Genomic DNA, 231,988 nt, shown 5'->3' with positions numbered 1-231,988 from the left:
GTCCCTGTCTCCCCTCAGCTCCTGTTCTCCAGCTGAACCCCCCAGGTCCCTCAGCCGCTCCCATCACACTTGTGCTCCAGCCCCTTCCCCAGCTCCATTCCCTTCTCTCCACTCACTCCAGCACCTCAAGGCCTTTCTTGGGAGGTGATCCCACCACCCTTCTGACCACCATCTGGAGCCCTGAGGTGATTCTGGTGCCGCCATTTGGAGCCCTGAGGTGATTCTGGTGCCATTTGGAGCCCTGAGGTGATTCTGGTGCCACCATTTGGAACCCTGAGGTGATTCTGGTGCCATTTGGAGCCCTGAGGTGATTCTGGTGCCATTTGGAGCCCTGAGGTGATTCTGGTGCCACAATTTTGCGCTCCCAAAACCGCCCCCAGGATTGGCGGTTTGGCCTCCCCAGGTCCCAGCACAGGGACGGTCGCTGCCCTGGGCCTGCTGGCCACACCAGTGCTGGTACCAGCCAGGATGCTGGTGGCCTTTTGGGCCACCTGGTCCTCCAAGTGTGACACATCACACTGACACCCCTTATTAATAGAACATCACCTCGCTGTGAGGTGCTGGTGACATCTAGTGGGAGCAGAGCCTGGCACAGACGGCTACAAGAGTGACGAAGATTTGAGTTAATAAGCACATAAAAGGAAGATCTGAGCTTCATGCTGGTGGTCGCTGTGTGAAGCCCACAGCTCAGGACAAGCCCTGGTAAGAACCTCCTGTGGTCCGTGTCCTAACGGCAGACGCGACCCAGAGCGGCTCACCCTGTAGATAAATAGGAAATAAAACATTATCTATGGATCCGTGATGGCGTCAAGTTCATTGCCCGCAAAGAAGTCACGGGAAAAAGACGTCGCTGAAGTTTGGAAGCTGATAAGAGCTTTGCATGCTGGCAGATAGTCAGGACTTGGCTGATAAGAAGTTAGCTCCTGGAAGAGCTAATTTTCGTCTAAAAGTATCACAGATGTCTTGAGATGTTAATATTAGATGAAGAGACAGATTCTTCTTAATCCACACGCCAAAGGGAACTCTGGTTGCTGCGCTTTTCTCCAGGGTTTCCTCACTGGGGGCATATGTGTGCGATATATACGGTGTGTCTTGGATTCTCCTTCCCGAAACCTCTCTCTCAGGATCTGTTTTACACTCAGGTGTCCACAATTGCACACAAGTCAGAGTTTTAGATGTGGGCTGAGGTTTTAAGCTGCTTTAAACAAGCCCAACCAGTCACAAAAAAAGCTGGAGCCGCCTCTCCTTTCTCTCCTCGGCACAAAGATCCAGCTCGTGTGGTTAAACCATAATGAAGGGGCGACGTGGCTCCTCGGGTTCATCCGCCTCGGCCCAGCTGCACGAACACGAACGGCGGCGCGAGGGAAGTTCTGGGGTGAGAAGAGGGAAGAACGGCACCTCATGATGATTTAAAGCAATTTGGGAAACCAGAGATGTGGGAAAGTCCATCCAGGACAGTTGGGCCTTTCTGCTCTTTGCAGAAGCGTAAGTTGATTGTTATCAATCGATGAACAATTCACCCTTTTCTTTGTACAAAGGAACTTCTTCCAGAAGGAAAATTAACTGCGTTAAGGGAACCACAGGCATCCCCACCCCTCAGAATAAGACAAAACTTTCCTTACAGCTTTGAGACATCACCAGTTCCGAATTCCCCAAGGTTTCCTCTGGTCACGCTCCCTTCTAACCCTTCCAGATAATCTTCAAAACACTTAGGGAAATCATTTTGATGTCTTTTAGGTACTTTCGAGATGGAGCCGGTCAGCGTTCAAATATTAGGAGCTGAAAAGAAAACAGTGAATCTTCTGAGGGAATAAAGGAGGCGGCTGATGGGCTGGGGCGACGTTTGGTGGGATCAACGCGGCTCCTGCTCGCTCGTTGTGGTTTAAATGGAGAAGTGCAAAGATCAGAGACCTTTCCCGACCGCGGCGCAGACAGAAAAATGCTCCTTTTTACCCCCGACGCGCCGAGCAGATCGGAACGGGAGAGCAAATCGGTTTCTCTCCGCGCCCACGGGCAAGTAGAGGAATTAATCCCTTCATTTCCTTCTCTCAACCTTCAAAGGAAACCACAAAGGGAACGCAGATGATAAGATCCAACGTGGGTTTCATCACTTTGTCCCACTCAGTCACCATCTGGATGTCACCAAAATTCCCCTCCCAGGACATCAGAGGCGATGGAGCTGGAATCGCTGTGGTCGCAACTTCCTAATTCAACTTCACGCAGCAACAATTTCCCCACCGTAAAAGTGAGAGAATATTTGTTGCTGGGCAACACATTTGTTCACAGGGGCAAGAATTGTGTAACTCTGCTGCTATTCAAAGAGGAACGGAAAGTTTGAAGTTTTTCGCACTTTTTGCTAATTTTGGGAGCTCCATAAAAGATTATTTCAATATTTTCTGCTAAAAAGTTGGCTGTAAACTTCCCTTCCTGTTATTTTCATGAGGTTTCACAAAAGGTCCGAATGATTCTAAGAAATAAGATCGTACACTGTGAATAGAGTTACTGCGTCATCCCCATGTGCCGATCATGGGACGGTGATTTGCTGTCCCCGTTGCACCATGGGTCACCAAACATGCGGCAAATTGGGCAGGAAAGAAGGAATAAAGGGTTAGAATCAAGGGGAGGGTGAGGAAAGGGGAGGTTACGCAGTGTTATTTTACAAACTGATGGTTCTCAAATGATGGGTTTTATCTTAAATAAGTATAACAATGTTTTCGGTCATCTCAGAGCTGTTCACGATGAGTTTTTTGGGAGGGATGTGAGGTGGGGATGAAGTTCACCAAGGCCAAGTGGCGGGTCCTGCGCTTTGGCCACAAGAACCCCCTGCAGCGCTCCAGGCTGGCACAGAGTGGCTGGAGAGCAGCCAGGCAGAAAGGGACCTGGGGGGACTCATGGACAGGAAGCTCAACAGGAGCCACCAGTGTGCCCAGGTGGCCAAGAAGGCCAATGGTGTCCTGTCCTGTATCCAAGAGCGTGGTCAGCAGGACAAGGGCAGTGATCCTTCCCCTGTGCTCTGCACTGGGGAGGCCACACCTGGAGTATTGTGGTCAGTTCTGGGCCCCTCAGCTCAGGAAAGAGATTGAAGTGCTGGAGCGGGTCCAGAGAAGAGCAACAAGACTGGGGAAGGGACTTGAGCACAAGCCCTATGGGGAGAGGCTGAGGGAGCTGGGCTTGTTCAGTCTGGAGCAGAGGAGGCTTAGAGGTGAGCTCAGCACTCTCTAGAACGACCTGAAGGGCAGTTCTAGCCAGGGGGGGATTGGGCTCTTCTCCCAGGCACTCAGCAATAGGACAAGGGGGCTTAAACTTAAATTTAGGCTGGAGATTAGAAAGCAATTCTTCACAGAGAGAGTGGTCAGGCATTGGAATGGCTGCCCAGGGAGGTGCTGGACTCACCGGCCCTGGAGGTTTTTAAGCTGAGATTGGCCATCTGGTCAATGGACTGGAGTTGGCCCAAGGCTTGGACTGGATGATCTCCGAGCTCTTTTCCAACCCAGTCCATTCTGGGATTCTGTGCAGGTTGAAGAACAGAAAAAGAGCTTGGAAATGAGAAGCCAATTAACATCAGTTCCTGAAAAACATCAAAAAAGCTGTGGAATAATTGGGAAATCAGCCGCAAGAAGAAAACAGGGGGGTGAATACCAGGCGACGTGGATTTGTCGAGGACAAGCGGTTTCATTTTAATCTCATTTCCTTCCGTGCCGGGCGCCAGGCCTGGTGGGGAAAGCAGCAAAAAATAACACGTGATAAAGGTTTTAACGCCGCCCCACGAATGCAGGGACGTTCGCTCGTGGGTCTGCGTCACCAAACTCTCCCGGGTTTTAATTCAGTAAGAAAGCAGAGGATTAAAAAGAGAGAATTGAAACGTGGAGGATTTGGGGGGAAAGGCTGAAAAGCACGAGGGAGCGACGGGGAGAAGCGGATGGGGATGAGATAGCTCGGAAGTGGCACAAATAGATGTGGGGTGAGCTGGAAGTGAATCAGCAATGTCCCGTTTAAACCCAGTTTTAAGCACTTCGAGAAAAATGGGGCTTAATAGGAGAAAATCAGATCTGGAAAAGACCCAAGCTTAACCACGCAATAAATAAATGGGTGGGAAAGCTGGTGCTTGCCCAACACGTTTTGGAAACCAATTTAAAGCCGACAAACCCACCCAATTCATCAAGGTCACGAGGCAGAAAACGGCTCTGGAATTGTTGCAAAATTAACTCTACACTTTCAGTGATTTTAAAAGCACGAGCGGGTGGAAATAAAGCGATTTTTGCAGCTCTCCGCAGTCCCCAAATTCAAATCATTCTCCTGAAGGAAGGTGCCAAATTAATGTGGATTAAGTTATAAAAGACATACCCATCATTAAGTGATATGAGATAAACGCTTTCTGAAGAAGATAAATGCAAAATGAGGGGATATTTTTCACGTTTTAAATCCTTCGGTGTGGCGAGGAGACAGATTAAGTGACACTAAGTCGCTTAGTGCTTAGTTTATATTTAACTAATAATTAATAGCTGTATTGTGAGAAAATAAACAACTATAACATCATCAATTATTTCTTAGTATAGATGTATGTGACAATTTTCAAAAATCATAATGCATATATAATAATTATGTGAATATAAGTAATGCAAGAGCGTCCAGTCTTTGGAGCGCTTATGGAGAATAATACCCAGCGCTGATAAAATAAATAATGCCGTTTAACAGTCTAATTGATTCTGCTGTTAAATTCATTTCTCCATTTCTTATTTCTTATATTTTGGTGGCCGGGATGTATTTTGAGGTGTCCAAACCTTGTCGATGTGGAAAAATGGGCACCACGCCGTGTCAAAGCAGGGAAGTTGAGGAGTGATGGGAGACACTCAGAGGGAAAAAGATCAAAAATTAAGCAAACAAAGCAAAAATAAAAACCATCGTGAAGTGAATAATTTGCTGACGGGGGAAGTTGCTCCATGGCCACCGCCCCGTGGGCGGGAAGGGCCGGGGCGGGCGGGAAGAGCCGGGGCGGGCGGGCCCGGGGGCGGCTCCACACGGACCTCACGGCGAATTCCTGCTCGTTTTGTCGCAGAATCGCTGCTTTTCTGTCACGATATGGACTGTGGCGTGATCACCTCCAAGACCGTGTTGCTGCTGCTCAGCCTCTCGTTCTGGGTATCGAGATTGAGGGGGGTTTTTTGGGGGGGGGGTCGCGGGTGGGTTGTGGGGCGGCCGCGGGTGTTGGGTGCGAGGGGATGGTTCTGAGGGACCATGTTCCCAAGCAACATCGCCAGAGTTAATCGATTAATTTAATCCACTAGCGCGTAGTTAATCGATTTATTTAATCTACAAGTGCTTAGGGAACTTATTTCTGTAGGGAAAACCTACAGACGCATTTTTAAAGACCAAAAAGTTGCGAGGTTTGAAAAGTTTCTGAGGGGCCGCCCACCCGCTTTGGGGTGAGGCGTATTTGGAAAATGGCCGAGAATTTTGTTTCGACTCTATTTAGCGACAAATACGCCTTTCCAAATCGCTTCCTGAGTAATTATTTACGACTATTTAAACAAGAAAAAAAAAAAGAGGGTGGGGTGTGTACTTTTTAGCCTTTGGTTTGAGGGGTTTGGGATGGGAGGTTTGTGACATGATGGTGACAGCTTGGAAAAAGATGCGATTATTCCAGTATTCCCTAATTTTGGGGGTTTTTCTCCTGCATGGGGAAATTTGCTTGATCCCCCCATGATGACTCGTGTGCTGCTCTTGTAGAAGGGACCGAATCGGTCGCGTAGTTTTAAACGTGACGGTCACAACCTGAGGATGAAGGTTGAGAACCCTCGGCCCCCATCGCTCGGCTTCGCCGTGGGGAAGGGAGAGAACCTTGCAAAGCGAGGAGGAATTAGAGAGGAAAAACAGGTTTCCCACAAAGCAGCTACACAGAAAGAGAATAAAAAACAACTCTAATAGTGCTTCAATTAAACCCCGAGCTCTCGTGGGGTGTTGCGCCTTGTTTTATAAATAAGGGACGTGCTGCTGGTTGGAGTGAGGAGCTCACCCTGTTCCAACCCAGTGTTTCTTTACAGCACATTTTATTGCTGAATTTATTTCTGAGTGTATCCGAGTTAATTTGTATCGCTGTGTTTGCTGCTGCATGTCGAGTAATGTGATCTCCCCTTTTATATTTGTTATGCGATAGCTTTTATTCTTAAATACTCGCAGGGAGACATTGGGACATCCCACTATTTGCGTGTGGAAATCCCCTGAGCTCATTGTGCTTCAAATCAGCGTCATTTCTTGGCTTTTAAAAACCTTAACAGCTTTATATCCTCTTGGAATTGTTTCTGGGACCTTCTGCTGTGGGGGAACACGCTAATCATGATTGAAGCCATTCGGTCCTGTGCACCTATGGACTATCAGTAATTATCCTTCCACACATCTATAACCTCTAAAATTGGGGTGACCCAGAGCAACCCTTTGTATTTTTACCCCAGGAAGGGCAGTTGAGCCCCAAAGCCCGTGGCGTTTAGACGCTGCCACCACCATTATGGGCAGTAATCGCATTCCTGCTGTAGAACCGCAGAACCTGGAAATCAGGTTTGGGGAGGGTGGGGAAGGAAGAACTGAATTGATTGTCTTTCAGATCATTTCTAAAACAAAATCAGAGAATGTCAGGGGTTGGAAGGGACCTGGAAAGCTCATCCAGTGCAATCCCCCCATGGAGCAGGAACACCCAGCTGAGGTTCCACAGGAAGGTGTCCAGGCGGGTTTGAATGTCTGCAGAGAAGGAGACTCCACAGCCTCCCTGGGCAGCCTGGGCCAGGCTCTGACACCCTCACTGAGGAGAAGTTTCTTCTCATATTTAAGTGGAACCTTTTGTGTTCCAGTTTGCACCCATTGACCCTTGTCCTATCATTGGTTGTCACCCAGAAGAGCCTGGCTCCATCTTCCTGACACTCCCCCTTTCCATATTGATCCCCATGAATGAGTCCCCCCTCAGTGTCCTCTTGTCCAGCTCCAGAGCCCCAGCTCCCTCAGCCTTTCCTCACCCGGGAGATGCTCCACTCCCTTCAGCATCTTGGTGGCTGCGCTGGACTCTCTGCAGCAGTTCCCTGTCCTTCTGGAACTGAGGGGCCACAACTGGACACAAGATTCCAGGTGTGGTCTCCCCAGGGCAGAGCAGAGGGGCAGGAGAACATCTCTGACCTACTGACCACCCCCTTCTAACCCACCCCAGGTACCATTGGCCTTCCTGGCCACAAGGGCCCAGTGCTGGCTCATGCTCACCCTGCTGGCCCCAGGACCCCCAGCTCCCTTTTCACTGCTCTCCAACAGCTCATTCCCCAACTTACACTGGAACCTGGGGTTGTTCCTGCCCACATTCAAGACTCTACACTTGCCCTTGTTCTATTTCATTCCATTTTCCCCTCCCAACTCTCCAGCCTGTCCAGGTCTCTGATGGCAGCACAGCCTCTGGCGTGTCAGCCACTCCTCCCAGCTTGGTGTCACCAGCAAACTTGCTGACAGTCACTCTATTCCCTCATCCAAATCATTGATGAATATATTGAATAATAGCGGCCCCAGCACTGCCCCCTGAGGCACTGCCCTGGATCCAGGCCTCAACTGGACTCTGCCCCATTGCCCACGACTCTCTGGCTTCTTCCCTTCAGCCAGTTCACACTCCACCTCACTACCCGCTCATCCAGACCGCACTCCCTCAGTTCAGCTGTGAGGATGCTGTGGGACACTGTGCCAAATCCCTCACTCAAGTCAAGGTAGACCACGTCCACCGCTCTGCCATCATCCATCCATCTTGTTATGTCCTCATAAAAGTCAATGAGGTTGGTCAAGCACCACTTCCCCTTGGTGAAGCCGTGTTGACTGCCCCTAATGACCCTCCTATCCCTGATATGCCTTGAGATGGCACCAAGGATGAGTCGCTCCATCAGTTTCCCAGGGATGGAGGTGAGGCTGAACGGGGCTTTGTGAGTACAAGGCTCCAAATCATGATCAAAACATCAGATTTACCAAAAAAAAGGGGGTGAAATTGGAGACCTATGATTATCCAAAACCCCTATAAACAAACTGATTGAAGCTGTTTTAACTACACAGGTACCCAGGGTGGTGCTTCCAGCTGTTGGGAGATCTGCCCACCTCCAATTTTGCTTTGTAGCACCTACTAATTAGGTTGAAATATGTGGTTATTTTGGTAAATGGGTGTTGACCTGCTCTGGATGATGATGGAATGGTGGTTTAATTCAATTAACCTAAAAAAAAGAGTGGAAGGGTTGGAGGAGACACCAATATTCTTGGTAATGTGACTTGTTATTAAACACGTCGTCACATCCTGGACTACTTGTGTGATCGGTGCTTAATCTGTCTCCTGTGCCCTTGGTGCATCCAAGACTTGTTTTCAACCTTCATAGTGGTTTCCTGTGTGTAGTGGAAGCTCCTTCTGATTTTAAGCTATTCTGCCCAACATCAGGAAGCAGAACTCAAGCGACTTGCAGGAAGACGCGCTTTGCTGCGCGCATAACGGTCACACGGATAAAAATAAAGCCAAGATGTAAAAAGGGAAGCGCTCAGATGATGATGCAGATACGGGGTGAGAAACTTGACCCTTTCTGGCCCATTTCTGGGGAACAACCTTACTCTGGGTGTCCCCAATGCTGGGAAAAGACCTGTTGGGTGGTCAAATTATGGATTTCGGTCTCTCGTCTCGCACCTGCGCTTTTCCTTATGGCAGGAAGCACAAACCCACCCCGTCCCTTCCCTTTCAGCTGCGTGACGAGCGGTATTTTGGGGCAGATTATAGGAAGTTTCCAGCTCCGAGACGTTTTCCCAGGTTTTAGCATTCGCTAAGTGAACTTTTCGCTCTTTGGTTTGTAGGTCGTGAGGTGGAAGTCGCAGGTTCCGGTGGCCGAGCCAGGAATGGCTTAGCGAGGAACCGGGGTGGTTCTGAAGGCAAATATTGAACTAGAGGGCGTTTTGTGTCTGAACCGGCTGTTCAGATCAAAACCAGCTTGGCGGCGGGCGATAAATCAACCGGCGCTCGGTTGGCGTTTGCCGCGAGCTCTTACAGTCTGTGCCTTTTATTTGGGGACGTGCTCAGACAACTAAATAAAGCATTTCTTTAACAAGACTTGAAAACAAGCTGCAACATGCCCTGTATTTTGATATAATCTACTTTGAAGAGTCTCCCACGGCTCTGGAGGCTCAGTAGAGTTGTGTCCCACCTCTGGATTTCCCATGTGGTTTCAATATAGTAGGAAAAGACTGCACGAGTCTCCCTGCACCCACGAGTTATTGGGGTTTGGTTCCCGTTCCATGTCGCTGGGGGTTTCCTGAAAGAAGTTCAGGGCCTGGTGACAGCTCAGGCCTTTCCCTACTCTGGAGCCTGAACCAAACTGCTCTGGTTTGGCTGGGGGCTCAAGAGCACCCACCACAGATGTAGATAAATACCTGAGGTGGGGGCGGCAGGAGGATGGAACCAGGTTCTTCTCAATGGTGCCAAGACCGAAGTCAACGGGCATGAACTTGAGCGATGGTGGATGCTCCATCCTGGAGACATCCCAGGGTTCTGAGCAACCTGAGCTGGTGAAGACGTGAAGAGATTGGACGAGGTGACCTTTAGAGCTCCCTTCCAACCCAAATTATTCTATGATTGAAACGTTGGAGGTTCCTTCTGAACGTCGACATTCAAAAGCCATCTGGATGTGCTCTCGGTGGTTCGAACAGATGATCTCCAGGTTCCTTCCCACCTCAACCCTTCTGTTCTTTGGTGACCTCATGCTGCCCCGGTAAGGAGGGTCACACAAAGCCGCCATCACGCTAATTGATTAATCATTTGGAGAAATGGACACTGTTAATAGGGTAGGAAACGAAGCCGACGCCAAGAGGTCCCTCCCAACCGGGAAAGTTTTAAGCCCAGGGCAGGAAAAGGAATGTGGGACATGGATGGGAAGCGCTAAGCAAGGCTTGTCCTGATTTTGGGGGAAAAACCCGGGGAGATGCTCATGGTCGAGTCCGGGATCTCCATGGTCCTCATGGGCTAAATGGGATTTTAAACAGCAGTTGGAAGTCATTAAAATGTTGGGTTTTGTACACAGAGAATTAAATACGTGGAGTATTTTCTGCAGGCGAAACAGCATCAGGTTTTATATTGGGTCCTCCGACTTAAATCACTGCTGTGCAAAGATGCTGGTGAAACAAACCTTAAAATGAACTCAAAACCCTCCGTGAGCTGCTTGTCTCATGAAAAACTAGAAGGGAATGGTTCAGAAGGTGTTTGTGTGGATATTTATAATTCTTCCAGTGTGGTTTTATTTCAATTTCCATGCTACTGTGGCTCTTTTACCATCTTATATTTATATGTGGTGGGAGGAGGGAAAGTTATCCGTTCTGCCTGTTTAAGGGGCCCCTTCTATGTCTCTGATAAATGTCGTGACGTATTTGCGTGGCTGTAAATTGTGGTCGTTACAGCTTCGCTTTCTTTCCGCTCAACCCCAATAAGAGTTCGTTGTTCGCGCTCATCGTTCCAGATTTCTGCTTTCGTCAGGGCCATGGGATAGAGAAGAGCAAATGATTCTGGTGTCAGGTCCTGGAACGACGTGGGTTACAGTGGTTGCGGCAGCTTTGTCGCTCAGCTGTGAAAAGGGGTTTTCTTGCAAAATTTCACAGAATCCCAGAGTGCCAGGGATTGAAAGGGACCTGGAAAGCTCATCCAGTGCAATCCCCCCATGGAGCAGGAACACCCAGCTGAGGTTCCACAGGAAGGTGTCCAGGCGGGTTTGAATGTCTGCAGAGAAGGAGACTCCACAACCTCCCTGGGCAGCCTGGGCCAGGCTCTGACACCCTCACCAGGAAGAAGTTTCTTCTCACATTTAAGTGGAACCTTTTGTGTTCCACTTTGTACCCACTACCCCTTGTCCTATCACTGGTTGTCACCCAGAAGAGCCTGGCTCCATCTTCCTGACACTCCCCCTTTCCATATTGATCCCCATGAATGAGTCACCCCTCAGTGTCCTCTTGTCCAGCTCCAGAGCCCCAGCTCCCTCAGCCTTTCCTCACCCGGGAGATGCTCCACTCCCTTCAGCATCTTGGTGGCTGCGCTGGACTCTCTCCAGCAGTTCCCTGTCCTTCTGGAGCTGAGGGGCCACAACTGGACACAATATTCCAGGTGTGGTCTCCCCAGGGCAGAGCAGAGGGGCAGGAGAACCTCTCTGACCTACTGACCACCCCCTTCTAACCCACCCCAGGTACCATTGGCCTTCCTGGCCACAAGGGCCCAGTGCTGGCTCATGCTCACCCTGCTGTCCCCAGGACCCCAGCTCTCTTTTCACTGCTCTCCAACAGCTCATTCCCCAACTTACACTGGAACCTGGGGTTGTTCCTGCCCAGATTCAAGACTCTGCACTTGCCCTTGTTCTATTTCATTCCATTTTCCCCACCCAACTCTCCAGCCTGTCCAGGTTTCTGGATGGCAGCACAGTGTTTCAGCTCAGCTAAATCAGTGTTTCGTTAGTAGAAAAGTGATTAACGGGATTTGAATTTTGTGTTACAGTTTGGATGAGCAGCTAGTTTAGATGCGCCTTGTTTTCCTTCTTGATCTTCGCATGCTATAGTCATTACTCCTAAAGTTAAAATATGAATTGCACCGATCCAAACAGCTCCGTATTTACTTTCCCGGGCGGACGCTTAATAAATAACCGCTAATAAGTCTCTCGTTTGCATTTCAGGCAGCAGCAGCCGGTCTCAGCTACGTTGGGGGCTACGTCATTAACACCTACAAGAGCTACAACAACTTTCTGCAGGACAAGTATGCCGTGTTGCCGGCCGTCATCATCCTTTGCGTCGCCGTCGTCATGTTCGTCATCGGGTTGATCGGCTGTTGCGCCACGTTCCGGGAGTCGCGCGTCGGCCTGGGGCTGGTGAGCGTCGCGCCTCCTTCTTCTGTTTAGTTCTCTGAAGCCCAAATCTCGACTTCTAGAATGATTTTGAATAGGGTTCGATAGCTTCAGGCCTCCAAGTCACATCGTTGAGCTCAATAAGCGGTGCTGAACGTACCTAATTCGGCTGCTGGTTTATTCGTTTTATCCCACAGTCGTCTCCAGACGCAACAACAGATAATGATAACTTACCGCTATAAGTTGATGTAATAGATAATGTGTGATTTAATTCATTCTTTACAGTCTTTTTCTTTTCATTTCAGTTCTTGGCCATTATCCTGGTTATCTTTATTGCAGAAATATCCGCTTTTGTCCTTGGATTTGTTTATAGGGAAAAGGTAAGCAAAGAATTAGCAGCTCTGTACAAACCTGAAAGTAAAGAATAGATCTTGCATTATTAGAGCATTCGTATATATCTGGGTTTTTGGGGGTTTTGTCCCCTATCCTGCAATCACATTAAAACAATATATATATTTTTTCCCTCTCCAAATAGGTAAAAAGTGATGTGCAAGGCACCATGCGCTCAGTCTTCGACAAGTATGATGGGAAAAATGCAGAGTCTACTGTTGTGGATTACTTGCAAGAACAGGTAAGAAAATACTTACATGGTTCTCAGAATTATTTAGAAAGGAATAATTGTGTCCTAAACGCAGAATTCAGCTCTGCAGCAGCATTTAGCATCTGATTCTCCATAGCAATCGAAGGCGCTCTTGCCCAGCTTGCCAAAGAGAGGTTTAACATTAATTAGCATTCGTGTTCATCTATATCCATACATCCCCGTAACTCTCCCATGTTTGGCAGCTTCATTGTTGTGGTGTAAAGAACTACAGTGACTGGACAACCACAGCCTGGTTTAACGTCACCCGTAACAACAGCGTCCCTCTGAGCTGCTGCAGGCAAGACGTGAAGAACTGCACGGGGAGTCTGGATCAGCCCCAGGACCTCGATACGCGGGTGAGGATAAAGGACATGGCTCCACAGTTGAGCCGTGATCGCTTAAGGATAATTCATCCAACTCTTGCCAGCGATTTGTCCCCAAATTCTTTTCTCCCCATAGTTTTCCCCTAACTAACGTCCTTCCTTGAGGTCTGGATGAGCAGGTGGTGAGGTGGAGTGTGAACTGGCTGAATGGAAGAAGCCAGAGAGTCGTGGTCAATGGGGCAGAGTCCAGTTGAGGCCTGGATCCAGTGCAGGGCCTCAGGGGGCAGTGCTGGGGTCGCTGTTATTCAATATATTCATCAATTATTTGGATGCTGGACTGTGCTGCCATCCAGAGACCTGGACAGGCTGGAGAGTTGGGTGGGGAAAAATGGAATGAAATAGAACAAGGGCAAGTGTAGAGTCTTGAATGTGGGCAGGAACAACCCCAGGTTCCAGTGTAAGTTGGGGAATGAGCTGTTGGAGAGCAGTGAAAAGGGAGCTGGGGGTCCTGGGGCCAGCAGGGTGAGCATGAGCCAGCACTGGGCCCTTGTGGCCAGGAAGGCCAATGGTACCTGGGGTGGGTTAGAAGGGGGTGGTCAGTAGGTCAGAGAGGTTCTCCTGCCCCTCTGCTCTGCCCTGGGGAGACCACACCTGGAATCTTGTGTCCAGTTGTGGCCCCTCAGTTCCAGAAGGACAGGGAACTGCTGGAGAGAGTCCAGCGCAGGCACCAAGATGCTGAAGGGAGTGGAGCATCTCCCGTGTGAGGAAAGGCTGAGGGAGCTGGGGCTCTGGAGCTGGACAAGAGGACACTGAGAGGTGACCTCATTTATGTTTACAGATATCTAAAGGGTGAGTGTCAGGAGGATGGAGCCAGGTTCTTCTGGGTGACAACCAATGATAGGACAAGGGGTAATGGGTACAAACTGGAACAGAAAAGGTTCCACTTAAATGTGAGAAGAAACTTCTTCATGGTGAGGGTGCCCAGGGAGGTTGTGGAGTCTCCTTCTCTGCAGACATTCAAACCCGCCTGGACCCCTTCCTGTGGAACCTCGGCTGGGTGTTCCTGCTCCATGGGGGGATTGCACTGGATGAGCTTTCCAGGTTCCTTCTGATCCCTCATATTATTCTATAAAAGCTTCAAGATGATGAAAGGGGGACCAGCCTGGATGTTGGGTCTTGTCTTTACTGATAACTCCTTCATGTTTCGTGTTAGACATGAGCAAGGAATTGTTGCTCCTGAGGGTGGTGAGAGCCTGGCTCAGGTTGGGCAGAGAGGTGGTGGCTGAACCATCCCTGGAGACATCCCAGGCCAGGCTGGACGGGGCTCTGAGCAACCTGAGCTGGTGAAGATGTCCCTGCTCATGGCTGGGGTAGCACTGGGCGACCTTTAAAGGTCCCTTCCAACCCAAAATATTGTGTTGCTACAAAATCAACAAGGCCAAAGCATGAGCTATGGCAAGAATGAAAGCCCTCAAATCAGTGGTTGGTTAGACAGGTCTTACAAGGGAGGTAAAACCCCGAAATATCCAGCTGAATTAGATCTTTTGATGAGTTCTCACCCATTTCTTCCCCGGCAGGGCTGTGCAGCGGAGGTGGAGTTGGGGCTGCAGAGCGTTATCAGCTACGCTATGCTTGTAATCCTGGGCTTCGCCATTGTCAAGGTAAAACTTCTCTCTTCCCTCATTGAAATATGACAAAGAACAAAACCTATTTATGACTTATAAGATTTAATGAAATTAAATGTGAAACCGGATCATCTTGTGGGTGAAAACTAGAGTTGAAAAGCCCTGATGGAAAACTCACAATCGGTGCATCGAACAAACACCGATGCAGCTTCGCAAAGGTTTTGACCCATGAGTTTTAACCTGTTCGCTCTACCTGCTCCCCAAGATTCGTAACCTGTTCTTAGTTGACGATTTCAACCCTTTAATAACAGCAAAGTGGGTTTTATTTGATGATAAAAGGGTGGCTGTAAGATGAACCGTTGCTATTTAACATCCCATTCCTCAACTCAGTGCAGAAGCCAAAATCCGCCCAGATATCTCATATAACGTTACATCTAATGACTAAAACATAAAATCCAGCAGAACTAAATCTCTTACGCGCTCTCTCTTTCAGTTCTTTGCCATGCTGAGCGTCTGCGTGCTGACCTGCAAGAGAGAAGACACTGGGTATCAACCGCTTTACTCGGGCGTATTCGCCTAATAAAACACAAACATCACATTTTTCGCTTCCCGGTGATAAAATAGAGGACAATTTATGACCTTCTCGCTAAGTTTTTGATGTACATGAAGCTGAAAGAATGGGTGTTGACTTGGGAAAGTTCCTTGTGTTTGGCCCTCGAAACATGCAGAAGGAAAACCTTTTGAATTCAATCTATATTCAATATGTTCATATATTGTTTGTAAGCGTGGGGAGTTAGAATATGTTTTCTCTATATCTGATGGTATTTCTGTTTGATTTTTCTTTCTCCTTCTGGTCTTATGTTGTAATTCAGTTTACCACAGAGGTGGTCAGCGCAAAACAACCTTATTTAAAGTCTAGAACCGTATATTTGAGTTGGTTTTTAAAAGCACTTAGCAAATGTGAAGCAACGCCAGGCTAGGAGGGGACGCGTGTTATTATTTGACGTTAAAAATTGCTCATGAAGCAGCGCTTTTGATTTCTTTTCCTTTTATTGATGCTTTAATAGTTTGGTCAACAGGCTGTGTCTCTTCATTTAACGTACAAGTTGCAAAGGTTATTGGGAAGATGAGAATCACAGGACACGTTGGTTCATGTGGTTGTGTAGATGGGATGGCTGGAGGGCTCAATTCTGCCATCCCTACTCCTTTCACCTCTTTTCACCCCTAAAAATATAAAGACGACGCATTTTTGTACCGAGGAATTGCAATAATTTGCTGGCTGGCGGAGTCACGCGATTCCTTGTTTGTTCTTTTAATTTCTCCTCGAAATTCTGATGAAAGTCACTTCTTGGATGGCCTTCTTGGTTCTTCTTTTAACACATTTGTGTGTTAATCTGTTTCTCAGTTCTTTTAGGGGTTTTGGGGTTGGTTTTAGGGTTGGGGAAGGAGGGAATTACGAGCTATTCCCTGTTAGGGAATTGTGGAAAAACAGCAGAGTTTTGCTTATATTTTTATTTGGAGAGATAAGCAGTCAATCCTTAACAATAAAAATTTATATTTTTAGTTAATTAGGGGAAAAAAAAAGGAGTTTAGGGTAAGTTAGGCTGTTTATTTATACTTCCCCCCCAGAGTAAAAAGCAATGGGTTATGACGATGTTCTATAAATGTACCATTATGAGTATGTATATGTTGAAAAGCGACTTAATTTTTATAGAGGGCTTTTGTCTTTTACTGAATGTGGAAATAAACTGAATTTCTATGGATAATTAATAAAAGCTATGAGGTGTTTTGTGTGGGGAGGAGCCGTGCAGGGCGATCCCCCCCAGAGTAAAAAGCAATGGGTGATGATGATGTTCTATAGATGCACCATTATAAGTATGTACATGTTGAAAAACGACTTAATTTTTAGGTAGGGCTTTGTCTTTTATTGAATGCTGTAATAAAGTGAATTTCTATGGGTAATTAATACAAGCTGTGAGGTGTTTTGTGTGGGGAGGAGCCGTGCGGGGCGGTCCCAGGGCGGGTCCCTCAGCGCTTCCCGCCTTCCCAACGGCCGCTCCGGGTTTGAAACGGCGCCGGGCGGCGGGAGCGATCGCGACTCTTTTTGGGGAGCTTTTCTCACCCTTTCCGGCTTCTTCACCTTCTTCAAGGCTTCTTTACCCTTTTCAAGGCTTCTTCCACCCCTCACAGACCCGACCGAGCCGGCTCCGGTGAGAGCGAAGCGGGAAACACTCGGCTCGGGACCTGAGGTAAAACGGGGCCGCGGTTCCGCTGCCGAGGGTTGGAGCGGTTTCTCCTGTTTTGTATCCTCACAATGTGTGGAAATCGGTAAATCTCTAATTTAGCGAGCGTGCTGGTTCGCCATATTTTAAAAACGAAAGGGAAAAGCTTCGTTTTTAAGTGTTTGGTAACCGCCAGAGGGAGCCGAGCGAGCGCTGGAAACACAAGGGGAGCCAGGAAATGGGGTTAAATGCTGGTTTGTTACACTGAGACTGGGGAAGATGCGTTTCAGCAACGGGTTTGTTATCAATTATTGGGTATTATAGAGTTAATAAGCCTACTCACACAAGAGTAACCACTTTTTGCGCCTCTATTCTGCTGGCAAGCAACTGCACATTTTCTTTTCTTTAATTATTGGTCTTAAAACTGCAAACCTACCTCTTGCAATATTGATTACCTGATGCGGTCTCCCTGAAAGCGCCTCATAGCACCACTTTATATAGACCAGATGTATCTTTATTGCCGTAAATTGCCATCTTTAGTAACTAAGAGCTTGATATAACGCTTATCCAGTTTTTAGGAGGAATTGTTACATTTTGCTGGTCTCCAGAGTTCAGGGAAATTGCTTTATTTTGTCTAATGTCAGTCGCTTCGTGCTTCCTCCTGTTTCCAATTCAGGAGGATAAAAGGTAGTTATGACATTTATTGCTTTATTTAAATTCTCTTTGCTGCTTTGCCACATCAGTTTCAAACTTCTGTTTGTGTGCTTTGTGTTCGCGACTTGGGTCGTTCTTATATATCCTTTATTTTGCTTTAGTATAATAGAGGAACATGGCATCCTCAGAGCTGGAAGATTTGTGCTTTCACATCAACACGAAGATTTCAACGATTAAAAAGACCCTTCAGCTAAGGAACATAGGTAAAAGCTATTAAAAGCGGATTATTTCCTTCTAGAACTGCGCTAATGAGACGAGGAGTGTGATGTGAAGCGGGCATCAAGTCATAAAGTGAGCGCGGATGGCCAAATAGCAGCGTTTTAGTGGAACCAGGTGCCAAGCGGAGAACATGGGCTTAGAAAAGTATATTCCTTTGAGAGACTTGGAAATTGGTGGTTAATTCACCCTATATTTTATATACTCAGTGGGGGAAGCCCCAGATAAGAGAAGAAAGAATGTTGGCGAGTATATGAAACCTAATGATAAAAACGCGCAAAGGCACAAGTGGAGGTTTTACGCAGATGTTGTCTCGGAGTAACTGGTTGTGATGTAGCCACCCAACAAGGGGTAAATGTATTGAAACTGAGCTGCTGAAATGTTTCAGGTTTTTGGCTGGATTTTCTCCCTTTGATAGGTCAAGAAGCATCCCTCAAAACTACGCTCTGTAAAATAGGAAATGAGATGGCTCTTGTGCACGATCTCCTGAATCGAATGGAGGCGGAAGTTCAGCAGCAAGAAAAACTGAATGATTTGCTAAAAGTAACATTTTTCTTTCTGTTCCTAAAACGCTGAGAAATTCCAAGCGTTGATAAGCGCGTGGTTCTTTTTGAAGTCGTACGTTTTGATGCATGTGTTTATATGTAAAACATGCTCGCGACAGGAGTAGATCCTGCGATCTAAAGAGCAGCTCTCATTTTCCATCTTTGCAACAGCTATGAAACCGACTTAATGAGAACATTTATCTATTTTAGTGCGTGGTTGCGGTGCCTTCATGTGTTAAGTCTCTATGGGAAGGTGTTTTTTTGGGGAATATAGATGAGTTGCCTGTAGTTTTTGTTCATCACCACCACCCAGATCTTCCAGGGTATTTGTTAAATATCCACTTATTACCCACTTAAATGTCTCTGATGGACAACGTTGTTTTCTTGCTCTGAGCTCTGCTCCTTGCTCTTGGGGAAATTTGGGGTAAAGAGATGGAGAGAGCAAAGAACACCTCTCAATTTAAAATGTGTTAGCATCCCCCTAATAGCAAACTGATTTTCCTTGCTTGGCATTAAATTTCTGATGATGTCTAATGCTCATTTCAGGAGCTGCAGAAATCTGCTGAGAGACATCAAAAGGAAGCCCAGCACCTACGGGAAAACATCCCTCCCCATCTGCCCAAACCAACACAAAGCTGGTATGTGGAACATTAAACGATCGGGCTGCTCGTGGCAGCATCCCTTGTACCCCTTTTATCCTATATTTTGGGAACTAATGTCGTTAGATGTGTTAATTCTGCAGTTTGCTCTTGACTTGCACCCTAACAAATTGTTCAGATGGAAGCTTCTAGTAGCAGGTGTGACGTTGCGGTAGAAAACCAGTTCGTTGATAAACCGGAGCGTTCCTTGCCGTAGGATTGCGAACGCGCTGATTTAATAGCTGCGGTGCCTAAGGATTGAAGGGTGGGTCGCTAGAACTGATGTTCAACACCACCCTTCCAAATATCATATTAAAAATATATATATATATATAATTCAATCATCTTTCTGTAGAGATTTAAATGATGGTTGTGATAGTTTTATTCTCTTTTAATTGCAGCAGCTTGGCATTTATTCTATCTAGCAATGACATCCAGCTGCCTTTAGAGGGCGGTATGAAGAAGCCGTTCCCGTTCGGAATGAGACGCAAATCTGTGCCACAACCTCTATTATCATTCAAAAGCCTTCTAAGATGTTAGACTGAATTTATCAGAGCGATCAGCTCTTTCATCTATGCCAGATGGGGGTCTTGTCTTGATCCTGACATCTGAACATCCCTTGTTTCCACCCTATAGCTCGTCAGGAGGCAATTTATCAGTATTTGAATTTAACGCTTGCAACGTGTACCCTGAATCTCTCAGCTTTCCCTTCTCTTGCTCCTAATGCCAGACAAACCTCAGGGTGAAAACATTCCAGGCGTATTCCAGCAAAGTAAAAGGTTAAGGATGTGGACACAAGGTTGCAGGGGAGAAAAGTGAGCCGTAATTTTGGATATTATCACCGGGGTTCTGCTTTCTTTGTGTAACTTACTTGACCTTAAACTTAGATTAACTCCTGGGAATTGTTTAGGTGCAAATGAGGCTTGTTCAGCAATTGTATCACTTTGATTTCAAGAAGATTCTTTGGGGTGTTGGTTTTCCTTCCAATCTCATCCTGCTTTTGGTCAAGATAATTGTAATATAAGTTTAGCTGGTCCTTCCTTTTCTAAATAGACCCGCATATGTAAAACTAAGCAAGTTTTTTTAAGACTATTCTATTATCTGTCTGCCAGACCAAAATTGGGCAGAACCCCCAAACCTTCATCTGTTTGAGGCTCTAAATTGAGGGTTTATTATAAAAATTAATGCTCTAGTAATCACTCAAAACAGGAAATTCCTTGGCCGTTGAGATCTTGCCTAAACATATATATATATATAAAACATACAATTCAACACCATCCAGCAGGCTGGAATATGCTTCAAAAGCTCAATAGATGAGTCAGGCTTCCCGAGAGTTGAACTTGGTTCAAAGAGCTGTGAAGCGTTTCAAAATCCGCCCGTTAGGCTGCAGCTCCGTGCTCTGCTTCATCTGATTTAAAAAAAACCTAAAGAAAACCAGGCCTCCTGTTCTGTGAAATGTAAGGGTACGTTGGATTCTTAACCGCTCGCTGCTGCGTTTGGATTCCTTCCAATTCACCTGCTCGCAGCCTCTCCGGCGGAACAGCTCTAATTTAAAGTCGGTGCAAACACGCAACCTGAAATGGAGTAGGCTTGCTGCGTTTTATTTCTTTTTCTTGCGAAGATGGTGAGTTGTGTTCACCCAGACGGGCTGAGAGTAAGCAGATGTACTAATGTACTATGTTATTCAATATATTCATCAATGATTTGGATGAGGGAATAGAGTGACTGTCAGCAAGTTTGCTGGTGACACCGAGCTGGGAGGAGTGGCTGACACTGGAAGCTGTGCTACCATCAGAGACCTGGACAGGCTGGAGAGTTGGGCGGGGAAAATAGAATGAAATAAAACAAGGGCAAGTGTAGAGTCTGGAATCTGGGCAGGAACAACCCCAGGTTCCAGTGTAAGTTGGGGAATGAGCTGTTGGAGAGCAGTGAAAAGGGAGCTGGGGGTCCTGGGGCCAGCAGGGTGAGCATGAGCCAGCACTGGGCCCTTGTGGCCAGGAAGCCAATGGTACCTGGGGTGGGTTAGAAGGGGGTGGTCAGTAGGTCAGAGAGGTTCTCCTGCCCCTCTGCTCTGCCCTGGGGAGACCACACCTGGAATCTTGTGTCCAGTTGTGGCCCCTCAGTTCCAGAAGGACAGGGAACTGCTGGAGAGAGTCCAGCGCAGCCACCAAGATGCTGAAGGGAGTAGTGGAGCATCTCCCGGGTGAGGAAAGGGTGAGGGAGCTGGGGCTCTGGAGCTGGACAAGAGGACACTGAGGGGTGACCTCATTCATGTTTACAGATATATAAAGGGTGAGTGTCAGGAGGATGGAGCCAGGCTCTTCTGGGTGACAACCAGTGATAGGACAAGGGGTAATGAGTGCAAACTGGAACACAAAAGGTTCCACTTAGATATGAGAAGAAACTTCTTCGTGGTGAGGGTGGCAGAGCCTGGCCCAGGCTGCCCAGGGAGGTTGTGGAGTCTCCTTCTCTGCAGACATTCAAACCCGCCTGGACACCTTCCTGTGGAACCTCAGCTGGGTGTTCCTGCTCCATGGGGGGATTGCACTGGATGAGCTTTCCAGGTCCCTTCCAATCCCTAACATTCTGTAATGTTATTTTTACTACTTCTCCACTATTTATACACCAAATATTCATTCGTTTTACAGCGTCACTGGGCTGACTGTGAAACGTGAAGAGCCGACGAAACTTATAGAACCTGAACGTGCGAAGAAACCTACAAAAGAGTCGAGACCCATTAAAGAGGTGCCCTTAATAACTGCAGAAGAATTTGAAAGTGTTCCTGCGTACGTAAGCCTGGCTTTGCTTAAACCTCATCCTGGCAATTTGGGTTTCAAATGTGGGTTTGTGGAAGTGAGCTCTTGTAGAACTAAGCCTAACAGAGATGTTGTAAGATTTTATGTGATCTGTAGGATGAAATATTAACTCCAAAGAGTTTAAATGCAACACTGGCAAACCTGAAATTTAAATGAATGGAGCTAATTAGGTGATTTTTTTGTGTATATTTTGGGAAGATCAGAACTAATTGGTTAAACCCCAAACCTCTTACCTCAAATAATCCATGATAACCTCTCGAAATGTTTGATTTTCCTCAGAAATGGAAGGTTTTTCACTGCTGTTGGTGTATGGGGAGAGCAGGGACAGACACCAGCCATTTATCGCTGGTTTATAGGAAGGTTGTGTCTTAATTTGAGCTATAGAAGCTATAGGAAGATTCTTATTGAGATGGGAAAGGCATGTTTGTTCTTTGGAGGGAGATTTACACGTATTTCAATAGATCTCTTAATCTACCTTTATTTTTAATTCTGTTACCTGGCAATGTTGGAATCCAAGATTGGGAGAGTCCGTTCAACTTATAATTTCACAGATTATTTAACCAAATCTAAGCAGCGAATGTTTGCGAGCTAAATTTTCTTATACCTAATATATCCTCTTGGTAAAATGAGGATTAGGTTCATATCCCAGTTCTCCAGGTCAACGCTGGTTCTGCTTTAGGATGGCAATAGAAACACAAGTTAATACAGTGTATTTATGCAGCTGCTGTGCTAACATAAGACTGTGCCTATGTTAAGCCTGACTGAGGACTTAATAAAGCCCAGCTTATGTGTCTAAATCCTGTAGCAACTGTGTACGGTGGGTTTTGCATCTACCAAAAGCCTCATTCCTTTTTCTCTAGGAAAAATCCAGGTGGTTTTCACCCCCTTTGCGCTGAACGGGAAGGAAAATCTATCCCTAATGTAATTAAAAGGGATATAGAGTGGCTTTGTATTTTCAGAACCCTGCAGCGGGTATTTCACAAAGGTTGATGCTGAGTTAGGGCGCAGATTTGGATCAAACGAAATAGAAACTTGGAAATACTCTTGGCCTTCAAATCTATTGCAGAAAAGGCGACTTTTTGGAGGAACAGAAAAGAAATGGCACAGTAGATGTTTTGTTGAACGTTGAATTCAAGGCAAAGAAAATGCTTTATTCTATGCCTAAAATCCTACTGCTAAAGATCTTTTTAGAATCTATACATTCATTAACACCCTCTGAAGTCTCAGAAGATGGTAACTTGATGGACTATGCGTTTCTTTTATCCGAAGCGTTTTTAAAAGAGAGCAGAGCCTGGCCACTAGGAGCTTTCTCTATTTTATTTTTATTCCCAGTGGTATATATGCGATATATTGATGTTATTCTCTTCTTTGAAGAACACAGTGCTTTGGTTTTTAAACCCACAGAAATAAAATCATGTGTTTCGAAAGGGGCTTTTATGGCTTACAAAAAGAAACCAGGTCGCTTGGTGAAGCACGTTTTAGGGTTATTTTCAATATGAATTAAATGGATCGGTCTGGATGAGCGGGTGGTGAGGTGGAGGGTGAACTGGCTGAAGGGAAGAAGCCAGAGAGTCGTGGGCAATGGGGCAGAGTCCACTTGAGGCCTGGATCCAGTGCAGGGCCTCAGGGGGCAGTGCTGGGGCCGGGATTACTCAATATATTCATCAGTGACTTGGATGAGGGAATAGAGTGACTATTAGAGAGCAGTGCAGGGGAAAGGGAGCTGGGGGTCTTGGGGACAGCAGGGTGAGCATGAGCCAGCACTGGGCCCTTGTGGCCAGGAAGGCCAATGGTACCTGGGGTGGGTTAGAAGGGGGTGGTCAGTAGGTCAGAGAGGTTCTCCTGCCCCTCTGCTCTGCCCTGGGGAGACCACACCTGGAATCTTGTGTCCAGTTGTGGCCCCTCAGTTCCAGAAGGACAGGGAACTGCTGGAGAGAGTCCAGCGCAGCCACCAAGATGCTGAAGGGAGTGGAGCATCTCCCGTGTGAGGAAAGGCTGAGGGAGCTGGGGCTCTGGAGCTGGAGAAGAGGAGACTGAGGGGGGACTCATTCATGGGGATCAATATGGAAAGGGGGAGTGTCAGGAGGATGGAGCCAGGTTCTTCTGGGTGACAACCAGTGACAGGACAAGGGGTAATGGGTGCAAACTGGAACACAAGAGGTTCCACTTAAATGTGAGAAGAAACTTCTTCATGGTGAGGGTGCCCAGGGAGGTTGTGGAGTCTCCTTCTCTGCAGACATTCAAACCCGCCTGGACACCTTCCTGTGGAACCTCAGCTGGGTGTTCCTGCTCCATGGGGGGATTGCACTGGATGAGCTTTCCAGGTCCCTTCCAACCCCTGACATTCTGGGATTCTTTGATTAATTTGGAACTTCTCAACCTGGCATCTTGGACCCCCAGGGGCCTCTCAAATACTCTGTTTCAGGGGTGGTAACGCTGCTTTTATTTAAAAAAAGGTTATGTGTGCTAAGTAGAGCAATTTTTATTAATAGAAAAACAGCTGCACCTCCAACTTTGAATCTTCATTGTTCAAAAATATCAATAAAGTTGAAAAGTGCATCTAAATAATGGCAATTCAGCCTAAAATTAGAGCAATTGATTCGGATTTGGCAGTTTTTACACACCCTGTGCAGACCTGGCTATTCTTAAAATTTACAGCGAACACTTAATTTTAGGTGATGATTGTTGAATGCCTGCCTACCTTCTGCTTTGGAATATTGAATTGGTTATGGATGAGCTACTTGTGCTTTAAATTCTTTGTATGTTGGCCAAAAACTGAGGTTTTTCCCATTCAGATGAAAATGAGAGTATTTCCTGTTCATTGATCTTTTCACTCTTATTGTCCTCCAGCTTTTAGCTGCCTGATGTGCTGACTTAAAAAGCCCTTATTATCTTATTAATCTTATTATTTTAGTCCTGGCTTTACGAAATGCTCGGGAAGCGGTCGTTTCTGTGCTTTTTGGTACTTGGCTTTTTGCTTTGTGGTTACTGAACTTTAACTTTGATTTGTAGGTATATGAAAGGCCGCTTGACGTATGAGCAGATTAACGCGGTCGTTCAAGACCTGAACAAGGCCGTGGTGGGCAAGTACAAGATTGTGCATCAGCCTTTGAAGTCAATGAATGTAGCAGCCAGAAATCTCTACCACAGGTTCCTGGAAGATGAAACGAAGGATACAAAAGGTATTTTTCTTTTGCCTTTGTTAGTACCGATCTTGGAACACTTGGATATTACAGCGCAAGTCTAAAACATTGTAATGACAGCACATGCCTTTTGTGTTAGAATGTAATTAGAGCATCTTATTCTCTTCTGGATAAAGTGTAGCACAGAATGTCAGGGGTTGGAAGGGACTTGGAAAGCTCATCCAGTGCAATCCCCCCATGGAGCAGGAACACCCAGCTGAGGTTCCACAGGAAGGTGTCCAGGCGGGTTTGAATGTCTGCAGAGAAGGAGACTCCACAACCTCCCTGGGCAGCCTGGGCAAGGCTCTGACACCCTCACCATCAAGAAGTTTCTTCTCATATTTAAGTGGAACCTTTTGTGTTCCAGTTTGTACCCATTACCCCTTGTCCTACCGTTGGTTGTCACCCAGAAGAGCCTGGCTCCATCCTCCTGACACTCACCCTTTCCATATTGATCCCCATGAATGAGGTCACCCCTCAGTGTTCTCTTCTCCAGCTCCAGAGCCCCAGCTCCCTCAGCCTTTCCTCACCCGGGAGATGCTCCACTCCCTTCAGCATCTTTGTTGCCCTACACTGGACTCTCTCCAGCAGTTCCCTGTCCTTCTGGAACTGAGGGGCCACAACTGGACACAAGATTCCAGGTGTGGTCTCCCCAGGGCAGAGCAGAGGGGCAGGAGAACCTCTCTGACCTACTGACCACCCCCTTCTAACCCACCCCAGGTACCGTTGGCTTCCTGGCCACAAGGACCCAGTGCTGGCTCATGCTCACCCTGCTATCCCCAGGACTCCCAGCTCCCTTTCCCCTACGCTGCTCTCTAGTAGGTCATTCCCCAACTTACACTGGAACCTGGGGTTGTTCCTGCCTAGATTCCAGACTCTACGCTTGCCCTTGTTCTGTTTAATTCCATTTTCCCCTCCCAACTCTCCAGCCTGTCCAGGTCTCTGATGGCAGCACAGCTTCCAGTGTCAGCCACTCCTCCCAGTTTGGTGTCACCAGCAAACTTGCTGACAGTCACTCTGTTCCCTCATCCAAGTCACTGATGAATATATTGAATAATCCCGGCCCCAGCACTGCCCCCTGAGGCCCTGCACTGGATCCAGGCCTCAACTGGACTCTGCCCCATTGACCACGACTCTCTGGCTTCTTCCCTTCAGCCAGTTCACACTCCACCTCACTACCTGCTCATCCAGACCGCACTCCCTCAGTTCAGCTGTGAGGATGCTGTGGGACACTGTGCCAAATCCCTCACTCAAGTCAAGGCAGACCACATCCACCGCTCTGCCATCATCCATCCATCTTGTTATGTCCTCGTAAAAGTCAATGTGGTTGGTCAAGCACCACTTCCCCTTAGTGAAGCCGTGTTGACTGCCCCTAGCAATTATTGTTTTGACTGAAGAGTTTTTCCCATGATGGATTTTGTTACTTTATATATTTTCACTGAAAATGTGTCACTTCACCTTGCGTGTTAGCAATAAAACTTCGCACAAAGCTTTAGTTTGGCATCACTACAAGTTCTGGAAGCTCCCGCTGTGATAACCAAAGTGTGTAAACCGTGTTTTCACTTTTAAACTATTAAAAATGTGTTCTGAAGTCGGGAAATCGGGGTCATCGCTCATGCCGCAGTGGCTTTGTGGAAGAGACAGGGCTGTCTGATAATCTTAAGAAGTTTTCCCTTTTTAAACGCGCAGAGAGAGCAAAAACGCACGAAAATATCTTCCTAGTTGTCCCAAAACTACACGGCACAGTAAATCTCTAGTATTAAATTCCCCTTTTTGACATTCCTTTCCTTTGGAGAACAAGGATGTAATTATTCCCGGAGGGATGTGCTGCGCACGTCAAGCTTGGTGATGTCCTTACAATGCCCTCAGGTTTCCAAGTTCAGCCGTAAAACATGGAGCGAAGGCTCTTCTGTCTCACAGAGAGTTCTTTACCCGAAAAACAAGGCTCTCAATATTTATAGCACGGTGATAACATCACAAACTTTTAGATTCTCGATGCAGATTTTGTGTAGGGAAGGAATTCCGAGCTGTTTTTGAGACCTGTAGGATAAACATGTATGGAAGTCAGCGTTGTAAAGGACTTCAATAAACCAGGACGTTCAGCATCTGCGTATATGCGGTAGATCTTATTTTGGTTCTGTTTGTCGTGCCTAATCATCTAGAAAATCTAGAGAAAAGGCCTGTCAGACACTTCTTAGCTCATTCAACGTCTTTATCTATCGCGTTTTTTGGGATGAGGTTGTGCATTCATTGATTCGCTCGCTGAGATTTCTCGGCTTCGCATTGCCCAGGTTTCTCAGCCTGGGCTGTTTGCCAGTTGAACTCCGGCTCTGATTTCAAGATGAGAGAGGATGCTGCCTGGTTTATTAGGATAAGGTTGATCAAGAGGGTGATTCAACTGATTTAGGGATAGTTAGTTAGATCGCTCAGAAGATGGAATTGACAAACGAAACGGCTACAGATTTGCATTCGCTTAATAAATAAATCAAAGCTCTCCTGGCAACTTCAGCTTTCCAGCTGGCACCAGCTTCTTTCTCCGTGATGAAACTGAAAGGACTGTTCAATAACCTCATAGAAATACAAGATGCTCCATTTTATTTGAGATGCTGCTGTATTTACCGTATTTAAGGGTAAAAAAAAGAGGGAGAGCGCTCTCCTTCTCTCTTCTCCAAGCTAAAACATCCCTAGTTTAGGGATTTCTCTCTCATCAATGCGATATTATCAAAGAACATCATTTCCTTCTACTTATTCTCCTTGAAGATAATTAGGCGTTTCGTTCTTATACCTTAATTAGCACGTTCCTCGTTTCAGAATTCTTTTTTGCGCTTTTGTGAAGGCGCGCGGTTAAAACCTTATGGGAAATATTAAATAGATGGTTGTTTTACTAGATCTATAATTATCTCCTGAGTGGTGTATAAAGGCTGAATATGAAACGGTGGGGAGTGAATATCGGTATGGAGGGCTTAGAACTCCCTCCCTCCTTGTGGCTGCTTCTTTGTGGGGATTTTGGGGGTTCTGTTGCAAGTATTTTAATGACTTTAACTTCACTCAAGGCCTATAAGCGCTTGATAATGAGCATTTCCTATTAGAAGCAGTTAATCAATGACAGGAAGGGATGGGCTGGCAGCTCTGATGCAATTCTCTTAAACACAAGGAGGATGCTGTTCCACGTGGTTAATTGTCTATTTTAATTAACAACGATTCTGTTCCAAATCTGACGGAAATCAAGGCAATGGTGGCCTGCGTAACTCTGACGTATCTTCAGGTAGTTTGAGATCATCCTACTGCTGATTTTATCTTTCAATCAGCTTGGGGAATTAAGAATTGCCATTTCCGAACCGTTGAGCGTCGTTATTTGTTTTCCAGGCGAATTCTTCATCGTGGAGGCCGATATCAAAGAATTCACTCAACTCAAAGTGGATAAACGCTTCCATAGCATCCTCAACATCCTGCGCCACTGCCAGCGAGTGCGCGAAGTCCGTGGCTCCAGGCTCGTCCGCTACGTCATCTGCTAACGAGCTTTCCACGCTCCGCTTCACCCAAGATACAGGAGGCCGAAGTATTTTGAGACACGCAGGTTTTGTTGTCTGAACAGAGATTCTATGCGAACATTCCTCCCCAGGTCTCTTATTTTCCAAAAGCGAGGACCACGAAATATTCTTCAGGCATCTCTCCTAAATTAACATCAAATAACCTCGAAGTATTTTGAGTTTTGAGAGAAATTGGTAAATTAGACACACAAACCAAACAGCCAATTGCTGCACCTGTGCTCACACGCGGTTTCAATCCCGTTTTCAAGTCAACACTTGGAAGTTTAAATCCTCTGCATGTTAATAATGATCCTTTTGTGTTTAGGAGTTAAAGACTCTGCAGCTCCTCAAAGGAAGCGTTTAATTATTATTATTTCTTTAATCCCTCAAAGCAATTTCCAGATTTCCTTAATCTTTTGCTTCTTCTCCTAATTGGATGTGTTGGAGTTTCCTGTGTGGCTTGAACAGGAAGATCTGAGGTGGTTTAAACGTTTCCAGATCGGTGGTTTTGTTCCCCATGTGGTTTTCATTCTTCATCGTGCAGCCAAGCAAAGTGACTCTTTCTTCCTTAAATCTGTGTGTGTTATCCTAACTCATCCAAAACAGCTTCTCTTGTACCCTGTCGGTGTTAAAATGACAACATAACGAGCAAAACACCATCAATTAACATCAAACATTCTTAATAAAGAGATTTTAGGTTTACACAGCACTCAAGATTCCCTTTTGTTTTGTGGTTTATGGGTTTAAGTAGGCGGGACACTTAGGACAGGCTTAACTTATTGATGGGCAAACTAACGCTTCAATTCTTTTTCTCCCTCCTATAATTCCTTTTAACGTTTCATCGTGGGGATTGCAATTTGGGATTAATTAGATGGCGCTTAACAGCTTTTAGTCTGTTACTGGAGAGTTTTTAATTGTCTGGATTATTTCCCCTTGGGTGGATTTTCACCCATTAATCCCTTATCTTAATATTGTGTTTTCTTCCATGAAATTTAGCCATGGATTGTAGTCACTTTCTACCTTTTCCTCCAAAAATTCATGGTGATTTGCAAGCTGGAAAATTGAAGTGTCCTGAGAGCTTTAAGGAACAAGAGAAGCGATTAATTCTGGTTTTGGTGAGCAAAGTTCCCTCCTTGGACTGGCCTAGACAAAATATGGAATTTAATGCTCTTTATTCCCATCGTTTATTGGTTAAAAAACGCACTTTTTGTTCTCTTTAACCTCTATTTTAAAGAGGCGGCGATGGAAATAATCGGATATCCATGCTCAGAGCGCTCGTACCCCTGAGGATTGAATTCGGGTGTTATTTTGGGAGGCGGCGATTTCCATCTCTAAGGAGCAACGGAAACGCGCGTTTCACGTCGTTCACGCTGGATCTTCGCTTGCAGGGAGTTAATCCTGAGCAAAACTGGTCTGGAAGCAGTAAAATAAAGAAGAGATTAATAATTGGTACCAAGCATTATCACAGAGGCACCCTGAGGTTAGTTTAAGGGACAGCAGGGTCCAAAACAAACGATGTGAGATTAATAAGTGATGATAAATCCAGGCCTTTACATCGCTTTGTGAACTGGAGCTGTTTGGACTCTCCCGGCAACATTTGACGGTTGTTTCATGCTCAGTAGAAGCCTTGGGAGGTTGATCCATTCTGAAATTTACTTGTTTTTCCCCAAATTTCAGGGGGAATTTATTCATAGGAGCAGCTCGACCTCTCTTCCCACGTCTTATTGCGCTGACCAGCCTCGTCTCGCCCATCCCTGCTGACGCAGCGTTTCAATTATGAACTCATGTTTGCTCTTTATGCAGCGGCTGAGAAACCTAAGTAATTAAATCTCCCCATGGCATGAGCAGGCCGAGCTTCTTCATAGACACAACTTAAAAGCTTCACCGGCGTCGTTGCTCACCTGTCCGCTCGTTCCTTAATAGAAAGAGCGGCGCTAAGCGTTAATAATTCAGCTCGGCAAAATCGGCTAAATAATAAACCAAAATGTATATAGTTAGATTTATCAAATGGGAAGGTGTTAGGTTGACTGACTGCTTTCCATTTGAACCAATTACAGGTGAGGACTCGGCTTGACCGCTTTCTCTGGTTGCGTTTTAGGCCAGATTGAAGAGAACGGATGTGAGAACGGCTTAAAAGGTTTGATGCGAAGGAAAAGGAGAAGAATTTGGGTTGCTTCATGTGCAAAGAGGCTTTTGGCTGCGGTCTGGATCACGCCAAGACCTCGAAGAAATCGTCATCCGTCCTCTTAATCCCGTAATTTCTAAATCTGCTCGTTCAGGGTGTGTTTTCCATCAATAATGGGCTCGTTCCTCCCTTGCAGCTCCGGCTCTGCCCTTCGCTCAGGAATAACCGCAAAGGGAGGAAAAAGACCCGTTAACCTTTTACCTTCTGTCTCTTCCCTGTGTAATCCAATTGGTGTTTGTCTTGCCGCTGCTAATTACTCAGAAGTATGTAATTGCAAGACAAACGTTTAACGAAGAGCAGTTCAGTGCTAGTCTTTTGTCTGCTCCCATCTGGCAAGAGCGTGGTTGCGGCGGTCGTTTCGGCAGCTTGGATTGAAGGTCTGACGGCCCGATTCTGCTCCTTGGCAAAAATAACGATGCAAATAAATGAAAATACTAATTGGGACCCTTCATTCTCTGCTGCTGCCCTGTGAGCTTTTGATAATTTGCCCCAAATATTCCTCTTCTCGTTACTTTTGGGTGCGGTGGGCGTCCAGGGCAGAACCGCCTCCCTACCTTATAATAACCACAGCAAACCCGAGTTGTTTAAACGTGTTTTTCCCTCTGGGAAATCACCCTGATCTTAATAAGCTTTTGAAATGAAATAATGTGCTGAGTCTTCCAAGCTGGAAATAAGTTGACTTTTTTGGTGTTTTTTTCTTTGCGGCAGCATTTTCTTCTGGTTATTGCTCAGTTGTTTAAGGAGAGAGAGGCTCAGGATTGCTCCCCGCTGAGAAAGAGCCCTGGGATTCTCCATATGGGCTGCACCCTGTAGGATGCGATATATGGGAATGTATCTATATATATAAGTATATGCAGATGAGTTGTTATGGGATCTTAGCACAGGGTCCATCCCAAACCTGGCGAACCAGCCCTCATCGCACTCTTCCCTTTCCGCCCCGCAAGCAACAGGGATATTTGGAAATCGCTGGAGCTTTCATCGTTTCTTTCCCCGCTTGCTAATTAAGCGGGTAATTAAGCAGAACAACAGCAGTTTTACCAATTCTTTAAAACCCCGCGAATGTAAAAACGGCCTCTTTTTTCCCCACGCTGCCGCATCCCAGCTACGAATCCCTCGCTCGTAAATAATCCGGCAGCCGAACGCCGTCGCTTTGGGGCTGGGAGATGCCATGGCAACATCTCAGCTCCTTCCATTTGGGTAGGAATGTATATGCAAGGCGGCAATTAAAATTTAAACAGTCTCTGATGCGGCGAGACCCGCGGTTTATTAATAAAGCATGAGAGCGCTGAAGGTGATGGGATTTAGAGGGTTTGAGGTGCTTCGGCCGCAGCGACGTGCTCATGGGGGTTCTTCCTGCTTTGGGATGGGCTCAGCACCCGTACGAGCTCCTCGGTGCTTTCCCGTCCCCAAATCATCACAAGCGACTTAATATGCAAACCAGGAGATACATATAGGTCTCATGATTTTGCCATAGCGTTAATGTTCGGAGTGATTCCTAAGCATGGAATAGCGTTGTTAGCGCTGTTGTACAAATGGAAACTAAATCAACAAGGTGTTAAAATACTTCCCAAGGCTGGAGGTGGTGGCACTGAGCACTTGGCTTTGTCCCCAGCCACCACTTCCCCACGCTCTCACCTTGGAAATCCTTTTGGTTTTGGGCTCGTTGACTTGCTAAGCTCCATGTTAAACCCGCTTGGGTAGTCCGGATCTTTCTGTTTCTCTCCCAATATCCGGCTTAAATCATGGCTGAGAAAAACCTCTTGTACTTGGCCTTGAGGGTTTCTTGGTGCCTTCTTTAAGCTGGTCCTGCGCTTCCCCATCCCAGCATCTTGCTCTGTTCTGCCTCAAAAACACATCCTGGGCCTCCCCGCCATCGACCCCTCTGAATTTTCCAGGCAATTCTTAATTCTTCTAAAGCCTTGATTATTTTGCTCTGGCTGTTCTTGCTGAGCTTAATATCACTTGAACTTGATTAATGACAGAGCCCAGACAACAAAGCTCCCCAACCTCTTCGAGTCATTTTGTCTCAGCTAAGAGGTGGGAACACACAACCCACGAATCCATAGACAAGATGGGGAGTTGGAGTTCATCAACTGATGAGAGAAAATTCCCCTGGGTTGAAAACATCAGATTACAGATTAATCCTTGAGGTCTCCTCTGAAGTCCTGCGGTGCCTTCTTCTCATCTTCCGCCGCTGCCCTCGCCATCAAAGGATTCGCTTGCGTAGAAGCCGTCTGGCAAGCTGGAGTCTTCTCCAGTCCGAAAACACCAGCGGCCCAGCTGGTTATTCTGGTTTCCTTCATCGGCTGGGAACGTCTTCCTCACCTCGCAAGCTTGGGAGGACCAGGGAGGTCAAACCAGCGCTGGAAAAGCCTTCAGGGCTCTGCGTGGCCGCGTGAGTTTCTTTCGACTCGCAAAAAAGCAACCGTGGCTGATCCAGACCCTTCCATGCATCTTCTTGGGATGGCAGAGAGCAGCTCAGCATCGCTGCCTCTAGAAAAGGCACAGTAATGTTAATTAAAAGCTCGTTTTCCCAAGCTACCTTAGGCATTATCTCAAATATCCTCCCCGTGTGACATCCACGGCCACGCATCGGACCAGAAGACTTTTCTGTAGGGAGGTTGTCAGCGTCTACTCCTTGATTCCTTCATCTTCCCGCATTTGGATGGTTTGGCGTCGTTATAAATTTGAGTTGATCGCTAATTTGGACTGTCTGCTTAAAAATCACTATTTACAAGTAGAACAGCACTGTGGGGACATGGCCAGTTGTGGCAGGGAGGGGAAAACTTGCTGTGCGCTTGGCATCGGTTGTTTCTCATGTTGAAACATCCCCCAGACGCTGGATCTAAAAGACAAAGGGCTGGACCATGCCTCAGCTGGGTTGTTCTCATAGGAGATAACATCTCCCGGCACAGACAGCGCAGCTTTCCCAAACCAGACCGCGCAAGGTCATTTAAGAACTTGGTTTGCACGTGTTCCAACAACTCCTTCATTATCATCCGTCAATCCTTCCGTCCTCACTCCGTCCCTCGGATACCCGCTGTGGCTGGTGCAAAGCCATCCTGCTTAATTGGGACCTCGGGGAAGCTGTTCCCATTCTCCAGCCAGCTTTAATTAATGGATATAACAATTTATGAATAGGAAGAGCTTGGCTAACTCCTTGTTTTATTTCCTTTCTGCTCCCCCAGGTAATTTGGAGCGACGCTTTGGGAAGGTCCCTTTGAAAAAGAATCATCCGGCTGCTTGTTTTCTGCAGGGTCAGTTCTGCAAATGTTGGGAGCTGGTAAAACACTTAAATACTCACATCAGCAGGTAAGTTGTTCCTACAGTAGCTCCTTTACTTAAAACCGAGCCTAAGTGCTGCGAGGGATTCGCCCTGATGGGTTGGGAGACGTCGATTTTGAACTGACGCTGTTTAATCTGGGCCTTGTCTGGACAGCTACGGCAAAAGAAGCAAACCACACATTTTAAACGTATTCTGTTGCTTTTCTTTCTTGCGGCTGGATTTGTGCTATGGGTGCAAAACACTGTGAGGAATCGGGAACGCAGCTGAGCTACCGCTTCCCAAAATTGCCTCGAAGCGCCGTAGACCCCACGTGGTCCATTCCCGCTGCGCCCAGTAGCCCCAGCTAAACCGGCGATGAGAAACGGCCAAGCGCTGTGGCAAAATTTGGGATGGTGTCGTTTTCCTCGGGGATCTCCTTTTCCCCTCGCACCGGCAAGTGCGAGGTTCACGGTCTCGAAAAGCTGATTATAGCGTAGGTGAAATTAAGAGGAGGTGGAAAATTGGGTGTGCGGAGAACGGCATCGCCCCGTACCGGGGAGTTGTGACAAGCTCGTTTACAAAGGTGGTTGATTTCTTTGCTTTGGCACTTCTAGGTTGGTTTAATAAGACGGAGTAAAAACAGGAAAGTGATGCCAAATTAGTGACAGTTTGGGTAATCAAAACTTTGCTTTTGAGTATCACAGAATCCCAGAATGTCAGGGGTTGAAGGGACCTGGAAAGCTCATCCAGTGCAATCCCCCCATGGAGCAGGAACACCCAGCTGAGGTTCCACAGGAAGGGGTCCAGGCGGGTTTGAATGTCTGCAGAGAAGGAGACTCCACAGCCTCTCTGGGCAGCCTGGGCCAGGCTCTGACACCCTCACCAGGAACAAGTTTCTTCTCATATTTAAGTGGAACCTTTTGTGTTCCAGTTTGAACCCATTACCCCTTGTCCTGTCGTTGGTTGTCACCCAGAAGAGCCTGGCTCCATCCTCCTGACACTGCCCCTTTCCATATTGATCCCCATGAATGAGTCCCCCCTCAGTGTCCTCTTCTCCAGCTCCAGAGCCCCAGCTCCCTCAGCCTTTCCTCACCCGGGAGATGCTCCACTCCCTTCAGCATCTTGGTGGCTGCGCTGGACTCTCTCCAGCAGTTCCCTGTCCTTCTGGAACTGAGGGGCCACAACTGGACACAAGATTCCAGGTGTGGTCTCCCCAGGGCAGAGCAGAGGGGCAGGAGAACCTCTCTGACCTACTGACCACCCCCTTCTAACCCACCCCAGGTACCATTGGCCTTCCTGGCCACCAGGGCCCAGTGCTGGCTCATGCTCACCCTGCTGGCCCCAGGACCCCCAGCTCCCTTTTCACTGCTCTCCAACAGCTCATTCCCCAACTTACACTGGAACCTGGGGTTGTTCCTGCCCACATTCAAGACTCTACACTTGCCCTTGTTCTATTTCATTCCATTTTTCCCTTGTTGCCGATGAGATGGAAGGAACGGGCTGGGATCCCTCTTGACCGGTCAAGTCCAGCAACGGTCTGTGCCCAGAGCTTTTAATTCCCGCTTGATTTTTGTATATTAATACTATACCAGTGCAACTGATCCCGCATTAATGTCACACCTTCTCCTGCGGATTTAAAACAATATGTACATTATTAAATGGCTTTGCTTTTCTCAAGCCCAACAAGTATGTGCAGCACCGAATCAAGAATTATAATACAAAGTCAAACTTTGAGTAGGAAACGTGAACGTGGGATTTATCAGCTTCTTTTATTGGATATTTTTCTATGTCCTCCCAGAAAGCTGCGATTTGTTTACTACGCAGCCAATTATTTGATTTTCCCTTTCAAATACAAAAAGCACGTGGCTTAGAGCAACGTAATTTGCAGCCTGCTGCTTAATGATACAGCTGATGGAAGAAAATTGGGCTGCGAGCTTAAACTGCTGAGAAAAGCTAAAATTTGGTATGTGTGGGGTAGGCAGCCTGGAGAGAAGAGGAGGTTGCTGAGGCAAGAAATGATCTTTTAATTCTTTTCCTGCCTTAGGCACAAAACCTGATTCTGTTAGGTCCCCTTTGCCGTACAAGCTTCTCTTTGGTGATGTTCAAAACCCATCTGGAAAACTCGGTGAGGAGCCGCGCTCGGAGCAGCGGGGGGACTGGATTAGGTGACTCCAGAGGTCTCTTCCCACATAAATTAGTTCCCTGCAAGCAGCTGTAAGATGGGAAATTCTTCTAAATCAGAGCAATTCCTAAAAGTATTGCCATATATGGAGTGAGAAGGCAACCTACAATGTGTTGATGAAGAAAAGCATCACAGAATCCCAGAATGTCAGGGATTGGAAGGGACCTGGAAAGCTCATCCAGTGCAATCCCCCCATGGAGCAGGAACACCCAGCTGAGGTTCCACAGGAAGGTGTCCAGGCGGGTTTGAATGGCTGCAGAGAAGGAGACTCCACAACCTCCCTGGGCAGCCTGGGCCAGGCTCTGACACCCTCACCATCAAGAAGCTTCTTCTCATATCTAAGTGGAAGCTCCTATGTTCCAGTTTGAACCCATTACCCCTTGTCCTATCACTGGTTGTCACCCAGAAGAGCCTGGCTCCATCCTCCTGACACTCCCCCTTTCCATATTGGTCCCCATGAATGAGGTCACCCCTCAGTGTCCTCTTGTCCAGCTCCAGAGCCCCAGCTCCCTCAGCCTTTCCTCACCCGGGAGATGCTCCACTCCCTCCAGCATCTTGGTGGCTGCGCTGGACTCTCTCCAGCAGTTCCCTGTCCTTCTGGAGCTGAGGGGCCACAACTGGACACAAGATTCCAGGTGTGGTCTCCCCAGGGCAGAGCAGAGGGGCAGGAGAACCTCTCTGACCTACTGACCACCCCCTTCTAACCCACCCCAGGTCCCATTGGCCTTCCTGGCCACAAGGGCCCAGTGCTGGCTCATGCTCACCCTGCTGGCCCCAGGACCCCCAGCTCCCTTTTCACTGCTCTCCAACAGCTCATTCCCCAACTTACACTGGAACCTGGGGTTGTTCCTGCCCACATTCAAGACTCTACACTTGCCCTTGTTCTATTTCATTACATCTTTCCCTTGTTGCCGATGAGATGGAAGGAACGGGCTGGGATCCCTCTTGACCGGTGAAGTCCAGCAACGGTCTGTGCCCAGAGCTTTTAATTCCCACTTGATTTTTGTATATTAATACTATACCAGTGCAACTGATCCCATATTAATGTCACACCTTCTCCTGCGGATTTAAAAGAATATATACATTATTAAATGTCTTTGCTTTTCTCAAGCCCAACAAGTATGTGCAGCACCGAATCAAGAATTATAATACAAAGTCAAACTTTGAGTAGGAAACGTGAACGTGGGATTTATCAGCTTCTTTTATTCGATATTTTTCTATGTCCTCCCAGAAAGCTGCGATTTGTTTACTACGCAGCCAATTATTTGATTTTCCCTTTCAAATACAAAAAGCACGTGGCTTAGAGCAACGTAATTTGCAGCCTGCTGCTTAATGATACAGCTGATGGAAGAAAATTGGGCTGCGAGCTTAAACTGCTGAGAAAAGCTAAAATTTGGTATGTGTGGGGTAGGCAGCCTGGAGAGAAGAGGAGGTTGCTGAGGCAAGAAATGATCTTTTAATTCTTTTCCTGCCTTAGGCACAAAACCTGATTCTGTTAGGTCCCCTTTGCCGTACAAGCTTCTCTTTGGTGATGTTCAAAACCCATCTGGAAAACTCGGTGAGGAGCCGCGCTCGGAGCAGCGGGGGGACTGGATTAGGTGACTCCAGAGGTCTCTTCCCACATAAATTAGTTCCCTGCAAGCAGCTGTAAGATGGGAAATTCTTCTAAATCAGAGCAATTCCTAAAAGTATTGCCATATATGGAGTGAGAAGGCAACCTACAATGTGTTGATGAAGAAAAGCATCACAGAATCCCAGAATGTCAGGGATTGGAAGGGAGCTGGAAAGCTCATCCAGTGCAATCCCCCATGGAGCAGGAACACCCAGCTGAGGTTCCACAGGAAGGTGTCCAGGCGGGTTTGAATGTCTGCAGAGAAGGAGACTCCACAACCTCCCTGGGCAGCCTGGGCCAGGCTCTGACACCCTCACCATCAAGAAGCTGCTTCTCATATCTAAGTGGAAGCTCCTATGTTCCAGTTTGAACCCATTACCCCTTGTCCTATCACTGGTTGTCACCCAGAAGAGCCTGGCTCCATCCTCCTGACACTCACCCTTTATCTGTAACCATGAATGAGGTCCCCCCTCAGTGTCCTCTTGTCCAGCTCCAGAGCCCCAGCTCCCTCAGCCTTTCCTCACCCGGGAGATGCTCCACTCCCTTCAGCATCTTTGTTGCCCTGCGCTGGACTCTCTCCAGCAGTTCCCTGTCCTTCTGGAGCTGAGGGGCCACAACTGGACACAAGATTCCAGGTGTGGTCTCCCCAGGGCAGAGCAGAGGGGCAGGAGAACCTCTCTGACCTACTGACCACCCCCTTCTAACCCACCCCAGGTACCATTGGCCTTCCTGGCCACAAGGGCCCAGTGCTGGCTCATGCTCACCCTGTTGTCCCCAGGACCCCCAGCTCCCTTTTCACTGCTCTCCAACAGCTCATTCCCCAACTTACCCTGGAACCTGGGGTTGTTCCTATCCAGATGTAACACTCTACATTATTATATTTGATTTTTCACAGCTCCTGAGATGCTTCCAAAGCCCTGCAGCCAGGATTAGCACCTCTGGAATCGCAGCCGCTTTTACACCGACGCTTCGTTTTACCAACAAGGGCAAGTCCCGACGTTTCGCATCTTCTTCGGGCTGATAAAACACCGGGGATGAGTCTGGAAAAGGCCACGTTCTGTGTGTCAAAAGGATGCGCCGAACGTAGCGTATCCAGTGGGAAACGACAGCGCTGGGCTGACTCGTATCACGTCACCGAGTTCAGATCTGACAGGGGATTTCTGCAACTCAAGTCATGCTAACACTCAGGTCCCCGTTTATTTCGACAGCGAATGATTTAACTTCCTAAATACATCCTAAATACATCGGGCATGTAACTGTAACCAAAGACAGAATAACATTGACTTGTTAAAATGGCTCCGTTGACAGCAGCGCCACAAACTGAAGGATTCAAGGCAAGTCCTCGAAGCCCCAGATCGCTCCCGGCCGGCGCGAACGCAGAACGCGCTCCCACATTTCAGGAGCTTCACCCTCACCCCGCAGTCGTTTATTTTCCGCTCCCATGTGGCTCTCGAACTGAGCAGAGCGGGCAGAGTTGAATTTATTGGAGCATTTCTTATTTTTCCTCGGTTTTCTCTGCAGAAGGCGAGGGAGGCTCAGTTCTTGCAGCTCTAACAAAGCAACACGCTTGTCTGGAGGAGATCAATAACCATCGAACTATTGTGCTTCCTCCACTTAAAGCTGTTGGAACAGGTTCCTTTAATTGTCCTTTCACGCTGTAAATACGGCGTATGGTGAAATATTCTCCATGAAAGCCGCTCAGCGGGTTGTGCCACCCAGGGAAGGAAAGACCTCGGCTACTTCAGCTGTAACAGCCCCGGGGGCTCTACCCGAATTCCGTCACACGTTTCATCGGGGAAGGACAAGAAGCCCACTCGGGGTTTTCAATGTGAGTGTTTTAATTGGGGGGGGGCTCACATCAGCCCCACCAGCACCCCGTGGTGTTTGGGGGGGCAGGTGGGATCTCCCCTTGGCACCTCCTTACTATGGTGGGGGGAATGGATCCCCTCAGGTGGTTCATGGGGATGGTGAGGAGGACCAGATCCCCTCAGGGACCATGGTGGGGAGGACCAGATCCACTTGGGTTGCTCCTCATGGGGATGGTGAGGGGAACTGGATCCCCTCAGGTGGCTCATGGAGACAGCAAGGGGGACTTGATCCCATCAGGCACCTCCTCACAGTGCCTATGGTGGTGGGGGAAACCAGATCCCTTTGGGTTACTCCTCATGAGGATGGTGAGGGGGACCAGATCCCCTCAGGCGGCTTTTCACAGGGACTGTGGTGGTGGGGGGGAAGCAGATCCCTTTGGGTGGCTCCTCATGGGGATGGTGAGGGGGACCAGATGCCCTCAGGTGCCTCCTCACAGGGCCTATGGTTGTGGGGGAAACCACATCCCTTTGGGTTGCTCCTCATGGGGATGGTGAGGGGGACCAGATCCCCTCAGGTAGCTCCTCATGGACCATGGTGGCGAGGACCGGATCCCCTTGGGTGGCTCCTCATGGGGATGGTGAGGGAGAAGTGGGTCCCCTCAGTGCAGGGAGGGGGACACTGGGTCCCCTCAAGCCGTTCATGGGGACAATAAGGGGGACACCGGATCCCCTCAGGCGGCTCCTCATAGGGACCGACCGGGGCAGGTGAATCCCCTTGAGTGGCTCCTTATGGGGATGGTGGGGGGAACCACATCCCCTCAGGCACTTCATGGGGACAGTGAAAGGGAACCGTGTCCCCTCAGTTGACTCCTGGGGACAATGAAGGGGAACCATGTCCCCTCACTTAGCTCATGGGGACAGTGAGCAGTGCCCGGGTCCCCTCAGGCAGCTCCTCATGGGGACGGTGCGAGGGAGCGGGTCCCCTCATCTGCCTTAAGGGGACAGTGAGGGGGAACCGCGTCCCCTCAATCGACTCCTGGGGACAGTGAAGGGGAACCGTGTCCCCTCAATCGACTCCTGGGGGCAGTGAAGGGGAACCGCGTCCCCTCAGTCGACTCCTGGGGACAGTGAGGGGGAACCGTGTCCCCTCAATCGACTCCTGGGGACAGTGAGGGGGAACCGTGTCCCCTCAATCGACTCCTGGGGACAGTGAGGGGGAACCGTGTCCCCTCAGTAGATTCCTGGGGACAGTGAGGGGGAACCGCGTCCCCTCAATCGACTCCTGGGGACAGTGAAGGGGAACCGTGTCCCCTCAATCGACTCCTGGGGACAGTGAAGGGGAACCGTGTCCCCTCAATCGACTCCTGGGGACAGTGAAGGGGAACCGTGTCCCCTCAATCGACTCCTGGGGACAGTGAAGGGGAACCGTGTTCCCTCAATCGATTCCTGGGGACAGTGAAGGGGAACCGTGTCCCCTCAATCGACTCCTGGGGACAGTGAAGGGGAACCGTGTCCCCTCAGTCGATTAATGGGGACAATGAGCGGTGCTTGGGTCCCCACACGGGGCTCCACATAGGGACGGTGAGGGGGAAGCGGGTCCCCTCAGTCTCCTCATAGGGACAGCGAGGGGGAACCGCATCCCCTCAGGCGGCTCCTCACAGGAACCATGGCGGGAAGCGGGGGAACCAGCTCCCCTCAGGCGGTTCATAGGGACGGTGAGGGGGCAGCGGGTCCCCTCATTCGTCTTAAGGGGACAATGAGGGGGAACCGCGTCCCCTCAGTCGACTCCTGGGGGCAGTGAAGGGGAACCGCGTCCCCTCAATCGACTCCTGGGGGCAGTGAAGGGGAACCGTGTCCCCTCCCTTGGCTGCCCGGGTCCCCTCAGGCGGCTCCTCCCCCGGCAGGTGGCCCCCGCGCGGCGGCGGCCGCTGGGTGACGTCATGGCGGGGGCGGGCGCGCGGTGCCGGTGCGCTGAGGAGATGGAGCCGGCCGGGCCATGGCGGAGCCGGTGAGTGCGGGGATCCCCGCTCCTTCCTCAGCCGGGTTCCCCCCAGCCGCTGCTGAGGGGATTTGAGGGGCGATGAAGGGCGGCGGGGAGCGGGTTCGCCCGCTTCTGCCCCGGGTGGGAAGCTCCCGGTGGCGCCTCGTCCTTCCCCGGGGCTCAGCCGGTTTAACATCGCGGGTTGCTGCCCGGGGGAGGGTGGGTGACCCATGTGCATGTGCTTCTCAATGGTTCTATACCTGCTTTATGTCTATATCTGCCTTATGTCTCTATATCTGCCTTATGTCTATATCTGCCTTATGTCTCTATATCTGCCTTATGTCTCTATACCTGCTTTATGCCTCTATATTTCCCTTATGTCTCTATACCTGCTTTATGCCTCTATATCTGCCTTATGTCTACACCTGCTTTATGCCTCTATACCTGCTTTATGTCTGCACCTGCTTTATATCTCTATACCTGCTTTAAGCCTATATCTGCCTTATGTGTCTATATCTGCTTTATGGCTATACCTGCTTTACATCTCTGTATCTGTTTTATGTCTATACTTGCTTTATGGCTATATTTGCTTTATGTCTATACCTGCCTTATGTCTCTATATCTGCCTTATGTCTCTATATCTGCTTTATGTCTCTATACCTGCTTTATGGCTATACCTGCTTTGCATCTCTATATCTGCTTTATGTCTATACTTGCTTTATGCCTCTATACCTGCTTTATGCCTCTATACCTGCTTTATGCCTCTATACCTGCTTTATGTCTATACTTGCTTTATGTCTCTATACCTGCCTTATGTCTCTATACCTGCTCTATGTCTCTATACCTGCTTTATGTGCAGTACTTGGGCTTGCACAGCTAAATCCATGCACAACTAAGCTGGTGTCAGGGTCCCCGAACCTTTCCCGCTGTCTGGAGGGGAAAATCTGCTTCTCTCCCTCTTCCCCCATCAAATACAGGTCGCGTTTGCTCTCAGTCTTATTTAGTCTTAGCCTAAAAGAGACGCTTGTGTCTGAGAGCCGGTGATGGCAGGTGGCGTTGGGCCAGGCTTTAGCGGCATCAAACGTGCTCGGTGTGCGGTGAAATGCGCGTTTGGGAGCCACGGCACCTCGGGAAGGGTCATCACAGGCTGGTTCATCCCCAGAAAAAGAGGGTTAAACCCAACCCTGATGTCTGACAGGTTGTCCCCACATGGCGCATCCCCTCCTGGAATGGGTTGGGGTCCCACAGGTCCCGCGTGCACCCCCTTTTTGGGATGTCAGAGGTGTCTGGGTACCCGTGCTACCCACCACGTGTCTGTATGCTTGGGGCTGGAGAAGTTGATGTGGAGCATCAAGGTTTTCTCTCGATTAAACAACTGGTTTGGTTTTGGTGACAATGCTCAGCTGCTGCTGAGAGGAGTTTTAGTCCCTGCGTTCGTCCTCGCTGTTAATTAGGCGTGTTTAATCCTGCCTGGTGCTGGGAACGCGGAGTGCTTTTCTTTCTCCAGCCTCCTGTACAACGAGACCAGGGGGCAGTGACATCTTTCCCATCACCTTGGACACGATTGAAGATGTGACTGAGGCGCAGTTTCGCAGTTCACTGTCCTCCTTTTGGATGGACAGATGTCCCATCAGCTTGAAGGTGACAAAAAGCCCCGTGGGGGTGTATGTGTGAAGGATTGCAGGGAAAGGGACACCAGGACCAGGACCAAGGGCTGGAGTTGCACGTAATATTTTGAGGATAAATCTCATACCCAGCAGGTGAGCATCAGCATTTCCCCTCCCTATAAAACAGCTGATAACCCACATACCATCGATTCTCTTGTGCTTGGGAGACCACCACTGAGCTTCTTGCTTGGTTCAGAGCTAAAGCAGAGAGAAAAGTCAGGCTTAACCGCAGTCCTTGCCCTTCTCAAGCTCAGCCCAGCCTGTTAAGTGCGGACTGATAAATCCCAATCAAATAACCCTTGTTCAGAAAGGACGCTGAACCGCGAGCATCTCGGACAACCTCAAGCTCTCCAGGTTGAGTGTTTTAATGCAGATGGTGTCTGTTTATCTTGATTTTTATACTTAGAACAAAGACGTGAAGATCTAATTCCAGATTCTGGAGCAGCTTCTCATTCTGCTTCGGCCTCCTGAGTGCTGAGCAACTCGGCAAAGCAAAATCGCCAGAATTAGCGTTATGAGCTGAAATTACCTCTCGATTTTCCAGGTGGTGTGAGGCAGCTCGCTTACAGTTGCAACTGCTTTGTTGGACGCAATTAATTTGCCCTCATTTGGGCATCTAAAAGCGTCTTTTCGGAGCAGAAATAATCCTCCCGAAACTTCTCGCGTCCCCAGGTGGGAGGTGTTGCAGAAATGCAAGTGCAGGGGAGCGTTTGCAGCTCATCCTCTTGCAGACACCGAGGGCTGAGTTAAAAACCAGCCTGTTAATTTTATTGTCATGGCTCTAAGCACTTGTGAGCACCCCCCTCACCTTCCTCCCCATACCCTGTGCCAGCATTTAATTGCTCTGGGGAGATAATATCTCATTTCAAGGTTGAACTTATCTCATTTTGACTTGCAGAGGGGGGGACGTGGTGGTGCCCTTGTCACAAAGGTGACTTGTCACTCCCTGCAGCCATCGGGTCGCTTCTTCAGGAGGCTGAAGGATCCAAGGTGCTGTAGCCTCAACTCCAAGGCTCTTTCTCCATCGTGAGTGATTTTTGTGGCCACCCTTGGGACTCAGAATATTGTCAGGAAACTCAGCTGGGTGATTAGAATTGGATCTTTTTAGTCTCCATGTATTTACCTGAAATTTCTGCCCCGCCGTTATAACTGGAGCTGACCCAGCCTTGCGTCCTTTTTTAAAATAACAACTACGCAAAGTTTCCTTGTGTTTCCCCCGTTGATTTTAAACCTTCTTGATTTTAGCAGCTGTCTGGCAACTCTGAAATCTCTCTCGTTAAGGGGTTTTAAGGCAGATTGCAGGAGGTTGTTTGGAAAGACACGGGGTGCACGTGGTTAATCTGTAATCGAGCTTCTCTCGGCCTCTTTGGTAACAGCACAAATACTCACTTGTAGTTTTACTGATGGTACCTAACAGTGAATCCGGCAGCTAATTCTCTATTCCTAGCATGCTTAGAAGTGCCTTACTTTACAATTAATTCTGTTAGCTCTTCAGATTTAATGGATTCCATTAGACGTCCTCATCAGTCACCGACCCTGGACATTTCTTCTTCAGTGCCTTTTAGAAAATCACATTTCCAAGCATTTTCCACGTTTTTTTTCTTTGCCAGAATGATTTTTACATCATTTAACTCTTGCTGCTTTGCTGGGGTTGTAACTTTTGGGGCCTTTGGTCGATGCTTTAAGTGAGTCCTGCTAACGATTGCTTTCGCCTTTGTAAAATTGGCCTTTTTAAAGACGTCACTGCCATTATTTTGGGCTTGTAGTTTCGATGAGTACTGAAAAATCAGAGTTAAGCTCTGATGAAAGGAGCATTAGACATTGCAGTTCGTTTTGGCTTCCTCCTTGTCACGTCACCTTGGGCTGAGATGGGAGCGACACCAGCGGCTTTGCACCCGAACGACTTATGGGTGCATTCCTTGGTTTTGCTATTGATTATTCATTAGCTGTTTGCATTGTGGTATTTTTATTTACCTCTCTGTGTGCATGTATGTGATGAATAGCGGGAAAACGTGGTCTACCTTGACTTGAGCGAGGCATTTGACACAGTGTCCCGCAGCATCCTCACAGCTGAACTGAGGGAGTGCGGTCTGGATGAGCGGGTAGTGAGGTGGAGTGTGAACTGGCTGAAGGGAAGAAGCCAGAGAGTCGTGGGCAATGGGGCAGAGTCCAGTTGAGGCCTGGATCCAGTGCAGTGCCTCAGGGGGCAGTGCTGGGGTCGCTGTTATTCAATATATTCATCAGTGATTTGGACATTAAGTGTAGAGTCTTGAATGTGGGCAGGAACAACCCCAGGTTCCAGTGTAAGTTGGGGAATGAGCTGTTGGAGAGCAGTGAAAAGGGAGCTGGGGGTCCTGGGGCCAGCAGGGTGAGCATGAGCCAGCACTGGGCCCTTGTGGCCAGGAAGGCCAATGGTACCTGGGGTGGGTTAGAAGGGGGTGGTCAGTAGGTCAGAGAGGTTCTCCTGCCCCTCTGCTCTGCCCTGGGGAGACCACACCTGGAATCTTGTGTCCAGTTGTGGCCCCTCAGTTCCAGAAGGACAGGGAACTGCTGGAGAGAGTCCAGCGCAGCCACCAAGATGCTGAAGGGAGTGGAGCATCTCCCGGGTGAGGAAAGGCTGAGGGAGCTGGGGCTCTGGAGCTGGACAAGAGAACACTGAGGGGTGACCTCATTCATGGGGATCAATATGGAAAGGGTGAGTGTCAGGAGGATGGAGCCAGGCTCTTCTGGGTGACAACCAATGATAGGACAAGGGGTAATGGGTTCAAACCGAAACACAAAAGGTTCCACTTAAATATGAGAAGAAACTTGTTCCTGGTGAGGGTGTCAGAGCCTGGCCCAGGCTGCCCAGGGAGGTTGTGGAGTCTCCTCTGCAGACATTCAAACCCGCCTGGACACCTTCCTGTGGAACCTCAGCTGGGTGTTCCTGCTCCATGGGGGGATTGCACTGGATGAGCTTTCCAGGTCCCTTCCTAAGATTCTGTGATTTTGTGAAACCCTTCTCCTTGTAGCTCAATGCATAGAAGAGAGCGAAATTCAGCATTTATGGCCTGCAAACGCTCCGTGAAAGGGGAAAACCACGTGCTTCATGCGTTTTTTTGCACATTTAAGCTCTGTATCTCTTTCCTAACCACCCGCTGCACCTTGCAAACCCCTTCATCCGTACATCCCGTGATCTGTGCTACGCTGAGGTTAAATCTCCTCGGAGGGATTTCCGGGTGGAATTACAGGATTTCAGCCAGGATGACCTTGCAGGTGCTGCGCTGGGGCCGGGTCAGGAGTGCTCCAAGCTCCCAAATCTCCCTCCTGAAAACGTGGAGGAATTATTACCGCTCATTCCTGCAGCGCTTTCCACTCCTGTCTTTAAAAAGCAGCCGGCGTGGTTGTGCTCGCAACAAGCGCCTCGGTTTCTATATTATCCACAAACCCGTCATCTCCGTAGGAAGCTGGGCAGCCCACACCGCTCGGGTTGTTTGCGCATATCTAGACCTGATTTTACAACTATATTAATAGACATGGTAACTGATAACACCTGCGACAATTAGCTATGTAAACTCTGATAAAGAGCCTAATCGAATGTCACGTTGCAGAGTACGGGCTGTTTGCTTCTAGAGCCAAAATCCCTTCCTAAAGGCGACTCTGCAGGTCATCTCCAGACCCTTCCTACGCTTGAATACACAAGAAATTCAGTTTATCCGCTGCGGATAAGTTGTTCCCCATTCCCTATGGCTCATTTTTGTGGCTGTGATGCTGCAGGTCCCTCTGGAAGGATTTGGGGGTGTCACAAATCACGAGCCGCGTCTCAGCGTTTGTCGAGATGGAGGAAAATGCACCTTTATTGAGGTGGGTTATACCCGACCCCTCGTTGGGTTTTATGCTCCATTAACTCCCCCTCATCCCGTGAAATACGGAAAGTTTTGAACTATTAACAAATGCCTTTGGGTAAATGAAACCCTGGAAATGCGAATGTGGAAGTAGGTCCTGGCTTTAAATGACTTCAAGGACACCGGGTAGGTGCTGGGCTTCTTGGGATCTGGTTCAGCTGGGACCAGTTCCAGTTAAAATGAGATCAAGGAGAACAAGGGGGTGAAATAAGAGGGGGTTTTGTTGCATTTCTATCAATATTGCAGGACTGGTTTGCATCTCTGAAAATCGGAAAGTATTTCAGATGATTTCTTTTAGAATTATTTTGCTCTCTGGGAATTCTGCTTTCTCACTGGTTTAATCCAAATCTCCCCATGATTTAGATGTATGTATTTATATAATCTCATCTCCCACGCTGGCCTCTTTTATCTGAATAAATCTCATGTGCCTGCTACTACTCAGCCAGAAAAGAATCATCGTTATTGCCGTGATGTTTGTCAGCTTTTCTTTATCACAGCAATATGGGAAAATGCTTCGCCGGGGTGGGACCTGCTTTGCCGTGCTGCTCTGGTGCTTAATCCTTAATTGGGTTTTATACGTGAGCCCATAACGAGGGAAAAGGTGCTGAGGTGCAGCATGGGGAGCAAAATATCCAGGTTTCAGTCCCCAATGATCCAGCTTGGGAAAAGAAGAGTGAAGGACTTTGGACCTGCTTAGAAAGGCTGTTGAGTTCACTGACGCTCCCTTAAAATACAGCTAATCCACGTAATCTTATTATAGTAGTAGGTGATTAAACCAAGAACAAGCTTTAGCAAAGCTTTTTATTCCCTATCTATTATCTGCGTAGCTAAAAGTCCCGGGGAGCGTGTTTTGATTTTGCTAAGGGTATTTTAGGAGCGGGATTTACAACGTTCTGGCTTGAAATCTCTAGAGAAATCTCCCCCCATTCTTTTTGGCGAGATAGGCACGTTTATTCCGTGGCTTTGTGCTATTCGGCCGCCTCGATCCGAGCGACGGGGGTTCCGGCAGCGATGCACAGAATCCCAGAATGTCAGGGGTTGGAAGGGACCTGGAAAGCTCATCCAGTGCAATCCCCCATGGAGCAGGAACACCCAGCTGAGGTTCCACAGGAAGGGGTCCAGGCGGGTTTGAATGGCTGCAGAGAAGGAGACTCCACAACCTCCCTGGGCAGCCTGGGCCAGGCTCTGCCACCCTCACCAGGAACAAGTTGCTTCTCATATTTAAGTGGAACCTTTGGTGTTCCGGTTTGTACCCATTACCCCTTGTCCTGTCACTGGTTGTCACTGAGAAGAGCCTGGCTCCATCCTCCTGACACTCCCTCTTTCCATATTGATCCCCATTAATAGTCCCCCCTCAGTGTCCTCTTGTCCAGCTCCAGAGCCCCAGCTCCCTCAGCCTTTCCTCACCCGGGAGATGCTCCACTCCCTTCAGCATCTTGGTGGCTGCGCTGGACTCTCTCCAGCAGTTCCCTGTCCTTCTGGAACTGAGGGGCCACAACTGGACACAAGATTCCAGGTGTGGTCTCCCCAGGGCAGAGCAGAGGGGCAGGAGAACCTCTCTGACCTACTGACCACCCCCTTCTAACCCACCCCAGGTACCATTGGCCTTCCTGGCCACAAGGGCCCAGTGCTGGCTCATGCTCACCCTGCTGGCCCCAGGACCCCCAGCTCCCTTTTCACTGCTCTCCAACAGCTCATTCCCCAACTTACACTGGAACCTGGGGTTGTTCCTATCCAGATGTGAGACACCTCCTGGAATATGTTCCTCTCCAAGTATCACCGAGCTTAGGTGCAAATCCCATGGCTGGAATCTCCTGGATATACGATTCTTTCTCCTTGAGGTTTGAACCTGTTTATGATGCTTTTTGGGTCACGTTCTCCACGTGCTTGGGCCCCTTGGGCGAGCATCATTTCAGCCAGGGCTTCCATCACCTTTGTAGATTATTATCTTTAATTATACATTCCTCTCGAGGACGATGGAAGCAAGAACACGTAGCTGGGGGTTCCGTGTCCCCCGAGTCCCTGGTGATGCCGCCTTGAAGGAGAGAGCGACATCAGGGGATTATTTCTGGTTGGGACACCGAGCGATTCTCCGCACCCCATTATTTTGACCCCTTTTTATCTCTCAGTCACTTGGGAAGCTTCTGCCTTGCTGCATTGGGGCTGCAGCAGCGTGGGGGTGGAAACTTTTACCAAGCGGTTTCTGCAGACAAACGTGGGTTTTTTTCCCCCCTCCATCAAACCCGTCTTCGTTGTTTTCTCAAGCTGAGCCCGTGGATCTGCGACCGGCCCGCCAAATAAACCGGCTGAGATTTGGCAGCGAGGCAGAGGGATTAAAGGGGAGGTTAATCCCCGAGAGAGACACAAATATAAGCACTTTTGTGAGATCCCAGCGCGGCGATTCGGGACTCTCCGCTCCCAGAGGTACCTCTTGGGTCGGGGCTGCCGTCTGTCCGTCTGTGGAACGTGCCGCACATACCTCCTTTGGGGCAAATTCCTGCTGCAGGCTCCTCAATCGCCGCAAAATCAAACCTCTCTAGGGCCGCTTCTATATTTTTCTTTAAGTTTTCTTTTTAAATAACCATCATTTTACTTATCTTGGTCCAGCCCCACCAGTGATAACACAAGCAAAGTCCTGACCAGTGGTGTCCTGGGGAGCTAAAGCCACAAAGCACCAGCGCAGAGCCGATCTTATCTCTTTTTCTTAAGGAGAAAAGACTGTGCCAAACCAAAAGGGCGAAGCGATTTGCCCCGATGAGGTATCACATTTCCACTCTGATTTATGGCTGGGCCTTCCGAGCCGTCCGTTCTCCGTATTGTTTTATTGAGGTAATGGAAATATTTCTACTGGTTTCAAATCCATGTGTTCTCAGCCCGTGCGGTGCGAAAGGAGGAGGAGGGTGGAGCCAAAAGCACCGGCCACAATGTCTGTTTGTCCATCCCAGACAGCTTGACACCGCCAGATGCTTTCGCAGAGATGGAGCCGAGCTTTTCCAGCTTAATAGAAGTCAAAATAACATATTTAGGCTGAGGGGAGAGGGTGAGTTGGCTGCGGGACGCACATACTGAACCGTGTTTGTCTATGGCACCGTCTGGCCCTGCAAATCCCAGCCCAGGGCGGCCGAACGTGCCGTGAACGTCCCGTGGCCGATCGACCCAAACCGTCTGTCTTTCCCGCCCCGCTGAAAATCCCTGCGAGCGTCAGCAAGTTCTCCATTGTTTTCTGTTCTTTCTGTGAACTCATGAGCATTGTCTGAGTTGTCTTTTTATTCTTTTCCAGTGTCGTTTGGCCTGGCCACGAATGCCTCAGCCGTTAAGGAGGAAAATTCCTATTGCCCTGCGAGAGGTGAATTTGCGGCGCTGAGCGACGCTGCTCCCCTTGCCTATGGTACAGTGAGAACGTTGTGTGTTTTATCCAAGACTCCGGGGTCGTTTTTGTGCTGCTTCCCTTTGGTTTTGCTTTCTCCCTTTGTTTCTTTGCCTCAGATTTCACCTTCCTCCTACTTGGTGCCTTCTGGCCTTTTGCTGATGGCACCTCTGCTCGTCTCACTGCGTTTCTGCTTGGGTTTTGATATTAAAGGCATCTGATAAATACGATTTGATCGCCTGAGGTACCTGGTGTCCTGTGCAGCTTTGCTGAAGGGAAACTGGGAGGATAAAAACCTTTTTCAGGATAAAAAACCCTGTTCAAAAACCCAGAACAGGCTTGTGATGCTTTTCAGGGTACCTGGAGACAAGAGCATCACTTGTTCTTCAGCATCCTTTGGCAGACGAGACATTCTTTTCGCTACCGTGTTCATCACAAGGTTTGGGGACGATTTTCTCCTCCGAGATCAGGTTGGTTTGGTTGGGATGCCCCCGGTTTTCCTATTTCCCCGTGATCCCATCTGGTTTTATAATCAAGGTGATAGAAACCTTGTACTTCTGGAAGATACAGGAGGCTGCAAAGCAGGAAAACGGGTCCTGCGATTTACGGCTTGAGCCGCAGGAGGGCCGGGAAGAGGCTTTTTGCCGTTACCTGCATTCTGTGACCCTCCCGGGATGTTTATTGATGGAAAAGACTAATTAAGCTCCATCTTCCAATCGGTCGCTGAGAGTTAAGAGCGACGGGAGGTTTGTCCGTGTTTCCTTCTGCTTCAGTAACTCCGTTACTGTAACTAAAGCTTGGAGAGATTCCCTAAAGAGATTCAAGGCCATCGTGGGACCGAACGCGGGGTCTCAGCTTTTGGGATGCTCCCCCCATGGATGCTGCGAGGTAAAGGACGTTCGATCAGGTTTTGCTGGAGGGGGAAAGATACCGAGGCGAAGAGAGGGAACGACAAATTAATCTCATCGTGCTGCTGCCAGATCTACGCGATACAGGAATCAATAAGTTAAGCCCATACGGTGAATACAACCCCTCCTGCTTCGCCTTTAATCTCAGGCCTGGTCAAAAAGGCTGTTGAGATGTAACAGTTTGCAGCATCCGGCCCTTTACAAGGTGTTCAAGTGAGAGATCGTTGCTGTCCTCCTTTAATTAGCACCCGTGGTGCTCTGTTAATAACAGAACCTTGTTACGACGCTTGAGCTTTAATGAATTCATCCTTTGTTTTACGGCACAAGGGGTCCCGATGATAAAAATCTCCGCTACTGCAGCTGCCCCCCTGTGAAAAAAGTGGATTAAAACCATAAAATACCTTCAATATTCATAAAGGAGGAACACACCGCTATATTTCCTGTATATTATTCTTAGATGTACAACGTTTCTTAGGAGTTTGATCGTGTGATTCTCTGTGTGAGCAGCCGCATCCCTTCCACGGACATCACAGGAGCTCCTCGCCTAGAAATGTTGGCCCAAATGATCCCTGAGGCCTTGTCCCGTCCCAACAGATGGGATGAGGGATGAGTTAACTCTGGACGCAACACGCGCCCTGACGCAACAGATGGGACCAGGTGTGAGTTAACTCTGGGTTCATTCTGCGCCGTTATGTGAGTAATCTATATATACGGAAAGAGAGACAAAGGAATGGGAGAAGAGAGAAGGAAAGAGCAGAAAGGAAGAAAAGAGTGAGGGATCCAGGCTCTTACAGCCCCGCGGTGTGGATGACAGGAGTTGTATGATGGCTCAACTACTTTCACCACAATGTTTCCCACCATGATCCTTATCAATACCCAACAGGCCCCTTCCAACCTGCTCTTTTACCATTTTATGATTTCTTTTCGCCGCGCGTCGTCTTCATGTAACCACAATTTCATTTCTCTCCGCTCCCCACCCTCTGTTGCGCTCCAGGACCCGTTGGCTCAATTCTGCTGCTGTTCGCCCCGAAGCTCCCATTGAATTTGGCTTTTTCAAGTGGATGGCGGATCCTGCCCTCGTCAGCTTGAAAAAGCCCCAGGGACTCCATCGCTTTATGAAAATAAACCACGTTTTCCATCATCCGCAGCCAAACAGCATCGCTGCTGCTTTTGTGATCGCTCTTGGCCTGGGCAGCTGTTTTCATTAGGCCACTGAAATAACAATTTTACATTCAATAGACTTGGAGAAGCGAGAAAAGAATCAAAACCAGGATTTCTCAGGGTGAATCGGGCATCCCAAAGCATCTCCAGCAGCTTTTCCTGGGATGGGTCCGTAACGAGGACCCAACCACAAGGCCAGAAGCGCAACTTGGCGTCTTTTTCAGGACGGTTCTGCCTCTCTAATTGTGCAAAACGCTGCTGAGACGTAGCCAGGAGCACCCATCGCTTTTCTCAGGACATAAAATAAGGTTCTGTCTTCCCTTTTAGTCTTACTCAGCACATTTTCCCTTCCAGTGCTTCTAGAACCGTACTAATTATTAATAATTAAGCCAACGAGGCAAAACTTGGTTTCATTCCATTGCATCTAAAGTGAGCCAAGCGCCGCGTCCCGTCCAGCCCGGCCTGGGCTCAAAAAACCATGGTTTATAGCGCCAAAAAGTTGAGAAACATGGTGGGTCAAACCCAACATGAAGCCTTGTTGACCCAAGTCCTATTTTACAGAGTTCCCTTTGGGAATTTTTGCTCATTTTTGGGTGGTTTTGACCTCCTCAGCCATCCAGGTGACCCACGCGGAGACTGAGGTTTTAAGCTCTGGCTGGGGACAGCAGGGTGAGCATGAGCCAGCACTGGGCCCTTGTGGCCAGGAAGGCCAATGGTACCTGGGGTGGGTTAGAAGGGGGTGGTCAGTAGGTCAGAGAGGTTCTCCTGCCCCTCTGCTCTGCCCTGGGGAGACCACACCTGGAATCTTGTGTCCAGTTGTGGCCCCTCAGCTCCAGAAGGACAGGGAACTGCTGCAGAGAGTCCAGCGCAGCCACCAAGATGCTGAAGGGAGTGGAGCATCTCCCGGGTGAGGAAAGGCTGAGGGAGCTGGGGCTCTGGAGCTGGACAAGAGGACACTGAGGGGGGACTATTAATGGGGATCAATATGGAAAGGGGCAGTGTCAGGAGGATGGAGCCAGGCTCTTCTGGGTGACAACCAGTGACAGGACAAGGGGTAACGGGTACAAACCGGAACACCAAAGGTTCCACTTAAATATGAGAAGAAACTTGTTCCTGGTGAGGGTGGCAGAGCCTGGCCCAGGCTGCCCAGGGAGGTTGTTGAGCCTCCTTCTGTGCAGCCATTCAAACCCGCCTGGACACCTTCCTGTGGAACCTCAGCTGGGTGTTCCTGCTCCATGGGGGGATTGCACTGGATGAGCTTTCCAGCTCCCTTCAATCCCTGACACTCTGGGATTCTATGAAACGCTGTTCTCAAATAAATCCATCTCCTCCTTTCTTCCAGCAGTGGCGCTGAGGGATAACCGGTAAAGATCGGATGGCGCTTGGCTTCGCCAGCAAAAAACCAACAAGGGGAAAGCGCCGGAGCTGCAATTGTGGAAATTTGCGCTGAACGTGAGTTTTGGGCTGGAAAATATTTGCTGCTATCAAGATTTCGACCTGCGGATGGGGAACATGGGGTCTCCCGCTACCGAAAAGGGGGCGGCGAGGCCGCCCGGCCGCCCCGGCACTGAGACGCTGGAGGAGAAACCCAAGAAAGCGGCTGCAAAACAGAGCGACGTTGATCTTTTAGTCCCAAGAATAACAACCTTTTTGCTTTGTTAGAGATCTCCGGGCTGCGTTTATCTGCGCTGCTTGGAAAGTCTCTACCCTTGGATTTCTCACCCGGTTTAAAACATTTCCCTTGCGTGTGTGCGCTCTCATCTCTTCTCGCTGCGTCTGCGTCTCCTCTTGAAGCGATGGAGTAATAATGAGGCGCTTGGTTTCAACCTGCGTTCGTGTTCTTCGGCTCTCGCAGCTTTTCAAGTGACGGAGAGGAAAAAGGAGCCGAAAGAGGACGGAGCCCGCGATGGCAGAGAAGTGCGACTGCATCGCCAGCATGTACGGGTACGACCTGGGCTGTCGTTTCGTTAATTTTCGCCCCTTAGGTTTCGGGGCCAACGGGTTGGTGCTGTCGGCCCTCGACAGCAAGAGCTGCCGCAAAGTGGCCGTGAAGAAAATCACCATCGGCGACGCGCGCAGCATGAAACACGCTTTCCGGGAGATCAAAATCATCCGCCGTCTGGACCACGATAACATCGTGAAGGTCTACGAGGTGTTGGGGCCCAAAGGGACGAACCTCCGCGGGGATTTTTTTAAGTTTAACATGGTTTACATCGTCCAGGAATACATGGAGACGGACTTGGCGCGGTTGCTGGAGCAGGGGAAGCTCGCCGAGGAACACGCCAAGCTCTTCATGTACCAACTGCTGCGGGGGCTCAAATACATCCATTCGGCCAACGTCCTCCACCGCGACCTCAAACCCGCCAACATTTTCATCAGCACCGAGGATTTGGTGCTGAAAATCGGCGACTTCGGGCTGGCCAGGATCGTGGATCAGCATTACTCGCACAAGGTAGGCGACGCCGAACCGCGTCCCGATGGCTTCGCCCTCGTCCTTGAGGCCGTTTGGGTGCTGTGGGGTGGGCGCTGGGCCAAGCTGGGACTTGTTTTATCCAGGCAAAGCCCACAGTTGAGCTTTGCTAAGCTCGCCCCGCTGCTGCAAAGCCGCAAGCATGGCCTAGGAAAAGCTCAAGTGCCTTCAGGGATCTTTTATTGCTTTATATCATATATATCAAATATACTCATTTAACTTAAATAATTAAACTTCGTGTTTCTTGCTTTGGTACCTTTACAAAACACAAACTGCCGTTCATCCCCGCAACGCAACCTCATCCGCAACCGCTCTGCTTATTTTTCTCCTCACCTCCTATTTGAAAACCCAATTCCACCCAAATTACACTTATTTAATCATTGAGCGAGCGAGCGGGGACTTTGATATCCAGCCGTATTCTTTCAACTGAGCTCAGTTATCCTTCCCCACATGGTCCTGCGCTTCTTCAAGGGTTTATCATCTCCATCCATCCCTGCTTTTATGTCCTATAAATACTTTTGGCTCCAAACGATAGTCCAGATGTGATCTAGGGATGCAGAGGCTGCTGAATCCTTTACTCAGGTGACAAGATGGCAAAGTGGGACCCTCCTTAGGCTGCTTGTATCTTATGAAATAGTTGAATTATCTCTTCTAAGGGCTCTGTCTGGTGCCCCAAAGCGCTTGGGACATCCACACGGGGCTGCCAGGGGACCATTTACCTCTTGGCAACATTAAGTACAACATTAATTGGCAGCAAATCCATGCTAAGCAGGGCGTGACAGCCCTTTTAGGGGCCGATCTCATCCTAAATCGTTTCCAGAACGTCTTCAAACCTTTGAAGTCCTTCCCTTTGGTTTGGACTCGGTGCAAACGTCATCGCTTCCAGTTCATCCAGGAAAATAAAGACATTCCCGGGTGGATCATCAGGAGGTTTTCAAAGGAGATGAGGATGAAACGTTGCTCCGAATTCACCCCGAACGGGACCACCCTCTGCGTTGAGACTCCGCAACACCCGCTCCAAATCATTTCTCTTGGTGCTACTTCCTCCAGGTGGCAAGACAGGAATTTATCGTATGTATTTGATAAAAATAAAAGAATTAACACGTTTTTAGGTTCGTTGCTACGTATGGATGTTTTCAGTATATTGCCCATACATTTTGCATCGTTCTCGCGCCCCTGAGAACTCAAATCCATTCCGACTTAGCTTAAGGAGACCAAAATTACAACGTTCTTTTAAAAGCAAAGCCTTGATGATTAAAAACTTAACGACGTTTGGAAATGGGAAGAAAACCTGCATTAGGAGCATTATAAACCTCATGTTTAGGCTGAGAGGTGTATCCTGTAACACCCCAGGAGGTGTTTTCACTGCGAATTATGCGATATATCGTGACCGAAAATAGTTTATGAAACTACATCGGTTTGCATGGAGTTTTTAACAGCGTTTTAGCGTGAACCGTATTAATTTTAATACTCTCCGAATACAATTCAACTTGATTGTTTCGTTTTATTTTCTCTTTTCGGCTGTGTTCCAATCCACCTCATTCTGTTAATGCGTTATATTTAATATAGCAAATCCTACTTAGGGATATCCCAGCGTTATCGTGGTGAAATAACCACTCATTTCCAAGCCGGTTCATTGCGGGGCGGTCGCTTCCGCCACCGTTCTTTTCGGCATTCACCGCGTCTCCTTGATTTCAACGGGAGCCGCTGAGCGCTTGGCACTCGCGTCCAATCTCCCGGGTGAGCTCCAAAGAGACGACGGAGTTTTGTCTTCGTCCCACGGGTGCTACCGAGGACGTCCCTGTAAAACCAGGTCAGGCATCGGCAAAGCGGGACGGAGCGCGAGGGCCTTCCCTTTTCTCCCTAAATCCGCTTTTACCACCCCGTCGCTTCATCCTCCTCTTTATGACAAAACCCCATCCCTCTGATGCTCCGCGTGAGCTCGACCGCAGTTCGCTCTATGTGTCCCAAATCAAATCGGGGTCCCCCGGGCACCATCGCGGCGAGTTCCATGTGTCCTTTCAAACTTGATTTTCGGCCTCAGCGCCATGGGAATTCAGTCGGATCCGTGGGAATTCAGTCGGATCCATGAGCGCTCCAGGTAGCTATGGAGGGATTAAAGATGAAGGATTAACTGGAGGTGGAATCAGCAAAAATGGCACGTTTGGAAATCTAAGCTTGGCATACTGAGCTGCGAAAAGCTTCCTTCGCACACAGCAAAACGCTTCAATAATGTGCTTAACTCCCCAAATGGGATTGATTGTGATTTACATAATACATCCAAGTCTTTAACAATCACCTAAAATAACTTTTGCGGCTCCGAGCTGCAAATCCACGCTATTAAAACCATCTGTCCTTTGGAGGAGATGCTTCGATACCACGGCGCCAAACCGCAAATCATTTTTAGGGGAGCGACAAGAGCTTTTCCTCCTGGGGCACCAAACCAACTCATTTTCCAGTGTCACCTATTTGCTCCTGCAAGATTTCCAAGCGTTGCGGGCAGTTTCTCCAGCGTGGAAATAAGAGGAATTATGACCTTTCTTCCTCTCTTTCTTTGCTCTTTCAGGGTTACCTTTCCGAAGGTTTAGTAACGAAATGGTATCGCTCCCCTCGCCTCCTCCTCTCGCCGAACAACTACACCAAAGCCATCGATATGTGGGCGGCCGGTTGCATCCTGGCCGAGATGCTGACGGGAAGGATGCTCTTCGCTGGTAGGTTTCTGGCTCCTATTGATTAATTGATAAATAAATTGATTTTTCCTCCTTCTATTCTTACTCACAACCCAATTTGAAGGGTTTTTAGGATTGTGGAATTCCCCTCTGCTTGGCAGCTGAAAATAAGGCGGCGGCTAAAAAACACCATAGGATGCAGTAGGGCAGAGATAACATGTCCCTGTCCCAAGAGGTTTGAATTGTGGTTGGTGTCTTCAAGGTATTTTTCATTTGAGGAAAGGCATTTCTCCCACAGCATCCTCACAGCTGAACTGAGGGAGTGCGGTCTGGATGAGCGGGGAGTGAGGTGGAGTGTGAACTGGCTGAAGGGAAGAAGCCAGAGAGTCGTGGGCAATGGGGCAGAGTCCAGTTGAGGCCTGGATCCAGGGCAGTGCCTCAGGGGGCAGTGCTGGGGCCGGGATTATTCAATATATTCATCAGTGATTTGGCCGAGGGAATAGAGTGACTGTCAGCAAGTTTGCTGGTGACACCAAGCTGGGAGGAGTGGTGACACTGGAAGCTGTGCTGCCATCAGAGACCTGGACAGGCTGGAGAGTTGGGAGGGGAAAATGTAATGAAATAGAACAAGGGGAAGTGTAGAGTCTGGAATCTGGGCAGGAACAACCCCAGGTTCCAGTGTAAGTTGGGGAATGAGCTGTTGGAGAGCAGTGAAAAGGGAGCTGGGGGTCCTGGGGCCAGCAGGGTGACCATGAGCCAGCACTGGGCCCTTGTGGCCAGGAAGGCCAATGGTACCTGGGGTGGGTTAGAAGGGGGTGGTCAGTAGGTCAGAGAGGTTCTCCTGCCCCTCTGCTCTGCCCTGGGGAGACCACACCTGGAATCTTGTGTCCAGTTGTGGCCCCTCAGCTCCAGAAGGACAGGGAACTGCTGCAGAGAGTCCAGCGCAGCCACCAAGATGCTGAAGGGAGTGGAGCATCTCCCGGGTGAGGAAAGGCTGAGGGAGCTGGGGCTCTGGAGCTGGACAAGAGGAGACTGAGGGGGGACTCATTCATGGGGATCAATATGGAAAGGGGGAGTGTCAGGAGGATGGAGCCAGGCTCTTCTGGGTGACAACCAGTGACAGGACAAGGGGTAATGGGTGCAAACTGGAACACAGGAGGTTCCACTTAAATATGAGAAGAAACTTCTTGATGGTGAGGGTGTCAGAGCCTGGCCCAGGCTGCCCAGGGAGGTTGTGGAGTCTCCTTCTCTGCAGACATTCAAACCCGCCTGGACACCTTCCTGTGGAACCTCAGCTGGGTGTTCCTGCTCCATGGGGGGATTGCACTGGATGAGCTTTCCAGGTCCCTTCCAATCCCTCACATTCTGGGATTCTGTGAATGTCGCTACTCTATTTCAGGCTTTTCCTATAGGCAGGTGTTGGAGTTGTAAAGGTGCGTTACAAGAAGCCAAAGCAAGCGCGTGATTATCAGCGCAGCATTTGAGGCTCAGCTCTGATGGTCTCGAGAAGCGAATCTTGATTGAATGTGATTCCAAGAGCAAACTTTGCTTGGATGCAGATCTATTCATTCAGGAATGAAGCAGCCGCTCTCTTGCCTGTCCAAACTCCCTCCCTGCCCAAAATGTGCAGCGCTGGTCGTCTCTCCGTGGCCCGTTAGCGTTTCGATTGACGAGGTTTAACCCATTTTGTCAGCAGCTGTTTGCAGAGTTGCGTAAATAAATAATGTAGCCCCATTAATAATGGAGAACGATGGTTTCTTCGCGAGTGTTTCCGTCGACTGTCGCTCCCTCTCGCAGCTTATTTGTGAAAGCTGAAAATTAAGCGGTGGGATCATTAACATCGTTAAAATCGCCTCTTTTCCTTCCTCCCTAATCTCCTCGGTCTCCCCTTTGGAAAATGTTCACGTCCAAGGGGTTCAGCTCTGTAAATTGTTATTAAGAATAGATGTGACTCCCTGCTTTAATTTTCATACGTAACTGAACAAAGAGGGGTCGTCCCCACAGCCCCTGGTCTGAGGGGCAGAAGAAATTGGGCGCAGCATGTTGCCAACTCTCAAATCTGGGATTTGGAGCTTTGGAGAGATCCCCAGCGCGATCCGTGCGGAAAACAGGGGAGAGCGTCCGTAACTGAGTGGTTACAGCTCCCTCCAGTGACGACTCCACACTCTGCTGGGGAAGGAAAGGGAAGGAAAGGAGAAAGGAAAGGAGAAAGGGAAAGGGAGGGAAGGAAAGGAGAAGGGGAAAGGGAAAGGAAAGGGAAGGAAAGGAGAAAGGAAAGGAGAAGGAGAAAGGGAGGGAAGGAAAGGAGAAGGGGAAAGGGAAGGGAAGGGAAGGGAAGGGAAGGGAAGGGAAGGGAAGGGAAGGGAAGGGAAGGGAAGGGAAGGGAAGGGAAGGGGAAGAGGGAAGAGAAGGAGAAGAGGGAAGGGAAGGAGAAAAGGAAAGGAAAGGAAAGGAAAGGAAAGGAAAGGAAAGGAAAGGAAAGGAAAGGAAAGGAAAGGAAAGGAAAGGAAAGGAAAGGAAAGGAAAGGAAAGGAAAGGAAAGGAAAGGAAAGGAAAGGAAAGGAAAGGAAAGGAGGAAGGGAAAGGGAAGGAGAAGAGGAAGGGAAAGGGAAGGAGAAGAGGAAGGGAAAGGGAAGGGGAAGAGGAGAGGAAAGGAAAGGAAAGGAAAGGAAAGGAAAGGAAAGGAAAGGAAAGGAAAGGGGAAGAGGAAGGGGAAGAGGAAGGGAAAGGGAAGGAGAAGAGAAAGGGAAGGAGAAGAGGAAGGGAAGGAGAAGAGGAAGGGAAGGAGAAGAGGAAGGGAAAGGGAAGGAGAAGAGGAAGGGAAAGGGAAGGAGAAGAGGAAGGGAAAGGAGAAGAGGAAAGGAAAGGAAAGGAAAGGAAAGGAAAGGAAAGGAAAGGAAAGGAAAGGAAAGGAAAGGAAAGGAAAGGAAAGGAAAGGAAAGGAAAGGAAAGGAAAGGAAAGGAAAGGGAAGGAGAAGAGGAAGGGAAAGGGAAGGAGAAGAGGAAGGGAAAGGGAAGGAGAAGAGGAAAGGAAAGGAGAGGAGAGGAGAGGAGAGGAGAGGAGAGGAGAGGAGAGGAGAGGAGAGGAGAGGAAAGGAAAGGAAAGGAAAGGAAAGGAAAGGAAAGGAAAGGAAAGGAAAGGAAAGGAAAGGAAAGGAAAGGGGAAGAATTTCCTTTTCCAAAACATGATGAAAGGAAACAGAAAATCTCCCCTTTTCCAAAACATGGTGCAAAACTCCTCGTTCTCCCGCACGTTGCATTTATTCTGTCTGTAGTTTGTATTTTTGCTTCTTAGGGATTAATATCTTCCGAAAAGAAGGACCTAAATAGAGGATAACGGTGGAGAATTGGCTTCCTGAGAGCCGTAATTTAAGGTTTTTCCGTGTTGTTCGTGTCACTAAACCTTTTGGCTGCTTTCATTGAGCCACAAAACCTTCGTCCCTTTGAATACCCCGTAATTTCAATCACAATTTGACAATTAGTCAAAGGATTTCAAAAGATACGATTGCTCGTTTAACTCCTGGATCTCAACTCGCTCCCTGTTTTCTACCCATTTAGGGGGTCACGAGTTGGAACAGATGCAGCTTATTCTGGAGACCATCCCCGTGATCCACGAGGAAGACAAAGAGGAGCTGCTCAAAGTGATGCCCATGTTCATCAACAGCACGTGGGAAGTGAGGAAACCGCTGCGCAAGCTGCTCCCCGAGGTGGACAGTGAAGGTACCGTGGTGCTTCGGTGACGTCCTTCTCATGGGACGTCCCCCAACCGCCCCATTTTCAGCCTGACGTCCCCAGGGAACCTCAGGAATTGTCCTCAAAAGCCAAGTGCATGAAGGGGATTCAGGTATTTGGGGATCTGTGGTGCGTGGTCCCGCCTGGAGCTCGTGCGTCCCCACAGGACCTGCTCGCTGGCCCATCAGGATGCGGGGGAGCGCTCATGAGCGCACGGAGCTCACACGGAAATAGGAAATGATCTTTCAAGACCATAGCAAGGCGCATTTCCTTCGTGCCAGCCTTGCGTCCCTCCCTCCCCATTCCTCTTAGGATCGTTTTGGTTGGAAAAGACCCTCAAGATCATCGAGTCCAACCATTAACCCACCCCTGGAACTGCCCCATGTCCTTAAGAATATCATCGATGTGTATTTCCAACCCCTCCAGGGATGGTGACTCCAGCACTGCCCTGAGCAGCCTGTTCCAATGCCCCTTTGGGAAGAAATTGCTCCTCAGATCCAACTTCAACCTCCCCTGGCGCAACTTGAGGCCGTTTCTTTGTGTCCCTGTCTCCCCTCAGCTCCTGTTCTCCAGCTGAACCCCCCAGGTCCCTCAGCCGCTCCCATCACACTTGTGCTCCAGCTCCTTCCCCAGCTCCGTTCCCTTCTCTCCACTCGCTCCAGCACCTCAAGGCCTTTCTTGCTGTGAGAAGCCCAAAACTGCCCCCAGGATCCGCGGTTTGGCCTCCTCAGTGCCCAGCACAGCGATGGTCACTGCCCTGGGCCTACTGGCCACACCAGTGCTGGTCCAAGCCACTTCAGCTACTCAACTAGAGCTTAAAAATCCAAAATCAGCAGCGCGTTGTTGCGAGAGGGCTGCAAACCACCAGCTTTTGGATCTCAACTTCTTCTTGGAGCGGCTTTGTAGGTGGACTCATCCACCTGCTTTTGGGAGGACGTCAAGACTAAGCCTGGCTTATGTTTGCCGGCGTAACTTGTTGGCAACGCAATACCCATCAGCCTGGGTTGCCCAGGCACCGTATCAGCCACCGGCGAGCGGGAATGAATTTATTCCCTGTCGTTCCTGCGCAAATAAAGGTCACCTGTACCCTTTACATCATCCACTGACATTTTCCTGCCTCCCTGACCCATAATATATAACTCATAATATATCATTCCACCGCGCCGCTTGCCCGCAGTCGGTGACCTTATGAAGTTATTGATTGCTTCCTACTTAATTAGTCCGAGCGGTGAAATAATCCCGTGGGAGGCAATCGGATATTGGTTGATGTTTAAGCACCGAGGACCGGCCCTTCCTTTCCGCTGGGTGATTTTGCCGCTAACGAAATGGTCCCGCTTACCCGATTCCATCTTTAATGGGGATATTTCGGAAGGTAAAATGTTGTAAATTAAGAAAATCACATTCCTATTTATTATCTGAATTCTAAGGAACTTTTCCACGCGGGATCATAGAATCGTTGTAGCTGGAAAAGACCTTTAAGGTCATTGAATCCAACCTAAGCAACATTTTTAATGACAGGATTCGATCTTTTCACGTCGTCTCAGTAAAAGGAATCGTCAAAGGATTCACAACAAACCCTATATGTTTAGAATGAATTTTAGTCACTTTAATTGCACTTAATTTCCTCCTTAATTAGTGTAGAAAGAGTTGATGTTCCGCAATCTTTCTAAAATAATTTAGACACTCCGAATTTGTAAAATATTAACGGGCAAAATTATTTCATAGTGTTGCTCTGAAGACTTCTAAAAATTACACTTTAAATACCCACGGGATGTGACCTTTAGTTCCTTCCTTCCTTCCTTGGAGGGGATTTGTTTTGGGGGATTCATGACAAGGGAGCCGCTGTTGCTTTTGAGGAATTAACGAACTCGTTTCTCTGCGCTTCGCAGCTATCGATTTTCTGGAGAAAATACTGACATTTAACCCCATGGATCGATTAACGGCGGAGATGGGGCTGCAACATCCTTACATGAGCCCGTATTCCTGCCCCGAGGACGAACCGGTGTCTCAGCATCCCTTCCGGATCGAGGACGAGATCGATGATATTTTACTGATGGAAGCCAACCAGAGCCAGATGTCCAACTGGGACAGGTACGGGCTGTAAAATCCCATTATTCTTGGACCTTTCGGGACCTTACGAATCTCTTCGCTTGGGTGAAGAAGTAGGACCTGGACTGTTGTCTCTGGGCTGAGAGGCAGTTTGATTATTAAAAATCTATAGGTTAAGTGGTGTAGTAGGAAGGAGAAGGTAAAAACATACAGCGGTTTGAGGTGTCGGTTGTCTAATGGTGTTTTTCGCAGGTATCACGTGAGCTTCTCCTCCGATTTGGACTGGAGACACGATAAATACCACGAGATGGATGAAGTTCAGCGAGACCCCCGGGCGGGATCCGAATCCATCGCTGAAGAAGCTCAAGTCGATCCCAGGAAATATTCCCAAAGCAGCTCGGAGAGATTCTTGGAGTTATCCCACTCGTCCATGGACCGAGTATTCGATGCTGATTGTGGGAAATCGTGCGATTACAAAGTGGGGTCACCTTCCTACTTGGACAAATTGCTGTGGAGAGACAATAAACCCCATCATTACTCAGAACCCAAGCTGATTTTAGATTTATCCCACTGGAAAAGAGCGACCATAGCGCCCGCGGCCGAGCTATCGCTGGAAGAAGAACCATCCAACCTCTTCCTGGAGATCGCTCAGTGGGTGAAGAGCACGCAGGTGGGTCTCGAGTGTTCCAATCCTCTTCCGGAGCTTCAGGAACGGAACGCTCCATCTCCTCCTCACCGGCTCCGCAAAGAACCCGCGGAAGCCACCAGCGAAACGGACCCCGAATTCGACTTGGACGTCTTCATCTCCAGGGCGCTGAAACTTTGCACGAAACCCGAAGATCTTCCAGACAACAAGCTCAACGATATCAACGGGGCTTGCATATCGGAGCACCCCGGGGAGATCGTACAAACAGAGGTGTACCAGAAAGAGCGATGGTGAGGAACGCGTGCCGTGGTTCCCCGTTCCTCGCCGACGCTGTGGCCGTTCGGGGCTGAGTGGCTTCCGTCTGTCGTTTTTTACGCTCTACCAAACGCCTTTCTCTGCAAAGGCCAAGCACAAACCACGTGCCCCTTTTGATGCCTTAGAAATGCCTTTAAGGGAATCAAGAGGTGTGATTGAAATATTGAGTTTCTTCTACTGCCTTAACACGCTTGCCTTGCAATCTCTGGGACCTGTTTGAAACGTAAATGTACGAGGGAACGGCGACGGCACATGAGAAGTTTACAAACAGGAGTCAAATCAAGGAGGTACCGGTGTGAGCACGAGCGCTACGGAGAGAACCAACGCCGGGCAGCGTCCGTCAGGCACCGGAGAACGCAACTACGGGGAGAATTTGCCCATCAGACAAAAAAGAACTCAGAGAACATTCACAGGGAAGAAATTCGACCTACAAATTATGGGCCGCTTGGGATTTTATTCCTATTGTTCCAATTGTTTCTTTTGGTTGTTCTAAGCGCGTTCTCCTCGTTCGGTTTCTCACCCGTAGCTTCTCTCTCCCATCGCACGAGGTGGATCTGAGCTCTCCGGCTACTTAGGAGGCCCCGTATGACGCGTTTTGGTGGAACAACCTGAGTTGTTTTACCTTCTGACAAAGATGCTGTGAAGAAAACAAGTTCCTGTGGCGCTTGATTCGTCGCTTCCCATGGGGACATCATAAAAATGTCACTTTGCGTCCATCTCCTCTGGAAGATCCTGGTGTCGAGAGGCGGTTTGTAAATAGACACAAACGCAACTGATCTACTGTAGCTTCTGTTTTCATCCACACTTCGGAGCACCTTAAAGAGTTTGGATGTGGGAGAAATGTTGTATATTTAATCCAACTCGGCGGGTTTTTATTCAACGGAAAAACCTGTAAATAGCGTTAGAAAAGCCAATCTCCGCTTATTTCGCTCTGCTCTCCAGCACGCCGGCGCTACTTCCATTTGTAACAGAGAAACTACTGTACTTAGTAACTCCAAGGTCAGTATTTAACTATTATTATTCCGAGGTTAATTATTTCTACCCTTTCAACGAGTAATAAATATTCTGCGACGCAAAGAAAACTCCTGTGGGACTCGGATGGTGACCAACAGCAACATTTGCCGTCTTAACCCTGGTTTCTATTCGTGGTGGGATCAGGTGGAGGTTTAGAGCTTGCGCCAAGCGTTGAGAAACCCAAAAGCTTGTAGGTCTGGCCTTAAAGGGGTGGAAGCACCGTTAATCCCGACGATGAGGTGCGAAGGCTGCGTGGGTGGGATGGGGTGGAAATCCTGGGGCAGAGGGGGGAGAAGATGTTAGGGAGGTGAAGACATCTGGAAGGCAAAGCCGTTGGAGGAAACATCTGGAAGGCAAAGCCGTTGAGTTCTGGTCTTTGCTTTGAGTGTTTGGATGTTTAGGAAGGGGAAACGAGGGAGAAACCGAGGGTTTGGTTTCCAGCGCGTTGCGGATGATGAATATACCTCAATTAAAGCTCAGCACTTTTCCTGATGGCGCGAGAGATTCAGACGCCGAAGAAGCGGCGGAAAGGATGCGAATCCGGCCCCGCGGTCCCGCTCGGCTTCGCCGTGTGCGCGGCCAAGGTTGGGAATGGAGTTGGCGCTCGAGCGTGTTCCTGGAGAATAGGAGGAGCAGGTAACACCAAACGTGAGACACACAAATGGAGGCATCAACTCGAAATCCGATGTCTGGCAGCCGACCGAGTTTTTAGAACCTGAAGGATGCGATCGGCGACGCGAGAGGTGACTTAAAACCACGGAGACGCGCCGACTCGTGACGTCGGCAGCGATCGAACCGCATCAGTCGCCGCGTCCTCCGAAACCAGAAGCCATTTTCTTCGGGTTGGCGCGTTCAGCCTGAACATCTTCACCAGAGACGCGCGGGACTATTTGTTATATCACGGCCATGAAAAGAACAGTTTTGCTTTCGAATCTTGTCTTCTAGGGGGGAGTGGGAGCTTGGGGCCTCGAACTTAAAGTCTAATATTGACTTTTCGAGCTTCTTGCCGTTGCTCTGATTTTCCACGCCGATTCACGAGCTGTTATTTAACGTTGTTTCCAGAATGTCGGTGTCCCGTGCTGGGAAAGGCGGGGAGCGAAAGGGGTGGTTTCCGATCACAAACCAGATTTATTCCTCATCGACAACAATAAAATCTAAGGCCTGAGCCTTCTTTACATGGTAGCACGTAATTATTTTGCTTATTATGAATCTCAAAGTGTTTATTCTTCGGAGATTTAGTGTTAGAATAATGACCAAAACCAACTTCAGCTCACTTTTCAATAGGGATGGAAATCCCACCTGGATCCCAGAGTAAAACCACAACGGAGCGTCCATGAATAATTCAATCAAACAAAACTTTGCAGGATGGTGCAGGTAAGAAGAACCAATTAGGGGTTTGTGCTGGTCAGGGATAGCTGAGAGAAGAGCTGTGATTTATCGCTTTCCGAAGAGTAACAGAATCACAGAATGAACCTTGTTTTATAGCGGAGGTTTCGTCGCTGGCTCCTAATTATCCAGATATCTCCTAAATGAGGTGTCGGACACTGTTCCAGATGTCAGCGCGTTCCGGGAAGCGATACCATCGATTTATGGCTTTTATTGTTTCTTTGAGCTATAAAACCTCAGCGTGGAGCTTTGATCACGTTTTAATATCAACCTTCTGCAGGAAGATGTAGATTTTACGATCCAGTTTAACAGAAGCCAGTTGGACTTGAGGACTTTTAAACTCACTATGAGTTTAGCATTAAGCTTTTGGTTCTTTTATACCTGGGTTTTGGTCAAATAATCCCAACTTGGCGTATACCGAGCAGTCAGGAGAGGGCAGTCCTTCCCCTCTAGGCTGATTTGCTCTATTTTTGCTTGAATGAACAGCCCCGCAGCCACAAGTTGGTGCTGAAGGTGCCGATACGATCACACTGGTTATTCCTCAGCCGCCTCCTGGATAAGCAAAAAGAAGGGAGAGAAAGCAATAAACCATTCAAGCCTTGCGATGGAGATTAATTAGTTACTCCTGAAGTATAACGAAGCACGTTAAAGACACAAGGTTCCTCTCTCAAGCCTAAATTTCCAACCTCATTTCAGGCTCCGTGTCCTTCTGTCCTTCCATCAAGACAATTAAGGAGCCGCTTGAGGAGAAACATAAGAAACGTGATATTATAGAAGCAACTGATGCGGTCAAACGCAGCCTAAAAAGAGGCTCCAGATCAAAAGCGGAGACATGAAAGAGCACAAGCGCCAAACCCGTTGTGCCGGTTTGACTACGACGCCTGCTCACGGTTCTATGAGTCACATCTGCGCTGTTAGCGTAAAGGTAATTAGTGGTAGCTCTAAAGATGTCAAGGAGTGAAGGTTTTGGGGGAGAGGTAATGACTTTTAGTGGAATTAATGTAATAAAACACACTATTTTTCTGCCTTGAGACAACAATCATCTTTACTGCCTGGTGTCTGCTATAGCATCTTAATGTAAATGTGAAGAGTCAACAGGGTCACCTCTGTATAGAAGGATTAATCAAACCATATACTTAACCCATATTTGAGAAGCTGGGAATGTTACATAAGGAGAGGCAAAATTATCCCGAGGATGATCCACGATAGAGAGCGGAGCCGGGACAGTGGAGGAACATCGAGGGCTCCCAGTTCTTCTTTTGGCAACCACAAAGCGACAACATCATGTGCGTCAAAAGAAACTTCTGTGCTGAGGACGAGCCAGGTTGGATTATCTGGTCCAGGTTGGGTTACCAGGTCCAGGTTGGGTTACCAGGTCCAGGTTGAGTTATCAGGTCCAGTTTGGGTCATCAGGTCTGGGTTGGGTCATCAGGTCCGGGTTGGGATATCAGGTCCGGGTTGGGATATCAGGTCCAGGTTGGGTTATGACGTCCAGGTTGGTTTATCAGGTCCATTTGGGTTATCAGGTCCGGATTGGGTCACCAGGTCCAGTTTGGTTTATCAGGTCCAGGTTGGGTTTACCAGGTCCAGTTTGGGTTACCAAGTCCAGAGTGGGTCACCAGGTCCAGTTTGGGTCACCAGGTCCAGTTTGGGTCATCAGGTCCAGTTTGGGCTATCGGGTCCAGTTTGGGTTTACCAAGTCCAGTTTGGGTCACCAGGTCCAGTTTGGGTCACCAGGTCCAGTTTGGGTCATCAGGTCCAGTTTGGGCTATCGGGTCCAGTTTGGGTTACCGGGTTCAGGTTGGGTTACCAGGTCCAGGTTGGGTTTACCAGGTCCAGGTTGGGTTACCAGGTCCAGGTTGGGTTATCAGGTCCAGGTTGGTTTATCAGGTCCAGTTGGGTTATCAGGTCCGGATTGGGTCACCAGGTCCAGTTTGGTTTATCAGGTCCAGGTTGGGTTTACCAGGTCCAGTTTGGGTTACCGGGTCCAGGTTGGGTTACCAAGTCCAGATTGGGTCACCAGGTCCAGTTTGGGTCACCAGGTCCAGTTTGGGTCATCAGGTCCAGTTTGGGCTATCGGGTCCAGTTTGGGTTACCGGGTTCAGGTTGGGTTACCAGGTCCAGGTTGGGTTTACCAGGTCCAGGTTGGGTTACCAGGTCCAGGTTGGGTTATCAGGTCCAGGTTGGTTTATCAGGTCCAGTTGGGTTATCAGGTCCGGATTGGGTCACCAGGTCCAGTTTGGTTTATCAGGTCCAGGTTGGGTTTACCAGGTCCAGTTTGGGTTACCGGGTCCAGGTTGGGTTACCAAGTCCAGATTGGGTCACCAGGTCCAGTTTGGGTCACCAGGTCCAGTTTGGGTCATCAGGTCCAGTTTGGGCTATCGGGTCCAGTTTGGGTTACCAGGTCCAGGTTGGGTCATCAGGTCCAGTTTGGGCTATCAGGTCCAGGTTGGGTTATCAGGTCCAGGCTGGGTTTACCAGGTCCAGGTTGGGGTATCAGGTCCAGTTTGGGTCACCAGGTCCGGGCTGGGTCATCAGGTCCAAGTTGGGTTATCAGGTCCGGGTTGGTTTATCATGTCCATGCTGGGGTATCAGGTCCAGGTTGGGTTACCAGGTCCAGTTTGGGTTATCAGGTCCAGGGTCCAGGTTGGGTTACCAGGTCCAGGTTGGGTCACCAGGTCCAGGTTGGGTCATCAGGTCCAGTTTGGTTTATCAGGTGCAGGTTGGGTTTACCAGGTCAGTTTGGGTTACTGGGTCCAGATTGGGTTACCGAGTCCAGGTTGGGTCACCAGGTCCAGTTTGGGCTATCAGGTCCAGTTTGGGTTTACCAGGTCCAGGTTGGGTTGTCAGGTCCAGGTTGGGTTTACCAGGTCCAGGTTGGGTTTACCAGGTCAAGTTTGGGTCACCAGGTCCAGGCTGAGTTATCAGGTCCAGGCTGGGTTATCAGGTCCAAGTTGGGTTATCAGGTCTGGGTTGGGTTATCAGGCCCAGGTTGGTTTATCAGGTCCAGTTTGGGTTACCAAGTCCAGGTTTGGTTCACCAGGTCCAGGTTGGGTCACCAGGTCCAGGTTGGGTCATCAGGTCCAGGTTGGGTTACCAGGTCCAGGTTGGGTCCCCAGGTCCAGTTTGGTTTATCAGGTCCAGGTTGGGTTTACCAGGTCAGTTTGGGTTACTGGGTCCAGATTGGGTTACCAAGTCCAGGTTGGGTCACCAGGTCCAGTTTGGATCATCAGGTCCAGTTTGGGCTATCAGGTCCAGTTTGGGTTACCAGGTCCAGGTTGGGTTACCAGGTCCAGGTTGGATTATCAGGTCCAGGTTGGGTTATCAGGTCCAGGTTGGATTATCAGGTCCAGGTTGGGTTTACCAGGTCCAGTTTGGGTTATGAGGTCCAGTTTGGGCTATCAGGTCCAGTTTGGGTTATCAGGTCCAGGTTTGGTTTATCAGGTCCATGTTGGGGTATCAGGTCGAGTTTGGGCTATCAGGTCCATGTTGGGGTATCAGGTCCAGTTTGGGCTATCAGGTCCAGTTTGGGTCATCAGGTCCAGTTTGGGCTATCAGGTCCAGTTTGGGTTATGAGGTCCAGGTTGGGGTATCAGGTCTGGGTTGGGTTATCAGGTCTGGGTTGGGTTATCAGGTCCAGTTTGGGTTACCAGGTCCAGGTTGGTTTATCAGGTCCAGTTGGGTTTTCAGGTCCATGCTGGGTTATCAGGTCCAGGTTGGTTTATCAGGTCCAGGCTGGGTCACCAGGTCCAGCTTGGGTTATGAGGTCCAGGTTGGGGTATCAGGTCCAGGTTGGGTTTACCAGGTCCAGGTTGGTTTATCAGGTCCATGCTGGGGTATCAGGTCCAGGTTGGTTTATCAGGTCCAGGCTGGGTCACCAGGTCCAGCTTGGGTTATGAGGTCCAGGTTGGGGTATCAGGACCAGGTTGGGTTTACCAGGTCCAGGTTGGGGTATCAGGTCCAGGTTGGGTTATCAGGTCCAGTTTGGGTCATCAGGTCCAGGTTGGTTTATCAGGTCCATGTTGGGGTATCAGGTCCAGTTTGGGTTATGAGGTGCAGGTTGGGGTATGAGGTCCAGGTTGGATTATGAGGTCCAGGTTGGGTTATCAGGTCCAGGTTGGGTTATCAGGTCCAGGTTGAGTTATCAGGTGCAGGTTGAGGTATCAGGTCCGGGTTGGGTTATCGGGTCCAAGTTGGGGTATCAGGTCCAGGTTGAGTTATCAGGTGCGGGTTGGGTTATCAGGTCCAGGTTGGGGTATCAGGTCTGGGTTGGGTTATCAGGTCCGGGTTTGGTTATCAGGTCCGGGTTGGGTTATCAGGTGCGGGTTGGGGTATCAGCTCCAGTTTGGGGTATCAGGTCCGGGCTGGGTTATCAGGTCCAGGTTGGGGTATCAGGTGCGGGTTGGGGTATCAGCTCCAGTTTGGGGTATCAGGTCTGGGTTGGGGTATCAGGTAGAAGGCTGACCCGTATCACAACCTCACTCCATGATGCTGCCACCCACCTGCAGAAGATTAAGATTCGTTAAGACGCAAACCACGATCCAGAGCTCCTCCCCACACCAACCTACCACTTGAAATATTCCGATCGGGACCAAAGTCCAGATTTAGGAGAGAATTTAACCACTACCAACGGGCTGTTGGGAGAAAAACGCCGATGCACAAGATGCTGACGAGAAATGAAATCTCTCCCTCGTTATAAAAATTGCTTCAGATCCTGCAGCAAATCCCATTCCCTGGGGGGAAGGTTATTCGTATTACGACACAGGTTTCGAGACAATTATTCTCTCCCGGGGAAGTTTATATTGCGGCAAGGCGTTGTTTATTCGTTAAGTTGGGCAAGATCTTCAGCCAGACTTAAATGTCAGGGGTTTACAGCAAGGCTGAGTTGAAAATGCAGAATATCAAGTGCAGAACGTGCACTTCGCCATACGCCTCCAAATCAGTTCCTATAGCAACTCCGGAGCGACGCTTCTCTATATATCTAATGATTTATATCTCGTTAGGTGCCGGAAGAGAATTAACAGCTTTATCATTTTGGATAAGCGGATATAATAGTTTGGGCTGAAGAGAAGGACAAAGTCTCAGGTGAGATGAGCGGTTGCATTTCAAACCATCGAACCTTTCGTTTCCAAACGCTGTATGTATAATTTCAATTAAGTATTATTTCAATTAAGTATAATTTCAGTTAAGGTGAGACGGGTGTTAGGACAAATAGCCCTAAGTTATTATGAAAAATAAGGGTTTATTTCAGATTATGATTCCCTCTTTTTCTGAGGTGACCAATCCAACAAGGTTGGATGTAAAGTTCTTAAGCGGAGCAAGTTCACAACTTGAGGCTTGAAACATTCAGCAAATAAAGGTTGAGTTCAAAGGAGAATCACTTTAGAATAGCTCTGTAAAAAGAGCAATGTTCTGTGAATAATTTAGAATTTTAGCGTAGTTTTCCCAGGACAAATAGCGGATTCAATTGATTGGTGTCACAGCCTTGCTTTGGAAAAGCTCTTAAGCATCAGAAAGTCCATTATCTTGTACTTTGGAAACAGGATTTTTGACAAGATGTGTTCATATTATTGATTTTACTGTTTGTTTTATTGGGAGGGCCCCCAGTATTAAAGGTAAATGCGCTATATGGAGGACAACGGCCTTTCCTCGCTGTCCCTGTCCCCACAGGGTCCCCGTCCCCGAACAACCGCCATTCCCTCACACAACCCCCAAGCCCCGCCCGCTCCTCGCTGATTGGCCATCTGTCCCCTCTGTCAGGACGGGGAGCCGCGGGAAGGAAATCTCATTGGCTGAGCGCCGCTTTGGACCGGTGGGAATCCTCCTCCTCATTGGCTGCGCTGTCTTGTCAGTCACGGGGAACTCCCCGCCCTCCGGGGTGTCCCTCCCTGGTGCCTCCTTGTTTGCTCCATTCAGTGTTGGGTTCTGAGGCGGACGGAGCTCCGGCGGATGGAAGCCGCTGTTGCACAATAGAAACAGCTCCTCGGCCAGCATCACTCAGAGGGCAACAGCTGCAGGAGGAGGTAGATCCCGCTCTGGTAACCATTTTAAAATTGCAGTGGCGTAGGGAAGGTTTCTCTTCCCACACGCGTATCCCGGGGGCGTTTTCTCCAGAGCCTTTGAAACGTCTCCCCCCTCCCCGGGCCCTGCGTGAGGAGACCCCGTTCTCTCGGTTTTCCCGGTCTCTCGGCGCCCCCGTTTTTTCGGTGCCCCCGTTCTCTCGGTGCCCCGGCCCTTGCGGGGGGCAGGACCGGGCGGGCCCGGCCGTGGGGCGGCCCGGTCCCGCCGGGAGGGGCCGCGGGGAGCGAGGAGCCGGAGGATGGAGGGAGCTCCGTGTCCCCTGCCGCCCATTGAGGTCACACCAAAGCAGCAACTCGCCCTTTCCCACCCCCCCAAACCCCGTTTTTTGGGGTTCGGCCTGTTGCGGGGAACCCCCCCAGGGGGACACCGGGACCCGCTGCCCTGGGCCCGGCAGGTGGGAAGCACCAAGGGCTGTTGTTTCGCTTTGGGAGAAACAGGCCGTGAGTCGCTTTACCCGCTCTGTGTTTACCAACTGTCAAAATGGGTGACAAATTCCACCACCACCCTCAGAGGACAAACCCGAGTCCCCACATCCCCAGCTCCTCAACGCCGAACTCTCATGGCCTTAAAACCTATAAAATCAAAAGTTGCCAAGCGCCAGAGCTGCCGGTGCAGCGGCCGAAGGGGAAACGCCGCCTGGTATTTGTAGTTGATATTTATTTGAGACCCGTGGTCCTCGGGTTTTGCGGCTTGTTCGAAGAAGCTGCTGTTGGAAATGCTGTTGTCGAGGGTCCGGTAAATGGGCCCTGGTGTGTTATGTTGTGGCCCAAATCTTTAAATACTTGGAGAACAAAACATACGGCAGTTTGGATAAAGGGGTTGATAAAACAGGATGCTCTTGCGGCCGAGCTGGTTGTTAATTATCTTTGTGTTCTTCATTCCAACAAGTTAGTGAACAGCGAAGAGAAATTATATATATATATATATACACCAAGAGATTTGAAACTGCAAGTAATCTGGGTGTGAATGCTGTTTGCTCTATAGAAATTTACTCAGCGTTTATTTGAAGAGCAAACGTGCGTTCCCTTCCCAGGATGAAACTTCTGTGTTAGCAGCGTGAATGCAGACAAGATTTAAAGGTGGTTTGATCCGTAAACTAAGAAAGAAGCCGCCAAAACGCGTGGTCGTGCGGCGTATTTCAGTCTGTGCTCATTCAACGTTCGTCCTTACTCCTGGTGGCAGCACCTTTATCGCAACGGGAGGAGCTGGTAACTTGTTATGTCTACGTAGTTTTTCAGATTCTTCTGGGATTTAAGCAGGAAGTTTTTAGGAGTCCAACCTTTAGTGAGGTTTATAGGGGGTTGACAGGTTTATATGTCGCTAAAGGTGATTAATTCTGAATAAGCCAGCAGCTCGTGCTTATGGCTGAGGATTCTCCCTTTTGTAAGCGTGTTGGAACATCCTCATTTCTCTCTTATATCCGAAACAATCTGGATTTTGTAATAACTCTAATACAGGTGGTTACAATTCTCTCGAATAAAGCGGCTTTCTGTTTATTTCCTCATCTTTCCGAGGATTCTGCAGGAAAGGCTTTTGTCCTGTGTATGTAGATGCATTCACCTTTACAACTGGGAGTGGAATATTTCAACCCTCAAGTTGTGAACTTATTCACTTAAGAACTTTCCAAGCGACTTTTCTCCTTGTTGAATCAGTTCCCTCAGAATAAAAGGGAAGAAAAGCAGTTTCAATATGACCCGCTTACCATTACCAAGCATTTTGTTCCTTATAACAGATCTCAAGGTACGTTAGAAACATCATTTAAAATGAGTTTGCACAGGGATGCTCCTGATATAAAACGGAATTATCCCCTTGATCGGCAAAGCACGGAGCGCAGGGAAACGTCGCTTTCTCGAAGCCAAAGTCTCGTGGGGAGAGACGTTTCGAGCTAATGTAATAATTCTAACCTGCTTTATCATTCCTGAAGTGATGAAGCCAGCTCGCGTGTGCCTGCTTTGTGTCATACTTGGCTAGGCAAGGCTTGTCTCGTTATTAAAAGTTAATTAGAGAATAGAGCGCAGTGGTGCATCTACACCACAATTGGGATAGTATTACTGGATAGATTGATGTGGCTACAGTAGAGAAAATAATGTCTTTAAGCACCACTACAAAAGCTGTTTATTTACATAGGATTTCAGTGACATATATTTCAAGGCTGCAGAGTCATCAAGCGCAAGTTGCTGATGACAGATGCTGCTTAGAATTAAGGTATAATCCACAAACAGACCTCGCTTTAATCAGCGTCCCAACTCTGAGCGATATCCTGGGTGAAATTTCCCTTCCGAGCGGCTTTTTCCGTTTTCCCGGATCCAGAATTGCGGCAGCGAAACGTTTGCTCCTAGATAAGGGCGTTTGTGCACATTGGTGATGAGTTTGACCTGGCCAGATGCCTCCTGATAAGGCACAGACGCCACCCGTTGTCTCCTGGGCTGGAGAACTTAATTCACTTAAATCGCAACACAGCGTGGACGTGGTAATTAGCCAAAAATTAGCAGTTTGGTGGCTTGTTTAGTCCTTAATGTTGTCAAGCACTATGAGAAGAACATAATTCCTTATTCTGGTTGTGCTGACGTTTTGTAGCAGGAATTTTATTCCTCTTTCAATTCCTCTGCTTTCTTCCTAATTCCTTTTTCTTCTGCTTAAAGCACCACCGGCTCCATTCTGACCTCTACAAACCCCACCGTAAACCACTTAAAAACGCCAAGCGGCGTCACCCAACCCTTTAATCTCCTTAAAAACCTCCTTCTCGAGGCCTTAAATCCAAAGGGTTTGGGTGGGTGGCTCGTTCTTGTCACCACGCAGCTCTTGGCGCTTCAGTCTTTTTCTCTCGTTGATTAGAGAGTTAATCGATTAAACGAGGAGAAATCTGGGCTGCAGATGAAATGCTCATTAGTTGCGAGGAAGTAATTTGAATTTCATTAGAAGTAGAGAAGGTGTGGTGGTGCTCGGCCTACTTTTGGATACCTCGTTTAAGGTATTTTTGCTCACGACAAAACCCACCTTAACTAATGGGATACGGGCTGATTTTTCCTCCTCCGCTAATTACGCATCATTTTTAACCTCACATGTATGTATAGAGATGGATTCACGATCGCCTAACGATATCAAACCCAGAATTAAAACCACTTGCTTTTCCCATCCTGATTTTCAGCTGCCCTTAGTTCTGGTTGGGTTTAGGCCACTGTTGGCTGGTTTAAGCTGGAATTATCGTGTTAGAAGCAACATTTGTTTGGAGCGCTGGCAAGGTTTCCATCCCTCATGTCTCCACGCAGTAAATTAATGTTCTTAACCACAAAACAAAGAAACACAGCTTCTGGGTTTTCATTCTACATCCTGTTCTACTGTAGTTTGAATGTTATAATAACCGGAGTTTCTTTGCTTTCTCTTGCCCAGGCCACAAGGTTTCATTGCCCAGAGGCTACTGGAGCATCTTGGCTGCAATTTTCATGCCCAGGTCATCATGTCCTCCCCGGTATTTGCGCTGGTGCCAGTCGCACAGGTCACCACATTAATATTTGCTGGTGGAATTCACTGTGGAATTACTCCCCATTGTCAAAACCTTCTCTTTTATTCCCTACAAGGCAATTTTGGGTTGTTATCACCATCACGAGCGTCTTAGCCACCATCTTGAAAACCAAAGAGCAACGTGACTCTGAATTCTTCTCTCTTCCTTTTCCCAGGGGCGATAGGAAAGGAAGCAGCGATGTTTTCTCGCCTGCGAGCAGCCGCCGGTCCCTGCGCGATGGCGCGGCGCGGCACACACACCAAAGAGAAAGGCAAACCGCTGATGCTCAACCCGCGGACGAACAAGGTTCGTAGCGCCCTTACTTAATGGGGGCATGGCCTTCAACTCTGCCAGGGGAAATTTAGGCTGGAGATTAGGAAATTAGGCTGTATATTTGTCACAGAGAGAGCGGTCAGGCATTGGAATGGCTGCCCAGGGAGGTGCTGGACTCACCATCCCTGGAGGTTTATAAACTGAGATTGGCCATGGCACTTAGTGCCATGATCTGGTCAATGGACTTGAGTTGGACCAAGGCTTGGACTTGATCTCTGAGCTCTTTTCCAACCCAATCAATTCTGTGTGATTCTGTGTAATTCACAGCGATTTCCACCACCCGACCGCTTCTTTCTATCAAATGAAGAATTCTTGCTGCTCACCGGCATCGTTTTGGGGCTGGCGGAATCCAAGTCAAGCTTTAGAGGATGAAAAGCCTTAATTTCATAGCTTGCAATGGTTAATTGTGAATTCAGGCTTGCTTAGTGATAAAAGTTCGCCGCTCAGTCTGTGGCTGTGAATTGGGCCTGAGCCATATCAATAAAAAAACATCCCCATGCAGAGAGTCGGGCAGAGAGCATCTAAAAATAAGCCTTGAATGAAGCTTAGCTGGTAAATAAACATTATATTCATTCCATGCGTTGGAACTTCTCTTAGGAAAGTACATTTTGTATTCTTTCCCATCACAAAAGTGCTGTTTCCCCAATTTTTATCCCTTTAGAAATATCGAAACAATTAACGCGTAAACTAAACCTCATAAGAAACAAGACGAGGCCTTTTGATATTTGAGCTGAGCTGGCTAAAGTGACCAAGAGAGGTGACAAATTGAGCTGCCTCTAACAATATTTCCTGAGCTATGAGAGCTGGACTTGCATAACTTGATCCTTTTTTTTCTTAAATGTTTGACTCCAATGTGGTTTTTTTGGCAAAAAATGATTCCCGAGTGTCCTGAAAAGACGAGGAAAATATAGATCTATAGTCACATTTCTTGCACGATGCCTCAATGCGCAAGTTGTGAATATAAAGAGCGAGCTGGGAATGTTAGAGCCCGCCTGCGAAAATCAAATGGGGATTCTCATGGAGGAAAGAAATAGATTGGTGTGATTTATCAGAGCATCTCGAGACTTTTTGGGGCTCTGAACAACTTGGCCATGCCAATTAAAATTATTTCAAACCCTGGAAGCTTTTTCCAGGTGCCGGTTGCGCAACAAACCCAATAAATGGTGCAAAGTGCTTTACCCTTTGTGTTCTCCTTGCTCACAGTGCGATATATATATATAAAATATATATATTTTAATCCTTACCTGTCTTCTTCAGGTCTGTACTACACCTACATGGGTTGGTTGAGGTTTTTACGCTTGAAACTCAGTTTATTGTCAGGGCGGCTCGGAAAAAGGTCACGGGCTATATCGGTAACGCCCTTGATGTCGCAGCCAAACAATCGCAGGACACACTGTAACTGCATGGCTGGCACCCGCGCGTGTTTACTGTCTTCCACCATGTTTGATTCCTACAGGGATTCGAGTTACATTTCATTGGCTCCAGGACCTTTTATTCTGCTGACAGCATTTGGAGCTCGTTGGGCGTTTCGGATGCTCTTTGGACGATCTGATTTGCTTAGCGCCGGCAATTAAAATGTTATTTATGTAGCGATAATGCTGCAGCTTCTCACCCAAGGACAGGATTTCTTCTCCTAGATGATCCCTGACCCTTCGACCGTGAATAGTCTTGATCTTCACCCTGGGACATAATTCATAGGTTTAGTTTCTTTGTGCTTGCAGAAAATGAGTTGCTCTGAATAATTTGTGGCGCTGTCTGTATTTTAGCTGACGACTTTTCTACATCTTATTTTCTACAATTAGTTCCGTTACCCCCTTTTCTATTACTCAATCCCTCAATACTCTTTGATTAGTTCATTCTTTACTATCATTCCCCTTTACCCCCCAAATTTTTAGCTTCTTTAGGATTAAACACACATATACAGAAATATTTCTATATATGCATATACTTGGGCACTTGTGTGCAGGAATTCACGATCCATTTAATTCATTGGCGGGGTCACAAGCGGCGGTTTAATCCCAGAGAACCATCCCAGCTTATATAGACCATAAATCACAGTTTTATCCATATCATTCTGAGCTTCTTCAGCCCAATTTATTGTCATCTACACCTTCCTGAATACTTAGAAACGCTGCGAGATTAAATCGTTTAATTGTTCTATTAATGAAGATGGACGCGACTTCTCTGACTACTTCTGATTCAGATTAAAAACGCAACGAAAATAAAACCAACCCAAAGCTCAAGCGAGTTGGACAAAATCAATAGGATAGAGCTTGAAATCCCATCAATTGCTCATCAAGAAAGATCCTGGAAAGTGCTAGAAATCGAAGATTTACATTGAATTTCGAAAGATCTGCGCGCTTTGAAAGGGAATTAGATTTGGAAAGACGGGACTGTTTAATCTGTAACCGGCTTTTATCGCCTCGCTGAAAAGGTGCCATAAGTGCCAAAGGTAGCGGGTAATATTGCGCCTCGTTGAACTGGATTAGTTAAGTCCGGTTTTGGGTTTTTGTACTGATTTATAGGTGGTTCCACACATCCGGAGGTGGTAAAAGAACCGGTGGTGGTTTTGCTTGTAGAGATCTTGAAAGGTTGAATAACAGATTGAATCATCCAAACCCTCCGGTATATATATGATTCTGTTTTGGGAATAATAAAGATATGAAATTGAATTTAAAAAATGAAGGAGGGGAGAAATCAGAGATTTCCAAATTCTATACTGAGAAACGTCTCTGGTTGAGAGAACAAATACAGCTTTGATTTATATGAGTGAGCTTTATTAATCTGCGGCGGAGACGTGTTGTGCAATAGTGAACTTTGGGGTTTAACAGGAAGAAGCGGAGTCGAGAGACGAAGCAGCTCAAAATCCACCATCAAATTGACTTTATGCTTAGGATCAAAGCCTGCGATTTGCTGCTGAATATAACAACGATTAGAAGTTCTATGAGAACAATTTGCTTGACCAACGGCATTGACTTTTATGAGGGCATAACGAGATGGATGGATGATGGCAGAGCGGTGGACGTGGTCTACCTTGACTTGAGTGAGGCATTTGGCACAGTGTCCCACAGCATCCTCACAGCTGAACTGAGGGAGTGCGGTCTGGATGAGCGGGGAGTGAGGTGGAGTGGGAACTGGCTGAAGGGAAGAAGCCAGAGAGTCGTGGTCAATGGGGCAGAGTCCAGTTGAGGCCTGGATCCAGTGCAGTGCCTCAGGGGGCAGTGCTGGGGCCGCTATTGTTCAATATATTCATCAACGATTTGGACATTAAGTGTAGAGTCTTGAATGTGGGCAGGAACAACCCCAGGTTCCAGTGTAAGTTGGGGAATGAGCTGTTGGAGAGCAGTGAAAAGGGAGCTGGGGGTCCTGGGGCCAGCAGGGTGAGCATGAGCCAGCACTGGGCCCTTGTGGCCAGGAAGGCCAATGGTACCTGGGGTGGGTTAGAAGGGGGTGGTCAGTAGGTCAGAGAGGTTCTCCTGCCCCTCTGCTCTGCCCTGGGGAGACCACACCTGGAATCTTGTGTCCAGTTGTGGCCCCTCAGTTCCAGAAGGACAGGGAACTGCTGCAGAGAGTCCAGCGCAGCCACCAAGATGCTGAAGGGAGTGGAGCATCTCCCGGGTGAGGAAAGGCTGAGGGAGCTGGGGCTCTGGAGCTGGACAAGAGAACACTGAGGGGTGACTCATTCATGGGGATCAATATGGAAAGGGGGAGTGTCAGGAGGATGGAGCCAGGCTCTTCTGGGTGACAACCAATGACAGGACAAGGGGTAATGGGTTCAAACTGGAACACAAGAGGTTCCACTTAAATATGAGAAGAAACTTCTTCCTGGTGAGGGTGTCAGAGCCTGGCCCAGGCTGCCCAGGGGGGTTGTGGAGTCTCCTTCTCTGCAGACATTCAAACCCGCCTGGACCCCTTCCTGTGGAACCTCAGCTGGGTGTTCCTGCTCCATGGGGGGATTGCACTGGATGAGCTTTCCAGCTCCCTTCAACCCCTGACATCCTGGGATTCTGTGATTATATCTTCCCTAAACCACTTGCTTTGCGTAGCAGAGTTCGGTTCGGACCAAACCGAGCTCTCAGCGCCAGTAAAAACTGTGGATTAAAAGCCTCCGATGCGATGATTCCGTTTGAGCTCGTCTTAACTAAACCTGTCAACGCTTTGTTTTACTCACCTTATTTTTTAATTTCTGGTTGCAATTAATGTCTCCGTGTGTCTGAACGAATTCATTTGCGGCCTTTGAAGCGCGCTGGGTTTTCTCTTCCGTCCGCCTTTGAGAGTACACCTGGTTTTTCTGAGCTGTAAAGAGGATTAAGGAAATTAATTGCAGTGAAAGTCGGTGGGTAACGCTAAGAGAAAGGACACCTTGTACTGCGGGTCAAAGGACACCAAAAAGTGACTTAAATTGAAATTATTACAGTATTACAACTTAATACCACTTGAAAATCCACTGTGGTTCATGTTCTTGTAGCTCTGAAAACCCAGGTTGTCTGTAGACTGGAAAAATGGGAATCAACTAAATAAAGATGGGGAGTTAATATGGAAGAGCAGCTGGATGGCTGCGTAATGGAAACAATATTAAAAATGATTTAAATAAGCAAAGAGAAACATTCTATACGAATCATTAATCTCTTTAATGATATTTTTTCCAAAGGAGTAATTTTATTAGTTCAAAACCAGTCAAATACGCTGATTTATATGAAGCAGAGCCTCCAAACTTGAGATTTATTATGATGAGCGTGATACAAATACATGGGAAAGTCTCTTCAAACAGAAGTGAAAATATATAATAATGTCTGTTTTAATTCTATATTTAATGATAAAGGTTGATATAAAGGTCAACCTTTTGTATCTTATATATAAATATATGTATTATTTTTTATGATGGGGCACCTGCCATGAGAAGAGGACGCAGCGGCTGGTCAGAAATAGCAAATACAAATAGATTCTAATTAGAAACGCTAATTATTTCTCTCTCGTTGGCAGGGCATGGCCTTCACGTTACACGAACGGCAGATGCTTGGCTTACAAGGGCTCCTACCTCCTAAAATAGAGACGCAAGACATCCAGGCCTTACGCTTCCATAAGAATTTGGCCAAAATGACGGACCCCTTGGAAAAGTAAATGGAAATTGTGTTAAATTATAACACGAGGATGATCAACCGAGGTTTTTATGCCCTCGTTGGCGTTTGTAGTTGGAGGTTTCATCAATCGTGCATATTGATCCCATTAGGAGGGAATTACAGGGTTAGAATTTGGAGTCTTGCGAGGTGTAATTTTTTAATATCAATTAATTTTGTTGTTTCTTGATTTCGTGAAAGGATTTTGAGTATTTTATCAGGTCAGCAAAGCTGAGCATGAATTGATGATATATTCATAGGTAAATTAGAAAAATGCGGCTTTAACTTACACACCGAAGTCCTTCAAAAGGAGTTAATTTGTATTATTACTGGGTGAATTTTAAGGTTATCGGGACCTGACTTCTTTTGGATGACAAATTTTTCCGCTGATCATTGTTTTTAACAGTAACGAGACTCCCAAGCACATCCCGCAATAAATCCATGCGTTATCTTTATTATATCGCATTATCGCAATGCCTGTTGATGCATTAAGCATGCGTGGTGTGTCATAACCAGTGCTTTTTGTTTTAAATAAGCATAAACGTGAACTAAATTGGGGGTTTTTTGTTGGTTTTTCTTGATTTCAGGTATATCTACATCATGGGAATCCAAGAAAGGAATGAAAAATTGTTCTATAGGGTATTACAAGACGATATTGAGCGGTTAATGCCGATTGTATACACACCAACCGTAGGCCTGGCCTGCTCCCAGTATGGACACATCTTCAGGAGACCAAAGTAAGCATAACATATATATCTTGCTTATCGCTTCTTTTTTTTTGCTTGTAAATGTTTTATTTTCATGTGGATTCGGTTACACAATAGTTGTGCCAATTTGGGGAAGGAACACGAGCACGCACAAACCCCTATGGCGGATTTGCTGGAGGAAGCTCAGCTTAAACGCGGTCCCAGCACAATCAAAGCCACGACCGACGTGTTCCTGCTGATGACAAAGGGTCCCAGGGCTGGAGAGATTCTTGGGATGCTCTGCAGTCAATCAGAGAATCGTTAAGGGTGGAAAAGACCATTAAGATCATCAAATCCAACCATTAACCCAACACAACTATGGCCCTAAGCACCACATAGAATCGTTTTGGTTGGAAAAGACCTTTAAGATCATTGAATCCAACCATTAACCCAACACAACCATGACCCTAAGCACCACATAGAATCGTTTAGGTTGGAAAAGACCTTTAAGATCATCGAATCCAACCATTAACCCAACACAACCATGGGCCTAAGCACCACATAGAATCGTTTAGGTTGGAAAAGACCCTCAAGCTCATCAAATCCAACCATTAACCCAACACAACCATGACCCTAAGCACCACATAGAATCGTTTAGGTTGGAAAAGACCTTTAAGATCATCGAATCCAACCATTAACCCAACACAACCATGGGCCTAAGCACCACATAGAATCGTTTAGGGTGGAAAAGACCTTTAAGATCATCAAATCCAACCATTAACCCAACACAACCATGGCCCTAAGCACCACATAGAATCGTTTAGGTTAGAAAAGACCCTCAAGATCATCAAATCCAACCATTAACCCAACACAACCATGGGCCTAAGCACCACATAGAATCGTTTAGGGTGGAAAAGACCTTTAAGATCATCAAATCCAACCATTAACCCAACACAACCATGGCCCTAAGCACCACATAGAATCGTTTAGGTTGGAAAAGATCTTTAAGATCATCGAATCCGACCATTAACCCAACACAACCATGACCCTAAGCACCACATAGAATCGTTTAGGTTGGAAAAGACCTTTAAGATCATCAAATCCAACCATTAACCCAACACAACCATGGCCCTAAGCACCACATAGAATCGTTTAGGGTGGAAAAGACCCTCAAGATCATCGAATCCAACCATTAACCCAACACAACCATGACCCTAAGTACCACATAGAATCGTTTAGGTTAGAAAAGACCCTCAAGATCATCAAATCCAACCATTAACCCAACACAACCATGGCCCTAAGCACCACATAGAATCGTTTTGGTTGGAAAAGACCTTTAAGATCATCGAATCCAACCATTAACCCAACACAACCATGGGCCTAAGCACCACATAGAATCGTTTAGGGTGGAAAAGACCTTTAAGATCATCAAATCCAACCATTAACCCAACACAACCGTCTCCCTAAGCACCACATAGAATCGTTTAGGTTAGAAAAGACCCTCAAGATCATCAAATCCAACCATTAACCCAACACAACCATGACCCTAAGCACCACATAGAATCGTTTAGGTTAGAAAAGACCCTCAAGATCATCAAATCCAACCATTAACCCAACACAACCATGGCCCTAAGCACCATGTAGAATTGTTTTGGTTGGAAAAGACCCAACACCACTAAACCATGGAACCACAGAATCGTTCTGGTTGGAAAAGACTCTCAAGATGGAGTCCAACCATAACCCAACGCTAAACCACATCGCTGAGAACCTCGTGTGTGTTTATTTTCAACCTCTCCAGGGATGGTGACTCCAGCACTGCCCTGGGCAGCCTGTTCCAATGCCCAACAGCCCTTTGGGGAAGGAATTATCCCAAATTTCCAACCTCAACCTCTCCTGGAGCAACTTGAGGCCATTTCTTCTCATCCTGGTCTTTGTTCCTTGGGAGCCAAGCACACTAAGCCAGGCTTAGGATTGTGTTCCTTTCTCATACCCTTCCAGGGGGGCGTTTGCTCTTTGATGTTCAGTTTAATGAAGAAAACTGAAGTTTCTAATCGTCACCTATAAAATATTTCTTGGTTTCTTTCTTTCAGAGGATTATTTATTTCGATCTCAGACAGAGGCCATATAAGGTCAATTGTGAACAACTGGCCGGAGAACGACGTCAAGGTACCACTGTTTAATATCTTTTTAATCGTCGTATTTAATCTCAGTTGAGCTTCTTAAGCTTCGTTAGTATTTGACGCAAGTGTAAATACTAAATAATGCATTGATTATGGCATCTAATGAAGTTAATAATGAACACGTGCCATTAAAATTTGTATGACCCAGTTGGGTCGAGAAGCACAAAGGGAGATGAGGTGAGTGATGCTGATTTGAAACTTTTAATGACATTTTAAATTTAGAAATAGAAATCCTAAACCCAACTTAATAGACTTTAACATTCAGCATTATTGCTTCGAGTAAAATATTCCTTGTAATCTATTATTTGGCTGTATAAACTGTTAATTATTATTTGACTGTATAAACGTACCTGATTTTTTACCTGGAAAGAACCCACAATTGATATCGCTCTGAAGTTTATAAATGTATAACCCTACCTTTTGTTTTCAGGCCGTCGTCGTCACCGATGGAGAAAGAATATTGGGTCTTGGAGACCTCGGCGTGTATGGGATGGGAATTCCGGTGGGAAAACTGTGTTTGTATACGGCCTGTGCGGGAATTCATCCAGATAAATGCCTGCCCGTCTGCATCGACGTCGGAACGGATAACACCGTGAGTTCGGGATCGAAAACCGGTTAATTTGTCAGCGGAATGCTGTGTTTGGGAGTCATTTAAACGCTGGAACGCTGTGAAATAGGCCGACTTGGCTTTAAGAAACTGTTGCAAAGGTGTTACGGTGAACTCCTCTTAGCGTATCGAGCGATCTTCGTTTTCTTCTCTTTCAGACGCTCCTAAAAGATCCGTTTTACATGGGCCTGTACCAAAAAAGGGATCGCTCGCAGGTCTACGATGACCTGATTGATGAATTTATGGAAGCCATTACAGACAGGTACAACACTGAATATTCTACATGGAATTATGGCAAAAACTGCTGGGAGGTAAAGAATAAATAACACATCGGCCTTGAAATAATCATTTAAGAAATAAGGGTAAGACTAGAAGTCAAAAGACGTGGCTCTGTAGTGATTTTCCATGACCTGGAACGTGCTTATAGTTAAATATTCACAGAATGGAGCTGTTTGAAGCAGGGAAAGGCCTGAGGGCGTCCTCTTTCCAAACGTGCAGGGTTTATTTTAAAAGGGTTGTGTTTCTTTACGTCTTTGGTGATGGGAATATTTGCCCCGTTGCGTAGGTACGGCCAGAACACGCTCATCCAATTTGAAGACTTCGGAAACCACAACGCTTTCCGGTTTTTAAGAAAATACAGGGAGAAATATTGTACCTTCAACGACGATATTCAAGGTATGTCCTTTATATCTGACACGGCAGAGGCTGTGCTGCCATCCAGAGACCTGGGCAGGCTGGAGAGTTGGGTGGGAAAAATGGAATGGAATAGAACAAGGGCAAGTGTAGAGTCTTGAATGTGGGCAGGAACAACCCCAGGTTCCAGTGTAAGTTGGGGAATGAGCTGTTGGAGAGCAGTGAAAAGGGAGCTGGGGGTCCTGGGGCCAGCAGGGTGAGCATGAGCCAGCACTGGGCCCTTGTGGCCAGGAAGGCCAATGGTACCTGGGGTGGGTTAGAAGGGGGTGGTCAGTAGGTCAGAGAGGTTCTCCTGCCCCTCTGCTCTGCCCTGGGGAGACCACACCTGGAATCTTGTGTCCAGTTGTGGCCCCTCAGTTCCAGGAGGACAGGGAACTGCTGGAGAGAGTCCAGCGCAGCCACCAAGATGCTGAAGGGAGTGGAGCATCTCCCGGGTGAGGAAAGGCTGAGGGAGCTGGGGCTCTGGAGCTGGACAAGAGGAGACTGAGGGGTGACCTCATTCATGGGGATCAATATGGAAAGGGGGAGTGTCAGGAGGATGGAGCCAGGCTCTTCTGGGTGACAACCAGTGACAGGACAAGGGGTAATGGGTACAAACTGGAACACAAAAGGTTCCACTTAAATATGAGAAGGAACTTGTTGGGGGTGAGGGTGTCAGAGCCTGGCCCAGGCTGCCCAGGGAGGTTGTGGAGTCTCCTTCTCTGCAGACATTCAAACCCGCCTGGACCCCTTCCTGTGGAACCTCAGCTGGGTGTTCCTGCTCCATGGGGGGATTGCACTGGATGAGCTTTCCAGGTCCCTTCCAACCCCTGGCATTCTGGGATTCTGTGATCCTTCATATATATGCGAAAAACGTGTGTAAAACCATAACGTGCCAAGGTCCCCCAGGTCCCTTTCTGCCTGACTGCTCTCCAGCCACTCTGTGCCAGCCTGGAGCGCTGCAGAGGGTTCTTGGGCCAAAGTGCAGGACCCACCACTTGGCCTTGGTGAACTTCATCCCATTGGAATCCAGATCCCTCTGCAGAGCCCTCCTGCCTTCAGCAGCTCCACGCTCCCTCCCAACTTGGTGTTGTCAGCAAATTTGCTGATCCGTTCTGTTTTTCCAGGGACGGCGTCAGTGGCCTTGGCGGGACTGTTGGCAGCACAGAAAGCCACGGGAAAACCACTTGCGGAGCAGAAAGTGCTGTTCCTTGGAGCAGGAGAGGTGGGTTTGCTTAAAACCCTAGAACAGCAAGACATTAAACTGGAAATATTCTGATTCTATAGGATTTCTGGACATTCACAGCCTGAATTCCGTGGCAGAACGTTGCCGAAATACATTAACACAAGGCATTAAATGCATCGGGGAGAGAAACACAAAGTGGTTAAATGATTTTTGTGGGGTTCATAACCAGCTAACAAACCTCTTTTGTGACTCGTTCGAAACCAAAAGTCCTTTTATCCCCAAGGCCGCCCTGGGAATCGCGAACCTCATCGTTATGGCGATGGTGGAAAGCGGAGTTTCCGCTGAGGAAGCCTACAGGAGAATCTGGATGTTCGACAAATACGGTTTACTGGTTCAGGTAGGGCCGCATTGTGCCTTGAAATGACCACATTACGCTGCTTTCTGTGTCCCCATCACATAAATAATCGCCTTTTTATCCACAGGGCCGAGAACAAAAGGTCGATTCCAATCAAGAACCATTTACGCATCCGGCTCCAGAGCAGATACCAAAGACATTTGTGGAGGCGGTGAATGTACTTCGGCCTTCGGCTATCATCGGTAAGTAAGGTTATTTTTGTTTCTGCGTTGCCATCGTTTGCTTGATTAAATTTGCAGTTGGCTTTTCCTGGCAGAATCTGGAAGGAGATATATCATACCTATTAAACCACTGCCATATTGATTTATAACAGAGGTCAGGTAGGATTACAGGTATTTCTTGGTACAACTCTGATTTATTTGGAAAATAAAAGGGTTTGGGGTGAGTAACTACCGTGAATTTGTGACCTTTTATCTGCGTTTGTACCTATGTGGGGTCAGAAATACCCATAACACCCAACTAAAGATGGGGAGAGCCTGGAGTTCCCGTTTGCTTACCCAGAGCAGCGATAAGCGTTCTTTACACCGATTAATCCCCAAAAATCATATAAAATAATGCTTCATTCCAAGTCTTTAAGGGTGGCATGAAGTGAATCTACTGTCACCTATCCCGAGGGGGTGATATATTGATTCTATTTTACTTTTGCTTCAGGAGTGGCGGGAGCTGGGCGGCTCTTCTCGCAGGACGTAATTAAAGCGATGGCCTCTATTAATGAGCGCCCCATAATCTTTGCGCTGAGTAACCCCACGGTGAAAGCGGAATGCACAGCAGAGGAAGCGTATACGTTCACAGAGGTATGTCGCGTTTAGAAACGTCCTCCTCTTGCGATAGAACTCTTTGCCGAGCGGCAGAACGCAAGAACTCGAATGATTTTATTATTACGCGGGCTTGCTGACAGAATAATGCAGAGGTTTCTTGGCTTCTGGCAAAAAGAAATGGAGGTGGTTTGAAAAGAAGTGTTGATTTTCAAAGAGTGATGTTTCGCTGAGTCCCTTCTCCCAAGGAACAAGTGGCAGGATGAGAGGGAACAGCTCAAAATGGCGGCACCAGAATCACCTCAGGGCTCAAAATGGCGGAACCAGAACCACCTCAGGGCTCAAAATGGTGGCCCTGGGGGCACCAGAATCACCTCAGGGCTCAAAATGGTGGCACCAGAATCACTTCAAGGCTCAAAATGGCGGCACCAGGGGCACCAGAATCACCTCAGGGCTCAAAATGGTGGCACCAGAATCACTTCAAGGCTCAAAATGGCGGCACCAGGGGCACCAGAATCACCTCAGGGCTCAAAATGGTGGCGCCAGAATCACCTCAGGGCTCAAAATGGCGGCACCAGAATCACCTCGGGGCTCAAAATGGCGGCACCAGAATCACCTCAGGGCTCAAAATGGCAGCACCAGGGGCACCAGAATCACCTCAGGGCTCAAAATGGCAGCCCTGGGGGTACCAGAATCATCTCAGGGCTCAAAATGGTGGCACCAGAACCACCTCAGGGCTCAAAATGGTGGCACCAGAATCACCTCAGGGCTCAAAATGGTGGCACCAGAACCACCTCAGGGCTCAAAATGGTGGCACCAGAATCACCTCAGGGCTCAAAATGGCGGCACCAGAATCACCTCAGGGCTCAAAATGGCAGCACCAGAATCACTTCAGGGCTCAAAATGGTGGCACCAGGGGCACCAGAATCACCTCAGGGCTCAAAATGGCAGCCCTGGGGGTACCAAAATCACCTCAGGGCTCAAAATGGCGGCACCAGAATCACCTCAGGGCTCAAAATGGCAGGACCAGAATCACCTCAGGGCTAAAAATGGCGGCACCAGGGGCACCAGAATCACCTCAGGGCTCAAAATGGCAGCCCTGGGGGTACCAGAATCATCTCAGGGCTCAAAATGGTGGCACCAGAACCACTTCAGGGCTCAAAATGGTGGCACCAGAATCACCTCAGGGCTCAAAATGGCAGGACCAGAATCACCTCAGGGCTCAAAATGGTGGCACTGAAGGAGACCAGCAGCGCTATCAGACCAGCCTCATTATTTCTCGCTGTTTTTACAGTAAATGAACAGGTGTAATTTTATTCCAGGCCTTATTAATAAATTCTGTACCGTCGCTGGCTCTTCAGGCTTTTCTCCATATCTACTGTGTATTTTCATAATGCAACATAGCTTACCCATAGTTCACCCTTTAAAATTAATGATGTTCTTCCCTTAATTACTTAGCAAACCCTCAGTGACTTGACTTTGTTATTTAACTAATAAAGTTTATCAGCCCCATGTGTCTCCAGGCCTTAGGAACAGCCTAATCCTGACCGATAGAAAACCTTAGGCTAAAAGAATCTTAGGAAGTCAGTAAGGAAACTAAAATATTATCACTTATCTTTTATTCCTTATTATTTTTCCACTAGATGGCACCTGTAAAACCCCGACGATGCTTTAGCGCCGTTGGGTATCGCGTGGCCTTTGGTTGTGTTGTCTTTTGGTCCTTGAGCTTTGGTTGAGGGTTTATTTGACGCTCCAAATTCTCCGTTTATTTGAATATTTCATACTGATTAAACCCCTTTTTCACAAGAAGGGTAAATAGACCCTTCATACAGTCCCTATGGTGGTGGGGCTTGTGGTCGATTGATGCTTTTAATCATGGTTTAACACACAAATACTTGATTTCTTTGGATCCTTAGGGCCGTTGCTTGTTTGCCAGTGGCAGCCCCTTCGAGCTGGTGACTCTGCCGGACGGACGGACCTTCAAACCAGGCCAAGGAAACAATGCTTATATATTTCCAGGTAATAAATAGAATGATCTTTAAATCTTGAATCTCAGGCTATTCGCACCTTTTGGGTTCCGTCGCTATATTAGGAACGGTTAGCGGAGCAGCGTGAAGAGGCCTTCCCAACATTTAAAGCCGAGAACTCAAATCAGAATAAATGAAGGAATATAAGGATGGATGTGACATGCACACAGCGAGCTCACTAAAACAACAGTGTTTCATATTAAAGGTTTTGAAAGTGCTGCATTTTGGGTTCTCCTACATATTTTAGGGGAAGAGGGAGAAAATAGACGTCAGAATCACAGATTTAAGGGACCACGAGGTCCGACCTTTGGTAGCCAAAGCCTGACCTAGACAAAAATAACACTTTAGGTGACTCGCAGCATCTCGGCTGCGTATTTGGCCCTAATTGGTGCTAATTGTATTGCAGGTGTGGCTCTGGCCGTGATCCTCAGCAGCGTGCGACACATTAGCGATAAGGTTTTCCTAGAGGCCGCTAAGGTAAGCGTGGCAGCAGAACACGCTGCGGCACGATGGGCCGAAGCGTTGGGGTTTCCCGTTGGTTTTATCGCCCCTCGGTGAAAACCAAATAGATTTTGGGTGCAAAATAGCAGCTTCCATTGCAAATTTCATTTAGAAACTGAATAGGAAATGTTGCGATACGTCCGTCGCCACCTCCTCCCGCCCATTGCTGGGTTTGGGGATGATGGTGTGGTCGTGGTCGCATCCTCTCCTGCTTTTCTGTTCCGGAGCGGGAGGACCCACCACATGGAAATACAACCAAATCAACTGGGCAAACACACATTAATCTTATATTCATCTCATTTTCATGGTTACGGGTAGTTCATCCTCCAAAAAACTAGTGTTTTATCTTCATCAATTTGCCGATATCACACATCTTCGAGAATGCTGAGCTGCGTTATTCGAGTGCTTTCAGAGCGCTATGATACTACCAACATGTTTTTTAGCGTCTTATCGATCTCGTTTGGAATTCAACCGCTAGAACCTGGTTGTTTTTCAACCTCAGGCCTTGGCAGAGCAGTTGACGGATGAAGAACTCGCCCAAGGCAGACTTTACCCTCCGCTGTCGAATATCAGGGAAGTTTCTATTTATATTGCCGTTAAGGTGAGTGCGAACCATAAAAGCGAACTCTCCTAAAGCGTTTGACGCGTCCATTAACTCGCTGAATTGCACGGTAAAAACCTTGGGTGCGAAACACCCTGTTCTTTATGCCTTTGATAAGTGACGCCGATAAAAACCACGTGTTTATTGGCTGCTTCTGGTTGGCGACGGACCCAAATTACCGTGTTTTGATGAACGGGATTAAGTTGTCCGCTCCCTCATAAGACATTCAGGAATGGTAAAAACACTTTACCATTTGTCTTTATCCACCCTAAACATCGAAAGGCACAAACTTGCCCACTGGTTTTAACTTTTCAGGTGATGGAGTTTTTATACGCAAACAACATGGCTTTCCATTACCCCGAGCCTGCAGACAAGAACCGTTACATTCGCTCCAAGGTTTGGACCTACGAATACGAATCCTTCATGCCGGACGTGTACGACTGGCCCGAATCGAAGGTTCACTGATGGCAAGATCGCGCTCCTCAGGCTGTATCTTCTAACTCTGCAGGGATCCCTTTTTCAGACCAATTCAAATCATGAGCTTTGAGTCCTGTAATTTATTCTGCCTCATTTTGTTGGCTTATTTCCCCTCGTTTTTCACCCGCCGTAATCTCTCCCTATCATAACATCGGTCACAGGAATGAGAGCGCTCTCCAAAATTAACTTAAATTACAACACGGCGTTTCTAGCTTAGACCCCACACTAAAGAATTCCACGAATATTTTAGCGTTTGATGATGAACCATAGATTTCTTCCTGCTTTTAATAATCCGTCTTCTCACGATCCGGCTGTTGTCAGGCTGCGTTTTCCGTGACGTCGCCGTTATCCGAAAAACGAGCGAAAAAAGAGACGCTTAAGATAAATTGAATAAGCTGATGAGCTTTTCGTTTTGTCCGATGTTTAAAATGCCCGTGTCCACATCTCCCTCTTTCTTTGGCTGAGTTTTGAGGAGCAGCGCCATGTTCACATGGAGAATCGGCAGCGTTTTCATCGTCCCGTAATCAGGATAAATGATCCTTGGAAAGCTTGCAAATTATATCAATCCCTTAATAGCTCTGAACAACAAAGCTCCGTCGTGTAATTATACCACGTAAAGGCAGGATCCGGAGTAATCTATGCAGATCCTTGAGGGGTTTTCTGTGATGGACTCCAAGGTGATTTACCAACCTTTTTGGTGGTTTATTCATTACTTTTTTCAAGGTTCTGTTTCTAAATTGGTTTCTCGCGCAATGTTTTAATACCAAAAGCTCCTCAGTGCACTCCCTGCGTCGAATAAACACCCCCCCCGTTTTAAAATGATGTTTGCGTGCTAGATAAAAACCATTTGGGAAGGCTGATTGTCTAAAGAGGTAGAGAAATAGCCATGTGGGGAAAAAGGCCGCGTATCGAAACTGTGGTAAAGCGCTGTCCGACGGGGCTCCAAATCCATCGGGCAACCTACGCCATTTGCAACTTGTATATGTAAGTATATGTACAACAAAAAAAAGACCAACACACATATGTTTTTACAAAGAATGCTTCTTTTTTTCATCTATTTTTGCTACGTCTGCTTTGTATCGTATTGAAATCTGTGGTCTTCCGGAGCAACTATTTATTTCGTGTATAACTTCTTGTTACCTCCTGAAAGTTCAGCTCTAGCTGAAGCCCGTTGCGTTTTGTCCGTGGAGTTCGCATCGTTGGCTTCAAATCTATTACAACGCACATTTCTTCGTTTCTGCCGACGCACTAATTAGGCAGATGAGTAACGAAAATACCCCATGCACTGATGTGGTGGCCCGGCTGAGAACGATCGCAGAGGCCGGGCGATCGGTCCGTGAATATAACACTGTCTTACGAAATAAAAATCTGCATCCATTTATTCAGTTTGATGATTTTTCCTAATAAAATCCATCGATTCATCTTCATTTGTGTGGCTTCTTCAGCTCTAATTAAGCTCTGGATTAATTGCTAGCGCTGCCGCTTAGCGACGAACCGCCGTATCCTTTTTCTGCTTGCTTAACCTGATTTCTATTTGCTGGTTTATTCCAAAGCGTTTTCCCATCTTTATTGATACAGAAAATTCTCTTAGCGATGCATTTTGTAACGTTACGCAATATAAGTTCAACTTCTATCGTTCTGCATAAAATAAACCACCTAAAGGATGAGTAGATTTTAACTCTTCACCCAACCGTGGTGACTTTTGTCCTCCGAACGGTGTAGAAATCTATATTCCACGTCTCTTCAATGAGGAAACTTCTGGATGCTCTTGAGAGGATCAGAAACCCCCACGGAGGTCAATACCTCGGCCTTTTCCAGGATTAAGCCAAGCTTTGCTTCCTTAAAATCCCAAACAGCGACGTTTCGCGATGTCGCGTTGGTTTTCCAAGCCTAAACCGAAGCGACGCTTCACGCGCAGATCGGCGTCCAACGGGTTTCCTGTGGTAGGTGAGCGTCTTTGTGCTGTTTGTTTTGCAGGAGGGGGGGATATAAACCTTTGGCACGCTCAACTGGGAAGTTAAACGATGTTTAGCTTTTAATTAGCAGCTCTATTTAGTGATTACTCCTTGAGGAGAGCGGGGATCACGATTACCCAGTTGACTCCGGGCCAAGGTGGCTTCTTCCATTTACTCCGGCTCTTGTTGACTTCAAAGGTGGATTTAAGCCCCTCTATCATTCACATAAACGAATCTACACCACTTTTAAATCAACCTGGAAAAATCTATAAGTGCTGGCTGCCGAATTTAAGAAAACCACTTTGATTTTTGGACTTTTTAAGACTGCTATCGCATCTCATAAGAAGCAGAGACTGGTGTTCCATTGAACACCGGAGCGAGGAGAAAATGTAGAGCAAAGATCTAATTGCACCCATCCGACATCTGAATTTGGGTGATATAATTCAGTTCCTATCTAATTTTGTGTGGATTTACCTTGATTTACCTACTCCCAAAATAATCCCGTGCTATCAAAGCCTGCAGATGTGCTCTTGGGTACCTTTGACTTGGACTTCTTCATCCTTTAAGTAGCTCCTTTCTAATAAAATGGAGATAAAGATGCTTAAAAATGTCCAGTTTGTGAAGAAACGTCAAAATAATACGTTTATTTCTATCTTAAAGGTATCTAAAGCATATAAAGAAACATAAATGTGCTTGTGGGAAATCTGTCTGGGGTTGAATTATCTGGGATGGTCATTTAGCTGTAACTAAAATTGTATTTAAACGTTGACTGCGTGTTCTTTGAATTTTTTCTCCTTTATACTGTCGTAACTCTACAGAAATGCTTGTCCTGGTGCTCTATTTTCGTAGTAAAATGCATTCCCTTTGCCTAAGTTACATTTAATTTTGTTTATTCTGTAAAAAATAACGATCTATACAGATCACTGCTGATATTCGCCTTTTTTTCCCCCTTTTTGTCCCTTGCCAAACGCTCAGCAAACAAAACATAGGTTGTAGTTAAAGCTATTCAAATTTTAGCGCTTCAACTGGTTTTCTAGGACATCTGCCTCTTTTACAGCACTTTTAAAAAGCTCCTTTATTAAAAGACTTGAGGATCTACACACGTATTTTAATAGATGAGGGAAAAAAACGGAGTGTGACCGCTTGTGGTATCACCCGGCAGAGCTGGGCCCCGCCCGCCTTTGCGGCCTCCGAGGGGCCGGGCCGGGAGAAGCGGGCGCTCCGAGCGGCGCAGCGCGGGCTCCACCTGCCGCCGCCAGGGGGGAGGTAGGCGGGGCGGGCGGCTACTCGAGGCCGGGGCTTCGGGCCTAGGGGTCGGGTCTATTCCTGCCGCGTTTTCTGCCTGAACCAACCGTTCCCTGGGCTGTGTCCTCTCCTCCCACCCCCCGTTCCACCTCGGGGTGGGGGGTCAGAGTGTTCTGGCTGGTTCCTCACAGACACAAATTCCCGGCGTAAATCCCGAGGGTGGTTGAGCTGCGAAGTTGTTAATCTGCTCTTAAATGAGGAAAAGGAAGCAAAATGTGTATTTCTGCCTTTGCGGGATGTGATAAACACACGTCCTCCCCCCTCGTTATCTCCCAAGTCAGGTAATTACACCTCACACCTCATTTTAATTCAGAGAACTGTTCTCTTTTGTAAAGCTGTGGTGGCTCCTCTAAAATCAACTCAATGTCATAAACAGTAATTCTTTTTCTTCAAAGGTATCTGAAGCTGTTGAGGCACCCGGGGTTTGAAAGGAGGCAGAAATACATCTGAAAACAAGGTAGGAATTAAACCTTAGAAGGCTGAAGCGCATCACATAAGGTGAGAAACATCAAAGTTGTGCTTGGAGAAATTCTCCTAACACAGATTTTCTGCTCCTATAGACCAACCAGGACAATATAGCAGGTACATAAATAACTGGGGGATGGCAGCTCATTGTATAAATCCTTCTTCAACCTTTGGGCTGTGCGAAGGTTTGGTAGCGCTTCGTTTTTAATTTCAACACTAATGAGAAATAAAACATCCATCGCTTTCGAGGACAATAAATTGGGTCCTCCCGCGGTCGCTGATGTTGTTTTGGGGAGCGAATCTTTCCCCTCGGTTCCCAGTAACAGCGGTTAAATGTCGGCAGTTTGGCGCCGCTCGTTCCGAAACGGCTTTTAGAGGAAGATTCGAAGCTTAAATAACGCGAAGAAGGGAGAAATAATGGTGGGTTTAAAGCTCAGAGCATTTCCAGCTGGATAGGGCTGATTCTTTAGGTAATGAGCTATGGTCACGTTTTACTTTGGGCTGCGTGTTTGCAACCTTCCCTTGTTGTAAAACAGCTGCTTGTAAATATCGTGTTGTCTGAAAATCACATCCCACTCCGCTTTAGTTTCTATTTTATAAGGGAATTTGATTCTTACATTAAATTCTGTTCCCGGAAAGCAAAGAAGTTTGTTTCTTTCCCAGCATAAATACGTTCAGGGGCTCGAAATCTCCCTTTCAGGTGGCGCGCCGACGTGTTTAAGATGTCGATGGATATAACGTTCCTCGGCACAGGCTCCGCGTATCCGTCTCCGACAAGAGGAGCGTCGGCCCTGGTGCTTCGCCGGGAAGGGGAGTGTTGGCTCTTCGACTGCGGGGAGGGAACGCAAACCCAATTCATGAGGAGCCACCTCAGAGCAGGTTTGTGCCGGCGGAAGGGTTTGCGACCAGGGGAACGGGGAAGGGATTTTATGGGATTGAAATGAAACGCGTCGCGCTGGGGTTATTTGAATACAGGCTAAACACGCCTGAGCATCTGAAGGTGAGGTTGCCGAACCTGCCGCGCGGAAATCCTCGGTTGCCCTTTGGTGTAGTGTTTGAGTATGAGTTGGGGAATGAGCTGTTAGAGAGCAGCGTAGGGGAAAGGGAGCTGGGGTCTTGGGGAGAGCAGGGTGAGCATGAGCCAGCACTGGGCCCTGGTGGCCAGGAAGGCCAATGGTACCTGGGGTGGGTTAGAAGGGGGTGGTCAGTAGGTCAGAGAGGTTCTCCTGCCCCTCTGCTCTGCCCTGGGGAGACCACACCTGGAATCTTGTGTCCAGTTGTGGCCCCTCAGCTCCAGAAGGACAGGGAACTGCTGGAGAGAGTCCAGCGCAGCCACCAAGATGCTGAAGGGAGTGGAGCATCTCCCGGGTGAGGAAAGGCTGAGGGAGCTGGGGCTCTGGAGCTGGACAAGAGGAGGCTGAGGGGGGACTCATTCATGGGGATCAATATGGAAAGGGGGAGTGTCAGGAGGATGGAGCCAGGCTCTTCTGGGTGACAACCAGTAACAGGACAAGGGGTAATGGGTACAAACTGGAACACAAAAGGTTCCACTTAAATATGAGAAGCAACTTGTTGGGGGTGAGGGTGGCAGAGCCTGGCCCAGGCTGCCCAGGGAGGTTGTGGAGTCTCCTTCTCTGCAGACATTCAAAGCCGCCTGGACCCCTTCCTGTGGAACCTCAGCTGGGTGTTCCTGCTCCATGGGGGGATTGCACTGGATGAGCTTTCCAGGTCCCTTCAACCCCTGACATTCTGTGTGTGTGAGAACCAAACTCTCCTCAATTCATTTCTCCAGCTTTGTGATTTCAAACGTTGGGCCGCACACCAGCTTTAAACCGGCACGGTTTGTATTTATCTGAAGGCAGCTCTAGACGATACCTGTTGCGAGTCTTCAATAGATATTGTGATATTGTTTTTAAGCAGTGTGTATTCGTGGTAACTTCCATTTCGGCAATAAAATAGCAACCAGATTTGCCTTCGATCGCTGTGCTTTTGCAGCGGCCAGAGCAGCCTTTGGACTCTTGAGTTATAAAGATGGAATCATCAACGAGAAACTTCTTAAAGGACTTTGAAATCAAACCTGAATGTCTATTTTCTTTTATTTAGGATCCTTTCATGTGCGAAATTCAAAACTAGATACGAATTCCACCTCATGTTTCTCATTAGAAACGATTTATTTGCTTAAAAGCGACTACAACTTTTGTCTCTGACCTCTTTCCTTGCCCTGTTTCGCCGACATAAACCTTGCGTGTTGATTTCTTCAACACTCATTTTCATTTCCCTCCTTTAGTTCCCGCTTCTTGCCACAAAGCGATAATATCCTAATTATTCTGGCGGTCGTTTATTTTCCTCTCGTTTTCCTTTCTAATCACCAGGCAGAATCACCAAGATTTTCATAACCCACCTTCACGGCGACCACATTTTTGGCCTTCCCGGCCTGCTGTGCACTCTTAGTCTCCAAGTTAACCCCGACCCAAGCAAACCTCCGCTCGATATTTACGGCCCCTTAGGGCTGCGCTGTTTCATCCGGAAGAGTCTGGAGCTCTCCCATTCCCAGCTTCTCTTTCCCTATGTTGTTCATGAGCTGGTACCAACACCAGATCAATGCCCTGCAGAGGAATTTAGAGACTTTTCTTGCTTGGATGAAGTGTCTCAAGGTGCACAAGGGAGGATTCTCCACCTGGATCCAGTAGAAAACTCTTACTTGCTGCTTGAGGATGAGCAACTGGTTGTGAAAGCGTTTCGCCTGTTCCATCGCATCCCTTCCTTTGGCTTTGTGGTGGAAGAGAAGCCCCGGCCTGGTAAACTCAACGTCCAGAAGCTGAAAGACCTCGGTAACTACTTTATTTTACCTCTTTTGAATGTTTTAAAGGCCTAAAAGCGCCAGCGGTGATTGTGCAAATGCAGCTCATTAGCCCTGCTGTATCCATAATGCATTTACATTCAATATTCCCTTTTCTATTAAAGATGTTTTCATATTTCATAGCAACGCAGCGACCTGAATCACAAATACCAATTAATATCATACAGGGAAGAGCAACCACGTGCAGACGTTAAAGTTTAAAAAGCGCAAAGTGGCTTTGAGGAAAATACGCGTCCCGAGTATTGACTTTAATATGAGGAACGTAGCTTTTCTTTAAACACGCTTCCTGCTGATGTTACAAGCTCTTTATTTATGTGAAATATCCATTTATATCGAGGTTGTATTTAGCCCGTCTCTTTTTAAGCGATGATTTTAAACCCGAATCGTAATACTTACGGACTCTATTTCCCAGGAGTTCAACCAGGTCCTCTATATGGGAAGCTGAAGAACGGAACCTCCATCGTTCTGGAGAACGGAGTCACCATTTCTCCTTCGGACGTCTTAGAAAACGCGATTCCCGGAAGGAAAATCTGCATTTTGGGCGATTGTTCGGGGACGGTCGGAGATGCGGCCGCCAAGCTTTGCTATGGAGCCAATGTGCTGGTGCACGAAGCCACGTTGGATGATACCCAAGAGGAAAAGGCTCGAGAACACGGTCACAGCACCCCCAGAATGGCAGCGGCTTGGGCCAAGCGCTGCAAAGCCGAGAAGCTGGTGTTGACTCATTTCAGTCAACGCTACAAACCCGGAGGGGATGGAGACGCGGACGTCGCCGAAATGAAGAGACAGGCAGAGTCGGGGTTGGATGGGCAAGAAGTGACGTTGGCTGAGGACTTGATGACCATAGAAATTCCCATGAAAAAGGGAAAATAGCCGCTTTTGTAAAGCCGGCCAAAAGGACCCACAAACATGTGGAATTTGGAATGAATTCGTGATGGGTTCGGACGCTGAGCAGGCCCCGAATTGGAGCGTTAGGGCGACACAAACCTTCAAAACCCATTATTAAGAATTCAAGATATCCTGCCTGTTCATAACCTTTGAATAACATCTATATCAAATTTACACGCCTAATTTTGCGACTGTGACCTGACTGTTAAACTGGAATTAATAAAGTATTTATTCCCCTGCCAAATCTTTGGCTGTAATTAATGAATAAAGGAGTGTGATTCTTATATATATATGTATAGGGAATGATTGCAAACATCCTAAATACGTTTTATAATCCAGTTGTAGTTGTCTCTTTGTTCTTACAAAGGTCCACTCGTCGAGTCTGGATACTAAAGCGCTTCATCAAACTGGTGAGACTTGAATTAAATTAATGGGAAGACCCGAAAAATTTGGAATATACGCCCGTTTTCTCAATGAGTTTCTCTCTCCATTAAGCGTTTTTTAATTACCAGAGGATAAAATTCCTTTTCATTAACGTGGATCTGCCTGAGAGTCCAATCCCCCCATGGAGCAGGAACACCCAGCTGAGGTTCCACAGGAAGGTGTCCAGGCGGGTTTGAATGGCTGCAGAGAAGGAGACTCCACAGCCTCCCTGGGCAGCCTGGGCCAGGCTCTGACACCCTCACCAGGAACAAGTTTCTTCTCATATTTAAGTGGAACCTTTTGTGTTCCGGTTTGTACCCATTACCCCTTGTCCTACCGTTGGTTGTCACCCAGAAGAGCCTGGCTCCATCCTCCTGACACTCCCCCTTTCCATATTGATCCCCATGAATGAGTCCCCCCTCAGTGTTCTCTTCTCCAGCTCCAGAGCCCCAGCTCCCTCAGCCTTTCCTCACCCGGGAGATGCTCCACTCCCTTCAGCATCTTGGTGCCTGCGCTGGACTCTCTCCAGCAGTTCCCTGTCCTTCTGGAGCTGAGGGGCCACAACTGGACACAAGATTCCAGGTGTGGTCTCCCCAGGGCAGAGCAGAGGGGCAGGAGAACCTCTCTGACCTACTGACCACCCCCTTCTAACCCACCCCAGGTACCATTGGCCTTCCTGGCCACAAGGGCCCAGTGCTGGCTCATGCTCACCCTGCTGGCCCCAGGACCCCCAGCTCCCTTTTCACTGCTCTCCAACAGCTCATTCCCCAACTTACACTGGAACCTGGGGTTGTTCCTGCCCACATTCAAGACTCAATGTCCAAATCATTGATGAATATATTGAATAACAGCAGCCCCAGCACTGCCCCCTGAGGCACTGCACTGGATCCAGGCCTCAACTGGACTCTGCCCCATTGCCCACGACTCTCTGGCTTCTTCCCTTCAGCCAGTTCGCCCTCCACCTCACTACTTTTAAAAATAATTTGCTCATAATTACGCTCATTCCTAAGGAAAAAGGCCATGAATTATTTAGCTGGGCTGGTTTCGTTCTATAAAGCCCATTTCTGGTCCAGGTCTCGCTGCAAGCGGCGGTTTGGCACAAAATCACCACGGCGACTTAATGCATTTTTTATTAAGGATAAAAACGTATCGATCGGGATCTTGAGGTAGAACCAGCCGAGATTTGCTTGAAATACCATTTTGGGGGGGGGGGGAACGCACGCTAAACCGCAACATTTTAAATGGATCCAGCGTTTCGTGTTTGAAATCATCGGCGTTTGTGTTGGGTGAAGCGTCTTCCTTTGAGCTCCGGCTTCAAACACACGGACGTATAATCACGATATAATCACAACGATCCCTAATTTGGATCCTTTCCCATTTAATAAGCCTCGTCGAAGCGAATGAATCGTGTGTTCAAACTCAAAAAAGTCGGATAATTTGCAGCGCGCTCAGCAAATCCCAATGTGAAGAAGCTTCTGTTACATCCACCCAGGAAAAGATGCCCAATTTAGCACTGTTTTACATCGCTTTATTTAAAAGGTGTGGAAGTGGCTATAAATGACTTTATAGCGTGAGCAGGAAGCTTTTGCTATGGTGATATAACGATTTTTTTGTCATTTCCATCATTCTTCGTTGTTCTTATCATCATAGCTGCGTTAGCACCCTGCCAAACACCCCCCGTATTTAGCAAAAATATGTTGCATTTTGCCACGAATGCCGCATTTTGTGCCCCTTTTCCCTTCTCTTTTGTCTTCTAACAGTGGCCAAAATGTAACATTGTAGTTTAACAAATTAATATTCTCATTTTCAGCTGAATTCCTTTGGGGAATTTGCTTTTGCCGGACGAGGAAAAGCGGTTGGATTTGCAGCCCAGTGTTTGCATTAGGGTTGCATTTGTGTCCCTGTGCGTTTGTTGGGGTTGCATTTGCAGGACTTTTGGCTCCTGGGGGTAGCATTTGTGGCATTTTGCCCTTCCAGAGGTTGCATTGGTGACTCCGTGCGCTTTTGGAGGTTTCGTGTCCCTGTGCGTTTGTTGGGGTTGCATTTGCAGGACTTTCCACATCTGGGGTTTGCATTTGCGAGCTTTTCCACTTTCTGGAGGTTGCATTTCTGAGCCTTTGCATTTCTGGGAGTTGCGTTTGTGGGATTTTGCACTTGTAGGGATTGTGTTTGCATTTGGTAGAGCCGCATTTTTGGAGCGCTGCCTTTTCGCGGGCTGTTCCTGCGCCGCCGCCGGACGCCAACCACAAAAATAAACCCTCCTAACGCGCCCGCCCGCTCCACTCTTCCCCAGCCGGCTGCGCAGCAACCGCGGCGTGGCGGGCGCGCATGCGCACTTAAATCGCGGGGGGGGGGGGGTGCGCGGAGCCGCTCCGCCGTGGCGGGCGGGGGGGGTGATACCCGGATGTCGCGCATGCGCGGGGGCGCTCGGACGTGTCGGCCGCGGAGCGCGAGCGGCCGGAGCCACCACAACAACAACAAGCCCGGGAAGGCGGCGGCGGCGGCCGGTGCAGGGCGGCCGGTTCCCCCCTTTCCCAGCGCCTCCCAACGCCGCCCCCGCCGCAGCCCCGGGGAGGGGAGGGCAGGGCAGGGCGGGGGGGCGGAGGCCTGGCCCGCTCCGCCGCACCGGGGCCGGCTGAGGCGAGGGAATCCTCCCCCCCCCCCCCCCCGCCTCGGCACCGCTTCTCACCACAGGCCGCACCCGGAGAGCGGCCGCTCAGGTAACACCCGCTCTCGGTTCCCCAAAAAAACACCCCCCCCCTCAAAAAAACCAACAAACCAACAAACTTTGACTATTATTTATTTAAAATCGGCCTGGCCCCGCTTCAGTTTTCTCCCCTCTCTCCCGCACGCTGGGAAATGGGTTTTGATTTGCCTCAGCCAAACCTGCCATTTTATTCACGCTTAACAGGCGCTGCTTTTCCCAGCACAATTAAAGATTAGTCCATCATTACTATTTTTCCTTCCCTTCCCCGTTTCTCGTTGTTTGGTTTTTATTTTGAGGGGGGTTGTGACTCGTTCCATGCTTGAAACTTCCAGTTTTATACCACGGGAAGCTGGTTAATTTATGGGCTAATCTGCTTGTGGGTTGGACGCGTTATTATTTCGAACCCAAATTGCACGACTGCAAACCCAAGTGTTGTCAAACACACACGGCCGGAGTAGGATGGTGGTGTTTTTTACCACCGCTTCTCAAATTATCTCGGTTAAGGCTGGTGTGCCACTGTCAACAGGCGAGAGCCGTTCCCCGCTGTCATCTTTGAAACTCTAAGACTCTCGTCCTGTTATTACTTTGCTCGGTGATGTTGTCGCAACTTATCAAACTCAACTTGGTTTTGCGCCCTGTAATAGGCAACTTGTCCTTCTGGCCCTCCTGTTATCTTGGCCGGAGTTTCTTCTCTCTTTGCGTTCGCGAACCTCTTGTTGCATAAAGATGTGTGTTTAATATTGCTGGAAAAGCTTTATTTCAAAGAGATGCGGCCTAAAGAGTGTCTCAAACTGATTAGAATGCCTTCTTTTTGACGTCGACGGCTCTTTACATAACGCGTTCGAGCGCAGCCGGCACAATGGGGTTGTGAGTTTTGAGAGGTAGCGACAGATTTAGCGGAGAACAAAGGTGCGGAGAGCGGGTCCTGGTGAGGAGCAGCCGTCGCCGTGCTGGTGTTAAAACCCTCCTGGAATCTTCGGACTCTGTTTTCCTCTGTTGTTCACCTTGTGAAAAACTCCGCTTTTGCTTGCGGTTGGAATTTTCCACGCTCGCTTTGCCCAGGGGTGATTTTTGTGTGTTTTGCAGAGAACGTTATCCCCGTGCAGATTACGATAAAGAACAGATGTTATCTAATACACCTATTGCCGGGGTATCGAAACGTGACGTGCGAGGGGAAAAAAATCGCACCGCTTCTGCCCACGAAAGGTTTGACTCTTCCTTTTATTGCTTGGCCGAGCCGCAATTGTTTCCTCTTTGGGAGGTTTTGACACATTGGCCTTCTTGGAAGAACCTTTCTGCGAGAAGATGGGGCTCGCAGGATCCTCTGAGGAAGAGTTCAGGTTTGCTTGGTGTTTGATGGCAAAGCTTCCACCGCCTTCAGCTTTTTCTCCGACCGTTGGTGGGTTTTAACGCGGTGTGAGGATGAGGAGAGGGGGTGGAACGCCCTTTTGGAGGTGCGTTGTGCAAATAAATCCAGTTTTCGAGGAGTTTAGCGCCGTTTCCATGTAGTGATCGTCCCTCTCTGACCATACGAGAAGCCTGTGTTGAAAAGAGGAGCTTTTTGAGCCGTAAACTTTCCCCGAAATAAAAAGTAGAAGTGCTTTTTGAAAGCTGTTGAAGCCCACAGGTGGAAACCGTGAGGAGTGAAGATGCAGATGAGCAGCGACATCGCTTTCTTCCCCAAAGAAATGGCTGCTCATGCTTTTTTCACCGCGGATTGATGTGAAGGCGAAAGAGTTGCCGCTCGGAGTCGTCTTAAAACTCATCTCTGGTTCTTTTTACACGTGTCTTACATTTTTCTAGCGCCTGCCAGCGAGATGAGCGGAATTGAGAGTGATGATTCAGATACGCGCACAAAAATAGCGTTGTGGGGAATGTTAGATCTTAGTGTACGGATCTGTGATACCTTTGCCGCTCTCCTACTCTTTAATGCTGCTTATTCTTATGTCTACAAACATTTTGGTTCCCGTTCACCCTTTGGGCAAGCAGAGAATCGTGTAATGTGCTGGAAAGTTGTGCACTTTAATTCCTTCTTCATCTCTTCATCAAATCTCCAGCTGCCTTTTGTTTTATTGGTTTATGGGTTCTTTATCATGTTTATCATCAAACTTCTACCGCTGCATTATTAAACAGCAAAACTCCGGAGTAATGTTTTAGTGGTTAAAAGCTATCAAATATATATGTGCTGCTTTAACGGCAGCTTCGTGTTTGTCTCATTTTGGAGGCAGCGACTTACGCAAGAGCCTTTCTCATCCTTTATTCGTGAGAAATGTTCTAGCAAAACGTCGATTTGTCCGCTCTTCTCATTAACCTGTTCGTTAACATCGCGTTACCGCCTGGGCTCACAGTGTTGCAGATCTATGGCTGGGGTGACTGTTACTCCCTGAGCATCGGGAGCAACCTCCAGCAACCCATTCTGATGTTTTCTTAGATATATTTTTCCCCAAATTACCTTTATATTTGACTTGAAAGCTCAAACCACATGAGCTTCTCTTTTCCTTTCCCCCCAAGACCGTCGTAATACTTAATATTTAAGTCATGGCTCATCAAGGGATGTTCTGCCTGCAATTTGCTGACTCGCTTAGACCCTTCTGCATTATTTTACAATGGATAACGGCCAAGTTATCTTAAGATTCATAGCGTAGATAAAAACGTATCGTACCTGCCGAATGCCGTTAGACACGCTTATTTTCCTTACGTTATCGTCTTTAGCATCTCCGTGCGTTTGTAACACCGTACGAGGCCTAAAAGTTCTCAGTTTTATATATTTATGTTCATCATAGAGCATTTTTGCTGCTAAAAATCTGTGATTGTATTATTTAGAACGGAACGGTTCAGTCGGAAGGGATCGACTCATCCATTGGTGATCGTTTGAAATACCTTAAGGTGACACAGGACTGTTTTCTGATCATTTTGTACAAAAATAAAAGGCAAATCTTTCTTCTACGTTGCTGTTTAAAGGCTTCCCGAGCCCCAAATGTGTCACTGTCACTCCGCACGTGTAACATCTTTGTATTTCCTTTGATTTTAACTTCATAAACCGCTTGGATTCCCCTCACAACTGTTTATTTCAAACCTCTTGTGCACGGAGCGGCAAATCCATCTTGGTTATTCCTTCGCTTCGGATGCGTCCGTGTCTCCCGTCTACCCCATGTCAACGTCCCACCAGCATCTCTGGACCTTCAACACCGCATCTGGAACCTCTTTTCTGAGCTGGAACCTCTTTTCTGAGCTCATCTCCATCATCAAAACCACTATTAATACTCACACGTAATTTGTGTGACGTCTCAAGTCGCGTCTCGTTTAAAAAACCATCGAGTTGGCCGTAGTGATTTAACGAATCAAATCCACGCTCAGAAAACTACGTGGAGGGGCTTTTGGCCCATTGCCTGTTTCTTAAAGCAATTATCGGGTGGCATTTGGACCGTCACATTTTTAGACCGAGTTTCTCGGTGAATTCGAGCCCTGCGCAGCTGCGATTGGCTTCACCCCCACTGGAAATGAACAGCGTAGGGTATCATAGCAGCGTCACGCTGGATTAACCGTCTTGCCCGAGCTGTCGGATTCCTCCGATCATATTCCTTTGGGTTAGTCGCTCATTTCCAGCTCCATCCATGGTTTATCCATGGAAGCGTTGATCGTTCCCCACAAAGTTCCCAAATTCGCTTCGCTAAATGACTGCGACGTCTTTTTTGCAGCATCCACCCTCATGTATTGGTCGAGTCAACTCCGTGTGTTTTTTCTAATCTAAAATACATCTTTCCTCTTCCTAAACCTCTTGTTTGTACCTCCAGACCGCGCGTGTGTCTCTACCAACGTCTCTATGTCTCCGCATCCTTTTTACTGAAGGATTTCAAACTCAAACACACCTCAGCAACTCCCAGGCCTCATAAGAGACCTTCCAGACCTTCCACAATCTATTTCTATTGTTCAGGTAATTTCTGGCAGCCGTGAAAACGAAGCATGTGGCACCAGCATCGCGTTTTTGATTTCAGACAGCTGCTCCGTGGTTGGAATTTCATCCGTCACCCTTCGACGAGGGAAGTGGGTCGTACGTGGTGTTTATTCAAGTCTCCATCGATCTCTGAAGGAGAATTTCAGCTCCCGCTTGCTTATCAGTTCTTGGAGATAGTGGTGTGTTCGCTACACGTCGTTAAAGGTGTTTTTAATTACATGGCGATCTTGTCTTTCAGATTTCTCTCCTTTTCAGAGAATCTTATTCTTGTTGTAGCACTTAAACTATCACGGAACACTCGTTGGCTTGTTTTGTAACACCTCTTAATGTTTCTTCATTGCAATCAAGAGGGAATTCTCTACAGCTTTGTTAGAATATTAGTTTAGCTTCTCCTCTTTGTTCTGCTTGCACCACATTATAGCAAAAAGGAGAGAAATACCTTATTCCTTGGTAGGCGAAGCCAAGAGCTTCGCTCTCATCTCTTGCTGCTTGTCTCGCGTTCTTGGTCTCTTTTCTGCCTCTTTCCCCCCCAAAACGCTCTCGTACCCATTGCTGTTTCCATGAAATTCCTACCGAGAGGGATATTTTTGCTCAATATACTTGACTCTACCTATCCCACTGTACATCCAAGCTAAGGAACGAATGTATGGTTTCATACATCAAATAAACATTAAATCACGCAAGCAGGCGGTTGCTTTGCGGAACATCGAGCGCTCCACACCGGGAACCCGTAAAAATACATCACGTTAAGGTTGTGTTTTGCTTTTATTCACATACGTAAAAGCGACATAGTAAGAAGGCGTGAAGGCACCTCTTGAATGTGTGATCAGCGGAGCGATTTTGTGAGCAAATCAATTTGGAGGAGCTTGAAAACTCATCTGCAAACCATCCAGAGAAGAAACGCATCACGACGTCTATTGATACTCACCGGGGTGGTAACTACTGACCCCCTCGCTTTTTTGGGGGATTAAAATTGCGCGATTAAATAGTGGATTTCTCTAGAGGGGACTTGGAAAGCTCCCGAACACGGCCACGCGCTTCGATATTCAAAACCCTAAAAACAAGCGGCCCGGCTTTGGAAAGTGCTGAGCGGTCAGAAGCTCCTATGGAGCGGCGGGTGAGTCGACATTTCGGAAGATCGTCCCGTTTAAATAAGGATTTGTTGGCTCCATCTTCCTCCGCTTAAAATCAGCGAGGAAATCTATCATTCATCTCTTTATTTCAAGCTCTTTTGGCTAATAGCATTATTATTATTATTAATGATGACTTGTGCCCGTCTATCTGGGATGCTGGTTTATATATAAGGGAGATGATGCTTATTCTGGTTTAGCTGGTGGATTTACACAGGTTGCCATAGAGAATGAGTGGTAGGTTAAGCTTGGCTTTTCAGAGAGGTTTAATGAGTTGAAGCGCAAACGGAGAGACTTTAATAACGAAGTAAAATGATCTTACTTGAACTTTTAGGTTAGCGTCTTCCTTTACATTGCTGAGAATGCCATGGTGGTTTCGGAAAAGCTTCTATTTTAAACCGATTCAGAAAATGTAAAGCGTAGTAATTAAGTAGCTCATTCAGAATCAATCAGGCTCTTTGAATTTGTGAATTAACTTCCAAAGGATATTCAAGAAGAAGAAATTGATGACCAGAAACCGCTGCAGGTTCTTCCCAAGTGGAGCTTAAAGGCCAAATACCTTAGGGCAGACTTATTTCTTATCTTAAATTTAGTGTAATTAAGGTAGTTCTGTTTGAGACACTTTTTTACTGACTTCATGTGCGCTTAGCTTGAAAAATAAACCAAAAGCCACAGAGAAACGTGATTTGTTACCAAAGAAATTCTAATGTAGCTATTTTTTCCTCCTAGATTTTCCCATCCAACGCCTCACTTGGATCATCTCTTGTTGATCGCCTTGAAAATCACAACAGCCCCCAAACCCGACGGTTGATCTGAAAGGAGAATTAACCAAAAAAAGCTGTGACAAATGGACAATATGTCTATTACTAACACGCCAACAAGTAATGACGCTTGTCTGAGCATTGTTCACAGCTTGATGTGCCATCGCCAAGGTGGGGAGAGCGAAACCTTCGCCAAACGCGCCATCGAGAGTTTAGTGAAGAAGCTGAAGGAGAAAAAAGATGAGTTGGATTCTTTGATTACGGCCATAACCACCAACGGAGCTCATCCCAGCAAGTGCGTGACGATCCAGAGGACGCTGGACGGGAGGCTTCAGGTTAGTACAAGTGAAAAATCTGATGTTTTCCTCCGTTCTGGAGTGTTGAGGAAGAGCAGCTGTCCACCAGCTTTATTTATATTTTTTTCCTATTTTGATGATGGAGAGAATCCCAGAATGTCAGGGATTGAAGGGACCTGGAAAGCTCATCCAGTGCAATCCCCCCATGGAGCAGGAACACCCAGCTGAGGTTCCACAGGAAGGGGTCCAGGCGGGTTTGAATGGCTGCAGAGAAGGAGACTCCACAACCTCCCTGGGCAGCCTGGGCCAGGCTCTGACACCCTCACCAGGAAGAAGTTGCTTCTCATATTTAAGTGGAACCTTTTGTGTTCCACTTTGTACCCATTACCCCTTGTCCTGTCATTGGTTGTCACCCAGAAGAACCTGGCTCCATCCTCCTGACACTCAGCCTTTATATATCTGCAAACATGAATGAGGTCAGCCCTCAGTGTTCTCTTGTCCAGCTCCAGAGCCCCAGCTCCCTCAGCCTTTCCTCACCCGGGAGATGCTCCACTCCCTCCAGCATCTTGGTGGCTGCGCTGGACTCTCTCCAGCAGTTCCCTGTCCTTCTGGAACTGAGGGGCCACAACTGGACACAAGATTCCAGGTGTGGTCTCCCCAGGGCAGAGCAGAGGGGCAGGAGAACCTCTCTGACCTACTGACCACCCCCTTCTAACCCACCCCAGGTACCATTGGCCTTCCTGGCCACAAGGGCCCAGTGCTGGCTCATGCTCACCCTGCTGGCCCCAGGACCCCCAGCTCCCTTTTCACTGCTCTCCAACAGCTCATTCCCCAACTTACACTGGACCCTGGGGTTGTTCCTGCCCACATTCAAGACTCTACACTTAATGTCCAAATCACTGATGAATATATTGAATAATCCCGGCCCCAGCACTGCCCCCTGAGGCCCTGCACTGGATCCAGGCCTCAACTGGACTCTGCCCCATTGCCCACGACTCTCTGGCTTCTTCCCTTCAGCCAGCTCACACTCCACCTCACTCCCTGCTCATCCAGACCGCACTCCCTCAGTTCAGCTGTGAGGATGCTGTGGGACACTGTGCCAAATCCCTCACTCACGTCAAGGTAGACCACGTCCACCGCTCTGCCATCATCCATCCGTTTTGTTATGTCCTCATGAGAGATGATGTTTTTCCTCTCCCAAATAAAGGGAAATATTGCCCAATTGACTTTTGTGTCTTGACTTTTTAGGTGGCCGGTCGCAAGGGATTCCCCCATGTGATTTACGCTCGGCTTTGGAGGTGGCCCGATCTTCATAAAAATGAACTCAAGCATGTTAAATATTGTCAGTACGCTTTTGACTTAAAATGTGACAGTGTCTGTGTAAACCCTTACCATTACGAGCGTGTAGTATCGCCTGGCATCGGTAAGTAACCTCTCCATTTCAAGTGGCGATAAACTATACAATGTTTGCCTTTTGGGGTGTAGAAAATACAGGCCTTAATTAGAAACGTTCACTTTTAATGGTCTAATTAGAAATGTGCTCTTGTTTCTTTGGATGGAATGATATTTTTACCTTTATTCCAGATTGGAAAGAACAGTTTGTGGCTTTTGTTGAAGCCTTTTTGTTGGCTTTGCGCGCAGTTCTTACCATAACGTGTATCCTAGGAGTAACTTAGCCTTGAGACTTGTGATGGAGCGGGGTATAATATGTAGAGTCTAATTTATAAAAGCTTATCAACTTAATGTTCAAATTTGTTAAAGATCACCGTGTATATAACCATCCACACCCTGTTTTTCTTCTCTTTCAAGATCTCTCAGGGCTGACGCTACAGAGTTCTGGTGAGTAATTCTATTCACTATGGCATTTTTATGGGCACAAACCATGTTAAACTCTCAGGACACACGGATTTTATTCCTGGATATTGGGAAAGCGAATAGAGAGCAAATGGAATTGAATTTGTCTTTTGGAAAACCAACTCCGCAGCGTATGAGAAGCAAATATCAATAAATAATTAAAATTGAAGCTTCAGCTCCGCTTGTGTGTCTTGTTCTCATTGCAGTTGACATTCATAGAGAAGGAAATTTGGTGTTTCGATTAGAAATATTCAAGCAAAAATGCCTTAAACCCCCAGACAACTCAAAGCTTTAACTTGCCTGCTCATCTTTGCTAATTTTGCTACCCGCGTCGTCTGAAAAATGATCCTTTTGTATAGAATTAAAGCTTATGAGCCAGCAGTTAAACACATAATGAGTATTTCCCTGTCGTGCTGCTATTTTCACAGCAGGAAACCAAAAATTGTGGGCAGATTTTAATATATTTAAGGCTGTTTTCAAAACAAGCGCGAGCTCTAATGTAGCGTAAGAGTTTGACTTGAATGTGCTTAATAGAACATATATATATATGTATATATAATGAATATACTAGCGCTGGTGGTTATTTCCCTACGCTGTACACAGAATATTCTGAATTAGTGGCTACGTTGTTAAATATAGAATAATGTTATATTGTCTTTGAATGTGAACTTGATGCTTCCAGTCAATTGCAACGGGAGCTGCTCAAAATTCCCTAAAGTTTATATTCACAAATCATATTTATCATAGGAGCTTTATGGTTATTCCTATATAGTGGGAATTGGTTTGTTAGCTGCTGTATTAACATATATTTAGCTGCTTGATAAAAGCCTGGTTTTCCCATTTATTAACCATTTCCACTAGAAAACAAAACGCTGTTGGAATCCACCACTGTGGGCCTAAAGGGCAAAATAACCAGTTGTTTTTTCCACCGCGTTGCCTCGACGTTTATTTGGAATTTAGCCACGTTTCTATGGAAAATAAGGTATAGATTTGCTTTGTGCGTTGACCCGTTTGCTGCTTCGCAGCTCCATCGAGCATGTTGGTGAAAGACGAATATGTTCACGACTACGAGGGGCAGCCGTCGTTGTCCTCGGCCGAAGGCCATTCGGTCCAAACCATCCAACACCCGCCCAGCAACCGAGCATCCACGGAGCCGTACAGCACCCCGGCCATGCTGGCGCCCACCGAGGCCAGCACCACCAGCACCACCAACTTCCCCAACATTCCCGTGGCTTCGACAAGTAAGATTTACGCGTATTTTACCAAATAATAAGCCGAAAACCTCAAAATCTCCAAGAGAACGGGTGGTTTTACCCAAGCGTCGCTTGCGTTGGCGCCGCGGCGTTGCCGCCTTGATACGACGCAATCTCATAATCATTAACATCGTGGCTGTTACTTCAATAATTGCTTTAAGAGTGAAGAATTGTATTCTTTTATTACAATTATAACTATTGAGAGACTGGATGGCCCACTGTCCTACCAAAATGACAGCCTTAATTAATATTTTAATGAGTCCATAGGGGTGCTGTGTTATAAATGGCGTTTTCTAGGGGTATTTGCTACAAGTGGAAGAGTTTGCGGCGTCAGACCTTCCGCTTCACTCCAAACATTTACACAGGGAAACCATGAAGTGTGGAGAGGTTTCATATAATCCCTTTAATATTAAAAATGTGCGAATATAATGGATTTGATATCGAATTTGAATTATAGTGGCGGCGTCTTTAATTTTGGCTAAAACTGAGATACAACGTCTGTATTCGTCTCCAACGGGGAAACAAAAGGACAATACAGTTTAATCACATTGTCTTTGCACAACACTTAATGACTTTATCTCATCCTTGTTATAATTTTGGAGCCAAGACATGAAGCGAACAACTTAATCTTAGCTTTTAGGTCGAGTTTTCCATTTAAAGTTCTAAATTCAGACCAGATGGAGTGAAACTGCTGAGATTTAATGGCTGAGCTGAAGCCTTTACCAATCAAATTCTTACAACCTGTCTTGAAATATTTGTAGTTCAACAAAATAAGCAAATTGTTGGCCTGTTTGGATTCATATTTAATAAAACTTGTGATGTTTTTCCAACTGAGAAACGAGATGTGAAGTGGTTGATCGACAGAGTTCCCTGCATCCTTCTCCTAAAAGATTCAGGGTGCATCGCAACACCCTTAGTCGGGTTTATTTTCCTACCCGGTAGCGCCGAGCTCTTCTTAATCGCCCGTTTTGGAACGTTCATGAATAGGTAGTTTGTTTCTTTACCAGGTATATTGACAGGTAGCCATAGTGATGGACTCTTACAGCCAGGAGCTCAGCAGAATGGCTTTACGGCTCAGCCAGCCACTTACCACCACAGTGAGTATATATATATATATATATATCTCCATACATGCGATCTTCTTAGCTCTCTAAAACCAGCTCCCGAACGTACAGGAGAAATAGAGGATTAGAAACGAGATGGGGAGTAACTCCTTAAAAACAAACCGAACGCTCTTTTTGATTTTCAGACAGTACTACGACTTGGACTGGAAGTCGGACGGCGGCGTATACGCCGACCATACCTCACCACCAGAACGGCCACCTGCAGCATCACCCGCCCATGCACCCTGGACATTACTGTGAGTAACACCCATTCGCACGTTTATTCAACGCTCCGGGGGGCGTTTTGGGTCGTTCTGTACACTCCAATTCTTTTATTTCAATACAGACCCAGCGTTTTGATGTGAAGTGGGTTCTGAGAGTTGAGTAGAAGTGGTTGGTGGACTCTTCTCCATTAGAGCAGCAGAGGTTAGAAATTAGGGGGCAGAAATTAGAGATCGGAGGTTGGAAATTAGGGATCAGAAATTAGGGATCGAGGAATGAGGGCTCGGAAATCAGGGATCAAGGAATGAGGGGTCGGAAATCAGGGATCAAGAAATGAGAGGTCGGAAATTAGGGGTCAGAAATCGGGTCAAATTAGGGATTGGAAATCGGAGATCGGAAGTTAGAGGTCGGAAATTAGGGGTCAGGGATCAGAAATCGAGGATAAAGAGATGAGGGGTCGGAAATCGGGGTCAAATTAGGGATTGGAAATTAGGGGTCAGAAATTAGGGATTGGAAATTAGAGGTCAGGGATCAGAAATCAGGGATAAAGAGATGAGGGGTCAGAGATCAGGGATCAAGAAATTAGGGGTAGGAAATTAGGGATCAAGAGATCAGGGGTCGGAAATCAGGGATCAAGAAGAGAGGTCAGACATTAGAGATCAGAAATTAGGGGTCGGAAATCAGGAATTGGAAATTAGGGGTCAAATTAGGGATTGGAAATCAGGGATCAGAAGTTAGAGGTCGGAAATTAGGGGTCAGGGATTGGAAATCGAGGATAAAGAGATGAGGGGTCGGAAATTGGAGTCAAATTAGGGATTGGAAATTAGGGGTCAGAAATTAGGGATTGGAAATTAGAGGTCAGGGATCAGAAATCAGGGATAAAGAGATGAGGGGCCAGAAATTAGGGGTAGGAAATTAGGGATCAAGAAATTAGGGGTCGGAAATTAGGGATCAAGAGATCAGGTGTCGGAAATCAGGGATCAAGAAATGAGAGGTCAGACATTAGAGATCAGAAGTTAGGGGTCGCAAATTAGGAATCGGAAATCAGGAGTCAAATTAGGGATTGGAAATCAGGGATCAGAAGTTAGAGGTCGGAAATTAGGGGTCAGGGATCAGAAGTCGAGGATAAAGGGACGAGGGGTTGGATATCAGGGGTCAAATTAGGGATCGGAAATTAGGGGTCAGGGATCAGAAATCAGGGATAAAGAAATGAGAAGTCGGAAATCAGGGGTCAAGAAATCAGGGGTCACGGATCAGAAATTGGGGATAAAGAGATGAGGGGTCGGAAATGAGGGGTCGGAAATCAGGTCAAATTAGGGATCAGAAGTTAGAGATCAGAAATTAGGGATCAGGGATAAAGAGATTAGGGGTTGGAAATTAGGAACTGGAAATTGGGGTCAAATTAGGCATCGGAAATTAGTGACCAGAAATTAGAGGTCGGAGGTCAGGGATTAAGAAATGTGAGGTCAGAAATTAGGGATCGGAAATCAGGGGTCAGAAATCATGGATCAGGAAATGAGGGGTCAGAAATCAGAGTTCAGGAATTAGGGGTCAAATTAGGGATCAGAAATTAGGGGTCAAATTAGGGATTGGAAATGAGGGGTCGGAAATTAGAGGTCAGAAATTAGAGTTCTGAAATTAGGGGTCAGGGATCAGAAGTCAGGGATAAAGAGATTAGGGGTCGGAAATTAGGGGTCGGAAATTAGGGGTCGGAAATTAGGGGTCGGAAATTAGGGGTCGGAAATTAGGGGTCGGAAATTAGGGGTCGGAAATTAGGGGTCAGAAATTAGAGGTTGGAAATTAGGAGTCAGGGATCAGAAATTGGGGATAAAGAGATGAGAGGTCGGAAGTTAAGGGTCGGAAGTTAAGGGTCGGAAGTTAAGGGTCGGAAATTAGATGTCGGAAATTAGATGTCGGAAATTAGATGTCGGAAATTAGGGATTCAAAATCGGGAATTGGAGATTGGGGTTGGAAATTACGGGTGAAATTAGGGGTGAAATTAGGGGTTGGAAATTAGGGGTGAAATTAGGGGTTGGAAATTAGGGCTTGGAAATTAGGGGTCAAATTAGGGGTTGGAAATTAGAGGTCGGAAATTAGGGGTCAGGGATCAGAAATTGGGGATAAAGAGATGAGAGGTCGGAAATTAGGGGTCGGAAATTAGGGATCGGAAATCGGTCAGGGATCAGAAATCAGGGATAAAGAGATGAGAGGTCAGAAATCAGGGATTGGAAATCAGGGATCAAGAGATGAGTGATCAGGGATCAGAAATGAGAGGTTGGAAATGAAGGGTCGGAAATCAGGGATCAGGAATGAGAAATTCAGATGGCTATAGCACTACCACGTATATTTCATATATGTGTTACTATATGTAACAAATCCGGCGTTTCCTTTCTAAAGCTTTGCTTTTAAAGCTTTGCAATCCCATAGTAACTACTCCATTTGCAGAAAACCAAGCTGATTCGGAATATAAAAACCTTCTTTACCTAAAAGAAACGATGTGTTTTCTTTTTCAAGGGCCGGTTCACAATGAACTTGCATTCCAGCCTCCTATATCAAATCATCCTGGTGAGTACAGCCGGAATATTGTGGGAATTCAAAACTGTCTGGTTTGAGTCTGATTCTTTTGGGACGGAGTCCTCTGAAATTTGTGAGTATATATTTAAAAGGAGAGGAACCATTGAGCGAGAAATCGTTGTCATTCAAAACTCCGGTTTGAAATAGCGATGCTCTCCGTGAACCGAATTTAATGGGGTGCATCTATTTGGTGACCACTCATGGTGTCCCCCAGGGGTCAGCGTTGGCTCCAGTCCTGTTGAACATCGTCATTGATGATTGAGATGAGGGGATTGAGACCATCATCAGCAAATTTGCTGACAACACCAAGTTGGGAGGGAGTGTGGAGCTGCTGGAAGGCAGGAGGGCTCTGTACAGGGATCTGGATTCCAATGGGCTGAAGTTCACCAAGGCCAAGTGGTGGGTCCTGCACTTTGGCCACAAGAACCCCCTGCAGCGCTCCAGGCTGGCACAGAGTGGCTGGAGAGCAGCCAGGCAGAAAGGGACCTGGGGGGACTCATGGACAGGAAGCTCAACAGGAGCCACCAGTGTGCCCAGGTGGCCAAGAAGGCCAGTGGTGTCCTGTCCTGTATCCAAGAGCATGGTCAGCAGGACAAGGGCAGTGATCCTTCCCCTGTGCTCTGCACTGGGGAGGCCACACCTGGAGTATTGTGTTCAGTTCTGGGCCCCTCAGCTCAGGAAAGAGATTGAAGTGCTGGAGCGGGTCCAGAGAAGAGCAACAAGACTGGGGAAGGGACTTGAGCACAAGCCCTATGGGGAGAGGCTGAGGGAGCTGGGCTTGTTTAGTCTGGAGCAGAGGAGGCTTAGAGGTGAGCTCAGCACTCTCTAGAACCACCTGAAGGGCAGTTCTAGCCAGGGGGGATTGGGCTCTTCTCCCACAATAGGACAAGTGGGCTTAAACTTAAATTTAGGCTGGAGATTAGAAAGCAATTCTTCACAGAGAGCGTGGTCAGGCATTGGAATGGCTGCCCAGGGAGGTGCTGGACTCACCGGCCCTGGAGGTTTTAACCTGAGATTGACCATGGCACTTAGTGCCATGATCTGGTCAATGGACTGGAGTTGGCCCAAGGGTTGGACTGGATGATCTCTGAGGGCTTTTCCAACCCAGTCCATTCTGTGTAAATCGGGCTCAAACACTAAGTAGTAAAACCATCGCCACAAAGGTCATTTATTTAGCGGGGAGAGCTCGAAGTGGCTCATCCAGGCTGTCGTTACTTGTATCTATTCTTCAGCTCCAGAATACTGGTGTTCAATCGCCTATTTCGAAATGGACGTACAAGTCGGGGAGACGTTTAAAGTCCCTTCGAGCTGTCCCATCGTCACCGTGGATGGATACGTGGATCCGTCCGGAGGGGACCGTTTTTGCCTGGGCCAGCTCTCCAACGTGCATCGAACAGAAGCCATCGAGCGAGCAAGGTATCGCGCACCTCCCCAAACCCGCCATGTTCGATAATACTTCGTGTTTTCTCCCTTTTGAAACAAGCCTCGTGTATTTATTGAAGTGAATTACCCACAGTACCGTTTATCTGTGAATTATGTGACAAAAACCTTTGCGATAGCGCGTTGCTTTTATTGCTTCCAGGATCAAATTAGCAGCTCGTGCCGTTACGTACATCGCGCCGCACGCGGAGTGATGTGAGAATAACCACAATATATAGATTTGTCAAAGGTTGATGGAAAGCTCGTTGGATTTCCATTCGTGTGCAAAGCTTTGATGGGGAAGCGCAGAAAACTGAAGGTTTTCCCTTCCCTTCCCTTCCCTTCCCTTCCCTTCCCTTCCCTTCCCTTCCCTTCCCTTCCCTTCCCTTCCCTTCCCTTCCCTTCCCTTCCCTTCCCTTCCCTTCCCTTCCCTTCCCTTCCCTTCCCTTCCCTTCCCTTCCCTTCCCTTCCCTTCCCTTCCCTTCCCTTCCCTTCCCTTCCCTTCCCTTCCCTTCCCTTCCCTTCCCTCTTTCTTCCCTCTTTCTTCCCTCTTTCTTCCCTCTTTCTTCCCTTCCCTTCCCTCTTTCTTCCTCCTCCTCTCCTTCCTTCCTCCTCCTCCTCCTCTCCTTCCTTCCTCCTCCTCCTCCTCTCCTTCCTTCCTCCTCCTCCTCCTCTCCTTCCTTCCTTCCTCCTCCTCCTCTCCTTCCTTCCTCCTCCTCCTCCTCTCCTTCCTTCCTCCTCCTCCTCTCCTTCCTTCCTCCTCCTCCTCTCCTTCCTTCCTTCCTCCTCCTCTCCTTCCTTCCTCCTCCTCTCCTTCCTTCCTCCTCCTCTCCTTCCTTCCTCCTCCTCTCCTTCCTTCCTCCTCCTCTCCTTCCTTCCTCCTCCTCTCCTTCCTTCCTCCTCCTCTCCTTCCTTCCTTCCTCCTCCTCTCCTTCCTTCCTTCCTCCTCCTCTCCTTCCTTCCTTCCTCCTCCTCTCCTTCCTTCCTTCCTCCTCCTCTCCTTCCTTCCTTCCTCCTCCTCTCCTTCCTTCCTTCCTCCTCCTCTCCTTCCTTCCTTCCTCCTCCTCTCCTTCCTTCCTTCCTCCTCCTCTCCTTCCTTCCTTCCTCCTCCTCTCCTTCCTTCCTTCCTCCTCCTCTCCTTCCTTCCTTCCTCCTCCTCTCCTTCCTTCCTTCCTCCTCCTCTCCTTCCTTCCTTCCTCCTCCTCTCCTTCCTTCCTTCCTCCTCCTCTCCTTCCTTCCTTCCTCCTCCTCTCCTTCCTTCCTCCTCCTCTCCTCCCCTTCCTTCCTCCTCCTCTCCTCTCCTTCCTTCCTCCTCCTCTCCTCTCCTTCCTTCCTCCTCCTCTCCTCTCCTTCCTTCCTCCTCCTCTCCTCTCCTTCCTTCCTCCTCCTCTCCTTCCTTCCTCCTCCTCTCCTTCCTTCCTCCTCCTCTCCTTCCTTCCTCCTCCTCTCCTTCCTTCCTCCTCCTCTCCTTCCTTCCTCCTCCTCTCCTTCCTTCCTCCTCCTCTCCTTCCTTCCTCCTCCTCTCCTTCCTTCCTCCTCCTCTCCTTCCTTCCTCCTCCTCTCCTTCCTTCCTCCTCCTCTCCTTCCTTCCTCCTCCTCTCCTTCCTTCCTCCTCCTCTCCTTCCTTCCTCCTCCTCTCCTTCCTTCCTCCTCCTCTCCTTCCTTCCTCCTCCTCTCCTTCCTTCCTCCTCCTCTCCTTCCTTCCTCCTCCTCTCCTTCCTTCCTCCTCCTCTCCTTCCTTCCTCCTCCTCTCCTTCCTTCCTCCTCCTCTCCTTCCTTCCTCCTCCTCTCCTTCCTTCCTCCTCCTCTCCTTCCTTCCTCCTCCTCTCCTTCCTTCCTCCTCCTCTCCTTCCTTCCTCCTCCTCTCCTTCCTTCCTCCTCCTCTCCTTCCTTCCCCCTCCTTCCTTCCCCCTCCTTCCTTCCCCCTCCTTCCTTCCTCCTTCCTTCCCCCTCCTTCCTTCCTCCTTCCTTCCCCCTCCTTCCTTCCTCCTTCCTTCCCCCTCCTTCCTTCCTCCTCCCCCTCCTCCTTCCTTCCTCCCCCTCCTCCTTCCTTCCTCCCCCTCCTCCTTCCTTCCTCCCCCTCCTCCTTCCTTCCTCCTCCTCCTCCTCCTTCCTTCCTCCTCCTCCTCCTCCTTCCTTCCTCCTCCTCCTCCTCCTTCCTTCCTCTTCCTCCTCCTCCTTCCTTCCTCCCCCTCCTCCTTCCTTCCTCCCCCTCCTCCTTCCTTCCTCCCCCTCCTCCTTCCTTCCTCCCCCTCCTCCTTCCTTCCTCCCCCTCCTCCTCCTTCCTTCCTCCCCCTCCTCCTCCTTCCTTCCTCCTCCTCCTCCTCCTTCCTTCCTCCTCCTCCTCCTCCTTCCTTCCTCCTCCTCCTCCTCCTTCCTTCCTCCTCCTCCTCCTTCCTTCCTCCTCCTTCCTTCCTCCTCCTTCCTTCCTCCTCCTCCTCCTTCCTTCCTCCTCCTCCTCCTCCTCCTCCTTCCTTCCTCCTCCTCCTCCTCCTTTCATCCTCCTCCTCCTTCCTTCCTCCTCCTCCTCCTCCTTCCTTCCTCCTCCTCCTCCTCCTTCCTTCCTCCTCCTCCTCCTTCCTTCCTCCTCCTCCTCCTTCCTTCCTCCTCCTCCTCCTTCCTCCTCCTCCTCCTTCCTTCCTCCTCCTCCTTCCTTCCTTCCTCCTCCTCCTTCCTTCCTTCCTCCTCCTCCTTCCTTCCTTCCTCCTCCTCCTTCCTTCCTCCTCCTCCTCCTCCTCCTTCCTTCCTCCTCCTCCTTCCTTCATCCTCCTCCTCCTTTCATCCTCCTCCTCCTTCCTTCCTCCTCCTCCTTCCTTCCTCCTCCTCCTCCCTTCCTCCTCCTCCTCCCTTCCTCCTCCTCCTTCCTTCCTCCTCCTCCTTCTTTCATCCTCCTCCTCCTTCCTTCCTCCTCCTCCTTCCTTCCTCCTCCTCCTCCCTTCCTCCTCCTCCTTCCTTCCTCCTCCTCCTTCCTTCCTCCTCCTCCTTCCTTCATCCTCCTCCTCCTTTCATCCTCCTCCTCCTTCCTTCCTCCTCCTCCTTCCTTCCTCCTCCTCCTCCCTTCCTCCTCCTCCTTCCTTCCTCCTCCTCCTCCTTCCTTCCTCCTCCTCCTCCTCCTTTCTTCCTCCTCTTCCTCCTCCTTCCTTCCTCCTCCTCCTCCTCCTTCCTTCCTCCTCCTCCTCCTCTCCTTCCTTCCTCCTCCTCCTCCTCCTTTCTTCCTCCTCCTCCTCCTCCTTCCTTCCTCCTCCTCCTCCTCCTTCCTTCCTCCTCCTCCTCCTCTCCTTCCTTCCTCCTCCTCCTCCTCTCTTTCCTTCCTCCTCCTCCTCCTCTCTTTCCTTCCTCCTCCTCCTCCTCTCTTTCCTTCCTCCTCCTCCTCCTCTCATTCCTTCCTCCTCCTCCTTCCTTCCTCCTCCTCCTCCCTTCCTCCTCCTCCTTCCTTCCTCCTCCTCCTTCCTTCCTCCTCCTCCTTCCTTCATCCTCCTCCTCCTTTCATCCTCCTCCTCCTTCCTTCCTCCTCCTCCTTCCTTCCTCCTCCTCCTCCCTTCCTCCTCCTCCTTCCTTCCTCCTCCTCCTCCTTCCTTCCTCCTCCTCCTCCTTCCTTCCTCCTCCTCCTCCTCCTTTCTTCCTCCTCTTCCTCCTCCTTCCTTCCTCCTCCTCCTCCTCCTTCCTTCCTCCTCCTCCTCCTCCTTCCTTCCTCCTCCTCCTCCTCCTTCCTTCCTCCTCCTCCTCCTCCTTCCTTCCTCCTCCTCCTCCTCCTTCCTTCCTCCTCCTCCTCCTCCTTCCTTCCTCCTCCTCCTCCTTCCTTCCTCCTCCTTCCTTCCTCCTCCTTCCTTCCTCCTCCTCCTCCTTCCTTCCTCCTCCTCCTCCTCCTCCTCCTTCCTTCCTCCTCCTCCTCCTCCTTTCATCCTCCTCCTCCTTCCTTCCTCCTCCTCCTCCTCCTTCCTTCCTCCTCCTCCTCCTCCTTCCTTCCTCCTCCTCCTCCTTCCTTCCTCCTCCTCCTCCTTCCTTCCTCCTCCTCCTCCTTCCTCCTCCTCCTCCTTCCTTCCTCCTCCTCCTTCCTTCCTTCCTCCTCCTCCTTCCTTCCTTCCTCCTCCTCCTTCCTTCCTTCCTCCTCCTCCTTCCTTCCTCCTCCTCCTCCTCCTCCTTCCTTCCTCCTCCTCCTTCCTTCATCCTCCTCCTCCTTTCATCCTCCTCCTCCTTCCTTCCTCCTCCTCCTTCCTTCCTCCTCCTCCTTCTTTCATCCTCCTCCTCCTTCCTTCCTCCTCCTCCTTCCTTCCTCCTCCTCCTTCCTTCCTCCTCCTCCTCCCTTCCTCCTCCTCCTTCCTTCCTCCTCCTCCTTCCTTCCTCCTCCTCCTTCCTTCATCCTCCTCCTCCTTTCATCCTCCTCCTCCTTCCTTCCTCCTCCTCCTTCCTTCCTCCTCCTCCTCCCTTCCTCCTCCTCCTTCCTTCCTCCTCCTCCTCCTTCCTTCCTCCTCCTCCTCCTTCCTTCCTCCTCCTCCTCCTCCTTTCTTCCTCCTCTTCCTCCTCCTTCCTTCCTCCTCCTCCTCCTCCTTCCTTCCTCCTCCTCCTCCTCTCCTTCCTTCCTCCTCCTCCTCCTCCTTTCTTCCTCCTCCTCCTCCTCCTTCCTTCCTCCTCCTCCTCCTCCTTCCTTCCTCCTCCTCCTCCTCTCCTTCCTTCCTCCTCCTCCTCCTCTCTTTCCTTCCTCCTCCTCCTCCTCTCTTTCCTTCCTCCTCCTCCTCCTCTCTTTCCTTCCTCCTCCTCCTCCTCTCATTCCTTCCTCCTCCTCCTTCCTTCCTCCTCCTCCTCCCTTCCTCCTCCTCCTTCCTTCCTCCTCCTCCTTCCTTCCTCCTCCTCCTTCCTTCATCCTCCTCCTCCTTTCATCCTCCTCCTCCTTCCTTCCTCCTCCTCCTTCCTTCCTCCTCCTCCTCCCTTCCTCCTCCTCCTTCCTTCCTCCTCCTCCTCCTCCTTCCTTCCTCCTCCTCCTCCTCCTTCCTTCCTCCTCCTCCTCCTCTCCTTCCTTCCTCCTCCTCCTCCTCTCTTTCCTTCCTCCTCCTCCTCCTCTCTTTCCTTCCTCCTCCTCCTCCTCTCTTTCCTTCCTCCTCCTCCTCCTCTCATTCCTTCCTCCTCCTCCTCCTCTCCTTCCTTCCTCCTCCTTCCTTCCTTCCTTCCTTCCTTCCTTCCTTCCTTCCTTCCTTCCTTCCTTCCTTCCTTCCTCCTTCCTTCCTTCCTTCCTCCTCCTTCCTTCCTCCTCCTCCTTCCTTCCTCCTCCTCCTTCCTTCCTCCTCCTCCTTCCTTCCTCCTCCTCCTTCCTTCCTCCTCCTCCTTCCTTCCTTCCTCCTCCTTCCTTCCTTCCTCCTCCTTCCTTCCTTCCTCCTCCTTCCTTCCTTCCTTCCTTCCTTCCTTCCTTCCTTCCTTCCTTCCTTCCTTCCTTCCTTCCTTCCTTCCTTCCTCCTTCTTCCTTCCTTCCTCCTCCTCCTTCCTTCCTTCCTCCTCCTCCTTCCTTCTTTCCTCCTCCTCCTTCCTTCTTTCCTCCTCCTCCTTCCTTCCTTCCTCCTCCTCCTTCCTTCCTTCCTCCTCCTCCTTCCTTCCTTCCTCCTCCTCCTTCCTTCCTTCCTCCTCCTCCTTCCTTCCTTCCTCCTCCTCCCTCCCTCCCTCTCTCTCCTCCTTCCTCCTCTCTTCCTCCCCCTTCCTTCCTTCCTTCCTTCTTCTTCTCCCCCTTCCTTCCTTCCTCCTTCCTCCTTCGAAAGGAGAAGGCATAAAGTGATGCCACATCTCAGAACCATCGCGTCATGCCGGTCAGAATGCTGAATTACCATAACGGCATCCAAAAAACCACACGTTTTGGCATCATGTGATTTGATATATAGAGTATTTTACACTTCTGAAGAAAACAATGAATTTGAGATGGTTTTGTCAGCGAGCGCCGTCGTTGCTACTCAAATATCGTCGCATTCTGTGTTTCCTATAGACCTTTACATCCTATTACAGATGTTTATTTTAAATTAAAGCTTTTATATAACTAAATACCTCAGATAATAACTCCGATTTCAAGTCTTTGCATGAGCAGAGCGCAAATTAAACCATCGCAGACGACCGAGAGACGGAGAATGGCATATATATATATATATATATATAAAAATATATATATGCACACACACAAATGCATTAAATTGGGGCTTCTTTACAGGTTGCACATAGGGAAAGGGGTGCAGCTGGAGTGCAAAGGAGAAGGCGACGTGTGGGTGAGATGCCTCAGCGACCACGCGGTGTTCGTGCAGAGTTATTACCTGGACAGAGAAGCCGGACGCGCGCCCGGGGACGCCGTTCACAAGATTTACCCGAGCGCCTATATCAAGGTGGGTTTGGATGGTCCTAGCTGAAAATTTGGGGGGGGAAAGCATCTATTTGGTTCAAAAAGCTCATAAAAACATCACTCAATGTTATGCTATGAGACATTGAAATCACTTTGGTTATCCTTTCAAACAATCAAAACCTTTCAATTGGACACATCAGGTGACTTTAAACATAACTTTAAATTGAAAGTATCATATAGATACCGAATTCTTTATTCACCTCAGCATTTGTGTAGGAGATTTTTAGTATGAGAACAGAGTTCCCAACTATATTAGAGCATGAAAATAGAAAATACCACCAACTCGAAGACTTCAGGCCTATCACTATTTATTTGAAATAGCTTAACGCATTTCAGGACAGAACAACAAAGCCTGACTAAGTTAAGCAGGACTTATTGGCTTCCATTTTGATTTAGATGCCTGTTTTAAGTAAAAAACCGGGATTTTATCAACCTGCGGCACCTTTCAGACCTTGATTGTGTGGTTTTTCCACACCGGGCGCTCAGCTCAACCAGATTCTGGTATCAGTAACATGCAAAAAGCTTTTAAGAACCAGCTTTAATAGATTATTTTTGTTAGAAATTAAACGAGGCAGGGAAAAATTGGTTTTTCCCCGCGTGTACATCGAAGCAGATCCAGCTTCTCGGCGATGGGATTGCGGTCAATCTATATAGTTTGCTCTTTGTTTCTTACAAAGGTGTTTGATTTACGCCAATGCCACCGTCAGATGCAGCAGCAGGCGGCCACCGCTCAAGCCGCCGCCGCCGCTCAAGCCGCCGCCGTCGCCGGAAACATCCCCGGCCCCGGATCAGTAGGTGGAATAGCCCCGGCCATTAGTGAGTACAACTTCAGCTCCTTTTTCCTTACCTGAAAGCAAAATTAAACAGCTTGTCCTCATAACAACACCCACACATCCACATTTATCTATGACACCAAACTGTTTAGAGCCAAGATTGAAATATTACGGTCTAAGCTCATCAAAACATGACTTGAAACAACTGAGCGCCAAAGTCCATGATGTAATTTAGGGAACATTAATATTCACATTCTTGAAGAAGAGAGCATGAGGATGTTTTATATTTTTTAATCTATTTAATTATGTCTTAGTTGCTAAATTCAAGGTCCTTTAAATTATCACACAGAATCCCAGAATGTCAGGGGTTGAAGGGACCTGGAAAGCTCATCCAGTGCAATCCCCCCATGGAGCAGGAACACCCAGCTGAGGTTCCACAGGAAGGTGTCCAGGCGGGTTTGAATGTCTGCAGAGAAGGAGACTCCACAACCTCCCTGGGCAGCCTGGGCCAGGCTCTGCCACCCTCACCATGAAGAAGTTGCTTCTCATATTTAAGTGGAACCTTTTGTGTTCCACTTTGTACCCATTACCCCTTGTCCTATCATTGTTTGTCACCCAGAAGAGCCTGGCTCCATCCTCCCAACACTCAGCCTTTATATATCTGCAAACATGAATGAGGTCACCCCTCAGTGTCCTCTTGTCCAGCTCCAGAGCCCCAGCTCCCTCAGCCTTTCCTCACCTGGGAGATGCTCCACTCCCTTCAGCATCTTGGTGGCTGCGCTGGACTCTCTGCAGCAGTTCCCTGTCCTTCTGGAGCTGAGGGGCCACAACTGGACACAAGATTCCAGGGGTGGTCTCCCCAGGGCAGAGCAGAGGGGTAGGAGAACCTCTCTGACCTACTGACCACCCCCTTCTAACCCACCCCAGGTACCATTGGCCTTCCTGGCCACAAGGGCCCAGTGCTGGCTCATGCTCACCCTGCTGGCCCCAGGACCCCCAGGTCCCTTTTCACTGCTCTCCAACAGCTCATTCCCCAACTTACACTGGAACCTGGGGTTGTTCCTGCCCACATTCAAGACTCTACACTTGCCCTTGTTCTATTTCATTACATTTTCCCCACCCAACTCTCCAGCCTGTCCAGGTCTCTGGATGGCAGCACAGCTTCCAGTGTCACCACTCCTCCCAGCTCGGTGTCACCAGCAAACTTGCTGATAGTACACTCAAAATAACCACTATATATATATATACATAAGATACAAAAGGTTGGCCTTTATATGAACCTTTATTTTATAACTATATGATTAAATATAGCATTCAAAAAGCCATCATTATTATATATTTTCACTTCTATTTGAAGAAACTTTCCCATGTATTTGTATCACGCTCAGCATAAAAAAATCGCTTCATATAATTCAGCGTAGTTGAATGGTTTTTAACCATTACTCTCTCATAAAAAGTAACATTGAAGCGATTAATAACTTGTATAGAATGTTTCTCTTTGCTTTTTAAAATCACTTTTAATATTGTTTTGACTACGCAACCATCCACTCTTCTATTCTACGCTATGTTCTAAAGTAAGAAATCTTTGCAGAGTTAAAAAGCAACGTTTTATTTGGGGAATAAGAGACTGAAGATTGTGTTTTGCAATTAAAAAAAGCATTGAAAATGGAAAATTTAACCCAACCGAACAACAAAAACCAGGTTGATAGTATGAAATGAGGCCTAGAAACACGCATCGGCCTTGGCTGCGCGGAGAGGGATTTGTACGCCGAGCGAATGGGAACGGTGCTAAAAGGAGCTGACTCGCAACCTCTCCCCCCTTTTAGGTTTGTCGGCCGCCGCCGGGATCGGCGTGGACGACCTTCGCCGCTTGTGCATCCTCAGGATGAGCTTCGTCAAAGGTTGGGGCCCCGATTACCCGAGGCAGAGCATCAAAGAGACGCCGTGCTGGATCGAAATCCACTTGCACCGCGCGCTGCAGCTCCTGGACGAGGTTCTGCACACCATGCCCATCGCCGACCCGCAGCCTTTAGACTGAGCTCCCTCCCTCCGCGGGACCTCCTGAGGATGGCGGATTGTAAAATACCATTCTGTTTATAACCCGAAGATATATTTTACTTCTGTTCTGCTTAACCTTCTTTAAAAAAAAAAACCAAACCACCCAACCAAATCGAAAACAGGTTTTAAAAATGTGTTTGCCGCCTTGCTCTTAGCAGAAAGCAACTGAACATGCAGAATTTGGATGGTTTTTTTGTTTGCCGGTTGTTTGGGGAATTGAGTTGTCGTAAAACGTGGCTCAGGGCTTGAAGCGAAAGGTAAAACGCCTTAGAGGGACTTTACGGTATTGGGGTTGTTCCCTTGGCATCTCGGCGATAAAGCCTCACAGGAGCCTTTTGTACGCAGAATATATATTATATATATATTTATATCCGAAAAATTCCTTCTCATAGTTCAGAACGTTTAGCAACTTGAAAATTCCAACTGATTCGGGACGTTCTTTTTAGGGAACAAGACTTAACGGAAGACTTGGTGATTTGCTCGACTACCTTGCTATGATTTGGTTGCCGGATTCAAAGGTAGAAGCTGCCAAAAAAGTGAGGGATGAAATAGACGTTGCTTCAAAATCTCGAGGAAAATGTGGCTTTTCCTTCACTAGTTTTTAAAACAAAAAAAGAGAAAAAGATAGTGTAGATTTTTATTTATATAGACATAAGCGTTTTAAAACACTAAAGGAAACGGATGCTTTTCAGTGCTGGCGCTCGATTTAAAGAGAACGGGAACCCCCCCAATCTCCAAAATCACCACCGAAATTAAAATATCGCGTGCCCAACGGCTTGAACGTATTTTCCTAACTCCTGCTGACTTCGCCGATTTTATTCGAGTGAAAACGCGGCAGGTATTTTAAAGCAAAAAAACCCTGACTTTTTACTCGCGTAAACCATAATCATGGAGAACCGCATCGAGATTTAAGATCCGGTTTTTGTATCTGTTCACCATTTCCACTCAGGGCAAGATGGCAAACTTGTTTTTATACCTCGTGGTTAATTTTCCGCCCTGTGCCATCGACGACCGTATCAATTGGCAATGACTTTGTATAGAGAATTGACCGTAGGAAAGCAAAACCAACCCGCCCCGCAAATGTATTGACTGTATGACAGATACAATATGTATGCTTCTCTCTAGTTAATAGTCGAAATAAACTCATGAAAACCCTGATTTATTATAAATTCAATTCGCTTCTCTCCTGTCATTCCGCACCTTGAAGCCGGTGGATTCGTTTCCTTGGCAAGACGAGCGGCAGCGGCCAACAGCGCATGGAATCGGCGGCTTAAACTCCAATCGTTCCGATTCACCCAGTAAAACCACGGCCGGAGGGTCTCGCTTTTAACCATTAAGGCTACAAAAAGAAAACAGGAGCTCAAGCTTAGTTAAACGGAGACGCCGGCTTAAGCTTTGCAGAGCTGGACTGAGCCCATGGAAAGAAAAAGCTGGGAACCGCAGCTTTCGGCCAAGTTCCCTGCGTAGTTTCAGGAATCTGGAGAATTACGTTCGGCTTCCCAACGTGCGCCGAAATTCATCGGGAAACTCGGCGGTCGTTCCTTAAGCACAGAATGGGCAGAAATCGATGCGTTTTCCGCAGCTTTGCATTAAGTTTTGCTTGTTCGAACGGGATCTCGTCGTTTTACGTGGCGACTTCTTGACGTTCGCAAGAAGAACGTTGACTTAGCTCAAGGCCTCGACTTCAAAACCCTTTTCCTTTCTCTCCCAACAATATTTTGTCCAAAACTTCTTGAGAAGAGGAGGATTCTGATCCTCGGAGAAGCTCCGTGAGGTTCCATCCCCAACAGCAAACGGCGTTTGGTGGAAGAAACTCAAAGCCTGGGCGCACGTTCTTCTCCATTTTGAACCATCTCCCGTACTTTTCCTGCTGGGTACGAGGCGTCTTGGCTTTTAGGAAGCGTCTTAACCCTCCGAGTGATGGATTTATCGCACCAAACTTCATTTGAGGAGTTGTCCGTGAGCTTTACCCCGTATTTCACATTGCGAGGGGCTCATCTTGCCCAGAACAGGAGGCGGAAATAACGGCAACGGGGTCTTTCAGAACCAAGAAGCCAGAACTGATTGGAAATCCTCAACATCTCAAAATTGGATGAATCCGACTGTTTCCACGTCTTAATTATTGCGATGAAATAATTACACAATCACAAATCTCCACGCTCGAGGACTTTGCCGGGATTAGCGCCGGAAGGTTTAGGCGGCTTTAACCTTGAAACTTGAACGTTTCAAGTTGACGCTCTCGAGACGGAGGAGAAAATTCAGTTGACTCCTTAATTTAATCAGGAAAACTGCCTCAGTTTTTGTGTTTTTGCCATGAAAATAATCCCTACGGGAACTGGGTTTTTCCTCAGAACCCTTCAAATGGTTTTTGTCTCGATGGTCGCGACCGAGACGTCTTAAGCGCTTTAGAGTTTAGATCTTCTAACTGCGTTGTGCAGTTGCTTCGTTAATGAGTTAAAGACGACGAGATGAGTCTTGGACTTTAAGACATCCTTTCATTCCCTACTTGAACATCTCTATAATGACAAGATGCGTATCAGGTATCGTTACGGACGCTGTTTTTTGAGAGATGAAGAGATTTACGCGTTAAACCCACGATCTCCACCCACTCCTGTTGATCTCAGTCGGAGTTTCCACCTTGAAAAAATCAATTAGCGACACCAATCGGGAAGCGAAACGACGGCGGACAAAACCTCCGGAGGTTTCTTGGCGCTGCCGTTGTGCCTTGTGAGTAAAGAATCCCCCCTAAATTCACACCATTTAAGCCTTTCACCCCAATCCCCTCCCGCTTTCGCGCTCCGCTACCGTTTCCCATGGCTTTTTCGGCTGAAATTCGGTCCCCGTAACCCAAAAACCCGCCGCGAGAGGGGTTATTTTTGCGTGAAGCTCTTCTTTCAGCCATTGCCTTTTGATAAGCGGTCAACAGAATTCCCAGTAGTTCCTTTGTAGCTTTTTCCTTCCCCCCCCCCGTCTGTTTTTTCATTAGCCCTAGTTTGTGGATAATATACTGTAGTTAACTTTCCTGAAATTCTGTACCAGAGTATGTTTTTGATTAAAAAAGGTCAAGATTCAGCTCTTCGGCTGCTTGATTTGATTCTTGGGGGGGTGGTTTTAATCCATTTAATCGCGGTGGGGACGCGGTCACATTCTCCAGAGCCACAATTGAGGGGCATTGTTGGGTATTTGAGGTGTTGGGTGAAGCCAAGGGATGTGACCAAGGACACCCAATGTAGCAGTGGCAGAGACCCCATCATTAACCCATTGTTAACCCAAAACCCCTTTGTTTTCTTCACCCCCAGCTCCTTTATTCCCTTTAAATTTTACTTCCAACCCCAAAATCTTGATGCTTCGGTGGTCTCATCATCCTCCTTTTCCACCTCTATAGACACAAGAACCTTCCCTAAACGTCAAGAAGGGATTTTTGGTCCTAAAGAAGGTGATTTATCCATTTTGTTGGTTAAATTTAAACCATTTCTTTGCTTGGGAAAAGCCCCTGATGGAGTTAAAATAAAATTCAAGCTTAAAATTTCATCTGGAATTTAACCAAGTTGCTTTTCCATGAGGAAAAGTTACAATTCCAGGTGGGTTTATTCACCCATCACATGGAAGAATAAATTCAATGAGGTTTTTAAGCCCTTATCTGTTTTACACGACTCCAAAATGATCAAGGTTGGACAACTGATGATGAAGGTGAAGGTGAAAGACCCCAAAACGCACCAAAAAGAGCAGCTATTATTATCTATATATTATATATATATATTGATTTTCCCCCTTTAGTACTTAATAGGGAGTAGTGGGGCCCTTCTAGAAGAACCAACGACAGCCTGGAAAACAAGGAATTCATGGAAAAATGAGGTTATGAGGAATTGCGACAACCACGAGAGCGAAACATTCCAGGTAATGGAAACGAGTCTTTATTAAGTAACTTTTAATATCAGAAAAATAAAACTCTTATAATTCTCTTTACAGCAAATATATAATATCAGTGCTTTGGCCGTCATAAGTTAAAGGCCCTTTTATCATAAAATATATGGGTTTTTTTCGGCTTTACTCGAATTTATAATCCCTACGACCGCCCTACATATACATAACAAAAAGTGTAGTAAAATTAGCAAATCCTAAACTAGATTGGATAGTTTGATCGTTAACGGTTGTGGTTTATACAAAGGGTACACGCACCTAACGGCTGGCGATTCCTTGGCGTATTTGTTGCCGTGTACAAGGCGCTAAAATACAAAACACATGCGGGGACGAGGGGTCGGCGGGACCTACAGGGTTAAGTTTCAATACTGACGCGGAGCTATTAACGAACCTACAAGCAATTAGCAGGAAAGGTGCCCTCAAGGCAACTCTTCGGCTGAAAGTCGCAAAATAAAAACCGTTCTTTGTAAACTTGGTTTTTGGATACGAAATGTAACTCTTCAAGTGGAAATAAAAAATAACGTTTTCTGTATATTTACTAGTTCAATACACCTTTTTTTTTGTCTTTTTCTTTTAATATAATGACAAAAAAAAGCTTTTTCTTGGGAAAATAATGCTTCAAAAAGTAGAAAAGAATCCACCCCGAACTCCACTTTGTGTCTTTTTGTTGTTGGTTTAATATTTGCCAGCACAGATTTGGGAACGGACTGAGGATGAAAACGCTGGAAACATCCACAGGTTGAAATGGAAGAAGCTCCAAAATACTTATTTTGGCTTATTTTTATTCCTTATGATTGGAAAGACGTCACCTGATTGTAGGGCCGATGTCAATAATACGGGACACGTCAACTCCTTCTTGTGTTTCCTTTTCCTTCCGAAAAACAAACTCTACCTTGAGCTACGTGCAAGAAAAAGCCGGAGCCAACGTAAAGATGCTTCACAATTGGAATCCTACGCTACAAAGTAATTAAGAACAGCTCGATCGGCCTAACGAACGGAATGTCAGCGGGAATCGCGTCACCAAGTTGGAGCGGGACGAAGCCAACCGGGCTTTGCAACGTGATACGGGGAGGAATTAATGAATCAACGGAGATATCCCTGATCCTACCGCAAAAATGGGGGCAGCTTCGCGCCGTGATTCATCAGCTGAACGTCGTCCACGTCGAGAAATCGAACGGCGCTTTTGACGGATACAAATAAAGGGATTCGCAACGAGGAGAATTAGGCCTAAGTTGTCGCGCAAAGCGAAAAGAAGAGTTATTCCCAAACCTGTTTGTTTCAAAACTGGCAGTGTAAAGAAGGCAGCGTTGGAAGTGTTGCTTGATATATCCATAATGCCACAAACCCTCCGCGGCAAGACGGGTTACGGAGCTTCCCGGATCCTTCGGAAAAGCCGGAGAAACGGTGCGTTATTTCGTGTAAACCGCCGCAAAGCCGTCGCCGCCATCTCCGAGCGCCGAGGTTTAGTGTTAGCGTAGCAGCCTTTTGAGAACGTCGCTATCTCGCGGAACAACTTCAGCCTAAATCCCAAGAAAAGCCCAACAGTCAGAATTCATTAGGAAGTTTACTAGAGGGTACCGTCACACCCGTGCCTCGTAAAGAGTTTTCCAAGTCCATATATAATAATATCTCTATATATATATCTTTAAGAGTGAATTTGGATTGCCTGAGTAACAGCCGTCTGGCAAACGGGACACGCCGGCGTTTCCTTTTCACAGATCTTGTTGGCACACTCCATGCAGAAGAGGTTGTGGCCGCAGGGGACCAGGGCGGCGATGACTTCGCTCTCGAAGCAGATGACGCAGTCGTGTTTCCGGCGCGATTCCGGAGGGGAGCTGGAGGTGGAACCGCCGTTGGAAGAGGAATAACTGTTGGTACCGTTGGAAAAGGCGGGGATGTAGATGGGGAGGCCGCTAGGGTGGGCGGCGTTGGGTGGGTCGTTCCTCGCTCTCCTCGCAAGAGGGTGATCCAGGTTTTCCGGAAAAGTGGGCGACAAACGAGGAGTAGACGGTTGGCTCCCTTGGCGTTGGGGCTTGGCGTCGCTACCGAAGCCGGAGAGAGGGTTGACGGGTTCGAAAGGAGTCCAAATGGTTTGGGAAGGCGGCGGTAAGGAGTCGTAGACGGGAGAATCGACGGCGAGATCTTCCGCGCCCACCGAAGGCAACGTTTCTCCAAACCAGAAGTTGCCGGTGCTGAAGGGACTCGTCGGGCTGAAATCGGCCAATCTATTGCTTCCGAAATAGGAATCGGTGGAGCCGCTTCCCAAGGAGCTGGAGCTGTCGTTGCGATAATTGGAGATCATCCTGGCGCGGCCGGGCGGGACGGGGTTGGCCGCGAGCCAGGCGGACCCCAGCGCGCCCCCCTCGAAGCTGACGTCCGTCCCGTTGAAATGGAAATCGTTCTCCTCGTTCAGCTCCACGTAGTTGCCGGTGCGCATGGCGATGTGCATCTCGATCTCCTCGCGCGCCCGGTCCACGTTCTCCGGCATTCCCGTCACCTCGAAGACGGGTTCCTTGTCCCGGCTGGGAGTGACGATGTAAGTGTGGGTTTGCTGCTGAATCCTTTTGATCGTGGCTCCTTTGGGTCCCACCACCAGCCCCACGACGCGGTAAGGCACCCGGACTTGGACCGTCGTCTGGCCCGGCAGGTTGGGGGTACACGATAAACCCCCCAAAGTGGGACCGTTCTTGTTGCGTGACGCTCTGATCATGGAGAAGTGTTCGGCGGCCGAGAGGATTTCCCTTTTGGCCATGGCGACGTCTTCTTTCCGGCCGGTGACGACGAAGACGGGTTCTTCTCCACGAACGGGGGTCTTGATGTACGTGTTGGTCTTGGCCCTCAGCGCTTTGATTTTGCAACCTGTGGAAAGGAAACACAGGTGAGTTTAGCGCGATGTCGAAGCGTAGAAAACCACAAGAAAAGCACCTATTTTGAGCAGGTTGGGGAGATGGAAGAAACCATGGGGTGAAACCAGAAGCGCTGTTTCTATCTCCGCAAACCACACCACAGAAAGCGGCAACAACTTCTGCCTCTCGCGCTTCCAGCCACAAACTATTTTAGCAACGTTTTGGGGGCTTTTAAACCTGTCGTCTCCTTAATTACTATAAGATAATGAATAAATTTGAATGGCTTTTTCCCTCCGACACCCGCTTACAACCCAAAAGTTACAACAACAAGTTAGCGAACCCACCCGTGGAATATTTCCATATAACTCACGCTATATATTGTCACCTACACCAAATTCCCCGCTCAAAAGTGCCGCTCGAGCTGTGTTTTCACACCCAAAATTCTACAGCATATTATTTTATATATATATTATTGACAAATGAACCAGAGGGTGAAAAGCAAGAGATGTTGTGTCTTTGCTCAAAGGAACAACAGAGAATTTGGTGCAGAATTATTGGTATCGGTGATGGAAACCGAGAACCTGCACAATATCAAGGCCTTGTGAACTTAAAGAAACACCTGAAATAAAGAGGGGAAATAACTGAAATAATAGGAAACGAATGCTTCACTTAGAGCTTTTGGGCCTTTCCTTTTGATTGTTTTGTTGTTTAGAACAAAGTTTCTCCTCTAGAACACAATGTACTAAAGAGAGAGTAACTAAGTGATATATATAGGCAATTCAGACTCGTTAGTGTTTTGTGCTCGCTGCTTCGTACAGGTCAGCAATTAATAACCAAATATTGGCAGTATTATTACAATCACAACGCATCGGGACGTAAAACCAGACGTATATTTCTCTTTGAAAGGATGATAATTATCCTACCGTAGGACATCAACGTGCAGCCCCCAGCATTGGTTTAGTTTAATGATAACTATTATTTAGCGCTAATTATCAGCTTTTTCCGGTCTCTAGTTTACAGAAGCAAAAGCAAAAAGGCTCATGAAACACGCATCCCAACGTTATTTCGGTCGCAAAGCGGATCGATTGAATCGGCGCAATGGGGCGAGATCATTGCTGCTCTTACTCAGCTGGGGTTCGGAGGCTGCAAGGCCCATTTCGAGTTCCCCCACCTATTCCTGAAGGAAAAGACGCAACATTCAGACTCCAGCGGTGTCTTGGGGAGGTAAAAACCACTTTATCAACAATATAAACCCTTGGAAAATGATGCTACGTGGATAATCAACGCGTTAGCGAGTGTATCGCTGAATATTCCACGGCGACTCGGCGAAGGTTGGATCCAGCGAGTCCGAATTCACCCCGTCCCATGCCGCGAATGGAATCCGGTTTTCCTGGCTCCCCGGCACATGTCTCAGCAAGAAGAAAAGGCTCCCAATAGCTTTCCCTTTGTTGTTCACCTTGGAGATGCCTCCGCTTCAAAGCCTGTATTGTGTTTTATTTATTACTGTTATATTACGCTATCCCAAGCAGTGGCTGCCAGCTGAGGGGCGGAAGAAAAGGTTGAGAGTTGAAAAAGCATTCAAAACCTCCCAAAATTCAGAAATACTACAGATTTTTCTTTATAAGGAGGGCCGCTTACTATTCATTAAAAGCAAGCATTACTTCAGCCTTTTGCGGTGATGTAAATGCCTCCAGATCAAACTCAGCGCTCCTGGTATTTCAGGCCTGCAAACGTTTCCTTTTATACCTCGCGAAGAACATAAAGTAAATCTTAGCGAAAATCCATCAGGAGTAACATTCCAATTGCATCAGCCTTACATAATTAGATATTAAAGTATTACAGCACGGAGCTGGCAGAAAACCCGAGCCGAACGGGTCGGGGATAACGCAATCGCCTGGGTGGGATGTGTGTTAAATAGATTGGGGTTCTCATTTTTTGGGGAGCAGAAGGAGCAGCTTTGCTTGAGGAAACCCAGCCGCACTTTGCAAAGCGGGCGGATGAGAGAACAAGAGCCTCCCGGCCTAAAAACAAGACTCAAAGACTCCTATTTCTAAGAAATCTGACAAATATTTAGTGGAATTAATACAACTTATATCCCCAAACCGGAATTTTCAGGCCCTCTTTACACTTCCATGCAAATCTCTTTTGTAGCCTGGATTCTTTTTAGGATACAATCCCTCCTCACCGAGGCTTTATAGTTTATCACAAGCCAAACTGATAAGAAATAAGCAGCAAATGGATCCTTCAGGAGCAACGATCCTATTTTTACTCCACGATCTTACGTGAGTCCAAGTCTATACCCTATAGAGAACAATCCTGATGTAATGGAGAACAAATGGGTCCTCCAAGCCCAATAGTTTGGATTTCACTTTCGAAATAACCCCTTTCAGTTCGGTTTTCCACCCCCGGTGACACAGGAGGAAAGTTTAAAGACATTAAACCACTGTTTCTTTGCTTCTGGATAGAATGGATGTGTCTGCATCGCATACCTGCCAAGTTTTATAACGTGGGGTTTGCTTCTTTAACACACGCAGCAAAACACCACACAAATCCTTGACCCAAACTGCTAAAACCTGCCCTTAAACGTAGAAAACGCCAATATAAACCCTCCCTAAGCGTTGGCGCTCGCTACCGCTTTGTTTTCGACCCATTTCACTATTTCTTCCCCACCCCGAAAAAGAAACAAAAGCCACATTGATGGAGGCAGCAGCACAAGCGCTGCTTATCTGAGCCCATCAGCGAACGCCACCCAGCACCCCCAGAGCGAGAAACAACGCAGAAAAGGGAAGGGGAAGAGCGCGGCGACTTCATCGTCTGCTTCTCCACACCTACGCTCGCCGCTGCTATATATAAAACGCTTGGTATATATATAAAATCAGGCAGAAAGCCGGCGAAACGTCATCTTTCTAACTCCTCCATCGCCGCTCCCGCTGGACCACATGAAAGGGCCAACGCCGAACGTGACACGAGGGATGTGACCTTATCCTCACAGACCCACGGGGCGCAGGAGACGGCGACAGGAAGACACAGCCCAGCAGAATTGGGTTGGTTTTTGCCGAAAGACAAGGGTTTTCATGCAGAAAAGGGCTCCGAGAGGTCCCGCTCTGGCTCGGGAAGCTGTAGGACAATGCAAAGTTAAAGCCCTTCACCCAAAAGTCTTCGCCAAACATGGTCCAAAGTTCCTCCGGCGAAAGGCGGCACCAGAACCCGAGCGGAGCGTCACCGGCCACCAAACCCTGCGCCGACACCTACCTGGATGTGGCCACGTTATACACAGCTTAAATTACCAAACCAAAGCTTTTGGATTCGCAGGAAGGAGCAGCCAAACTTTGGGCCAGCAGCTCCCACCGAAGCAACGGGAACCCCCGGCCCGCACCCACCCCGCGTTTTAGGGCCACCCCCCCGCGTCCCCCACTCACCCTGTCGCCCCACGATCTCGGCCACATGCTCGGAGCTGGGCACGGGCACGCACTCGGTGGTGTTGACGCTCTTTCTGCGGAGCAGGGCCGGCTGCTCCCCGGCCCCCCCGCACGCCTGGCCCAGCAGCGCCGCCATCGCTCCCCGCGGCCCGCCCGCCGCCTCCCCCGCATCGAAGGGCGGCGAGAGCAGCACGGAACCCAGCGGCAGCAACGCCTGGGGGGGCGAGGAGGACGAGGGGAGAAGCAGCAGCGCGGCCGCCTCTTCCTCCTCCTCCTCCTCCTCCTCGTCCTCCGCCAGCAGCGCCTCCTCCTCGCCCAGCTCAGCGTCCCCCTCGGCCGCCTCCTCCGCCCCGCCAGGCCCCGGCTCCCCGGGGGGGTCCAGCGGTGCGGCCGCGCTCGCCCCCCCCCTCCTCCGGGCGCGCAGGTCGCGGAGGCCGAGGCCGGCGAGGCGCTGCTGGAGCAGCAGCAGCGGGGGAGGCTCGGCGGGCTCCACGGAGGCGGCGGCGGCGCTGCCGCTCGGCATGGCGGCGGGATCCGGGGAGGGGGGGATCCTAGCGGCTCCGCGCCGCCATGGGCACGGAGCGGGGCGGGCGCGGCCTGGGCGCTGGGGCCGCGCGGCTCAGCGCGTCTTTTGTCCCATGGCGCTCCCGGCGGCGGCGGCGGCCGCGGGGAGGGAGGGAGGGAGAAGGGGAGGGAGGGGGGGCGGCCGCGCCATTGGGCGGCGGAGCCGGTTCCTGGGCGGGACCGGGAGGGCGGGCGGTTGGGCGCATTCAGGGGGGTGCGCGGGGGGGGTTTGTGATGGAAAACCAGCGCCGCGTTTGGGGGTTGGTTCGGTGAAAGCCTGGGAAAAATTGAGAATGAAGACAAAAATGAGAAGGATTTAATGGATGCAGAGTTCCCCCCGCGGGGAATGGCAGGGAAGAATTTCCTCATGGCGGGTGTTGGAACGGGCTGCCCGGGGCCGTGGTGGAGGCGCCATCCCTGGAGGGTTGAAAATACACAGAGACGAGGTTCTCAGGGACATGAGGTAGTGCCGGGGGTGGGTTTTGCTTGGGCTTGAGGACCTTGAAGGTCTTTTCCAACTGAAGTGATGCCTCATGAGTGTTTATAACTATGTGAAGGGTGCGTGTCAGGGAGATGGAGCCAGGCTCTTAGTGGAGAACAAAAGGCAACGGGTACAAACTGGAACGCTTAAATATGAGAAGAATAAGTTGGGGAATGAGCAACATAGGGAAAAGGGAGCTGGGGGTCCTGGGACCAGCAGGGTGAGCATGAGCCAGCACTGGGCCCTTGTGGCCAGCAAGGCCAATGGTACCTGGGGTGGGTTAGAAGGGGGTGGTCAGTAGGTCAGAGAGGTTCTCCTGCCCCTCTGCTCTGCCCTGGGGAGACCACACCTGGAATCTTGTGTCCAGTTGTGGCCCCTCAGTTCCAGAAGGACAGGGAACTGCTGCAGAGAGTCCAGCGCAGGCACCAAGATGCTGAAGGGAGTGGAGCATCTCCCGGGTGAGCAAAGGCTGAGGGAGCTGGGGCTCTGGAGCTGGAGAAGGGAACACTGAGGGGTGACTATTAATGGGGATCAATATGGAAAGGGGGAGTGTGAGGAGGATGGAGCCAGGCTCTTCTGGGTGACAACCAGTGACAGGACAAGGGGTAATGGGTACAAACTGGAACACAAAAGGTTCCGCTTAAATATGAGAAGAAACTTCTTGATGGTGAGGGTGTCAGAGCCCGGCCCAGGCTGCCCAGGGAGGCTGTGGAGTCTCCTTCTCTGCAGACATTCAAACCCGCCTGGACACCTTCCTGTGGAACCTCAGCTGGGTGTTCCTGCTCCATGGGGGGATTGCACTGGATGAGCTTTCCAGGTCCCTCCCAACCTCTCACATTTGGGGATTCTGTGACTCTGTGCGTCCCCGCTGAGTCGAAGGCTTTTGGACGCAGTGCAACGTTTCATACCAACCCGGAGCGTGTGTAGGTTCAAAGTCAGAGGTGGAAATTTGAGGCAAAGCGCCAAGAAACTTGCCTGAAAATGTGGTGACGCTGTCGTGAAGAGTCAGAAATTAGAAAGGACTTTTGATGCCGAAGTAAAATGACGACCAGGGCGAGGGTGAAGTGAAGCCTGTGAACCTGCTCCATGTGCCAACCCGGGGAGGAGAGGAGCGTGGTTTGCCGTGCCATAGGGGCTGATGGCTCCAGTGAAAGGAAGATACGTCCGCAAAGACCATACAGTGCCAGCTTGGAAGACATTTGTAAAGAAACGAGGTCGGAAGCAGTGGAAAATCTCTCCAGAAGCAGCAGTTGGACTCAGCACATGTTGTTCTCAGCAGCCACATGTCCACGTCATTGTGATCACCAGGAGGGTGGATGCTGCTCGCAGAGAGACCCAAGTCACAGAATCCCAGAATGTCAGAGGTTGAAGGGACCTGGAAAGCTCATCCAATGCAATCCCCCCATGGAGCAGGAACACCCAGCTGAGGTTCCACAGGAAGGTGTCCAGGCGGGTTTGAATGTCTGCAGAGAAGGAGACTCCACAACCTCCCTGGGCAGCCTGGGCCAGGCTCTGACACCCTCACCAGGAACAAGTTTCTTCTCAAATGTAAGTGGAACCTCTTGTGTTCCAGTTTGAACCCATTGCCCTTTGTCCTATCACTGGTTGTCACCCAGAAGAGCCTGGCTCCATCCTCCTGACACTCACCCTTTCCATATTGATCCCCATGAATGAGTCCCCCCTCAGTCTCCTCTTGTCCAGCTCCAGAGCCCCAGCTCCCTCAGCCTTTCCTCACACGGGAGATGCTCCACTCCCTTCAGCATCTTGGTGGCTGCGCTGGACTCTCTGCAGCAGTTCCCTGTCCTTCTGGAACTGAGGGGCCACAACTGGACACAAGATTCCAGGGGTGGTCTCCCCAGGGCAGAGCAGAGGGGCAGGAGAACCTCTCTGACCTACTGACCACCCCCTTCTAACCCACCCCAGGTCCCATTGGCTTCCTGGCCACAAGGGCCCAGTGCTGGCTCATGCTCACCCTGCTGGCCCCAGGACCCCCAGCTCCCTTTTCACTGCTCTCCAACAGCTCATTCCCCAACTTACACTGGAACCTGGGGTTGTTCCTGCCCAGATTCAAGACTCTACACTTGCCCTTGTTCTGTTCCATTCAATTTTCCCCGCCCAACTCTCCAGCCTGTCCAGGTCTCTGGATGGCAACACAACCCCTCATCCAAGTCATTGATGAACATATTAAATTGTACTGGTCCCAGTACTGCCCCCTGAGGCACTGCACTGGATCCAGGCCTCATTAGTGAGCGAACAATCCAACGCTTGGTGAATTCTCCTTCACAAAGACAGGAAGAGCCGACATCAGAGAGCGACGTCGCTATGAACGCGTGGCCGCCACAAGCCAGTTATCCCTGTGGTAACATTTCTGCCATTTCTCTTTCCGAATTGCCGTGTGAGCGCTGCGTTGGCAGGAGGCGACGTTTGTCCGCAGAGGTCATCGCACCAGGTTGGAACTTCATGGAGATGCTCTGCACTCGCTCCGGGCTCCAGATGAACGGGGGCTTTGGTTTCCCTTCTTCAAGTGGTAAGTAGATAAATGAACGCAATAACCCCTATATCTACTCATGAAAAATACTCATCAAAATTAAGGGTTAGATAATTGCCTGCTGGAGCCTGTGGTTGAGACAATAAGTATTCTCAGAAAGAGATTTTGAGTGATGTGGGCTGAAAACATTATTCCTACCTCAGGTCCAGCCAAAAACGCTGCTCGCATTTGCTCCATCACCCTACGCAAATACTCAGTAAAGGCTTTCCCAACGTCACTGTTAGAATTTGGGTTGTATTTCAAAAGCGTCGCTAATAACCACAGCTCTTGATTATTCTGAAAAGCTCCACTTCACCTTTTTCCCTTTGTATGTCTCAGTTTTCAAGTGGAAATTATTGGAATTGTGAAACCACCTATAATGGATTGATGTAGTTGGCTTCGAACGATCCATACATTAAAGTGGTTAATTATGATAAGAAGGGGTTCTTGCGCTATTAGGGAGGTGATGCTGAGGGAAAGAGAGCAGCAGATGAACCCTCCCCATGCTCTCAATAAGGCTCCAACAGGCTTTTTATTCTTCTCTTTCCCCTTTCTTGATTAAATCAGACGTAGAGAACGGCTCAGTCGGACCTTTGTGCTACACGGAACATGTTGTGAAATGCCACCACTTCTGCTTTTCTTAATAAATCCCCCTCCAATTCAATTCTAGTGCATTATAGGTTAAATTTGGTGTGGTGTAGCATTCATTTTTCAACCTAAAATCAGGCTCCTTGGGAACTCTCCCACTTGGATTTAGGCACAAGTATTGACAGGCGGATTTTGGGGGTGACCTTGAACCTTTCTGCACCGCGTCAAATCATTTCCTGGTGTTAATGTGAAAGGATGGGGATGGTAAATAAAGAATTGATGCATTTGTAGGTCTTGCTTCGAAATCAATTCACAACGCGGCCCGAGATGAGGAGCTGGAGGGTTTTTCTGGTGCCCTGGTTTGGTGGTGGCCACAGGAACATGTCCAGGCGCTCCTCCCGCTCCCTTCTCTCCGCATCCTCTTGATCCATGTGTCCCCTCCACAGGAAAGTCTTGTTTTGTGTCGGAAGAAGTGAAACTAGATCATAAATATACATTATACATAGTATTTCTTCATTACTTTAATGACTGAAGTGGAGTAAATGGCAGTCGCGTTACCTTTGTGGGCAAGCTCTGCTATTTGGTCTTGGCTTTTGAAACCCTCCGAAGCTCATAAATACGTGAAATTTGTTGTGGCAGCGTTTGCAAAACCATTGTGAAGAGGATTAAAAATGAGACTAAAGGGGAGCGGGAGGATCTTCAGCTTTTGATGACCTGAAATGAAGAATAATGCATCTCTAGGAGATATTTATACACAAATTACAGCTGTGGTCATTGGGTGAAGTTCTGCGATTAGATTTGATGACCCGAAAGCTCCTTTTTTCCTGATGAGCTCTGTCAAGGTTTCCATGATTTCATCCAGTTCTGCCCGTCCCGTTGGGTGGGAAACGTGAGGAACACACAAAGAATACGTGAAGACTTGTTGGGCAACATTGTGGATGTTCTCCAGATCTTCTCCTTGCTCTCCTTCACTCCTCTCTGCTCTACCCATCGGGTATTTTGGCCAAATCTTTGTACTCATGCTTTTTGGACTGGTTGAAGACTTTGAGGTGGGAAAATAGGCTGGAAAGGGCTTTTTCCAGGGATCGTTCATCCCCCACCTTTGGGGCAACCTGGGTTTCACCACCCTCAGCGTAAAGAATTTCTTCCCCAATTTAGTTTAGTCCCCTCCTTTAGTTTAAAACCAACACCCCATGTCCTACCGCATCAGGCCCTGCTCAAAAGTCTGTTCACAACTTTCTTAAGTAGAGAAAAGTGCAATAAGGTCTCCCCGGAGCCTTCTCTAAGCTGAATCATATATATAATATAAGTATGTATATATGTCTTGCTAATTAACCTTTATATTGCTCACCCAGGGAGGGGAGCAAGATGAGGCCCTTGGTGCTGGTTTGGGGCATCCCCTGAAGTATTTTGGAGGCAACATGAAGGAGCACATCTGCAAATTTGGGGGGGGAATGATGCTACCCGGTACCTCCAGGCAAAGCAGAGGTGGGATGCGACTTCCAGATGTTTCCAGCATCTTTTTGGCAGTGAAGGTTGCGCGAACTTAAAGGAACCGTGGAGCCTGTAGGGTGAGAAAAGTATTCACGCTCCCTTCGTTCAGCAAAAAGAGGCAGGAATTCAGGGAGAAGCATAATTCTGGTTGACTATGGATGGTGAGTAACCAAACTGGTTTAGTACCACGCACAGACCGGGAGGCTGATGGTTTCTCGCAGCAAAGACCTGAAATCGCTTCCTATTCTTCAGCCACCCAGGATGAAAACACCGATTTTGGAGGCTTCTTGAGGCTCTGAGACAACATCGGTGCCAACTGAGCAAGAGAAAATGTGGTTTATATCATTTTTCAGGTGGCCGATCATCCCAACGTGGCTTCCTGCAGCGCCCTTTGACCATTTGCTTCGTCATCCAAAGCCCCCGGGGCAGCGATGTTGTCGTGACATCACCTGGTGTGGAAACAGCTGTTATCTAATCTATTTTCATAGATTTCTGAGGTCGGGAGAGAGCGTTACAATCATCTGGCTTGACAGTTACTACGATCGATTGGGATATTTTGGGCTCCAGCCAGCGGCCGATGAGGGTCAGGAAGGACTTTTCCCCACCCCAGTGCACAATCAGTCAGTGTTTGTTGGGTTTGGTTTATGGGTTTGTTTTCCTGTTTTGTTTTTTTTGTTGGATTTTTCTAGAGGAATCCGAGGCCGGTTGCATGCGGTTGTGTCCAGAAGCTGGCGCTGATGTCTCCTCCTGGAGATGCTGATACGCTGGAGAAGCTTCGGGGTATCATTTCTGACCCCCTCCCTGCTCTATTGACCTAGGACCTGGGTCAATCCCATATGAGATACGGGATCAGAATGAAGTTTTTTCCCCAAATTTCATCAGAAGGGACTTTTTGCTGCTTTTCGCAACGTGTGGCGCAGGGGGCCGGATCCGGACCTCAGACACCGCTCGTGCGGCAACGTACGATGCTCAACCACCTCTGACTCTTCAATCCGTCGTCTTTTTTGCCCGTAACACCCAAAAGTTCAATTTCTGGAGAAAAAAAGCAACTCATCCTGGCAAGAATCAATCCCTGCTACATAACAGTGAGAAACTGGGTGGATTACAGTGAACGCGAGATGAAGTTGATTGCTCTAATCAGCTTTATTAACCTGAATGCTGAGGAGTGGCTGATACTGGCTGTATTATTTGACCTTCTGATTTATTCTTGGCCATTATCAGAACATAATTCTCGTTATTAGAGTAAAACGGAGAGCGGAGGAGTTGGGTGGCCTGCCAGCAGCAACCCAGGAACGTGGGAGTTCGCTGTGTGTACTGAGAATAGAAATACCCAGATCAACCCCGAATCAACAGCTACGGACTTTACATATGGAATTCTTATTATAATCGCTTTCTCTTCCACCGCTCTTATTGCATAAGGAGGGAGTTTTAATGGGGTTAGAGAAGGGAAATGTTCCAATCCATTGCCGGTGGAAAGCTTTGTGGATGGTGGACCACCCCGCTCCCTTCCTAAAGCCAAGGGTTTATTTATATATATATATATAGATATAAATTTAAATTACAGTGAGCTCCTTCATTCCAGGTGAGCGACAAAGCATCGCTGGAGAGCAACGGGAGCCCGGCCTCGTGTCTGTTTTGTGGCAGCGAAATAATGCCTTGTGCTTCACACTCCGGTTGCTGTTTTACACCTCGCTGGCTTTAATCTTAGGAATAAACAGTGCGCTAATTGTCGCAGCTTTCAGGGCAGCGGGGTTGGCGAGGCGGCCCAGTCATGCCAGGAATTTAAGTTTATGTAATTCGGTTTGCTTTGTGCTTATTGCAGGCACGGCAAATGGGTGTGAAACGCCGGACGTCAGAACCCGCTCGGTCCTTACGCTGCGGAGCATCCGCCGTGGGCTGCGGATCACGATGCTCCGCTAGGAAGCCAAAGCAGTTCCTCTAGAAGCCACCGTGATGCTCCGTGGACCTGGCGTGGCCGAAGCAGCGGAGGTTAAGTATACAACTAAAATTGTTTGAATATGTATTGATACAATCAGCGTCTGGTGTTCGCCCTTGTTTCGCTGTGGTTTTATTCTCCGCCTCCCCTGCGCCGCCGTCTCCTTCCCGCGGAACGAACCCAACCGCGCCGTCTCCTTCGCTTCGCCGTTCAGCTCCCCCTCCCATCTGCTCTTCTCCTCCCCAACATCCCTCCGTGCCATATGGTCCTTCTCTCCAGCGCTGTCTGCTCCTCCTCCCCTCCGGGCATCCTCATCCTCGCCAACCCCCAGGATTTTTCTTGCAAAGCTCACGAAACGTCGTCTTTTTCACGATGTCCCGGCTCCTGGGGTGATGGCCTGATTGCAGCTGTTTCATCTTCAAAACCCAAGTTTCCAGACTTGCGTTTATAATATTTAGTGCCTTGAGAGTTTTTAAGCTGATCAGGTGGGATTTCTCCTTGATCTTCGAAACCTGCTAAGCTCTCTGGCTGCCTTTTCCTCTCCGTTTCAGGGATATTCTCCGTTTCCCTCATTCCTTTCAAGTTTCTGCTGACTTGCTGGCTCTGCGCTCCACTTTGGGCTGGATTTTAATATTTCATCGCCTCTTTTTATTTCACAACCACCCTGAAGAATCTAATCTTTCTCCGCCAGCTACGTAGGCGTCCAACTTCTGCAATGAAGTTGCTGGATTAAGCAGGAGGAGATAACCCAACCATCCCTCCCGACCTTTCTTTTGGCAAACGCGCTTTATTGATTTATTTTGGGATATTTCCTGTTGATTTAGGATGAAAAAGCCGGGCTGTGCCCGTGGAAGCTGCGACGGCGACAGAAGGAGGTGGGCAACGTGGTTACGGGTTGTCCTGTCTGCTGGGGACCGCGGTCGCGGCCAGATAGACAGGAAGCCATCCAGACAAGCCCTTCACACCAAACAAGTCAGGATTTTTGGCTAATATAAGAGTATATACGCACAAGTGGAGGGAGTTACGCTTTTCAAAGGCATTTGCTCTGCTCTTGGACGGCTGGTTGGAAGAGAAGCCACCGCACGCCGCTGCGTCCCCGCAGGAGAGCTGCCATCCCAAACCCACCATCTACCACTTTGTTTGTGGACCTTGCAGCTCGTTTTCCACGGCTCGAGAAATTAAATCAACTTGACACGGAATTTTTCCTTCCTTCCTTTTCTTCAACACTCAAAAGCGTAGATTTGGAGGTTGTTTTTTCACCCCAAATCTGGCCTGGACTTGCGCTGGTGAGAAGACACAATCCCTCGCCTGGTCAAGCAACCAGCAGGAAGCATCGGTGATCCAGGTCTCATCTCACCCTCACCGTGGTCCATATCGAGCTCAACGGGAGGCCGAATGGCTTCCGAACTCTGCTACTGTAGCGCTTTCCCGCAGGTGAAGCCGAGCTGCATATATAGCGCTATAAATCTCACTTATTTTACTTATTAGGCTTTTACTTATTTGGAGGTCTTTGACAGCAGCCAATAAAGATGGTGCCAAACAGAGACAGCTGGTATAAAAGTGTGCTCGACAAGCAGAAATAAATACAATTAATTGAAATAGAAAGACCTTCTGCTTCGTGGTGACAACCAAAGAGCTTCACTAAATATGGATCAACTGCCAAGAAGCTGAAAAGAATTAAGAGGTGCCGTAAGAAGCCGGGGAGGTCATTTTCTCTTTGTTTTAATGGACAACGGTGTTCCTGTACCTTATCTCCAAGTCACTCTTGTGTTGGCACGAGGAAATAACTGTGCCTTCTACCACTTTATCTGAGATATATAAAGAATCTGAGCAACAAACCAAGTTTTCTCTCCTCGGACAATCGCCTCGTTCTGCCTATAGGAAAAAGAAGATACACCCTAACAGCCGAAGATAACGGGGTGAATAAAGGACGGATTTAAAATAAACCATAAATACCCTAAAAAAAGAACAAACCGTACGTATTCTATTCCTGACCTCTCTACTGAATGTAACCTCAACCTGATTTTATTTGCTTTGGTCAGGGGTAAGTTAAAGCCTCCTTATTTGAGCGCAGTATTTTTAGATCCAAAATACAGAATGCTCCTTGTGGCTAGCGGCCTTGCCCTCAATTTGTTTTATTTTCTGTCTCCGTTGTTCCGCCGCTCTATAATCATCTTGCGCCTTGTGTTCACGGTGGCCTTATATTTACCGTGCAACGTGCTAATTAGTAGCTCGGAAAATACCCGACGTGTTTCCACCGCCCGGCGCAGGAAGCGCTTGGTTGGCTCTGGAAAAACAGCGAGGCGATTAAAAACCAACCCTGCTTATTTCGTAATTAAACGGAAGCGCCGCCCGTATGAATTTCGCACCACTTCATGGAGTGGGTGAGGAGAATCAAGGGCGTTCTGTGTGAAAAGCAGGAGTAAATTTGCCCTCTCCTATTCAGTTTGGGACTTGACATCTTCAAAGGCAGCGCGGTGGTGGCCATGGAGAGCTGAGAAGGTGGTTGTCCCATCCTGGGACCATGTCCAAGGGTTTCCACCCACCCTTGAGCTTCTGGCCGCTCCGTGAGCAAATCCTCATCCTCCCTCGCTGCCGGGACGTCTCCATCGCCGCAGTGATGCGCTAAGTAATGAAGTGGTTTGAGTTCCAACAAGAGCACGATAATCCCGTCCTGGAGCGATGTTTCGTGTCACGACACATCCTTGCATGCTCCCCGGTAGCTGCTTTTCTCCTCGGACGTCTGGCTCATCAACAAAACTTCAAACCAACAGCGCTGTAGGCTCCGGTCCTCAGGAAACAACAACCTGAGGGTGCGGGGAGGGATCGCAGCACCAAAGCGGAGCTTAAGGAGGCAGAGACTGGGTTTAGCAACAGCTTAAGTAACGTCAGGTCCACCCTGGCTGCTCTGCGCTGGGTCGGTGCTCGTCCGCCCGTGCCGTGAGCTCCTCTCCTGCCTCCTACATCCCTGACATCCAAACAAGGTGGTTTTGAGACTCCTCATGGATGGACCCTTGGGCAGGGTCCAGCTACGTCTTTTTTCCTGGGTGAAATCCCAGGAGATAAGTCCTGGAATCACTCGGGAAGGCACAACTGGGACCTTCTCTGGAGGAGGGTGTTGGGCTGAGCCCGCGTTCCTCCGGTGACACCGAGAGAAGGTCACACCACGGCTTACCGGAGGTTTTACTTCTACCTATGCGTTCCTTGGTGAGATGGCAATGGGTTCCACAATCCTGATGCATTATAAGCTTTTATTAGTAAATTAACTCATTTAGAAGGTAATAACCCACAGGATGCTCTTGAGGAGTATCAGTTTTGACGTTTGACAGGAGACAATTTCTCTTCTCTCCTTTATTCTTGTTACAGGGATCACAAGCCCGATCGCTGCGGGATGAACTTGAGCCGAGTCTTAGAGATCATTCAACCTAAAAGTGGGATTTTCTGTTGGCCGAAAACAGAGTCTATCTCATCATCCTATCCAAGTTACGGTTGCAAAAAAGAGGTATAACGTAGAAGATTGTAGATTTGAGGGTCTTAATCTTCTTTGCAACTGCTTTTAGCTCTTCCTGCAGTCAGTTGTGTGTAGGAATAGTTCAGTCGATGAAGCTCAGTGTGAACTTTGGATCAAGAAATCTCCCTGAAATTTCTAGGCCAAACCAAACCCAAAACTATGACTTAATTATCTGGGTTTGAACACCAGCCTTGTGGGTTCTTGGCTTTGCCTTTTTAGTGCCGGGATAGCGCTTTAAACCCAGTCTTGGATCATTTCTGTTGCCATCAGGAGAAGGTCTCCAACATCCCACAAGCTGCGAGTCCCTCATAGAGAGGGGACAAGCTCTCTACCGAGCCACACGATGCAATTTGCTTTCGAAAACTGCTTTTCAACGGCTTTTCTTGGGCATTTGCTTAGCTAGATGTGTCTATAAATAAGCTGCAAGTGTGAGACTGCAAAGGCATGTGTCATCTTCTCCCTTCCCCCTGATTTTCACAGTATTTTTGCTCTCTTTCCCAATTTTACCTGCTAACCGTGGACTTCTGGGACAACCTCTCACCCCAGACAACATTCCCATCAGCCGATGGTTTATTTATTGCTGACTTTAACCTCACCCATCTGGCATTTCCCTGTTTTCTCCACCTTTCCAAGATCTCAAAGTACCAGGTTTCTCTTGGGGTGGCCGTGCTGGAGCTGAATTAATAAACCCGAACAGTTTTTCAAAGCCAGGTTTCATTGATCTGTTGCATCATCTCTGGAGCTCCATTTGCTGTTGGACACCGTTTTGAGGTCGATGATGGGGGAACACTGGAGGTGTCATCCCAATTTCTTTACAAATATTAAAACAGGTTGGGAGGATGCTCAAGGATCTCCAGGAGAAGGGATGGTTGATGATGTTTTGGGGCTGGATTCAGCATCACTGATCCTCCAAAACATTAACTGGGAAGAGTCTCCATGGATAAACTTCCTGCTCATTATTTGAGGCGACTCAAGGCAGAACTCTGTGCTATTTTGTGATTCCTCACTAGACGAAGCCTTTGGGTGGGATTTGATTGTTTCAAGCCATAACTGCAGCGTCAGCGAGAGGGGTTTTCAATGGTGTTACTGATTGCGGCTTTCCCTTCCAGGCCGAACCGGCTCCGTGCGGCTGTTCCTTTGTCACACGTGGGTGATGGCTTAGAAATGGCTTCTTTTCCTTCTTCGCTGCTCATTTCACAACTGGTTTCATCAGTTTTTTGCCAAGAGATTTGCCAAGAAAATATCTTTCTGGCCTTGGAAATCCAGCAGGAAATATTGGGGGGTCGGTGTTTTTTGGGGCACGCTGTCATATGGCAGCACCCACGTTGCAAAGCGCTCACGTGAGGCATCAGAACCTGTTGAAGCTCTTGCTTTACCCTTACCTACTGCTTCAAAAGATGTAGATTTGAAATCCAGATATCACGTTGACTTTGGGTGCCCTTGAATAGGGGGAGACGTGACCGGGTCCCACGGGACCTGCCCTGTTCTTATCCCACAAACCCAATTTCCACCCCCAAAGTGATGACCCTGCAATATTAACTCTTCCTCACTTCCTAATAATAGGGATATTTTGCGTATGAAATGCCTCTTTCCAGTTTTAAGAGTTTGTTTCCGATGCGAATATGAACATTCTCATGGAGTGCTGAAATGATGGAGAGGCGAGCTGCTCTCTGCTGATTTTCTTGCTGTCCCCTCACCACCTTCAGCAATTTTTTCTATATGTTCACCATATTAATCCTACTAAATCCTTTTTTTTTCCCTGCACAATAATTCAAGCACGCGCTAAGTGCCGGTAACAAATGTTAAACCTCACATCTGGGACAGAAAATGTTAATTTTTCTAGTTGTAGGTAAAAGAAACGGAGCGAAGAAAAACAGAGACGGCGCCTGAGAAGCGTGTGGGATGGTCACAGGGCATACAGGTACACATTATATATATTTTATATTATTACTGTATATTTTTCATTTCATTATAGAAGTAGCGAGCGCATTCATCTTCATATTAAACAACTATCACCATTACACCTTCTAAGGTGATTTCCTCCTTATCTCCAAGTCCGTTAAACGGGACGTCTTGACAATAGGGGCTGAAAGTGAGAAGCTGAGATTTCTAGGTGTGGTTTATCTCATCCCATGAAAGACTGAAAATAGATTTGATGAATCACTCCTGAAAAGCACCTGTTTCTCTTCGCTGACTAAAGGAATTAGGGGCTGATTAGCTCTGATGGAGACATCGACGCTGGAGGTACCTTGAGTCGCGGGAGCTGAATGATGAAGTCTTTATTTCCCCCACCATTGACCTTTTGACTCAGCGACTTGTCTGAGCATCAAGTCAGCAAACCATGGGAAAGCAAGAGTTCATTTGCAATAACTGATTTATTTCCAAGGTCTTTACTCCACCGGCGAGCGTTAACGCGATGTTGGAGGCTGCGTGCATCTGGCTTTTGTCTCCTGGAACGGTAATAAGGTGTTTAATGATGTGTCAAACAGCAGTTTCATCCGGTAAATAGGGCAGCATTGTCCAGAAAAAGATGTCTTTTTGGATAGAGAGTAGGAAATTGCCACCGGAGAGTTGTCATCTGTTGAAATGGAAACAGCGTTGAGCGTGTTTGGGGGTGTCATGGGATGGCTACTCAGCCAAGATTAGGAAAAGCCCAAAAGGGCTTCAGCCAAGATTAGGAAAAGCCCAAAAGAGCTTTGCGGGACAGGGCTACAAATTGAAAGGACCTCGGTAAATCACAGAAACGATCTCACAAGCGATGCGGTGCTGTTCTGCAGGGTAAACGCAACGCACGCGAATCAGTGATCCGGTGTGAGATGGGACATAAAGGGAGATGTGAAGGCTTGGGGGTGTCGTAGTGCCCAAATGAAGCTTTGTGCTAGAGGTGACCGTCAACCTGGGTTGCCCGTTGAAGCATCTTTTTGGCTTCTCTGGGCATCCACAAAAGAAATATAAAGCACCCATGGGAAGAGCAGAGCTCGTTTATCCCACCCAGGATCCACCGCTGGCGCAGAGACGCGTGTGTTTCGTTAACAATCTGCATTTTCTAGGTCTGCCAACTGATCCCATCGCACCCCTGCGAGGGATGGAGGTGGGTAAGAACATTTATCCCCATTTTCATGGGGTTAACTGGTTTCCAAAGGCACCGTAGTGGCCGAGAGACGATTTCAGCTCCGGGATGTATTCTGCTTCATAACAAGGTTTTTATTCCCTAGCATTAGCGCAGCATCGTTGACCCGACGCTCGACGACACGCAGGCCTCGCCAAGCTTTTGACAGCTGTGTTTTGAATGGCTCGGCAATTTATCCGCCAACCATGACAGAGCCGTTTTTTGGGGGGGATGGATGACTTTGAAATGTGCTGCTCTGGCGAACCGACGCAACGGCTGCTCCATGAAGTCGTTATCCCGCCGCGCTGGGAGATTTCAATTGCCGAAACCGATAATTACTGCCGAGGATGAGCCAGTTGTAATGAAGGAATTTCTCTCTCCCTTCTTGTCCCTTGGAGTTTTGCTTCTCCCTCCAGTTTTGCTTCCTCGTTCCTTTGAAAAGCACGACCCAGGTTATTAACTTCTTGGTTTCTCTTCCTTCTTTGGCCACCAAAGTGAGTGGTTTTGACATCCTCAAACGTGCTGTGTTGTAGTTGGGTTGCTCCGTGGGCGGATTTGCTAAGATGCTAATGGGAGGAAGCAGGTGGAGTGTCTCCCGCTGCTTTTTAATGTATATATTTTGCATTTGCCGTAATTGTGGATCTTTTGACTCAGCAACTGAGTCAAAACTAGATTTTAAAATTCTGTTTTGTTTAATCGAAACAAAATACTTGGTCGTATTACACTTTGTATGCGCCCGAAGTGTTTCTTCTTTGCACGGCTGAGCCTTTTAGAAACCTTATTTGAGATAAAGCTCATCCGTTTCAGAATTCAAGTATCATCTTCAGATAAAAAACAAACATGAAATTATTTTTTAAATATATATATATATATTTTTCCCTTGGCTGCAGCTCTCAGTTCAACTTGATTTAGGCTTAGGCCTGGTTTTAGCCATCCACCAGCTTTGCTGTTGTCCTCTGTGTTCTTGCAGCCAAAATAACCTGCAGCCCCATTAACTTCCTTTCTCTTTATTATTAAATCTCAGTGCTTTTAATTAAGAAGTGTGCAGTGCCTGGAAAACCAGCCTCTCAGCTGCCCTCCCCAAAGTGATGTCCTGGTCTTGCCGTCCTTTCCAGAAGATGCTCAGAACACCAGGAGAAACCCAAGGGGTGGTGAGTCCTGCATGTGCAAGAGAAGTTGCTTTGGGAAACAGATGAAAATTTCTCATTTTGACGAGGTTTGCAGGATGAGAAGCTTCCACAAAACCATTTCCAAGCGAAGAACCTTTTTAGCTGCTTGAGCTTTGGGAATCGAGGCTTGGGCACCGTGGCGTTGCTGAAGTGCTCAGATACCCTCAAAGCAAAGGTGACTGTTGAATAGCTCCAGTGCTCTGGAGTATTTTGAGATGAATCACGTCACGCAACTGAAGAAGAGGTCAGAGGAAATCCACATTTCCAGCTGGGCATTGCCCACAGGTGGCCAACCCCAACGCAACCCAACCCAACCCGATGCAACCCAACCCAACCCGATGCAACCCAACCCAACGCAACCCAACCCAACGCAACCCAACGCAACCCAATGCGACCCAACGCAACCCAATGGGACCCTATGCAGCCCAACGCGACCCTACGCAGCCCAACAGGACCCTACGCAGCCCAACGCGACCCAAGCCAACGCGACCCAACCCAAGCCAACGCGACCCAAGCCAACGCGACCCAAGCCAACGCGACCCAACCCAACGCGACTCAACTCAACGTGACCCAATGCGACCCAGCGCAGCCCAATGCGACCCAACACAACCCTACGCAGCCCAACGTGACCCTACGCAGCCCAGCGCGACCCAACGCAGCCCAACGCGACCCAGCCCAACGCGACCCAACCCAACGCGACCCAACCCAACGCGACCCAACCCAACGCGACTCAACCCAACTCAACCCAGCGCAACCCAGCGCAACCCAGCGCAACCCAGCGCAACCCAGCGCAACCCAACGCAACCCAACGCAACCCAACACAGCCCAATGCAACCCAACCCATCCCAACCCAGTGCACGAGCGCGCTATCAACTGGATGATCTGGGAGTTATCGCTAACGTATGGACTTGGAAGTATTGACAATAACTCAGTGAAAGCTTGACCAGGCTACTACACATGAAGAACACTATTTTTGGAAGAAGATTGAGCACTGATGTCACAGGTAAGGCCCTACCCAGCTCTGCGACGTGCTTTCTCTACGGAAGGATCTCAAAGGCAAGCTATAATTGCGTAGAAAAACTTTATTCCTCTGTATAAATTTAATCCTGTTTCCTACACCTACACACTAAAGTGCTTCTCGTCAGCATGCCAAAGATATATATGTAATAATTAAGTAGACTTCCCATATAATTTTATTTTCCAGATCTACTTTCAAGAAGTTGATCTTTATGATGCTGCCGAAGTTTCCACGCAAAGAAAGCAAGTGGATGTCTTCTGAAAAATACGGCCTTGGGGACAAAATTCCTGCTGCAGTTCAAGAGGGACGATGTTTCCAGCGCGAGGCCAAATTGCTGAGCGGATGATAAGGTATGAGAGGAGGATAAAGGCATTTTTGAGCTGTAGAGCACCTGGAGTTTGGTTTTCTTAGGGGAGATGGAGTCAACTCAGCTCTCAGAGTTGCACACAAGGGATCTTTGTATTATTTTGATTTCTCCCTGATAATATTGGAAAAAAGCAGCAAACACCCAAGTGGGTATTTTATGGGCATCACTCATCTAATAAAACTACTCGGTGAGGAATGTAAAACTCGTGGACGTCTGCCACCTGCAGATTAAACCCTCCTGAGTGCATAGGGTGATAAGGAGAAGATAAAATGTTGGGTGAGACTTGCATTTTCACTTGGCGTTGCTTGCACAGCTTTCTGTGGCCATGAACCCAGCCAGTGGGTGCAAATGCGTCCAAGCCACGTAATTCAGAGGATTTGTTCCCCTGAGTCTAAGGGAGGAGGGGATTTTTTAGAGCTTAGTCTCAGCTTTGAGATTAATGTGGGAGAGCCAGCTCAGCCCCACCACGAACCATCCTGTGCTCCACCAAACAGCAATCGGTCTTGTAGGTCTGATCTCCCATCAATCTCTACCATATACCATGGGACAGACTCCCTCAAGACTCCAGGAAAGAAATCTGTGTACCAGGAACTCCTCATGAACCAATAATTGTTCCACATCTGCCTCCATTTCTTATTTTAAGGCTATTTAAGCTTTATTTTTACCGTGGTCTTTCTGGTGGGATGCCCATCAGTGTCACAGATTACCGTCCGCAGGTAAGAAATGAAAGCAAAATTGAAGATGTGACACTGCATTCAGTCTCTTATGTTTCCAAACTACCTCTTGATGTTTCATCCTCTGTGAGTTACCTTCACTGTATAGCTATTTTATAGCTATTTTATGTCATGGGCGCTTAAGACGTGTTAATTAAGCTTAGCGGACACCCATGTCGCACAATATCACGTCTCGTTTCTGAATGGGGTTTGGAGTCAGCTCTCCACAGCAAATAGTCATGGATCCTACTCTGAAAATGTAATTCTCAGTGACTTCTCTCCACCTAAAATTACCCGTTGTCATAAATATGATCAACGACAAATCCGCTGCCTAAAAATGCTCCTGGAAAGCAAAAAGGGATGGGAAAGGTTCAGGGCAGGCCAGGAAAATCCTGATGGGCTGGAAAAGTCCTGATGGGCCACCTTGAACTCGTGGCCGTGATGTCCTGGGTGCTGTGCCCATGTTCTTTGGGTCGCCAAGGGATGGGGACAAGACTTTGGTGATGGCTCCTGAAATTTGGGGTCCCATTGAGCTCCTGCTCTTACACCAGACTTGTCCCCATGGTCACGTCGTCCCTTCTCCCGTCCATTAATTTGGAACACACATATTATTTGAATTCTTCAAGAGAACGTGGGAAGCCTGAACCTTTTTGGCTCAACAGAAATGCAGCTCAGGTTTTAACGGTGTTCTTTAATAAAGTAAATTCCTTCGGCCGTGCTGGGGGTAAGAGTGGAGCACTAGGGGAAGGGAAAGGGTTAAAATCACTTGGTTGGTGTGAGCTGAGCTGGGAGGAACAGGTCCCAACAAGCCCTCACCTAAGCAGTTCTTTCTTCAGGCTTCATTTTCCATCTCGGTTTACAATTAAGCACTTAATCCTTCGTGCTTTAATATTTCTGCCGCACTCTGCGGCTTCTCTTTGTTCCAAAGCAGCAAAAAACCAAGGGTAAGGCTGAGCTTAGATGTGGACCTTGTGGGTCCCTCTTTTCTTCTGGGACAAGGTCCACTTGTGGTGTCACGAAGGACTTGGGATGGGATTAATGAAGTCCAGGTCCAGGACTTACCTCCTTGACTGAATAAATGAATCCAAAAAGTATTCCTTCCATATCGCCCACACCTTCAGATTCATGTCACTGTTTTATGGACAGAAACGCAGAGAATGACACCGCTATTTTAATCGCCTGCAAAGTCATTATACAAACCTATCGCCTAAAACGCGAGCGCCGTGGCAAGAACTTGATGCTCCTAAAGCAGCCCTTCGAAAAGCTTTATTGCGTTTTAATGTATAGCGCGGGCTATAAATTGCGCGAGCTGCCGCGCTCGTACCGCGTCCCTGGCGTGACACGCGTTGGGATGCCCTTGAACCCACGGCAGTGACAACGATTCTCTTGTTAATCAAGTAACTGAGAGGTCTCCTTCCAACATTATATTTTCAATACGCTCAATCCATCTAGATGCATTTTAGGTGTCTAAATATTTCAAATATATTTTAAAATAAAGTATTCTCACTGCCTGTCTGTGATAACCTTGAAGCGCTCCCCCCATGCTTAGCAGAACAAAGATGTTGTTATGCCTTAAACATCTGGTTTTTGTTACTTTGGGAGGAAAAGATAGATGACACCTCATCTTTTCCTTCCTGAAGTTTTATGGCCATGGAGGTGACACCTTGGAAGATAAGGACAATTAACAGTGTTGCTGTCGAAGGTCTCATGGCCTAATTGGGATGATAGAGATGAACCATCTGTTGGACAACCAACTACCGGAAGAAACCACAAACCACCAGCTACCCCTGATGGGCAAGACAACTCAATTCTGGTCAATACAACTCAATTCTGGTCGATACCATGAACTTTCCCCTAGTTTGAAGACCCCAGAGTCATTTCGAGAAGAGTCTTCCTAATTAGCATGAAGAGCGAGCAGAGGGAGGAGACGAACCGCCTTCTCCTACCTCGAATGTGAATGAACTGGGTTATAAAACAACCTCATGTACGATATAGGTTGATGGTGCGTAAATCTTCAATGCGTCCCCACCTCCAGAGGTCGTCGCGGGACCGATGTGGAGTGGTGGTATCTTACTCTCCCTCTCTGTCTCTTTCTGATATCTTAGTTTTCCTCTTCTCTCTCTCTCTTCCTTTTTCTTAAACATATAAAGTAATATCATTGTAAGTTCTGCTGCTAAAGCCTTGTTAGGTTTTGCGTTACAGTTACTAATTGTTACCAACCCACTATTTTTAGAAGGGTTTTTACTGCCAATTATATTGATAAGTTTTGTGCTACTACCACATACTTTTGCCAAGTCACTGATTGCTGTAATTTGCATCCCACCACGTGCTTTTAGTAAATTCATAATCGGACACCGAATTTCCACATCGCAGAACGATCGTTTCCCGGAACGCCTCGGCCTGTGCCGTGAACCGCTCGTGCGCGCCGCCAGCGATCTGGTGAGTGAACGGCAAATTCATGCGTACGGTCCGTTTCTCCTATCGTTACTGGCGCTCCAATACTTTTGTGTGCCCACCGTAACGACGTTTAGGGACACAACAACAAGTTTGCGGTAGAGGCTGTGCAATAAACCCCATTTTCCCCAAGCGCTTTTATTTTTCTACTTAAACTGTGCTCAGGGCAAAAAGCTTTAGAATTGAAAGCATAAATGTACCTAAGCCTGTTGAAAAATAATACAGCAATAACTCCTGACTCCGGTTATTCTGTAGTCAAAGCCTTAAAGACCCGTCTCTCTTTACACTGTGGTGGAAGAAGGTGAAGCGACACTTCTTTGGGATTTATTTCCTGGGTCTGGAAGTCATCGCGGTCTAATTCCAGCCACTAGAAATAAAATAAAGCTTAAGAGGGAAAACGCCGTTCCCAGGGATGTTGTTCGATGTATCTGGTGCATCCCCCGGCAAAAATGGTGATGAAACAAGCAGCATCGGGGCCGTGTTGAAATTTAGATCTTTCTCAGGCTTTTCCTTAATAAGACCCATATTTATGGTTATGAAAATTGGGTTTTTTTGGTTCTTTTAACCCCTCAAACTCAAGCTTAAAACGCCGCGAGATATCAACTTGCAACAATTGCAGTTTGCCCCGTGATTGTTGGGCTGTAATTAGAAATAAGTGCCATTCAAAGCATGAAATTGGAAAGAGCACCTGTTTTCATGAGAAGATATTAGCTGTAGAGATAAGTTTTAATCAGAGGGAAAAAATCCCCAGGAGGATGGCAAAAAACAATCAGGAGTTGCTATCGAGTGTCCCAGAGCCATCAAAGGTGACCAGGGGATTATGAACGCGGTGATGAACATCAGGACCTTCCATTAATGGCCTTTATTCTGCATTTTGAAAGAACTGGGGTGATTCTTGCATCACGTGAGGAAATATCCAACTCATTAGCAAACGTGGAGGAGATTAAATACGATTGAGTGGAGATGAACGGGTCTAAATGTGCAAAGCCAGGCAGGAGAGCTCGTTTGGTGACCACCTCAATGACGCTTGGAACATCCAGGAGGAGATGGAGAGCGTTGAGAAGGTTGAGGTGAAGGTAGGGTGGGCCGGAGCCTCCAAGCGAGCATTGCTTGGGCTACCTGACAATTTTGGGGTGGAAAAATGGAAAAGATGCCATCAGATGTGCTAGAGAAAGAACGGTGGGAGAGATGATTTGGTGACCACCTCGGTGACCTTTGGAACATCCCAGGAGGAGATGGAGAACATTGAGAAGGTTGAGATGAAGGTAGGGTGGGCAGGAGGCTCTAAGTGATCATTTCTTGGGCTACCTGACAATTTTGGGGTGGAAAAATGGAAGCGATGCCATCAGATGTGCTAGAGAAAGAACGGTGGGAGAGGTGATTTGGTGGCCACCTCGGTGACCTTTGGAACATCCCAGGAGGAGATGGAGAACATTGAGAAGGTTGAGGTGAAGGTAGGGTGGGCAGGAGGCTCCAAGTGATCATTTCTTGGGCTACCTGACAATTTTGGGGTGGAAAAATGGAAAAGATGCCATCAAATGTGTGCAGCAAATGGCGCTATTTCCAGTAGGATTCCTCCACCAGAATCCATCCACCAGTTTCTGTAGTTCTATATTCTTCACATAATATAATTATAACAACAAGTGACTGAAAGGAGGGAGCACAACGTGATTTATTGGCTTCTTTGACACCTGGAAGACCACCGGTGAGGGGATTTTATTCAAGTTTGTACACTTAAGGTGCAAAAAAATGAGAGCAGAGCTCAGAAGGGATATTTAATTGGTGCTTTTATTTATAAGCACCTACAGGGTCAGGATCTGAATTTCTACCCTCTCCATGTTTATTGGACTAATGTCAAGACACCAGCCACTTTTTAATTTAAAAGAGCTTGTGCATTTTTTCGCTTTAGCGTTGTTAATTTGTTAAATGAGTTTGCTGTGATTAACACGCAGGCTTTCTTGACTCTCACATCCAATAAATTCTGTGCAAAAATACATTGACGGCCTCCACCGCCAAATTTACCCGGTGATTACAGCGACAAGGGGTGTAAACGTTCACGTTGAGCGTCGTCTCTTTGCTCACTCAGCACAACTGGCCACAATATATTGCTCCAGGTCCTTCCTCCATTAATATACTGATTTTATTATTTATGTGTGAAGTTAGAAGTGTTTTCCCCCTCGAATCTCCACAAAGGTATCGAAGCAAACAGCTAAAAAATGGTTTGCTTTGGGAGAATCACAGAATGTTATGGATTGGAAGGGAGCTGGAAAGCTCATCTAGTGCAATCCCCCCATGGAGCAGGAACACCCAGCTGAGGTTCCACAGGAAGGGGTCCAGGCGGGTTTGAATGTCTGCAGAGAAGGAGACTCCACAGCCTCCCTGGGCAGCCTGGGCCAGGCTCTGACACCCTCACCAGGAACAAGTTTCTTCTCAAATGTAAGTGGAACCTCCTGTGTTCCAGTTTGAACCCAGTGCCCCTTGTCCTATCATTGGTTGTCACCCAGAAGAGCCTGGCTCCATCCTCCTGACACTCCCCCTTTCCATATTGATCCCCATGAATGAGGTCACCCCTCAGTCTCCTCTTGTCCAGCTCCAGAGCCCCAGCTCCCTCAGCCTTTCCTCACCCGGGAGATGCTCCACTCCCTTCAGCATCTTGGTGGCTGCGCTGGACTCTCTCCAGCAGTTCCCTGTCCTTCTGGAGCTGAGGGGCCACAACTGGACACAAGATTCCAGGTGTGGTCTCCCCAGGGCAGAGCAGAGGGGCAGGAGAACCTCTCTGACCTACTGACCACCCCCTTCTAACCCACCCCAGGTCCCATTGGCCTTCCTGGCCACAAGGGCCCAGTGCTGGCTCATGCTCACCCTGCTGGCCCCAGGACCCCCAGCTCCCTTTTCACTGCTCTCCAACAGCTCATTCCCCAACTTACACTGGAACCTGGGGTTGTTCCTGCCCACATTCAAGACTCTACACTTGCCCTTGTTCTATTTCATTCCATTTTTCCCTGCCCAACTCTCCAGCAAATGCTAAACATCTTTTCGCTTATTGCTGTTTTCAATTCACAACTGGATGTGGTAATAATAAGCAAATAATTGAGGGAAAAAGGCAAATCTTTCCTACCTAGTGAGGAACTGAAGGCACCGAACGCCCCGTTCCTGTGTCAGGACCAAGACTTGGGATGCTGCAACTGGGAAGGTCTGGGGCCACCAGTCAAATTTCTCCCATATAAACAGAAAAGGCTGTAAAAGAGGTGGTGAGAATTGAAGGAGATGTTAAGGGTCATTTGTTAATCCAACGAAGCAGTGAAATAAATTCTAGAGCTCTGCAAAGCGCTCCAGCAATTGCTTTGCTTTGTGCCGTAGGATTTTCCACTCGCCAATGGATTCAGAGGGGGAAAAATAATTAAAAACATGTTAAAAAGCAGCAGCCTTTAGCTTATTTTTTACAGCTGTAAGCACAGCAGTGCAAAGGATCAAAAGAAATAATTTATCACCTCCTTGCATGCTTACAAAAATAAATGTACTTTCAAGTCGCGGAGACTTTTCCCAGGTTTCCCTGCATCGCAACCTATTTATAAAGGCTCAGCGCTGCTTACTTGCTGTGGAGCTTTGAATTCTTGAACTCCTATCCACAAATCTCCCAAATCTTATGTAAATAGCGACGGGTGATGGTTCCCGCTGCTGCTGCTGCGGAGTATCAGCTCCCTTTTAGATAGCATGAGACACGTATAGAAATGCGATGTATATTACTGCAAGTCATGTCTGGTGCTACTATAAATAGCTTTATGGGATGCTGTCTGCTGGCTGGGATGAGATGGGGACCTAAAAATACCTGCCCTAGGCTGATTTAACATCCTGGAGAGCTGCTGGTGGGAACTGGGTCTTGGGCAATTGGCCATGGAGGTTCTCCCGCCTGGTGGATCTCACACGTTTGGTCACGGATTGCTTTAAAAAGCCATTCTGGTGTATTTCTCTTAATTGCAAAGAGGTCAGACAAGGCAAAACTCGTGATATATACCACTTATAAATAGCGACGTAGAGAACGAATCTACCTCTCTTGCGATATTGGGTGGGTTGAGCTGCGGCTTTCAGTGCTTAAAAGGGGCCTGTGAGAAAGATGGGGACGGAGTTTTTAGCAGAGCTTGTTGTGGTAGGACAAGGGGTGATGGTTTTAAACTAAAGAGGGGAGATTTAGGTTGGATATAAGGAAGGAATTGTTGGCCCTGAGGGTGGTGAGGGCCTGGCCTGGGTTGGCCAAAGAGGTGGTGGATGAAGCATCTCTGGAGACATCCCAGGCCAGGCTGGACGGGGCTCTGAGCAACCTGAGCTGGTGAATATGTCCCTGTCATGGCAGGGGGGGCACTGGGTGAGCTTTGAAGGTCCCTTCAACCCAAACTCTTCTCAGGAAGAGAATAGAATTCTGAAGACCTTGGCACTGGGGAGGCCAAACCTCAAATCCCTGTCACCATCCCTGGAGGGGTTGGAAATACACACAGATGAGGTTCTCAGGGACGTGGGGTAGTGCCAGGGGTGGGTTAATGGTTGGACTCAATCTTGAGGGGCTTTTCCAACCCAAACGATTCTTCCCAAGGCAGCCCATGGTCTCAAGCCCCTCGGACAGGCAGCAGCAGGTCCCTGCAGGTCCCACGATGCTGCTGCAGCCCCAGCTCCTCTCCTGGGCACCACCGTGCGAGCTGCGACTCATCACCCAGCGCCGTGTAATCAGACTCATTGACAAGTGCTATCAAACGCTAATTATTGCCATTTGCGTAAATAGAGGTGAGCTCATCAGCGCCAGCTGCTCCCCCGGAGCCTGCGGTGTGGGTACCTCTGCGCCGAACAGCAATTTGGGGGAAGAACGGGGGAAAATGGGGATGGAGGAGGAAGCCATGGGGTTGTGTGGAGCAAGTTTCATTCCTCAGAGTCCTTCCATGGCCGAGCAGCCACGTCCCGTCGGCCACATGTTTTTCCATGTGGAAGCATATTGTACATAGCACCTACGTATCTGTGGAAGAAATGAGTTGTTATTGGAGTATTGGGTGGAGACGGCACTCAAAAGGGGGTTTTTTTGCATTCAATAGATTTATCCCAATCGCGAAGCCAAATGTGAGGTTGTTACGCCCGTCGTGCCGAGGGATTAAATCTGATGGACGGTTGGATTCGCCGGATCGGGAATTACATCTTGGCAATCATTGTGACAGTCCGGCCGCTCTCGGATGAGCTCGACCTCATTGCCCTCCATTCTGGACATGTGGCTGAAACCCCAAAGCTGGCGCTAAGCTCAGCTAATTCTTTTCTAAGCCAAGCTCAAGTTTGCCACCAACCTGGATCTGGTTTGCAAGCAAAACCTTTGGTTTGTTCCACCCATGGGTGAGAAATTAATGACTCTGAGAAGCTTTTGGCACAAGGTGGAGGCTCTCGGGGTTTTGCTTTGAGCTGCTCATTTCTCTCCAAACAGAGCTCAGGCTGTGGGAAAAGCACAACTAAGGCACCCTGGAGGATTCGTGCTGCTGGCCCTGATAAGCAAACCCATGGAATATTGCTCAGCTCAGCTTGCTGGGGTAGTCTGAGCTTAAAAATCAAAGGAATCAGAAATACCGCCCCCAAAACACCGCGACTTCCACAGCAATATAATATCCATTAATAGCTGTGTGCTCATTTAACCACCAGCATCTCTCGCTTGCCTGGTCCTCGGGGTCATGGAAGGCACCAAGGTGTTGAAGTTCAATCCATGCTTGTTTAAAATAATAAATATAGGCGTTCGGAGTAAATAGCACCACTAAATTTAGCACCATAGGTTCGTTGCTCACCTGAGCCCACCCAAATCTCTGCTTATTTTTACAAAAAAGGGTTATTTGCTCCCATATTTCCCCTTAGAACCCCTTAAAAAGTACAACTCAGGGCTACCATAAATGTAAATACGTGCGTTCGCGAGCTGTAATGGATTAAAAATGCTTATGGAGCTTTTATCGAAGGAAAAATCACTGTAATCATCATAAAAATCTCTGCCTTACAGATGTACTTAATGGAAATGTATTATAGGCATAGGGAATGTTTACTGTGTTGCTTAAAACTGCGTGTGTGATGCAGAAATATTTAATAGAAATATATGTTGTACACTGAATTCTTCTACTGTTTCACTTAACTCCTTCCATAGAGCAGCGGTTGTTAATAGAAACATGCTGGAAAGTCGTTTATTATAAAAAGTAACGTTTTCATGGCTTTTTTTCCCCAAATACTCTGCGACACCCAATGTTTAATAGACCTTTTTCTACCACGATCTTCATAGGGTTGGCAGGAGACCCATCCTCAAACTATTTGATTGGTGACCATGTGGAAGGACAAATGGTCACCCTGGAGTTGCGGTTGGCGATGCTGAACCTCAGGGGCTTCAAAAATGGGCAAAAGAGTCAATTTTTCTGCAGGTGAAGCATAATTTTGGGACAGAAAACAGCGGCTGATTTGGGGTTGTCGTGTTCTACGGAGATGACCTGACCTCCTGCTTTGGAATTGGGTTCCTGCTTGGACACCAGGTTGACTTTGTTGCTTCTAACGAGCTGAGCCTGCTCCACCCTGAGGGAAGGGCCAAACTCAGCACACATGGGCTTAATTAATCAGTTTATTTAATAAGAATAGGGAGGTGGGTGGGTTTTTTCTTGCTTGTGGTAGTTTGGTTTCTTCCATGGGTTGGTGAGGAGCTGCTTCTTGCTTGCAAGGTGAGATTTGCAGAGGGTGTAGTTGCTCTGTGTGGTTTCTTCCTTTTATTTTATGTTGTGTTTTCATAGTTATGTGGCTGCACATGTGATTATAACAGATGTTTAGTGGGTTTTTTATGTGATAGTTTTATCTCCTGGAGTTTTTTCTGAGCTTTATGGGTTTGTTCTTGGGTTGGATGGGCATCCAAGGGGGAATCGTGGTCCTGGTTATTGAGACATTACGAATAATCCATTTGTTCACCCTTCTCGTAAAGATGATTGATAATGAAATTAATGTTAGAAATATCTAATGTTATTTTATTAGATGAAGAGCTGTTGAGTAATTGTTTGGTGGGACATAATTTCAAGAAGCGCTGTCAATGTAGAGGCTACAAGTTGGTTTTATGGACTGGCTGTGAAGTAAGGATGTTTTTGGATCTGTTTTTATGCTAAAGGCTGTTCCCAAGTTGTCAAAGGGATTTTAAACTGAAAACAATGGATTTTGGTAACCCCAGGGATGGGGTAACTGATATAAATATATGGATTGGCTGTGGGGCAGCCTGACTGGGTGAATTCTCTTTATCTAAAAGAAATGTATTTAAACTGGGTTTTCTCATGCTGCTTAAACCCGGGAGCGCTTGCTTGGACCTCTCAGGTCCTCGCTGACAAAGCTTCCTTAGAAATCTTGAAATACGATGCTTTGCTAATGCAGAAACTGTGCCGACCTCCAGCTAATTGAATATTGACCTCATTTCAATAGACAAAGAGGTGATGAGTGGTTGGGAATCCATCAGCTCGAATGGTCAGGTTGTATCAACGCTTCCTTTGTGCTGGGAAGAAAATGGCAGTGGCGGCTGATGCGTAATTTTGGGACTGTTAAAGGTTGAGTTACCCAAAGCTTTAAATCACGGTGGGTGGAGGTGAATGGGAATTAAATGAGAAGTGCCGGAGGGGAAAAATGAATGGAGTAAGAACATCCTATTGAGCTTAATGGTAAAGATATAAAAATATTGTTATAGAAGCGCACAGAAGAGGGGAAAGTGGGATAAATGGTGGTGAATGTGGAGTTTGGTTCAGATCTCTGACACATAAAACAAGGTAAAGAGCGATGATCAAATGTGTGGGAAATCGATTTTACTTGATTTCTGTGATACAATGAACTGAACTATATGGGGTCTAAGCTTACGGCTCCATGCGGAGAATATAGATTGACTGGGAATTGAGAAGTGGTGGGTAATAGATGGAATCTGGAGCTTAAAATAAAAGCCTAGAGGGCACAAATTAATCACTGGTTGCATTCTGGTTGGGGAGAACATCACTCCATGCAGGTGTTTGATATTGGCTGCTTTTGTGTGCTTAAAGAGAGGAAACAGTCACTGGAGAGACTTGGGCCTTTTCTCCTGTTTATCTCATTATCTCAGCAGCCAAATTCCTTCAGCTTGCTTGAAAAAGCAACACAAAATCCAAACCCAATTGCTCAGCTGGTTGGAGTCGCATCTGAAACGCAGAGACCGCAATAAAACTCACGGAATGTCGAAGAAAGGAGAAGGATCGTTGATCTTTAACCGTGTTTTTTGTATGAGAGACTTGACAGCTTTGCATCCACCTTCCATCATCTCCTTTTGGGGTGTTTCTGGGCTTTCTACGTGTGGTGGAGACAACTCGGGGTTCTGGGTGAGTCGGATACACTGACGGATATCCTGAAAATAAAGTGATCTTGTGGCAGGGTCACAAGTCTTTTGTGTCAACATCTGTTATCCAAGCATCTTGGGCAGCCTTAAAGCTTCTTGCTCCTGCCCTGATCCCAAGAATGGTTGGGATTTCTAAGCTAATTAATCTTGGCCTGAGTTCATTTGGCCGATGTTAATGTTTTTGGAGCTTGTTCTCAGGTGATCTTCAAGTGGTTCTTAGGACTGGGCAGCTCAAATAAGTTAATTGTAGTGGTGGCTTTTCTCCTTAAAGAAAGGAGTGAAATAGGACAATGTGCCAGACCTCAAGGTCATCTTTTAATTCTTCTCTTGTCCCCAAGATACTTACATGGGAAGGGAAAGGTGCCTAAGGAAGTGAAGCTTTGGGGGATTAACCTTTTGGAGAAAGATGCAGGGAGAAAAAGAGCTTGAGACCCCAGGGTAGGTCGAGGATCACTACATGGGGCAAGAGATCTACTGATGAAAAATGATTTCTGGGTCATGTCTGCAAAGCTTCTCGTATTTAAGCTCTTCAGTTGCTGTTCCGGGAGCTGTTGGTGCTTATGTGCCATATGCTCTTTGTGGTGAACCGGTGGAAATCTGTGTGCGAGCACAAGGTTTGTCTCCTATTTCTGGTAACCTAGTGCCTCCAGCAGAGCAGATGCGATCTGCTCAACTATAAAAATGGTCTCTCTTGAAAAATCATGTAGACGGGCTTGAAATAGCTGTGCTGTTTGTGCTGTGGAAGAAGAAATGGGTTCTGGAGCTGAAATGGAATGTCCTGAAATAGTTGTGAGCGGAGATGGATCGAGGCAGCGGTTCTGATTTGGGAAGGGAGGCTTGGGGCTTGGTCCTGAGAGAGGACCCCAAATGGAGAAGAGGTGTGAGAGGTGCACATCCTGTGTCTGTTGCTGCTTGTCACAGCAAGTTATCCATGCTGAGTCCTGTACCAGGGTCTACATGGGCTTGGGTGTCCCTTCCTCAACCAAGACCATTTGTGCTGGAGTGTGTCCCCTTCTGCCTTCCAGCGATGGGTGATCTCTGATATATCAGAGGGTCATTTTGGTTGGAGAAGACCCTCAAGATGGAGTCCAACTGTTCACCCACCCTTGGCACTGTCTCATGTCCCTGAGAACCTCATCTTTGTGTGTTCAACCCCTCCAGGGATGGTGACTCCAGCACTGCCCTGGGCAGCCTGTTCCAATGCCCCACAGCCCTTTAGATGAATAAATGTGTCCTAATAGCCAATTTAAACTTCCCCTGGCCCAACTTGAGGCCGTTTCTTTGTGTCCCTGTCTCCCCTCAGCTCCTGTTCTCCAGCTGAACCCCCCAGGTCCCTCAGCCGCTCCCATCACACTTGTGCTCCAGCCCCTTCCCCAGCTCCATTCCCTTCTCTCCACTCGCTCCAGCACCTCAAGGCCTTTCTTGGGAGGTGATCCCACCACCCCTCTGGCCGCCGTTTCTATGCTGGCGTACGTTGTTAAACCAGCAGTACAGGGATAAGAGCGTTTCCCTTCTCTCACCTTAAACTGCGAGTTCCCGTTATCTTTATTAACCAATGGTGAAGAATGTGTTTTCATAGTGATCATGGTGACTCTGGCTTAACAAATCCAGCCATAATCTGACTCAAACAGCAGCATTTCTTAGCCGGGTGGTCTCAAATGATGGAGAGAAGGAACATTTCTCATTGCACCAGGGTGGTGGGAAAGGTCTGGTTTGGACTGGGTAGCAATTTTAAGGCCCGGGTTGATTTAACATCTTGCAATGTGCTGATTTTCCAGCCCTAAGGAGCAAGGGGAGCTCCACGACAGAGATTTTATAGACCTGACATTTAAAGTCATTAAGACTCAATTAGATTTCTCGTTAAAATCATTTTAGCCTGATTTTTTTTGTCCCAGACTTGATTATTGGAAATCATCTCATTTCCCTCAGAGGGAGCACTGGTGTCATTGGGAAAAGCCATTGCTTTTTGCTATTGCTGCATGGTGGATGCCATCCCCAAAGTCCTGTTGGGCTTTTCCATGTGGGTTTGAATTTTGTTGGGTTTTTATTCCAAAATATTGATCAATGAACATGAAGATATTCAGTTTTCCAGCTGTTCTTTTGCTGGAAAGCTCCGTTGGGACCTGAGTCCCTTCAATTCTCAGCACATGGGACATGCAAACTGAAAATGGTCCTGATTTTCACCCCTCCTTAGAGGAAAGAGCTTTCTTGATGAATACAAGCAGACCAGCAATGCTTTCCATAGAGCATGGGATATATTATAATAAGAGCATCATTTTAATTGGGAGAGACCCTCAAGATGGAGTCCAACCATTAACCTCATTAATTCTGGGCTGCGTAGCTCGGAAGAGAGGATGAGATTGGGACCACAACCTCCATAAAGCATCAGAAGTGCAGGTTTAGTGTTTGCCGAGTGCTTGTGGTACCTAATGGGGGAGTTTGGCTGCTGAGCCTCGTTAAGATGAGGAGCTGCAGCTCCTCAAGTAAAACCATTTAAGGTCAGGGAAACGCAGTTTTGTGTTGAAAATGACTTGGAACAAATTGTATTTGTCCGACTCTTGGAAACCAGGCCAAAACATCTCGGTTTGAGGGCTTTTTGAGATGTTTTATTTGGGATGAAAGGTTTCTTGAGGGCTTCGGAGATGGTTTATTTGTCTGCGATGTTTTGAGGTGCGTTCAGATGGGCGATTCGGAATAAGTTAAGTTCTGAAGAGGCAATCTGGGGATGTTTTGGTAAAAGGAAAGTGGTTTTCTTACCAGGCTTGTTGAGCTGAGTGGGTTCTGCTGCGAGCACAACACTCGAACACCTCATTGGACTCAAAGGGAGCAGCCGAGGCCGTCACAGTCACGCCGCATCCTCCTCTTGTGTCTGCATCTCCCCAAAGCATCAGCGAGGGACCGAAAGAGCCCCGGTAAAATTGCTTTGTGCTCCATTAGGAGAAAATCTGTTTGTTTGTTTCCGAAAGCAAAAGATGGTGGGGAGAATAAATCATAGAAATCAAGAGTATCGCTAAAAGACAAAGCTTGGAGGGAGCAATTTCGGAGCAGGCCGAGGAGGCACAAATCACGCTGTGAGGGTAATTAACACAGGGCTTGTGATGGGATTGGATCAAAACTAGAGCTCTATTTTCTTCAAATAAACCCTCTCACTGCATCCCAGACTGGAATTGCCCAGCCCTATAAAACATGGGAGCTGGTTTAAATGATTACCGGTTTCTTTCAGCATAAAATCAACCAAGATCGCGTCTGATGAGGATGAGCAAGGAGAAAAAGGAATTACAAGGCACTGAAGAGAACCTGATGTGAAAAGCCATTATTTTTCCCTGCATGGGGAGAGCAAAGCAAACAGCCAAAATAGATTGGCAAGTAGAAATTTCCGTTCATTACAAGGCTGAGATACAATTTCTCACAATTTGTCCTGTGCAGAGCTTTGGATGTTGGAATCAATTTTCTATGCAGGGAGATACTACAGGAAAATGAGCATTAAAGTTTGTAGCTGTCCGTGAGTGCAAACACAGGCTGGATCTAAGGAGAAATTTGCTGCTTGAAGCACCTTCCTCTTAATAAACTTGGATAATTCTCCGTTATCCCCTTCTCCCATCCTTGGGGATGTGTTGTTCTGTCAAGGAGAGAGGTGAAAGCTCTTTTTAAAGTCTATTTTATGCCTTTATATATAATCCAGCAGCCTTTCTCGCATCTTTGCTACACGGAGCACGTTATCCCTCAGCAGGGCTGTTTTGATTTCTAATATTGGGCAATATGCCGAAACTGGATGGTATGAGGAACCCACCTTCAAGTTTACAGGAGAGTGAACTAAAGAATATTAGAATTAATATGTTATTGATAATTGTATTGTCTAATAAATATTAGATTGGGGTCTTATGCGAGGTTGAGGAGGGGGAGATTCCGTCTGAGTGATGCTGAGAAGTTGTGGTCCAGCATAGAAGGCTTGATAAAGTTGAGAAAGAACCAAGAGCTGTTGAGTTGGGGGTCTGAAGATGGAAATGGGGGTGTTGGTGTGCAAGGCCATCGCTGCCTGGACCCCGAAATTGTTTGCTTGCCACCAGCCAGCCCTGCTACCCAATTGGAGTCCTCCCAGCACTTTTTGGGCTGCTCTGCTAGATGGTGCTGTTGCCTCGGTTTCCGAGAGGAGTTTGTGAGCTGGTCCTCAGCAGATGGTCCTGGGAGGAGAATTAATGCTTATTCAATTAACTGTATCAGCCCGTGGTTAAAACAACATCAAGCGCTGTGTTCTGGGGACTGCGGAGAGCTGGTTGGAGCACGGCGGCTGCCAAACCGCCCTCGGCGGCGGCCAAAACCATGGCTGAGATGGGCCAGAGCTCCTCCTGAAGCTGCTGTCGGGCTCCAGGTTTCATCAACACAAACTCTACGATCCCATGTGGTTTAAACAACTGCACGAGCAGCATCCTTAATCTCCTGGTTTTAAAGGAACAAGGCAAAGCAAACTCTATGGGAATGTCAGGAGATTAGGACAAGAAGAAACCAACACTGTAGCCATTAAAGTCTTATTTTAGCTCCATTTCAGCGGAGGGAAAGCTGCTTTGAAATGTTATCAGGTAGAAATTTGCGTCTCTATGAATCTGGAGGAACTTCGCTGCGCTTAACGGTGATATTTAATATTAATGCGAGTCTTTTCTTTGAGGAATATCCCCAAAAAGCTGCGACAATATTAGAACTAGAACTACTAAACTATCAATCCAAGAATCACCCAGGGTCTGCTGTTGGTGAGCGTGTTGTGGTTGGGCCTAAACTGTGCTTAATTTAAGTGTGTTTCTCGTAGCATGCTTACCATGAAGGTCAAATTCAAGCAGAACTCTTGGCACCAAAATGGTTTTAGTCCTTCATATCTGGGTAAAATCCAGTATTTCCCACGTGTGCACTTTGCGTGGTCCCAGTGGGACTGCTGCTCAGTCGAGATTAACTAAATCCCATCCTAGTGCTGGGCTTGGTGTCTGTCAGGGTCCAACTTGGGGTGCTGGGAAATGCCCCGGCTTTGTGCTGCTTGCGATTCCGTGCGCGGCTTTGCAGGGTTGAGATTTTCTTATAGCGGGTTCTTCCGAACACAAGTCCAGGGTGGGGTGGATGGACGTGGCCCTTTGTCTCTCCTGCTGAAGCCCTTTTACCTCCCCCAGCTCATTAAATATTAATTGCTTGGTGTCAAACCCAACTCTCCCACCTCCCAGCTGCCTGCAGAGCTGTGAAGCCGCTTGCTGGCCTGATAAATATTTAATTACTGCATGAAGTGAAGCAGCTCTGCTCCTGTGATGGCCGAGAGCATCAGGTCAGAGCACATGGGCAGCACCCGAGCTTCAGAGGTGGCCTCTGGCTGTGCAGGAGATGAGGATGAAAACCCAATCAAGCAGGTAGTGATTTCTTTGTGTTCTCCACCCAAGGTGGCAGGAAGGTTGGATTTGGGGAGTGATATTGTCTTGGAGATCATAGAATCGTTTTGGTTGGAAAAGACCCTCAAGATTGAGTCCAACCGTAACCCAACACTAAACTGCGTCGCTAAGAACCTCATCTGTGTGTATTTCCAACCCCTCCAGGGATGGTGACTCCAGCACTGCCCTGGGCAGCCTGTTCCAATGCCCCACAGCCCTTTGGCGAAGGGATTGTCCCCAAGATCCAACCTCAACCTCTCCTGGTGCAACTTGAGGCCGTTTCTTTGTGTCCCTGTGTCAGCACCTCGGGTTCCTCCGACAGCGAATTCTACACCTGATTTCTCTCCCCCACGCACCTGAAAGGAATGGGAGCAGCACTTTTCTTTGGAAGAAACTAATTATAATGTTAAATTGAGATTCCTGTTGACGACAAACCCTGAGCAAGCAGGCAGCGGGACACCGTGGATTAATTTTCCGATCGATCGTGTGAAGTTTGGAAACTATGCCCTGGAGGGCTGAAAATGTGTTTATTCCTTGTTGTAAGGTAAATCAGAGCAAAAGAGAGGCCACGGGTAGCATGTCAGCCCAATAGAGAAATCATAGCCCGTTCAATAACAGGTTGTGTTAAGCACATTTAATTAACTTTGCAGCGGTGTTTCTGATAAATTAGTGCGCAGCGTAATACGTCTAAAGAAATGGAATTAATAAGAAATTAAGCTGCCGCAAGGCCTGTGAAAAGAAGTCATTTCTTAACGAGTCTGTGCTTGAGCAATGACTTGATTTGGGCTGAACGTGGCTCCCGGTGGCTGCTTGTGGGACCTGGGGATGTTGGGCACAGCTGGTAGGGGGCCACATGGACCCAGCAGGGGTTGCCTGGGGTGACCTTTGGAGCTGGGGTGACCTTTGGAGCTGGGGTGACCTTTGGAGCTGGGGTGACCTTTGGAGCTGGGGTGACCTTTGGAGCTGGGGTGACCTTTTTGACCTCGGGTGACCTTTTGACCTCGGGTGACCTTTTGACCTCGGGTGACCTTTTGACCTCAAGTAACCTTTTTGACCTGGGGTGGCCTTTTGACCTGGGGTGGCCTTTTGACCTCAGGTGACCTTTTGACCTCAGGTGACCTTTTGACCTCAAGTTCGAAGGCCAGAACCACTGTGTTGTGCAAAGACACCACAACAGGCTGAGCTTCAGGAATGGGCTGAGATTTAAGGTGGGGAGAGATTCCCAAAACCCATTGGCCTGCAGTAGAGCTCAGGAGCCCAATTCCAATAAATACCTTGATAAAACCTGCCAATTGAGGTTCCATTGAATATTTTTCCTCTTGAAATACATCTTTGTATATCAATGAGATAGCAGAAATATTATTAAAAGGCAAGTTGATCAAGAAGGGAAGGCAGCACATCAATATCCTTGACCTCGACATCAATATCCTTACCTCGAACCGTAAATCCTTTACGCACATGCCACATCCCCATTACTCACAATCTCTATAGGAAGCAATTCTGCATTTCCACGTTCACTTACGAAACAGCTGGAGCGTTTTCCCATGATCTTTCTGCTCCCTGTAGTAGGACTTGCGGCATTTTCCAGAGTACCTGGCACATCTTGGGTTGAACCCTCCAGACCTTCGAGGCAAGGAACTCCAGCTGGTCTTCTGAAAAACAAGGACAACGTGTCCGACCCTCTTCAGGGGCGTTATTTCCACATTACTTAGCACTGGAAATATTTGACAGAGAGTACAGCACCAATACAACTCCTTTGGTTATCGTGGTGTGGGAGTACGGCATGGAAACCATCAGTAAAAAGCGGGAGCTGCAACGTTCCAGCCAGGAGAGCATTTCCAATAGTCGAAAGTTTCTTTTCCCGGCTTATAGAACATATTCAAGATTATTTTGTGGTTTTACCTTGCTTTCATGTTGTAGAAAATGTTGTAGGAAAGCATCTTTTTCTCTTTAGCTGGGTAAACTTGGAAGGTAATTAACACTTGGAAAGGTTAATCTCTCATATCAAAGCAAATCTCGCTGCTGTTTCAGAGCACAGAGATTTCACCACAGGGGGACCTCCCTGCTTCCCAAGAGCAATTCCCAAGGAAAGCTCTGGATAACCAACATATATGGGTTACAAATACCTCCTGCTGACTCTAAAGTACAGAAAAAGCTGCAGGATAAAGAGCATTTCTTACCAATTTGATGGGTTCATTTACACTGTGTGCGGGAATCTCCCTCCCCCAAGGTTATGCTTCATGTAATTTCATTTAATGCGTGGAATGCTATTCAAATGTTAATGGATTTACTGTCATTATCTCACAGTGAGGTACTAAATATGCCACCATGGCTGTAAAATGAATGCTTAAATATTGATTTATATACAAAAACGTGCAGTGTAAAAGCTGTTTAACTTAGTCAACTACTAGTAGGTGCTTTGAGTCACTTGTCGATGAATGTGAATAAATCTGTACAGTGTGGTTGGACTAACATGTCCAGAGAATGTTGGTTTAATAAATGTATGTGATTTTATACACATACCCTCCATTTTCTTATTAAATTTTAGTAAGTATAATTACCTCTGAATGGCTTTTTGATGCGTCTTGAGAACAAGTTATTAAATGGGAAGCAGTTATCTGGATCAGAGTTGCAACTTCGTTCTACTTTATTATCACCTCTTAGATCCCAGCAAATGTTCTGTTCAAAACAATTAGAAGTGTCTTGATCTCCAGAGTGTCTTTTTCGCAGGATCTCCGAAATCTGTGAAGAGGAAGCTTTGCCTTGTACGTTAACATTTTGCCCATCGCTTTTAGTTGAATCAGGAAAGAGGTTGTAACTCTTGAGCCAGGCTGGGTAGTGCAAATCAGGGATGCTGCTTATCCCTGACACGCTCAGGGCAGATTTCTGGCTGGTGAGCCACCGCGGGTAATTCCTCATGGAAAAAGCATTACCTTCCAAAGACAAGGGTCTGGAACTTCCTTTAGAGGCGACAGCATCGCACCCATCAGCTTTAAACACTCGATCTGTCTTTTTGCTCAAGTCTTTGTGCGGATTCTGGCGAGCAACAGCTTTCCCGTCCTCTAGAGACCAAAAGCGCTTTTGGCATCGAGCGACGAGGTTTGGTAAGGGCAGCAAGACCTATTAAGCGACCGGCTGTTCCAGGCACTGCGTGGATGCTTTGATTTCGAAAGGTCGAAAAGCAGCGACCCGTCTGTAGGAAATACCAACAGATCATCCCGTAAGGAACATTTAACGAAGAACTGTTGTTTTGACATAACTGAGGACTTGGCGCCTGACCCTAGCAGGGGGGAAGGACCGAGAGACATCGGACTATGAATCCTTAATGTAATACACAGTTTCTTCCTGGAATGACACCTGTATACATACCAATACCTGTATTGCTAAGTTAATTTAGGGGGCAGTGTAGCCAAAGTACCAGGAATCCATATCTTAAATAGACTGATAAGGGGAAGAGGATTGTGTGCGTCGGGATAGTCTGTAAACCCTGAAGTACCCAACCAATGGGGAACAGGGGAGGGAAATTGCGGCCTTTAGGTAGAACATCCGGTCTTGCAAAATCGTTATTAAAATATGCTTTGCCAAGAGATCCTGCCTGGGCCTATTATATTTGCGAAAGAATTGTTTCCTACAATCCGTTGCGAGACTGATGGAGTCTGGGTCGTGTTCTCTCCACCTTCCAGAAGGGGAAGCACAAGAATCCAAACCCAGCGGCTGATTGAAGTCGCCCAGTGCTGAAAAACAAAGATTTCCATGAATTATGCACCAATCAATCTTGATAAACACCTTACTAGTCAAAAGCTCTTTCCTCCTCCACAACATCCACAGCTTTGAGTATTTTCTTTAGTGTTTTAAGAGAACCAGGACTTCAACACTACGGCCCATTTTTAGCTGCACATTCAGAATTGTGCGGTTTGCAAGCGGGGCCTTAAGTATTTCAGTCCTAGGAGCGACACTTCCTCCACACAGGAACCTTCTGGACCTTCCCCATATAGAAATCAAACATTTCCATGAAAAAGTATGGCTAAAGCAACAGCTTGCAAGGCAGAGAGCCAGATAATGGGCCTATAGACCCATTTTTTGACCCTACAGAAACTTATATAAGATTAAACTTAGTTTTTCAGGAGAGAATTACCACCATTAGAACCCTTTTTTTTTTTAATTAACTGAAACTATGGTTGATGAAATTAAGTTCCCCTCAGTATCTGGAAGTGATTTCTTCTCCATTTCACTGTAATATCAGTGACTGAAATTGGTATTTTAGACTATTATAATATACCAAACATACATGCAGACTTGTTAAGAGGTGAATGGAGTTAACGAGACTTCTGCAAAGAACAGCAACAGAAAGATTTCAGAATAAAATACAAGATTACATCTTTCATAGAACAAAGTTTGCCAGGACTTTGCTATTTCAGACATAACAGACAAGGAATTTGCAATATAAATTAGCTCAGGCACAGTTATCTATTCTAGACCATCTCATAAAAGTGCATCTAATCAATTAAATCTCTCTTTATTCAAGCTAATTAATAATGATAAAAGCCAATCAAACCCATATACATTACCCAGACTTCACACCTTAAAGTCCCTCCCATAGAAATCAAGAGAAATGGTAAAACTTGTTTTAAGGGAACTCCTTCAATTAATTAGATTCTGATGTTAATTACTCTTTCCAACACTCAGATTTAAGCAATGATTTTAAATGTCTTTAGTATATACTCACATAGAGAAAACACAGCTTTTATTCCATACTCTATAACTCGTTATCGCGTTGATGAGCGTGGTCAGGAATTCTCACCAATCCAAGCTTTACAGAGAGCAACAAATAAACCCAAACTGAACAACTTATCTAAAGGCGTATTTGCAGATGACAAACCAACGCTTGGAAAACTCGGTCTGTTTGGGAGTGCTATGACACAGGCAGATTTTTCCAGTGCTTACGCCTGGAGATGTGAGACTTAAATCAAAATCTTCAATATAAGCCTCCAAAGCCTCAGATGCGGAGCTGTAGAACTTGTCCTTGTAACGAATCCAACTGTTTGAGCCGGGATTAGCGCTGTCAATGCTAAAGCTTCTTAAAAGAGAAGATACTGTGGAATCAGGAGAGCGGGTGCTTTCTTCTCCCGAACTCATGGTTTTTAATCCAGGTTTCTGGGCAGAACCTTCGCTCACCTTTTAAATCAATCTAAATGGGAAGAGAAACAAAACTGCAAGTGATCCTTTGCACTGATATTTCTCGAACTATAACACAACCGGGATTTTTTACTTTCGTTTTAAAGTGTTATTACTTTCCTGAAAATACTATTTAGCTGTTCGATTTGCTGCGTTTTAAAGAAGTTTGTTATATATATATGCACCACGCTGATGTTTGTCACCACACAATTCAGCAAAGGCACCAAGTACCATAACTTTTGATTTCAGGAGCACAAAGAGTCGTATCCAGGCACAAAACCAGCACTAAAAGCCGCTTAAGTAGTATTAAAAATTAACAACTCAAGGTAGCAAGAGCAAGAAGCCATTGCCCTCGCACAGGTTTTTATGGGTAATAACCACAAAGAAATTTACACACGCTTTGAATTGTCTTATCTATGTAATGCAGCCAAACTAATCCGAGCTGCCTTTGTGGCCCCACAAACTGTAAATTGAGGAGCTGGAGGCACAGGATTGTTCTAAATGCTGTTATAGGATGGTCAAGGTCACTGACAGAAACTTAACGGTTTGTTTCAGCTGTTTGGGTAAAAGGCCATTTGAAGACTCTGTTAAGGAAACAGGTGCTGTAGAAGAAACAAAGAGTAATAACTCTGTTCTATCGGAACATATAAAGATACAAATATAACCAGGCAACAGCAGGATAAGGATTTATATGTAAAACGTTCAGTAGGGCACAGCTCTCCCAAGGCCGAAGCGGTTTTACCCACAGAGCCGGGGAGGAGCCGAGGAGGAGCCGAGGAGGAGCCGGGGAGGAGCCGGGGAGGAGCCGGGGAGGAGCCGAATCGGGCACCGGCCTCAGGACCCCCAGGAGAGGCCGGGCGGGCTCCTCCGCCCCCTTTCCCTCACAAGAAGCACCCAAAGCAGCACAACCCCTCCACACCCCCAGGAGGGTGCGCTACCTTCCCGCCCATGGAACCCCGGGCGTCCCCGCCCCGCAGCAGCAGCTCCTCAGTCTTTGCCGCCCGCCGCTTTTGAAAGGACCGCGCCCCTTCAGCAAAATGGCGGCGCGCAGGCGCAAGAGGCGCGGAGCATGGTGGGAGTTGTAGTCGGAGTCGGTCAATGGGGCGCGGCGCTAGCGGTGACTACAGCTCCCGGCATGCCCCGCGGGGACTACAACTCCCGGCATGCCCCGCGGAGACTACAGATCCCGGCGTGCCCCGCGGTGGGAGGGCGGGAAGGCGGGTCTGGATCGTCAGCTCCCTGTGGCGCCGCTGAGGTGAGTCCGGGTTGGGGCGGCCGGTTTCTCTTCGCCATCCCCCGGAGACGATGCCTCAGGCGGGGGATCGGAGCGGGGCTGCCGGGTGGGAGTCTCCCCTGTGAGGCTTTGGGCTCCGCGGCGTGTTGAGCGCTCCCTGTCAGCCCAGAGGCGGCGGAGGTGAGCGGCCCTCACACCGAGCGCCTGCCGGAATCCCACTGAGGGGGCTCCGGAAAAGTCTGTGCAACCCGTTCTACGGGACAGCCCCGTAAAGGTTTAGGGCTGAAGCTGATTTTGTGTGAGAGGCCGGTCCTGAATTGTTCAGCGCTGTTGTGAGTGACTTCAGTGACTTCAGAAGTGACTTCAGTCAGTTACGGCAGAATCAGAATCTCGGGTGATAAACTAAGGAGGGGAGGTTTGAATGCAGAGTAATGATGGATTTAATATGGAGTGAACTAAAGCCATGGAAAGGAAATAGGAATGAGCCTCATGTTTTTTTGCTCTTTAAGGAATGCTTTTATCTATACCAGCAAACCGCTTTTAAATCTTTACAGATAAATGGACTATAAGAAAATCGCAGATGAAGTTTCAGAAAAACTGTTATCATACAGTCAAGATACTTCAGGATGGAGGGTGATAAAAGTCTCAGTAAGAAAATACTAGTTAATATTGTTTATGAAGTTATTTGTACTCAAACCATTCTGTTGCAAAAAGTGTTTAAAACTGTTTTCCTTTAACAATTAGTTCACAACTCGTTATCAACTGCTAAGTTTTTATTTTTCCTTTTTCTACTTTGAGAAAAATGTTACGGTTTCTTCCAAGCCTTCAAAAGAGTATGCGGGAAATATGTAAGTATTTACATTTTGTTCCGAATGGTAATGATTAACATAATCTTTTTTGAACAGTGACACCCAAAGTTGAGATGGAGACATTAATGCCCTCATGATTATAGTTTTGTTAGATTTAGAGAGGATTTTGTGCTGTAGTTACACTGGGTCAGTGCAGGGCTGGAATACAAGAGACGAATTTATACTATATAACACTTACTAATATGGAAGTATAAGGAGATCCGGAGTCACACTTTTGACCTTAAGTCAGTGACTCTTCCTGGTGGAATATTCTGTTGGAGCTGTTATGTTTTACAGCTTTTCACCCCTCCTGCTTTAGGACAAGAGGAAACGGCCTCAAGTTGCACCAGGGGACGTTTAGATTGGATATTGGGAACAATTTCTTCCCCAAAGGGCTGTTGGGCATTGGAACAGGCTGCCCAGGGCAGTGCTGGAGTCACCATCCCTGGAGGGGTTGAAAAGGCGTTTAGCTGAGGTTCTCAGGGGCACGGTTTAGTGCTAGAATTAAATTATGGTTGGATTTGATAATCCTGAGCATCTTTTCCAAGTGAAATTATTCTATTCTATGATTCTATGAAGTTTTTGCTTGGGAAATACCCGACACTCGTGTGCAGATGTGTTACAGATGAATTACTCTACAGTATGATAATGGAAAGTAGCTGTGCTATTTAATTAGAATATGTTAAAAGTACTGTTAACTTAATAAGAATTTGCTTATGTTGTATGTGGCCTAATTGTATTTCAGATCGTATTTCAGTACACGTGGATTTGAAGGTGTGAGGGTCGGGCGGCTTAGAATTCAGGAGAACGTGCCTGACGATTTTGGGGGAAGGAAAAAAGATGTTCTGTAGTCTCAGTTGGGCACAAAACCATTTTCATTTGTACCCAGATCTGTATATAGCGAGTCCTCTGCAGTCAGGAGAAGCATCATTGTGCTTCCTGCCATTTGGCTCAGGGAGCCAAAATCTTGCATTCATTTATTTTTGTATAAATCTTTGTCACATTAACAAGTAGTACTGGTCTGTAGTGTGTCTTTTGTGAAGGAATACTACCTGTTTCTAGGAGCAAAAGTGTAGCTCTTCTCATTTTCAGTCGGACATTATTTATTAACCTCATATCGCAAACGCCCATTTAGTTTTTAAATTGCGGGAGTATGAAGAGTTTGCTTTACTTGCTAAAAGAAATCAGTGGGGGATCTGGTAGTGAAAAGCAGAGTTCAGGGAAGCATGAAGGGGATTGTTCAAGCCTGAGTGGGATTTCATTTGGAATTATGTCACCTCAACTCAAGAAAGACATTTCAGATGGTCTTTCTGACTTACATTTGTGCATCACCAGGGGCTGTAAATCTGATGTCACGTTTCTTGAACAGTCGCCTTTGAGCTCACCTCTTGTCACGCAGCGTCCGTCACCTGTGTGTTTAATTCGTGCTCACCGTGGTGATTCACAAGGAACTGCCTGTGAGAACTCTCTGTTGCAATGAGCAGTTCCCAGCATTACAGGAGTTTCCTATTTCCTTCTTCCCCCTGTGAACTTTCCCTTGAACTCCTCAAAAGATTACGAACAACAGTTGGAGAAACGCCAGAATGCGCTAGTTCATAAATAGGGAGAAGATTGGCAATCAGTGCCAAATGGGTTACAACTTTACCTTATTATAGCTTGGCATCTTCAACTTATTCTTGTATAACCTATTTTTCCAATTCATAAATGTGAATTCAATCTCTGTTTTTTATACCATCTAGATACCGCGGAGAAGGGATAATTAAGGAAGTGCCCAGTAAAATCATTCCTTTTATGTATCTCCCTGAATATCGAAGCAAATGGGACAAAGCATTAAAATCTTACAAGCTGTTAGAAAGCATTGACCAGGTAATACGATAATTTGATACAAAGATTTTATTTTAACGCTTTCTGTGGGAATTAGGGTGGCTAAAAAGACTTCTACTGGGACAAAGAAAGCTCTCAATACTAAATATGTTCTGGATCAGTAAAAACTTGTAAACTTGAGAGGGGTGGCCCTGGGTATGGAGAGAGCTCTCAGAACCTATTACACATGTGTAAATGGCTCAAGTGTATAAAAAAAATCCCTAAACCAAAAAACAAATAAAGAATCCTCCCCTTTTTGTCTTCTCTGACCCTCTCTCACTTTCCTCTGCCTGGAGCTGGTCAGATGTTACAATGTTGTGGGACATCCACCAATACCTTTGATTTTTTGAGTTAGATTCCACATCTTTGTCGCAGAATGCAATGTGGAATCCAGCAGGTGTATTTTAATGCAAATAGGCCTTCTGGTTCCACTAAATGAGCACATTTTAAGAAACCATACTCCTGCCTCCGATATAGGCCATGAGGGATGGCAGCGAATCCCTGCCCTGTGTTACGGCTCTCATGTTAACTCATACTAACAAATAATAACCCATTTTTGTCACGTACTATTTAACCTGTAGTGCTGCTTTGCCAGTTAAAGAACATTTTGCTTCTTACGTACTAACTCCAAAACCTTTTCCTTACTCGTAGGACACTGGTCTATACCACAGCGTAACCCACAGTTACGGGATGGGGCTGATTTCATCCCGGGATTTTGTTGACCTGCTGCATGTTAAACCATACCCTGGTGATGTCCTTACCACTAACTGTAAGTTGCATGTATCTACTGCATGGTTTTGTATTTTTGGCAGCGTTCTGGAAACCCCAAAGCGACCGGCTGTAAATTCTGCAGCCTTTTCACAGGAGCGAGTACCTTGCTCTGTGTGTGCTCCCAACAGTCCCCTCCTGTTTATCCCCAAAACAAAGCTGGGGGGGGTTATTAAATACTGAAACTATCAACACTTACCTTCAAAGGAAATACCGTGTTCTCTCTTTATTCTCCTATTCAACCTTTCTTTGAAAAACTGAAAAAATGTAGTGGTAGTATGAGGAAGCTGGACTTTATTATTTCACTCTATAAATTCAGCATTTTATAGCAGTTTTCTGCATTTACATGGCTTTCCACCCAAATGTGACTGCCCTAATAAGCCATTCCCAGCATGAACTGCTGATTTGCCCCAGATTTGATTCTCTTTGAGCTTGGCTCTCTAAACTTAGAAGAAATGTAGAATGATGACTATCACAGCTATGTGGCCAATCAGGAAAACATCTCACTGCTACTTTATTTCTGTGCTAATATTTTAATTCGTGTGGATCTTACGGCAGAAAACAACGTTTTTCATCTTTGAACTTTACTGACCTGGTGGTTTTTTCCAGCCATTATCTTACAATACTTTATGATCCAGAAAGAATGGATAACTAAACAAAATAACCCCTCCCAGCTGCTCCTATATGCAGCAGTTTCCTCATCTCTGCAATTGCCTGTGCTAATTAATGAGACCTGCTGACACACTGACTGCTTGGGCCACCTCACCACTTAGGTATGCGTAATCACAACTCAGGGATCATATTTTGGCCCAAACACCTATAGAAAGTCGTTACATGTATTGAATTACTCTACAAATATTGAATGTCCTTTAGGTGTTTTCCGTACAGAATGGAATTGCTGAACTTAGCAGGGACCGTATTGCGAGATCTCGTGCTATCCTGTAGTAGGTTGGTTTTAAAGGGGAATTTTGAGTCAGACAATTGACAGATAGAAACATAATTAAGTTGGTTTTGCTCTTTGGTGGCGATTTCCAGCTGTCAGCGTGGAATATTCCGGCTGCCCCCCAACTCCCTCCTGTGTCCGGGGCTACAACAATCCCTGTGGATATGTCTGCTCGCCTTTGCCTGAGTGAGTATTGAAAGCCCGCGACATTAGCACCTTTGGTTAGTTATCTTCTCTAGAAAAAGCTGAACATTTTCTGAACTGCGTGGCTTTTTAATTTATTTCATTTAGACGGTTTTATTCTGGAGTTTTGCGCCGGTTAGTTTTGTGATTCGGCCTCTCTTTTGAAACAACTGATGCTTTTATACATCTGTTTTCTATTAATAATTTCCATAGACATGGACTAGAAACATCTGTACATCTCCCTAAGTTTCAAAGCACAGGCAACAAATATTAACTGCTGGATTTTGCTCCTTTTATCGCAGGAATCCAGAGCACTCCAAACTGGTTGTATTTATTCAGCCAGAACTGGGAGGAATGCTGCCCTGTTCGGTAGTGGAATCAGCGTTACCGACCACGCTCGTAAACCTCATCACCGATACCAGAGCTGGCCTGAAAGCCTTGAAAGATCCGAACTAAATGTAAGTGGGAAATAACAAGCACAAGTCACCTGCATCTTTGACCTGGATTCATTTTTAAAGCAGATGATGACGTTTTATTTTGTGTGTTATGTGGAAATGGCCAAACTGTTAAAACGATTCTTGGGAATGACGTGAAAATTTACGCTGAAGTGCCATCAAAGTACATGCCAGTGCTTTCAATGTAATCAGGTGATGGTTTGTGATATTTGTGCACTTTATATGCAGAGAATATATATATTCACGTGAGAATCTGGTGATATAGCAATGTTAAAATACAGTAGTCAATATTTTGCCATAGCTTTAAACGTACTTTGATAAATTCTTACCTCAATTACGCACTCGACTGAAAGAAGCAAACATCTCATGTACCAGAGGCTTTAAACACGTTTATTAACTATAAGTGTGCAACTCTAATTAGCGACTGTTTCACTGTTTTGGAATTATTGGAAGAAAAACCTGATGAATTTGTATATAGCATCTCATTAAAAGCTCCTCTTTGTACACAGAGTTGTCATTTTCTGAATCTTGAGCACCAAACCTGAACCATTTCTAGAAGGTGACTGATTTCCAGGCCTGAGGTGGTGATGTGATTCATTTGGAAGTCACGTTTTGGTATTTCTGGTACCTCTAGTTATGAGTTAACCGCAGGAAACAGTGAGATTTATGTGAACAGCAAATCCCATTGCTGGTCCAGAACCATTGGTGCAAATTAAAGAACAGTGTGAAAATCGCTTTCATCTTCTCTGCTCAATCCCCCACCAAGTTGTGAGAAACAATTAAACACAAATATAGTATAAATCAGTAAAAATTAAAGCAAAAACTCCTTCTCCCCAGTCAGCGTGTTAAGATATTAATAGAGAATACTACAATATGTTTGCATACTATCGTATTTTTTGGACAACGAAAGATTCAACAGATAAATCTCAATTTATAAGAAAGAAAATGAAGACTGACTAATTACGACTTAAACAGCAGGTTTTATGTCAAAAGTTGGCAAGGTATATTTTGAATATTCACATCTTTACAGTAAAGATTCAGAACTAAAGTGCCTTCGAGTGCTGATTCTTATAGCATCACTATGATGAAAAACGTTTCACCGTGGCTTAAAATATCTTAGCAAACTGTTAGACTGTGATAAACACGGGGCTGCGTTCCTTCTTCCTTTACTTGCTTTGGGTTTTTCAGGGGGTTTATCCACAGTTTTGGACACAGGTCCCTGATTTTTCCATTCAGCGATCAGTTCTTCCTGCACATCTGCAGGTAGCTCGTAAAAAGTCTTTGTGTCAACATGAGGGGGAAATACAATTCCTGCTTGTTGGGAAGTTTTCTCCTCCAACTTCTGTTTATCCAGCGCACTTGTGGGACACTGGGAAGAACAACTAGCCATCGCTTCTGCTTTTTCCGCTATCATTTCTTGGTGAATATCTTCTGGAAGTTCCCCGAAGACTTGCGGGTCAATATCACCAGGAGGCAAATGAAACGGGCAGTGAGGAATTCCTGCTTCTTTGAGCTGGCTTTGCTTTTCCTCCGGAAGTTTCCTACTTTTGGTAGTTCCAGTTCTGTTGTAGTTCTGGTTCCAAGAAGCGTTTCCCTCCTCTTGGGAGACATCTTCCACTTCCTGTAGCAAAAAATATATGTGGAAGCACACGTATGTTCTGTGTAATCTACCAGTTACCAAGCACTGTTTTACTAACATCAAGTTATTCAAACTATTCCTTAACAGATGTTATTTTTAGTTCCTTATCGCTGGTAGTGGTTTTACATCTTATTTTCAAACGTAGACACATAGGAATCCCTTTCTTACTTTAAAGTAGCCAATACCTTGAAGTTACGTTTTATCGCTTTAAAGCTCTAGAATAACACAATATGACGTTATTCCTGAGTAGCTGAGAAACAAAGTCTATCAATCCACAAAAGAGTGACAAGTGACACCTGCTCAGAAGACTCCAAATAAATCATTTTTACCAGGTGAAAAAGACCCTTATGATCCTAAAAATTCCAAAGCACTTAAGGTTTTAAACAGAAGACAGAAATATCCTAGAACTTTCTCATCAGTATCTTTCAGCTCACCCGGGGACGTTTAGCGGAGCCTGCTGGTGGTGACATCTGCTTGAGATAGAAACCGATTGATCCTTTCTTGCCGCGAGGAAGAGCTTTGAGGTTGGAGAAGCAGATGCTCAGAAGGGTGAGATGGAACGGCAGATGTACATCTATCATCTTGCGAAAGAGTTTCAGTAGTATATCAACCAACGGGGACAGAATGTCGCTGCTTTCTACAAGAAAAAGGGTTGAAATAAAGCAATAGTAGGTACTTTGGTCAGCAAAGAACTATGGGATGCAAGCCAAGCTGAAAACATTTGAAAAATGATCTAATTCTACCAAGAGCTTTTCCAGAGCCATGTAGGTCTATAACATTACCCGACATCGGCAATAACACGGTTGATGGGAGTTGGCGTGACAGGAATTGTTACGTTTCCTCCAGTCCGGTAGCAATTTTGAAGTGAGAAGCCACACTGATTTTCAGTAGCTTCCCGAGGACTGCGAGGAGTAATTCAAGGACTGAAAGCAGCGAACAGCGATTCAGATTTATTGCAGGTTTCTTTCCGATTTATTTCCTCGCTCCAACGTGAATCAAGCGTCAAATGAATTGCAAGTGCTGGTTGGAAAGCTGAAGCCTGGGAAGGATGAGCCTTTATGTTGCTCATTTTCAGACACACATCATAAAGATGTTACATAATAAAACTGAGAACATAAGTCACATCCCTATGAGAGAAAAGGAGATGATTAAGCTGGGCAGCAGCCCCCAGTCTCCTTTTCCCATCCCACCAAGTAATTTACTGCCAGGAATCCAGCCAGGCTGGTTTCAAGCATGGTAGTAGCGTCCAAGTTATTCCTACAGTGATGTTTTATACTTTTTAGTGTATAAATCCATTACAAGTCATGAAAAAGTTTCCAAATATTAAGTGTATCATGCCATTAAATAACAGAATTTTACGGAGAGCTGATACTAAAATTCTAAGTTGACCTTTTCCAAATTGCTGGATGAGATGAGGTGGAATGGGACACTGGCGACTTTCCCGATTAAACCATTTATCCGTTGAGGAGAACTGGCGAATGGTCAATCTCACGGTGTGCGGTTGTCTTCCGTCTTTGCGGATTCTACGGAGCATTAACGTGCGCAAAAAACAAGTATTAATATAAGTATTTTTCAGGGGGTCTATGTAACCTGTCACAGCATTTAAGTTACCAAGTCAAATTAAGCATTATTTTACAATTACAAATTAAATTACTCTTGCAACTTCTGGCTTTACTCCACTGCCTATACAGAGAACTTTGGGGCCTACCCAGCTCCCTTAATTACCCAGAAATTAGAAGCTCGATACAATGTGAACACTGAAGGTGAAAATGAAGTGGGTGAGTTTGCATGTTTCAATATTTAATACATGAAAAGCAAAATATCCAAAGGAGTCACCTGTCTAATAGATTATGAAGCAGCTCTTCAATTTTCTCTTTCACTTCCACTTCTGTTGAACATTTTTTAAAGGAATCTTCATCACTAAAGGACTGAAAAAACCCATCTATTAGTCCTTTCAATTCGATAATAACTTCAAAATGCTAAAGAGGAGCAAAAGTATCACAACGAAGTGTGCGGAATTAACGCCAAGTAGCTTTGACACTCAAGAATTTCAAGAGGATTGAGTTGTACCAGAGAACGCACACAAAAAGGCGTCATTTTAGTGAGTCCTGCAAAGCTGTGTAAAACTAAAAGCAATTTGTTTCGGTTTTAAAGCTTTTCAGCCCAATAGTTGTACCTGTGGAGGGCCCCATGGGGTCACGGGCGATTCGTCCTCTCCGTAGCTGAGTTTTTGGATGCGCTGAGCGACAGCAGCGCCCAATTCCGCCTCCAGCGCCGCCGATGGAAACGCCTGCAGATCACACACGTTTTTAATCCCCAGCGCCTCCAGACGTTTGGCTGTTTTGGAACCAATGCCTACAGCAAACGGGCATTAAAACACACACAGAAATATGAATATATATATATAAGTGCCTACCTATGTGGTACCGACAATTATTTCACTATCGCAATAGAGGCTTTGCAGCAACTTTTTTGGTGACGTCCCCTTCGAATTTTGGAGGCTGCCCATAGAAAAGCCGCGTTGGGAGCCAGCAAAGGGCGGCCTGTGTCTGGAGCCAACATCAGCGCAGAATAATCAGGAAAAGTGATACCTCGGAATACTCTACCTGGCTCAAATAGGCTGGTTTAATAACTATCAGTACGTTTGCATTCAAAAAGGTTTGTATTTAAGACCTAATATCAACCACGATGGTTGGGCTTCGCCAAACTGAGATGTTTGTATTTTCGAAGGCGTCTTGTGCCGCGACGCATTTGTGGCACCACGGCCAATTCAGAAAACCGAAGTCTTTTCATTCCTTCCGCTAAGCAAAACTCAGATAGCTTACGATGGCCATAATTTTGGCCGTATTTGTTTGATTGAGTTGTCAATATGCCCTCGGCACCACTCACCAGGCACTTTTTGGATGCGGTCGAGGCTGCGAATGAGATCCGGGCGGCTCTCGGGCAGAAGAACCGTTTGTTGATTCGGTTTGAAGGTCCCGGACGCTAATTTCGCCAGCAATTTGTTGGCGGCCACTCCTGCACAGCCCGTGAGGCCCAACCTCGTGTATACGGCTTCTCTCAACTCCTCTGCGATCTGAGACCCAAGGATTAGTCTTACATGCCTTGTATCGTCCAAATTAATAGCTGCAAAGAAAATTCAAAATCCCTTAATTAGCTCATTCTCTAGATTTCGCTAATTTTTACAGCGTGTTAAAGCAGTACAAGAAAGTACGGGCTCGGGGGTCGAGTGGCTTCTGCAGCCAAGTTTAACCCCACTCCGACCTCCCAAAGACCCCGCTGGCCAAATCCAGAGAATACAATATATTAAGAATATTAATTAAAAAAAGCATTAAGTATCACAGCTTCTTGTACCAATGTAACCAAAGCAGAGATTTATAAATCTTTAAATGAAGGTGCCGCCTTGCAGCTCAGCCTTTATGACTCTGAATAGGCTAAGGACTATTTTTTGTACCATCTCATTGAAATGCTGCTTTATATTTGGGATACATGTTCTCTCAAGAAAAGAAACCCAGCACGGAGCAGTCCAGGTTTCCAACAATTCATCTCTGCCTACAGATACTTCCCAAATATTTAGCGTTGTTTCGATGTTTAACTCACCTTGGTTGTTGTACACGTGGCCGGACACAGAGACTCTGGAACATGCGCTTTGCTGGAGCTGCTTTACTCTTTTCTCGACCATCTCTGTGACATCCACAAAATTTTCATCGAGCCCAAGCCGCTCCACCAACGGACAAAATTCCCCCAGCAGCTCTAGGAGGAAAAGATGACCCAGGATAATCCGTATACAACTCATAATATCAGGTTTTTGCGTCACTCCACAGCTCCCTGCACAAAGAGAATCCGCATTCTCTTACAGTTAAAATAAGACACTTAGGTGAAGGAGAATATTTCATTATCCCACCGCTCCATCTGTCACCTGCTCTTCTCCCCAGATCTCTTCTTTCCTTCCCCATTTCTTTTTAAAATGTACTTTCTCCTAAGGAAATCTGTTTTCCTTCACTTTGAAGTTATTACACCAGAAAGTGTTTGTCCTTATTGCAAACTTGTTCATTCGGTACCTGTAACCTTGTACGACATCTCCCTGTATGGAGTGAGATCTTCTCCGTTAACCAGCACCAGCTGAGGACACTTCTCTTTAGCATCCTTCACAAACATCAGTTTTTGGACTCCGAGTTTTCTAGCTTCGTAATTCGAGGTAACCACGAGGTTTTTCTGCTGCACGCCTGAAATTCAAGGCAAAATGTTCTTTAAAGTTTAGGTTCCTTGATACATTCACGCCGCTGCAAAGACTTTCTTCATGCCCTTTGTTTTTTCTTTCTGCCTAAATACACATAATCCCCCAATTAACAGCACAGTGACTCGTACCTAGAGGCTTGTCTCTTAATTCGGGATTCCGGAGCATTTCTACTTGTGCGTAAAAACAATCCAGGTCCACGTGCACGATCACCCTGTGCGCTGCGCTTCTCGCCAACGCCGACTTGCTGTGACCTGCAGCAGGGAAAGCAAAGGCACAGATCCAAAATCACCAGCCGCCTCTTTAGAGATTAATCCCTACTAATATTACAAGAAGAATATAAAATTTACAAGTTTTATACTCATTCTAGCGCTGCATTAATTCCAAGATTACTTAAGAGCATAATTAATCTAAAGCAACTCAGTTTACGGTGCAACACTGAAACTTTTTAACCCATTGCTGTAAAATAATCTGGTTTTAACTCCACTAATATAGCTCTATCAGGTATCTGCTTTTCCCAGGGATGCCCAATGCACGTTGCAAATCACCAGCCAACAAACAGCAAACTCCACCATGAAAACAAGCCTGGTAAGTTAAAAAGAAAATTCTTTTAAAAATGGCTTTTATTTCTGTAAAATAAAAATAACCCGGATTAGTTGATAAAGTGCAAATGGAACCGCAGTGTCTTTCTGCCTGCTGTTCTGGGGGCGCTGGTGTTTTTAATGCCTGCTGAGGTCTCCTGTTGTAGGTGGAGAAGCCAAGTGGCTGCCAGCAGCACCACGGAAATGGTTAAAACCAGGTTATGGCTGCCGAGGAGCGGAGCGGCTCTGCCCTCCCCACGCAGCGGGCAGGGACTCCGCTCGGGCTCCGCAGCTCCCCCTGCCCGGGGAAGAACGCGGAGCGAACGCCGCTCGGTCCCCCCCGAGCCGCCGGGGTCACTGCGGGACGCGCCTCCGCTTCCCGGGAGCCGCCGGCGCCATCGCTCCCCGCCCCGCCCGGGGCCCGCGCTCACACGGGGCGGCCCCGCCGGCCGGCTGCGGGCGCAGCCAGTCCTCCTCCTCGTCCTCCTCCTCCTCCTCGTCCTGCTCCGTGGGCGGCGGGAAGGGCTCCATGCCGCCCCGGGGCTGACTCAGCGCCGCTCCCCTCCGCCGCCGGCGGGACCGGCCGCGCTCCCACCGCTCCCTTCGCGCTGCGCCCGCCCCGCCGAGGGGGCGGCCGGACGGTCGCGCCGCGCAGGTCCTAGCGCCGCCGCCGGGGAGAGGGGGGGGCGGTAGGACCGGGGACTCCGACAGCGGCCTGAGGGACCCCGGCCGGCTCTGAGGAGGGCGCGGGGACCCAGCGCCTCGGTCGTGCGCTTGGCGGTGGGACCGCTGAGAAGCGGTGGCTCCGTTACCGGAGAGAGTCCGACCGGGAGTTGGTATCGCTGCTACAGAGAGAACCCGGGGGTCCCGGCAGCGAGCGGGACCCCTGCGGGCTGTCAGCCCGGTGTTGCTTGTAGAGGACACGAATAAACTGAACGTGGGGGATCGGGGAAGCGCTTTGTTCACCGCCACTTCGGAGGGGCAAACGGGTGAATTCGGGTTTATGGCACAGCGCGTTTGTCGGTGCCCCTGTGCCGACGGGCTCCAACGTCCACCCGTGACGCCGGGGTCCAAGTGGGACGTGCCGGCCGGTTCCCCCCAGCCCCACCACCTGCCGCCGCGCTCCCGCAGCCGAGCCCTCAGGCGGCCGAAGCCGCCGCCGGGGGCAGCCCCTGCCTGCGCCCCTGCCCGCCCCGCCTCCGGCGCTCCCTCGGCTCGGCCGCTGCGGCCGCTCTAGGCCGCGCCGCGCCCCGCTGGCAGCGCCGCTGACACCGATTCCGGGGCCCGGCCGCGGAAGCGGGCGCCAGGCGAAGGCTCCGCCGGCTGCGCGCGCAGCCCGCGCTCCTGGCGCCGAGCAGCGCGCAGCGGCCGCCATCGCCAGGGGGTCCCGGCCCCGGCCGCGTCCCCGAACAATAACGTTCTTGTTGCGAACGCCGGGGGCCGGCCGAGCCCCTTCCCCTCTCGTCCCTCGTCCCCCCGCGCCGCCGCCTCGGGCCCCGCGCCCCGGTGCATGGAGAAGCAGGGCAGGATGGACTGCCCAGCGCTGCCCCCGGGCTGGAAGAAGGAAGAGGTGATCCGCAAGTCGGGCCTCAGCGCCGGCAAGAGCGATGTCTACTACTTCAGGTACGTGCCGCCCGGGCCGTGACAGCCCCGCTCCCCCGGCGGGACGGGGTCGGTTCTCCCCCAAGACCCCAACACCTGCTCCCCGAGGGTCCCGCTCGCCTCCTGCCGCCCGCCCGGCAGGGCCCGCTCCCCTCCCGGCTGTCAGCGGGCCGGTCCCCTCCTGCCGCCCGCCTGGCAGGGAGGCGCCGCTACCCTCCCTCCCTCCCTCCCTCCCCTCCCCTCCCGCCGCCGCTCGGCTGCCAGGCGGCGGCTCAGGGGCTCCGCTTCCCCCCCCTCCCGCCATGGCCCGGCTGTCATGGGGGTGAGGCCGGTCCCTCCCGTCCTGTCCCGGCTGTCATGGGGGTGAGGCCGGTCCCTCCCGCCCTGCCCCGGCTGTCATGGGGGTGAGGCCGGTCCCTCCCGTCCTGCCCCGGCTGTCAGGGGAGTGAGGCCGATCCCTTCCCCGGCTGTCAGGGGGGTGAGGCCGATCCCTTCCCCGGCTGTCAGGGGGGTGAGGCCGGTCCCTTCCCCGGCTGTCAGGGGGGTGAGGCCGGTCCCTTCCCCGGCTGTCAGGGGGGTGAGGCCGGTCCCTTCCCCGGCTGTCAGGGGGGTGAGGCCGGTCCCTGCCCCGGCTGTCAGGGGGGTGAGGCCGGTCCCTTCCCCGGCTGTTAGGAGGGTGAGGCCGGTCCCTTCCCCGGCTGTCAGTCCGGTCCCTCTGCCCGCGGCCGTTGTGGGGGAGCGGCCTCACGCTTTTCCTTTGGGACAGTGGGTGCTGCAGGCTGGCCCATGACACCCCTCCCAAGCCTGCCTTTTTCAGGATCAGCCTAAACACAACACCCCGCTGCATTCAGACTAAGTCAGTGTACCCCGAATGTCCTCCCAAAATCATTAGGTCAGGACACACCACACCACGCTGAATTAATTAGGGAGCTTACCATTGGTAATAACGGTTGAAATTTTAGCGAAGCTAAAAGCACGTGAAAACTGGAGAGGTCTCTGCTGCTAAACGTTATTCTCGTTATTACTGCACAGCTTATAGTAAAACCAAGAGAAGCAACAGCAACCTGATTTTGCTTCGCCCTCCCGCTTGCTTTCAGAAACCGAAATGTAGTTCTTTTCTGGAGACAGAAACCACCTGCATTCTGCAGTCTTGCTTCTGTAAGTCCAGCCTGCTGCCAGGCCTAACCTCTTCCCCACAGCTCCTCTATTTATAGCTCTGTGCGCATCTGGTGAACCACACCTGAAACCTCTCGCTAACCCCGCTGTTGCTGAGCAGGCCTCGCAGGCTCCTCTCCTTGCAATGAATGGGCTCGGGCTTTCCGCTGGAGAAGTCGCGCTCGCTCCCTCTCAGATACCAGCTCGTGGAAAACTCGGTATCTGGCAGCGCCAAATCTGGCGTCATTTGACCCATCACGTGTTGCTGCTCAAGGAAATTTTCTCTGTCTTGGAATATATTCCATGGGCAAGGCCTAAGTCACTTCAGCTGTTTACTCCATGTTTGAACCATCAGAATATAGGGGGGGGTCAGCGTTTTATGTATCAGATTCTTAATTAAACAGTGAAAACACGCGACAAATGCAGTGAGTTCTAATATTTCCAGGTTTTAGTTTTCGCTTTGCGAAGAATGATGTGTAACCTCATTAAGTTCATTAAGGCGCCCTAGTTAGCTGACTTAAAAACCTGAGGTTCATGTTTTTATGGTTTCTTAAGGCTAGGAAAAAACCCAAAAGGGATTGGACAGAGCTTCATTTACTCTGATGGTCTAAATAATAATAGTAATTAAGAACAGCTCTTGCAAGATGAATACATGTTGCAATCTACCTTATTTGCATTTTAAAACTGGCTTGTTTCGGGGCTGCTTTGTGGCATTTTAGCAAGTCAGGCCTTAGGAAGGTGTGAACCGGTTGCTCGGGTAAAACGAAACGCTTGCAGTAGTTTCTGTACAATGGGGTTTTTTTGCCTCTCTTCACATCTTTAAAGCCTTCTGACCTCCGTGATGATCATTAAAAAGCTTTGAAAAGAGGAGTGCGGTGGAAATAATTCACTAATACTATATAGATCAACCCCCCGATTTGAGGTTCGCCCCTTCTGCGTAACGATTGGCGCCTTCATCGTTTTTTTGCCGCTGCCTAAAAACCCCCTTAAAAACCTCTCCAGCTCAATTTTTGTTGAAGATGCGGGACTGTAATCTGCTCATCGCAGCCTCTAGAAGTCTTTGGAATGTGGGCGAGCGGCAGGAATAGACGCCGTGCGTTTTCGGCCGCCTTCCAGCACGGTTTGCAGCGCTGCGCATCTGCCAAACGGCCGCAAAATTGAAACTAAAAACTCACCAGGCAACTCGTAGCTCCGACTTGGTTGTTTTCCCTACGGATTACAGGTTTGGAAACATAAGGAGTCGTTTCTATCTAGAGAAATAAGTTGTGTTCACTAACAGGGTTCTGCACAACCGGAGTGAAACTTTATGGCTGCAGGCAGGATTGGTGTAGGGATTCTTCTTCTTATCATTCTGAGGCAGATTTCAGCATTGCTGCATTTAAACCGAATGAAAATCTGGTTTGATCTAAGTAGAGCAGGCCAAATAGATTCCAAAGAGCTACGTCACTCTGGTCGCGGAAGATTAATAAAGGCTACGATGTTAAAATATTTCGTCGGGTTTGGTTTGTGCGCTTTTAATATCCCTAAAAGCAGAGCCAGGGCTTGGCGGGAGCGCTTCGAGAGTCACAGCACACTGGTTTTGGCAACTGCGGGACAATGACAAAAATGCGCGTCGCGTTTTCACTCTGTGCATCTTCCCAATGGAACTCGGGCTTCCAGCTGCTTCGTTCGAATCGGGCAGAAGGAGCAGATTTCCGCGTGTGTTGCTCTGAGGCCTGCGGAGGCGGCTGCGTCTGAGAGACGTAGCAGCTTCTAGGAATATACATGATTTTTTAGCCAAGGTAAGGATTCTTTTAATGATCGTCTTGTCCATGCTGCGGTGTGGACACTCAGCTCCCACCAAGTGAGCTGGGAGGTGCATTTTGTTGATCCTCTTCTCAGTGCTACCCAGTCCCTTCTAATCGAGTGGCGCTCTGAGATTGCCTTTTCACTTTGTCTACAGGAAGGGTATTACATTTAAGGCAAAACATCACATTTTTCATTCAAATCAAGCTTGTATGAACCACATTCCCCCTTTGTTGGTGTTGGAATCGATGTTAACTGAGAACTACATTTCTCAGGTGCCTCTCCTCTTTGCGTAAGGCCTAATACTGTAGTAAACCGGCATCGTGATACCTTTGCAATGTTCTTTATTCAATGTATTCAGGTAGGGGGTGCTACTGGCAAAAAGACTCAATCACGCTTCCAAAGTCCTGCAACAGTCTGAGTGGAGTGAGAACTTTGAACCTGGTACCTCAGCTCCTCTTTATCGGTAAAATCCCTTCAGTGTATAAACCCCCCCTTAAACCCTGGCGTGAAATGGCTTCTTTTACAACAGCACCAAGTTCATATTCTGGTTTGCTTCATTTGCTCTTCGTGGGAAAAGCAAGAAAGAGCTACGCTGCCTTTTTATTTTTCGCCGGTCGAGATGAAAAAAACCGAGGAGTCGACACTCGAATAGGTGGTTCGGTTTAACTACAAAAGCTTTTCCAGTCTAGATGTACCCACGGGGCAAACAGACGGGTCTTTGAAGTTCGCTTTGTGGTTTGACAGTAGGAGAGATGCCAGAGAATTTCCAGTGACATTAAGATTAGTTTAAGTCTGGGGGGCGGGTTTTAAATCACCTTAACATTTGTCTTTCAAAGCGAGTCCTGACTTCCTCAGTGATGCTCACTTGTGCTTATGTGATACATAACCTTATATTTCTTTGTTTCCATGGGTAATTAAGGCACAGAACAGTCACAGAAGTTTGGGGCAGCAAGGGTTAAACCATGCTAGTAGGCTCAGTTTAACACATCTATTTATCCCTATACTGAATGATAATGATGATTATGATGAAGTCGTAGTGGTAACTCTGACTTCACTGATGACCGAGGGAGCTCCTCAGGTTGTTTAGGAAACACAGGAATAGAATCATAGAATCAACCCATTCCAAATATTTCCCTAAGCGGAAGATGAAATAACCTAGAAATGAGCCCCTTCCCGTTGATTACTGTCAGTCGCAGGTGGTATAAACTATACGGACTATAGCGTAAAGATTTTGGTGCTGTTGGGATGAAGAGCTGAACTCCTTTGGAGGCCTGAACGTGTGTTGTGTTACGCCACTCATGCGCTGACTTCTTCGATACATCTCGGAGCGTCTTAAAGCGTGTGTTTGAGGATTCGCAACCGAATCGTTGAGGAAAGGTATCTTCCAAAAGTTGCAGATACAAAATCTGGGCTGTTTCTTCGACATCGGCTCCCTGGGAGGCTTTAGGCAGCACAAATCCAATAGTAGGTTCCCCTGAAGATCAAACCATTCATTGTATTGTGGGATTTGCGTGGTTTTGTTTCCTATTCCACTCTGGGGTCCATTTCCAATCTCCATCATTTCCCGGGCTCCATTCCCAACCCGCGGGGAGGGTGATTGATAGGAACACTTTGCCTCACTTAGCTCGCCAAATTAAGACGACTTTCACCCCAATCGCCTTTTCTAAAGTAATTAGCAGCTTTCTTCCTCTTCATGGCTCTCTTCATCCTAGGTCAGATAACCGACCGGCTTGGCCACCTCGCGATGGGACTCGTTTGTTGAGCCCGACCCTCCTAAACGAAGGGAATAAATGATAAATGTCTACCAACGAGGTGGTTATTTCAATAAACCACTGGGCTGTAAACCTGCTGTGGGGACGGGGGCAGATAGACCTGGCTCAAGTACGGTAAAATGCAAACGAACTTCCTCGTACGTTAATGAACTTGCTCTGCTGCTTGACAGGAAACATCAGAAAAGGGGTTGCTTTTGAATCAAGTTCCTTGCAAGCTCATTATAGAACATAATCAACCCACATACGTGAATTTGCACAAGCTGGAGGTGAAGGGTCGTGTTCTTCTTTTCATCTCCTCCTGAGTGAGTTGAGCCTTGTTAATATCACCCAAATAATTGTAGATGTTGTTGAATGTCACCTCTTTTGAGATCTACCGCTTATTGTTAATTGGTCCTATCGAAAAACGTGCGGTGTTTCATTTGACAGGGTTAAGTGCTGCTACACATGTCAGCTATGGAAGAACTAAATCCCGCAAGTGCACTAAATATAATGCTAATAAACCTGGTTTTAACACCTTTAGGAGAAAAAGAACGAACGTGTGCTTTCATAGTTTCAACCCAGATGCGTAAGCAGGAGGCTTTTCCGTAGATGTACTGGTTTAAATACGTTCTGTAACATCATTCTTTTCCATTAGTGTGCACTCATTATTTAATAGGTGTTCAAATAAGGCCTTTGATTTGACTTGGACATCGTGGAGCTTTCCGTGCAGGTCAGAGAAGGCTTGGAAGTGGAAACAACTACAGGACCAGTAGCGAAAAAACAAATGGATGTGAAAACGAATATAAATAGGGTGGAAATAACGTTTTGTGTGCCATTGGATTTCATTGGAGGTGGAGAATGAATCCTCCACGTTTGGTAAAGTCATTAAGGTGCGAGGTGAAGAGAGGAGGAGGTTATGATAGAACAAGGGCTTCTTGCTTGTCATGAGCTACTAATGGAGTTGTAGGGATGATGTTCTTGCAGCCCATCTTATTAATTAATATCTGATTTTGTGCCGTGCAGTGAAATCACCTTTAATATCAAACCTACCGATGATCCGTATGGAATATTGGACCGTCCGCTTTGCTTTGCTTTGCGTTACGGAAAAAGCAAGCGAACAAACAAGCCCCCCCGAGACTACGAAATGTGGAAAGAATGGAATTTCCCAATGGTGGCCGCATTTCTTGACAAGGTTTCATCCTGATATCTTTCTTATAGGTGCCTGAATAGTAACAAAACACAGCAGCTCGGGTTATTTCCATGGCGAACTTGCTCGCCCCACAAAATCTTCCTCCATCTCTGACCTTCGGCGCGGAATTTTTCCTCCCGTTCCCAAGCCAAGGGGTTAATCTCCACTATCTGAAATAAACCCGGGCTTGTGTTTAGTTTGGCTCCCGTTCTGCCTTTCTGAGAAGCACCAAAGGGTTTTGCGGTGGGCTGTTCGTCTGTATCTCGGTGGGGTGGGATTTTGCCCTCCCACGCCCATCCTTGAGGAGGTTTAGTTGCAGATTGCGATCTGTTTTAAGTCTCTTTCCCCCACCTTTTACCTCTTGGTAATTACGCCTTTCCATCTTTCTGGATCCGTTGAAATGCCTTTGAAAATTGTTTGGCTTCGTTAGCTGTTTTTCCCAGAATTCAAGACGTGTTCTTCTGTTCTCGCCTCAAGGTGCTTTTGAGTTAAAACCTTCAGAAAAGCGGAGACAACAAAAACCTTGCGTGGTTTGCTGCACAAAGGAAGTGGCGTGGAAACCACTCTGAAACCCTTTGGCTTTCAGTCGCTGGGAGGATTTTACCGCTTGTTTTAATAGAAATTTGCACGAGATCAAGGGTCTGTTGACTTCCCATGAGGGCTATTCCACCATTTTCCGTTGTCACAAAGCGGGCTTGCAGGCCGAGGTTTACGTAGCAATTCTTGACACTTCATTTTCTGCTGAGCTTGTAAGTCCGGGGGCATCACTGTTGGCCCTTTGGGTGAAACGAGCTCTTGGCAATCAAGCCCTAATTAGCAGTGACTTGCATAGAGACTTGTTTGTAAGCCTACAGTGAAAATACGCGCGCATTGAATGTATATGTAGTGCGGACAGCGTGTGCGTTCGGGGCGCTTGGGATGGGGGGAATAGAAAGCTCTAGGAAGGTGGAAATCGCGTATTTCCTGACGTTACTCAAAAGCATCACCTGGGACTTGGGTGTAAGAATAATTCCCTAATTCAAACTGATTTCAATCCCTTCCCTGCAGCTGATTTCCTTTGTACCGGCCGCAGTGGCAGCTCTGGGCCTGTTTCCCGTTCTGCATCGTCTCGCTTGCCGCTTGCTTGCTTGGCGCCCCGTTCCTCGCATCCCCAAGCAGAACCGACAAGGGTTGCTGTTGAGTCTGGCTCAACCTGAGCTTAAACCTCGCCCAGGGTCTTGCCATTGCGACAGAGAGCATCCCACACTTGTATAATATTTCCAGTTCTTCTAGAAGAACAGTTTAGCTAAGCCAGCATCCCGAGGCGTAGCGTATCCCACAGCCTGAAATACTCTATAAACCCAATCCCACGCAAAGGATGGGAGCGGATACGCAGGGATCGGGCGCTACTCGCCACGTGGAATAGAGATAACGGAAGCTTCGTAGGTGTTTAACAAGGTATAAAACCTGTTATAAGACGTCAAGGTTGTATCCTCTTGTACGACGAAACATACTAAAGTGTTTTCTTCTTTTTAGTCCAAGTGGTAAGAAGTTCAGAAGCAAGCCTCAGTTGGCAAGATACCTGGGAAACACTGTTGATCTCAGCAGTTTTGACTTCAGAACGGGAAAGATGATGCCCAGTAAATTGCAGAAGAACAAACAGAAACTAAGGAATGATTCTCTCAATCAAAATAAGGTTTGTTAGTCACTACTGTGTTTAAGGATATCCTAAGAATTCCCTTTCCTGTAGCTCATTTAGCCGTTTCTTTTCTGCGTAAAGCAGCCCGCTGCTAGGATGTACATGTATGTTGAATTTTGAGTAGTGCTAGAGACGTAAATTGATGAACACTCCGCTACTACCAAGAGGTTACGTGTGAATGGAAGGTTGGAGTAATTCAGGACTTGGCTTGGGACTGAGAACCTCAGGGCTGAGCGATGTTCTTAAGCGGGAAAAGCTCACATTGGTGACACCGAGAGATTCCCCCCGTGCAAGGCTTCACATTTCTGTGGTCATCTTCCTGTTCTGAGATGGGATTTTCATGTGCCGGGACGCTTGTTTTCTGAGGCAAACGCATTTCCCTGCCTAAACCTGAGTGTAGCTCTGAAGCTTAACAAGGCCGGGCGCTTTTCTACTTTAGAGTGAGTTGTTCTCAATTGATCTGATGATTGTTGTCTGTTTCTTTTCGAAGAACGCTGTATCCTTTTGAAGAAGACGCGCTAGTAGATGAAGAAGCTTACAGGTAGCACGTAGAACCATGACAAATACATTCATCTGACTCTCAGATAATACATTCCCGGATAAGCTTTAGAAACCCCACACAACGGGTCAAAAGGGTTTCTGGAACAACCCACAATGCTTCCTTCAGGGTTTCGAATCTCCAGTAGTTACGAAAACACCAAACAAGTTATCACTGGGTATCGCGCGCTGATGGGTTTGTCGGCTGCTGTTTGTAACGCGGGGACCGCGCGTTTCATGCCCATCCCTTTTTATCCGAATTATGGAATATTTTCTTCCCACAGCCTTTCATATAATTTGGGAGCAGTCCAAGGAGAGGTTTTGGTTGGGCTTTTTGCATGAGCAAAATGACAAAATGTGATATATAAAAGCTAAATGAGTCTCTGCTTATTGTAGTCCTGTCAGCTTAGATCACTACAACGTTGCTCTGTTAAATACAAGATTAGGAAGAAAAAACCCGCTTTTTTTTAGGTAATTAACATTTATTCTTTCTAAACGACTCAATCTGTGACTCCTGAGCTTTCAAGAACGTTTGGCCTTATTCCTGTGATATGAAAGAGGAGGTTTTACCTTATTCCTGAAGTTGATTTCCACAGCCACCGAGATGATTGTGATTTTCCCCTTGCACAGGCAGGTTTGTGTAGAAACTCGCTCCCATTTTATGGCTTGTTTGGCTTTGTACAAGCCATTTACCGCTAATATTTCCAAATTCTTGGGCTCCCCTTCTGTTTCAAGGAGGAATAGCAAACTATGTTAATTCTGGAGGGATGTGTCTGGGCAATGAGGTTTGGATGGCAATTGCCATCGTTCTCATCTCTGAGATTCTCATCAGGAGCAGCCTAGAACTCAAGGCCAAGCCTAACGTACTAATGCCGGCTTAAAAGGGAACCGAGGAGACTATTTGCTAACGACCACTCTTAATTTTGTGATCATGTCCAGCGGTGTAAATGACATGGCAATATTCTTCTAGCCACGTATCTCCAACCTTAGCGTTGTGCATCCTTAGCATTACTGGCAATAAATACATATATTTGATAGGTTTATTTATGGCAGAGCCACGGGGGGAGTTTATTTCAACCCATACTGATCTTACCATTGTTTTCTGTGTAATTATGTTCACATTTCGCTCGCAAATCGAGTTGCTTTACTGATTGGAAATGCAACGAAATGAGGAATACAGTTGGATGTGAACCCAGTAGATAGCGCATTCTGCTTAAAAAATACGCTTATCTATCGTTTCTGTTGAAAATATAGTAGCAAATACTCATTAAACGTGCTGTCTGGTGATAAGGGACTCTTTAGGTTAAAGGATTTGAAAGGCCTGGGGCACCTTGATGCTTCTGGAAATACAGGTGGTGGATTGAAGTTCCTTTGGAAACTGTTGTTGGAGCATCAAATGCTCCCAATGAGTGCAAATGAGTAGGGGACATGGGTATTTCTGCTATCTGAAGGGCTTTGATTTTGTGCTATGAGTCCAGCCCCCAATCTACCTGTGATTCATAGGTTTGTCCACCTATTTGGAGCTTAATCGCCAGCTGAAATGAAATAATCCGTGTCCGACCATATCTATTATATTATTAATATATATTGTTTTATCCAGAAAGCTCCGAGGAGCTTTCTGTTCTTCAGGAAAGTTTGGTTGGAGGGATCTTTATGACTTATTTCTCTTCTTCTTTATTCTTCTACTGGAAGCTCTTTGTCACAAATAAATCCTAGAAGTAGCTTATGATTTGTTGCCAAAGAGAGTTTCTCCGAATATAATTTGCCTGAAGAAACCTCCCTTTTAATTATCCTGAGTTCAATGGGTTTAGTTTTAACTCCTCTTTAAGTCACATTAAGAAACGTGGAACTATTTAAGTCCAAAAGGAACGTGTACCTATTTTTCACGGCCTTAAAACGAAGCCCTTTGCTCTAGAAACGTTGGCTAAACCGGATTTATTACAGATGCCTCCGTCGTATTATTCATTTTGGGCCGTTTTAATTGCTGCTTTAGCACAGAATTCCCCCGGGGGCATGGGCTTCAAAGCTTCAAATGCTCCTTTGAACTCGGTGTCACAAGACGAGGGGAGGCGGATGGGGTTTTGAATGAAGTGATGCGGCGTGCGGAAAGTTCGTCGGCAAAACCACGCGTCTCGCGACTTCGGTGCTGATCGAGCGGGCGTTTCTTGGGTTGCCCAACGCTATGGAGTGTAGGGCACGTTGTAGGGTTATATTTCTTCATCAGATACTCGGTCTAGTATCTCCAAGGGCCGAAGGGTTTGATGTGGGGTGAGATATCCTTGGTAAAGTTGTATCTGATGCCTGGGAATCATCGGTTCCCGAAGCTGCTAAAATCCAAAACGCTCAATACGGTTTTCATTCCAGACTAAATTACTGACTTAAGGATTATTTGATGTAGAAATCGCTTAGTAAATCTGTGACCAAAGCTCTATAGGAAGCCTTTAAGACATGGAGCACTAGAACTGTTGCCTACAAACATCTTTTCATGATGCTTTTGGAGTTTGGTTTTGACACCTGATGGTGAAGCTGTGTCTTTTCCCAAAGAAGAGGGCACATCTATAGAAGAGAGCGAATCCAACGTGAATTTGTGTCATTTTTCTGTAGCGTGTTTTTTTTTTTAATCCCCTTTTTTCCTTTGATTAACAGGGGAAACCAGACTTAAACACAACTTTACCCATCAGACAAACCGCCTCCATTTTCAAGCAACCCGTCACCAAAGTGACCAATCACCCCAGTAACAAAGTGCGATCAGATCCGCAGCGAGTGACGGAGCAGCCGCGCCAGGTAAGAACCGGACATTTCCATTGGGACTACTCATCCGCGTTTCGATTCCATGTGAGAATTCCCATCTTGGAGGTTACTTCTAAAAATCACAATTCATATGGAAACCGTTTTTCTTAATGCAAAAGTTCATTCGTCACGTTCTTGAAATCCGGATACAAGCTGTACGGTCACCATTGGACGTCAAATAAAGTTGTGCAGGAGCAACCTAGAACTCAAGGCCAAGCCTAACGTACTAATGCCAGCTTAAAAGGGAACCGAGGAGAATATTTGCTAACGACCGCTCTTAATTTTGTGATCGTGTCCAGCGGCGTAAATAACATGGCAATATTCTTCTAGCCACATATCTCCAGCCTTAGCGTTGTGCATCCTTAGCATTATTGGCAATAAATACATCTATTTGATAGGTTTATTTATGGCAGAGCCACGGGGGGAGTTTATTTCAACTCAGGAAGTAATCAGGAAGTGATCTCTTTCTTTTATATAGAAGAACTTTGTGGGAAATCAATAAAAACTGTATCGTAATCTCTGTTTTTCACTGTAATACCACGACAAATACAAAGCGCGGTAACATCAACTCATTTCACACAAGCTCTCCTGCAGCTGCTTTTCTCGATATCATCGACAGGTGATGAATGATCAGCTGGATAACGTGGCGTATATTCCATTGAGGGATCACTTTTAAATCTAACTGGTATTTTTGAATTGTAGCGTTATTCCCATCAATTTGAAACACCTTATTCTACCCTAGAAGTGCAGGGATGGGCAGGAAACGCAGAGCCGTGTTTTGCACACTTAGGCATCGCTACCGTTTCACCCCATTTCCTTTGAAGCCGCGTCCAATATTGTGCTTTCCAACACCTCGAATGTAAGATGTAGCATCAGGAATTTAGACTCTGCATCCTCTAAATTCAGGTGAGAGAGAGAGAGAGAGAAGAAATACGGAGCCGTTTTGGATCATCTTGTTGCGATGTCTTGTTGCTACTCGGCGGCCTCAGCTGTTGGGCCCGTGTAAGCCCATCGTGTTCACACCTAAAAGATGCATCATTGCACGTTGAATTCGCCTTCTTGGGGTTTTCCTTCTCAACTGCTACACTTTGTGTGTCAGGAACTTCCAGGAGTTCATCCCTTGTCTTCTGAGAATGAGCATCCGGTAAAAAATGGGCAGAACGGGCTGTTTTATTCTGCTTTACTCGCTAGCTGGAGCATCAGTATTAATAGATACCATCTTAGCTTGGTTTTCATGACGTGAGATACAATTTCTGGACAAATGCAGCCTTGCAAATGCATTTGGATTCTCTCCCCTCCAGATAAAGCCGGTGTTTTCCTTCCATAAATAATCCTTGTGCGTATCGCAGCCTTCTCATCTCATCCTCAGCTCTGCAAGCGTTCCTGTAAATATATCCATGTTGGATATCCAAGTGAATGCTGAAACACTGACTGTATTTATTGCCTATTTGTGTATAAACTCCTTCAGTGCCTCTCCTCCCCGTTTCTTCAATCCTTAGCCCAAATCCCTGAAGGAATCGTTGCTTCTGTAGCTCTAGATCTCCATCTCCGCTTCAACCGCTTCTCTCCTGCCTCCCTTTCCACAAGACGGTCGAACCAGAATTCCCTGCAATTTCTCCTTAATTAGAGAGCGAAAGAAACGAGTCCTGGAGTCCTTTGGCAGCCAGGAGGGTTTTCCGTGACTTCGGAGCGAGCAGACGCGTCGGTTGGCGTTGGCAGGGAAGATGTTTGGCAGCAAAACCTGTGGTAGTTCTTGGAAAGAGTAATTAATACCAACTCAACCCTCGTCTTCCCATAGGTAAATCTGGCGATTAGCGCGACAAATCTTTGTGCCCATGATTATTCTTCCTCTAAGTGACTTTTCTTCAAATACTACCAGTCAACCCATGGAATTTCTCTAATTATTCTTATCTAATCAAACGATAAGAATATCTATAAGTTCCTAAATAGCTCATCTAATTGCGGTTTTCTTCAAGGTGCTTTAATGTCTATTTTTCAAGCATCAACATGCTCAGAATATTCTGCCTTTCCATAAGCTTACTTAAGAGAGGTTTTCTTACTATTTCTATGAGTTTGGGTTTATTAACCTCACAGACTCCACTACATCATCTACCCGGAGGCCAGAAATACTCTTTAAAATGGATTCAAAACTCTCTTTTCTACCTCCCGCCACATATATTTGCAGTGGGTTGTACTGGAGTGGATTATTGAATAGGATTATATATGACAAACTAAATCTCTCAGCTCACCAATACCAGAAACATTGTTGGTTCTTCTGGGTCCAGTCAAGTACATCTGTTGGCATCTACAGTCTCTTTGATAATCCGTAAATAGATTAAATTAGATGTTCTCCATTGATTTATGTATAAATCAGGAATGTTTGAATGCTAAGAACATCTGTGCTTTCCTTTTAAAAATCAAAGCATTGGACTGGATCCCTCTCTATAAAACTTACCCATAGGCTTCTACGGCTTGAGCGATTGCAAACAGACTTTTATTCATCGAAGGAAAAGGAACAGCTCATGATACATTTGTTTTTGGTGGTTCTCGCAACAGAGAGGCTCATCTATCGTTTCCTTGTTTGCCGAATGAGAAATAATCTGTAATTCTCCAACACCGGGAAATGCAAAAAGGAAAACTCCACTAACGTAGCCCAAACCTGGTTGAAATGCTACATCTTCTTCTTTTTCGGAGCAATCCAGTTATTTCTGACTGCTCTTTCCACAGGAAATTCATCGCTACATTCCTGCTTCCCTCCTTATTAAGATGACGTGTTCAATATGGCTTCACACAGCATGGGTTACTGTTCTATAACCTACTGGGCACTGTCTAATTTCTATTGTTTTATTTCCAGGGGCTGATTGAGGGGTTTTTTTCCAATGATTCCTCCTCTTGTTTTCTGTTTCTCAGCTTTTCTGGGAGAAGAGGCTCCAAGGGCTCAGCGCGTCGGACGTCAGCGAACAGATCATCAAATCCATGGAGCTGCCCAAAGGGCTCCAAGGTAGCGCGGTTCCTTCACATCCATCTTTGTGCTTCAAAAGGAGATTCTCTTATGTTTCCAGTTTACCATCAGATCAAGTAAAGTTCAACCTGTAAATGTCCTTGCTGACAAAATACCTCAGTCTCCAAAACTGGGTTGATTTTCGATTCATTTAGCATAGGTGTCATAAACCAGACATCAGAACTGCACTTGTAGCGCTCAAAGTTGATCGAAAATATGGTTGAGTCCTTGTTCAGAATGAATAACTTTCTTTTGTTGCTTGGGAGGTTTTCTCAGGAATTTGTTATTAAAACCTCCTGTGTTTATTTTCCAGAATTAATTTAATACCTCATTCCAGAATTAATTTAATACCTCATTCCAGAATTAATTTAATACCTTAAAGCAACGACGGGTGCTGCCGTGGGTTAATCCCACAGAGCCGCAAAGAAACTATTTCAACATATAACTGATAAATTGATGGTGTGATCACCTTTATTTAAAAATCATTGCAAAAAACGTGGATTTTATAGATGCAACACCTTTTGAACGCTGATTTCCATTGAACGAGAATGGTGCTGTCGCAAAGCCTTTATTAAGTGTTTAGATGACACAACCCCGTATCCAATGGCAATTGTATCATGACGAGAGCTCCGCCGCTGGATGCGGTGGGTGAAATCCGGCCCGTAAATGCTGGGTTCTCTTGATTGTAGGAGTCGGGCCGGGTAACAACGACGACACGCTGTTGTCAGCCGTGGCCAGCGCTTTGCACACCAGCTCGGCGCCCATCACGGGGCAGCTCTCGGCAGCCGTCGAGAAGAACCCGGCCGTCTGGCTCAACACGTCGCAGCCCCTCTGCAAAGCTTTCATCGTCACGGACGACGACATCAGGTAGCGCAGTGTCACAGTATGTTTGGGATTGGAAGGGACCTCAGAAGATCATCCAGTCCAATCCCCCTGCTGGAACAGGAACACCTAGGTGAGGTCGCACAGGAAGGTGTCCAGGCGGGTTTGAATGTCTGCAGAGAAGGAGACTCCACAACCTCCCTGGGCAGCCTGGGCCAGGCTCTGACACCCTCACTGAGAAGAAGTTTCTTCTCAAGTTTAAGTGGAACCTCTTGTGTTCCAACTTGATCCCATTACCCCTTGTCCTATCATTGTTTGCCACCGAGAAGAGCCTGGCTCCATCCTCCTGGTTCTCACCCTTTATAAACATTAATAAGGTCACCCCTCAGTCTCCTCTTCTCCAGACTAAAGAGCCCCAGCTCCCTCAGCCTTTCTTCATAAGGGAGATGCTCCACTCCCTTAATCATCTTTGTTGCCCTATGCTGGACCCTCTCCAGCAGTTCCCTGTCCTTCTGGAGCTGAGGGGCCCAGAACTGGACACAATATTCTAGATGGGGTCATTGACCACCACTCTCTGGCTTCTCTCCTTAAGCCAGTTTGCAACCCACCTCACTATTCTATTGTCTAGACCACACCTCCTCAATTTAGCGGTGAGGATGATGGCGGAGACTGTGTCAAAGGCTTTACTGAGGTCAAGGTGGACCCATCCAGCGCTTAGAAAACCCGCCAAGCAAAAACCTGCCTCTCCTCTTTAATAACAACATGAAATACTCACGAAGCCGTGAGTCGCAATCCCCATTTCCCTTCCCAAGAGAGCGCCCCGAACATGAAGTCATGCTCCACATCGGCTTTTTTCCCGTCCCGTTTCTGTTTGGTTGGGTTAATTAGTTGATCTCAGGTGTCATTTCACCAAAGAAATAAGACTTTTCCCCTGTAAAGTGTAACTTTGTGGCTAACGCGCTCTCTTGAGGCGGGAGATGTGGTACGAATAGCACGCCCACATCTACTCATTTATTTCCTAAAGGTCATTGAAACGTCTGCAGAGCTCATGTTAAGCTATAAAATCACCCGATTCCCAGCCCTTTGCTTCAGGATTTTGCTTTATTTTCATAAATAGCAGCTTTTAGGAGGTAAACTCTTCGGCACTGTCACTCTTTTGACAAAGGGAGGATGGATGTTTCGCTAGATACGTGAAACTTCAGGGCTTTTCCAGGTCATATTAATACATTTCAAAGCCCCAGTGACCAGAACTGTGTTCAAGGGACGTTGACATTTCATTCTTGATCCAGCCTTTATTAGACAAGTGTCCTCAATGGGATCTGCTTTATTGGAATTACATTTATCCGGAGTCATTACTGATGTGAGTAGGATGTTCCCACCTCCAAGAGCTGACGTTTGTGCCCCTTTTGCCCTTAGGAAACAAGAAGAGCGGGTGCAACAAGTGCGCAAGAAGCTGGAGGAGGCGCTGATGGCCGATATTTTGTCCCGAGCGGCTGACACCACGAAGGACATGGAGGTGGAAATGGATAACGGAGGCGAGGCGTAAAAAGAAATCAGGTAACGCATCACCCGCGCTCCTGCTTCGTTCTGGGGCTTCGTATTCAAAGGATAAAGCAGAGAAACCCGCCGCCTTCCGTTCTTTCAAATTGGATTGAGTGAAATCACACGACACGTTCCTGAAACGTCTCGCCTTGTTTTGAGATGGATAATTCCTCTACAAATCGATTTTCCAACCATCTTCTTGTATCTAGTGTCTGGTTGGAGGCCTGGATCTAGTGCAGTGCCTCAAGGACCAGTACTGGGGCCTATATTATTCAATATATTCATCAATGATTTGGCCGAGGGAATAGAGTGACTGTCAGTGACACCAAGCTGGGAGGAGTGGTGACACTGGAAGCTGTGCTGCCATCAGAGACCTGGACAGGCTGGAGAGTTGGGGAATATTGAATGAAATAGAACAAGGGCAAGTGTAGAGTCTTGAATGTGGGCAGGAACAACCCCAGGTTCCAGTGTAAGTTGGGGAATGAGCTGTTGGAGAGCAGTGAAAAGGGAGCTGGGGGTCCTGGGGCCAGCAGGGTAAGCATGAGCCAGCACTGGGCCCTTGTGGCCAGGAAGCCAATGGTACCTGGGGTGGGTTAGAAGGGGGTGGTCAGTAGGTCAGAGAGGTTCTCCTGCCCCTCTGCTCTGCCCTGGGGAGACCACACCTGGAATCTTGTGTCCAGTTGTGGCCCCTCAGCTCCAGAAGGACAGGGAACTGCTGCAGAGAGTCCAGCGCAGCCACCAAGATGCTGAAGGGAGTGGAGCATCTCCCGGGTGAGGAAAGGCTGAGGGAGCTGGGGCTCTGGAGCTGGACAAGAGGAGACTGAGGGGTGACTTATTCATGGGGATCAATATGGAAAGGGAGAGTGTCAGGAGGATGGAGCCAGGCTCTTCTGGGTGACAACCAATGATAGGACAAGGGGTAATGGGTACAAAGTGGAACACAGGAGGTTCCACTTAAATATGAGAAGGAACTTGTTCCTGGTGAGGGTGTCAGAGCCTGGCCCAGGCTGCCCAGGGAGGTTGTGGAGTCTCCTTCTCTGCAGACATTCAAACCCGCCTGGACACCTTCCTGTGGAACCTCAGCTGGGTGTTCCTGCTCCATGGGGGGATTGCACTGGATGAGCTTTCCGGGTCCCTCCAACCCCTGACATTCTGGGATTCTGGGATTCTTACACCTGTTTATGGGACTGATCTGGGGTTGTTTTTATTCCTCATCCATGCAACATAAAGGCAAATTGGATCTTTCTGAGCTTTTTACCACTGTTGTTCGCTGGCCACAAACAGACCAGAAATCTTGATGTTTATCAGGCTCCTGGCATCTCTTAATTACCTTAACATACACCTAATTACTATTAAACTCTTAATCCCTGAGTAATTCCCCTATCAAAGTCTATTTATGGAGGACGTGAAAGAAACAGCGTTGGTTTCGCCGCGAATTTTCGAACCTCTTTTAGAATAATGGAGTAATAAACGTATTTATTTCTGTGTTGGTTCTGCAGTGGGATCAGTAGATCTCGAGTTTCCTCAGCATCTGAGCTGCTTATGGGCTTGAAATTGGAATTAATGCAACCATCAATCTTTGCTTCTTCAAAAGGGCTTATTTCTTTCTCTATTTCTTATGATTTCTGTCTCTTTTACAGGTACTTTTAACTGACTTGTCCCAGGAGGAACTTCCAGAAGACAGAGGCACTTTCTCCTTTGGTCTTTCGTTCTAAGAAGAAAAGGACCCATGCACATTTATAGCTTTCTAATAGCATTAAAACCAAGGCCTTTTGTAGACTCCTATTTTTGATGTATATATCTTATTTGAAAAGCAACTTTATTTTGTGTCCTATGACTCCAAGTCCTTTTTTAAGTCTCAAACGTTACCCTTAATCTAAAGCTGAGCTTTTGATGCCAGGTTGCAAACCTACTGGAATTCTCTTGCCTGTCCTAACGATTGGGTTTTCCTGTGGTTTTTAGAAAGGCCGGATCAGGAGAACAGAACCATTTCCCAATTAAGGATTCTTGTGACTCTGTATATAAACAGATTTTTATACCTATGGGTGAAAGCACCTGCACATTCTTCCGTCATCACTGTAAGGAGAAATAAATGATTATATTCCAAGCAGCTGCAAAGTTGTGTTGTGGGTCGAGTCGTATGTCCCGGTTCATATCCCAGTGTTCCCTTGGCCGGATACTGGTTAAACTAGGACTAGAAAAGATGGAGCCTGGAACTAAGAAGACGGGAAAGAAGCCACATTCCAAACAAATGAGCGTTATTTGCCGAATCTCCCGAAAATGGCTTTTTGGGGCCATGAGGACGCCGCACGGCTGATGGACTTTTGGGGACACAAGGTTTGACCCTTGGGCGAAGGTGAGTGAAAACACATCAGCAATGAGAACGGGTCGAGTTTAACACCACCTTATGCTTGTTCTAATCCCAGACTCGTGTAATTACCCATCCTGGGGATGCGAGTGACTCGTATTGAACAACGCAGCCTCATTTGAGGGATGGAAACACCAGGACGTTCCTCTTCGCACCACTCTTACAACCAGAAGTGGCTTGAAAAGGCTCTTCTTGATGATAATATTACACCTAAGAGCCGCTACAGCTCTTCTAGAAGAAAGGTTACAACTATTTAACCGCATCTCGTTGGTTTTCTGTCTGGAAACCAAGAGTAGCGGGAGGGAAACCCAGAGCTGCAAACCCTGGTGGATCTGGTGCCCCCGGCCTGCTGCTCTCGCCTTTGGAACCGAGATTAAACTGGTTACACTGGTTATTCTCTTTTACAATGATGGGAAAGGAGGAGGAATCCCAGGGAACGGCCTCTTTTATCGCAACTAAATAACACACGTGAGTTACAAATCAGACTTAGTACCAAACAGTTCAACCAAAACCGGCGTGTGAACGCGTTCCTACTGGAAGGAAAAGCAGAAGCGAGCGTTCTCGTGTGTGTAGAACACGCAGGGTTAGTGCTCTGGGATTTTAAGTAACTCCCCTACGCTCTCTCTTTTATTCTATTTTGATTTGGTTTCTTTCGCAAGGAAAAAGCCAGGACACCAGGTAAGGGACAGCAGGACACAGAACCGGCCTTGCCTGCCCTCCAGTCCTTCCCTTCCCAGGGAAATCCCCAAAATCCCCCTTTCCCCCCCGCCCAGCCCAGGCGGCAATTGAGGCTGAAGCCTCTAGAGGTCGGTGCAGCTCAAGCGATGGGCGGCAGCTGCTGTGGTTCTGGGACCTGCCTGCAATTCTGGGATCTGCCTGCATCCCCTGCATCCCTGGGAGCTGCTGGCATCCTCTACACCCCTGGCACCCCCCGACATCCCCTGCGTCCCTGGGAGCTGCTGGCATCCCCTGCACCCCTGACACCCCCTGCCTCCCTGCATCCCTGGCACCCCCGGCATCCCCAGCATCCCCTGCATCCCCTGCATCCCCAGCATCCCCAGCATCCCTGGGAGCTGCTGGCATCCCCTGCATCCCTGGCACTCCCCCCGGCATCCCCTGCATCCCTGGGAGCTGCTGGCATCCCCTGCATGCCCTGCATCCCTGGCACCCCCCGACATCCCCTGCATCATCTGCATCCCTGACATCCCCTGCATTCCCTGCATCCCTGGCACCCCCCGGCATCCCCAGCATCACTGGCATCCCCAGCATCCCTACATCCCTGGCACCCCCCAGCATCCCCTGCATCGTCTGCATCTCTGGCATCCCCAGCATCCCCTGTATCCCTGGCACCCCCCGGCATCCCCAGCATCACTGGCATCCCCAGCATCCCCAGCATCCCTGGGAGCTGCTGGCATCCCCTGCATCCCCTGCATGCCCTGCATCCCTGGCACCCCCCGGCATCCCCAGCATCACTGGTATCCCCAGCATCCCTACATCCCTGGCACCCCCCGGCATCCCCAGCATCCCCGGCATCCCCAGCATCCCCAGCATCCCTGGGAGCTGCTGGCATCCCCTGCATCCCCTGCATGCCCTGCATCCCTGTCACCCCCCGACATCCCCTGCATCATCTGCATCCCTGACATCCCCTGCATTCCCTGCATCCCTGGCACCCCCCAGCATCCCCAGCATCACTGGCATCCCCAACATCCCCTGCATCCCTGGCACCTCCCAGCATCCCCTGCATCGTCTGCATCCCTGGCATCCCCAGCATCCCCTGCATCCCTGGCACCCCCCGGCATCCCCTGCATCGTCTGCATCCCTGGCATCCCCAGCATCTCCTGCATCCCTGGCACCCCCCGGCATCCCCAGCATCACTGGCATCCCCAGCGTCCCTACATCCCTGGCACCCCCCGGCATCCCCAGCATCCCCGGCATCCCCAGCATCCCCAGCATCCCTGCGAGCTGCTGACATCCCCTGCATCTCCTGCATGCCCTGCATCCCTGACACCCCCCGGCATCCCCTGCATCATCTGCATCCCTGGCATCCCCTGCATTCCCGACATCCCCTGCATGCCCTGTATCCCTGGCACCCCCCGGCATCCCCTGCATCATCTGCATCCCTGGCATCCCCTGCATTCCCGGCATCCCCTGCATCCCCTGCATGCCCTGCATCCCTTGCACCCCCCGGCATCCCCTGCATCATCTGCATCCCTGACAACCCCTGCATTCCCTGCATCCCTGGCACCCCCCGGCATCCCCAGCATCACTGGCATCCCCAACATCCCCTGCATCCCTGGCACCTCCCAGCATCCCCTACATCGTCTGCATCCCTGGCATCCCCTGCATTCCCTGCATCCCTGGCACCCCCCGGCATCCCCAGCATCACTGGCATCCCCAGCATCCCTACATCCCTGGCACCCCCCAGCATCCCCTGCATCGTCTGCATCCCTGGCATCCCCAGCATCCCCTGCATCCCTGGCACCCCCCGGCATCCCCAGCATCCCCTGCATCCCTGGCATCCCCATCATCCCCTGCATCCCTGGCATCCCCAGCATCCCCTGCATCCCTGGCACCCCCCGGCATCCCCAGCATCACTGGCATCCCCAACATCCCCTGCATCCCTGGCATCCCCAGCATCCCCTGCATCCCTGGCACCCCCCGGCATCCCCAGCATCACTGGCATCCCCAGCATCCCTACATCCCTGGCACCTCCCAGCATCCCCTGCATCGTCTGCATCCCTGGCATCCCCAGCATCCCCTGCATCCCTGGCACCCCCCGGCATCCCCTGCATCGTCTGCATCCCTGGCATCCCCAGCATCTCCTGCATCCCTGGCACCCCCCGGCATCCCCAGCATCACTGGCATCCCCAGCGTCCCTACATCCCTGGCACCCCCCGGCATCCCCAGCATCCCCGGCATCCCCAGCATCCCCAGCATCCCTGCGAGCTGCTGACATCCCCTGCATCTCCTGCATGCCCTGCATCCCTGACACCCCCCGGCATCCCCTGCATCATCTGCATCCCTGGCATCCCCTGCATTCCCGACATCCCCTGCATGCCCTGTATCCCTGGCACCCCCCGGCATCCCCTGCATCATCTGCATCCCTGGCATCCCCTGCATTCCCGGCATCCCCTGCATCCCCTGCATGCCCTGCATCCCTTGCACCCCCCGGCATCCCCTGCATCATCTGCATCCCTGGCATCCCCTGCATTCCCTGCATCCCCAGCATCCCCGGCATCCCTGGCACCCCCCAGCATCCCTGGCATTCCCTGCATCCCCTGCATGCCCTGCATCCCTGACACCCCCTGACATCCCCAGCATTCCCTGCATACCTGGCACCCCTGGCATCCCCTGCATTCCCTGCATCCCCGGCACCCCCCAGCATCCCCTGCATCATCTGCATCCCTGGCAACCCCAGCATCACCTGCATCCCTGTATCCTCTACATCCCTTATATCCCCTCCAACCCTGGCATCCCCTGTATCCCCTACATCCCTTATATCCCTGGCATCCCCTGCATCCCCGGCACCCCCCAGCATCCCCTGCATCATCTGCATCCCTGGCAACCCCAGCATCACCTGCATTCCCTGTATCCTCTACATCCCTTATATCCCCTGCATCCCTGGCATCCCCTGTATCCCCTACATCCCTTATATCCCTGGCATCCCCAGCATCCCCTGCATCCCCAGCATCCCCTGCATCCCTGACATCCCCCGCATCCTGGCATCCCCTGCATCCCTGCATTCCCTGTATCCCCTACATCCCTTATATCCTTGGCAGCCCTATATCCCTGGCATCCCTGGCAGCTCTAGAAATTAGGCTGTAATCCTGCTTAAGCATCACCCTGCGGGACGTGCTCTTGAGGACGAGGTGGGAAAGTCATCCAACAGTTGCCTGAAAAAACGAGAGAGTTGCTGGAAAGCAAAGCAGTTCTGGATTTAAATCCTGAGACCTGCCCACGAATCTGGCCATAAACGGCATTATTTGCACATTGAATCCTGACTATCACCCTAATAAACCGCAACAATTAACATTCAAAACCAGACTCTGCTCACGGAACTTGCGCGATGAATATGGAACAGGGCGGCTGGGCAGGATCCGGGCGGATTTGGGCCAGGATTTGGGCATTTTGGCCACGATTTGGGCGGATTTGGAGCGTTGCGTTGGCACATGGAGCTGGAAGGAGCCCCAGCGCCACATCTGCAGGGGTGATTTGGAATTCACAAGGAGCTGCAGGAATCCCGGTGTCCTCACTATCGGTGTTTCCTTCTCTGCTGAGGTTTTCAGGGGTTTAAGCGCTCCCGAGCCAAAGACACAGGGGTAACTGATGCTGTTGGTGTCTTACTATAGTTTAAAGGGCACGACCTTGATATTTTCTGATGCCCAAACTTGACAGGATAGGATAGGATAGGATAGGATAGGATAGGATAGGATAGGATAGGATAGGATGGAATGGAATGGAATGGAATGGAATAGAATAGAATAGAATAGAATAGAATAGAATAGAATAGAATAGAATAGAATAGAATAGAATAGAATAGAATAGAATAGAATAGAATAGAATAGAATAGAATAGAATTGGAATAGAACAGAAATAGAATAGCATTAGAGTAGAATAGAATAGAGTAGAATAGAGTAGAATAGAATAGAATAGAATAGAATAGAATAGATTAGAGTAGAATAGAATAGAATAGAATAGAATAGAATAGAATAGAATAGAATAGAATAGAATAGAATAGAATTAGAATAGAATAGAATTAGAATAGACTAGAATTAGAATATAATAGAATAGAATTAGAACAGAATTGGAATAGAACAGAAATAGAATAGAATTGAGTAGAATTAGAATAGACTAGAATTAGACTAGACTAGACTAGACTAGGACTAGACTAGACTAGACTAGACTAGACTAGACTAGACTAGACTAGACTAGAATAGAATAGAATAGAATAGAATAGAATAGAATAGAATAGAATAGAATTAGAATAGAAATAGACTAGAATTAGAATAGAATAGACTAGAATTAGACTAGAATTAGAATAGAATAGACTAGAATTAGACTAGACTAGGAGATAGAATAGAGTCTATTCACATCCATCTGAAGGGCGAAGCTTCCCCTAAATCAGGGAGCGTGATGAAATACCGTGAAAGGATTTTATTACCAAGCCTTCCGATTTCTTGGTCTTTCCAATTTTATGCCCAGAGTTCATGACCAGGAAAGTTATGGGGCAATAACTAGAGAATTATTAAAAAGGAAACGAGTTGTGCAGTGGACTTATTTTACGATAGAGCTGAGGGACAGGAGAACCGTATCACTCTGGAAGGTTATGGGCTTTAAAGTGCTTTCGAACTTTCCGGAAAGCTTTACCAGTTCAGAAAAGAGCCGAAGGGAATGGGAAAGAGTTTCTGTGCAGGATCTGAGCGAAGAGCTGGATGGTTTGAAAGAGAAAAGAATGTTCTTCATTATATTCTAGAGCTACGTCCAACCACGTTAGAAGACGCTACTTTTGTTGTATCTTCAAGCAACTCTTCAAAATGGTGTAGATCCATGAGAAATGGTGCCCAAATGTCTGTGTTCTTCCCTCCGATCTCTAACAGCTCAACCCTTTATCTTTTTCTTGATCGTCATGGTCTTCACTCCCAATTCCCACCCCCTTGAGTCCTCCGTGTCCCTTGTTTGTCCCCTTGGATTCCCGCATGAATATTTCCCAACTTGCTTTGAAGCTTTTCCTTCCGATTAATCTCTGAAATGGGATGGACTCCTTTGTTTTATCAGACACTCGGGGCCATGGGAGTGTTTGGGTGGCTGATTCTGCTCCAAATCCTTTTGAGGGAACCATGCGAGTGTTGGCGGGGATGGAATCGCCCTTTGGTGGCACCGAAATTCTGTATTTATCCAAATAGAAAGGATTGAACTGCGGAGTTTCCTGCAGATCAGGGTTATTCGTTCCTCAATGGAAAGGGAAGGGGAATGCGGAGCTTCATCTGCTTATTTTGCTCCGAAAATTCTGACTCCGTTCTTCTGAGATGTTGAGTAACTCATGGGAAGCTGAGCGTGCACGAGGCTCAAGGAGCGTGAACGTGGCGTCCAAAATAGATGCTCAAAATTGTCACTTTTACCTGAAAATTGTCACCCAACTCACCTTGGAAGGCTGCGAATCGAAACCCATCGACTTCTTGCACATCTGCTCTTCTTTTCAGTAGTTTAAATATATTCCCTTCTCTGTTAACATCCACCACTATCAACAAACAAATGTATACATTGTAGCTGATGATAACGTGGTTTTAAATTAAAAACTCTTTATTTTTCTTGTTGAAAAGGGTAATAGCTTGATTTGCTCCTTACCTTTCCCTCACACACAGTTCTCAATGGTTCTACATCAGTGTGAGGGGAGAAATCCTTCCCTAAAACCAAGGGCCAGACCATAATAAGTATAGGCAACAGCAAAAATGGTGATACAAAGGGCATTATGGCTTTCCTCTTCAGCTGAATGATATATATATATTTCAAATGTAATTCTCTTCCATTGCAGTAGGACCAGGACTCACTAAGACCCAAATAGTTTCTAGATATTGTTATTTCACTTTAATTGGTAAAGAGATAAGGATGTCTTGAGCGAAAGATGAAGATAGGCAGACGCTGATAGAACATCTGAAGGAGGAATGAATTCGGTTTTACGTTGACGTTCAACAGAATGATTTGGAAAGCACTTGAATTGGCTTCATATACAGTGCAGCTGATTTTTTCTCAGAAGGTTTATGCACAGACCCGGCGAGGGAAGATTCAATAACGATCACAGGGGCTTGGGGCGAGATGTGGTATATTCAGTGTAATGACATTTGTTGGATCCCACAAAGGCTGTTAAACACTTCAGGAACTTTCCTTCATTACAGCACGGAAATCTGTGAAGGATGCTGTGGGATTAGAGAACCACAGCGCAAGCAAGAATTGGGGATCATAGACAGAAGCTATTTTCAATAATTTCTACTTCAAGACAAGCCTAAACAAGAAATGAAAGGCACGAGACGCAGTCACATTAATTCACTTCATGTCCCACGTGTTTTGTGGCTTCTTCAAGGCTTCTTGATTGTTCTGGCGTTGAATAGCGCTGATTAGCAAAGTCTCCTTAGCACAGGGGAGCGCGGTGCTTCACAACGAGCGTGTTCTGCAAACGAGCGATGTAGCCCTGGTCAGAAATGGAACCAGCACGGGCTGACTGTAGGAAATTGGCACGGAGGGTTTGACTGTGCTCAAGTGGCTGTGAATTATTGATGGGGGATAATAATGGCAGCGTTAGCTTTATTGCAGCAGGGGGTTCTGCTGTGGAGAGGAATGAAAATGCGGATTTTCTTAAATGCACCAGAAAGTTTACGCTATTAGCAAAGGTGTAAATGTATAAGAATCTGTTACTACTGACAGTAACATGGTTCTGCTATGGTCCAATTCTTGAGCCCGCTGACTTGGAAACCACAGTGATCTTCTAATGCAACTTGTTGTGATGGTGCAAGGTGGTGAGGAACACCAAGGGGATGAGGAACACCAAGGGGTTGAGGAACTCTGAGGGGGTGAGGAACACCAAGAGGATGGGGAACACCGGGGAATGAGGAACATCAAGGTGATGAGGAACATCAAAGGGATGAGGAACACCAAGGGGATGAGGAACACCGAGGTGATGAGGAACCCCAAGAGGATGGGGAACGCTGGGGAATGAGGAACATCAAGGTGATGAGGAACACCAAGGGGATGAGGAACACCGAGGGGATGAGGAACACCAAGGGGATGAGAAACACCGAGGTGATGAGGAACCCCAAGAGGATGGGGAACACGGGGGAATGAGGAACATCAAGGTCATGAGGAACACCAAGGGGATGAGGAACACCAAGGGGATGAGAAACACCGAGGTGATGAGGAGCCCCAAGAGGATGGGGAACACAGGGGAATGAGGAACATCAAGGTGATGAGGAACACCAAGGGGATGAGGAACACCGAGGTGATGAGGAACACCAGAGGATGAGGAACACCGAGGTGATGAGGAACCCCAAGAGGATGGGGAACGCTGGGGAATGAGGAACATCAAGGTGATGAGGAACACCAAGGGGATGAGGAACACCGAGGGGATGAGGAACACCAAGGGGATGAGAAACACCGAGGTGATGAGGAACCCCAAGAGGATGGGGAACACGGGGGAATGAGGAACATCAAGGTCATGAGGAGCACTGAGGGGATGAGGAACACCAAAGTGATAAGGAATATGGAGGGGGTGAGGAACACCGAGGTGATGAGGAACCCCAAGAGGATGGGGAACACCGGGGAATGAGGAATATCAAGGTGATGAGGAACATCAAGGGGATGAGGAACACCAAGGGGATGAGAAACACCGAGGTGATGAGGAACCCCAAGAGGATGGGGAACACGGGGGAATGAGGAACATCAAGGTGATGAGGAACACCAAGGGGATGAGGAACATCGAGGGGATGAGGAACACCAAGGGGATGAGAAACACCGAGGTGATGAGGAACCCCAAGAGGATGGGGAACACTGGGGAATGAGGAACATCAAGGTGATGAGGAACACCAAGGGGATGAGGAACACCGAGGGGATGAGGAACACCAAGGGGATGAGAAACACCGAGGTGATGAGGAACCCCAAGAGGATGGGGAACACGGGGGAATGAGGAACATCAAGGTCATGAGGAGCACTGAGGGGATGAGGAACACCAAAGTGATAAGGAATATGGAGGGGGTGAGGAACACCGAGGTGATGAGGAACCCCAAGAGGATGGGGAACACCGGGGAATGAGGAATATCAAGGTGATGAGGAACATCAAGGGGATGAGGAACACCAAGGGGATGAGAAACACCGAGGTGATGAGGAACCCCAAGAGGATGGGGAACACGGGGGAATGAGGAACATCAAGGTGATGAGGAACACCAAGGGGATGAGGAACATCGAGGGGATGAGGAACACCAAGGGGATGAGAAACACCGAGGTGATGAGGAACCCCAAGAGGATGGGGAACACTGGGGAATGAGGAACATCAAGATGATGAGGAACACCAAGGGGATGAGGAACACCGAGGGGATGAGGAACACCGAGGGGATGAGAAACACCGAGGTGATGAGGAACCCCAAGAGGATGGGGAACATGGGGGAATGAGGAACATCAAGGTGATGAGGAACACCAAGGGGATGAGGAACACCGAGGTGATGAGGAACACCAGAGGATGAGGAACACCGAGGTGATGAGGAACCCCAAGAGGATGGGGAACGCTGGGGAATGAGGAACATCAAGGTGATGAGGAACACCAAGGGGATGAGGAACACCAAGGGGATGAGGAACACCGGGGGATGAGGAACACTGAGGTGATGAGGAACCCCAAGAGGATGGGGAACGCTGGGGAATGAGGAACATCAAGGTGATGAGGAGCACTGAGGGGATGAGGAACACCAAAGTGATAAGGAATATGGAGGGGGTGAGGAACACCAAGGGGACGAGGAACACCAAGGGGACGAGGAACACCAAGGGGACGAGGAACACCATGGGGACGAGGAACACCAAGGGGACGAGGAACACCAAGGGGATGAGGAACACCGAGGGGATGAGGAACACCGGGGGATGACGCACACTGAGATGATGAGAAACATGGGGGAATGAGGAACACCGAGGGGGTTGAGGAACGCCAAAGGGATGAGGAACACCACGGGGATAAAGAACACCAAGGGATGAGGAACACTGAGTAATGAGGCATACCAAAGGGATAAGGAACACGGAGTGATGAGGAACAGCGAGAGGATGAGGAACACTGAGGTAACCAGGAACCCTGAGGTGATGAAGAACACCAAGAAGGTGGAGAACACTGAGGTGATGAGGAACATGAGGGTGATGAGGAGCACTGAGAGGATGAGGAACACCAAGGGGATGACGAAAACCAAGGGGATGAGGAACACCAAGGGGATGACGAAAACCAAGGGGATGAGAAACACTGAGGGTATGAGGAACACCAAGATGATGAGGAATCCCCAGGTGATGAGGGACCCCAAGGTGATGAGGAACACCAAGGTGATGAAGGCCTGGTAGGCTACGCGCAGGTACCACAGCCCATGCCTGAACTCTTAAGCTCTCATTATGTAGAACAGGGTATTCTCAATGAAAAGTACAAGCGAGCAGCATGGAGATAACAGCAAAACACCTTTTCATCTTCAAAGTACACGATTAAATCTGATGTTACAGCGTATTTTGAAGCATCCAGATGTTAAAGCAAGTAAAACGAGTCTTGGCACAGAAAGTCTACGATCTCCCTCAGCAAAGGATGGAAAGAGCTGGGTGGCTTCAGAGTTCCGTCCCCATCATCCTGAAACAGCACCTTGGATTATTGTCTCGGGATTATAATCCGTGTCCTAACAACAGGGATGGATTATTTATGCACAAATAAGCATCAGACAAATTTCTATTCGGTGGGTCAATGCTGTTTGAGGCAGATCTGGTTCTTCTTGGCGTGGTTGCTCCCTGGACTTTAGATCCACCGGGTTTTAATGCTGGGGTTTTATTAGGTGAAATCTGTAATTTTGTTTGCGTGTAGATTTTATGGCTTAATTTCTTACTGCTTTTGCGGTAGGAAGGGGAAGAAAAGCTTGCACGTATGAAAATCCACGTAATAAACTATTATTGCTGGCACAAGAGATGTTATGGTCTCCCTTGGAATAGCATAAATGCATTAAAAATATATTTAGAGGCGTTTAAACATGCATATTATTTCACAGATGAGTGTAATGGTTTCTTAGGAGCTATTAGGTTTTAGTATGCAAAAAACATGTTTATTTGTACGACTGCGAAGGAAATTATTTAACAAAAATGGCAGTAACAGGCCCCTTAAGGTTTCATTATATAAATCTTAATTCATGCATTTGGATTATTAATCCATGGAAGTGCCACGGAATGAAATGACTCATTACACACACACCCCGCATCAGTTTATTAATGAACTCATAAATAGCCCATTATTATTAATGGCATTTTTCTAAAGCATCCAGGTTCGCTATATAAACAATTCAAGGTGTGTGTTTCCAAGGGCTTTTATCTTCGCGGCCGTGTCACCGCAAAGTTCAGGAAAACAGGCAGAAATAACCAATCCTTGAGGTCTCTGTTATTACAGCAAATTACACACGAGGCATTTTGACTTATAATTAGCGCGGCTTTAATTCCAAACGAGGAAAAGGTTTTAAAAAGCGACGTTTTGTAACAAGACGTGAGTGGCTTCTAAACAACCACCTTCTTCATGGTCGAGGCATCAACTTGGAGTGTTTAATAGAAACGAAACGGGAAGGAAATCACGCCAGGAGATTTGTTGGACGAGTATAAACTTCTCCAAACACAGCTGTATCATGGAGGGTTCTTTCTGTAAAAGTACTCAGGATGGATCTTCTCCCAAGGGCGGAAAAAATGGGGAAAGAAAAGGGCAAAAAGATTTATCTTGTTTTTCTGCATCTTTACACCAATGGTTCCCTCATTTCACGAGTGAGTTTTGAGACATCTGCTGCCAGTTAAGTGAATGGTTTCGAGGTGATATTCCAAATCGCATCACTTCTATTCCCTTGACAAAGTCCGCTATTGCAAAATCTTTGTGTCTGCTCTATTCTATTCTATTCTATTCTATTCTATTCTATTCTATTCTATTCTATTCTATTCTATTCTATTCTATTCCATTCCATTCCATTCCATTCCATTCCATTCCATTCCATTCCACTCCATTCCATTCCACTCCATTCCACTCCATTCCATTCCATTCCATTCCATTCCATTCCATTCCATTCCATTCCATTCCATTCTATTCTTCTATTTCATCCCATCCCATCCCATCCTATCCTATCCTATCCTATCCTATCCTATCCTATCCTATCCTATCCTATCCTATCCTATCCTATCCTAGCCTATCCTAGCCTATCCTAGCCTATCCCATTCCACTCCACTCCACTCTATTCTATTCTATTCTATTCTATTCTATTCTATTCTATTCTATTCTATTCCATTCCATTCCATTCCATTCCATTCCATTCCACTCCATTCCATTCCACTCCACTCCACTCCACTCCATTCCATTCCACTCCACTCCATTCCATTCCATTCCATTCCATTCCATTCCATTCCATTCCATTCCATTCCATTCCCTTATGTCTTGCTCTACGTTTCGCTGAGCTTTTCCCATCCCATCCTGCTGCTTGCACCGAAACGGGGAGCGATGAAATCCTGATGCTCCATCTCCCACGACTGGTTTTATTCTGTTGAGTGGAACTTCTTCCCTTTTAATAAATTCCCTAAAAAAGTGGTTTTTTTCATGTTGTAAAAGTTATTCCGTGCCTTAGGAAAATATTTTGCAAAGCCAATTTATCTTGTGGGTCAGGGGAAGTTGTGATGAAATAATTCAGGTGAAAGTGGCCGCTGTCACGGTCTAATTTGATTTTATAATCATGTGCTTATTAGTACCTGCTGCTAATTTTGGTTTGGGACACTTACATGGAAATGGATACCTGAACCACCTCTGAATGATTTCAGCCAGAGCCAGAAGCGGTAAAGCTGCAGTAAGGATTTGGGACTGGCTTTCTTAGGCTGGATTAAACATTGCACTAACATGGCTGGTTTTATTAGCCTGGATTAAACCCTGCACTATCGTGACTGGCTTTATTAGGCTGGATTAAATGCTGCACTAACGTGGCCGGTTTTATTAGGCGGAATTAAACACTGCACTAACATGACTGGTTTTATTAGGCTAGATTAACCCCTGCACTAACGTGGCTGGTTTTATTAGGCTGGATTAAGCCGTGCACTAACATGGCTGCTTTTATTAGGCTGGATTAAATCCTGCACTAACATGGCTGGTTTTATTAGGTTGGATTAAACCCTGCACTATTGTCACCATCTTTATTAGACTGGATTAAACACTGCACTGACGTGGCTGGTTTTATTAGGCTGGATTAAACACTGCACTAACATGGCTGGTTTTATTAGACTGGATTAAACCCTGCACTAACGTGATTGGCTTAATTAGGCTGGATTAAATCCTGCACTAACATGACTGGTTTTATTAGGCTGGATTAAATCCTGCACTAACATGGCTGGTTTTATTAGGTTGGATTAAGCCGTGCACTAACATGGTTGGTTTTATTAGGCTGGATTAAATCCTGCACTAACATGGTTGGTTTTATTAGATTGGATTAAACCCTGCACTATTGTCACCAGCTTTATTAGACTGGATTAAACACTGCACTAATGTGACTCGTTTTATTAGGCTGGATTAAATCCTGCACTAACATGGCTGGTTTTATTAGGTTGGATTAAGCCGTGCACTAACATGGCTGGTTTTATTAGGCTGGATTAAATCCTGCACTAACATGGTTGGTTTTATTAGGTTGGATTAAACCCTGCACTATTGTCACCATCTTTATTAGGCTGGATTAAACGCTGCACTAACATGGCTGGTTTTATTAGCCTGGATTAAATCCTGCACTATCGTGACTGGCTTTATTAGGCTGGATTAAACGCTGCACTAATGTGGCTGGTTTTATTAGCCTGGATTAAACCCTGCACTATCGTGACTGGCTTTATTAGGCTGGATTAAACACTGCACTAACATGGCTGGTTTTATTAGGTTGGATTAAATCCTGCACTATCGTGACTGGCTTTATTAGGCTGGATTAAACGCTGCACTAATGTGGCTGGTTTTATTAGGCAGAATTAAACACTGCACTAACATGACTGGTTTTATTAGGCTAGATTAAACCCTGCACTATCATGACTGGCTTTATTAGGCTGGATTAAATCCTGCATTATCATGACTGGCTTTATTAGGCTGGATTAAACACTGCACTAACATGACTGGTTTTATTAGGCTGAATTAAACCCTGCACTAATGTGCCTGGCTTTATTAGGCTGGATTAAACATGACTATATTGTTCCTTTGCATGGCACTGAGTGGTGCCACATGGCTGTGCCCCCGCAGTCAGACCAGGAATATTTGGGCATCTGTAGAAGAACCCGTGAGCACTTTAGAGATGGAAATTACAGTTTTGAATCCTATTTTACCATCTGAAACAAAGACCCTTGAGCAAGGCCATATAAATACTCTTCTGTTTTCTCCAAAACATTAATATCAGATTAAGACCCTAGAAGAAGAGTGTAAAACTCTCCCCGTTAATGTTTTCTCACTGATCTGCACAAGTCACCATTTCCCACCGTTTCCACATAAAACCTTATTCCTAATTTGCAATAACGTGACTTCCGAGCCCATTTATTTTGTGTGATTTATTAAGAAAGTACATCAGTATCACCAAACTAATTATCATAGGCAAACGACTTGTCATAAAATTAATGTACCTAGTGGAAAAGTTAATAGTTATTATTTAAATTCTTGATTCCTCTTCTTTGCCTGTAATTACCTCCAGATATGTGAATGAATACGATTAATATGGAAAAGTGGAGATGAAATTCATTTGTTTCAGACCTTTTTCCTACACAACAACCCTTTATCCTACAACCTTTATTCTAAGAGAAAGGGCTGCAGGAGATCAGATATTTTGTAATGAGATATTTCTCGTTCTTATTTAGCTGGACTTTTAGAAACCTGATGAAAACCTCACCAAAAAATGCATCCTTGGCAAGAAGACCCTTGAACAAAGAATCTTAAGGGGAATATTTAAAACATCGTGGTGAGTATGTAACTTATTTCCCACGTGCATGACGTTCAACTTAATTTTCCATCCAATGGTGTGTGTATAATCACCCATAGCAAGTTCTTCAGAGAAAATTGTACGACGTTCAGGGAGAAAAACAACCTGTTCGCCTTCCAAGAAGTTCTTGCTTACAAATGATTTACTCAGCCTCACACTGCAAGAGTCAGTAGATGATAAACGAGCTCCTACCAGGTGAAGACATGAACCATGATGTTCTATTTGGACCATCAATGTCCATAAAATATTAATACTCCGGCTGTTCCGATGTGTATGCGGTACTTGTGAAGGATTGTCCAAACACGGGTCAAATAGCACATACCTCCCGAAATAAATCTCGCTGGGGGATCCGACTCCATCCATTAACTCGCATACAACGAACCTGGAAATGCGCTTCAGCATCTGGGCACAAAACCCTCAGCAAGGGCGGTAATAAAATACATCTTGTTGATATAGATGGTTGGATCTTTCTGAGTTACTCTCCTCTCCGCGTTACAATATTTACAGCAGTATCTTTATCTGCGTCGTGTAACTAAGAAACAAATCACTTTAAAATATTGTTCCATTAAAAAAATATCGCCCGGCAGCCCAGCACGACTTCACTGCAAGGTTGTGCTCCAGGATTTAAGTGCACAAGAGCCGGCGTGTTTACTCAGGTGGACAGGGTGATATATGTGATCTACAGCATTGTACCTACTCAGGAAATAAATGGATTATTGCAAAAACGGATGGTTATGTCACCTGGTGAGTTTGAGCTCGCCGTGAATAATCATCAGCGTAACTCTGACATTTCTGAGCATTGGGAATGAGGTTTTTCTTATCATACCCTGCGGTTGCTACGAGAGTCAAAGTTTCCAAATTCTGAGCATCGGGGATCAAAGCCATAGAATAGGGAATGTCCTGATATGCCCCGGGCTAATCGCAAATGCGTTATAATTCCAGACAGATGGCTGTATAAGTGGTTTATTCCCTATAATCATTTATCTTGGTGACTCATGATTTGGCACCCACTGGAATCAGTCACATCTTTCTCCGGTTTTGGCAAGCAATGAATTCTGGTGCCAGCACATAATGACAACAAACGAACAAGGCTCTTAATGGTTTCCATGTGCTAGAGATGAGGACATTGATTATTAAAATGAATGAGGAAGAGGGGTAGAATGGTTTAATGGCCATGTTACTTTGCTTTGAAAAGCCATGTTGATTAAACTCTGGACTTCAGGAGCCAACGGGGCTGAAATGATTGGAGCGATTAACAGCAGAACATCCTGAAGGATGCAGTCAGAACATCCCCAACATCAACAGGTCATCATAGAAAATGAAACATATTTTTTATGTAGACTGGGAATTTACTTAACTGTAGGCATGTAAAACACCAAATTATAAGATTAGATGTTATGCCTGTTTTCTCTTCTTGGATGGGTAAATGTGTTATAGGAAAAACGACGATACTCAAGCAACGTTGGGAGTTGATGGGATGGTTCTCCAACCTCATAAATAACGATGCTGATGTATCTTTTATCCGGGATGCTGGTTTTACCTGGAAACCAGGAGTTTCTTCTCTGTTACCCAGGACCCCTTTCCTCGATTGCGGAGCCGTTAAGGAGGAACATCTCTGTCAATGAGCAATTATAGATGTGAAGGTCCTATAAACCCTTGTTTGTATTCATCAGCACAGTGTAATATGTTGTAAAAGTTCCATCTCACCACTATTTCTCACCAGTGTCATTACAAATAAATTTCCAACGAGAAAAGTGAATGGATCCAAATTAATTGCTGAAAAAGTCCTTTGCGGGGTGCAGCTGATTCTGCGCACAACTCGTCTCTTTGAACTCAAAATGACGATGCGTATCTACTTTAAGGCGTATTATTTAGCTCCAGGTTGAGCTCTGAGGGTGTTTTTGTGACCTGAAAGGAGCTGACACGTTTATTTTGGTTTTCTTCGTTTTATATTAGATTCTTCCAAATAATTCAGCTCAAAAAGAAAGGGGTGAAATGGAATAAAAAGCCTTTTGCCCTGAAGGAGTTGTATCGATTCAGATGGGTTCTCTTGGGACATGGTGTCTGTGACTCTTCGTATTACAATATGTAGCTTTCAAACTTTGGATCTCTGTAGTGCAGCGGATATTCTTCTCAATGCCTTTTGATTATTTTCTTCAACATTTTTAGCATTTTTTGGATCACTGAGCAATGAATTTAATATATAAAGGCCTGTGCATCTGAACAAAGTTGTGTAGAAGGAAGAGGCCCAAGGCCATAGAGAATTTAGGCTCTTAATTCATCGTTCCACTTCTTTGCTTAAGTGCTTGAAACTCCTTATGTTTCCTTATCTAAAACCAGGCTAGGAGATGGAAAATAAACCTACAGAAAATACAGTGTGTTGAAAAATAAACATAGCATGTAGCATTTTCTAGGGCTGGTGTAATGACTCAGAGTTTAATCTGCATAATATATCAATTAGTGTTCTCAAACTACCAAATGTCTGTTGTTTCCGAATGTTTTAGCTGTAAACATTATGTTCAAATACAGATGGTGTTATCCTTTTTCTTCTCTTTCCTCAATGTGATCAGATGAAATACGCTACATTTTGGGTCTTTGCGAGGCTGTTTGTAGGAGCTAATTAATGTAGATGGTACATAACTCGTTCCTACGGCTTGGAGCTCAGGTGTCGTTTCGGAACTCTGGTTGTCTCCTCCGCTTTAACCTGTTTAAAGGAATAATATAGTTCATCATTAAAAAGTAATAAAGCTTCAAAAGTGACCACAAACGAGGCTACCACGATACAGAACTCACGACTAATCAAGTAGCAAGATAACATAAAATCGTTTATTAACAACCAGCCCGGTTCTGCTTCATCTTGAAGTCGAAGCAAAGTGGGGCTGGGTTGATCGATTGTCAATGTCCCATCAATAGCGATGAAGGATTAATGTTGAAATGGATAAATCAGTGTCTAAGGGGCTGAATCACTGTTGGTTGAGTGAGCAATGAGGCTATGGGATGGAAAAATGTGCTTTTCATATTGCGTGCGGGTGTTTTTGAGATAACGCCAGCTACACGCGGCACTGATGGGTATTGGGAGCTGCATTGGGGATGCACAGAAGGTGGATGCTGTAGATAAAGGATCGATATAACCCCAGTTCAGATTGATACACGTGGGCTTTGTATCAAGTGTAGAAGTGCTGATGTGGCTTCAGATGGGGATAACGTGCTTGCATTTACAGCAGAATTTACGCTGCTTGAAGCCTTACAAGAAAAAGAATCCAAATTTGACTGAGTAGCCTGAGATGCAGATTTTGAGCTGGTGGAGTGGAGAGCGGGATGGAAGAAGAGCATTAATTACGGTCTATTAGCACATTAGAAGAAAAACAGGATATTCCCTGCTGATGGCTTTTCCCCCTGGAAAACCTCTGCCCTACAGACCCCTGGTGTGAAATTAATTGTCTTTCTGTTTGGCTGTGTAGGCATTAGGTTTGGGAATTAGATGAGCAGGGTGTGTTAGCTTTGCTTTCCTTTCATTAGTTGCTAAAAATTCTCTTCTCTCCTGTACTGTGGCTTGAAAACCCCATTTTACCCAGTGCTATGGGTGGTATCGGATGGTCTTTCTTCATCAAAAGGCAATGGAAGCTAGGAAAAGGCATTTTAGGTTTGGAAAAAGAGCGATTTACACGTCAACAACCCTGCAAGAGGTTGTAGCAACCTGTTCAGGCTTTGGCTTCGCCCTCAGGCTCCCTCAGCTCTTCTGCAAACACATCGTTCAGATCACAACCTACGTTCCACTTCTTTGCTTTGCTCGTGGTTGATCCCCAGGCTCCAAAACTCCACCTTGTTTTCACTTTACTCTGTTTTCCTTCTCTCTCGCACACATGGTAATGCAATGCATGCATTAAAGGACCCAGAGCAATGAAATACGTGTTTTTTAAGCTCCAGAATAACTGGGACTATTAGTGCAACTTGCCTGTGTGCAGTTAGACATCCAGCAAGCTAAAAAGCCAAGTTGTATCTGTTTTTCCTTTAGAAATCCTAGCGTAACATCCCTTCCTGTGCCATTGAATCCGTATGTCGTTGTCCGACAGAATACGTTTTGTCTTTAAGTTGATATTTCCATAGAACCCCGATTTATTTTGCTGCTGCTCCATCTCACACACTCCCCTAGTTTATTCACTACGAGCTTTTAACCATGATATGGATATTCAGTTATTTGCAATTATTACCGCTAATTAACGAACTTAAGCACAGCTCTTCATGTGTAAAATAGCTGTCGATACTTTTGTATTCCCTTTCTTCTCTGGGATGCGTAAGGCGCTCCAGAATGATTATGCCGACTAAATACTGAGTAACATAAGCCATATGCTGGGTTTTAACTTCTTGAATGAATCTTAATTAGCTAAATCTAACCAAACTAACTATTCTTTTACTCTGAAACCGGTAGCAAATTGAATGTGACTGATGCACAGGCCTCCGCGCCAACAGGAATCGAGAACTTTTTCGCCAGCTTGCAGAAGCAACGTCCTTCTAATTGCTTCTATTATTAGCAAGGTGCTTTAATGCGGCGATAACGAAGGTAATGATTTTTCGCGGTTGCCGTGCAATTCTTCTTCGGTATCTCCTCCCGTGTCTCCCAGCAGAACACGGACTTGGAGGGAGTTCAACATCACGGCTCATTTCTGCTGCAGAAGAATCACCCCTGTCCTCCAAAGGCAGAGCAGAGGATGCTGGATCCACCGCATGCTCCCGATTATCCAGCATCCATCTGCAATCCTTCCCTCTATGCCGCAATAATGGAGTTTGAAACCCAAAAAAGCATAAAAGACAAACACATCTAGGAGCAAATGGGCAAGAGTTTACGGCTGCATCCTTGCAGGCAGCGACAATATATAAAAATATATATATGTATATAACTCCGTCAACAAACCAAATGCCACTTGACAAGTAGCTGAGCTTTTTTCAATCAATGCCACTTGTGTTTCTACCCCCGTGAAATTGGTTGCGACTTATATGAAGTATCAAATACCGCAGTAAGAAAAGCAATATACTCTTGGTTTAGCCATACTCAAGATGAAATGATTTTATTGTTAGGAGAGATGGTGAGAAATAAAAAGCAGGGTGTGATTCAAGAAGTTGGAAGAGCAGGCCTCTGGAAAACTGTTTTCAGAGAGCAACGGAGTCGCTACGTCCATTTAACATCCCCAGCTTCCATCTACAAATGAAACCCAGGGAGCTACACAGCCGGTGTGATTGGGAGTTGATAAAATATTGATGTAGTTTTTTAGCAAGAAGAACTAAGTGGAGAACAGAGTCTGGCTGAGCTCCTGCCCTTTAGTTCCAGAGCGGAACAAAGCAAAATCCAATGTACTTTGCTCAAAGGAAACTGCTGGTGTGCAGGAAAGCTGAAGGACCTGGGGAGAGATGAGATGGGGAAGGACGTGATTATAGCAGCACGTTATTCAAACGCTAAATAAAACATGAATGGCTATATAAGCAAAATATGGGCTTTGAGTTATTCAATGTATTTAAAAGAGCAAGAGTTTTGATGAAGATAATAGAGGTACATGGCAGAGGAGGTGGCTGCTCCGCTATCCCCAAGTCCCGGGATAGTGAAATGCAAATGAATGAGACGCTTCACTCCCAAATATGATGCAACAGCCTAAGAAGAGTTTGTACCATTTGCTTTTTAGTTGAATTAGAAGTTCTAATCGATCAAAAAGGGAAAGGGGAAAAATAATTGGGATTTCCACCTCGGCATGAAACACTCTTGATGTGCCATCTGAGTCTAAAAGCTCAATGGAGGATGATGAGGTTCCCCATGACGGCCAAGGCGGCGTAAGCTCGATGGTTTTGTCCAAGACGCTTCAAAGCTTTGTGATTCTGGGCTGGCTCTTGGTTTTCAGTCGATTCATGTGAAAACTTTAGCACATTTCTCTGCTTTAAATAACTGTGTTTGCTCCTAAGGGGCTGTGCAGCTGGGTTGCTTGAACAGGGTGTCCAAAACAAGGTGTGTGATCAAAGAATTGGGTGCTCTGGGGACCAGATGAGCCATTTCAGTTGGAAAGAGAAGAGAAAATACATTTTCATATGGCAGAATCTGCCCAGCAGATTCAAATGCATAACAGGTGCTTGTGCTTTTATCGCATCGTTCATTTTTAACTTATTTACATGTATTCAATATGAACATAGACATTCGCTCATCTACTGAACTAATCCTATTTCCACAAATCCTTGGTTCCGCTCTACTCTTCACATACCCTCGGAGCATCTCCTGTGTCAGAAAGCACCGTGGAGATGAGAAAGGTCCCAAAAAAAGGCATTTCTTGCAAGCAATGTGGTTGTTCATCTGTGAAGTCTATAGCAGCGAAACAATACAACTCAAGCTCCGAGTCTCGGGGAGGCGATGGCATGGAACCAAGGGTGGGTTTGCTAAAGCTCCCCGTGTTTTGCGAGGTGACGTGTCAGCCTCATTATATTTGATCCGTTGGTTTCGGTGCCGGGAGCGGCAACCGGAGCTTTAGCAACCGATAGAAGAATAATTGATGGTTTGGGAGCTGGGAGAAGCGTTAGTGATTCTCACCGCTTTTAATATGGTCGGATGATGGGAATTATTCCTAGAAATGTCCAGAATGCATGAGCACGCACGTTCAGAATTTGGACTACGGCACCTGCGCTTTTTAAGAGGGGATGAGGACAGAATCACTCTTACTTTACATAAGGATGGATCACACCAGGTATGGAATCATGTAACCGCATGGTAAAAGCAGCAGCTCAAAATAATTCCCCCTAATGAAGTTTTCAGTTCTGATCTGCTCTGAGAAGGCTCTTTGTGATTTCTGGTCGCTTAATCATTTAAAATGTGTCTGGTCAGGTCTAAGATGCTCTTGCCTGGGGATGTTCATATGCATTTAGGACCTTATGGAAATATTTAGTAGTGGATATGGTACAAATGTGGCAAACTCGGCTGCTTTAACTCCCTAGCTGGAAGGGTTAATTAGCGTCCTGAGTAATTGGTTCTTGTTCTGACCGAGATGGCCAGATTCTACATCCATTTTTAAAAGATACACTGGTTTCTAAGGGCTTTCCAACCAGTGCTCTACACAAAGTGGAGTGCTCTATATCTATCCCACGTCAGTCAATAATTCTGGATTTCATTCTAAAACAGAACTCAAGAGCCCATGATTAGATTGTTCTTAGGATTCATTTTCAAGTGCCCCGTGATTTCTCTTCTCCTGATGAAAATTGAACAAAACCCCTTCTTGTCCAGCCCCCCAATCACACAGGACAAGAATTGGTTGGAAGAGGCAGAAAGGAGAGATGGGCAGATGTTATCTTGGAGATTTCTCATTCCAGAGAGGCCGTGGGTTATTAATTCCCTCAATGCTGAGCTGAGCTCGAGGGGTTCCCAACCCCAAGAATTACTGGGTCTCCTCCACATCGCTTGTTAAATCTTGTATATTATCCCTCCCCAAGAAGGAAAAAGGGAGTGATGCAAGGCTAAAAAATACCTGAATACATTTTTCAACATTAAGCGTAAAATACGTTGATTATCTACGGAACGCAGGCTATATATTGTAGCAAAAACATACGAAGGGAGAAAGCTCGGAAATCTGTTTATTCCCTAAATTCTCGCCCCAATTTCACGGTCATCCTATAAACACTCTTAGCTACGTCCCCCTGACCAAGTCGTGCACCAGTTACAGGGACCTGCCAACTTTCTAAAGCGAAAAATCCCACAGATAGACCCAAAAATGTCTCTGCAGTTGAGTTTCCACCCATTGAGATGAGTCAAGGAAATGAAGAAAACCTCTTGACGACCAGAAAAGTCTCTTTGGATCTATTCTTTTAAATTAAATAGGGCTCCTAATTAGTACCAAGCACTTCATTTGCAGAACATTAAAACTTTGCAATAAATAAAGTATTTTTCAGGCTCTTTGAGCTACTGATTAATTATCTTTTCCTTCCATACAGACCGTGGGTTGGAGTTGGGTGAAGAGAAATAAATGATGGGGTCAACAGACTAAAAGCCAAGAATGAACCAAGTATTTTGGTGGTGTTTTCTGAAAGAAAACATCTCTTTATAAGCTTAACTTCACGCTTTACTCCATCATTTTCATAGGTGTCCTCATGTTAAGGTAATATAAGAAATTAAGGGCAATTAATTTTAGTATTAATAATTTAATAGCTGGATACCAAGCAGGTGGCATATGAGCTGTTGCCGTGCAATATTCATGGATCAGGGCCTACGATCCTACAAGGAAAATGTTACAAATATATTATTCACCGTGATATTATGGGATGCTTATTCTCCTTCTCCTTTAATCCATTTTGTCTGTAGAAGGGTGTGCTCTCTTCCGTGTGTCTCTACGGTTGTAGGATGGTTTTCTGTGTGATTTTTCAATGGAAAAAAATGAGTTTCAGTAAAAGTAAACTACGAGGGACTTGTTTTACCAGTGCTTAACGTTTTAATTGAAGAAAACACCTTTGTAAAGTGATACCAGCTTGAAACTCTTCCCGAAATACAGTGAACTCATTTCTGTGTTACCGACTGTGCATTTTTGCAGTGGTTCCCTATAGAATAAATCTCAGCGTCACACTGAGCATATTCGTTCATTTTGGCTGCCAACACACACTCCCATAAAGAAATTCTTCCATGCCATTCTAATTTCCCAGCCTCCTGCTCTGCACTCTGCAGCAAGTAAACAACGCCGTTTCGATAAAGAAAATCATTAGCTACCATTGCTAATTATGCTAATCCTCTCCTGGTGTTGTCACACTGTAATAAAGGGGTTTGACAGGTTTGCGCTTCGCATTTGGTTTGTTCGAAGCTATTATAATTTACCTTCCTTTCTGTACTAAAGGCAAAGTTCTTAAATATAAGGAGAATGTGAAAACACGGCATTATTTAAAATAAGAGATTTTGGGGGTGTTTCGGCCTTATTCTGGTGCATCGCTGTGTTGCTAAATGGAGATACGGGATCAAAACCCATCTCCAATGGGATGTTGGTTAAAACTTGAAGAGCGCGTTCCAGTTCTGAAGTGGCCGCTGTTAGGAGATGTTGCTGCAAAATACACATCGGAGCCGGTACATACGTTATAAATGCCAAT

The 231,988-nt window shown here is 47.3% G+C and overlaps 11 protein-coding genes and 3 long non-coding RNA genes across 34 annotated transcripts; 10 read left to right on the top strand and 4 right to left on the bottom strand.

The window, feature by feature from the left end:
• Window positions 1-4,985: 4,985 nt before the first annotated feature.
• On the top strand, window positions 4,986-16,420 carry LOC136114670 (tetraspanin-36-like). Its single transcript, XM_065860106.2, has 7 exons — window positions 4,986-5,139; window positions 11,694-11,885; window positions 12,167-12,241; window positions 12,397-12,492; window positions 12,705-12,857; window positions 14,402-14,485; window positions 14,943-16,420. The coding sequence occupies exons 1-7, from the start codon at window positions 5,080-5,082 to the stop codon at window positions 15,027-15,029; spliced, it is 747 nt and encodes a 248-aa protein (XP_065716178.1). The 5' UTR covers window positions 4,986-5,079; the 3' UTR covers window positions 15,030-16,420.
• Window positions 16,421-16,484: 64 nt separating this feature from the next.
• On the top strand, window positions 16,485-28,501 carry LOC136114605 (SKA complex subunit 1-like). The gene is made up of 7 exons (XM_065859995.2): window positions 16,485-16,698; window positions 17,487-17,588; window positions 18,020-18,144; window positions 18,693-18,784; window positions 21,433-21,570; window positions 24,613-24,782; window positions 28,149-28,501. Exons 2-7 carry the CDS (start codon window positions 17,501-17,503, stop codon window positions 28,295-28,297), a joined length of 762 nt encoding a protein of 253 aa, XP_065716067.1. The 5' UTR covers window positions 16,485-16,698; window positions 17,487-17,500; the 3' UTR covers window positions 28,298-28,501.
• Window positions 28,502-28,510: 9 nt separating this feature from the next.
• On the top strand, window positions 28,511-51,988 carry LOC136114678 (uncharacterized). 3 transcript variants are annotated; one of them, XR_010653126.2, is made up of 7 exons: window positions 28,511-29,427; window positions 29,547-29,792; window positions 30,411-30,566; window positions 33,686-33,809; window positions 38,452-39,384; window positions 50,177-50,284; window positions 50,619-51,988. It is a non-coding gene; the product is annotated as an uncharacterized lncRNA (long non-coding RNA). The 3 variants fall into 3 exon arrangements; XR_011736274.1 differs by having other exon boundaries at window positions 30,370-30,566; XR_011736273.1 differs by lacking the exons at window positions 28,511-29,427; window positions 29,547-29,792; window positions 30,411-30,566; window positions 33,686-33,809; window positions 38,452-39,384 and adding an exon at window positions 40,674-41,372.
• Window positions 51,989-53,680: 1,692 nt separating this feature from the next.
• Window positions 53,681-65,295, top strand: LOC136114683 (mitogen-activated protein kinase 4-like). The gene is made up of 5 exons (XM_065860113.2): window positions 53,681-54,784; window positions 57,369-57,513; window positions 61,030-61,191; window positions 63,093-63,294; window positions 63,505-65,295. Exons 1-5 carry the CDS (start codon window positions 54,239-54,241, stop codon window positions 64,190-64,192), a joined length of 1,743 nt encoding a protein of 580 aa, XP_065716185.1. The 5' UTR covers window positions 53,681-54,238; the 3' UTR covers window positions 64,193-65,295.
• A 6,321-nt stretch (window positions 65,296-71,616) lies between these two features.
• Window positions 71,617-93,180, top strand: LOC136114630 (NAD-dependent malic enzyme, mitochondrial-like). 3 transcript variants are annotated; one of them, XM_071801652.1, is made up of 16 exons: window positions 71,617-71,698; window positions 76,372-76,502; window positions 81,513-81,646; window positions 82,234-82,383; window positions 84,423-84,498; window positions 84,943-85,104; window positions 85,278-85,381; window positions 85,685-85,794; window positions 86,919-87,016; window positions 87,261-87,374; window positions 87,460-87,574; window positions 88,044-88,186; window positions 90,064-90,166; window positions 90,581-90,651; window positions 91,178-91,276; window positions 91,592-93,180. In XM_071801652.1, exons 2-16 carry the CDS (start codon window positions 76,395-76,397, stop codon window positions 91,739-91,741), a joined length of 1,737 nt encoding a protein of 578 aa, XP_071657753.1. In that variant the 5' UTR covers window positions 71,617-71,698; window positions 76,372-76,394; the 3' UTR covers window positions 91,742-93,180. The 3 variants fall into 3 exon arrangements, with proteins under 3 accessions (XP_071657753.1, XP_065716115.1, XP_065716116.1); XM_065860043.2 differs by lacking the exon at window positions 71,617-71,698 and adding an exon at window positions 72,488-72,636; XM_065860044.2 differs by lacking the exon at window positions 71,617-71,698 and adding an exon at window positions 72,510-72,651.
• A 150-nt stretch (window positions 93,181-93,330) lies between these two features.
• Window positions 93,331-99,483, top strand: LOC136114518 (zinc phosphodiesterase ELAC protein 1-like). The gene is made up of 5 exons (XM_065859879.2): window positions 93,331-95,294; window positions 95,409-95,470; window positions 96,179-96,357; window positions 97,851-98,309; window positions 98,751-99,483. Exons 3-5 carry the CDS (start codon window positions 96,201-96,203, stop codon window positions 99,209-99,211), a joined length of 1,077 nt encoding a protein of 358 aa, XP_065715951.1. The 5' UTR covers window positions 93,331-95,294; window positions 95,409-95,470; window positions 96,179-96,200; the 3' UTR covers window positions 99,212-99,483.
• On the top strand, window positions 96,232-129,196 carry LOC136114517 (mothers against decapentaplegic homolog 4). 5 transcript variants are annotated; one of them, XM_071801656.1, is made up of 13 exons: window positions 102,063-102,369; window positions 108,171-108,537; window positions 109,747-109,921; window positions 110,308-110,337; window positions 111,378-111,593; window positions 112,613-112,702; window positions 112,855-112,965; window positions 115,445-115,495; window positions 116,737-116,920; window positions 123,108-123,276; window positions 123,971-124,109; window positions 125,893-126,143; window positions 127,332-129,196. In XM_071801656.1, exons 2-12 carry the CDS (start codon window positions 108,289-108,291, stop codon window positions 126,102-126,104), a joined length of 1,626 nt encoding a protein of 541 aa, XP_071657757.1. In that variant the 5' UTR covers window positions 102,063-102,369; window positions 108,171-108,288; the 3' UTR covers window positions 126,105-126,143; window positions 127,332-129,196. The 5 variants fall into 5 exon arrangements, with proteins under 5 accessions (XP_071657755.1, XP_071657757.1, XP_071657756.1 ...); XM_071801655.1 differs by adding an exon at window positions 107,096-107,428 and having other exon boundaries at window positions 125,893-129,196; XM_071801654.1 differs by lacking the exon at window positions 102,063-102,369 and adding an exon at window positions 96,232-96,357 and having other exon boundaries at window positions 125,893-129,196.
• Window positions 129,197-130,022: 826 nt separating this feature from the next.
• LOC136114627 (RNA-binding E3 ubiquitin-protein ligase MEX3C-like) lies at window positions 130,023-136,937 on the bottom strand. Its single transcript, XM_065860039.2, has 2 exons — window positions 136,311-136,937; window positions 130,023-132,904 (listed from the first exon to the last, which is right to left on the bottom strand). Exons 1-2 carry the CDS (start codon window positions 136,831-136,833, stop codon window positions 131,691-131,693), a joined length of 1,737 nt encoding a protein of 578 aa, XP_065716111.1. The 5' UTR covers window positions 136,834-136,937; the 3' UTR covers window positions 130,023-131,690.
• A 285-nt stretch (window positions 136,938-137,222) lies between these two features.
• Window positions 137,223-169,770, top strand: LOC136114643 (uncharacterized). 8 transcript variants are annotated; one of them, XR_011736321.1, is made up of 8 exons: window positions 137,223-137,337; window positions 139,756-139,882; window positions 143,787-143,953; window positions 149,255-149,332; window positions 151,545-152,692; window positions 152,894-153,057; window positions 155,428-156,226; window positions 161,320-162,362. It is a non-coding gene; the product is annotated as an uncharacterized lncRNA (long non-coding RNA). The 8 variants fall into 8 exon arrangements; XR_011736323.1 differs by lacking the exon at window positions 137,223-137,337 and adding an exon at window positions 147,267-147,402 and having other exon boundaries at window positions 139,266-139,882; XR_011736322.1 differs by lacking the exon at window positions 137,223-137,337 and having other exon boundaries at window positions 139,269-139,882; window positions 155,428-155,852; window positions 156,124-156,226.
• Window positions 169,771-171,007: 1,237 nt separating this feature from the next.
• On the bottom strand, window positions 171,008-173,283 carry LOC136114485 (lung adenoma susceptibility protein 2-like). Its single transcript, XM_065859833.2, is given in 3 exon segments — window positions 171,008-171,678; window positions 172,588-173,091; window positions 173,094-173,283. Coding segments are annotated over 3 exon segments (828 nt in total). The 3' UTR covers window positions 171,008-171,544.
• A 280-nt stretch (window positions 173,284-173,563) lies between these two features.
• LOC139826363 (uncharacterized) lies at window positions 173,564-176,227 on the bottom strand. The gene is made up of 3 exons (XR_011736326.1): window positions 176,140-176,227; window positions 174,753-175,214; window positions 173,564-173,760 (listed from the first exon to the last, which is right to left on the bottom strand). It is a non-coding gene; the product is annotated as an uncharacterized lncRNA (long non-coding RNA).
• A 170-nt stretch (window positions 176,228-176,397) lies between these two features.
• On the top strand, window positions 176,398-182,001 carry LOC136114582 (stAR-related lipid transfer protein 6-like). Of its 3 annotated transcripts, none has more exons than XM_071801591.1 (7): window positions 176,398-176,456; window positions 176,990-177,083; window positions 177,234-177,283; window positions 179,023-179,149; window positions 179,798-179,915; window positions 180,950-181,043; window positions 181,343-182,001. In XM_071801591.1, the coding sequence occupies exons 2-7, from the start codon at window positions 176,994-176,996 to the stop codon at window positions 181,494-181,496; spliced, it is 633 nt and encodes a 210-aa protein (XP_071657692.1). In that variant the 5' UTR covers window positions 176,398-176,456; window positions 176,990-176,993; the 3' UTR covers window positions 181,497-182,001. The 3 variants fall into 3 exon arrangements, with proteins under 3 accessions (XP_071657692.1, XP_065716026.1, XP_071657693.1); XM_065859954.2 differs by lacking the exon at window positions 176,398-176,456 and adding an exon at window positions 176,491-176,615; XM_071801592.1 differs by lacking the exon at window positions 176,398-176,456 and adding an exon at window positions 176,748-176,767.
• A 454-nt stretch (window positions 182,002-182,455) lies between these two features.
• Window positions 182,456-189,668, bottom strand: LOC136114580 (DNA polymerase iota-like). Of its 4 annotated transcripts, none has more exons than XM_071801590.1 (10): window positions 189,651-189,668; window positions 187,503-187,625; window positions 187,196-187,360; window positions 186,735-186,962; window positions 186,024-186,260; window positions 185,311-185,489; window positions 184,971-185,062; window positions 184,524-184,657; window positions 183,569-183,771; window positions 182,456-183,116 (listed from the first exon to the last, which is right to left on the bottom strand). In XM_071801590.1, the coding sequence occupies exons 2-10, from the start codon at window positions 187,537-187,539 to the stop codon at window positions 182,592-182,594; spliced, it is 1,800 nt and encodes a 599-aa protein (XP_071657691.1). In that variant the 5' UTR covers window positions 187,540-187,625; window positions 189,651-189,668; the 3' UTR covers window positions 182,456-182,591. The 4 variants fall into 4 exon arrangements, with proteins under 4 accessions (XP_071657691.1, XP_071657689.1, XP_065716024.2 ...); XM_071801588.1 differs by lacking the exon at window positions 189,651-189,668 and adding an exon at window positions 188,399-189,096; XM_065859952.2 differs by lacking the exon at window positions 189,651-189,668 and adding an exon at window positions 188,399-189,091 and having other exon boundaries at window positions 186,735-186,887.
• On the top strand, window positions 189,169-207,925 carry LOC136114581 (methyl-CpG-binding domain protein 2). The gene is made up of 7 exons (XM_065859953.2): window positions 189,169-189,575; window positions 196,953-197,112; window positions 200,299-200,436; window positions 203,353-203,443; window positions 204,133-204,310; window positions 205,682-205,822; window positions 207,448-207,925. The coding sequence occupies exons 1-6, from the start codon at window positions 189,463-189,465 to the stop codon at window positions 205,809-205,811; spliced, it is 810 nt and encodes a 269-aa protein (XP_065716025.1). The 5' UTR covers window positions 189,169-189,462; the 3' UTR covers window positions 205,812-205,822; window positions 207,448-207,925.
• The last annotated feature ends 24,063 nt before the right edge of the window (window positions 207,926-231,988 follow it).

The sequence above is a fragment of the Patagioenas fasciata genome, chromosome W, assembly GCF_037038585.1.
Source record: "Patagioenas fasciata isolate bPatFas1 chromosome W, bPatFas1.hap1, whole genome shotgun sequence".
NCBI classification, from domain to species: domain Eukaryota; kingdom Metazoa; phylum Chordata; class Aves; order Columbiformes; family Columbidae; genus Patagioenas; species Patagioenas fasciata.
Note: the sequence above shows the minus strand (reverse complement) of the source record. Positions and strands in the feature narration are given on the sequence as shown.

Bases quoted from the DNA above. Each gene is read 5' to 3' on its own strand.
- LOC136114518 (XM_065859879.2), top strand. From the start codon at position 96,201: ATGTCGATGGATATAACGTTCCTCGGCACAGGCTCCGCGTATCCGTCT. The intron at 96,358-97,850 runs GTTTGTGCCGGC...TCTAATCACCAG, and splicing joins GAGGAGCCACCTCAGAGCAG to GCAGAATCACCAAGATTTTC. The intron at 98,310-98,750 runs GTAACTACTTTA...TCTATTTCCCAG, and splicing joins CCAGAAGCTGAAAGACCTCG to GAGTTCAACCAGGTCCTCTA.
- LOC136114670 (XM_065860106.2), top strand. From the start codon at position 5,080: ATGGACTGTGGCGTGATCACCTCCAAGACCGTGTTGCTGCTGCTCAGC. The intron at 12,242-12,396 runs GTAAGCAAAGAA...CTCTCCAAATAG, and splicing joins GATTTGTTTATAGGGAAAAG to GTAAAAAGTGATGTGCAAGG. The intron at 12,493-12,704 runs GTAAGAAAATAC...CATGTTTGGCAG, and splicing joins TGGATTACTTGCAAGAACAG to CTTCATTGTTGTGGTGTAAA.
- LOC136114627 (XM_065860039.2), bottom strand. From the start codon at position 136,833: ATGCCGAGCGGCAGCGCCGCCGCCGCCTCCGTGGAGCCCGCCGAGCCT. The intron at 132,905-136,310 runs GTGAGTGGGGGA...TCCTTTCCACAG, and splicing joins CGAGATCGTGGGGCGACAGG to GTTGCAAAATCAAAGCGCTG.
- LOC136114582 (XM_071801591.1), top strand. From the start codon at position 176,994: ATGGACTATAAGAAAATCGCAGATGAAGTTTCAGAAAAACTGTTATCA. The intron at 179,150-179,797 runs GTAATACGATAA...CCTTACTCGTAG, and splicing joins TGTTAGAAAGCATTGACCAG to GACACTGGTCTATACCACAG. The intron at 181,044-181,342 runs GTGAGTATTGAA...CTTTTATCGCAG, and splicing joins GTCTGCTCGCCTTTGCCTGA to GAATCCAGAGCACTCCAAAC.
- LOC136114517 (XM_071801654.1), top strand. From the start codon at position 108,289: ATGGACAATATGTCTATTACTAACACGCCAACAAGTAATGACGCTTGT. The intron at 112,966-115,444 runs GTGAGTAACACC...TTCTTTTTCAAG, and splicing joins CATGCACCCTGGACATTACT to GGCCGGTTCACAATGAACTT. The intron at 115,496-116,736 runs GTGAGTACAGCC...TCTATTCTTCAG, and splicing joins TCCTATATCAAATCATCCTG to CTCCAGAATACTGGTGTTCA.
- LOC136114580 (XM_071801588.1), bottom strand. From the start codon at position 188,483: ATGGAGCCCTTCCCGCCGCCCACGGAGCAGGACGAGGAGGAGGAGGAG. The intron at 187,626-188,398 runs GCGGGGCCGCCC...TCCCTGCTGCAG, and splicing joins GCTGCGCCCGCAGCCGGCCG to GTCACAGCAAGTCGGCGTTG. The intron at 186,261-186,734 runs GTGAGTTAAACA...TTTTCTTTGCAG, and splicing joins CCACGTGTACAACAACCAAG to CTATTAATTTGGACGATACA.
- LOC136114581 (XM_065859953.2), top strand. From the start codon at position 189,463: ATGGAGAAGCAGGGCAGGATGGACTGCCCAGCGCTGCCCCCGGGCTGG. The intron at 200,437-203,352 runs GTAAGAACCGGA...TCTGTTTCTCAG, and splicing joins TGACGGAGCAGCCGCGCCAG to CTTTTCTGGGAGAAGAGGCT. The intron at 204,311-205,681 runs GTAGCGCAGTGT...TTTTGCCCTTAG, and splicing joins GTCACGGACGACGACATCAG to GAAACAAGAAGAGCGGGTGC.
- LOC136114630 (XM_071801652.1), top strand. From the start codon at position 76,395: ATGTTTTCTCGCCTGCGAGCAGCCGCCGGTCCCTGCGCGATGGCGCGG. The intron at 84,499-84,942 runs GTACCACTGTTT...TTTTGTTTTCAG, and splicing joins GGCCGGAGAACGACGTCAAG to GCCGTCGTCGTCACCGATGG. The intron at 85,105-85,277 runs GTGAGTTCGGGA...CTTCTCTTTCAG, and splicing joins ACGTCGGAACGGATAACACC to ACGCTCCTAAAAGATCCGTT.
- LOC136114605 (XM_065859995.2), top strand. From the start codon at position 17,501: ATGGCATCCTCAGAGCTGGAAGATTTGTGCTTTCACATCAACACGAAG. The intron at 21,571-24,612 runs GTACGTAAGCCT...TTTGATTTGTAG, and splicing joins GAATTTGAAAGTGTTCCTGC to GTATATGAAAGGCCGCTTGA. The intron at 24,783-28,148 runs GTATTTTTCTTT...TTTGTTTTCCAG, and splicing joins TGAAACGAAGGATACAAAAG to GCGAATTCTTCATCGTGGAG.
- LOC136114683 (XM_065860113.2), top strand. From the start codon at position 54,239: ATGGCAGAGAAGTGCGACTGCATCGCCAGCATGTACGGGTACGACCTG. The intron at 57,514-61,029 runs GTAGGTTTCTGG...CTACCCATTTAG, and splicing joins GGGAAGGATGCTCTTCGCTG to GGGGTCACGAGTTGGAACAG. The intron at 63,295-63,504 runs GTACGGGCTGTA...TGTTTTTCGCAG, and splicing joins CAGATGTCCAACTGGGACAG to GTATCACGTGAGCTTCTCCT.